This window comes from Geotrypetes seraphini, chromosome 2, assembly GCF_902459505.1.
Source record: "Geotrypetes seraphini chromosome 2, aGeoSer1.1, whole genome shotgun sequence".
Classification (NCBI taxonomy): domain Eukaryota; kingdom Metazoa; phylum Chordata; class Amphibia; order Gymnophiona; family Dermophiidae; genus Geotrypetes; species Geotrypetes seraphini.
In genome coordinates, this window is record NC_047085.1 from 299,006,943 (window position 1) to 299,295,300 (window position 288,358).

The following is a 288,358-nucleotide window of genomic DNA, read 5'->3' on the forward strand; positions in this document are numbered from 1 at the left end:
CTGGTCTATAGTTGGTTACTGATGTTGGTGATTCTTTACGATATTTTAGAATTGGGGTTATTATAATATGACCATTATTAGTGAGGAATTTTCCATTGTTTAGGTTATTGGTTAGGTAATTCAATAGAGATAGTTTAAAGTCTAATGGAGCTGCTTTCATAATTTCTGGGGGACATGAGTCCAGGACACAGTATGATTTAGAGTATTTGTTATATAACTTGATGTAGTTATTCCATTCTAAATTGTGGAAGGAACTCCAAATCATGTCCGCTGGTATTTCATTTCTTTGTATATCAGTTGATTGATGTTCGTATTTGGCAATTATCGAGTAGTGATTTCTTAGGTTTTTAATTTTTGAATCGAATTGTTGTGCAAAATGCATTTCCGGTACCCTCCAGCCACAGACCAGAGTTTATTGTGCCTCCGAGTAAAAAATGTTTGTCTACTATTATGTCCAAATAGATAATTTTCAGAAAAAAAATTCTAGACATATTTTTCAAGAATGGACATTTCACCACTGCTGACTTTGGGCACCATATGTCCGAATTGAACTTAGACGTTTCTTTTGATTATATTCCTCTATAGTACTAGTTGAGCAGAGTCCTAATGGTTTGTGGTATAAAAATGTTTTGGTGGATGATATGAGCAAGTGCAAAGTGATACATGTGGGAAAGAGGAAACTGAACTTTAGCTATGTGATGCTGGATTCTGTGTTAGGAAAAGGGTGCCCGGGAAAAAGATGTAGGTGTCACTGTTGAGGATACGTTAAAACCCTCAGCTCAATATGTGGCGGCGGCAGCTAAGAAAGCAAATAGTATGTTAGGAATTATCAGGGAAGGAATGGAAAACAAAGATGAAAATATTATAAGGCCCTTGTATCACTCTATGGAATGGCTGGACTTCGAATACTGTATGTAATTCTGGTTGCTGTATCTCAAAAAAGATATTAGAAAAGGTAGAGAGAAGGGTGAAGGGCGAAGAAAATGATAAAAGGGATGGGATGACTTCTCTTTGAAGAAAGGCTAAAGCGGCTAGGGCTCTTCAGCTTAGAGAAGAGACAGCTCAGGGGTGATATAATAGAGGTCAATAAAATACTGAGTGAAGTGGAAAGGGTAGATGTGAATTGCTTGTTTACTCTTTCCAAAAATATTAGCTACTAAGTAGTAGATTTAAAACAAACCAAAGAAAACATTTTTTCACACAACATGGAGTTAAACTCGAATTTGTTGCCAGAGAATATGGTGAAATCAGATAGCTTAGTAGGGTTTAAAAAAAGGTTTGGATAATTTCCTAAAAGAAACATAGAAACATGATGGCAGATAAAGGTCAAATGGCCCATCCAGTCTGCCCATCCACAGCAACCATTATCTCTGCCTCTCTATGAGATCCCACGTGCCTATCCCAGGCTTTCATGAATTCAGACACAGTCTCCACCACCTCTTCTGGAAGACTGTTCCATGCATCTATTATCTTTTCTGTAAAAAGTATTTCATTAGATTACTCGAGCCTATCACCGCTTAATTTTATCCTATGCCCTCTCATTCCAGAGCTTCCTTTCAAATGAAAGAGACTCAACTCATGCACATTTACATCATGTAGGTATTTAAACGTCTCAATCATATCTTCCCTCTCTCATCTTTCCTGCAAAGTATACAGATTGAAATCTTTAAGTCTGTTCCCGTACGCGTTATGATAAAGATCACACACCATTTTAGTAGCCTTCCTCTGGACCAATGTTCCCTCTAAGGATTGATGAGGTGTTTGCGAAAAAAAATATGCATGAGCGACAAGTTACATACTCCACAAATTTATGAGCAGGCGCGGAGGACGAGTGCCCGTGAGATTGTGGGAGGGTTAAATACTCAAAACTTAGAAGAAAAACAATTTACTTAAAGTTTTTTTAATTACATAATATCATCAGTTCTTCAATCTTCACAAATATTCTCTTTGATTCTTTTCAGTTTTGCAAAAACCCGTTTCCGCCCCGTCTCCGCGATCTCGGTCCTTGCAAACCATCTGATCCCATCCGCACAAGCCTCAGTTATGATTTTATACTGAACTAGTCTTTAAGCCCATTACATTAACGGGTGCTAGAAAGAAGCCCCCTTTCCCTCTCCCCCTCCAGTTCCTCCCTAACTGTCTCTCCGTAGCCCCCCTTCTGTCTTCCCCCCCTAAGCAAAATGATCTGCCTCCCAGCACACCCCTCCCCCGAAGCAGCCCCCTTTCCCTCTACCCCTCCAATTCCTCCCTGACAGTGTCTCCGTGGTCCCCCTTCTGTCTCCCCTCCCAAGCAAAGCTGTCTGCCTCCCAGCACACCCCCCCCCCCCAAAGCAGACCCCTTTCCCTCTACCCCTCCAATTCCTCCCTGACTGTCTCTCCGTGGCCCCCCATTTTGTCTCCCCCCCAAGCAAAGCTATCTACCTCCCAGCACACCCCTCCCCCAAAGCAGACCCCTTTCCCTCTGGCCCTCCAGTTCCTCCCTGACTGTGTCTCCGTGGCCCCCCCTTCTGTCTCCCCCCCCCAAGCAAAGCTGTCTGCCTCCAAGCACACCCCTCCCCCAAAGCAGGCCCCTTTCCCTCTCCCGCTCCAGTTCCTCCCTGTCTCTCTGTGGTCCCCCTTCTGTCTCCCCCCCCAAGCAAAGCTGTCTGCCTCCAAGCACAGCCCATCCCCAAAGCAGGCCCCTTTCCCTCTTCCTCTTCCTTCTTCCAAGTTCCTCCCTGTCTCTTCGTGGCTCAAGCGATTTTCTCTTCTCGCGGTCTGGCCAGCTCCCCTAGTCCCTTGTCGCCGCCGCCACCCACTTCCCTTCCCGCGGTCAACAAACCTCTTGCCTCCAGCAGCCGCCGCAGCACTGTAAACACGCTGCTTCGCGGCCTCTACTGCCCCGATTTGCTCTTCTGTATCCCTGATGATGTCATCAGAGAAACGGAAGAGCAAATGAAGGCAGTAGAGGCCGCGAAGCAGCGTGTTTACAGTGCTGCGGCGGCTGCTGAAGGCAAGAGTTTTGTCGACCGCGGGAAGGGAAGGGGGTGGCGGCGGTGGCAAAGGACTAAGGTAGCCGGCCAGACCGCGAGAAGGGTGGGCTGAGAAGAACCCGGGACCGTTGCAGAGGCTCGTTGCACAGTGTAAATATAGTTGCTCAGTGTGAGGCTTCCTTCGCTCTTCCAGGTCTGCATTATGACTCCTCAACGCGCCATCTAGCGCATGCGCAGTCGTGCGGCCACATCCTGACAGAAAAGGCATCAGGGAACATGTTTCGCTACTGCGCATGCGCGGGCTAGCATTTTATTATTTAAGATGTATTTTATTAAAGTATAAAAAGAAACAATATTCTATACAATTGTCATTTTATAAATACAAATAATACAGAGCAAGGATCAACAAAACCCTTGTCTCCCCTCCCCTTCACATATATCCCCTCTACTATCAAGAAAACTGAATAAGCCAAATTATTACAGAATGCTACAAAGAAATATCATGCTAACAGTATACCGCAGTCACACATAGCAGGAAAAGGGTTAGAAGAGTGCAACTAGGGCATCTGCCCCCCCTGGTCAGAGAGAGCCCTAAGCCACTGCCTGGACTTTGCAGTCCCCAAGTTATGTCTAACACCAGCTCTAGCAGGACATATATTTCAAATCTGATATATTCAAATCACAAAATAGAAATAAAATTATTTGTTTCTATCTTTTGTTGTCTCTGGTTTCTGCTTTCATCTTCTATTCACTCTCTTCCTTCCAGCGTCTGCCTTCTCTGTCTCTTCAATCCAGCATCTGCCCCTTCCATCTACTGTCTGACCTCTCCCCCTTTCATATGGTATTTGTCTTCTTTCTATGCCCCTCTCCCCTTTCCATCCAGCCTATGCCCTCTCTCGTTTTTACATGATTCATTCCAGATTCACTGCTCTCTTCATTTTTATCTCTCCTACACCAGATCTAACATCTTTGTCCCTCTCAATTTCTCTGCTGACCCCCCTTCCCATCTTATTCCTGTCTCTCCCCTTCCCCTCCTCTAATCTCCCTGCCTGCTGTTTCCTTCCTTTTTTCTTCTCCCTTCATTCTTCCCCCTGTCCAGCAGTAACTCTCTTCCCTTCCCTTTCCCTCCTCCCCTCCCAGCAGCATCTCTCCTTATCCCTCTCCAGGTCCAGTAGCAGCTGTCCCTTTTTCCCCTTGCCCAGCAGCTTCCCAGACTCCTTTCCCTCCTCCCCTCCCAGCAGCATCTCTCCTTATCCCGCTCCAGGTCCAGTAGCAGCTGTCCCTTTTTCCCCTTACCCAGCAGCTTCCCAGACTCCTTTCCCTCCTCCCCTCCCAGCAGCATCTCTCCTTATCCCTCTCCAGGCCCAGTAGTAGCTGTCCCTTTTTTTCTCACCATGCCCAGCAGCTTCCCAGCCTCTAACAGTGGCTTTCTCCCCTCCCAGCAACTCTCCTTACTTGCCAGCCCAGCGATTCAGGAAAGCAGCCTTGGGTCCTTTGTTGGGTCGCACCGCCTCTGAGGAAAGCAGAGGTTGCATCATTAGAGACGGCCGCGACTCAGCAAAAGCCCCAAGGCTTTCTTCCTGAATCGCTGTGCTTGTAAGTAAGGAGAGCCGCTGGGAGAGGAGAGAGCACACTGTCGGACTGCGCGAACTACAGCTCGTCGATCTTGCCGGTCCTGCGCGGACCGGCAGGAAATTGTTGATGTTGATCTCGCCGGTCCTGCGCGAGCAGGGCAGACCGCCGCCGCAGCTTCCTCTCACCTCTGCCCGCGCTCGATTGAGCAACACGAGAAAAAGTATCAGCAACGCCACTGAAAATAGTGAGCGATCGCTCATGCGCTCAGCTTAGAGGGAACATTGCTCTGGACTGACTCCATCCTTTTTATATCTTTTTGAAGGTGTGGCCTCCAGAATTGTACACAATATTCTAAATGAGGTCTGGCTATATCTCTCCCTATGCATCCTAGCATCCTTCTAATTTTCGCCGTCACCTTTTCAACCTATTTAGCCACCTTAAGATCATCACATACAATCATTCCCAAGTCCCACACTTCTGTCGTGCACATAAGTTCTTCACCCCCTAAATCAGGGGTGTCCAACCCACGGCCCATGGGCCGCATGCGGCCCCGTGAAGTATTTTGTGCAGCCCGCTCGAGGGCAATGCGTTGTTTTCCTCTGCCACCCCCGGATGTTTACTGTCTTGCCGGCTCCCTCCTCTGTCTTGCTGCAGTGTTCGCTCAAAGCTGGGCAGTGGTACCTATGTTCCTCCTGCGGCTGACCTGGAAGCATTCCCTCTGATGTCGTGACGTCAGAGGGAACGCTTCCAGATCAGCCATGGGAGGCATGTGGGAGCCACTGCCCGCAGCTTTGAGCAAACACTGCAGCAAGATGGAGGAGAGAGCAGGCAAGAAGATAAACACCCGCGGCACAGAAGGGAGGGAGGGAGAGGGCATGCTGGGACTTCAGAGGTTGGCGCTGCCAATATGGCTGTAGCAGTGAGGAGGAAGCCGGCCTGAAGGTAAACACCTGGGGCACAGAAGAGAGGGAGGGAGAAGGGCACGTTGGGACTTGAGAGGGAGGCGCTGTCCATGGCTTTCAGCAAAAAAAATGACTGTAGCAGTGAGGAGGGAGCTGGCCTGAAGGTAAACACCCGGGGCATAGAAGGTGGGAGGGAGGGAAAGAGAAGGGCGTGTTGGGACTTGATAGGGAGGGAGCACAAACTTAGGAAAAATTATGGAAGGAAGGATGGAGGGTCATGAACTTAGGACACAGAATGAAGGGAAAGAGGGAGGGAAGCATGAGCCATAAGATGGAAGAATGGAGGGAGTGAGGGAAAGGGATGCTGAGGTGAGAGAGATAATAGAAAGGGAGAATTGGGTGTCTGAGAGAGGGAAAGAGATGGTGCAATTGGGAAGATAAAGAAAGAGGAGAACTGTTGGGCAGAGAGAGGAGGGACGGAGACAGAGAGAGAATTATTGGACGTGGTGGTGGGAGAGGAGTGAGGTAGAAATGCATGGGTGCAGAAAGAAGGGGGCCGAGGAAGCCTCCTAGACTTTTTTTTTTTGGTGGGGGGAAGGAGGATATTAAAAGAAGTGCCAGATTGGGCATGGGGGAAGAGCTTATGGGGCCAGAAACAGAGGACAGAAAGAGATATTGGGCAATGGTTTGAAGGGAGAGAAGTTGGACCTGGAGTGGTGTGGAGGAAGAGGGAAAGAGATACTTGAAGGGAAAACTGTTGGGAAGAGAAAGGACGAAATGGTGGACCTGGGAGGCAGGGGAGAGATAGGATGGGGGCAGTTGGGAAGAGGAGAGAGAAGTTGGATCTGGGGATGGGAAGGAGGGAGAAATGTTAGGCCTGTGGGTGGAAGGCAGAGCGATGCAGCATCTCTCTTTTTTTCCTCCATTTCATTGTTCAGCATCAAGGTGGAAGGGAAGAAGAAAAACAGAAAAGAGAGGGAGCAAAATGTTGGACCATGGAGGTAGAAGAGGAGAGATGGAACCATGGGAGGGCAGGAGGGAAGAGAACTGGGATAATATGATGCTAGGGGATTGAAAGAAAGGGACAGGGAGTTATAGCCTGACCAGTTGACAGAGGGACAGGGAGTTATAGCCTGACCAGTGAAGAGAGGGAGGGGGTTTCTAAAAGTGGTGAGCCATGTGGATGAGGTCAAAAGGGAGATGACAAGATGAGTGAGAGAGCAGTGAGTACAGTGGTAGAAATGTGGTAATGGGGAGTAGATAGAAGGGAATAGAAGGCTGGGAAAGGAGTGAGATGGGAAATGGGAGAGCTAGGGACTGAGATAAGATGGAGAATTGAGAGGTAGCTGAACATTTAAAAAGAAGAAGGGTGAGAAAGGAAGGCAAGATTTGAGTGGGAAAGGAGTGAGATGGGAAACGGGAGAGCTAGGGACTGAGATAAGATGGAGAATTGAGAGGTAGCTGAACATTTAAAAAGAAGCGTGAGAAAGAAGGCAAGATTTGAGTGGACAGAGGCAAAAAAGAAAATAAAAAGTTAAGAAAGCTGAAAGGGAAAAATCAATATGTTGGAGATAGGCATAAGAAGGAAATGGAACAACAAAAGAGGAGAAAAAAATGGACCATAGACACTGGAAAGAAAATTAGTTGAAGATTGACAAAAAGCAGAAAGAGAAACTAGGCCAAGATGATGGAAAACCAAAACATCCAGACAACAAGGTAGAAAAAATTGTTTTATTTTGAATTTATTAACTGGAATATGTTAGCTTTGGGATATGTGCATCACAATTATTTTTGTATTCAATGGCGTGGTCCGGGGCGGGACCACGGCGGAGAAAACAGCACCAAAGCAGCGCAAAGATCGCTGGCATCACGATCTTACTGCAGGCTGCTTCTATACGGTAAATGGTGCGGGGAGGCCAGGGGAAGCGAGATGCTGAGGGGGGAAGCCAGACGCCGGGGGGGAACCGGATGCCAGGGGGGGAACCAGATGCCAATGACTCCAAGGCCGGGAGCACCCCCCTCATGGCTTGCACCTGGGGCGGACCTCCCCCTCCCCCCCTTGGTACGCCACTGCAGGAATCTCTTCTGGTGTCTGATGGTAAATTATTCCAAGTTTTGATGGCAATATAAGTGAACAATGAGTTGAATATACATTTATACTTGGTTCCTTTTGGTGAGAGGAGGATCATCTTAGAGGTGTTGGACAATCTGGTTGATGTGAAGTGGAGTTCTGAAAGAAGGAGAATTAGTTCCTACGATAAGTTGGTGTTGCATATGTGGAAAATAATACAGGATATTTTAACATAAGAACATAACGCTAAACAGCATCACCTTAGTGCCTGCAGCCTGGTGACGAGGAGATCTGGTGGGACTGTGGAAGACAAGTTGGTGCTGTGGGGACTCCAAGTCCCACAGCACAATATCTGAAGAAAACCTGCAGTGGCATCATTTTGGATACATTAGTTGATTCAATCTCCACCAGCTGATGCAGAAAAGGCTTTTCCACAGTGGTGTATAAGGACATAAGAAAGGTCAAGCTGGGTCAGATCAAGTCCAGCATCTTGAGGCATTCTTAAAGCTTAAGTCTGAAGTTATGTCATATAACTAGCTTACGCAGGAACAAGAATCGTTCATTAAAATAGCCACACTTTAATTTTCAACTTGTAAAGTACATAACCATTAGAATTTAGATGGACCCCTCTTGATCACAACAGACCTGAGCCTTTTTAGACTTAAATATAGCAGACTGCCTAAATGAAAATACAGCTGGCCTCATACTTACTTAAGTATAAATGAGTGCTTCGGTCTCAATTCCCTATTATATATTGAAAAGAGTGCAGTAAAGAGGGAATCCCCGAAGGACCCCATATTCTGCCAACCACGAGTCAGAAATCTGTTGATTCATTGTAACAATATATCTCCTCAAAAGAAAATCTTGAAATCAATTTAATACTATCCCTGAGATGCCTATTTCAGAAAGCTCTTGTAAAAGCAAAGTATGATCTAACAGATCAAATATGGCAGATAGGTCGAACTACATTATAATTGATTGCTGACCTTTACCCAACAGTGATATTATATCTGAAATAAGGATTGCCAATAATGATTCTGTACTAAAACCTTTCCTATAATCAGTTTGGGTGTCATGTAGTATTTCATTGTTGATCTAAAATTTACCAAATAATTTGCTACTAATTCTTCCAAAAATGTAACAAAAAGAGGAATAGATATTACTGGTTTAAAATTAGAGACAATAGTATTTGCTATAATTCTGTCTTTTGGTACAAATATTAACAGAATTTCACCTAATACAAAGAAAATACGATCAATTCATCAATATGAGGCAGATATGCTTCAAGCTATTGAACTTTATTAACTTTCCAGAAATTAATACAAAAGTGAAGGCTTCCTTCCATCTGTCTTAAGAACTAGTACAATGGGAGATGAACAGTTGCTGTTGGACTCTTCTGTCATCCTGGCCATGATTCTATAAGTAGCACCTAGTAGTGGCTAGATGATTTCCGTGTGGAAGTTACTATTTTTTTAAATGGCATGATATTGAAATGCCAATAAAAGCCAATTTAAAAACCATTAAAATTCCATGCAAAAATTGGCATGGTGCTTACCAATGCTCAAACTGAGGCACCTACCCACACTTACCCCAAAAGGTAGGTGTGGTTAGGGTGGAGAATAGGCATGGTATCACTTAGGCGTCAATAGGCATCTGTGTAGGCACCAGTAAATTAGCCAGAAAAACCCTGGTCTAATATACTGTTGCCTAACATTATGATGCCTACTGGTATCTAAGCTGAGTTAGGCACCACTAGACGTGATTCTATAAATGACACCTAGTGGTTGATTGACAGCTGCCCCGAACAACGCCACTAGGCATCATTTATAGAACCATGCTCATCTCTCATCCTGAATTTATGCATCTCATTCACTTCTTTGGTCACAGCTTGTTGTTGAGCCTCTGGGATCCAGTATGGTCGCCAATGGATAACTACACCTAGACAAGTGAGATGAGTCCTTTCTGGAATATTGGAGAAATATCTACATTCTGACTTCTGAAAGTTGGCTCCAGAATGGGACATTCTGGCTCATGTGGCTTAGGTTTCAATAGAATTTCTGGCCTATGTGCATCCCCCTGGACTAAACCTAAGGTTGCAGGGTTCTATTCTATTCTTATTTATATTCTGCACGATTCTCACAATAGATTCTAGGCAGTTATACAGAGAGAAAACAAAACAATTGTGAAGGCTTAGAAGTAAAATCAAAAGTGCTTCCTATTTTTACCAATTTTCATATAGCTGTCATAAATAAGGAGAAATTAGGTTCTTACCTGCTAATTTACTTTCTTTTAGCTTCTCCAGACCAGTAGAGGTTAACTTTACGATTGGGTATATATCTAATCATGACCAGCAGGTGGAGACTGAAAACAAAACTTTGGGACAGTATATCCTAGCCCCTCCTCTCTATTTCCCTCAGTCTGCCGAATAGCCAAGCAGAACCAAGAACTGGAAAACAACAGAGAGAAAAAACAATACTCCGAAAGGAGTAACAAATAACATACCCAAAAATGCTGTTGGAAAATGCAGAGGAGAAATTCCCGAAGGAAGAAGGTCCCCACAGCTCGCCAGCTAAGCCAGCCGAGCCACAGCCGCTGTTCTTCAATTCTCCCCGGCCCTAGAAAAATACTAGAACCCGCAGCAAAAACCAAAAACTGCCCGCGCAACAGCCCCAACAACAACAACAACAGACAGGGTGGGGACCTCTACTGGTCTGGAGAAGCTAAAAGAAAGTAAATTAGCAGGTAAGAACCTAATTTCTCCTTCTTTAGCACTCTCCAGACCAGTAGAGGTTAACTTTACGATTGGGACGTACCAAAGCAGTCCCTCTCACGGGCGGGACCCCCGAAGGGCCGATACCAGAACACGCTCACCGAACACCGCGTCCCGACGCGCCTGAACATCTACCCGATAATGCCGAACAAATGAATGCAAGGAGGACCAAACCGCAGCCTTACAAATATCCACCGGAGGCACGAGCGACGACTCAGCCCAAGAAGCCGCCTGACCCCTAGTGGAATGAGCCTTGAGAAACTCCGGAACCGGCTTCTGACTCAGAAGATAAGCGGAAGCAATCATCTCCTTGATCCAACGCGCAATAGTAGCCTTAGAAGCGCCAGCCCCCCGACGAGGACCCGCCAGAAGCACAAAGAGATGATCGGAGCTCCGAAAATCCCGGGTCCGCTGCACATAAGCATGGAGGACCCGACCAACATCCAACTTGCGCAGCTGTCGTTGCTCAGAAGAACCCTCCCGACTACCCAAGACCGGGAGGACCACCGATTGATTGACATGAAAAGGAGAAACTACCTTCGGCAGAAAGGAAGGAACAGGCCGCAAAACAACCCGCTCCTTCGAAAACTCCAGGAAGGGAGCCCTACAAGAGAAAGCCTGTAGCTCAGACACCCGTCTAGCGGAAGTAATGGCCACCAAAAAGACCGACTTCAGCGTAAGGTCCTTCAACGAACAGCCATCCAACGGCTCGAAAGGAGGGCGCACTAGAACAGAGAGAACCAGATTGAGATCCCAAGAGGGAATCGAGGGCCTTATGGGAGGCCTGATCAACTTGGCCGCCCTAAGAAAGCGAATCACATCAGGAATGGCTGACAAACGCTGACCTGTCACCAGCCCCCGAAAAGCCGACAGGGCCGCCAGATGAACCCGAAGAGAAGACCAGGCCAGGCCCCTATCCAGGCCATCCTGCAAAAACTCTAGAATGGTAGGCAGAGAAGCGCGAAAGGAGACCACTCCCCGCGCTCGGCACCATTCCTCAAAAAGACGCCAAACCCGTACATAAGCCCGAGAGGTAGAAAGCCTCCGGGACCCCAAAAGTGTAGAGATCACCTTGTCGGAATATCCCTTCTTACTCAGGCGGCCCCTTTCAAGAGCCAAGCCGTAAGACAAAAGGGAGACGGGTCGAACATGGGAATGGGACCCTGCGTCAGAAGATCGCACTCGAGAGGCAGAGGAAGAGGATCCGCCACCAGATGCCTCACCAGATCCGCATACCACGGACGACGAGGCCAATCCGGAGCCACCAAGACCACCAGCCCCGGATGGCGAACAATGCGAAGCAGTACTCTGCCTACTAATGGCCAAGGAGGGAACACATACAACAGCCCCTCCGTTGGCCACGGTTGGACCAGAGCATCCAGACCCTCGGCCAGACCGTCCCTGCGACGACTGAAGAAGCGGGGTACTTTGGCGTTGGCACTTGTAGCCATCAGATCCATCAGGGGCTGCCCCCAAGCACGCACTAGCAACTGAAACGCCTCGGCGCCGAGACACCACTCTCCCGGATCCAAGAAGTGACGACTGAGGAAGTCCGCCTGAACGTTTTCTACCCCGGCAATGTGAGAGGCCGAGAGGTCCAGAAGATGCGACTCCGCCCAAACCATGAGCCGAGCCGCCTCCTGCGCCACCAGAGTGCTCTTGGTGCCCCCCTGACGATTGACATAAGCCACCGCCGTGGCATTGTCCGACAGGACTCTGACCGACTTGCCCAACAAAAGGGAGTGGAAAGCCAACAGCGCTAGCCGGACCGCCCTGGTCTCCAACACGTTGATCGACCAGGAGGCCTCCTCCGTGGACCAGGTTCCCTGAGCTGAGTGACCCAGACACTGGGCCCCCCAACCCAGGAGACTCGCATCCGTAAGGAGCACCGTCCACTGCGGAAGATCCAGACCCACCCCCTGAACTAGGTGAGGGGTCCGGAGCCACCAACGCAGACTGCAGCGCGCCAAGCCTCGCAGGGGAACCGGAACATCCATCCCGTGCCTCTGGGGAGACCACCTCCGGAGCAGAGCATACTGGAGAGGACGCATGTGGGCCCGCGCCCACCTCACCACGTCCAGGGACGCCGCCATCGACCCCAGGACCTGGAGGAAATCTCGCGCCCGAGGACACCGGGACGCCAAAAGCAGGCGAATCTGAGACTGCAATTTGCTCACCCGGGCCTCTGGGAGGAAGACCTTCCCCAAGGAGGTGTCGAACAGCACCCCGAGGTACTCCAGACGCTGAGCCGGGACCAACCGACTCTTGGAAAGGTTGACCACCCAGCCCAGCGACCGGAGAAACTCCACCACCCGAGCCGTAACCCGGGAGCTTTCCTGCAACGACTTGGCCCGAATTAACCAGTCGTCCAGGTAGGGGTGTACCAGGATGCCCTCCGACCGCAAGGCTGCCGCGACGACCACCATCACCTTGGTGAACGTCCGGGGAGCCGTGGCCAGCCCAAAGGGAAGCGCACAGAACTGATAGTGCCGACCCAAGATCGCAAAGCGCAGGAAACGCTGATGAGAGGTTCGAATAGGAACATGCAAGTAGGCCTCCGTCAGATCGAGAGAAGTGAGAAACTCCCCCGGCTGAACCGCCAGAATGACCGACCGCAGCGTTTCCATACGGAAAGAGGGAACCTTGAGAGCCCTGTTGACCCCTTTCAAATCGAGGATGGGCCGAAAAGTCCCCTCCTTCTTGGGCACCACAAAGTAAATGGAGTACCTGCCCGTGCCCCACTCCGGGGGGGGCACTGGAACTACTGCCCTGAGATCTAGCAAGCGCTGAAGGGTCTGGCGAAACGCCAGCGTCTTCCCAGGAGTCTGACACGGAGAAGCGAGGAAAAAATCCGGCAGAGAGCGGGCGAACTCCAGGGCATAACCGTCCCGCACCACCTCCAGGACCCACTGATCGGACGTGATCTCGGCCCATTTGGGAAAAAAGTCGCGCAGCCGGGCCCCCACCGGAACCAAGGGGGGCGCCGGCAAGGCGTCATTGTGCAGGACGGGAAGCGGGGGAACCGGCGGAGGGATTCCCTGCCCCCCCGACGGGCCCCCCGAAAGGGCTGCATGCGCTGGAAGAACCGACCCCGGGAAAACCCCGGAGACTGGAAAGAAGCAGCCCCACGCCCAGGGCGATACTTGCGAAATTCCCGCAAACGCCCCCGGGCCGCACCACCCCGAGACGCCGGGCGGGCACGGTCCTCCGGCAAACGGGGAACTTTCGAGTCCGACAGAGTCTGAATCAACTTATCCAAGTCCTCTCCAAATAAAAACGACCCCCGAAAGGGAAATTTAGTAAGCTTAGCTTTGGACGCAGCATCCGCCGCCCAAGCGCGCAGCCACAACACACGCCTTGCGGCCACGCCAAAAGCCATGGACTTAGCCGAGATCCGCACCAAGTCATACAGAGCATCCGAGAGGAATGAGGCAGCCATCTCAATCTTCGCTACCTCCTGATCCACCAGAGACCAGTCGTCAGACTCTCGATCCAAGACCCGCTCCGCCCACCGAAACACGGCGCGAGCGACCAGTCCCCCACAAATAGCCGCCTGGACCCCAAAGGCAGAGACTTGAAAATTTTGCTTAAGGATGGTCTCCAATTTGCGCTCCTCAGAGTCCCGCAAGGCAGAACCGCCCTCAACAGGCACGGTATGCCGCTTGGAAATAGCCGAGACCACCGCATCCACGACTGGCGAAGCTAACGTAGCCCGATCCCCTTCAGGAATGGGATACAGGCGAGCCATGCTGCGCGCCAGCCGAAACGGCGTCTCCGGCGTTTTCCACTGCTCAAGAATAATATCCCGAATATCCTGATGCATAGGAAAAGAGCGGGAAACGGAACGGATCCCTCGTAACAGAGGGTCCCCCACACGCGGAGTCTCCGGCGGCGCGTCCTCAAAACGCAAAGCCGAAGAAACCTGTTGAATAAGGTCAGGCAGCTCATCTCTCTGAAAAAGGCGCACCACGGACGCCTCGTCACTGGAGAACGGGAAACCCGACAACCCGCCGCCAGCTTCCGTCCCCTCCAGAGGGTCCTGGAATTCCTCAGAAGGGTCCAGGTCCTCCTCCAGACCGACACGTTCCTCCGACCACAAATCCTCGTCCCACGACACCCGCGGACGCTTGGACAAGAGAGGCGGCGGAGGGGACGTCACGTCAGACGAGAGAGGCAAAGCCGCAGGGAGCGCGGAGGAAACCCCACCCCCCGAGACCCCCTGGGCGCAACCGGGACCCCCAGCCGCCTGAAAATAGGCTTTGCATAATGAAAAGAAAAAATCAGGGGAAAAACCCCCCGAGGGTCCCAAGGGACTCCCTGCCACAGCAGGGGACCCAGCAGAAACCTGCCCCTGCTTAGCCAAAACAGGGGGAAGGTCACCTGAGGTGGAAGACAAAATGGAGGGGCCAGACAGAGAAGATGGCGTCTTTCCCGCCAAAACAGCTCCCTCCATAGCCTGCAGCGGCTGAGAGACCTGAATAGTCTCAGCCGCTAAAACAGGCAAGCCGGCATCAGCTGTCAAAATATCAGCTGAGAGGGAATCCTCTAAAACCCGACCGTCGGCGGCTCGGGGAATCCCTCCGTGGGCGGACGGAGAAGACCGGGCTTCTCCACCGTTCCCTGCCGACTCGCGAGGCACCATCGGCGGGGAGCTCTGGGCGCCTGCAGCCGCTGCCGACGGAGCTCCTCCACCGCACCGGCCTGAACACCGCTTGCACAGGCCGGCCGCGAGTGCCTCGCGTCTGGAGCAAAATGAGCACTTTTTCCCTTTAGAAGTGCTCATTGCTCCATACGCGACCTAGCTGTAAAAAAGTGCCGGTTAGTTGAAAAAAATACAGTAAAATACAGTTTTCTTAAAGGGATACAACCCTCCAGACCAGCACTACCTCAGGATTTTTTTTTTTTTTTTTTTTTACAGAACAGACTCCACAGGCTCTCGAAGCAATATGCCTTGCTTGATTTAGGGGGCAAGGCTTACTGCTGAGGCTCCTCTAAAAAAATGTGGGGAGGTGGAGGAAGTGGGGGGAGGGACCCCGCTCGTGACCCGCCGGGTTTGACACCCCCGAGGTCGGACGAACCCCCAAACAGAGTCCGTCCAAGCTCCGTCCGGCTAAAAACAGGGACAATAAACCTCCAAACAAATTCCAACAGCCCTACCAAGGGAGATGGGTACAGATCACTCAACACCTGCTGGAGACTGAAAGAAGACTGAGGGAAATAGAGAGGAGGGGCTAGGATATAATGTCCCAAAGTTTTGTTTTCAGTCTCCACCTGCTGGTCATGATTAGATATATACCCAATCGTAAAGTTAACCTCTACTGGTCTGGAGAGTGCTAAAGAAAAGTATATTTGTGCTATATGCAGCTACTTTTCAACATGTATTATAGACTATCAAGTTCTTAACCAGTGTATCGGGACATACTGGTGTGTCATTGAGAGCTGAGAGATGTGCCATTAATTTATATAGATTGCAAGCCCATGCTTTCCTTTGCAACCACCTGTGTCTGCAGACTGAGAAGAGGATAAGCCAAAACATAAATTTAGGGCTCCTTTTACAAAGCTGCGCTAGGGTCTTAACGTGCAGAATAGCGCACACTAGATTGCCGCACGCGCTAGCTGCTACCGCCTCCTTTTGAGCAGATTTCCGGCTAGTGCGTGCTAAAGTGTGCGCTAATCCGGTGCGTGTAATAAAACCGCTAGCACGGCTTTGTAAAAGGACCACTTAGTCTTTGAATAACATATCTTCTTCAAAATTTCAGAATCTGAAGGTTATATAGAATGTTCTTTGGGCCCTGATGGGCTTTTTGTGTGTGTTGAGATTATTCTAGTTTTACTCCTGTTGTACTATGTATCACTGATCTATTTCAAAATGAAAAAAAGAAGAGGGCAACAGCCTCCCCCCTTCTTCAAGTTCAAGTTCAATTTATTTAATATACCACAAATATAAAGCCAGGGTTAAAATCTAAACAGTTTACAAAGTCATATAAAAAAGTTTGGTCCTTTGGGTTGTCAGTGGGAAACGCTGCCTCAAATGATATTTCAATGCTCTCACCTCATGGTATACTGGGATAAGGTTTGGAACACTATCTCATCCATATTGAAGATTCATGAACCGTTACATCTTAAAATTATTGTCCTTGGCCAGCAGGGCCTCACGCAACCTCTCATAACCAAATGCTCGCCTCCTCAATATATTATTATTTTTGGCTATCAAAAATATACTGCATTCCTGGACGAACTTATCCAATGTAGAATTCTTGGTCTGGTGGAACACTGTATGCATCACTACCAAATTCGAAGGTGTAATTGCAGGAAAACATCATTCCACTGGTGCATTTCTTAAAGTCTGGAGCCCTGTCCAAAACTACTGTGTTTTAGACCATTGACAAACAGTAATTCCGAACATATTGCTCAATACATATATTGATTACTTTTTGTTGATTTAATGTTAGTAAGTGATGCTCATTGAGTGTTCTCCTCTATGTTCACATGTATTTCTTCCGCTGATAATGTGTGTATTGACTCTGCTATGTACTACTTCATATGTTATTATATAATCATCTAATATAATAAAACCCTAGCAGCGCATGCGCACTCTTACCGGCGTGTTCCCTTATCTGTATGTCCGTGGCCGGCAAGAGTGCTTATGCGACCTTACAACGGCCCCGCATTCACGGTCTCGCTGGCTCCCTTAATAAAGTTTTTTGCCAACAAAAAAGACTCCAGCTGCTTTTCCGGCTCCCCACTCACTCCGTAAGTAATTTCTTTGCGGTCTGACCCTACCATCCCTTCCCGACGTCTGACTGGCTCACTTAGTTCTTTGCCGCCCCCCCTTCCCTTCCCGCGATCCAACTCCAAACCTGCCGACTCCAGCAGCATCTGCAGCACTCTACACATGCTGCTTCAGGGCCTTCTACTGCCCTAATTTGCTCTTCCGCATCTCTGATGATGTCATCAGGGATGTGCCAGAGTAAATCAGGGCAATAGAAGGCCCCGAAGCAGCATGTGTAGAGTGTTGCAGATGCTACTGGAATCGGCAGGTTTGTCGGGACCGCGGGAAGGGAAGGAGGGGGCGGTAAGGGACTAAGGGAGCCGACCAGACCGTGTGAAGGGAAAGGGGGGTAGGGGAAGTGCTGCTGTTGAACAGGGAAGTGGTGTAGGGGGATGGAAATGGAGAGAGAGGGAATGCTGCTGCTATGGCTGCTGCACAGGGGAAGTGGGGGGGGGGGGGAGAGAGAGAAATGAAGACAGCGGGAGGAAGGGAGACAGAAAGAAAAGAAGACACAGGGGCAGGGAGAGACACAGAAAGACAGACAGACAAAGGGGGCCAGGGAGAGAGACAGACAGAAAGACAGCAGGAGGGAGAGAGGGACAGAAATAAAGACAGACAGACATATATTCTAGCACCCATTAATGTAACGGGCTAAAATACTAGTATGTATATAGTACCATGATTTGTAGTTAATTTGTTAGTTTATCTTATAAAATCAATAAAAACTATTTCTACAAAAAAATAAATAAATGGGTATACAGTACTGCCCCGATATCCGCAGGGGTTCTGTTCCAGGAACCCCTGCGAATCTTGAAAAACCGCGAATATGGTTTTTCATGGGGGAGACTGGAGAGAGCAGCGGGAGAGGCAGCGAGTGCAGGAAATCACTCGCTGAATGCTCCGACCGCCTCTTCCTGCACTAAGTCGGGCCTTACCAATCAGGAGCTGCGTGTCAAAGCAGCTCCTGATTGGTCCAGAGAAGAGCAAATAAAATGGATAAGGGGGCTGGAGGAGTTGCTGTACAGTGAGAGATTAGAGAAACTGGGCCTCTTCTACCTTGAAAAGAAGAGACTGAGAGGGGACATCATCGAAACATTCAAGATAATGAAGGGAATAGACTTAGTAGATAAAGACAAGTTGTTCACCCTCTCCAAGATAGAGAGAACGAGAGGGCACTCTCTCAAGTTAAAAGGGGATAGATTCCATACAAACGTAAGGAAGTTCTTCTTCACCCAGAAAATAGTAGAAACCTGGAATGCTCTTCTGGAGGCTGTTATAGGGGAAAACACCCTCCAGGGATTCAAGAAAAAATTAGACAAGTTCCTGCTGAACCAGAACGTACGCAGGTAAGGCTAGACTCAGGGCACTGGTCTTTGACCTAAGGGCCGTCTCGGGAGTGGACTGCTGGGCACGATCGACCACTGGTCTGACCAGCAGCAGCAATTCTTATGTTCTTATGTGTGTGTGTGTATGTGGGGGGGGGGGGGGGGAGGAGGGAAGAGGTCATGCCTTAATCCCTCTAATGGTCATCTGATCAGTTTTGTTACCTTTTTGGCTCTTAGATGCTTTTTAAAACAGGTTTAGCTCCAGACATCTGAGTGGCATCCTGGATGCCTTGGTAAATGATCAATTATCGCCTCAAGACATTAAAGCACTAAGCCTGCCCATAACACATCTCCAACACGCCCCCTTGAACTTTTGGTGCACTGCAGACAAAAAAACCTAGCAAGACGTCTTGGAAGTGTCAAAAATCAGCCCTTGATGTTTTGGTGATTAAAACTTCAAAGTGCCAGTTTATACTGTCTTTTGGACATCTGCCAGGAGTCTGTGCTTGTTGAGTCTTCGTGACTCATTTGCTGCTGGTTGTGGTGTGTCATCTTTGCCCATTACAGGTCAGTGCCTCGGATGTATGAGCACACTATTTGTGATACTTAAAGTTATTTGATATTGGTGTGTTCCCTTAGTATATTTACAGTTGTGGTTATTTTAACATACATCTTCCTTGTGTGAATTAATAAGGAAATAACTTGGAACTTGGCATAATCGCACTTACCCAAAAGTGTGTTTAGAACAGTGATGTCATTCTGCCTATCTTTTAATGTTTCCTGTTGAATTCATTCTGCTCAAAATATTCCTTAAAGCCATGTATCTCTAATCCCCATTTGGGTTTAATCATTTTTTCTGATTCTGTTTGTGCCAGGTGCTTGCTTTTTTGATTGATTAATTCTCCATGCATTCTCCTTTTGATCTACCATATATACCCAAATATAAACTGAGGTGACCTTCCCCCCCACCACCCCCACAATAAAAAAGGAGAAAAAAAGGTTGACTTGAATATAAACAGAGATTAGAAATTTGGGTGATCTGGTGAGCCAGTCTACAAAAACTAGAGAGCCTGCTATAAGTTTTAACAAAATTTTTTAAAAAAACTTTAAATAGTTTTATTAGCACAAAAGCACACAACATTTATAATTTAGAACATTTAGAACCGATGAGGGAAAAAGCAATACTGGACCTGATGCTCACAAATGGGGAAAGTGTCTCTAATGTCCGAGTGGGGGCCCACCTGGGAAGTAGCGATCATCATACGGTTTAGTTTGATATAATATCCAAAGTGGAAGATGGCCACACAAACCTCAAAGTCCTGGATTTCAAACATGCAGACTTTAGTTGCATGGGGGAGTACCTGAAGAAAGAGCTGATTGGATGTGAAAACATAAGGGAATAGAAAAACAGTGGTCCAAGTTGAAAAGTGCAATAAAAAGAGCTACTGACCTTTATGTGAGGAAAATAAATAAAAATAAGAAAAAAAGGTAACCGATATGGTTCTCCAAACTAGTGGTGGAAAAAATAAAGGCAAAAGAGTTGGCATTTGTGAAATATAAAAAAAATTCAAGAAAAGGAGTAAAGAAAGGAATATTGGATGAAACTGAAAGAAGCCAAGAGAGAGATATGTCTGGCGAAAGCACAAGTGGAAGAGCAAATAGCTAGAAATATAAAAAAGGGAGACAAATTTTTTTCCAGATATATTAGTGAAAGGAGAAAGACAAAAAAAATGGAATTACGAGACTGAAAGAAGGTATGAACCACTATAAGGAGAGTGATGAGGAAAAGCTAAACAAATACTTCTGTTCGGTGTTCACAGAAGAAAAACCTAGAAAAGGACCACGATTAGTTAGCAAAGTTAGACCTAAGAATGGAGTGGATAACCGCACCATTCATGGAAGAAAGTGTTTATGAACCGGATGGGATCCATTCCAGGATATTGAGGGAGCTCAGAAAGGTTTTGGCGGGACTTGTTCAATAAACTTTAGATGGGAGAGGTTCTGCAGGTCTACAAAAGTGGTTGCAGAGATGAAGCGGGAAACTACAGGCCAGTAAGCCTCACTTTGGTTATTGGAAAAATAATGGAAATGTTGCTGAAGGAAAGGGTAGTGAAATTCTTAGAAACTAAGGCAACATGGGTTTACTAAATGTAAATTTTGTCAAACGAATCTGACTGAATTCTTTGACTGGGTGACCAGAGAATTAGATCAAGGATGTACGTTAGATATAATTTATTTAGATTTCAGCAAAGCATGGTTCCTCATAGAAGGCTCTTGAATAAACTCCATGGGCTGAAGTTAGGGTCCAAAGTGGTGAACTGGATTAGAAACTGGTTGATGGACAGACGCCAGAGGGTGGTGGTTAATGGAATTCGTTTGGAGGGAAAGGTGAGTAGTGGAGAGCCTTAAGAATCGGTGATGGGACTGATTCTGTTCAATATGTTTGTGAGTGACATTGCTGACGGGTTAGAAGGTAAAGTTAGCCTTTTTGCAGATGATACCAAGTTTTGTAACAGAGTAGACACCCGGGAGGGAGTGGAAAACATGAAGAAGGATCTGCAAAAGTTAGAAGAATGGTCTAAGGTCTGGTAACTAAAATTCAATGTGAAGAAATGCAGAATGATACATTTGAGGGGGAAGAAATCCGAGGGAACCGTTTGTGCTGGAAGATGAGTCTGATAAGCAGATGGAGTGACCTTGGGGTGATTGTGTCTGTGGATCTAAAGTAGTGTATCTCAAACTGTGTGCCAAAGCACATTACAGCAGCCTGCAGAGGATTGCTGGTAGGTAAAATGATTTTTTCAATATAGTGATTGAAATGTGTCAGTTTTGAGAATTTATATCTGCTGTGAATATTGTGTGTATATGAAAAATGAATGGAAAAAATTGCATTACAATTAGTAAAGGGGATGGGATCTGGGGCAGAGCTTGGGTGGGCCTAGGGAGGTCTGTGGTTGGGGTACTCAGTTGATATTTGTTAGACTTAGGGGGTACTTAGCTTGAAGTAGTTGAGAAACACTGCTTTAGGCAATCAGCTGGCGCCAGTGCCTCTCCTTCTCTCCGGCCCTCTTTCCTGCTGGCATCTCAGGGCCCATTTGGAGGGTCTCTGCACATTTGCGGACGTCAATGTGATGGTGTCACGCATATGCGTGATGTCATCACGGCGACATCCACGCATTTCTGGGTGCCTCAAGCTGTGGCCACTAGCTTTAGTGTGCCCCGGCTCAAGAAAGTTTGAGACACTGATCTAAAGGCATCTACTGTAAACAAAGAAAACACCGTGGAATCGATGTTCTTGATATAAAAGTTTATTGGTACAAAAAAAGCCCAACATGGAGCTAAAGTACAATGAATATAATTGTCCCAAAACAGGATGCAGTCAATATAGTTGCTACACAAGCAATGCAAATCATGTAGTCAGTAAACCAAAATCAATGTGTGATGCAGACTAGAGTTGCGCAGGGATAGAAATCCCACCTGTCCCCGCCAGGATCCCCTTTGTCCCCATGAGGAATCCCCTCCGTCCCCATGAGGAATCTCCTCCGTCCCCATAAAAAGCAGCAATTACTTCTGACAGGATCATCAATTCCAGTTTCTTTTGTGTTTGAGCTGCTGTTTTCCTAGTGGACTCTCTGGTGGAACCCTTTTTTTTGTTTTCTGTTCAGATAATTAACTTATAAACCCCCTCTTTTACTAAGGCGTGCTAGCCAATGTAGCGTGCGCTAAATGCTAACGCGTTCATAGAATATAATGGGCAGGCCAGCATTTAGAGCACACTAAATCGGCTAGCACGCCTTAGTAAAAGAGGGGGCTTATAATTTAATTATCTGAACAGAAAACAATAAAAGGGTTCCACCAGAGAGTCCACTAGGAAAACAGCAGCGCAAACACAAAAGAAAGTGTGGAATTGATGATCCTGATGAAATCTTTATTTGAAAAAGGTGCAGATTAATTAAAAAATAAAACACAATATGAAAATATAAAACACAGTAAAAGATTTCATCAGGATCATCAATTCCACACTTTCTTTTATGTTTAAGTTAATTACCTGACTGCCAGCTGCCGAATCCTCCTGCCTCTCTGAAGACATATTGGATAATGGGTGTGAAGGGGAGGACAGCAGGGAGGATGGAAGGAAGGAAGGAAGGATGGGGGCAGGAGGAAAGAGATGGGACAAAAAAGATGTTGGCGGGTGAAGGGGAAGAAATAAGGAAATGTAAAGCTATTAGAGAAGGAGTGAGGAGAGAAGTGGAAATAGTAGAACTATGTGGTTATTGGGGGAATAGAAAGGACATGAGTGAGAGGAAGATAGCAAACACAGGTGGTAGAAATGTGGGTCACTCTCTTCGTGTTGGAGTGAGTCTCGCCAGTATCAGGGCCTTCAGGGTGCTGGGCGGGTCACTAAATATATCCTGTGTCTAGCCTTGCTGATCAATCAGCACGCAAGGCTCTCAGCTGTGTACATGCTGAGCAGTGAGCTCAGCACGTAAACAGCTGAGAGCCTTGCTTGCTGTTCCCATCCCGCCGCAAGACCAATCAGCAAGGCTTTCAGCTGTGTGCGTGCTGAGCTCACTGTTCAGCATGGCTGTTTCTGCCATGGCGCTGGACTGGTCTCTCAGCTGTATCGTCGGAATTTAGTTAGGCCTCAGTAAGTTGAACCCTGCTTCTATCCCCGTGGGAGTCCCATGGGCCAGGGGAGATCAGCGGGATTTCCGCGATCCCCATTCCCATGCAGACATCTAATGCAGACCCAACACGGTCCATGTTTTGGCTAAACAAGCCTTACTCAGGAATCCTATGAAAATGTATCTAATATAATAAAACGCTAGGTCGCGCATGCGCACTTCCTATGTGTGCGCCGGTTTTCCGTGAGCTGTAGCGACACATAGGAAGTGCGCATGCGCAGCTTACGCTCTGTCCTGCTCCCTGAAAGACGCAGCGGTCGCCGCCTCTCTCTTCCTCCCCCCCCCAAGGCGGACTTCGACCGCCCTTCCGGGTTTTAAGTTGGACACTGCTTCTCCTGCGGTGCGGCGGCCCAAGTCGGATATACTGTATATGAAAAATTATATGTATATGTGAACAATTTATATATAACTGTGAAGTGATAAACATAAATCAGATTATAAGTGCATGAATTAAGGAAAAGTGAAAGTGCATTAATGAAGAAAATGTGATTGGGTGAAGAAGTAAAAAAATTAATTTTTGTGAAATGCTGGAAGTGCATAACTGAAAAAGTGAATAAATGGAGAATAAACAGATACTCTTAAAAACAGATGATGCATGAGTAGAAAACCAGTTGTGCTGCCAAAAGTATGATATATGACCAAAATGAAAAGCAAATATAAATATAAAAATGATCATAACTATACCCAAGGAAGTAATGGAAAACCAATACATACCAATTTGTAATAAATATCTGAGTTTGGATATAAAATGGACTCCAAATATAAAACTTTAAGATCAATAAAATCTGAAATAAGAGACAATTTGGATTACAATAAAATCAGAGTACTGTATAATAAAATAAATTGACCAATGAACTGAACGCCCAAATGAATAATAAATGGATGCATCAATATCAAAACCACTGGTGACTAAATGGCTAATAACTACAAATACGTGTGAAAGAGACTATGTAGAACAAGACACAATTAGATCCAGTAATGAACCAAATAGGGAGTGTGCAGCGCAGTGGCTAGAGCAACAGCTTCAGCACCGAGGTTGTGGGTTCAAATCCTATGCTGCTCCTTGTGACCCTGGACAAGTCACTTAATCTCCCATTGCACATTAGATAGAGTGTGAGCCTACCAGAACAGATAGGGAAAAATGCCTGAGTACCTGAATGTAAACCATTTGGGCTATAAGTGGTATATAAATATTATAAATAAATAACCAAGAATACTGATATGCACAAAATAAGATGTAATCTATGAACTGTGTTAACAAAGAGAGCTGTTAAACCACCATAAGGAGCCAAGCAATGGAATGCAATAAAAGCTAAGACCACCACGTTAGCAGGTCAAACAGCAGTTCTAATAAACTAAGAAGTGCTAATCATAACAGTAAAACTAACATAGAGCCATACTGTTGGAAATTGCATAGGAGAAGTACCTTCAGCAAACGTTCCCACAGCTCGCCAGCTGAGCCAAAGGCCGCTGTTCTTTTAATCTCCCCTACCCTACTAAATACACGAGATCCTGTAGAAAAAACACACACTCTTCATGCGAATCCCGAAAGAACAGACAGACAGACAGGGTAGGGGCTGTGCCAGTCTGGAGAGACTAAAAAAAAAGAAAATTAGCAAGTAAGAACCTAATTTCTTCTTCTTCAGCGTCTCTCCAAATTAGCACAACTCACCAATGGGATGTATCAAAGCAGTACCCATCATGGGTGGGACCCTCCAAAGGGCCACTATCAGACCACGCTCACCGAACACCACACCCTGACATGCCTGAATGTCCACACGGTAGTGACGCACAAAGGAATGAAGAGAAGACCAAACCGCAGCTTTACAGATATCCACTGAAGGCACAAGAGCAGACTCAGCCCAAGAAGCTGCCTGTCCCCGAGTGGAATGAGCTTTGAGAAAGTCTGGAACAGGCTTCTTCTGAAGAAGGTATGCTGAAGCAATAGTCTCCTTGATCCAACGCGCAATGGTAGCCTTGGAAGCACCATCCCCTTACGAGAACCCGCTGAGGACAAAAAGACGATACGATTTCTGGAACTCATGAGCCACTGAACTTAAGAACGAAGGACCTGACAGATATCCAACTTGCACAACTGCCTCTGCTCCACAGAACCCTCACGACTACCCAAAACCGGGAGGACTATGGACTGGTTTATATGAAAAGGCAAAACTACCTTTGGCAGAAAAGAAGGAACAGTCCTCAGCACAACGCGCTCACTAGAACACTCCAGGAATGGAGACCTACAAGAGAAAGCCTGCAACTCGGAAATGCGTCTTGCAGAAGTAATAGCCACCAGGAAGACCGCCTTAAGAGTAAGGTCCTTCAACAAGCAAGAACCTATGGGCTTAAAGGGGAGGGCGCACGAGCATAGACAGGACTAGATTGAGAGCCCAGGCCGGAACCGAAGGCCACACTGGAAGCCAAAGCAATTTGGCTGCCCTCAAAAAGCAAATCACATCCGGAGATGTTAAATGCCTACCCTGCAGCAAACTGTGAAACGCACACAAAGCCACAAGCTGAACCCAAAGAGAAAACCATGCCAGGCCCCTGTCCAGGCCATCCTGCAAGAACTCTAAGATATGAGGCAAAGAGGCGCAAACGGAAACCACTCCACACGCCTCCACCACTCCTCAAAGATACGCCAGACATGCACATAAGCCCAAGTGGAAAGTCTCCGGGAACCCAAGAGAGTGATCACTTTATCTGAATAACCTTTCTTATCTAGGCGTTCCCTTTCAAGAGCCAAGACGTAAGACAAAACGGGACCCGGATCGAACACTGGAATGGGGCCCTGAGTCAGAAGGTTGGGGAGAGAGGCAGCGGAAGAGGATCTTCCATGAGATGACGGGAGCCTGGGCCAGTCTGGAGCCACCAGGATCACGCAGCCTGGGTGCTGAGCAATGTGAAGGACTCTGCTCACCATTGGCCATGGAGGAAACATGTACAGGAGGCCCTCCACTAGCCAAGGCTGCACCAGCGCATCCAGCTCCTCAGGATGAATCTCCCTGTGCCAACTGAAGAACCGTGGTGCTTTGGTGTTGACACTCGTGGCCATCAGGTCCATGACCGGCTGACCCCAAGCCTGCACAATCGACTCGAATGCTGTGGGACCAAGACACTACTCTACGGGATCTAGCATGTGACAACTGAGGAAGTCCGTCTGGATATTCTCCACTCCTGCTATGTGAGAAGCCAAGATATCCAGAAGATGAGTCTCTACCTAGACCATGAGCATAGCCGCCTCCTGCAGCACCAGATGACTCCTGGTTCCCCTCCGACAATTGACATAAGCCACCGCTGTGGCATTGTCCGAGAGAATCCTGACTGACTTGCCTCGTCAGCAACGTCTGGATTGCTAGTAACGCCAGCCAGATGGCTCTGGTCTCCAGAATACTGATCGACTAAGATGCCTCCTCCTTGGTGGTATAGAAGGGATGGTGGGGTGGAAAGGAAACTGGAAAATATTCAGAATAATGCTAGGCACCTCAATTTAAAGGTACTGAATTTTCCAGAATCCTTGGATTGTCTCCTAAGGATTTATCTTATAAATATTTAAAGAAGTTGCTATTGATTCTGGACACTAGGAAGAATAAAGAACCTGCAGAGGAAAGTAAAGCGGGGGACTTTTTCAAGGATAGCTTGAATTTAGCTCTTCTATTAGAATCATCTGAGGAGCTGACAGTTAAAAAGGCAATGTGAAATATTTCGTTTTTTCCCCAAGATAAAGATTCTGTCATGTATGTTTATTTTCATCAAACAACAAAGCAAAAAGCAAAGGAACAAAGCCCCATGATAAATAAGCAAGCAATAAAGGAGTGGGGATGGAACTTGTACACATCAACCAGAGATAAAATCAATCAGTATTTATTGAAAAGTTTGTAAAAAGAGTCTCTATTAAGTACAGATTATTGATTTCAAACAGTGTTGCAGACCCAACATGGTCCATGTTTCAGCATTAAAGCCTGCCTCAGGGGTTCAAATGACATCCTGTAGATGGCAATATTATTTTATGAATGATTTGCTTCTTTCAGTAATTTGCACACAATACTAAAAGCATAAAAACCTACAGAAATGAAAAGTCACAACAAAACTTTGTGAGAGAATGTCTTTTGAACCTCTGAGGCAGACTTTAATGCTGAAACACAGACCATGTTGGGTCTGCCGCACTGTTTGAAACGATGAGTGAGGTGATTAAATTTGCAGATGACACTAAATTGTTCAAAGTTGTTAAAACGCATGCAGATTGTGGAAAATTGCAGGTGGACCTTAGGAAATTGGAAGACTGGGCGTCCAAATGGCACATGAAATTTAATGTGGACAAATGCAAAGTGATGCACATTGGGAAGAATAACCTGAATCACAGTTACTGGAAAAACCTTCAGAAAAGAAATAAAAACCCTGCTATTCAAAAACTCCATAAAGACAAACTAACACAGCAAGATCCATCTCAAGCCCTATTTGCAATCCACTTCACTCTTTAGCACTTCCGAAAATGTCCTGACAACTCATATGTAATCTGCCTTGAACCGCAAGGTAATGGTGGAATAGAAATCACTAATGTAATGTAATGTAATGTAATGCTAGGGTCCACCTTGGGGATTAGCACCCAAGAAAAGGATCTGGGTGTCATCATAAACAATACAATAAAATTTTCTGCCCAATGTGTGGCGGCGGCCAAAAAAGCAAATAGGATGCTACGAATTATTAAAAAAGGGATGGTTAACAAGACTAAGGGCTAGATTCACCAAGCAAACCGATCATGTTCCGATCAGTTTGCGAGCCCTTAACGACCAGATTTCCATTCAGCCTGATTCACTAAAACCTGTAGCGATCCTCCCATGCAAATTAGTAAAACCCCATGCAAAATAGCCAAGCGATTGATTCACTAACAATTGCTTGGCTATTTTGGGTCAGGTTTTACTATTGCCAAACCCAACTGTTGCAGACCTGTCGGTAACTGAGTTACCGTCAGGTCTGCAGGCTTTTTGACAGGCCTGCCTGTCTTTTTTATTCATTTTTTTCCATGGCACAGATATTTTGCGTGTGTTACACACACAAAATATCGGCCCCATTAAAAAAAAATGAATAAAAAAACAGACAGGCAGGCCTGTCAAAAAAGTTTACAAAAATTTGCTTTAAAACCACAGGCTTGCACTGCAGGGAACGGCGGCAGAGAGCAGGAGAGTCCGGGAGCAGGCAAGAGAGATCTGGGCTGAGCCATGACAGCAGTGACAGGAGGCTGCTTCTCCTGTCACTACTATCAGGGTGTGCGCATGGAGGTGGTTGTCCTTCTTAACAATGGGCATATTATGTTTTTACCAGGTTTTGTTAACTATGTTTTGCCATCTTTGTCAATGTTTGCCATGCTATCTTTTACCATACTACGAGGGTCATTTCATAAATAATGCACACTATTTTTTTAATTTAAATGTTTTATTTTTTTTCAAGTATTTCTTTACAATCCTTCAATATAGTCTCCCTGCTTTGCAATGACCGAGTCCCATCGTCCGGGAAGCTTCATTATTCCATCCAAGACACTGTTTTGTTCAGTTGCTGAATGGCTCGGGTACCGGCAGAAGAAAGCTCTTCCAGAGATGCAAAATGATGTCCATTCATAGGTTGTTTCAACTTTGGAAAAAGGTTAAAGTCTGGTGGACTCATGTCTGGACTGTAGGGAGCATGAGGAAACACCTCCCAGCCGTATTTGCGTAGTTTTACATTGATGAGTGGAGAGCTCCATCTTCCCCACCACAAAAAAAATTTTGATGAGCTCAATCAAAAGTCAAAAATTATGATTTTTACTTATGATCATGAAGGCATCATCATCACAGACAAAGTTCCATGTGGAAGAAGTGTCACAGCAGTGTATTATGGTGATTTTTTTTTTTGCAAAAAATGCACAGAAAAATGCACAAAACTCGACCTCAGTTGCTCTTGGCTGGGCCACTCATTCTTCACAATGCTCGCCCGTACATAAGGAATGTCGCCATTGAAAAACTACGCAAATATGGCTGGGAGGTGTTACCTCATGCTCCCTAGAGTCCAGACATGAGTCCACCAGACTTCGACCTTTTTCCAAAGTTGAAACAACTCTGTACCCGAGCCATTCGGCAACTAAACAAAAACAGTGTCTTAGATGAAATAAAGCACAGTTACTTACCGTAACAGGTGTTATCCAGGGACAGCAGGCAGATATTCTTGACTGATGGGTGACGGCACCGACGGAGCCCCGGTACGGACAATTTTAGAGTGATTGCACTCTAAGAACTTTTAGAAAGTTCTAGCTCGGCCGCACCGCGCACGCGCGAGTGCCTTCCCGCCCGACAGAGGCGCGCGGTCCCTCAGTTAGTATAAGCCAGCTAAGAAGCCAACCCGGGGAGGAGGGTGGGACGCAAGAATATCTGCCTGCTGTCCCTGGATAACACCTGTTACGGTAAGTAACTGTGCTTTATCCCAGGACAAGCAGGCAGCATATTCTTGACTGATGGGTGACCTCTAAGCTAACAAAAAGAGGGATGGAGGGAAGGTTGGCCATTAAGAAAACAAATTTTGTAAAACAGACTGGCCGAAGTGACCATCCCTTCTGGAGAATGCATCCAGACAATAATGAGATGTAAAAGTGTGAACTGAGGACCAAGTAGCAGCTTTGCAGATTTCCTCAATAGGAGTGGAACGGAGGAAAGCTACAGATGCTGCCATTGCTCTGACTCTATGGGCCGTGACAGAACCTTCCAGTGTCAGTCCGGTCTGAGCATAACAGAATGAAATGCACGCTGCCAGCCAATTAGACAACGTACGTTTAGAAACAGGACGTCCCAATTTATTCGGATCAAAGGACAGAAAAAGCTGGGGAACTGATCTGTGGGGTTTCGTACGCTCCAGATAGTAAGCAAGAGCCCTTTTACAATCCAAAGTATGCAGAGCTTGTTCCCCAGAATGAGAATGAGGTTTTGGAAAGAAAACCGGTAGAACAATGGATTGGTTGAGATGAAATTCAGAAACAACCTTGGGGAGAAACTTTGGATGTGTACGCAGAACCACCTTGTCATGGTGAAAAAACCGTAAAAGGTGGATCTGCAACCAGTGCATGAAGCTCACTGACTCTCCTGGCAGAGGTAAGAGCAATAAGGAAAAGTACTTTCCAAGTGAGAAATTTGAAAGGAGAAGTAGCTAAAGGTTCAAATGGAGGTTTCATTAAAGCTGAAAGAACCACATTGAGATCCCAGATAACCGGAGGGGCTTTAAGAGGTGGTTTAACATTGAAAAGCCCACGCATGAACCTGGACACCAGGGGATGAGCTGAAAGAAGTTTTCCATGGACTGGCTCATGAAAAGCTGCAATGGCACTGAGGTGGACTCTGATGGAAGAGGACTTTAGGCCAGAGTCAGACAAAGAAAGAAGATAATCTAACAACGTCTCCACTGCCAGGGAAGTGGGATCAAGATGATGAAGAAGACACCAGGAAGAAAATCTCGTCCACTTTTGATGGTAACATTGTAGAGTGGCTGGTTTCCTGGAGGCATCCAGAATGGAACGAACGGGCTGAGACAAAAGAGTATCAGTCGAGTTCAGCCCGAGAGATACCAAGCCGTCAGGTGTAGAGACTGGAGGTTGGGATGCAGAAGGGTTCCCTGCTGTTGCGTAAGCAGAGAAGGAAACAGAGGAAGAAGAAAAGGTTCCCTGGAACTGAGTTGAAGTAGAAGGGAGAACCAATGTTGCCTGGGCCACCTCGGAGCAATCAGAATCATGGTGGCTCGTTCCCTCTTGAGCTTGAACAAGGTTCTCAACATGAGAGGTAGAGGAGGGAAGGCGTACAGGAACAGATTCGACCAGTCGAGGAGAAAAGCATCTGCTGTTAGACGGTGCGGAGAGTAAAGTCTGGAGCAGAATAGGGGCAGCTGATGATTGTGAGGAGCTGCAAAGAGGTCTATCTGAGGAGTGCCCCATTGATCGAAGATAGACTGCAGAGTTACGGGATCGAGTGTCCACTCGTGAGGTTGGAGAATTCTGCTGAGTTTGTCCGCTAAAGAATTCTGAGCCCCCTGAATGTATATAGCTTTCAGGAAGAGATGATGATCTATGGCCCAAGTCCAGATCTTCTGGGCTTCCTGGCATAAAAGGCGAGAGCCTGTCCCACCCTGTTTGTTGATGTAGTACATCGCAACCTGATTGTCTGTGCACAACAGAAGGACCTGAGGAAAGAGAAGATGTTGGAAGGCCTTGAGGGCGTAAAACATCGCTCTGAGTTCCAGGAAATTGATTTGATGTTTTCTTTCCTGGGCTGACCAAAGACCTTGAGTCTGGAACTCGTTCAAGTGAGCTCCCCATGCATACAGAGAGGCGTCGGTGGTGATGACTAGTTGATGAGGAGGCTGATGGAACAGAAGACCTCTGGATAGATTTGAGGATACCAACCACCATTGAAGAGACTGACGAAGAGATGATGTCACAGATATGTGTCGTGAGCAAGGATCCGACACTTGGGACCACTGGGTAGCAAGGGTCCATTGAGGAGTGCGCAGGTGAAGACGGGCGTGAGGTGTGACATGAACTGTGGATGCCATGTGCCCCAAGAGTACCATCATTTGTTTTGCTGAGATGGACGGCAGTGGAAGCACCTGCTGACATAGAGACTGAAGAGTCTGGAGACGATTGGATGGTAGGAAAGCTCTCATTAGGAGTGTATCCAGGATCGCTCCAATGAATTGAAGTCTCTGAGTGGGAATGATATGAGATTTGGGTAGATTGATCTCGAATCCCAGAAGTTGTAGAAACTGGATGGTTTGGTTGGTGGCCAGAAGAACTGCTTGAGCGGATGTGGCTTTGATCAACCAATCGTCCAGGTAAGGAAATACATGAAGGTGGTGAGAGCGTAGAAATGCCGCTACCACAATGAGACATTTGGTGAATACCCTTGGAGATGAGGCAAGACCGAAGGGCAGCACCTTGTACTGGTAATGACAATGATTGATCATGAATCGGAGATATGGTCTTGAGGTTACATTGATCGGTATGTGAGTGTAAGCCTCTTTGAGATCGAGGGAGCATAGCCAGTCGTTTTGATTTAGAAGGGGATAAAGGATGGCTAAAGAAAGCATCTTGAATTTTTCTTTTACTAGATGAATGTTGAGATCGCGAAGATCCAGGATGGGTCTGAGATCTCCTGTTTTTTTGGGGACTAGAAAGTAACGGGAGTAGAATCCCTGCCCCTTTTGATGTAGAGGAACTTCCTCTATAGCGTTCAGAAGGAGGAGGGATTGTACCTCCTGAATAAGGAGGGCCGATTGAGGACTGTTCAAAGCAGACTCTTTTGGCAGGCTTTGAGGTGGAAGAGTCTGAAAGTTGAGAGAGTAGCCGTGGCGGATGATGTTGAGGACCCATTGGTCCGATGTGATTACTTCCCACCGGCTGAGGAACAGAGAAAGTCGACCTCCTATAGGCTGAGGCAGGAGAGCAGGAATAGGGATACTGGCTATACTGTGGAGAATGAAGTCAAAAGGGCTGTGACTTCTGCTGAGGAGGTTGTTTTACAGCTTGTTGCTGCTGCTGTTGTCTGGGAGGCTGACGTTGTTGTTGCCTCTGACGCCTAGGTTGCTGAGCAGTGGTAGTTAATGGACGAGCTGTGAAGCGGCGTTGATAGGCCGATTGCTGCCTATATGGTCTTGGCGGAGGAGGCTTCTTTTTATTCTTAAGCAGGGTATCCCAGCGCGTCTCATGAGCAGAGAGCTTTTGTGTGGTTGAGTCCATGGAATCCCCAAAGAGCTCATCCCCTAGGCATGGGGCGTTGGCTAACCGATCTTGATGGTTAACATCAAGCTCGGATACCCGAAGCCAGGCCAAACGACGCATAGCTACTGACATTGCTGTCGCTCTGGATGTTAGTTCAAAGGTGTCATATATGGATCTAACCATAAACTTACGTAATTGGAGAAGAGACGACAAGCATGTGTGAAAAGCGGGATGCTTTCGTGAAGGAAGATATTTTTCGAAAGAAGCCATGGTGGTAAGGAGATGCTTTAAATAAAAAGAAAAATGAAAAGCATAATTACCAGCCCTATTTGCCAACATAGCATTTTGGTAGAGCCTCTTACCAAATTTATCCATGGCCCTTCCTTCTCTGCCAGGAGGGACAGATGCATATACACTGGCTCCTGAAGTCTTTTTAAGGGTGGATTCGACAAATAAGGATTCATGTGGAAGTTGAGGTTTGTCGAACCCAGGAATGGGAATTACCTTGTATAGAGAATCCAGTTTACGTGGGGCCCCTGGGACAGTTAAAGGAGTCTCTAAATTCTTATAGAAAGTTTCCCTCAAGATGTCATGAAGGGGAAGTTTCAAAAATTCCTTTGGAGGCTGATCAAAATCAAGGGCATCCAAAAAAGCTTTAGACTTTTTGGATTCAGCCTCCAAAGGAATGGACAAGGACTCGCACATCTCTTTCAAAAAACTGGAGAAAGAGGAAGTGGCCTGTTTGGAGGATGGGTCAGGGACAGCCGAATCCTCCTCCTCTGAGGAACATTCGCCTTCAGAAAGAAAGGGTTCCTCTGAGTCTCCCCACAGATCAGGGTCTCTGACATGGGAAGAATGGTCCCGAGACTCAGGTGTCGACGTTTGCATGTGTCGGGTTTTGCGCACCGACTTACCCGACCTCATCGATACCGAGTCAGGAGAAGTTATCGGTCGCACCGGTGCCGAAGTCTGCACCGATTGATGGTGAGCTCTCGGCTCCGGTGCAAGGACTGGCATCGATACCGATGAGGTTAGGTGAAGCGGTACCGAGACAGTGGAAGCGGGTAACACGGGTTCCACAATCGGTATCGATACGGGTTGTTCCACAACCGGTACCGATGGCTCGGTGCGGACTGGCACCGGAAGGTTCGGTGTCATGATAGCAGGAAGGAGTCGTTCTAATTGCTCCTTAAGCTGCACCTGAAGGATGGCCGTAATGCGGTCATCGAGGGATGGCACCGGTACCGCTTTTTTCTTCTGCGGTACCTGCGGTGCCGCTCGACGCCCCGGAGATGAGGAGCCCGATGTCGAGGGACTCACCTCTATAGGGGCGGAGCGCTTCCGCTGGCGTCTTACAGGCGGCAGGATTGGACTCACTGCACTCGAGGCCGGAAGACGTTCCAGCGGGGAAGGCTTCTTAGCCGGCTTACCTGACTGTTGAGATGCCGGTGTGGAATCACGCGGCGTCGAAGACGAGGGTGCCGACTGAATCGGTGCCGAAGCCGGAGTTGAAGGAACGGGGTCGGACATCTCGGCACCGAACAACAATCGCTGTTGAATTTGGCGATTTTTTAAAGTCCGTTTTTTTAAAGTAGCACAGCGGGTGCAAGTAGAGGCCTGATGCTCAGGACCCAAACACTGTAAACACCAGTTGTGTGGGTCCGTGAGAGATATAGGCCTAGCACACCGCTGGCACTTTTTAAAACCCGGTTGAGGGGGCATGAAAGTAAAAACGGCTTCCGCCAAATCGAAGGCCGAGGCTGCGATGGTGGCAGAAGGCCCCGCCGGGGAAAACCGAAAACTGAAGAAAAAAATGAAAGTTTTTTTTTTTTTTTTTTTTTAAACAAAATTGAAAGAAAGAAAAAAGGCAATGAAGCCAAAACGTTTACGCGAGCGGGAAGGCAAGTTAGGAAAAAATTTCAACAGCCGTTGAAAACGCGTCTTCTTAGCTCCGCGGAAACTAAGAAACTGAGGGACCGCGCGCCTCTGTCGGGCGGGAAGGCACTCGCGCGTGCGCGGTGCGGCCGAGCTAGAACTTTCTAAAAGTTCTTAGAGTGCAATCACTCTAAAATTGTCCGTACCGGGGCTCCGTCGGTGCCGTCACCCATCAGTCAAGAATATGCTGCCTGCTTGTCCTGGGATAATGAAGCTTCCCGGACGTTGGGACTCGGTCATTGCAAAGCAGGAAGACTATATTGAAGGAGTGTAAAGAAATACTTGAAAACAAAGATGTAAATTTAAAAAAATTAGTGTGAATTATTTACGAAATGACCCTCGTATGTCTGAGAATGTGGTGCAGTGGTTAGAACTGCAGCCTCAGCATCCTTAGGTTGTGGGTTCAAACCCATGCTGCTCCTTGTGACCCTGGGCAAGTCACCTAATCCCTCCTTTGCCCCAGGTACAATAGATAGATTGTGAGCCCGCCGGGGCAGATAGGGAAAATTGCTTGAATAATTGAATAAATTCATATAAACCATTCTGAGCTCCCCTGGGATAACCGTATAGAAAATTGAATAAGTAAATATAGTATATAGATGGCTTAATGGCTGTCTTTCCTTCTTTTTCCTGCCCTGAAGTTTCTCTTTCTTTAGATCCTCTCCCTTTGTGGGCTATAAACCCCTATATTTTCTTCTCATAAAATTTTTTATTAACATTTTAAACATTACAACAAGATATTTTCTTGAGTTTTGGGCAATTTTCTTTCATTATTTTCCTTATGTATTGTATAGGTAGGGAATTTCTTTTATATCAAGTTTATCTTGATAGTATATTAGAACATTTTAAAAATAGCCCTCCAAAACCCAATGAAAAGATAGGTAAGAAGGATGTAACAAGAGAGGAGACTCTCTTAAAAGAGCAACTGCCAAATATTCACTGAAGAATGTCAGTGCAATGATATAAGGAAAAAATATTGAGTGCCTCTGTTGACCAAAGTTAACTGAGATAGCCTGTATGGCAGCTGCCTTGAAAGTCTCATACATGCCCAAAGTCTTTTAAGCTTTTCTAGATAGCTGTGAAAACATTGCATTAGCGCCACTGGATAATATTACTTAACTGTTTGGCTAATCAGTGCTTGCCCCTTAGGAAAAATGTTTTCCCACAAGGATAGAAAATGCATGATACAATAATCTCCAGTTTGAAGTAAATATTTAAGAAGTGTTAATTGAAATAAGAGAAAGCTTCAAATTCTTATTTCCAAATAACCCCCCCCTGTATAAAGTAACTTTTTGTAATGGCTGCTGGCAGAATATTAGTACTTGCCGCATGCCCCTCTCAAATAGCGCACTATATTAAGTTAAGTCATTTCCTTATGAAAGAAAAAGAAGGGCACAAAAGATAGGGAAGCTTTCATTTTAATCATGTACTATGTCAACAAGCATACTTCTGCCTACCAGTATTACCTATTTTGAGAGAAAAATAAAAGAAAATAAAGTTTTGTCTGGTTCATTGTAATGTTAATTTTCACTAAAGCCTTTTAGATTTTAAATGTGGACTGATTATCTGAGTAAGGGTGTGTGGGAGTACCTGGAATGTGGAATCTATAACAAAGCCTCTTTTGCTGTCTAGCTAAACTATGGAAGATTTAATTTCTCACCTTTTCTTCTCTTTCATTCTTTGCTGCTATTTTGCATTATATATTTTGTAATTTCACAGTGTTTGTAAACTGCGTAATTAGTTCACTTAATAACTGGTATATAAAACATGGAACTTGAAACATAATCAGCTACATGGATTCCACAAAACAGCCAAAATTTTATATACTAAGGGCTCCTTTTACTAAGGTGCGCAAGCGATTTTAGTGCACACACAAGATTAGCGCATGCTAGCCAAAAAATTACCACCTGCTTAAAAGGAGGCGGTAGCGGCTAATGCGTGAGGCATTTTAGCGTGTGTTAAGCCCTAAAGCACCTTTGTAAAAGGAGCCCTAACTGAATATTTAAAATAAAAATTTTCTTGAGAGGCTATTTTTTTTTACCTTGTTGCTGCACTGTTACAGCATGACATCTGCATTTTTCTATGAGATAGTCACATAAAAAAAGCTAAATTTTCAGAGTAGTCAGAACTTCTTGTGTGGGCTGCAAATCTCTAAACGGATTCTCTCTTGATACTAGTGGTATGAAAGAGGCTCTCAGAAGCTCTTTGCTAAATTTTGCAAAGAAAATCTCACAGAATGGAACAGTTAATGACCGCTATTCAATAAGAAATTGTCAGTACCTCACTGTGTGCTCACAGAATTAGCTGCTCCCAGTGCTACACCATTTCAGTTGCTGAGTATTCAACCAAGGACCAGCAGAGGGTACTGCAAGACCAAGTAATGATGGAATAATAGCAACAGACTGCTGCTTATTCAGAATCTTAAGGTGTCCACTTACTTGACAGCTTACTTTTTAGAGTACATTAAAAAAAATGTTGCATGGGTCCTAGAATCCAATTATTGCATGAATGAAGAGAACCTTGGTAAAAGTAAAAAGGACATACACTTGAGTCAGAAAGAGGTCAGGGAAAACAGGATGTATGAATTAATTTTTATTTCTTGTTCTATTTTCTAAAGATGGTGCTTATAAATATAAACCAATTATTTGTATATATTTTTTTTCTAGCTTGCTAATTTTCTTAATTTCAGAATAGACCACCAACAAGATTGAAGAGTCTTTACTTCTTACACAACTGAGTGTATGGTTTCCACCTTCTCCTGGTACAAATGGTGGAATGATTTGGCCAGACTGCGAAAAGGAACTTCAAAGTTTTCCATTTCCTTCTGCAAAAAGAGGAGAAAACATACTGAGCAGACTTACTTTGTTTGATATGTTTATTATTCCTCTTTCTTTAATATTGAATTTAATACTAAAGGGATTAAAGATCATTGGTCCACCAAAAGTAATCACTCTCCTAGTCCTCATGATCACTGCTAGCAGTCAGGGCTTCTCCTCCCCTAGGAACAGCCTATCCATCTCACTCCAGTAAGCAGTGCCCTAATAACTCAGAAAATGTGGCAGACAAACACATTTATTACAAACCGCTGAGGTCTCAAAGTATTCCAGGTCATTTTGGGCTGCCCACTCCTGTGCCTGCTTCTGTTCCACTGTTCGGCGACCAACCAGGTCCGTCTTATTGCCCACAAGCACCCCTGAAATGGTGAAGCAGCACAGACTGAATAAGACCAAACAGGTTACAAGCAAAGGCTTTAATGCACCAATAGTGAGCTAGTAAAATGAAAAAAATGCTTAGCCATTTATAATCCCTCCCATGTAAAGTTCAGGCTTTATGTATCATTTTTATTACCCCCAGCTTTCTCTTTCTCCTCCTCTTTTTCTTTGCAGTTTCCACACTCAAACATTAATGTGTCTTTATTTGTTTATTTATATACTGCAATATTTGTTCTTTCCCAGTACACAATGGGAGGGAGATAAAGATAATGAAATGGCACAAGAAATAATATGAGAATAATAGAGTATCAGGGTGGAAAATGTGAAGATTAGGTTCTTACCTCGATAATCTTCTTTCTAGTAGAAAGACATACGAGTCTTGAACCAGCGGGTTATTCACCTCTAATCATGAGTTGTGTAGAAGGCATCATCTATCTTTTTCAGTTCTGCCTCCTCGATTCCTGCTCTGTGTTCTGTTCTCCTCAGTTCTGAGGAAATACTTTTTTACAGAAAGGGTGGTAGATGCATGGAACAGTCTTCCAGAAGAGGTGGTGGAGACAGAGACTATGTCTGGATTCAAAAGGCCCTGGGATAGGCATGTGGGTTCTCTTGGAGAGAGAAAGAGATAATGGTTACTGCGGATGGGCAGACTAGATGGGCCATTTGGCCTTTATTTGCCATCATGTTTCTATACCAAAGCAGTTGACAACCATTATGAAAGGAGAAAGAAAGAGAGGCCTTCGCAAACCTGAGGAAAGGTTCTTTGCACAACAGAGCCAGCAGCTCCGAGACCCTTCTTGCCGAGGCGATAGCTACCAGATAAACTGCCTTAATGGTAAGATCGATCAGTGATGCATTTTGCAAGTGATCATATAGAGCCTTGCTGAGAGAATGCAGAACAATGTTAAGATTCCAAGTCAGGAACGGCTGTCACATTGTTCTCTTCAAAATCTGGCTGCATCAAGATGTGAAGAAAAAGAAACTTTCTCCACTTGTGCTTTAAAGCAAGAGAGGCTTGTCACCTGTACTTTGAGGGAACTAACCACTAAGCTGTTCTCAAGCCCATCCTGAAGGAACACTAAAGATCACTGACATTGGAGCCTGAAAAAGGTTCCCCATTCTGCTTAGTACATCATACACTGAAAAGTCTTCCAAGCCTTAGCCTAGGCTGCAACAATCACCTGTTTCTTAGCTATTAGGATGGTAGCCATGACCACCTCCGAGTAGCCTTTGTGCACTAAGACCATGTGTTCAAGAACCATGCCAGAAGTCCACAGCATTCTGTATCCTCCAGGACCAGTGGACCCTGTGAGAGAAAGTTCAAATGAAGCTTTTGTCTCTCTGTAGATGGACCAGATCCATATACCATGGCCAAAGGAGCCAATCTGGGGCAACCAGGATTATCAACTCCAGGTAAGTAGATATTCTTCAAATTCTGACCCTTCTTCTCTGAGAACACTAACAAAACATTATCCACACCCTCTTCACCTCGCGCTTAGACTATTGCAACTTGCTACTCTCAGGCCTTCCACTTAGCCATCTTGCTCCCCTCCAATCCATCCAGAATTCGGCTGCACGACTCATATTTCGGGAGAGCCACTTTACTCACGTTAACCTTCTCCTAAAGTCACTACATTAGCTTCCTATCTGTTCCCAAATACAATTCAGACTCCTCTTACTGACCTACAAAATTCACTCAACTCAGCTGCCCCTTACTATCTCTCTTCACTTCTCTCCCCTCCCCCTATGATCCCCCCTGTGAGCTCCGCTCAGCTGGTAAGTCCCTCCTATCTGTGCCCTTCTCTTCAACTGGTAACTCCAAACTCTATCCCTTTTGCCTTGTTGCGTCGTATGCTTGGAATAAGCTGCCCAAATCCCTACAGTGGGGTTCCATCTCTGGCAGTGTTCAAGGCCCAGCTAAAAGCCCACCTCTTTGAGAGTGCTTTTGACTCTTAACTCCTTACACCTTGATTTCTGCATCCCCAATCCTATATGTCATGTCTGTCTGTCCAAGTTAGACTGAAAGTTCTTCCAAGCAGGGACTGTCTATAAATGTCAAAATGTACAGTGCTGCATATGCCTTCCAGCGCTATATAAGTGATTAGCAGTAGTAGTAGCAGAATGACCTGGCCTATCACATGCCACAGAGGGAACACTGTACAACAGCCCCTTTTCTGGCCCAGGTTACATTAGAGTGTCCATGCTAGCACTACCGGGCCCAAATGTTCAGCTAAAAGACCCAAGAGACTTTCTTGTTGGCTGCCAACACCATCAGATTGAACATTGGAAGTTCCAATCAATTCACAATGTTGTTCAAGGCCTTCCAGGAAAGAGAATGCTCTCCGGGTCCAGGTTCTGCCGGATGAGATAGCCAGCCTGCACATCATCCACTCCTGCTACATATGCTGCTGATAAAGCTAAATAGTAGACTTCTGCCCAGCAAAACAACAAATCGGGCCTCCATTCTCAACAAGGCACTCTTTGTGCCTGCCTATTGATATATGCCACACTGCGATATTGTATGAGAAGACCCCGACTGCCTTGCCTTCCAAGGTGGTCTCCATTATCTTTTGTACCAAATGAACGTCTCTCAGCTCTAAGCTGTTGAAGGACCATTATCTCTGAGAATGCAACCATTGGCCCTGAATCTGATGACCATCACAATGACCTCCCACTAGCCATAAAGACTGTCATTTGTCATAAGGGTCGCCCAAGAAAAGATGTGTGGAGTCAAGCCTCTTGACAGTGACTCTGGCCGGAGCCACCAAAGCAAACTTTGACATGCTCCCACCATTCAGACCAGCGGCACCTGGAGGGAATCCATCTGAAGAAACCAATAGGTACAATAGCCCATTCTGAAGGGGATGTAGGTGAGCTTTTGCCCAAGGAATAAACTCTATGGCTATGATGATTGACCCCAGCACCTGAAAATAATGCCAAGCAGAAGGAGCTGGCATCACCAGGATCTCCAAAATCTGGCTTTGTAGCTTCAGTCTGCATGCTCTGAAAGAAACCCACGGCATTCTGATGTGTTGAAGCAGATCCCTAAGTACTCTAGGGACTAAATCAGCTCCAGGTGGCTTTTCTGAAATGTAATGATCCAACCCAGGTTTTGCAGGAGTTGAAAAACTTGTGGCACCACTTTGTCACTGTCAACCTTGGACCAATTGTCCAAGTATGGATGTACCTGGATCCCTGCCTTACGCAAGTGTGTTAGCTGAAATGACCATCACCTAGGAAAAGGTGTGAGGCGCCATTGCCAGACTGAATGGAAGCACTGAGGCTCCTTTCTCACTTGTCAACTATAAACGTGAGTGACGTCAGACGTCATTAAATAGGAGGCAGTTCAAACTGGGGCCATCTCTGCCACAATGAGCATGAAAGATTAAATGCCACAGAAAGTTGCAGTGTTATTTAGAGAATGTTTTTCTGCCGCATGATACATTTCCTGCCAATTTTCTTTATTTTTTTAGATAATCGGTCTATAGCCCTGATGCAGCTTGAAAGCAAAATGACAGCTAGCTTAACATTGGTGAAGGGACTGGCGGAGATGCAGAAACATTCAATATTCAATGACTAACATTCTACCCTGCCCTGAAGTTAAAGCTAAGTCTTTTGATTTTCTTAACATTGCCAAGTGATTAACATCTGATTCTGGTGGGTAGGAGGGGTAATATGAGCTAGTGAGGTTAATTCCCTTTCTAGTGCAGTTGTTAAAATTTTACAACGCACGGGAAACTGAGGCTCTCCCCTTTCAACAAAGATTTAGACAATTAATGTAGTTTAAAAGTTTTGTTGCTGCAGAACAACATTCCTAGGTGATTCTGTTAAAGCATTATTGAAAATTTTTTTTGAGAAAGGTATTTTTGTGGGATTAAGTGACTTTCCCAGGGGCACAAGGAGCAACATAGGGTGAGTAGCTGAGACTGTATCTCTAGCTACTGTGCCACACCCTCCCATGAAAAGGTAAGGAATAAAAGGTTAGCTTTTATAAACTAAAAAAGATTGCAGAAAGAGAAAATCAAGCAAAAATATCTGGAAAAGTTAAGAGAGGCTGGCCAAGTAGTCAGGTAAACAAAGAAACAAATGGAAGAAAAAATAGCTGACACAGTACAATGCATCCTCCAAACAGACACTAGTTTGTTAATTTAATAGCTCAATTCTTCAAAATCTCTACCACTTTTTATGCTCTGGTCAGAATACACACAAGAAAAGGGACCCATTTTTAAACTTCTTTTCAACAGTGTAACTTGTTAGTTAAAGGAATCAGTCCTCAGGTTAACCAATGAAGTAGAAGGAGAGGAAAATTGTTGCCACCTACCTGGAAGATGGGAACATAAAGTTCGGGCACGCACCCTCTGCAGCCATTTGGCACAACTATTAAAGGACTGTTCATTGCTGACATCATAAACCAAACAGAGAACACTAGGCTGTTCCCACTACAAATAACATAAGAAAATGTTAAGTCATACTGAAATGGGACAAGTGCAAGAGCTAGCTTTTCAATCTTTTAATGAAATGCTTAAACTGAAAAAATGTATGCCATCCCCAGCAAGACCCTTAAACATGGTGTGCTCGTTTCTAACTCAAAGAACCCTACATATCCTTTGGTAATAATTCTACCCAAGGCTGAAATAGGAAATCCAGGTTCCATGCCTGGCTTAAGTGTCAGCTCCTTGTATAAGGTGCAGGTAAAAGTACTATAGAAGTGTCAGTAACAGTCAGTGGAGAGGGGGGAGTAATACACAAAGCAGACTAGGGCATAATCTATCTTAGAAGGTACAAGTTGGAGCATAAACTTTTGAGCGCAGATGACACAGAATGCAACTCTAACCTCAATATAATAAAAAGCATATTTTAGGTTAAATAACAGATCTCTGATACTTGCCAATTTCTCCATTATTTCATAGAAAATTTCTTTACCAGAGGAATCATAGATCAGAAGTTCCTGAAGAAGAAAAGGTATCTTATGTGAAATCTTTTGACTTAAAGATAAAGAACAAAAAAATATGGACAATAAAGATAGGAGATGCTGAGGGGGTATGAAGAGGGAAAGAGAAAAGGGGCAACATCAGCAAAGGTCATATTTTTGTAGATATACTGCAACCCAGCTTAGTGTGACAAGGGTTACAAAATACTCATAACCACAATGCAATAACCTTTAACTCCTATTTGTTTAAATTATCTTTTAGAAGCTGGATCAACAGCAGTGAATCTTATGAATTTCCATATTTAATTTCCAGTTTCAATTGTCATCTATTTCTGCTTCTTTTTTATTTTCATCAAATGTATAATTCAATTTCATTAATGTGTCTTATTTTAGACAATATGGGGCTCATAATCGAAAGAGAAAAACGTCCAAAAACCGGCCTAAGTTGGCACTTGGACGAACATTTCTCAAAAACGTCCAAGTGCCGATAATAAAACCGGGTTTTGGACGTTTTTCTAAACAATCTAGGCCTTCATAGTGCCGCTCAATGTTCAAAGTTTACATGGGGCATTTCGGGAGGCGTGTCGAGGGCGGGGGTTGGGCGGGACGTGGGACGGCTTAGATTTAGTCGTACAGCATGTATAACCGAAAGTTTACATGCTGAGCCTAGACGGAACTTGGACGTTGTGACTTAGAGAGCTGGATCGAGGACATATGCTAGATGTAATTTACTTGGATTTCAGCAAAGCCTTTGATACAGTTCCTCATAGGAGGCTGTTGAACAAACTTGAAGGGCTGATGTTAGGACCCAAAGTGGTGAACTGGGTCAGAAACTGGCTGTCGGACAGACGCCAGAGGGTGGTGGTTAATGGAAGTCGCTCGAAGGAAGGAAAGGTGACTAGTGGAGTCCCTCAGGGTTCGGTGCTGGGGCCAATCCTGTTCAATATGTATGTAAGTGACATTGCTGAAGGGTTAGAAGGAAAAGTGTGCTTTTTTGCAGATGATACCAAGATTTGTAACAGAGTAGACACCGTAGAGGGAGTGGAAAATATGAAAAAGGATCTGCAAAAGTTAGAGGAATGGTCTAATATCTGGCAACTAAAATTCAATGCAAAGAAATGCAGAGTAATGCATTTGGGGATTAATAATAGAAAGGAACCGTATATGCTGGGAGGAGAGAAGCTGATATGCACGGACGGGGAGAGGGACCTTGGGGTGATAGTGTCCGAAGATCTAAAGGCGAAAAAACAGTGTGACAAGGCAGTGGCTGCTGCCAGAAGGATTCTGGGCTGTATAAAGAGAGGCGTAGTCAGTAGAAGGAAGAAGGTGTTGATGCCCCTGTACAGGTCATTGGTGAGGCCCCACTTGGAGTATTGTGTTCAGTTTTGGAGACCGTATCTGGCGAAAGACGTAAGAAGACTTGAGGCGGTCCAGAGGAGGGCGACGAAAATGATAGGAGGCTTGCGCCAGAAGACGTATGAGGAGAGACTGGAAGCCCTGAATATGTATACCCTAGAGGAAAGGAGAGACAGGGGAGATATGATTCAGACGTTCAAATACTTAAAGGGTATTAACGTAGAACAAAATCTTTTCCAGAGAAAGGAAAATGGTAAAACCAGAGGACATAATTTGAGGTTGAGGGGTGGTAGATTCAGGGGCAATGTTAGGAAATTCTACTTTACGGAGAGGGTGGTGGATGCCTGGAATGCGCTCCCGAGAGAGGTGGTGGAGAGTAAAACTGTGACTGAGTTCAAAGAAGCGTGGGATGAACACAGAAGATTTAGAATCAGAAAATAATATTAAAGATTGAACTAGGCCAGTTACAGGGGCAGACTTGTACGGTCTGTGTCTGTGCATGGCCGTTTGGAGGAGGATGGGCAGGGGAGGGCTTCAATGGCTGGGAGGGTGTAGATGGGCTGGAGTAAGTCTTAACAGAGATTTCGGCAGTTGGAACCCAAGCACAGTACCGGGAAAAGCTTTGGATTCTCGCCCAGAAATAGCTAAGAAGAAAAAAAAAAAATTTAAATTGAATCAGGTTGGGCAGACTGGATGGACCATTCGGGTCTTTATCTGCCGTCATCTACTATGTATGTTACCATGTAAAACATGGTCTAAGTCACAAAAAACCATCTAAACTCATAAGATAAGCACTGAAAACACATAACACAGACCCCCACACACTACCCCAATGATCACCAACCCCCCCACCCCCTAAAAATTTTATTCACAACTTTAAATTTCAGCCTCCAGACCATCATCACCTGGCAGCCGGGCATAGGAAAGCCTAGTCGTCCAGCCCAGAGGCAGCTTAAGTCATCATGGGGGTGGGTTAGGGACCCATAGAGAAGAGGACCCATGCCCATAAGCCCCTGTAATCACTGCATTGATACTTAAACATGTGCACTGCCATATACACCTCCAAAACCCTTTTTGACTGGCATATAGGTGGCTCCTGCAGCCATAAGGATTATTGGGGTGGTAGATAAGTGGTTCTAGGGGATTCTGGAGGTGGTTTGGGGGCTCACCGTCACCTATAAGGGAGCTGTAGTGAGGAGAAGCCATGGCATCCTTTTTGTGAAGTTCACAGCAGTGCCCTGTAAGGTACCCAACTATTTAGGTGCCATGTCTGGGTGTTCAGTCCATCACTTTGCAGACCCCTCCCACGTCCAACAGGGCTTGTTCTAGGCGTTTGGACTTGGATGAAAAGTTGGACGGAAATGTGGTGAAAAGGATTAGGTCCCAATTCCTGCCCCATACTTTCTCTGCCATTTGGAAGTCAGATGCATCTGGGGACATATTGTAGAGGCCAGAAATGATAATAATAATAGTCTCCAAACATATCCAAATTTTATTATGAGCTTCACATCTTTTTATATCTTTTACATGAATCAGTGTTGTCAGCATGTGACGTAAACACAAACCATATATGGACACAGGTCACATGAAACTTTAAAGACATCAGCATTTTTCTCTATCTCTGGCTGGAGTCCAAAGGGTCAGAAAAAGCCTTGACCAGCAGAGCTTCTAATCTAAATCTGTCTGTAAATACGGCTTAACAAAACAATTGAATTCACTTCACAACATCTCTGTTCAAACATACATGTCCTTGTAGTATTTTCAAAGAGGGAAAGACAAACAGAGTCTGGCCTTCTTACAGCTGGAAAACATGGCCTAAGGACATGATACGTGTCCCTTCATGTGGTATAAAGATGGACGATTTAGCGGCTTGGACGATCAGATCGGTAGGATGTATAATTAGACGATTTTCGAAAGTAAAAAAAAGTTGAACGTCTTTTTCGAAAATGTGTCTTAGGCTCTTTTTAACTTTGGACAACTTGCGAGATGGACGTAAACGGACTTAGACGTCCCTTTCGATTATGCCCCTCCACATCTTCTATTAACCTTAGTCTTTATGAACTTTACTTATCTGATATTGTCGGATGGAGATACAACGCTGACATGTTTCACCTTCTGAATTTTTCAAGACATCCCCTATAAACATAAAACTTCAATAAATATCTTCTCTATCTCAAATGATCCCTCCATAACTTTAAGATAAGAGCAAACAGTATAAATATTCTGTTGGCACTCACCTTTTATTCCCACAGCTAGTCATCCAGATATTTGCTTCTGCATCAAGATGGCTGTAGCTTTCTTTTTTGAAGTTTTTAAACCCATTGAAAATGGTCACAGGATCTAAAGTAGCCAGATCAGATTACAACAATGTCATCCATTCAGTTTTCTGGTTTAATACCAACGGGGCTACCGATTTCAAAAGTATAAATCCATTTCTGTTTCCTAAAGTTTAATATTTTTTCATAATGATCACACTCCCACCTTCATTCACTTGATTTATAATCCTCCATCAAATATCATTAACCTCATTCTTCAATGCTTCTATTTTGTATCAATCTGATAAATATTCTTCAGTCTTATGGGAAAAGAACAATCTTCACTAGAATATGGACAGTGGTTACTGTATTTTTCGCTCCATAAGACACACTTTTTTCCCCAAAAAAAGTGGGTTGAAAAAAGAGTGCGTCCTATGGAACGAAAACCCAAATCCACATCCCCCATTATCTTGCAGGACCGCCGCCTGCCCCACACCTGCCGCTGTTGGTTACTCAATGCCGAAAGTAGAAGGGAAAGGCCAGGCGGGTGCAGCAATTGCATGCCGCTGGACCAGAAGCCTTACCCCTGATGTCAATTCTGACGTCAGTGAGAAGGTCCTGGCCAGCCATTGGGGTAAAGCTTCTGGGCCGGCAGCGTGCAATCGCTGAACCCACCTGGTCCTTCTGGGTGCCACGCTGATGAGCCAGAGGTCTGCTGTTCCGGGTATCGCGCTGCTGAGCCAGGAGTCCGCCCCTCCCTCCCCCCCGCTGCTGCTGTTTCGACAATGTGTCCTCACAGCAGCGGGAGGTAATTAAATCCAGTGGGCAGGCAGGCTTGGGGGGGGCAGAAGAGGACAGAGTCTGAAAGGCAGTGAGGGGAACAGGAGGAAGGGAGAAAGGGACAATTGTTGGGCTCGAGGAAGGAAAGAAAGAAATCACCAGACGAGGTGGGGGTGGGGAGGGGGAGGAAGAAGAGGACAAAGGCTGGAAGGCAGTGAAGGGAACATAGGAGGGAGGGAGGAAGGGACAATTGTTGGGCCTGAGGAAGGAAAGAAAGAAAAAAAAAATTACCAGACAACAGGGGGAGGAAGAGGACAAATGCCAAAATCAGTGAGAGGAACATAGGAGGGAGGGAGGAAGGGACAATTGATGGGCCTGAGGAAGGAAAGAAAGAAATCACCAGACAACGGGGGGAGGAAGAGGACAAAGGCCGGAAGGCATTGAGGGGGACATAGGAAGGAGGGAGGGGGAAAGGGACAATTGTTGGGCCTGAGGAAGGAAATAAAGAAAGAAATCAACGGACAATAAAGATAGGAAAAATGATTTTATTTTCAATTTAGTGATCAAAATGTGTCAGTTTTGAGAATTTATATCAGCTGTCTATATTTTTCATTATATTTGTCTATTTTTCTATAGTTGTTACTGAGGTGACAATTGCATATTTTAAAAAGGCAACTGCCTTGACATCTGTCTCTGCCCGTCCTGTCCCGGCCTACCACTAGACCACCAGAGGGGGGACAGGGTACATAGCCTGGCAGGGAAGAGGGACAGGGAGCAGAGCCTGGCAGGGAGAATTTGGTTCAGAATGTTTTTTCTTGTTTTCCTCCTCTAAATCTAGGGTGCGTCTTATGGAGGAAAAAAATACGGTAAATACTCTAGATTCTCATTTACAATTTGTCATATCATATGATTTCCATCAAATTGAGTTCCTGGACATTCGGGTTGTTGATAAGACTATGGTAAAAAGTCAACCTTATCAGAACATGCCTCCACAAGTCTGAATATATTCTACCTCATGTAGATGAGATATGGTTAAAATCTGAAGTAGTTTGGGACAAATTTAGAGGTCGCTCATGATCCTACAATATCCTCATAATGCAGATGGCCATTCATTACAATGTGGTAATGTGGTTAGAAACTGATACTTAATATTGGCTGGATACTAAATAGCTATTCTTTGAAGTTGTTATTGACAAGCCACAATCCAGAAGTTCGTTGAAAAGTCTCAACTCACTCAGTTCTTCTTAGATGTTCTTGACACAAATGGACAAGAAGGCTCAACAATTTCTGGTTAAAGATCCTGCAAACTGGAGAGATGATTCAAGCTACAAGTATTTGAAGCAGTCAGCATCATCAATGACAGCAGTCAATGATTCTGCTGAAAGGATAATGCTGTAGTATAATTCATGCCTCACAAAGAATGAAAAGCAGAAGCAGCTCCCCCTTAGCCTTGTTGCTCAGCACTGGAAGACCTATCCAACTTGCTCCAAAGCCATACTGATGAATACTGTCTGAATGTAGGACTACCATTCAGTATTCGTATATAACACACATTTTGTATTTACTGAGCATTGAACAATGCATAATAAATCATTAGGCCATCAAGCCTATTTTCAGCTTTAAGTTACAAAGTATGTATTTTAACTTCTTTCCTTGTGCAATTATTCACAATTCAGGTTTAGATGGAAAATTAATATAAATTCTATACTTGCATTCTGATCTCCTTTACCTCCCTTTTGTTATTTACCTTTCATTTCCTCCTTTCTTTTAAACTGCAGTTCTCCCTACTTCCCTTTTGTTTCTTTGTCTGTCCAGTTCATCCAGTATATATTTAGAATGTTTAAATGTTTTCTCCTATTTTATTGTAAAATGCTTAGAAATTATGATTAGCGTTATATCAAAATTTTAATAAACTTGGAAACTATTAAGTTAAACATTGTTGGGGGACCTCTAAAAGTACACCAAAAGGCTTATAATTTGGCACAATTAATAGTGGACACGTGGAGGGGCATAATCAAAAGAAATGTCTAAGTCTGTTTTGGGCCTAAATCGCTATTCGGCCAAAGTTGGCAGTGTCAAAAGTCCATTCCTGAAAAATACATCCAAAAAATTTTGTTTTTTCAAAAGTTGTCTAATTATACATCTAGCAGTTTGCTAGTCAGACTGCTAAGTCTATCTTTATACCCCATTCTCGTCCAAAAATTGGTCAAAGTCAAAAACGCCTAGAACCAGACCTTTTGGACGTGGGAGGGGTCAGCAAAGTAATGGACTGGACACCCAGACATGGCAACACAGTAGTGGGGCACCTTACAGGGCACTGCTGTGAACTTCACAAAAAGGGTGCCACATAAACCTCTCACAACTCCTATAGGTCATGGTGAGCCCCCAAAACCCACTAGTCTACCACCCTAATAGCCTTTATGGCTGCAGGTGCCACCTATATGGCAGTACAAAAGGATTTTGGGGGTGAACATGTTTCACCATGAATGCAGTGGTTAGAGTGGCTTATGGGTCTGGGTCCTCCTATGGTTCTCTAGCCCACCCCCTAGACCACTTAAGCCACCTCTGTGCAGATCTACTAGGCTTTCCTATGCCAGGTGCTGATTTTCTGGAAGTAGATGTATATGTTTTTATTCCGATTTTTATGGCAGTGGTGGGGTGGGGGGGGATCAGTGATCACCGGGGGAGTGTGTGGGGGTCTGTACTTTGTGTCTGCAGTGGTTATCTGGTCACTTTGGATACCTTTTTGCCACTTAGACCTGTTTTTAGATGGCCTAAGTCACTATGTATAAGCTCTGTCTAGGCAGTCTTGTTAAACCTTTGGTTATACTTGCAGTACGACTAAGTCTAGGTCGGCCCACATCCCGCCCAAATCCCACTCTCACCACTCCTCCTAACACACCCCTTTTAGCTCTGGGTGTACAGCAGCACTGACAAGGCCTAAGCCATTTTTAAATACATCTACAACCATTATCAGCACTTGGATGACTTGTCTTACTGATTGTCCAAGTGCTGATTTAGGCCAGTTTTTAGATGTATTTCCGTTTCTATTATGAGCCCCATAGACTTGGGCAGGTCATTTCCCATAAACCTGATTTTTTTGGGACTACCCTATTGGGCATTATGATTATGAAATAGCAGGGCAGATTGTCTACAATATTAAACAGGAAATCGGTGGAAATACTTTGTTATGGTTTCACAGCTAACATCTGTATGTTCTTAAATATAACTTACAAGTGAAACAATATTTAAGGCTGTGTCAAATATGTTCTATATTGGAAGAATTTCAATTTTGATCTAAAGATTTGGAGGAAAGATTCCTTGACTGAGGATATTTGAAGTCAGCAATTCGTAACACTTACATGAGAGCAAAGTTTGCTCATCGTCTCCTGCTTATTCAAGAAACAGGACGAGCTGAATGAGAAATTTACCTTATACAACAGCATCATAATAGATCAGTGGTCTCAAACTCAAACCCTTTGCAGGGCCACATTTTGGATTTGTAGGTACTTGGAGGGCCTCAGAAAAAAATAGTTAATGTCTTATTAAAGAAACTAGCTTTATAGCCCGTTACATTAACGGGTGCTAGAATATATGTGTGTGTGTCTGTCTTTATTATTTTCTCTCTGTCTCCTTAGCCGCTTTCTGTATTTCTGTCTTTCTTTGTTTTGGCTGTCCACCACCACCCCTTGCGTGCTCCCCCTGTTCATTCTCCCTTCCTTTTACCTCCCCTGTGCCACCAGCACCCCTTCACTGCTCCCCTTATCCAGAAGCAGCCCTTCTCCCTTTGTTTTACCTCCCCCCTGTCCATCAGCACCTCTTCCTGCTCCCCCTGTCCAGCAGTAGGCCTCCCTTCCTTTCCCCCCATCCATCAGCACCTCTTCCTGCTCCCCCTGTCCAGCAGTAGGCCTCCCTTCCTTTTTCCCCCATCCATCAGCACCTCTTCCTGCTCCCCCTGTCCAGCAGGCCTCCCTTCCTTCACCCCACTATCCATCAGCACTTCTTCCTGCTCCCCCTGTGCAGCAGTAGGCCTCCCTTCCTTCCCCCCCCTGTCCATCAGCACCTCTTCCTGCATCCCCTGTCCAGCAGTAGGCCTCCCTTCCTTTTTCCCTCCCTATCCATCAGCACCTCTTCTTGCTTCCCCTGTGCAGTAGTAGGCTTCCCTTCCTTTCCACCCCCCCTGTCCATCAGCACCTCTTCCTGCTCTCCCTGTCCAGCAGTAGGCCTCCCTTCCTTTCCCCACCCCCATCTCCCCTCTGTCTATCTCACATTTCCCCATCTCCCTCTGTCTATCCCCTCAACAGTCCAGCATCTCCCTTCTCTCTATCTTCCATCAATCCATCATCTCACCTCTGTCTCCTCCTGTCAGCCACTACCGTTCGCCATGTGGTCGATCCGCTGCCGACAGGCGGGGTCCAACTCCGGCGCGTCGCTCGCGCACAGCAGCGGGAGCAGTACCACCAGCAGTAGCACCGCCATCGGGAGCCCTTCTTGAGGGAGCGGGACAGGCTGCTGAGGAGCTTCGGGGGCTGCTGAGACGGCAGAGACGGAGCGGCCGATCTGAACTGGCGTCCCCCCCCTCCCCGGTGCCAGCACCGCTCTCCCTCTCAGCGGGCTAGGCCGGAAAAAGAGGAGACTGTTGTGTGGTGACATATAAGCATGCATGCGCACTCTTGTGGCCACATCGTGACGGATCAGGGAACACGGCTTTAGAGTGCGCATGCGCGCTTACCATTTTATTATTATAGATGATGACAATTTTGCATAAGGTAAAACTCTCAATAGTTTATAAATCTTTCCTTTTGGCTAAGTCTTAATAACAATATTGTAATGTATAGCTAAAGAGACATATGATCAAGAAACTGTTTTATTTTACTTTTGTGATGATAAACATACCGAGGGCCTCAAAATAGTACCTGGCGGGCCGCATGTGGACCCTGGGTCGTGAGTTTGAAACCACTGTAATAGATGATACAATGTATGAAGAAATACTGGGATGTTTGCAATTATTTCCAAACTTTTTTGTAGAATTTCAAGTAATATCAAAGAGGAAAAAACATTGGCAAACTTTTGGCAAGATATACAGTCCTTACAAGAAAGACATCAGAAGTAATCAGCACACCTGGTGTGGTAAATGCCAATGGTGTGATAAAACCATCTAAGAATATGAGTGGAGAGATTCAAATAAAAATACTGCTATTAAAGCAAAACCAAGTACAATTTGCTAAAGTCATGGTGTAGTATATATTCAAATATATCCATGCCAGTTGATTTATTTGGGCCGCAGTAGTAAGCTAGTGCAATTTCGATTCTATACAAGCGCCTCTGGTCCACCACCGGAAAGTACGGAAGCATAAGGTTAATGATATTCAATGGTGGATTCTAGATCAAGTGAATGAAGGATTGGTAGGATGGTCATTATTTAAAAAAAATTACACTTTAGGGAACAGAAATAGTTTATATTTGAACTCAGAGGCCCCATTGGGATTAAACCAAGAATGTGAATGGATGACATTGCTGTAATCTGATTGGCTTCTTTAGATCATGTGACTATTTTCAAAGGATTTAAAAACTTAAAATAATAAGCCACGGCCATCTTGATGCAGAAGCAAATATCTGCATGACTAGCTGCGAGAATGAAGGATGAGTGCCAATAGAAGATTTATATTATTTGCTCTTATCTTGAAGTTACGGTGGAATCAATTGAGATAGAGAAAATATTTATTGAAGTTTTTTGTTTATAGGGAATGTCTTAAAAAGACATAAGGAGAAACATGTCGGCAGTGTTGCACCCGACAATATCAAATAAGCTAATAAAGAGTAAGGTTAATAGAAGAAATGTTGGTTAAAAGAAGACAAAAAGATGAGTCAGTCAATCCAGCACCATAGCTGGTCTAGTTTTCAGGATGTCTGATTAATATACAAGAGGCATATCTTCATACACTGAAATTTTCATACACTTGACTAGGAGGTTCTGTTTTCAAGAGAAAAACGTCCCAAAATTGTCACAAGGGAGAGAGAATCTGGACTACCATATTGTTATACCTCAGCATATTACTGACATGTTCAGCATATTACTTACTGACATGTTCAGAATATTACTGATATGTCTCCTCAAGTCTGCTTATCTGACCTCCGTATCATGAGCGTTACCTTGATCTCAAAGGGGCAGTAAAGTTTGCTCATTTGAGAACCTGACTTCCTTTGCAGGCAAGCTGCTCAAATAACATCAGTAAAGACTACATCAAAAGGAAGGGGACAGTGACAAGTATCTGCTAACTTGACCTTTTTGACCTAGGAGTTGCCCAAACAGCATCAAAGGGACAGTGAACATCCTAACCTCCTTGATCTTCAAAGGGACAGTGAAACCAGTCTCATGGGAATACAATCTCTGCAAACACCTCATTCATAACCTCAAAAGGACAGTAACGCCAGATGGGACCTGAATGCTGACAAAACCACATCAAAGGGAGAGTGAAACCAGATGGCCGGTTTTCTGCAAACACCTCCTTCTGACATCCTGACCTGGGTGTTGTCAAAACACAGAACAAAAGAGCAGGACTAATCGTAACAGCAGGACCAGCTGTTTATGCTTTTACTATGAACTCCGCAGTGTGCATCCTATATAAGACCGGGATTCTGACCCTGACATCAGAACACAAGACGTCTCCAGGAATACAGAATCCATGACGTTTGGAGGGAGAATCCACGTCTCAAGGGACAGTCCTTTGGTCCACCCATCTATCTATTGCAGGGATTCCCAATGGTGAAGATGGTCGTTATATGGGGTCAAGGTGATGCTATTTTATATTTAATTCTTATATATGTATAATAAAGTGTTATTGTTTATGCTTTATATTGTCTGTGTGCTTTTCTGAGTGTCACTGATCATCCCACTTGGCAGAAATAAGTGGCGGAACACATATATTTGCAGAATGACCAAAGCATATAATCAAATATTTTTAAAAATGCTTTCTGTGGCAATGGATGCTTGGGTAAAGACGTCCAAAAAGATGAACATCCTCACGCCATAATGGATAGTAAAAGGATTTGTCTGGGCGCTACGAAATATGCCCAGAGTTAGACCTGTTTTAAAAGCAAATAAGATGAGCAGCAATTTGTCTTTTGATCCACTAATGATTTGATTGTGTTGGAGAGCAAGAACTGAGCATTTATCTGAACTAAAGGAGAATTGCGAAGTGCTATATTGGCTGTCTGTGCCTGTCACAACCTTTACCTCATCAGTCCTGCTCCTCTGTCTGCTACCACCCTCACCAATACTTACCAGATACCTGCCCCCCTATCTGCTTCTTGCCTTTCACCACCATTCCACTCCCAGTCACACATCATGCTCTGTGTCATAGTGCTGTCTCTCTGTGTCTGTATCCTGTGCTTGCAGCTAAAGAGTGAGTGCTGACTGTGTCACCTGTGTGTGTCCTCAACGTCTGAGAACTTGGATGAGGAGCTGCCCCACCCCTCTCAGAGCTGACCAGCATGCAGTCCAGGAGGAGGGTCTGCGCCAATCAATGACACAAACTACATGTAAAGGTCAGTGAACAGGTTTATTTATGGTGTACAGCTCTCACAACTCCCACCAATATCACCATCACCCCCCCCACACACACACAATAAGACCAACATCCAGGCTCCCCCCTGCCTACTTCCTCTCCCCCTTCCACATTCCATCGGAGCCATCCCTGCCCCCCCAACACACACATGTTGATGCTGAAGCTAGCCAAGAGTAATCCGCCTAAACCATGGGGGAGGGGTAAAGTGCTCATTACGGGTACAGGGACAAGGCTATCCACCGCCCCGTGGAGCGTTGAATGGCCTTGTCCATGCAATTAAGGGAGGGAACATGCACGATCACCGATCGCGCACAGCCCCCTCCCTCCTTCTTACCTACCAAAATCTATCTATCTCTCTCCCTCCCCCTTACCTTTGCGGCACGTTTTAAGATTAAGTTGTTCAAAGCCGTCGGAGCCTGCGTGCAGTCGCGTACGTCTGTGAGCGGAAGCTTCTCCTCTGATGCAACTTCCGACACCTTTTAAACAAGTTACTCAATCTTAAATGCGCCGCGAAAGTAAGGGGGAGGGAGGGAGATGCTCGGACTGCACGAGGGGTGTCGAATGGCGGTGAGGTGGCGAGAGGAAAATGTGGTGGAGGAAAGGAAAGGAACAGACACTGAAGGGGGGTGAAGAGGAACAGATGCTGAAAGGAAATGCAGTGTTCTCCCCAGGGCCTTTTAGCCGGGCGCAGCGCCCGGCTAATTTAGATGACCGCCCGGCTGTCATCTAATGCAAATCTCGCTGCTGCTGCTACCGCCACTCAACATAAAAAAACAAACAAAAAACCCATCTCTCACAAGCTTGGAGACGCGAACTCATGCTTCGGGGCTGTAAGGTATGCATGCCGGCTTCCCTTCTCTTCCCTCCGAAACTGGAAGTTACATCCCGGGAGGGGGGGAGGGGGAGGAGAAGAGAAGGGAAGCTGGCATGCACACCTTAGAGCCCTGAACCATGAGTTCGCTACGGGCTAAGGCAGGAGACTGATCAACAATGGATGGAAGCTTACAACTTGCTTTGGGCCTTCTTCGTTGCCAGGTACTGCCTACTTTCTGTTTCTGTGAAGGCAGGACCCGTCAACGATGAAGGCCCGAAGCAAGGAAGAGCAGCAAGTTGTAAGCTTCCCTCCATCGCTGACCTGTGGAAGATAGGTCAGCGATGGAGGGAAGCTTACAACTTGCCTAACAACTCTACTGGATGTGTGAGCTGGGAGGGATAGAAAGAGAAATGCTGCTGCACCATCGAATGGGGGAGGGGAGGGAGAAAGAGAAATGTTCTGCTGCTGCACCCATTTTTGGAGGGAGGGAGGGGGAAGAGTAATGTTCTGCTGCTGCACCCATTTTTGGGATGGAGGGAGGGGGAAGAGAAATGTTGCTGTTGCTGCACCCATTTTTGGGGGGGAGAGGGAAGAGAAATGTTCTGGCTGCTGCACTCAATTTTTTTGGGGGGAAGGGAAAGAGAAAAGCTGCTGCACCGAATTGGGAAGGGGAAGAGAAGTGCTGCAGCAGCAGCAGCACTCAATTGGGGAGAGAGAGGGGAGAAGGAAGACCAGGGAAGGGAGAGGAGAGGAAAGAGATGCCAAGACCATGGGAGGGAGGGAAAGGAGCTACCAGACCATGGAGGGGGGTGGGTGGGTGGGAAGAGATGTCGGGGCATATGAGTGGAAGGGGGAATTCCGGAGGAAGATGCCAAACCAGGTGAAAGGAAGGAGAGAAAGGAAGGAGAAGAGATGCCAGATAATGGAGTGGGAGATGAGAGGAGAAATGCCAGGGCATTGGGGGAAGGAAGGGAAACTAAAGGAGGCAAAATGCCAGACCAGAGGGAAAGTAAGGAGAGGAGGTTCCAGAGAAGGAGGGAGAGGGAGAGAGAGGAGGGAGATGCCAGGGCATGGGGGAGAGAAAGGAAGGAGATAGAGATGCCAGACCATGGGGTGGAGTGGTAAGGAAGGAAAGGAGAAGAGAGAAATACCAGAGCATAGGGGAGGGGGTGAAGCTGAAATGAATCATGTACAAAGGAGAGAAAGGGCACAGGATATACAGTTTATTGAAGGGACATAGAAAGAGGAAAGATGCCATATGGAAGAGAGGGCGGACATTGGATGGAAAGGACAGAGAGAGGGTGGACAGTAGATGGAAGGGGTAGAGAGAGAGAGAGAGAGCGTAGAAGCTGGGTGGAAGGGGCAAAGAGAAAGGACAGATGTTGCATGGAAAGGAGCGAGGATAAACGCTCAATAGAAAGAGAGCGAAGAGAAGATGATTAAAGCAGAAACGACAAAAGGTAGAAAATTTTTTTTTGTTGCTTTATGTAGAATCAAGTAGTATTGTAACTGTATTGATTAAAGTTTATAAATAGGAAATGGAAATAAGGCAATTTTTTGGGGACTAAACCCCTTTCCTCAGGTCAGGGCAGGATACCATAACAGCAGTATACTGTACTGCAGGGGTACCCAAATGGTCAATCGCAATCGTGAGTCAATTTCCTGCCTCCCCAAGCCAGGCCAGGCGCGTACAAGTGCCGGACTTGCAAGATTTCACCTCCGACATCAATTTTGATGTTGGAGAGGAAGTTCTGGGCCAGCCAATCGCTGCCTGGCTCTTCCTCTCCGACGTCGGAATATTGGATTTACAGTCAGAAGAAGGAAGTGCAACCAGAGACTCATGAAATCACCAGACAAAAAGGTAGGAAAAATGATTTTATTTTCAATTTAGTTATCAAAATGTGTCCGTTTTGAGAATTTATATTTGCCATCTATATTTTCCACTATGGCCCACTTTAACTAAACCGCGATAGTGGTTTTTAGGGCAGGGAGCCTATGAGTGTCGAGAACAGTGCGGGGGCATTCAGAGCAGCTCCCTGCGCTAAAAACCGCTATCACGGTTTAGTAAAAGGGGAGAGGGGTATATTTGTCTATTTTTGTATAGTTGTTACTGAGGTGACATTGCATATTTTAAAGTCATCTGTCTTGACCTCTGAAAATACCCTCCGAATACAAATGATAATTAACATTTCTCTGCGTAGTGTGCTTTGTGTTTTTTTAAATTTTATTGTTGGTAGATCATTTTGACTTGGTCATTTTAAAAAGTAGCTCGCAAGCTTAAAAAGTGTGGGCTGTACTGTCTTGAAGAAAGACAGTACTGCTGTACTGTCTTGAAGAAAGATTTGGCCTCTGAAAGCTAACTGAAAAATTGATTAGTCCAAAAAATGGTATTTTCTTATTTCTCATTATTTGTTTTATTTCTATTTGTTAATTTGTAAAGTGGTGATTGTTATGTAGCAGTTTTTTTTCAAATTTACATCTACTGTCTTTATATTTTGCACAGTATTAAAGGACGTGTCACTGTTTCTGTGGTGTTGCATTGTGCGCAGAGTCTGGTTTCTTTGTTCAGTTTAACTTTTTGTCTACATGGTTCTAGAACATAAGAAGCGCCATCTCCGGATCAAACCTTCGGTCCATCAAGTCCGGTAATCCGCACACACGGAGGCCCTGCCAGGTGTACAGCTGGTGTAATTTTAGTCACCCATATCCCTCTATGCCTCTCCTAAGGAGATGTGCATCTAGTTTGCTTTTGAATCCTAGGACGGTCGATTCCGCAATAACCTCCTCTGGGAGAGCATTCCAGGTGTCAACCACTCTCTGCGTGAAGCAGAATTTCCTGATATTTGTCCTGAACTTGTCCCCCCTTAGCTTCATTCCGTGTCCTCTTGTCCGTGTCAAATTGGACAATGTAAATAATTTTTTCGGCTCTATTTTGTCGATTCCTTTCAGTATTTTGAAGGTCTCGATCATATCCCCTTGTAGTCTCCCCTCGTGATTATTCCATACTAGCTGATGCCCCGGCGTTGCACGGGTATTTAATTATAGCAATAACACTGTAAATGGATTCAAATAAAGATACTTTATAGTGGTGAATGAAATTAATTTTTTACAGCTTTATAAAAAGTACAATATTCAAATTATAATGTGAAATATTTGACAAAATGAATACAATACAACTAACACAAAACTTGATTATAAACAACATTTTTAGTTTCAACTCCAGGAGCAAGAACATATAAATTCTTGGGTGAACCCACCCTTGAGCAAGCAACATAGAGTTGACCATGGGAAAAACAGGGGGATCTTAAATCCACTCCACAGTATGTAATAGTCTGTCCCTGTGATTTGTTGATTGTGATAGAAAATGCAAGTCGCACTGGAATTTGCAAGCTCTTAAACTGAAAAGGAAGATGTGTTGCAAGTTTCGTTCAAATCGGGCAAGCCGTTTTTGCGTTGGCAGCTTTTTACAATTTTTCCATTGACATGAATGGGTGAAATCAGATTTTCTGTTTGTAGCTCCGCCCACGTGTGCAGGTGGGCCGTGAGACCCCCAGAACATATCACCCCAGGTAGTGAGGGATCTGCATATCAAGTTTAGTTCAAATCGGGCAAGCCGTTTTTGCGTTGGCAGATTTTTACATTTTTGCCATTGACATGAATGGGTAAAATCTGATTTTCTGTTTGTAGCTCCACCCATGTGTGCAGGAGGGCCGCGAGACCCCCAGAACATATCACCCCAGGTAGTGAGGGATCTGCATACCAAGTTTCGTTCAAATCGGGCAAGCCGTTTTTTCGTTGGCAGCTTTTTACATTTTTGCCATTGACATGAATGGGTGAAATCTGATTTTCAGGTTGTAGCTCCGCCCACGTGTGCATGTGGTCCGCAAGACCCCCAGAACATATCACCTCAGGTAGTGAGGGATCTGCATACCAAGTTTCGTTCAAATCGGGCAAGCCATTTTTGCGTTGACAGCTTTTTACATTTTTTCCATTGATATGAATGGGTGAAATCTGATATTCTGTTTGTAGCTCCGCCCACGTGTGCAGGTGGGCCGCGAGACTCCCAGAACATATCATCCCAGGTAGTGAGGGATCTGCATACCAAGTTTCGTTCAAATCGGTCAAGCCGTTTTTGCGTGATCGCGGCACATACACACACACATACATACATACACACATACATACCTCCGATTTTATATATATAGATTGGGCGAGGGTGTATCTGTCTGTGTGAATGAAAAGGACATGGCTTTCTGTTAGCATCGACTGTACAGGATCAATTGACTGTGCAGGATCTGGCTTGTTTAGTTTTACATTGCGTGTGTTGGTGTTGTAGTGCTCACTGCAGTGTTTAAGATGCTGCCTTTTCCTAGGTGCACCCTTGTTGTGTGACTCATGGATTATTACTAAAAATATCTTTTTTATATAGAGGAGGGGATTGTTAAAAAATGATCAGCACTAGGTACGCCACAGGATTTAATGACCCTATTCTAACTTTACTGTTGATGTAGGTGTTGTCCCACCCCCACACACTATAAATAATTAAATTAAAGTTGTATTAACATCAAGCAGCTTTCAAATGACATTATAAGCAAACAAAAATAAAATATTTTTAATACATTGCTAATTATTACCTGCTTCTTTACCTAGCCCTGCTCCGCCCCTCCCTCGGATCACCTCGAGTCTTCAGGAGACTTAAAAGAACTCCCCAACGCTGGTGCAGCCTTTTCAGCTGCCCTAGCACACAGGAGAGGAGAGGAGCGTGGGAGCCCTGCTCCGCCCCTCCCTCGGATCACCTCGAGTCTTCGGGAGACTTAAAAGAACTCCCCAATGCTGGTGCAGCCTTTTCAGCTGCCCTAGCACACAGGAGAGGAGAGGAGCGTGGGAGCCCTGCTCCGCCCCTCCCTCGGATCACCTCGAGTCTTCGGGAGACTTAAAAGAACTCCCCAACGGCGTGCAGCCTTTTCAGCTGCCCTAGCACACACGAGAGGAGAGGAGCGTGGGAGCCCTGCTCCGCCCCGCCCCTCCCTCGGATCACCTCGAGTCTTCGGGAGACTTAAAAAGAACTCCACAACGGCGTGCAGCCGTTTGGCGTGCCGACGAAGGCGCACGACAAAGGCGCATGCGCCTTTGTGAGCGCCTTCGTGAAGCGCCGACAAGGGAAGCACCCCAACGCAGCCCAGGGAGACTAGTGAGCTTCACCACAGTAACCAACCACCACTGTAACCAGTCTCAACAGAACTCTCAACAGCCTCAAAAAGCCTCCTAGCGATGTATAGCTAATTAACTATCAACCTCAATAACTTATACTGACTTAGCACGACCATGCATGACACTGCTTGACTAGGTTAACTGCATGATTACACAAACCTGCATGTAAATGCGAACCCTGCATGACTTGGCCTGTATATTGTGAAGTTTACAATTGCACTGCCTGACTAGGTGAACCCGCAAGATTACACGAACACACGATAAGGCGAACCTGCATGACATTGCATGAATACTGTGAAAATTTTATTATTGTGAAGTTTTATAACTAATTCATATTCATATCAGTACTGTACCTCAACCATTACCAAGGTCATATTCTGATTTCACCCACAGCCAAAATGAGGGCACCAATTACCATACAGATAATTCTATGCATCATCTACCTAACCTACTATAGATGCCGATGTAACGACGAAAGACCCCCTGAACCAATCCCAGTCCATATCTCCTGGCACAGGCCACCCAAACAGATTAAACCAACCCCTTCCCCCCAAACCCTACTTAACTGCTCTGAACTTGGCCCTTTTCAAATCCCTGCAATCAACACCATACACACAGCATCCAAACAACACAGAAACAAGACCAAAATCAAAAAAAACCTAAAACAACTGAAACATATTGAAACCCCTACTCCCAAACAATATAGGAACTTCAAGGGATACTATCTGAATGCCCGGTCAGTGAGAAATAAGGCACACATCATACACGATTGGATTGAACATAAGAACCCGGATATCATATTCCTAACTGAAACATGGATGATCTCAGACACAGACATCATAATGAAGGAAATGCTACCGCAGGGCTACAAAATCGTCCCAACAACCAGAAGCTGGAAAAGAGGAGGGGGACTAGCGATAATACTTAAATGCTACTTTGACTTCACCAGAATGGACTCAAAAATCACAGAAGAAATGGAAATCATCACCTGTAAGATCACCAACCCCGAACTGGAAGAATATCTAATAGCTACACTATTCTACATCCCCCCCAAAAAAGAAGAATTCTTTGAATTCCTTTCGTCCAATACCATAAAAGGCCCATATAACATACTACTGGGAGACATAAATGTTCACCTAGAGCAAAGGGAAAAACCGGAAGTGATAGAAATCGACTTGTTCCTAAATACCCTGGGCTTTGGAATTCCTGACAAAGAGGAAACACATGAAAAGGGACACCAACTGGACATCGTCACTTTTTCCCACAAAGACCCCGACGCACAAAATATACAATACCATATAGGAAACTGGGTAAAAAGCATATGGTCAGATCACTATACCTACAATTTTGAATTATGTTGGCAAAAGAAACACTCAACAGAAAAACACATAAACAAAACCAGTTTGAAAAAAACAGTCACCCGCAGAAGCATCATCAATCCAAAAGAATTCTGGACCCATTATGAACTACACCCCAAATTAGAGGAAGAGAAAGATTTCCCCACTAGATGGGATAAATTCACAAAAGACACACTCAATCAAATAGCTCCTCTTCAATCATACAAAAAGAACACAAGGGCATCAAAAGAATGGTATGACGCCGAATTATTAGCACTCAAACAAGATCTCAGAAAACTGGAAAGAATATGGCAAAAAAACGACAAATTGGAAGATAAAATTAAATGGAAACAAAAAATGAAAAATTACAAAAATCTGATCAAAGAAAAGCGTTATAACTGTTATGCACAGAAAATAGGAGCAGCCAACACAAACAGCAGAGAACTATTCAAACTAGTAAACAAATTAACAGACACCACACAGATACTACAGAACCATCATGATCAAATCCCAACGGTCGCCACCCTAGCCAACCACTTTAGGAAAAAAATCATCGACTTAAGAGCCTCAATACCCCCTCCTCCACCCAACCTTGAACTCAATCTCAAATCGCAGAATAGTGAGTCCAGTGGCGACATGAGCTGGAATCACTTCGAGCCCCCAGATTGGAACAACTTCCTTGCACTCTTCAACAAATACTCCAAATCAAATTGTCTACTAGATGAATGTCCGTCTCAGATCATGCAAGATGCAATACCAGAATTTAAAAGGGATCTATTTAACTGGGCAACATACTCTCTCAATAACGGAACTTATCTGGAAAATATGGGACACATCCTAATCACACCCATACCTAAAGACCAGAAGATCTTACTCACAATGGCATCCAACTACAGACCCATAGCGAGCACCCCCTTCTTCACCAAAATGCTGGAAGGGCTGGTCAACTTGGAATTAGTAAATCACTTAGATAAGTTCTCTCTTCTAAATGACCACCAATCAGGTTTCAGAAAAGGATTCAGTACTGAGACAGTCCTAGGCTCTCTCCTTAACCACCTATACGACCTTTTCAACCAAGGTTCCAGCGCCTTGATCCTACAGTTAGACTTCAGTAGCGCCTTCGATCTCGTGGACCACGAAACAATGCTTAGGTGCCTAGACAAAATGGGACTATCAGGAAGAGTATGGACCTGGTTCCAAGGATTCCTAACCAAACGGTCTTATCAAGTGGTCCATGAAGGAACTTACTCTAAACCCTGGAAAAGCCCTTCGGGAGTCCCACAAGGTTCCCCCTTATCTCCCACCCTGTTCAATATATACATCTCCTCCCTAGGTCACTTATTACAAAGGCATAACCTAACTTATTACATATACACAGATGACATCTCCATATTAATACCAATAACAAATGTGACACCAGCCTACTCAAAACAAATCTCATCCATCATGACCGAAATAGAAAAATGGACTTTAAACTTCAAACTGAAACTAAACGCAGAAAAGACAAAGATTTTCCTAGCTAGCCCAAACGAAAAAATCTCCGCAACCACAATACATGTAAATGGCCACGATCACCCAATACTAAAAACCATAAAAATACTGGGAGTCACCCTGGACACCCACTTGTCTATGACCGATCATATAAACTCAGTGACCAAAAAATGCTTCTTCATCCTTTGGAAAATGAAAACCATAAAAAAATACTTCAACCCGCTATCCTTCAGAATATTGGTTCAGTCACTGATTTTATCCACCCTGGATTACTGCAACATTGTCTACTTGGGGATACCTAAAAAAATGTGAGAAAACTGAGAATAGTTCAAAATACGGCCATCCGCTTAATATTCGGACTAAAGAAAAGCGATCACGTTAGCCCATTCTATAAACTCCTTCATTGGTTACCAATTGAAGCAAGAATTCTGTTCAAATTCTCCTGCCTCTGCTACAAACTAATCTGGGGATTGGCCCCCAGCTACCTACTACCACACTTTGAATTCCACTCCTCTACCAGACCTACCAGAAACCGTAACCTCTTTACCTACCCAAATATCACAGGCTGTAGATATCGTACCTTCTTAGACAGAACATTCAAATTCCAAGCAGGTAGACTGCACACTTGGCTAGGCTACTTTACCGATGCCGCCAGAGAATCCTATAGTGTCTTTAGGAAAGAATTAAAAACCACCCTGTTTAAGAAATTCATAACCTAACCAGACCTCCCTCCCTAAGAAGCCCGTTCAACCTCTTTAGCCAATTTTCCACCTTTAATTGTTACCAGTTCATTCACTGGTGCCTGTCCTCCGTTAATGGACCACGATAACAAATTAGTTCCTCACCAACATTCTTAAGTTATCTTTATCATCTTTTCAGTCTTACACCTTGTAACTCATGGACCGTGCAATCTCCTTTCTCCTATCCTACTTATGCTCTCAATTTCCGCCGATTGTATAAAGTTACTCACTGTGAAACCGTGTAATTCACTGACCCTGTAATTTTCCTAGAACTATCACAAGATGTTCAATGATATATTCTGTAATTCGCTGTCTGTACAGTTTTTCTTCATTGTGAACCGCCTAGAAGTCGCAAGATTGTGGCGGTATATAAGAATAAAGTTATTATTATTATTTTGCCCTAGCTCTCATTTTGCACTATACTTCCCCCTCTGTATTCGCGAATTCCATATCTATGGATTCGCTTATTCGCGGTTTTAAACCAAAAAATGCATTTTAATTTTCAGGCTATTTTAAGCCCTGTAAGCGCCCCCCTTAAGCCTTACCTGGTGGTCTAGCAGGTTTTCAGGGCAGGAACGATCTTCCCATGCTCCTGTTCCGTGCAGATCGCTCACAGGAAATGGCTTGAGAGACTACGGGAGCTCAAGACAGCCATTTCCTGTGAGCGATCTGCAAGGGGCAGGAGCGTGGGAAGACCACTAGACCACCAGGTAAGGCTTAAGGGGGGGCTTTCAGGGCTTAAAATAGCTGGGGGAAGCAGGGGTTAGGGGCAGAACCGGTCCAAATATTATTCACGGTTTTTTAATATTCGCAGGCCAGCTCTGCCCCTAACCCCTGCAAATACGGAGGGGGAAGTGTACAGCAAAAAAGTATCAGATAAAGATCAATCACACAGGTCTCCTTCAAGGCTCAGTAACACCTCTCCATACATTATGTGGAAGAGGTCTGGAAGTGGGGATCGCATCTATTTTATATTCTAGTGATCAAAACATTATTAGAGGGGCTGTAGAGCCATTTCTTGTATGACTGGATGAGCTATATTTATCTTTTCTTTTTAGTTGTTTAAATACATGCAGAAATAAATGGCTAGATTGAACCTAATGACTTCATTAACGCATTTCCCTTTTTTAAACCTCTATACTATTTGAAAGAGGGCAAATATCTAATTATTCCCTTCTAGAATTGCATACTTCATAAATTTAGTAAAAATATTCTGGCACAAGTGTCAAACCTTAAAAAAGGAAGTCATATTGAGCACTGGAAAATAATAATAATTAACTAATAACAGTAGTACACATTTAGGGCTCTTTTTACTAAGCTGCGATAGCGTTTTTAGCGTGTGCTTAGCACGCGCAGAATTGACGTGTGCGCTAGATGCCAACGCCAGCATTGAGCTGGCATTAGTTTTCCTGCGTAGTGCGGGGGTTTGTGCGCGCTAAAAACGCTAGCGCACCTTAGTAAAAGAGGGGGTTAATTTTCCCCACCACCAAGTTTCCCCATCCCGCCCCACCCGGCTACTTTTCCATGCCACCCGGCCGGAAAAAATTTCTGGGAAGAACACTGGAAATGGGTAACAGATAGTGGGGAGAAGATGCTGAAGGGAAAAGGGGGGAAGACGCTGAAGGGAAATGGGGAAGACAGAGTGGACAGAAGATGCTGAAGGGAAATGGGGGAGAAGACGCTGAAGGGAAATGGGGAACAGAGAGTGGGGAGAAGACACTGGAAGGGAAGAAGACAAAGATGACAGACTATGGGGGGAGCGGAGGGAAGAAGATGGGTGCAGACCAATTAGGGGGGAGGGGATGAAGGGAGAGGCACAGTAACAGAGCAAATGGAAGATGCAGAGAGAAGACAGACAGTGGACGAAAGGAATTGAATGAGAAGATGAGGAAAGCAGAAACCAGAGAACAAAGATAGGAAAAAAAAATTATATTTATTTTATTTTTTTGCTTTAGGATAAAATAGTATATTAGTTGTGTTTATAAAAATTTATAAACAAAGCCCTGGCAGCTGAACATCTCTTTCTCTAGTTCAGCAGCCATAACTTTGATTTATAAAGAAGGAATAAGCTAAATATTGCAGTACTGAGGCTTGTATGGATGCTGCGGGGATAGTAGTTGTGGGGACGGGGCGGGGACAGGGACGGTTGTCACGGGAACAGGTACAAATTTTTCCCCGTGTCATTCTCTAATCTCTACCTTCACTGATTGTATAGTTTATTCTTGTTGTAAACTGCCTTGAACTAATGGTTTGGCGATATATAAGAATAAATTATTATTACTCTTTCTCCCGCTCCCATTCCCACTCCCAATTTCTCCTCTGTCTGTTCTCTCTCTCTCTCTGTATCTTTGTCACTATTTCCTCACTCCCAAAGAGGACACTGCAGGGACATCATCTCACCACCGCAGAACCATTCTGCTACCACTACTGACATTTTCTATTGTCAATTATAGGATGGATGCATTACATAAGACTTATTTCCAAAGATGTGGAGACATTTTATGACAAACAGTAACTAGGACTTTGGATGCACTTTTGCTGGATGTTTCTATCGGCTATTTTCAATATATGGGATATAGTTTGTAAGGTTTTTTTTTATTATCATTGGTAATTTCTGTGTATCTTCAATAAAAAATCCAAACTCGGACTTAGATGTCCTTACAAAAATGCCCCTCTAGGTCTCCAAACATTCATTACAAGTATCCTAAAACAAAATCAATTATCTAAAGTGTTCTGAATCCCAGTTTGAAAACCAGCACAGTTGTTGAACTCTTGTTATAATTAATACTCTGAAAGTGTGCATATTTCCTTAAAGCCAAGTCTGCCATTGAATTTCAATTGAAAAAAAAGGCTGGTTAGTGAAAAATTGCTAGACAGAATATTTTAATATAAATGACTTTAAATCTTCCTGCCTGGTTTTGTCTATTTATAAATGTAGAAAGAATATGATTCATACATCAAAATAGGATGAGGATGACACAAATGCCTGTATATGATCTTTATTCCTCCACATCATACATTTTTCATGTTACTGACACAATACGGAGGAGGAAAATGTTCTTTTAATAATGAAACTCCTCCAATAATAAAGTCTGTTCATGGAAAACTGGCAGTAACTCCAAGAGTTCTACGATATTTGGCTTACTAGCTGGATTTCAGATGAAATTCTGCCAAATGCCTATTTAGAGGCAAATTTCAGTAGTGCCCTACAAACATTTTGTTTTTCAACCCACAACAGTAGTGACTGCATCACTGTGTGATAGCCATTTGATGATTGAGGTGAAATGAGTTAGTAGTCTCAGTCTGATTCCCAGAGGATAAACATCCACATCACAAAGAAAGGCAAATACAATCCACTGTCAGAGTTCAGCACTAATTGACACTGTTGGAAGCAGACTTAGAGAACAAAAGAATGAATTAGCTCCTTATCTCCAAGAGCAGAGATGAGGCATATTGGCAGCTGTTAGTATCACTAAATGAGTTTATTTTGCACATACTAGAACAGAAATAAAATTCATTCTTATGCCAGAATACAGTATGTTGGATACTGTCCCAGATATCTTAATGATATTGCTATTACTCAATACTTGCTTTGTACCAAACAGTGTTTCTTTCTGGTGTTCATGGGATGTAATATGTAAATGCAGTAAACTGAAGTATACAATCAAACCTTGGTTTGCGAGTAACGCAGTTTGCGAGTGTTTTACAAGACAAACAAAACATTTTCGCAAATTGTGACTCGCAAACCAAGCGTTAACTCGATTTGCGCGTCCATCCCCCCCGCAAACCGGCATCGCTCCTCCTCACAAACGCTCGCCTGCCCAAACTGAAGCCTTACCCCCATCTGGCACCGGCACGGAGCACCAACCCACAGGAGGTGCTGGAAGATCGTGCTGCGTGCCGGACTGGGCCTTGAGCATCTGCGCATGCTCAAGTTTCAAGTTTATTATAATATTTGATATAATCGCAGTATCCAAATCCAATGCGATTTACAAAATTAAAAGCAGGTAAAAAAAAAAATAAATTTACAACAAACAGGGCATTGAAGACAATTATGACGTAAAAACACTACAGCAAATGAGGGGGAAAAAAATGGATTAAATACAATATAAAAATAAATGGAAGGGTGAGTAAGGAAACAGAAGATTAGGGGATGGTACCCACTTAATTTCTACTTAACAGTGTTCCTTCTCCAGATAAGTTCAAAGAAAGAAGTAATGTGATTAAGAAAAATCAGTTAAAGGCATTAGAGAATGACACGGTGGCGGTTACCCGCGGCTAGCCGCGTTTAGCCGCGGGTAAACCGCCAAAACGGGGAAGAAAAAATAGTGGCCTCTGCGGGACGGGGACAAGGCATTTCACCGCCCCGTGGAGTGGTGAATGGACTTGTCCCCGCAGTGAGGCAATCAAGATCGCGCGGTCCCCACCATCTCCCTCCCTCCACCTCACCTTTGAATTGGAAGAGCACCGCCGGTTGAATTTCTGTCGGTCCGCACGAAGAAAAAAAAAAAAAAAGCCTCTCCTTTTCTCCTGCTCCTTCTGCCATGCTGCAGCTACTAAAGCCGACAGGAAGTCTATCCGACGTCAATTCTGACGTCGGAGATGACGTTCTGGGCCAGCCAATCGCTGCCTGGCTGGCCCAGAACGTCCTCTCCGACTTTAGAATTGAGTCGGAAAGAAGACTTCTGGCTTTAGCAGCTGCAGCATGGCGGTAAGAGAAGGGGAAAGGGACGGAGGCTTTTTTTTGAATGGCAGTGAGGCAGCAGGCTGGCTTTGGCTAGGGAGGGAGAAAGGTAGACAGGCACAGGCAGGCAGGTAGGCTTCGGGGGTGGGGGTGGGACAAAGTGTGGAAAGCAGTGAGAGGGACATAGGAAGGAGGCACTAGGGGCACTAAAGACATGGGAAGGAGGCACTGGGGCACTAAAGACATGGGAAGGAGTCACTGGGGGCACTAAAGACAGGAAGGGGCACTAAGGACATGGGAAGGAGGCACTGGGGCACTAAAGACAGGAAGGGGCACTAAGGACATGGGAAGGAGGCACTGGGGGCACTAAAGACAGGAAGGAGCACTAAGGACATGGAAAGGAGGCACTTGGGGCACTAAAGACATGGGAAGGAGGCACCGGGGGCACTAAGGACATAGGAAGAAAAGAGGGAGGGAATAGAAAGGGACAATTCTTGGGCTTGAGTGCAGAAAGAAAGAAATGAAAGAAAGGATACACAGACAGAAGGAAACGCAACCAGAGACTCATGAAATCAATCACCAGACAGCAAAGGTAGGAAAAATGATTTTATTTTCAATTTAGTGATCAAAATGTGTCAGTTTTGAGAATTTATATCTGCTGTCTATATTTTCCACTATATTTGTCTATTTTTCTATAGTTACTGAGGTGACTGAGCTTGCGAAGATGGGGCGGAAACAGGGTTTTATAATTTTAGTCCTAGTAGTTTGCCGGTCCACAAAATAATTATTTTATTTCTGCCAGTCCATGGGTGCAAAAAGGTTGAAAACCATTGATGTAGAGTATGCCGGCTTTCTTTTCGCCAAGCTGCGCTCGCGTTGATCAATCTTCTCCTCTCTTGCAACTTCCTGTTTCCGGTTGTATCAGAGGAGAATATTGAACAAATGAGCACCCGCACATGCAGCTGGGTGAAAAAGAAAGCCGGCATACTCTACATCTAAGGTGAGATGGAGGGAGGGAGATGGCGGAACACTGCAGTTGGTCGGGTGTCTGCTGTTTTTGTATCACTGCCTGCCTGCGCTCAGGTTCCAGATTCTCCTGCATTTTTAGTGTGCACAATTGACCTGATTCGAGCTAAAGGTGAACATGGGGGACACGTCATTGAAAGGGAGGACAAGTTAATTGATTTATTTTATGTTCAGTTTTTACTACAGGGCAGAGGCACTGAAACAGATTCTCAGTGCAGTAGTAGTAGTGGCAGAACTCTCTTCTGTCTTCATGGTGTTTCGCAGTACTGAGGCTTATATGGATGCTGCGGGGATGGTGACGGGGTGGTGAATGGGATGGCAGTGGCGGAAACGGGGCGGTGAAAGGGATGGCGGTGACGGTGACGGGGCGGTGAAGGGAACGGCGGTGACGGGGCGGTGCAGAGGATGGTGGGCCGGGGACGGTGCAGTGACGGGGACAGATTTTTCCCCCGTGTCATTCTCTAAAAGGCATCCCTAAACAGCCAGCTTTTTAGTAAGCCTTTGAATTTAGTAAGTAATTTTTCTTCTCTTATATTGAGAGGAAGAGAGTTCCAAATTTGTGGAGCTGTGACAGAAAAGATCATATCCCTCCTTGGCTCTCGTTCTGGCAGCATGATCTTCGGGCACCGGCACCTCCTGTGGGTTGGTGCTGCGTGCCGGTGCCAGATGGTGATAAGGCTTCAGTTTGGGCTGGCGTGATTCGCGAGGGGGGCAATGCCGGTTCGCAGGGGGGGGGGATGTCGAAGCGCACCAGTGGCCTTGGGGGTGGGGTGGGGAGGAGCAGCACCAGTGGCCACGGGGGGTGGGGGGGAGCGGAGGTGGAACCAATCAAGTGAGTTTCCCTTACTTCCTATGGTGAAACTCGCTTTGATATATGAGTAATTTGGTTTACGAGCATGCTTCTGGAACGAATTATGCTCGTAAACCAAGGTTCCACTGTAATTGGAAGTTCTTTTTATTTATTGGGATTTATTAACTGCCTTTTCATGATGAGATTCACCTAAAGTGGTTTACAATACACTGAATAGCATTCAGGTACTCAAGTATTTTCCCTATTTGTCCCGGCAGGCTCACAATATAAGGGTTCTTTTTACTAAACGGCACTAAAGGATTTTGGTGTGGGCCGGCGAGGTAAATGTCATCAGTAATGCGGCACACAGAAGGCCCCGGCGAGAAAGCCGCGAAGCAGCCTGTTTAGCATGCTGCTGGCCCAACGCTGCTCCGGAGAAGGTATTTATAGCTCATGGTCTGCGGGGTTCGGATGGAAGGGTTAGCAGGGGAGGGGGGGGGTTACGGTTCAGCTGTGCGGCGGGGGCGGCAACTAGGGCTTATTTTTTGGGGTAGGGCTTATAATAAAACCTACCCCGAAAATCATGCTAGGGCTTATTTTTGGGGAAACACGGTAACATCTTACAAACTTCAGAAGCTCTCTTTGGCAGCTTTAACAGTACATTTGAGAGACCGAGATCATATTCCACATACCCTGGTTTAAGAGTGAAGTTCATTATTATCCTGGTAAGCACAAAAATAACCTATTTGGAGACATTGACCTCAAATGAGTAGCTTTCTGCAGTCCAGTAAAACCTGCCTCTGAACTGTCTTTAATGCCTTAAGGTTACAACACATTTCTTCCTGCTATTGGCCCTTCCAAAAGCAGTTACTTACCGTAACAGCTGTTATCCAGGGACAGCAGACAGATATTCTCAACATGTGGGTGACGTCATCTACGGAGCCCCCCCAGTGGACAGCCTCGTAATCAGACTTGCTTGAAGATCTTTTAAGAGCTTGTGAGTGCTGCACCGTGCAAGCGCAAGTGCCTTCCCGCCCGAGTCAGGTCGCACCATCTCCTCAGTTCAGATAGCTAGCTAAGAAGCCAACCAGGGGAGGTGGGTGGGTTGAGAATATCTGCCTGCTGTCCTTGGATAACAACTGTTATGGTAAGTAACTGTGTTTTATCCCAGGACAAGCAGGCAGCATATTCTCAACTTGTGGGTGACCTCCGAGCTAACCAGAATGGGATGGTGGGAGAGAGTTGGCAATTTAGGAGAATGTTGTAAAACTGACTGGCCAAAATGGCCGTCCCTTCTGGAAAAAGTATCCAGATAATAATGAGAGGTGACTGTATGAACCGAGGACCAAGTGGCAGCCTTGTAGATTTCCTCAATAGGAGCTGATCTGAGGAAAGCTACAGACGTTGCCATCGCTCTAACTTTATGGCCTGTGACTTGACCCTGCAAAGGGAGACCAGCCTGAGCATAGCAGAAAGAGATGCAAGCAGCCATCCAGTTGGAGATGGTTCGCTTGGAAACAGGATGCCCCATCTTATTTGGATCGAAGGAGATGAAAAGTTGAGGAGCAGTTCTGTGAGGTTGAGTGCGTTGCAAGTAGAAAGCTAAAGCACGTTTACAGTCCAGAGTATGAAGCGCTATTTCTCCAGGATGAGAATGAGGCTTTGGAAAAAACACTGGAAGGACGATGGATTGATTGAGATGAAATTCCGAAATCACTTTAGTTAAGAATTTTGGATGAGTACGGAGGACCACCTTGTGATGAAGGAATACTGTAAAAGGTGGATCCGCCACTAAAACTTGTAGTTCACTGACACATCTAGCAGAGGTGAGTGCAATGAGAAAAACTACTTTCTAAGTAAGATATTTAAGATGAGCCGAATCTATTGGTTCGAATGGAGGTGTCATCAAATGAGTAAGAACCAGATTGAGGTCCCAAACCAACGGAGGCGGCTTGAAAGGTAGATTGACATTGAAAGGTCCTTTCATAAATCTGGAAACCACAGAATGAGCAGAGAGAGGTTTCCCTTCAATAGATTGATGAAAAGCAGCAATGGCACTGAGGTGGACTCGAATACATGAGGATTTGAGTCCAGATTGAGATAAGTGTAGCAGGTAATCCAAAACTGAAGACAAGAAGGTAGACAGCGGCTCCTTGTGATGAGTAGCACACCAAGTAGAAAATCTAGTCCATTTCTGGTTGTAACACTGCCTAGTGGACGGCTTCCTGGAAGCCTCTAGAATGTCTTGAACAGATTGAGAGAACTGTAGAGTGGCAGTTAGGTTGAGAGGTACCAAGCTGTTAAGTGTAGGATGAAGCAGGGACCCTTGACTCTGTGTAAGCAGAGAGGGAAATTCTGGCAGAAGTAGAGGCTCCCTGATGCTGAGCTGAAGTAGAAGGGAGTACCACGGTTGTCTGGGCCACCGAGGAGCTATCAGAATAATGGTGGCATGTTCCGTCTTGAGTTTGACAAGAGTCTTGAGAATCAGAGGGAATGGAAGGAAAGCATAGAGAAACTGATTCATCCATTCCAGAAGGAAAGCAACTGCCTCGAGGCGATGAGGAAAGTATATCCTGGAGCAAAACTGAGGCAGCCTGTTGTTGTGGGGAGATGCAAAGAGGTCTATCTGAGGAGTCCCCCATTGAGCAAACGCTTGATGTAGAGGCGAAGAATTGAGTGTCCATTCATGAGGTGCCGCATAGTGACTTACAAGAGAAATAAAAGTAAGAAAGAAAGCTACGGTGCGAGAAGGCAACTAGAAAACGGCAGAGCTGTAGAAACAGGGCTTCTTGGCTCTGCAGAAAACTAAGAACTGAGGAGACATGCAACCTAACTCGGGTTGGGTGCAGCACTCGAACTCTTAAAAGATCTTCAAGCAAGTCTGCTTGCGAGACTGTCCGCTGAGGGGCTCCGTAGATGACGTCACCCACATGTTGAGAATATGCTGCCTGCTTGTGCTGGGATAATGCCCATATTTTTATGTATGTGCTGCCCTCATCAAAAAGCACCTGCAAGCCAAGTCTAAGAATTGTGTGTGAGGTCCTGCTAGTTGAATGGCAGGAAAGTCCAGCTTGCCTGCAAGCAGCCACAGAGGGAGAGAGGCAAGAGAGAGACTTGGAAGGCAGGGGTTAGGAGAGGAGGAGAGCCAGGAGGGCACAAGGAGAGTGCAGAGCGAGGGGTAGCGGCGAGAGGTAGCTCCGCCCACCCCTCCGACGTCGGACCTCTGAGCTCCGCCTTAAAAGGGGCGGAGCCAACGCCGAACAGTCCAGCTTGCCTGCAAGCAGCCACAGAGGGAGAGAGGCAAGAGAGAGACTTGGAAGGCAGGGGTTAGGAGAGGAGGAGAGCCAGGAGGGCACAGGGAGAGTGCAGAGCGAGGGGTAGCGGCAAGAGGTAGCTCCGCCCACCCCTCCGACGTCAGACATCGGAGCTCCGCCTTAAAAGGGGCGGAGCCAACGGCGCGCGGCCGTTCGGCGCGCGGCAAAGGCGCTCGCCTTAGCAAGAGCGCCTTTGCGAAGGGCCAGGGCACTACACCAAGGTCAGCACACAACCAGAGGCAGAGAGTGAGTGTGGGTGAGAGGTCACAGCAGCAGCAGGCAGAGGGAGAGAGGACACAGCAGCAGCAGGCGGAGAGTGAGAGGGAGAGGGGGGACACAGCAGCATCAGGCAGAGGGAGAGAGGACACAGCAGCAGCAGGCGGAGAGTGAGAGTGGGAGAGGGGACACAGCAGCACCAGGCAGAGGGAGAGAGGACACAGCAGCAGCAGGCGGAGGGAGAGCGAGGGAGTGAGGACACCAACAGATCAGAGGAGACCAGAGTGGTGAGAGCCAGAGGAGAGCAGAGAGGAGAGAGCAAAACAGGCAGACGAGAGAGCGAAGAGCAAATAGACGGACCAAAGGAGCAGAGCAGAGAGCTGAGGGAGACCGGACAGCGAAGCGGATAAGATGGAAATGGAGGCAGCCGGAATACACCAGAGCTTTCCAGTATACTGCATGGGGTGCCATATGTACGACTACCTCCCCTCGGGAAGGCGGGAGTACATATGCGGTCGGTGCCGGGAGCTGGAAGGCCTGAAGTATGAGGTTGCGAGATTGCAGGCCAGGGTTCAGGACCTGGAGGGGCTGCACGCTTCAGAGGAGCCATGCCAGGCGTCTGAGGATCCAGACAGAAACAGCTCCATTGAAGATCAGGTGAGGGACCTTGAGAGATTCATCGAGGAGAGCTACAGGAGGGTCGAGGAGCAGAACCAGCAGCAACTCAGACAGGTGTCATCAGACGAGAGCCAGGACCCACCGGAGGATGGACCTAGTGGAGAGGCCAGTGGAGAGACCAGGAGGGCAGAGGAGGCCAAGGACCCCGAGGGAGGAGCGCCCAGATTCACCATGGACATGGACCTGAGGGAGAGGAGGCTCTTAAGGAAGGGAAAGACTGCAATTGTTGTGGGAGACTCGATCCTGAGGGAGGTGGACAGTCACGTAGCCGGAGGTCGAGAGGACCGGCTGGTGACATGTCTCCCTAGGGCCAGGACAAAGGACACTGCCGACAGAATCGAGAGGATCTTGGACGAGCCGAAACGGAGGAGACAGCAGTAATTGTCCACGTCGGAACAAATGATGTGAGCCGGAGGAATTTCAGCATGCCTGCGCTAACAGACCAGTTCAGGGTCCTGGGAAGGAAGCTGAACCGGAGGTCACAGAGGATAGCATTCTCGGAGATCCTGCCGGTCCCGAGGGCAGATGCAAGGAGGCAGGCCGAGCTCCAGGAGGTGAATGCGTGGCTGAGGAGGTGGTTCAAGGAGGAGGGCTTCCACTTTGTGAGGAACTGGTCATCCTTCTGGAGAAAGAGCAAGCTCTACAGGCGGGATGGCCTGCACCTGAGCACGGCGGGAACAAGAATACTAGCAGCCAACTTAAAGAAGGAGATCGAGAGGGCTTTAAACTACAGAGAGGGGGAAAGCCGACAGCTGACCTGATGACGCTTCGGACAGCAGTGTCAAGAAAAGATGCTGAATGGGCTGACTGCAGGGAGGAGGACGGGGGTCCGATGGAACTCGCGATCAGACAGCGAGGGAAACACCAGGTAACAGCAACTTGCTGGGAGAAGTCTAAGGGGAAGGGGAAAACAGGGGATTCAGGAGGACAAGATGGCACCAGGGTGCAAACAGAAGGCAATAAGGTGGAGCCACAGGGCAAAGGGGAGACACAAGGCAAGGGGGAACAAACCAAGGCCCAGGGGACGATAGCACGGGAGGGGGCTGGTACTCCCCGGGGAAAAGCGGGGAGGTGGGGTGGAGGGGACATGGGGAGGAAGAGAGTTGCTAGGGTAAAGGTGGAGGGCACAGCAGAGGCACCGGGAGCGGGAAAACAGCCCGAGACCCAAGGGAAGGCGGCCCAGGTAAAGGCAGAGGTGGAGGACAAACACCGGGACCTACAGTGCTTATACGCAAATGCAAGAAGCCTCATGGCTAAGATGGGTGAACTGGAAGTCATGGCCAAGGGGGAGGACCTGGATATAATAGGAATTACAGAAACCTGGTGGACAGAGGAAAATCAATGGGATGTGGCGCTGCCAGGGTACAAGCTCTACAGGAGGGACAGGACCCACAAGAAGGGGGGAGGCATAGCGCTGTATATAAAGGACTATATCTACTCGATTGGGTTCGATACGGCAACAAAGGCAGAGGAGCTAGAATCGCTATGGGTCAAATTGCCGGGAAAGAAGAGTGCAGACATAAAGCTGGGGCTGTATTATCGCCCGCCTGGTGCGTCAGAAACAATAGGACAAGACTTGGAAGCAGAACTGAGACAGGAATGCAGGACTGGAAGTGTAACAGTGATGGGGGACTTCAACTACCCGGGGATAGACTGGAGTATGGGACACTCCAACTCCACGAGGGAAGCAGGATTCGTAGAAGCTGTGAGGGACTGCTTCATGGAGCAACTAGCCAAGGAACCGACGCGAGGGGATGCCACTCTTGACCTCATCCTTAACGGATTAGGGGGGCCTGCAAGAGGGGTAGAAGTGGGAGGAACACTAGGCAACAGTGATCACAACGTGATCAGATTCACATTAGAAAGGGGGTCACCCATAGTGGGGAGGACCGCAACGACTGCGCTCAACTTCAGGAAAGGGAACTATGTTGCTATGAGGAAAATGGTGGGGAGGAAGCTCAGGAACGGCTTTAGGATGGAGACTGTAGGGAGCGCCTGGACCCTTCTCAGGGACACACTGCAGGAAGCGCAAAAACTGTACATCCCCAGTTTCAGGAAAGGCCGCAAGAACAAGCGGTCAAAAGACCCGGTTTGGATGACACCTGAAGTAAAGAGGGTAATCAGTGACAAGAAAGTGTCCTTCCGGAAATGGAAGAGGGATCCAACGGAGGAAAATCACCAGGAGCACAGGAAATGCCAAAAGGAATGCCACCGAGAGATTAGAAAAGCAAAAGGGAAATACGAGGAGGGGCTGGCCAGGGAGGCGAAAAACTTCAAGGCATTCTTCAGTTACGTAAAGGGGAAGCAACCAGTGAGAGAGGAGGTGGGGCCATTGGACGATGGGGATAGGAAGGGAGTGATTAAGGAGAATAAAGAGGTAGCTGAGAGGTTGAACACGTTCTTCTCGTCGGTCTTCACGAGCGAGGACACGTCCAATATACCAGACTCAGAGGAGCTCATGAGTGGGGAGCAGGCCAAAAGATTGGGGCATATAGAGGTAAGTCGGGAGGATGTCCTCAAGCAGATTCACAGACTGAAAAGCGGCAAATCACCGGGACCGGACGGGATTCACCCAAGGGTTCTAAAGGAACTAAGTCAGGAAATAGCGGGCGCAATCCAGCATGTTTGCAACCTATCCTTGAAAACTGGAGAGGTACCAGAGGACTGGAAACTGGCGAATGTCACACCTATCTTTAAGAAGGGATCGAGAGGTGACCCCGGGAACTACAGGCCGGTGAGCCTGACTTCAGTTATAGGGAAGATGGTGGAAGCAATGATCAAGGACAGCATTTGCGAGCACATCGAGAAAAATGGCCTACTGCGGACAAGCCAGCACGGATTCTGTAAGGGAAGGTCATGCCTGACAAACCTTCTGTACTTCTTTGAGGTGGACAAAGGGGAACCCATAGACATCATTTACCTCGATTTTCAAAAGGCCTTTGACAAGATGCCACATGAAAGGCTGCTTAGGAAGCTGTGGAACCACGGGGTGGGCGGGGATGTACACAGATGGATCAAGCACTGGCTGTCAGGTAGACTACAGAGGGTCGGAGTAAAGGGCCAATATTCTGACTGGCGGGGAGTCACGAGGGGTGTGCCGCAGGGATCGGTGCTGGGGCCGCTACTCTTCAACATATTTATCAATGACCTGGAAACGGAGGCAAAGTGTGAGGTTATAAAATTTGCAGACGATACCAAGCTCTGCGCCAGAGTTAGGACCAGGGAGGAGTGTGAGGAACTGCAAAGGGACCTCGATAAGCTGGAGGACTGGGCAAACAAATGGCAAATGCGCTTTAACGTAGATAAATGCAAGGTCATGCACATAGGGAAAAAGAACCCGTTGTTCGAGTATAAAATGGAGGGGAGATTGCTGGAAGACACCGGACTTGAGAGAGACTTGGGTGTGCTAGTGGATCCATCCATGAAACCATCCGCACAGTGTGCAGCAGCCTCGAAGAAAGCCAACAGGATGCTGGGCATCATCAACAGGGGCATATCAACCAGGACGCGGGAAGTCATCATGTCGCTGTATCGAGCGATGGTGCGCCCACATCTGGAATACTGTGTTCAATATTGGTCGCCGCACCTCAAGAAGGACATGGCAGTTCTTGAGAGAGTCCAAATGAGGGCAACGAAACTGGTAAGAGGGCTGGAAAACTGCCCATATGCTGAGAGGCTGGATAAACTGGGGCTCTTCTCTCTGGAAAAGAGGAGGCTCAGGGGGGATATGATAGAGACCTTCAAAATACTTAGGGGCATAGAGAGGGTGGACAGGGACAGGTTCTTCAGACTAAAAGGGACGACAGGTACGAGGGGGCACTCAGAGAAACTGAAGGGAGATAGGTTCAAATCAAATGCAAGGAAGTTTTTCTTCACCCAAAGGGTCGTGGACAAATGGAATGCGCTCCCGGAGGAAGTGATCCGGCAGAGTACAGTACAGGGATTCAAACAGGGATTGGACAGATTCCTGAGGGAAAAGGGGATCGTGGGGTACTGAGGGAGGTGCTGGGGTGTTGCATAAGTATAGACAGCTCACCAGGTCGTGCAGGTGCAAGGCCGGAGGGTTAGGACATTGATGGGAAGATAGGACTTCGATGAGAAACCTAGGGGGCAAGGGGGCCCCTTCTGGTGATTAAGGCAGGAGGGGCCCCCTTGCGGCCTGTTGGGCCGCCGCGGGGGCGGACTGCTGGGCGGGATGGACCTCTGGTCTGACCCGGCAGAGGCACTGCTTATGTTCTTATGAAAGCCACAAGTCAGGACTGATATTGACAGAGCTGTATGTGGGGGCTAAACTGGTTCACCAGAACTACCTACAGTGTAGATCCCAATAGCAAATTAATTTCTTGTTGCTCACTCTCAGGAATATTTGGAGATTTTAGCCAAGTCTATTGTTAGTATTGTTAGCATGGCTAATATTTTCTGGAAGTGTTGAAATTTGAACCTCAGCAGAGCTGTTTGTAGAACCTTAAAACTAGATTAGCAGGGATATTGCAATTCAGGACTCGGAACAGCTGAGTTGAATACCAGTGTTGAAATAATTTGACCTTACCACACTGTCACTTGTTTCTGGAATATGTACCGTCTTCATTATAATATCCACACCAACTGTCTACAAATCAGAAATACAAGCTTGAATTAAGAAAGACATTATTCCAGATACTTCTAGTCACCACGAAGCACCAGCACGTCTTAATTCTCAAAGTTTAAAGCAGTAGTTCTTTTTTTTTTTTTTAAATTTTTATTTATTAAATTTTCAATTATTACAATAATAGAGTTTCAAGTAATATAATTAATTATTATATATCATTGTATCTATCATTAATACAACATTAATTTATACACAGTATATATTATAAATTATATATAATCAAAAGTTATAAATCCCTCCCCATTTTTACAATTAATAATTTCAAAAATTATGCATAACCCTCCCCATTCCTATATAAGTACTGTGAATGTGCTAAGAAGTCTAATCATTAGAATAATTAGTCAATGGTTGCCAAATTTTCATGAAATTATGAAGATTCCCATGTTGTAATGCTATTACTTTTTCCATTTTGTAGATATGACAGACAGAGTTCCACCAGAACGTATAATTTAATTTGGTATAGTCTTTCCAATTTTGAGTGATTTGTTGCATGGCGACTCCTGTCAATATTAATAGCAGCTTGTTATTATTTGCTGAGATCGGACTCTGAGTTCTCATTGCAGTGCCAAATAGTATGGTATCATATGAGAGTCCTACATGATTTTCTAGTAATTTGTTAATTTGGGGCCAAATCAGATTCCAAAAGGCATTTATACAGGGACAAAAAAAAATTAAGTGATCTAACGTCCCTATTTCTATTTTACAATGCCAGCATCTATTGGATCTAGTATTATCTATCTTTTGCAAGCGCGTAGGGGTCCATAACACTCTATGTAATAAAAACATCCATGTTTGACTCATAGATGCTGACTTTGTAGATCTTAATCTCCAGGACCAAAATCGTGGCCATTGAGATGCAGAAATTGTCTGTCCAATCTCAATACTCCAAATATCCCTAAGACCAGTTTTCTTTTTTTTATTTAAAAATCCATATATCAATTTGTACCATTTTGCGGCTTGGTGACCCAAGAAATCCGCCTGGAAACATAAAACCTGCAGACTATATTGAGTATTAAGATTTTTCCATTCAGGGAACCCTACTTGAATGGCCTGCTTCAATTGCATCCATTTAAAAAATTGTGATTTATTTAAGCCAAATTTATTTTGCAATTGTGAAAAACTAAGCAGTGAACCTTCTGAAATGACATCATTTAATGTTCGTATACCTGCACTTATCCATTGTTTCCAGACGATCTTAAATCCGCCAATCTTGATCCTGGAGTTTACCCAAATAGACTGATTTAGTGATTTACAAATTGGATCTGGTGATAGGTTATTTATATATCTTAATGTTTTCCAAGTGTCTAATAAAATTCTGTTATCTTTGTATCTTCTGGGCATTGTTATACTAATTAAATGATCTAAATGTAATGGGAACAGGAGCCGCCATTCTAAATATAGCCAATCTGGTACATTCTCCATGAGATCTGGGAGGATCCAATACATACCCTGTCTTAGAATATAGGCTTGATGGTACCTATAAAAATTTGGAAAATTTACCCCTCCCTCCACAATTGGTCTTTGTAAAGATACTAAAGCAATTCTGGGTCTTTTCCCAAACCAAACAAATTTTGTAATAATATTGTTTAATTTTTTATAAAAGGACCCCTGAAAAAATATTGGTATCATACTCATTTGATAACAAACCACAGGCAATATCATCATTTTAATTGTTTGAACTCTTCCCCACCATGAAAGATGTAAAGGATTCCATTGTTCACACATTTCTGTAATTTTTTTCAATAAAAGTTTTTCATTTTCTTTGACTGTATCATCAATTGTATTTTTGATCATAATTCCTAAATATTTTAATCCTTCTTCTTTCCAAATAAATGAATATGAATCAAATAATCCTTTGGTACAGTGAACATTAATTGGAAGAATTTCTGATTTACTCCAATTAATTTTATATCCTGAAAATTTTCCAAATTCCTCTAGAAGATTAAGTAAACTTGGAATAGTATTCTCCGGTTCTCTTAAATATAATAAGATATCATCTGCATATGCAGAAAGTTTATATTCCCAGTTAGAAAATGGGATTCCCTTTATCTCCTTAGTTTGATTAATTGCAATTAACAAGGGTTCTAAAACAATATCAAAAAGTAAGGGGGACAAAGGACATCCTTGTCTAACTCCCCTTTGCAAGTTAAATCTATCTGATAAATTGTTATTTATATATAATCTTGCACCAGGAGAGCTATACAAAGTTTGAATCATTTTAATAAAACCGGGACCTAATCCAAACCATTCTAGAGCTTGATACATAAATTTCCATTCTACTCTATCAAATGCTTTTTCTGCATCTAAAGATACCATAAAAGCTGGATCGTTCATAGTTTTTGCTAAATTTAAAGAGTGAAATGCTAATCTAGTGTTGTGTGATGAATGTCTTTTAGCAATAAATCCTGTTTGATGTACATCAATAATGAAAGGAAGAGCTTTTGCCAATCTTATTGCTAGTACTTTAGAAATTAATTTACCATCTACATTTAATAAGGAAATAGGCCTGTAATTTGAAACCAAAGTAGGATCTTTGTTTGGTTTTGGTAAGACAATAATTAGTGAATCAGCCATAGTACCTGATATATTTCCATTATTCATTTGATACTGATATAACTTTAACAGATATGGTAAAATAATGTTTTGAAATGATTTATAAAATTCAACCGTATAACCATCACCACCCGGAGCGGATCCAACTCTAAGAGACTTCAATGCTGATTCTATTTCTTTTAAAGATATAGGTTCTTCTAAACTTCTTTTTATATGATCTGGAACATTTGGTCCAATAAATGAATTTAAAAATTTTTGTCCATCTTGTTCTTTATTTTCATAAGATTCAGAAGAATATAAATCTTTATAAAAATCAAGAAACTGTATTAAAATGTCTTTATTGTTAGTGTGTGTATTACCGGAAATTTGCTAATAATTTTCCAGCTTTATTTGAATTTCCGTAAAATTGAACTTGTCTATTAAATAAATCTTTTCTCACAAATTGAGAAGAAATCTCATTATATTTAACTTTTAGTTTTAATAAATCTTGTAATGTATTATTTTCCCACTTTTCAATTAATTTATTTTCTAATAACTTAATTTGTTTTCCTAATTCAAGAAACTGTTTTTTATGTTGTTTATTAATATATGCTGAATATGAAATAATATTCCCTCTCATTGTTGCTTTAAAAGCGTCCCATAAAATCTCAGCATTAATATTATCCGAATCATTAATTTGAAAAAATTCTTGTATTTTTAATTTAAATTCTTCGAGAAAATTTGAATCCGCTAAAAAAGTATTATTAAATCTCCAAATTGAATTGAAATGTTCAATATCATAATTTTGAAGATTAATCCACACACCAGCATGATCCGAAATTATAATAGGATCTATAACTGCTTTTAACACACGCTGCGCTAGGTTATTAGAAACAAATATATAATCAATTCGTGAAAAGGATTTGTGGACCTGAGAACAAAAAGAAAATTCCTGATCATTAAAATGAAGAATACGCCATATATCTACTAAATCACAAGATTGAATCAAATTATCTAAGCCTAATGATTTCATAATTCTACTTGGTTTTTTATCCAAAATTGGATCCATTACAGCATTGAAATCTCCTGCTACTATTAAATTAGATGTAGCCAGTGGTAAAAGTAATTGTTGAATTTGTTTGAAAAACTCCATTTGATTCGTATTAGGAGCATATAAATTGAATAAATCCATGGTTGTATTTCCCAGATCCATTTCGACATGCACCCATCTACCTAAGGGGTCATAATTTATTAATTTGAAATTCGCATTACATTTTTTGTTTATCAGAATAGCCACTCCAGCTTTTTTTTTTAAAGCCGGTGCAAATAAACATTTAGAAATCCAACCCCCAGATAATTTTTTAGATTCAATTTCAGAAAGATGGGTCTCTTGAATGAAGTAGATATCCGCATTTTGATTTTTAAGGAACGATAATATTTTCTTCTTCTTAATAGGATGATTTAAACCATTGACATTCATAGAATAAATTTTTATATCCATCTTATTTATCATTAAATTTTAACCAATATTCTATGATAATATACATGATTAGATCTCAGCACAATTAATATATATTGATCCCCATTCCCACCCTCTATTTTCCCTCCCCACCCTCCCACTATCAATGTTTGACCTGGAACACACATTGGTCATGCAAAACCTAAATCCCCTCCCCCAGGCAACTAATCATTCATAAATTATTTTAAAAATAATCTCTAATTCAATACATTTCATATTTCTTTACCCACCTTATTATTCATTTAAACCTTCATTAAATCCCCTTGTATATTATAATTCATATCAAATATAATTGGATAAATCATATTAATCTTTTTAAGTCTTAGACATAAATAATATATTACCCCTTCAATAAATTAAATATATTTCAAATATAGTTCTAATTTCATATATATAATTAGATATATCTATTCCTATATAGATAATAGTAAATATTTTAGTAAATCATTTTATATATTTGAAAATCATCATTTATAGTATCGTAATATGTATAGGTAATTAAATAAAATAAATATTTATATCAAAAAGATTCTATAATTAATATCTATGTTATAATAATTTCCCACTCATTTAACCAAATCCAAAAAATTTTTCAATTAATATTAACAGTATTAAATATAGATGCAATAATTCATATAAATTATAATTGGATAAATCATATTAATATTTTCAAGTCTTAGATATAACTAATATATTATCCCTACAATAAATTCAATATATTTTAAATATAGCTCTAATTCCATATATCAAATTGTAATAATAACATTTTTAAACATTTTTAAATATCATCATTTATAATAACCTAATATGTATAGGAATTAAATATCTATGTTATAATAATTTCCACACTCATTTAATCAATTCCAAAAATTTTTTATTTTTTTTATTTTTTCCAATTAATATTAGCAGTATTAAATATAGATGCAATAATTCTATAAATAGTATTAAATTCTATAATAATGTAAATTTATCATAACATCCAATATATTAATAATAATTGAATCAAAAATTATAAAATGTTTTTTTTTTTAAATGGATGGAATAAAATCAATAATTAATTTAAATCATAATATTCAATATATTGTAATAAAATTTGAATCAAAAATTGTCAACGTTTTAAAAATAATTTACTCTGTTAGTAATCATTGTCTTTTTTTTTTTTTTTTAACCATCTTCTTTTTTCTTATTTTATCTTGCATTTTCTATATCCTATCTTCAGATGAAACTTTCATTTTATTCTGATTATATGTAGACATTAGTTCCTCTTCTTTTTTCCTTCTTTATTTCCATCTATTTTCATTAGATAGAAATTTGTTTTATTCTGATTTATTATGTAGACATTGGTTCTTCTTGTGTCAAAAATTCTTTCAGTTTTGCAGGATCTTGAAAATACATAGATTTATTCCCTGTAGAAATTCTCATTGTAGACGGATAGTATAGACCATACATGTAGCCCTTTTCTTTTAATTGTTGTCTGAATGTAAGGAATTGTTTCCTTATATTTGCAGTATCTTTAGCAAAGTCAGGAACGAAAATCAATTTAGATCCTTTATAGTTTAGGTTTTTATTTGCTTTTGCCACTTTTAAGATCTCAAATGCTTGTTGGTATCTTAATACTTTGAAGATCAGAGGTCTAGGAGCTGCCTGGTTTGTTGGTTTTCTTGTGGGGATTCTGTGGGCACGTTCTATCTCCAACGGCCATTTAGAATTTAGCTGCAGCAGTTTAGGCAAAAGATTTTCCAAGAACTGTATAGGGTTTTCTCCTTCAATATTTTCAGCTAAGCCAAGGATTCTAATATTCTTTCCTTTTCCTCGATTCTCCATGTCAATTAGTTGTTTTTTTAAGGCTGTAACATCTTTCTTTTCCTCTTCACAGTTTTGTGTGATAGTTTCCAACTGGCAGATTCTTTCCTCTATCACAGACATTCTCTGCCTTTCAGTTTGAATTTCCTGTTTCAGATTGATCAGCTCCTCCTTTACTTCTGATATTTTGTTGGCATTATCAGTCAACATTATTTTGATTTTAAATAATTCCGCCATGATATCAGATTTTTCATTAACTTCATCAGCTTCAAGCGGAATTGGTACACTCGACGGCGATACGGGAGTGACCTTCGACCTTTTCGCCGAAACTCCCGATGTACATGGTTTTTCATTCTTTCCTTGCCTTATCGCCGCCATCTCCGACGTTGATTTTTATTATTTTCAGGTCGGGTGAGCTAAGTAAACAGTTTCTTTTTATTCAGTTTGTTGCCTGGGACCGAGGAGCGCCGCGGTTAAGCTGCCATATCGTGCGCGCTCCAAGCCATGCCCCTTAAAGCAGTAGTTCTTAAAGCTGTCCTGGGGGATCCCCAGCCATTTGGGTTTTTAAGATATCCCTAATGAATATGCATGAGGCAGATTTGCATATCATGCAAATCTGCCTCATGCATATTCATTAGGGATATCACAAAACCTGACTGGCTTGAGGACCTCCAGGACAGGTTTAAGAACCACTGCTTTAAAGAATGAACCAGTATATATATTTTTAACAATTAAGGGTCTTTTACTAAAGTGCACTAAGTTTATACACTTAGCACACTTGAACTTTTTTTTTTTTTGGGGGGGGGGGGGTGCCCAACATGTCAACAATTACTACACTGAAATGTTCACTACTGTGCACATAGCACAGTTACTTACTGTAATAGCTGTTATCTTGGGACATCAGGCAGATATTCTCATAAATGGGTGATGTCATCCACAGAGCCCTGGTACAGACAGTGAGAAGTGTAGCATCACTAAGCTTTCGCAAGCTTTTTAGACTACCCGCACCGTGCATGTGTGAGTGCCTTCCTGCCCGACACCAGCTTGCGAGGTCATCAGTTCAATGCCCAAGCGAAGAAGTCAACTAGAGGAGGTGGGCAGGTTGTGAGAATATCTGCCTGCTGTCCCAGGATAACACCTGTTACGGTAAGTAACTGTGCTTTATCCTTAAACAAGCAGGCAGCATACAGTGGTACCTTGGATTACGAGCATAATCCGTTCCAGGAGCATGCTCGTAATCCAAAATGCTCATTTATCAAAGCGAGTTTCCCCATAGGAAATAATGGAAACTCGCTTTGATGCGTTCCCCCCCCCCGAGAACCGGCATTGCTCCCCTCGAAGGCCCCCCTCTGCGATCAGGCCCCCCCCTGCGATCCGGCACCCCTCCTGCCTCGAACCGGCACCCCCCCGCCACCATCCGACCCCCCCGCCACGATTGGGCACCCCACCACCACGATCCGACCCCCCCCCCGACACGATTGGGCACCCCCCCGATACGATCCGATATCCCCCCCGACACAATTGGGCACCCCCCCCCACCGCTTCTTACCCTCATCTGGGCACTCTTGATGCTCAAGGCCCAGCAGACGAGTAGGCCGATCTTCAAGAGTGCTCAGATGAGGGTAAGAAGCGGTGGGGGGGTGCCCAAATGTGGCGGGGGGGATGTCGGATTGTGTCGGGGGGTGCCCAATGGTCGGGTTGGGCCCATGTGCCTCAGGCCGCGCCCCCAGGTGGGACCTAAGGCTCCAGGGCCTATTCTGATTGGCCCACGCGCCTTAGGCCCCACCAGTAGGCGGAGCTTTGGGACGGATGGGCCAATCCGGCCTCATTCCGTCGTTGGCTGCCTGCCGGACAGGCGGGTTTGGCTCCCGTCTGTCCGGCCCACTACCAAAGGTACAGGGGAAGGGGGGTGGGGGGTCGTGGGGTAGGCCAGGGGGGTCGTGGGTCGGCTGGGGGGGCGGTCGGAGGTTCTTGGGGGGGGCGGTCGTTGGAGGGAGGGGGGGTTGCGTCGAGGGCAGGAGGGCCTGGGATCCCTCCTGCCCGTAATGTAGTGCGGGGTGGGGGTAGGGGGTCGCCGTGGCCAGGAGGGTTTGGGCTCCCTCCTGGCCCGATATTGTCGGGGAGTCGGCCGGGCAAGAGGGCTTGGGCTCCCTCTTGCTCCGATCGCGGGTGCGGGTGGGAGCGCGTGCGAGCGGTCGTTCGGGGTGAGGGTGCGAGCGGTCCTGCTGGGGGGGGTGAATCGGGCGTCGGGCGGGGTGGGAACTATGTAGAATAACTTTTGTATCTCGTGGGCTCTTATTAGACTCTCTGCTGTGTCTTCCAGAAGGGAGGATATTTAGTGGGCAAGCCATAAGCTTCTAATAAAAGCATTTATGAGGGGGCGGTCGGAGGTTCTTGGGGGGGGGGGGCGGTCGTTGGAGGGAGGGGGGTTTGCGTCGAGGGCAGGAGGGCCTGGGATCCCTCCTGCCCGTAATGTAGTGCGGGGTGGGGGTAGGGGGTCGCCGTGGCCAGGAGGGTTTGGGCTCCCTTCTGGCCCGATATTGTCGGGGAGTCGGCGGTCCTTCGGGGTGGGGGTGCGAGTGGTCCTGCCGGGGGGGGGGGCAGGGCAGGGCGGGTAAACGGAGAGTCGGAACAGCGCACGGAGAGTCGGGGAGGGCGAAAGGAGAGTCGGGGTGGCCAGAGGAGAGTCGGGGCGGGCGAAAGGACAGTCGGGCAGCATGCGCGTTATACCCGTGAGCGCGGTATACAAAAGTTTTTATACATAATATCGTGGTTTCTGCGCGCTATACCCGTGTGCGCGTTATACACGGGTGCGCGTTATCTGCGTGAAAATACGGTAATATCCCTGTCAAAACCAAAAGCTGGTTAAATCGTTTTGAGTGCTGGTTTTTTTGTTTGTTTGTTTGCTTTTAAGTTTCCTCAAGAGAAGCTTAGTAAGGACAGAACACCAAGAAAAAAGGGGGCTGAGCTCATGAAAGCCTATGTGTAGAAGCAAAGTAGTTGAACTTTTAAAACTACTGACCTCTGGTAATGGCTCGTTAGAAACTGGGGAATCAAAATGTATAAAATGTTACTCAAGTAAAATAAGGAATGGAGAACAAGCTATGCTAAATGTGGTCTCTCAAGAACACAGTACTAGAACCCTTATCCCAATTTCTCGATCATTTTCTCCAGCCTTTTGTTAGCCAGTCTAGATCTTACATTAAAGACACCTCAGATTTTCTCCGTAGATTGGATAATATAGGTCAACTCCCGTCAGATAGCATCTTGGTCACGCTTGACGTAGTGTCACTTTACACCAGTATACCTCAGGCTGAAGCCCTTAACATTGTTGAATCCACCTTAAATAGTCGCGACCCCTCCAGCAGAATCTCCACCACATTTTTGTTAAATTTGGCATTGTTTGTTTTAACTAAGAATTACTTTAAATTTGATCAAGATTTTTTTCAACAAAACCAGGGGGTTGCCATGGGCACCACGGCGGCCCCCAGCATAGCAAATCTATTTATGTTGAATTTTGAAGAACAATCATTGTATGTTCATGATTATTTCCAATATATAATCTACTGGTTGAGGTTTATCGACGACATTTTCTTTATATGGATGTCTTCTGAGGAACATCTTCAGTCCTTTGTGTCTTGGATTAATTCTCTTACTACCTGTTTAAAGTTTACTTACACCTGCCATAAACAATGCATTGTGTTCTTAGACACTGAAGTCATCAATAAAGGGGGTACTCTGGTTACCAAGATGCATCATAAACATACGGAGCGTAATAATTTACTATCTTATTCCAGCTGCCATCCCAGACAATTCCTGCGAGTCAAGAGAATCTGCACTTCCATCACTGATTTTCAGGCTGAAGCCAAAATTTTATGGGAAAAGTTTCTCAAAAGAGGCTATCCGGTTTCGGTGATACGCAAAGCTTACTTGCGTGCCCGTTATGCCAACCGTGATTTGCTTCTCAATCAACAGAATAAAGAAACCTCTACTAACCACATTTGTGTAATTTCCCACTCTACTCAATCTGAGGCCGTGGCCCGCAGTTTACGTGAACATTGGCATGTTCTTCAGTTACATCCTATTTTCAAGGAACATCCATGCATTGCCTTTACTAGAGGCAAAAATTTGTCTGAACACTTAGTTTTTTCTGATTTTTCTCTTCAACCTTTTTCTCAGTTTATGGATGGCTGTCATAAGCCATGTGGTCGTTGCTCTGTGTGTGCCACTTCTCAGCATGGGAATTCATGGACCCATCCCAAGACCCAACGGGTTTATCCTCTTAGGGCTATCACATCTTGTGATTCGGCCAACGTAGTTTATGTCATTTCCTGTCTCTGCAGGTTGATTTATGTTGGGTGCACAAGCAGAGCCATAAAGCAATGTTACTTACCGTAACAGTTGTTATCCAGGGACAGCAGGCAGCTATTCTCACTAGTGGGTGATGTCATCCGACAGAGCCCCGATACGGACATCTTGCAAGTATGTCTTGCTTGAAGAAACTCAGAAGTTTCGAGATGCCCGCACCGCGCATGCGCCAGTGCCTTCCCGCCCGATGGTCCGGGCGTGTCTCCTCAGTTCAGGTAGCTAGCAGAGAAGCCAACCCAGGGGAGGTGGGTGGGACGTGAGAATAGCTGCCTGCTGTCCCTGGATAACAACTGTTACGGTAAGTAACATTGCTTTATCCCAGGACAAGCAGGCAGGTATTCTCACTAGTGGGTGACCTCCAAGCTAACCTCAATGAGATGGAGGGAGAGTTGGCAACTTAGGAGAACAAATTTTGTAACAGTTTGGCCAAACTGCCCATCCCGTCTGGAGAAAGTATCCAGACAATAATGAGAGGTGAACGTATGAACCGAGGACCAAGTGGCAGCCCTACAAATCTCCTCAATCGGTGTCGATCTGAGGAAGGCTACAGAGGCTGCCATTGCTCTGACCCTATGGGCTGTGACCTTACAGGGAAGGGGTAATCCAGCCTGGACATAGCAGAAAGAGATACAAGCCGCCATCCAGTTGGAGATGGTGCGCTTCGATACAGGTCGTCCCAACTTGTTTGGATCAAAGGAGACGAAAAGTTGAGGAGCAGTTCTGTGTGGTTTGGTGCGATCCAAGTAGAAAGCCAAAGCACGTTTACAGTCCAGAGTGTGAAGAGCTGATTCTCCAGGATGAGAATGAGGCTTTGGAAAGAACACTGGAAGCACAATGGATTGGTTGAGGTGAAATTCAGAGACCACTTTAGGCAGGAATTTCGGGTGAGTGCGGAGGATCACCTTGTCATGATGGAATACTGTGAAAGGTGGGTCCGCCACCAAGGCCTGAAGCTCACTGATCCTGCGAGCAGATGTGAGGGCCACCAGAAAAACCACTTTCCAAGTGAGAAACTTTAGTGGAGCCTTTCTCAGAGGATCAAAAGGAGGTTTCATAAGCTGAGAAAGGACAACATTTAGATCCCAAACCACTGGAGGCGGTTTGAGAGGAGGATTGACATGAAAAAGTCCTTTCATAAATCTGGAAACCACAGGATGAGAAGAGAGAGGTTTCCCTTGTAGAGGCTGATGGAAAGCCACAATAGCACTCAGGTGGACTCGTATGGATGTCGACTTGAGACCAGACTGAGACAGATGTAAAAGATAGTCCAAAACAGAGGATAGGGAGGCTCGCTGAGGCTCCTTAGAATTGGAAATACACCATGAAGAAAATCTAGTCCATTTTTGGGAGTAGCATTGATGAGTAGCAGGCTTCCTGGAAGCCTCCAAGACATCCCTCACCGCCTGGGAAAACTGGTGCGGAGTTACGTTGAGAGGAACCAAGCTGTCAGGTGGAGAGACTGCAGGTTGGGATGAAGCAGAGACCCCTGATGCTGAGTAAGCAGTGAAGGAAACAGTGGAAGTTGGTACGGTTCCCTTCTGCTGAGTTGAAGTAGAAGGGAGAACCAAGGTTGCCTGGGCCACCGAGGAGCTATCAGAATCATGGTGGCATGTTCGGACTTCAGCTTGACCAGAGTCTTTTGAATGAGAGGGAATGGCGGAAACGCATACAGAAAGCGATTCCCCCAATCCAGCAGAAAAGCATCTGCCTCGAGGCGATGAGGAGCGTAGATCCTGGAGCAAAACTGAGGCAGCTTGAAATTGTGGGGAGCCGCAAAGAGGTCTGTCTGAGGCGTTCCCCACTGAGCAAAGATCTGATGAAGGGGCTTGAAATGGAGTGTCCATTCGTGTGGCTGGAGAAGACGACTCAGTTTGTCCGCCAAGACATTGTCCCTCCCCTGAATGTAGACAGCTTTGAGGAAGGCGTTGTGGCGAACAGCCCAATCCCAGACTCTGAGAGATTCCTGGCAGAGGGAGGTCGAGCCCGTGCCCCCCTGCTTGTTGATATAATACATGGCGACCTGATTGTCGGTGCGAATGAGGACCACCATGTCGTGAAGCAGATGTTGAAAGGCTTGAAGAGCATTGAAGATGGCTCTGAGCTCCAGAAGATTGATTTGATGGAGTCGGTCCGCACAGGTCCAGAATCCCTGAGTGCAAAGCCCATCCAGATGCGCTCCCCAGGCATAGGTCGAGGAATCGGTTGTGAGAACCTTCTGGTGGGAAGGAGAATGAAACAGCAAACCTCTGGATAGATTCGAAGAGGTCATCCACCAGAGTAGAGACTGCCGAAGAGCAGGAGTGACTGTGATGTGTCGAGTCAACGGATCCGACACCTGAGTCCACTGAGATGCCAGGGTCCACTGAGGAATTCTGAGGTGGAGTCTGGCAAACGGCGTCACATGAACTGTAGAGGCCATGTGGCCCAGGAGGACCATCATGTGTCTCGCTGAGATGGTCTAGGCGAGAAGACACAGACTGGCAGAGATGAAGGAGAGCATCCATGCGCTGAGGAGGAAGGAATGCTCTGAGACGTACGGTATCCAGGACAGCCCCGATGAAGGGAAGAGACTGGGTCGGCTGTAGATGAGACTTGGGAAAGTTGATCTCAAATCCCAAACTCTGCAGGAACAGAATCGTTGACAGGGTCGCTGAGATGACCCCTGAGGCCGAGGGAGCCTTGATCAGCCAGTCGTCGAGGTAGGGGAATACCTGAAAACCTTGGTTCCGGAGGGCCGCGGCCACCACCACCAGACATTTGGTGAAGACTCTGGGGGACGAAGACAGGCCGAATGGAAGCACTCGATACTGCAGATGGAGATGTCCCACCCGAAATCTGAGGAACTTGCGAGAGGCCGGATGAATGGGAATATGAGTGTAGGCCTCCTTGAGATCCAGAGAGCATAACCAGTCGTTCTGCTCGAGGAGGAGGTAGAGAGAAGCAAGTGTCAGCATGCGAAATCTCTCTTTGACTAGGAATTTGTTGAGGACCCCGAGGTCCAAAATGGGTCGCAGGTCGCCCGTCTTCTTCGGAACAAGGAAGTACCGGGAGTAAAACCCCTGGTTCAGTTGGTCCGTCGGGACCGGCTCTACGGCACGAAGCCGGAGCAAAGCCTGAGCTTCCTGAAGAAGAAGGGCGGTCTGAGTCAAGTTGGAAGGATACTCTCTTGGAGGGTGGTCCAGAGGGACCCGATGGAAATGAAGAGAGTATCCTTCCTTGATGATAGTAAGGACCCAGAGGTCGGTTGTTATGGCCTCCCAGTGATGATAAAAATTATGGAGGCGCCCTCCGATGGGAAAAACAGGAGGAGGCAGAACGAGGTTGGTTATGCCCTCGACGAGACAGTCAAAAAGGCTGAGTGGTCTTAGGGACAGCAGGCGACTGAGACTTAGGCTGACCCTTCTGGGGAGGCTGTCGCTTCGCCGGTTGCCTCGCAGGTGGAGTTTGCCTCGGCTGATAACGCCGCTGATAAATCAACGGCGGGCGAGAAGGTCGAGACTGCTGAGGCTTAGGCTTCGGCCGAAGGATAGATTGGAAGGACTTTTCGTGGTCAGACAACTTCTTCGTGACAGTCTCGATGGATTCGTCAAAAAGATCCACACCAGCACACGGGACGTTCGCCAGGCGGTCCTGAAGATTCGGGTCCATATCAATGGTCCGCAACCAGGCCAACCGGCGCTTCGCCACCGAGCAGGCCGCCGCTCGGGCTGAGAGCTCGAACGCATCATAGGCAGATTGCATTAACTGAAGCCGAAGTTGGGACAGCGAAGCAACCACTTCCTCAAACTCAAACCTAGCCTGGGACTCGATGTAGGGTGTGAACTTCCGAAGCACAGGTAGAAAAAATTCCAAGTAGGCTGCAAAGTGGAAATTGTAATTCAGGACTCGAGACGTCATCATCGAATTCTGATAGATGCTTCGACCAAACTTATCCATGGTTCTGCCCTCGCGGCCCGGAGGCACTGAAGCATAGACCTGGCCAGGATGAGACCGCTTGAGCGAGGATTCGACCAGGAGGGACTGGTGAGAAAGCTGAGGACCCTCGAAGCCTTTATGATGCACCGTGCGGTACCGCGCATCCAATTTGCCAGGGACCGCAGGAATAGAGTAAGGAGACTCGAAGCATCGCATGAAGGTCTGGTCGAGGAGCTTGTGCAGGGGAAGCCGCAAGGACTCTGCCGGAGGACGGGGCAAGTGCATGGTATCGAGGTACTCCTTGGAATATCGAGACCCAGCATCGAGAGTAATGTCCATGTCATCTGCCATCTGCCTGAGGAACGATGAAAAGGACAGTTGGTCCGCTGTCGCCGGTCTGCAAGACGGACTAGAAGAAGAAGAGGCTTCAGGCTCTAGAGAGGCCTGCGAGCAACAGGACGAGTAGAAAACATCGGGGTCCTCGAACTCCAGGCCCGAAGGAGGAGACCCAGTCGAAGCAGCATACCCCAACCGAGGCAATTTCTTCTGAGGCGAGACGGTCGAGTGCCGAGAGGAATGCTTCGAAGAATGTCTGGATCGATGCCCCTCTCGATGCCTGGAAGGGGATCGAGCCCGTCTGTGAGAAACTGGGTCAGACGCCTCCAAGGAGCAGATCGGACTCGATGCCGTCAATCGCAGAGGCGGAAGAGTCGGAGCCTCCCCCGACGACGCCCAGGCTTGATAGGGGGTTCGGAAGAACTCGTCCTGCTTCCTGCTATGCCCAGGACTGGGTGGCCCCGAAGGTGGACGCCACACAGAGTCATGGGGCGGAGTAATAGGTTCCAAGGGAGGCAGGTCACTAAACGAGGCTTTCCTCGAGGGGATGGGCTCCAAGGGAGGCATATCACTAAGGGAGGCCCTCCTCGAGGGAATCGGTTCCAAAGGAGGCACAGCACTAACGGAGGACCTCCTCTAGGACCCGGACATCGCTCGCCGCTCCTCCTCGCCGAGCAACGAGGTCGTGCGGCGAGGAGATGGAGGAGGGGGCGGTCCGCCCCTCGAAGCCGAAGCTGGGAAGTCACCCTGGATGGTGGCAATCAGCCGAGGCCCCATGGTCTGCATGAGCTCCACGAACTGAGCCTCCAGAAGGCACCGCAACGAAGCCGATATGGAGGGATCCGCACCAAAAGGGGGCCCTTCCGCACGGTCTCCGCGCTCCTTCGATGCTGCGTGCTTCTGCTTGCCAGTCTTCTGCACCTTGAGCACCACCGGTGGAACTGTCGGGGTTGATACCTGCTCCGAGGAGACGGAGGAAGGCACCGGCGCCGAAGCCGAAACCGGTGTGAACGATGCCGGTTTCAGGAGGCCCGAAGCAGCCGGGGAGGCAGAGGGCATCGCGGAAGGAGTCGAAGCACCCGTCGATGTCGAAGCTGCAGGATCCGATGAAGCTTCCATCTTGAACATGGACTCCCACAGCAGACAGCGGCACTTAAACGCTCTCGCCGTCAGAGTGGAGCAAGGCCGGCACGATTTCGGGAAGTGATCCGGTCCCAGACACTGTAAGCAGCGTCGATGACAGTCCGTGAGTGAAATCGCGCGCTGGCACTTGCTACACTTTTTAAAACCGGTAATCGGCCGGGACATAGGCCGGAAAAGCTCCGCCGCAAGGTCGAAGGCGCGGGGCCCCAGCCACGCGGCCGACCCGGTATCGGAAGGAAAATTTTTTTTTTTTTTTTTAAATCAAAGAAAGAAATAAATGCACAGGAGAGCCAAAAGAACTCAACCCGCGGCAAAATAGAAGGCAAAAAAGAGTTTCAATGGGCGCAAATTGAAGATAGACTTCTCAGCTCCGCGGAAGAAAAAGAACTGAGGAGACACGCCCGGACCATCGGGCGGGAAGGCATTGGCGCGTGCGCGGTGCGGGCATCTCGAAACTTCTGAGTTTCTTCAAGCAAGACATGCTTGCAAGATGTCCGTTTCGGGGCTCTGTCGGATGACATCACCCACTAGTGAGAATACCTGCCTGCTTGTCCTGGGATAACAGTTAGATTGATTGAACATCGGAGCTGTCTGAATACGGCTAAACATACGGCTCCGATGGTCACTCACAATCTCAAATATCACCATTCGTTTGCTCATCTCAAATGGTGCATTCTGGAGCAAATACCCGAGACTTTTAGGGGGGATACACAGGCTCAGTTATTAGTTAGGGAAAACTTTTGGATTTTCAATCTTCAGGCGTTCTTCCCTCACGGATTGAATGAAAATGTTGACAAGTGCTTTACTTAATTCTTGTACATGATAAGTTCTGTTTGCTGGTTCCCCTAGCATTATGACGTGAGTGCGTTGCGGTGGGCGGGGCCTCTTTGGGGATTTAAAAAAGGGCCCTTCCTCTGAATATGTTTGTGAAAGCAGCGTGATTGTGCCGCTGCCTGTGGGTGTCCTGAACCTTTGATTTGGTTCTGGTTCTTCGGACACCCATTTATTTAATGTTTCTCGGTGATCATTCCTCCCTCCTGATGAGGGCATTGAAACAGGACCTGTCGAGTGGAGCGAGTGGAGTGAGTGAGTAAAGTGAGTGGAATAAAAACGAGCGGATTAATGACTGCAGTTGAAGATACAGCACACATTGGACATCTAGCGCGGACCAATTACTGCATTTAAACTCTTTTCGAATTCACAGTATGGATTTGGTATCCGCCTTTGACTGACTTCCCCAGCTGTTTGAGCTAAGTACTTTATTTACTCTTTGATGTGGATGGGGGATTTTATTTTGCCCTCTTCCCGAGTGCTTTACATTACTAGTCCCCTGATCGAATTTCTGGGACTACTCCAGCTGGTGCGTCAGGGATTTTTTTAGTCCTCAGTTTGTGTTTGGTTTTTTCATTTTTTCACAGACTCTTTACATTTGATCGTGCACATTTTTACACCTTTTGTATCTTTTAGGCCTTATTTATTCCCGTGTGTATTTTTTCATTTTTTTCACTTTTTTGATTTTTACACTGGTTGCTTTGTGTGGACTCTGGACTTCTGGGGGATTTTTTTGGTTAATTTCCTACCCCGTTTTTCAGTTTATTGTTGTTTTGGACTTCTACTCTATGTTTAAGAGTGTTCCCCAGGTAGGGCTCTTTCTATCATCTCCACACATTTGATATTTTTTCCTTCTGGCACCTCTTTGGTAGCGTTCATGCACTTGATTATTTCACCAGTTCATTTATTATATTTAACAAGCAGCACGATGATTTACGAGGCAGGATTTATTTAGATTCTCATCTAAAGTGCTTGTCTCTTAATAAATACCTGCCTGGAGCCATTGGTCATCACAAGGGTTCTCAAAGGCTCGTACTGAATAGTGCCTTCTTTTTGATTGATTGATTTTTTTTTTTTTTGAATCTTCCTATCTTGTAATAGGATCCATACTGGTGGTGCATTTATTCATACCATCAATGGTTCAGAACTGTATGGGGATTATATCATTTTTAGTACCAGTTTTTGTGCTTTGACCCTAATATAAGTGCCACATGAAACATAAGTATCTACGAAGGTGACAGGAAAAATCGAAGTAATAAACTTGTGACATTGAACTCCTGTACCCTCTCACTTTAATATCAAAGAGGAAATATGGGTAACCTGAGTTCAGCCATGCGGTACCCCCCAAAAGTGAATAATTTACTCCTGAGCCAGTAGCATCAACTGAAGGTAAGGAAAAATTATGTTCTTACCTGTTAATTTTCTTCCCTTTAGACGCAGCAGATGAATCCAGAGACTAGTGGGATAGCCCACATCTACCAGCAGGTGGACATAGAGAACAGATTAACAGGTGGTTGTCTTGGATGGAACGTCTCCTGCAGCTTCAGTATTGCTCTTTACCCAAGCATCCGGAACCCGAAAATTCTCAGAATATTAAAAAAAACTTATTTCCCAGAACAAATTTTAAAGATATTAATACAGAACACAACTATCAACCATAACAAAACTTCTGAAACTTGTTAAAGACAAAGAGACAGACAATAAGCAGAAAAGGGCGGGGCAATGGATTCATCTGCTGCGTCTAAGGCAGGGGTAGGGAACTCCGGTCCTCGAGAGACGGATTCCAGTCGGGGTTTCAGGATTTCCCCAATGAATATGCATGAGATCTAGTTGCATGCACATTCATTGGGGAAATCCTGAAACCCCGACTGGAATCAGTCTCTCGAGGACCGGAGTTCCCTAACCCTGGTCTAAGGAAAGAAAATTAATAGGTAAGAACATAATTTTTCCTTCCTTAGCAACAGCAGCAGATGAATCCAGAGACTAGTAGGATGTAGCAAAGCAGTCCTCAATCTGGGTGGGAAGTAAACGCCGCCTCCGCAATGACTGAAGCACCAAAAGTAGTCTTTGCGCGCGCCGCAACATCCAACCCATAATGTTTAGAAAAGGTATTCTTAGAAGACCAAGTAGCTGCCCGACAAATCTCCTCCAAAGAAAATCCTCTAGACTCAGCCCTAGAAAGTAGCTAGCGCGCTAGTTGAATGAGCATGAAAACCGTCCGGTAACTGCTTCCCTGCTATCAAGTAAGCGGAAGCAATGGTCTCCCTGATCCACCTAGCAATGGAAGCTTTGGACGCTGCCATACCTTTGTTGCGTCCCGCGAACAGCACAAAGAGATGATCTGAACATCAAAAGTCGTTAGTAAACTGTAGATAGTGGAAAAGAATTATACATACATCCAGGAAACGGAGAAGAGAAGTGCACCCCCCAATCCTGCTTCCGAAAAGTGGGAAGGAAGAGAGACTGGTTGACATGGAAGGAAGACACAACCTTCGGAAGAAACGATGGTACAGTCCGAATGGAGACCCCTGAATCCGAAATTCGTAAAAAAGGATCTCTGCATAAGAACTGCAACTCAGAAATCCTCCGGGCTGAAGCCATAGCCACCAGAAATACCGCTTTCAAGGTGACATCCTTTAGAGTCACAGTGGACAAAGGCTCAAACGGAGCCTTTTGTAAGCCTCTAAGGACCACCTTAAGGCTCCACTTTGGACAGAGCTTAACAGGAGGACGAAGATGTTGTACTCCTTTCAGAAACCTAACTATATCGGGCTGAGAAGCAAGAGAAGATCGAGACACACAGCTTCTGTAACAAGCAATTGCCGCTACTTGAACTTTAAGAGAATTGTATGCCAAGCCCTTGGCAACTCCCTCCTGGAGAAAGAATAGAATGTTAGCTAAAGAAGCATGGAAGGGCGAAACACCCTGACCACCGTACCAAGACTCAAACACTCTCCAGACTCTAGCATAAGACGCAAAAATAGATCTCTTTTTGCTTGGAGAAGGGTGGAAATAACTTGCTCCGAATAACCCTTTCATCTCAGTCGCAACCTTTCAAGAGCCAGGCCGTAACACCAAAGTGGGATGGATTTTCCATGTTGATCGGACCCTGATGGAGTAAATCCGGAGTCACCGGAAACCGCAACTGTTCACCTGTCGAGAGGCTCATCAGATCTGCATACCATGGTTGGCGTGGCCAGTCTGGAGCTACAAATATCACCGAGCCCTGAAATCGAGCTACACGATGGAGCATTGGCCAAGGGGAAAAACGTAAAGAAGACGACCGCGAGGCCAAAACAGAGCCAACGCATCTACCCTCTCTGACTCCCGCTCCCTGTGTCTGCTGAAGAACCAAGGAAGCTTTGCATTTCGAGATGAGGCCATGAGATCTATTTCTGATAAGCCCCATCGCTGCACCAGCAGCTGGAATGTCTGAGTGGAGAGTTCCCATTCTCTGAGAAAGTCTGCCTGAACATTTGCTTGTCCTGTAATGTGAGCCGCTGAGAGAAGAGGAAGATGAGCTTACGCCCACTGAAGCAGAACCATTAACTCGCTCGCCAATTGAGGACTGCGGGTACCCCCCGTCTGTTGATATATGCCACTGCCATGACACTGTCCGAAAAGACTGTGGTCGGCCGATTCTGAATCAAGGCCTGAAACGCTAGAAGTGCCAGCCACATCGCTCGCAACTCCAGAAGACTGATGGAGCACTGCACCTCTTCCTGAGACCAGACCCCCTACGCTGAGGACTGAATACACTGAGCCCCCCAACCCAACAGACTGGCATCCATAGAAATTATGATCCAGTCCGGCGATGCTAGTGGCATACCTTTGAACAGATTGGTTGCATTGATCCACCAGTTCATGCTGAGAGATGCTTGAGGAGTCCAGCGAAGTCGACAATTGTAATCCTGAGACACCGGGGACCATCGGGAGAGAAGGGACTGCTGCAGGGGTCTCATGTGAAAGCGAGCCCAAGGCAGTACTTCCAGAGCTGCCACCATTGATCCTAGAACTTGCACATAATCCCATACTCTTGGGGTTGGAGACTGTAAAAGGAGACGAACTTGAGACTGTAACTTCTCTCCCCGAGCTCTGGGTAGGAAGACTTTCCCCCACCTTCGTATAGAACAATACCCCCAGATTTTCCAAAGATTGGGAGGGGATCAGAGAGCTCTTCAGAAAGTTGACAACCCATCCCAAAGATTGAAGTGAAAGCACTCGTTGGGTCACTGTCAGACTTCTCCAGGTAAGGATGAACACGAATGCCCTCCTTGCGAAGAAACGCCACCACCACTACCATCACCTTTGAAAATGTCCTTGGAGCCGTGGCAAGGCCAAAGGGCATTGCCCGAAACTGAAAGTGCTGCCTCAGAATAGCAAAGCGAAGATACTGCTGATGCGGTGGCCAAATGGGAATATGTAAGTAGGCTTCTTTGAGATCTAGCGCAGTAAGGAACTCTCCTGGCTGAACCGCTGCAATGGTCAATCTTATTGTTTTCATGCGGAAATGTCTGAAGTTGAGAAACTGATTGACCTGCTTGAAATCTAGGACCGGTCTGACCGATCCTCCCTTTTTGGGAAATATAAAGTAAATGGAATATCTTCCCTGGCCCCTTTGCTCCGGAGGAACTGGAATTACCGCCCCTAGTTCCAGAAGAATCTGAAGAGTGATTTGCACTGATTCCCTCTTGGCTGCCCCCAAACACGAGGACACCAAGAAAGAATCTGCGATGGGAGAAGAAAATTCTAATTTGTAACCTTCTTGAATAATGTCCAACACCCATTGATCTGACTATTATTTTTGCCCACTCCGCAAAAAGGAAGCTAGCTGACCCCCTATGGAAATGGCGGAGAGAGCCGAGTCCCCGTCATTGAGCATTTTGTAAGGCTGGGGTACGAGCTAGTTGAGCGGTTGGGGGTTTTGTAGGACAAAAGGAATTCTTTTGCTGAAACGTAGGCTTGGAACTAAAAGAAGAACCGTAAAATGGTGGAAAGTAGGCTTCCCAGGTCTATATTTTCTAATATCTCGGAAGCGCGGCTTGGGGATCACAGACCTCAAAGGTCCCTTAGACTTATCTTCCGGTAATCTCTGCGTTTTGGAATCACCGAAATCTTTGACTAACTTGTCTAAATCTTCACCAAACAAAAGATGACCTTTAAAAGGGAGCCTCACGATTCTAAGTTTAGAGGCCGCATCCGCAGCCCAATGTCGGAGCCATAACGATCTGCGAGAAACCACAGAAAGAGACATTTGTTTCACAGAAGCACGAATAATATCATATAATGCATCTGCCAAATAAGCTAAACCCGTTTCCATAGCTGGAAAGTCAGATGGAACAATCGAACCTGACTCTAGAATGATGTCCACCATGTGATGCGCCCATTGTAGGCAAGCTCTTGCCACATAGGAACTACACACCGCTGCTTGCAACGTAAGTGCCGCTCTATCAAAGGAAAGTTTCAGCGTAGATTCAAGTTTCCTATCCTGGGAGTCTTTGAACGCTACACCTCCCTCAACCGGCAAAGTAGTCTTTTTGGTAACCGCGGCCACCAAAGCGTCCACTCTTGAGAGCTTAAATTTCTCCAGCTCCTCCTGTGCAACTGAATACAATTGCTGCATAGCCTTTGCCACACGGAGACCTGCCTCTGGTGTGTCCCACTGGGCAGAAATACGTTCTGTCATAGCTTCGTGGACCGGAAAAGACTTAAGCAGTTTCCTTGTGCCCGCCATAAGAGGGTTAGCTGACTCTGAGACCTGCAGATCTGCTTGAGATATATTGAGACCCTGTAATGCCTTAGAAATAAAGTATGATAATTCCTCCTTATGGAAAAGACGGAGCACTGTGGGATCATCCACCTCCCTGCCTAGCACCTCCTCTAACTCCAAATCTGTCACATCCCTATCTGCTAAAGATTCAGGAGGAGGAAGGGATAAAGTGGATTCCAATGGATTGTCTCCGCCATCCACAGGGGCCACTCTGCGCCGTTTAGCTGATTGCAAACCCTGCTGAGATTGGGTAACAGGGTCTTAAGGAACAGCAGGTAAAGCAACCTCCCCCTGAAAGGAAGGCCGAGCGCTTTGTAGCAGAAATGCTTTATGCAAAAGCAGCACAAACTCGGGGAAAAACGGCAAATGCTGTGACTGAGAAAGTACAGTAGCCATAGTTTGCCATGTCAGCTCCTTGCTGTCCCGCCGGTAGAACAGAGTTCAGCCCCACAGATATAACTGCCTTCTGACCTGCCTGTACCGATGACTCATGCGCTACAGCCGACACCCTGTTGAGAAGAGAAACTGCAGTCGGCAGGGAAAGAAGCGTGGTATTACTCAGCCGAAGGTCGTGAACCGCTGACAAGGCTGCATTTGCTGAGAGAGCCGGTAAAACTGAACTCACGTCGTTTGGGCGGAAAAGTGCTAACTCAACCGGCGCCAAAATTACCTCTTCCCCCGAAGCGTCTGAGCACCCTGCAGAGCACAAACCCGACGGTGTTTGCCGTTTCCCACACCGTTTAACAACTTCAGCTGCCATGTTACTGCACCGAAGAAAATAAATAAGTAACTTCTCATCCGCAGCTCCTGAAAACCACCAGCCAACTAGAAATAAACCAAGTAAAGGGAATCTTTCCCGCTCCACACAGGAAGTTTTGAATAGAGTGGTAGTTGTAGACTGCTTACAAAATAAAAAGACAGCTACACAAATTTTAAGCTCCCTGTTTCTTTTTTTTTTTAAAGGGAACGAAGAAATACAGGGAGTGAATACCCCTCACTGGCTCTGAGGGGAGGGTAAGGCAGGGAACTGGGGGGACCCAGATGTAACCTCTAAAGTCGGCATCGTTCAGCCGAACACCCCTTTCTCACTGAAGAGAATTCTCAACAGGAGAGCAGATGATCATAGACAGCCAGAATTCAGGAGCTATGAGAATAGCGACCACGACCTGCTGGGAGATAGAGCATACTGAAGCTGCAGGAGACGTTCCATTCAAGACAACCACCTGTTAATCAGTTCTCTATCTCTATCTATCTATTCTCTGCTGGTCGATGTGGGCTATCTCACTAGTCTCTGGATTCATCTGCTGCTGTTGCTAAGGAAGGAGCTACCGTAGAATTGAGTGTGACATACCGTATTTTTCGCTCCATAAGACGCACCTGATCATAAGACGCACCCTATATTTAGAGGAGGAAAATAAGAAAAAAAACATTCTGAACCAAATCCTCCCTGCCAGGCTCTGCACCCAACCCCGCACTCCTTGCCAAGCTCCTGTCCCCCCTCCCTGCCAGGCTCTGTACCCACTCCCTCCTCTGGTGGTCTAGTGGTAGGCCGGGATAAGGCAGGCAGGCCTCTCCCCTCCCAGGCAGGCAGGCAGGCTTCCCCCCTCCCAGGTAGCCCCCCAGGCAGGCAGGCAGGCTTTCCCTCTCCCAGGCCTACCCCCCAAGCAGGCAGGCAGGCCTACCACCTCCCAGGTAGCCCCCCCCAGGCAGGCAGGCTTCCCCCCGCCCAGGCTTACCCCCCCAAGTAGGCAGGCAGGCCTACCCCATCTCAGGTAATCCCCCCAAGCAGGCAGGCAGGTCTTCCCCCTCCAGGCCTCCTTATTTTTAATTCCGCCTGCTGGCTGGCCAGCAGGCAGGCAGGCCCCTGCCCCTATTTTTAATTAGGCAGGGCAATTCTTGGCCTCCCTCCCATCGTTACCTTTTTAAAATTCTGAAGCCCTCCCTTGCTGGATGCGGCTGCCTGGAGCACTGATAGCTGAGGCAGCTTCCTCACAGTCTTCTTCCCTTGTGGCAGAGTGGCGCACAAGGCTGCCGGTCTGGTCCCGAACCTCTTCCCGTGAGAAGTCTCCTATTAAGAACTCTCGCGGGAAGTGGCATGGGACCAGGTCGGCAGCTTTGAGCCACTCTGCCGCAAGGGAAGAAGACTCCGAGGAAGCCGCGTCAGCTGTCAGTGCTCCAGGCAGCCGCATCTAGCGAGAGAGGGCCTCAGAATTTAAAAAAGGTAATGGTGGGGGGGGGGGAGGCCGGGAGCTGCCCTGCTTAATTAAAAATAGGTATGGAGGGCGGGGGCCTCCCTCATCAGCTGTCAGTGCACCAGGCAGCTGCATCCAGCAAGGAAGGGCCTCGGAATATACAAAAAGGTAACGGATGACTGCAAAGACCTGCAAAGGGACCTAACGATACTGGAGGAGTGGGCAAAAAAGTGGCAAATGAGCTTTAACATAGACAAAAGCAAGGTTATGCATGTAGGGAAAAAGAACCCGATGTTCAGCTACAAAATGGGGGGATCACTGCTAGGGGTAAGTAACCTTGAAAGAGACCTGGGGGTGATGGTAGACACAACATTGAAGGCGTCGGCACAGTGCGCGACGGCCACAAGGAAAGCAAACAAAATGTTGGGTATCATTAAGAAGGGTATCACGGCCAGGACGAAGGAAGTCATCATGCCACTGTATCGTGCAATGGTGCGCCCGCATCTGGAGTACTGTGTCCAGTACTGGTCGCCGCACCTCAAGAAGGACATGGCAGTACTTGAGGGAGTCCAGAGAAGAGCGACTAAACTGATAAAGGGTATGAAAAACTTCTCATATGCTGACAGGTTGAAAAAGCTGGGGATATTCTCCCTGGAAAAGCGGAGACTTAGAGGAGACATGATAGAAACCTTCAAAATCCTGAAGGGCATAGAAAAGGTAGACAGGGACAGATTCTTCACACTGTGGGGAACCACGAGTACAAGGGGGCACTTGGAGAAATTAAAAGGGGGCAGGTTTAGAACAAACGCTAGGAAGTTCTCTTTTACCCAGAGGGTGGTGGACACATGGAACGCGCTTCTGGAGGCTGTGATAGGCCAGAGCACGTTACAGGGCTTCAAAGAAGGTTTGGATAGGTTCCTAGAAGATAAGGGAATTGAGGGGTACAGATAGGAGTAGAGGTAGATTAAAGATATAGAAATAGTCAGGGACCACTGCAACAGGTAATAGGCCTGATGGTCCACCGCGGGAGCGGACCGCTGGGCGGGATGGACCTCTGGTCTGACCCAGCAGAGGTAACTTCTTATGTTCTTATGGGAGGAGTTTGGGTATTCACTCCATAAGATGCACCATTATTTCCACCCCCTTTTTGGGGGTGGAAAAAGTGCATCTTATGGAGCGAAAAATATGGTAACTAACTAAAGAGGAAGTACGCCTGCAGAGTTAAGGTGCTGAATAGAATCTTCTTAGAAAAAAGATCATCAACAGCAGAATGGTAACCTCAATGTATTCTCGTGAAGAATAAATCTCAATGTTTTCTCTCTTTTTTTAAACTGCAATGTTGCACAGAGAAGTACACAATGGAGAAAAACAAATGAGGAGAAATAAAATTGCTAGTCTGACTCAGAATAAAAACCTGTGTGTGGATGTTGAGAAAAAATGTAGGAAGAAGAGCAAACCACAACCTTTCCTACAGAAATATAGAAGCATAATGGCAGAAAAAGTCAACAGACCAACCACTCTGCGTCTCCGCAGTAGTTCTGAACTCTTCTTATCTTAGTAAAAGCAAGAAGTAAAATAACTCTGCAAGACCATTAAAAGAAATGGTTGTAGTAGAAAACTCCATAAGGTCAGCAACCAAGAAGACATCAGCAACCACCTGCTGAAGATAGAAAAGCAATACTGGAATCACCACATCTTATCTAGTGACGTCAATAGAAAAATTCAGTCTTTTCTCTACCTCCACTTGCTGATAGGAAGGGATAACACATTTGCTCAGAACAGTGAGTTGATGCTAAGAAAGATCCAATTTCTCACCCAAAACACTGAATAGATAAAAGCCTTTCTTAAAGTGAGCTTGTCAAATAGGTCACGTCCTTAGAAAGACTCACATCGCACCATACTTAATAAATAAATTTGTTATCTACCATGGCATAGTTCTTCTGGAAATGAGCTCCATCGCTCCGGAACAGCTGGGCCAAGGTGCTTTTTCCCACTGTAGCATCACCTATAAATTTGTCAAAAGAAAAACAATGCCATTTGAGATGTTATTTTTTTCTTCATATAGCAAATCCCTTCTCCCCAGAAGTTGCTGTTAGAAATATTAAGAACTGGAAGCCAAAATAACACAGACACAAACCACTCTACTAATGAAGCAGCTTGTAAGGAGGCAGGAAATGTTGAATTAATGTAGCTCTGGAAAATACTGCTGCAGATGATTCATCCTAGTGTTTAAATTGACCTCCTGTCCTGTGGCAGCACCTCTTCATCTCATAAGAACAGCCATAATGGGTCCATCTAGCCCAGTACCCTGTCTTCATGGTGGCCAATCCAGGTAAACAAGTACCTGGCAAAAACCCAAATACTGTAGTAGCAACATTCCATGCTATCAATCCCAGGGCAAGCAGTGGTTTCCCTTGTGAGTATCTCAAAAGCAGACTATGGCCTTTTCCTCCAGGAACTTGTCCAAACCTTTTTAAAAAAAAAAAACAAACAACAGCTACATTAACCACTGTTACCACATACTTTGGCAATATGTTCCAGAGCTTACCTATTCTCTGAGTGAAAAATATTTCCTCCTATTGGTTTTAAAAGTATTTCCCTGTAACTTCAGTGTTCTCCCTAGGTCCGCCCAGCTAATTTAGACGAGCGCCCGGCTATCATTTGCTGCTGCCTCCGCTGCTGAACATTTAAAAAAACTCGGCTTGGAGATTTCAGCCCGTAGCAAACTTATGCTCCGGGGCTCTAACGTGTGCGTGCCGGCTTCCCTTCTCTTCCCTCCGAAACTGGAAGTTATGTCCGGGGGAGAGAAGGGAAGCCGGTACGCACTTGTTGAGAGCCCTAAAGCAAGCGTTCGCTATGGGCTAAGACGGGAGACAGGTTAGTGAAGCATTTGCTCTTCTTGCTTCCAGGTCCTGCCTACTTTCTGTTTCCGCAAAGGCAGGACCCGGCAGCATTTCCCCCAATAGGTCGATCGCGATCTTGGGCCGATCAGCCTTCCTCTCCCTGACGGCAGAATTGACGTCGGGGAGAGGAATGCTGGTCGGCCGAAGCAGGGAGAGCTTGGGGTGGCGTCGGCTTTCGGGCCTGTTACTGGTGGCAGTTTGGGTCCTGGTTCCCGATGGCAGTGGCTTGGGGGAGGGCAGGAAGAAAGAAAGAAAAAGGGCAGGCAGGGAGACAGAAGGAAAGAAGAGAAACAGAAAAAAAAGAAAGGGAGGCAGAGAGAAAGAAAGGGCAGGGAGAGAGGAAGGAAAAGTTAGAGGAGGGAATGAGGTCTGGAGGAGAGGAAGCATACAGGCTAAAAGAAGGGAAGAAAGATTGGATGCACAGTCAGATGAAGAAAGTGCAACCAGAGACTCATGAAATCACCAGACAAGGTAGGAAAAATTATTTTATTTTAAATTTAGTGATCAAAATGTGTCTGAATTTATATCTGCTGTCTATATTTTACACTAAGGTCACCTTTTACTAAACCGCAAGAGGTTTTTAGCGCAGATAGCCTATGAGCGTCGAGAGCAGCGCTTGGCATTCAGCGCAGCTCCCTGCGCTAAAAACTGCTATCGTGGTTTAGTAAAAAGGGAGGGGGGTATATTTGTCTATTTTTGTATGGTTGTTACTGAGGTGACAGTGCAAAGAGTCATCTGCTTTGACCTCTTTGAAAAACCCTAGAATAGGAATGATAATTAACATTTTCTATGCATACAGTGTGCTTTGTGTTTTTTTTTTATTTTATTGTTGGTAGATCATTTTGACTTGGTCATTTTAAAAGTAGCTCGCAAGCCCAAAAAGTGTGGGCACCCCTGCTCTAGAACATTGCTCCTTAGTTTTATCAAGTGGTGCAGTGAGGGGCCAGCACTTTACATCTTATCTCCTCATGTACAGCACGGTTCTTTATTCTAAGCAGCTCTGGCACTAACAGTACTACGGGTGCCTTATGCTACTTTCACTACCACTTGCAGTCAGGTTCGGCATTTTATCATGGTTTTGGTTTTTTATTTAGTTTTTCACCAGTATTTTCATTTATTTATTAAAGCAGCCTTTTTTAACAGCCCGATGCCCCTCCCCTATCAGTGTGCATTCAATCCACTGCCGACACTTTTTTGGCGCCTCTTTCAACAGATCAAATATCATAGCCCCAATGTCGCGTGTTCACATTTATTCTGCGTATGAATTTATCTCATCAGTGCAGAGACCTTTTTGTTAAGTCCATTTTACTCTCCCTTTTTTACTTTCCCGAGTGCTGTGGTTTTATTCTTTGGTTTTAATAGAAGCTCATTTGAACAATAATTTAGATCTTTCCCAGGTTTCACTTTTCATCTACCTGGTCTTTTCTGGTTTCCTTTCTATAGTCTGCTTTTCGTCTAGAGTCTTTTGAGTTTAGAATTACATTTTATGACATATTTTTGTGGTTATAATTGTATGACATGTCTAAATTGGTCAAGTTATCCATTCTTTTTATTATTTTTTGTCCCCTCATACAGTGGCAGACCGCCCTGGATGCCAGCCTTAGGGGGGATACACAACCGGCTTGATCCAGAACCTTCCGAGCTGCTCTAAATGGCACCTGCACCTCAGCGCGGCTGCCATACTTATTCCAAAGCAGAATCGGCAGCCACACTGAAGTGCAGGAAGGTCCTGCGATGACTGCATTTGCTGCCTCTGCCTCCGGAAGACGGACTAGCAGCTGCAGTCATTGCGGAACCTTGCCACAACTCCCTGCGTCTGCCGGCCCACCCCCTCCAACATCACTTAATCTTCCAGAGGCAGAGGCAACAGAAGCAGTCATCATGGGACCTTGCTGGTTTGGAGGGAGAGAGGAGCATTGAAGAGTGGTAGAGGGAGAAAAAGGGGGTCAGGGTGGTATGGAATGGTGGTGGAGGGAGAGAAAGGGGGCAGATGCTGATGGAAGTGGGGGGAAGGGAGAGGAGAGAGTGAAATGCCAGACCATGGACGTGTGGGAGAGGGAAGGGAAGAACAGGAGAGAGATGCCACACCATTGGAGGAGGGAAGGGAAGAAGATGGATGCCAGAATAATAGGGGTAAAGGGAGAGATGGAAGGGGAATACAAGGAGAGAAGATGCCATATAGAAGGGGCAGAGAGAGGGTAGACAGTGGATGAAAGGAAGAGAGTGACAAGACTATGAGGAAAGCAGAAACCAGAGAAGACAATGTAGAAAAAAATTCTATTTATTTTTTTGCTTTAGGGGAGATGCATCGCTGTTTCTGTGGTGTTGCATTGTATACAGAGTCCAGCTTCTTGGTGGTTCAATTTAACCTTTGTCTACGTTTTTCTATTTTATCCCCCCTTTTACAAAACTGTAGAGCATTTTTTTAGCACAGGCCATGATGGTAATTGCTCAGAATTCTATGAGAGTCTGAGCTGTTACCACCATGGCTAAAAAACACATTATAGTTTTGTAAAAGGGAGAGGGGTTAGTTTGTGATTACATATTCCATACTAGGTGAAGGTGTTTTCTGTGTTCTGTGTGTTCGAAAGACATGGTTTTCAGTTAGGATTGACTGTGTAGGATTGATCTGTACTAGACTGGCTTGTTTAGTTTTACAATGGGTGTATTGTTGTTGTACTGCTCACTGCAGTATGTAAGATGCTGCCTTTTCCTAGGTACACTCTTGTGTGATGTGTGGATTGTTATAAAAATCATGTTTTTCATACAGATTGGGGAGGGGGTTGTAAAAAAATGATGGGCTTCCGGTGTCACATATGCTAGGTACACCACTGCCTTCATAGTTTATATCGAATCCACAAGCCTGCTTTTAGGACCTATAGGGTATGTATCCCTCTGATTCATGACAATTTCACGTCTCATGTTATCTTATCCATTCTTTTTATTATACAACTGCCCAGATAAGCATCAGTCTTTGACGTGATTGGACCTTGAAAACTAACGGCAACAGTGTTCTCTTCAGAATTTTTTTCCAGCCATGAAAACTATTTGCTGCATTTAGTGTGCCACAAAAAACATTTGCTCCGTTTAGTGTGCCGGAGTTAAAAAAGTTTGAGAGACGCTGCTCTATACCATTTGAAAGAGGGCAAATATCTAATTATTCACTTCTAGAATTGGATACTTCTTTAATTTAATAAAAAATTATGGAACAAGTGTCAAACCTTAAGAAAGGCTGCCATATTGAGCATTGGAAAATAACTAATAATAATTAACTAATACAAATAGTACACATTTAGGGCTCCTTTTACTAAGCTGCGCTAGCGGTTTTACCACATGCTTAGCTCGCGCAGAATTGCCGCACGTGCTAGACGCTAATGCCAGCATTGAGCTGGCGTTAGTTCTAGCCATGTAGCGCGGCAAGTCTGCACGCGCTAAAAACGCTATTGCAGCTTAGTAAAAGGAGCCCTTAATTTTCCCCACCACCAAATTACTGCGTCCCGCCCCACCCGGCTACTTTTTCATGCCACCCGGCTGGAAAAAATTTCTGGGGAGAACACTGAACTTCATTGAGAGTTCCCTAGTTTACTAAAGTTTGGAACTGATTTTTAATCTTTGGAGCAAAAGGAATGAAGATTCCAAAATGTCCATCTAGAGCAGTGATGGCTAACCTTTTTGAGCCCGAGTGCCCAAACTGCCGCACAAAACCAAAGAATTTCCTCAAAGTGCCAGCACGTCAATTAAACCTTAATAACAAGATTTTAGTATCTAAAAACTCTTTATAAAGTTGCCTGAACTATGTAACATCATTTTTAAAGGTTGGAATCTTTGTATTGTCAGAGAATCAATTTGATTCACAATCCTTTGGTTTTCATTTCAATTTATTGGCAATTTATAATGTTTTAATGATTTCATTCATGGGCCGAATACACACATACTTTTCTCTGTTGCCGCACTCTTTGGCCAAAAGATTTGTAAGCCTGCAACCACGTCAAGGTAGACTCTTTCAGCAGCTCCCCTCCCTCCCCCTTACCTTTGTGGCCAAGTCAAAATGATCTACCAACAATAAAATTTTAAAAACACAAAGCACGCTGTACGCAGAGAAAATGTTAATTATCATTTATATTCCGCGGGTTTTCAAAGAGGTCAAGGCCGATGACTTTATGCAATGTCACCTCAGTAACAACTATACAAAAATAGACAAATATTCCCCCTCCCTTTTTACTAAACCGCGATAGCGGTTTTTAGCGCAGGGACCTGCGCTGAATGCCCCACGCTGCTCTTGAAGCTCATAGGCTCCCTGCGCTAAAAAACACTATTGCGGTTTAGTAAAAGGGGGCCATAGTGCAAAATATAGACAGCATATATAAATTCTCAAAACGGACACATTTTGATCACTAAATTGAAAATAAAATCATTTTCCTACCTTTGGTAATTTCATCAGTCTCTGGTTGCACTTTATTCTTCTGACTGTGCATCCAATATTTCTTCCCTTTTTTCAGCCTCCTGTATGCTTTCTCTCCTCCAGACCTCATTCCCTCCCTAAACTTTTTCTTTGTTTCACCCTGCCCCCTTTTTTCTTTTTCTCTCTCTCCATACCCCTTTTCATTCTGTATGTCTGTCTTTCTCTCTCTCTCCGTGCCCCATTTTTCTTTGTTTCACCCTGCCCTCTTTCTTTTTTTTTGGCTCCATGTCCCCCCCTTTCTTTCTTTCTCCTTGCCCTCCCCTATGCCACCACATTGGGAAAATGCTGCCACCGCCACTGGGGAATAGGCTGCCACTGCCGCTATCGGGAACAGGCCGGCGCCGAGTTCGCCCTGCTTCGCTTCCCCACGGGGCCGACCAACTCTCGCCACTCGACATCAATTCTAACATCGGAGAGGACGTTCTGGGCCAGCCAGGCAGCGATTGGCTGGCCCAGAACGTCCTCTCCGACATCAGAATTGACGCGGGTGGCAAGAGTTGGTCGGCCCCACAGGGAAAAGCAGGGAGAACTTGGCACCGTCCTGTTTCCAATGGCGGCGGTGTCACTCAAGTGGCTAAAGAGACGCAGTTTGCCAGCCTAGGGAGAACACTGGAGGGTGACCAGCTGTGCACCCCCTTGGGGCGTAAAACCGGGGCAGACCGCCCCCACCCCTCCCTATGACCAAAAATTCTCCTTTCTTCTATTCCCCGTGTACACAACCATCTCTTTCCCTCCCTTCCTCTCTCCCAAGTCCTTGCCTTCTGTGTCCAAAAACACATTCCCTCCCCCACCTCAGCATCTCTTTCCCTCCCTTCCTCTCTCCCAAGTCCATGCCTTCTGTGTCCAAAAACACATTCCCTCCCCCACCTCAGCATCTATTTCCCTCCCTTCCTCTCTCCCAAGTCCATGCCTTGTGTCCAAAAACCCATTCCCTCCCCCACCTCAGCATCTCTTTCCCTCCCTTCCTCTTTCCCAAGTTCATGCCTTGTGTCCAAAAACCTATTCCCTCCCCCACCTCAGCATCTATTTCCCTCCCTTCCTCTCTCCCAAGTTCATGCCTTGTGTCCAAAAACCCATTCCCTCCCCCACCTCAGCATCTATTTCCCTCCCTTCCTCTCTCCCAAGTCCATGCCTTCTGTGTCCAAAAACCCATTCCCTCCCCCACCTCAGCATCTCTTTCCCTCCCTTCCTCTCTCCCAAGTCCATGCCTTCTGTGTGCAAAAACCCATTCCCTCCCCCACCTCAGCATCTCTTTCCCTCCTTTCCTCTCTCCCAAGTTCATGCTTTCTGTGTCCAAAAACCCATTCCATCCCCCACCTCAGCATCTCTTTCCCTCCCTTCCTCTCTCCCAAGTTCATGCCTTCTGTGTCCAAAAACCCATTCCATCCCCCACCTCAGCATCTCTTTCCCTCCCTTCCTCTCTCCCAAGTCCATGCCTTCTGTGTGCAAAAACCCATTCCCTCCCCCACCTCAGCATCTCTTTCCCTCCTTTCCTCTCTCCCAAGTTCATGCTTTCTGTGTCCAAAAACCCATTCCATCCCCCACCTCAGCATCTCTTTCCCTCCCTTCCTCTCTCCCAAGTTCATGCCTTGTGTCCAAAACGCACTCCCTCCCCCTTTTGTGTTCCCCGTTTGTCTCCCAGCCCATCTTAGCAACTTTCTCAGCAAAATGTAGCTCGAGCCGTGTAGGCTTGTCTTCTATTTCCTGCCTGTCCCGCCGCGCACACATAGCCGATCGGAAATCTTCCCCGACATCAGCGCTGACGTCGGGGAAGATTTCCGATCGGCTGTGTGAGCGGCAGGGCAGTCGGAGTAGAAGACGAGCTTCGTGGCTTGAGTTATATTTAACCCCGCGGGTCCTCCATCGTCCCCGTTCAGCTCTCTCTCCTGTGCACCCCCTAGTAGTACTGCCCTGATGGCGGCCCTGCGCGTGCCAGCTGCAAGGCCTTCGCGTGCCACAGTTGGCACGCGTGCCATACGTTCGCCATCGCTGATCTAGGATATTATTCTGGTATTTGTTACATATACATAGAGATAGCTACAATGCTCATGGATGTGACCAACAAGATATAGTGCTCACAGATGCGACCACTAAAGATTTAGGGCTGGTTTCACTAACTTGCCCGATCGGGCCCCGATCCTGGCAGCTCCGACTGATTCAGTAAACTTAAACATGCATATGAGGGCGATCGGAGGAACGCCCCCATCTGCCTGCACGGCTCGCACATGCGCAGACCATAGGAGCAGCGATTTTTTTAAAAACTGTTTTTACTTTTGACTTTGTGGAAACGCCGCCACCTCCACTGACCCCAACCCACGTGGCTCCTAAAAGCTGGTCCCGCTTTTGCCAGCTGCTGCCCTCACAAAAAGATAAATGGAGCCTGTGGTTTTAACCCGCTTTAAACCCACGGATTAAAACCACAGGCTCGCTGGGCAGGGAAGGGCAGGAGAGCTTCGGGGAAGGGCAGGAGAACGGCAATGCAGGGGAAGATTGAGGCAGAGCAGGGCGGCACGAGGGCGAGCAGCAGAGATAGCAGGGCAGCATTCGGGGCGAGCAGGCAGGAGAGATTGCAGGGCAGAGAGCAGGGCTTCCAGTGGGAAAGACGTTTTCGACTGGTCCCCAGCAGTCGCTTCTTCAGGTGATCGGCCAGCCCAGTCGGATTGGAAATTTGGTGTAGTGAATCAGGTTGCTGTCCAATTTGCATGCATTTCACCTCATTTGCCTGTAAGGATTCCAAGCAGATCGCAGAAGAGGTAAGTGAATCAGGCCAGAGGGAAATTTGATAGTTAAGTGGTTACAAACCGATCGGTACACGATCGGTTTGCTTAGTGAATATAGCCCTTACTTAGCTTAGTGACAGCATCTACATGCATACCAACATTGCTCGATGCATACCTAGGTTATTTTGAATTCAGTTAAAGCAAATATTCATCTTCTTACAAATAAGTTGTTTTCAAAGCAGACATGCGAGGTAAAAACCAAATGTAAGCGACTAATATGTTTTGTGAAAAGTTAGCCTAATATCTATGGCTGTGAAGAAAATATAACGTTTAAACATAAAACATTTATGATTGTGCAAGTGAATGCATCTGCCTTTTACCTCCATGGTTTTGCTGCCACTATGGGGTAACCGAGATCTGGATCCTAATGCTTCTAAAGGGTATTTACAGAGATGGAGTGCTCGGGACTTTGTTATGTGCATGATGTGGTGTCGTCGGAGGGTGTAGCTCGTTCTTTTCAGGACCTACATGCAGAAGGTTTCCTGGAGGTTGATGAATGATTTTACTACCGTCAAGTGTCTCATTAACCCATGAAGTATTTTGTGCGGCCCCAGTCGAGGGTGATGTAGTGTTTTCCTCTGCTGCCCCCGGGTGTTTACCATCTTGCCAGCTCCCTCCTGTCTTGCTGCAGCATTTGTTTGTGCGGCCTCAGAAATATTTTTTTCGGCCAATGCAGCTCAGGGAAGCCAAAAGGTTGGACACCCCTGCTTTAGATGCTGCTTCCTTGAATGAAGATATAGCGGATATGGTGCGAGAGACCTTGACTCTATCCCACCTGACCAGGATCAGTTTGTCTTTTCACCAGGTTAGTTTGGGGAGTTTTAGTGCCCCGTGGGACTAAGAGGTCATGGCAGCGGTGTGGAACCAGGATCTATCCCCCTCTGAACAAGTTACAGGGGATGGACTTTGTCTTCTTATGAAACATCTCCCTTAGATGACTCATTCCATAGTATTGCAGGAACAGCAGTACAAGTTTCTTTTACGGCTGCATGTTTCAAGTTTTATTAATGCTTGATAAATCGCCTATTTAATTTCCTAAGCGATGTACAATACAAATTAAAATATAACAACTAATACAATAACAAATAAAAGACAAACTATATAAGACAATACATGTGTCTCCATACTGGGCATATGTCTCTGGATTTGTATCTCATGCTCGGTGTCCCAGTGCCAGTCCACCCCGGCAGGCTTGCTTCACATGTTTTGGTCCTATGACCGACTTCAGACCTTTTGGTCCTTTGTTGCACTGTATCTACAAACTATATTGAGTAAGCAGATTCCTCTGTGGTTGGATATTCTGCTTTTTTCTCAAGTTACTACATTGGGTTTGTCTAGAGGTGATAATTTGCTGCTGCACAAAGTCCCTTATTGGCTAGAAAATGTATCCTTGAGCTGTGGCGCCAAGCTGAGATGCCCACTGTTACTGTGTGGAGAAATGAACTGTTTACTTTATTAAAATTTGAATATTTGGATGTACGTAGGGGTGGCCCTGGTCCCTGGAGGAAATTTAGGAGAATCTGGTCCCTTGTTTGGGAGGGTCTGTCCCATTGAGTTAGAAGTTCTCTTTTGCACTTTTGACACTGTAGTGCTGGGTTAGGGGGGGTGGGGGTGGGGGGCCTTTTAGGTCTCTGTGAAGGATAAACACGGATGTCCTTGCGTTGTCTGCTGTTGTATTCTGTATTGTTGTTGAGTTTGGTATGTAAATCTGTAATATGAAACTCTCAATAAAAAATTTAAATATATAAAAAAAAAAAACCATAAAACATTTAAACAAAAATGTTCTTATAAAATCAACATCTAAAGCCATATAAATCCTTTTCTGAGACTTTATCTCAGTATTATCACAAACTGTGTGCTGCAAGACGCCGGGGAGGAGGAGTGCCACTAGCTAACTGCCTATAGGACATGTCTCTTGCGGTGCAAGGCACATCTGGTAGGCAGTCAGCCGGCACCTCTCCTTCTCTCCATGCCTCTTACCTCCCGGTGGCTCAAAACCTCACCTGGAGGGCCTTTGCGAATGCGCAGAAATCGATGTGATGACATCACATTGCTTCAATGTCTGCGTACTTCCAGTTGCCCTCAAGCCGTGGCCACCATGTTTAGTGTGCTGCGGCTTCAAAGTTTGCAAGACACTGCTTTATCTGAAAAATGGTCCATATAAACAGCATGTATCATTTTGAGATACAGGAGCCAACATTTGAAAACGATTGGGGGTGCTCAATAGAGAATGACACAGTGACAAAATTCATCACCGTTCCCATCCCCGCGGATAACTGCGGTAAACCATCTTTATGTCATTCTTTAAGGAGAGAGGGAAGAATCAGAGTATGAATGGCCACAACCACTGACCCGCAAGCTTTGCTTTGAAGAATGCTGGTATAGAAGGACTGAGGTTGAAATAGACACTAGAAAATGACATGGGATTATTTCCCGCGGTTATCCACGGGGACGGGAATGGTGATGAATTTTGTCACCGTGTCATTCTCTAGTGCTCAACTCATAACTCACAACTAATTTAACTCATAACTCACAACTAATTTCCCCTCACCCAGTAAAGGAAAACCAAAATGCATCTAGTAGCGAATGATAGCGATAACTATCTAAATGTCAAGAGGAATGTGGACAAATCAAAAGCTAGGGTCCAGCCACTCTCTCCTTTGCCTCCCAGCATCATACTCTCTCCCCCCTCCATTCAAGCCATTATAGCACTTTTCTCCAACCAGTCCCTCTTTTCCACTCTATTCTCCCAATTTTTTTTCATTTTTCCCTAATTTCATCTCACTGACCATTCTCCCTCTGTACTTTTTTCTCCACCTGCAAAGGAATAATTTGATGCTTTATATTTGGGGGCAGGGAATTTAATTGCTCTTGGCCTGCTCTTTTCCCTTTTCCCAGCCTTCTATTCCCCTCCCATTTCCAGCAGTTCCAATACACATTTCCCTAGTTAGTCCTCATTCCATGCAGTTTGGCTCACCCATCCCATTACTGATTCTAACTTCTAACTGTCCTCTACAAGTGAGACTTCCTTTGGCTTGTAGATTTAACTCATCTCCAATTTGTGACTTCCCATTGACCACAGGCTTGGATCATTTCCTTGCTCTGCTCTCCCTGGCTCCAGGGAAAATTCCTGTTTTCTGGGACTGGTTCCTCATCCCCTTTTATCCTGACAGTCACAGATTCCAGACTAATAATGGCCAATTTTCTGCCTGCAGAGTCCACATCAGATTCTTTGCCACATGCTTACTCCGAGCTTTGGAAGCCCAGCAAGAATCATAGTTTGAAACCTCAAAGATTGCATGCTGACTGGGAGAGCATGTTCTAGCAGCACAGGACATAGGAGTATGCACTCACACTAAGCCATTGTGTTCTGGGCTGTCTGCAGGATATTGCTCCAGAAGCCAAGGAACATGCATCCAGTTCAAACAGCCGAGTTAAGAGTTGGGAGGTGGTTGCAGAGTTTTACCAAGAACAAAGAGGGGGAGCAAGGATTCAACAGTTAAGCACCAGTGTTCTCCCCCCAAAATTTTTCCAGCCGGGTGGCATGAAAAAGTAGCCGGGTGGGGCGGGGCGGGGAAATTTGGTGGTGGGGAAAATTAAATGTGCATTATTTTTATTAGTTAATTATTATTAATTATTTTCCAATGCTCAATATGACTTCCTTTTTTAAGGTTTGACACTTAGGCAGTGTTCCGGTAGCATTTAAGCCACTCTTGTAAAAAAGTAATGCAGATCCTCTTATTCTAAATAACTACTGGCCACTATCAAACCTTCCATTTCTTTCAAAACTACAGTACTTGAGAAAGTGGTATTAAACATGTTGAATCAGTTGAAACAACTTGAAACAAGTTGCATCCCCAGCAATCTGTTTTTTTTGTTTAAGACATAGCACAGAGACAACAGTTCCTGCCTTAGGGCTCCTTATACAAAGCTGCGATAGCAATTCTGCCACAGCAAATGCAATGAAGCCCATAGGAACTGAATGGACTTTGGAGCATTTGCCATGGGAGAATCACTACTGTGGCTTTGTAAAAGGGGCCCTTACTACATGAACTCCATAGTCACCTAAATCAGTGTTTCTCAACTTTTTCAAGCCAAGTACCCCCTAAGTCTAACAAATACCAACCTAGTACCCCAGCCCAAGCCCATTATAATAGTACTAATTGTAATGCAATTTCTTCCATTCATTTTTTATGTACACAAAATATCTTTTTAATTCATAATGGTAACCATAAAATTAAAAAAAACACAAAGCACACTGTATGCAGAGAAAATGTTAATTAGCATTTATATTTGTTTTGTTTTTCAAAGAGGTCAAGGCAGATTACTTTAAAATACAGTATGCAATGTCACCTTAGTAACAATTATAGAAAATTAGACAAATATAGTGCAAAATATAGACAGCAGATTATAAATTCTCAAAACTGACACATTTTGATCACTAAATTGAAAATAAAATCATTTTTCCTACCTTTGTTGTCTGCCGATTTAATTAGTTTCTGGTTGGACTTCCTTCTGACTGTGCATCCAACATTTTTTTTTCTGTCTGCCTCCTGCATGCTTCCTCTCCTCCAGACCTCATTCCCTTCCCCAACCAACATCTCTTTCTGTCTCTCCATGAGTCCAACTTTTCTTCCTCTCTCCTCCACCCCTATTGGCAACATGTCTCCCTCTTTCTCCCTCCTCTATTCTGATCTTGCATCTCTCTGTTCTTTCTCAGGGTCTCTCCCCCTCTGTCTCTTCTGTCTGCATCTCCCATAGTCCAGCATCTGCCTGTTATTTTTATTCATTTTTTTTTATAAGAACATAAGAAGTTGCCCCCGCTGAGTCAGACCAGAGGTCCATCTTGCTCAGCGGTCCGCTCCCGCAGCGGCCCATCAGGCCTAGTGCCTGAACAGTGGTCCCTGATTAATTTTGTAACTTACCTCTAATCCCATCCCTATAATCTACCTTTACTCTTATCTGTACCCCTCAATCCCTTTGTCTTCCAAGTACCTATCCAAAGCTTCTTTGAACCCCTGTAGCGTGCTCCTGTTTATCACATCCTCTGGTAGCGCGTTCCATGTATCCACCACCCTCTGTGTGAAAAAGAACTTCCTGGCGTTTGTTCTAAACCTCTCCCCTTTCAATTTCTCCCGACCCACCTCCCTCCCTGTTTCAAAATCAAAAGTCATGCCGCCGGGCTGCGGGCCCACCTACCCATTATTTTGGCCAATCAGGGACTTCCCTAGACTCCTCCCTAAGAAAGTCCCTGATTGGCTGAGGTGCCCCAGGCCCCTCCAAAGAGAGGAGCCTGAGGCGCCTCAGGCAATCAGGGCCTTAGGCCTCACCCCGTACATCAGATGATGCGCCAGGGCTGGGCCTAAGGCCGCTATTGGGCGGCGGCAGCTCCGGGGAGCAGGAACAGAAAGACTTTACTCCTGCTCCTGAAGATCGTCATAGGAGCAGGAGGGTCCGGGCACTCCTCCTGCTCCTGAAGATGATTTTCTTTTGCGGCAAAGGAGCAGGAAGATCCGGGTACCTCTCCTGCTCCCGAAGATGAATTTCTTTTGCGGCAAAAGAGCAGGAGGGTCTGGGCACCCCTCCTGCTCCCGAAGATGATGGCATCCTTGGCGGAAGGAGTAGGAGGAACCGGGCACCTCTCCTGCTTCCAGCTATTGCAAAAGTACCGGGTGGGTTGGGTGAGCCTGAGGGTGGGAGGACTAGAAGCAGGAGGGACCAAGCACCCCTCCTGCTCCCAACTTTTTCGTGCTGGGGGTGGGTGGGCCGTGCAGAGAGGGCCATGCAGGGAGGAGGGCGAGGCTAGTGTCGAGCAGGGCTGGTGTGTCGGGCCGATGCCCGATCTCTCTTCTCTGCTCGCCGGACTCTCCTACTCTCTGCCGCCGTTCCCCGCAGTGCAGGCCCGCTTTAAAACCACGGGCAGCAGAAAGCGAGAGGCCGGGAGCAGGCAAGAGAGATCAGGGCAGGCAGGAGTGCTCAGGGCCTGGGGGGGGGGGGTCGGGCAGATCTCTCTTGCCTGCTCCTGGACTCTCCTGCTCTCTGCCGCCGGGAGCAGGCAAGAGAGAGCTGGGCTGAGCCCTGATAGCAGTGACAGGAGGCTGTTTCTCCTGTCACTACCGTCAGGGTGTGCGCATGAGCGGGGATCACTCTAGAGAGTTGCGCGGGGACAGAAATCCCACCCATCCCCGCCAGGATCCTCTCCATCCCCACCCATCCCCGCCAGGATCTTCTCCGTCCCCGCCGTCCCCATAAAAAGCAGCAATTACTTCTGACAGGATCATCAATTCCACCGTTTCTTTTGTGTTTGTGCTGCTGTTTTCCTTGTGGAATCTCTTTGGTGGAACCCTTTTTTTGTTTTCTGTTCAGGTAATTAACTTATAAACCCCTTCTTTTACTAAGACTGACGTGTCCATTATATTATATGGACGAACCCTGCTTCCAAAGCGTTCCATCCCCGTGGGAGTCCCGTGGGTTAGGGGGGATTCCCGCGATCCCCGTTCCCGTGCAGACCTCTAGATCACTCTGGCCATGGGTAGGGGGCGTGCTAACGATCGTCTCCATTTGCATGCAGGCCTTTACTGAATCAATCGGCCGGCATGCAATAGGAAACGGATCGTGCACGGTTTGGAGGTTTAGTGAATCCTGCCCTAGGCTTTGGCATCCAGAGCTGCCCATTTCAAATCCCACTGCCGATCCTTGTGATCTTGGGTAAATCGCTTAACCCTCCATTGCCTCGGGTACAAAATTAGATTGTGAGCCCTCCCACGTCCAGGAAATACTTTGTGCACCTGAATGTAACTCAAGCTTGAGCCACCACTACTGAAAGGTATAAGCGAAATTCAAATCAATGAATAAAACGATCGAAAAGACCTATGGATTAGTTTATCAGCAGCGCTACAAGCATTGAAAGAAAGAGCATCAAAACAAACACGTCATCCTGGCAGGCCTCAAGAGATCCCCTCCGCCAGCTCCCACTCACCTGCCAGTATGAATTTAGCCGTCAGCTTCACCATCCCGATGACGATAAGAGTTATCGGAACGTAAAATAATTTGAGGCCGACCAGTAAAAGCAAAGACTAATCTGCTGCCGAACCCCGTCCGCATCTCTATGGCAACGGCAAACTTTTACCGTGCAAGGGGGTAGAAACAGCACAGCATTGGTAGCCGGTTGGACAAACGATTTGTCCATCAAGAGTAGCTTGAGACCTGATTGGTCAATTAGTTGTAAAAAAAAAAAAACACTTTTCTTTTCTTATTGCAATGCCTCTCATTTGATAACGGTGGTGTCGATCACTCTAAACTTGGAGTCTATTGGGTAAAACTATCCCAGACTTCAGCCAGATGGTGATTTGATGAATGGCGTTGCTCGCAGTGGAGCGTATTTTAAAGTAAATATGCGGAATGAGGAGATTTAAGGTAGGAGAGACATACAAGTGTCCGAGTATAAAAGACGTCTTTAATATTGAGCGCAAATTTCTAATTTGTGTTTATGAAACATGAGGAATCTAATGTTGCACACTGAGCGAACGCTAAAACTGTATCTGTTGGCAGGGCAGCCATCAGAAATTTCTGGGCCCCTTACTGAGCAATCCTATTGGGCCCCCCCACGCACCCCTCCCCCCCCCCCCCCCCCCCCCCCCCCCCGACGCTCCTCCCCCCCCTTCTTCCATGGGCCGAATACACACATACTTTTCTGCTAATGCTCCACCTAAGCCAGTCCCTTAAAATCTTCTCACGTCCATTGGGTGATTTGGCATAGAGGAGATATTCATAAAAAGAACGTCCGTCAAGATCTTTACTCATAGGCTGTGCCATTTGCTTTAAATCATCTTCCATCATTAATCCAAATTGCACAATTCTTTCTCTGTCTTTGTCCTGAATGGCATCTGGCCACATTGCTGGATCCTTCCAGTCAATAAATTTATGAGCAGGCGCGGAGAATGCATTTTTAAACAAATGTAGTTTATCCTTGTACTCAAGTTTCAAGTTTATTAAAGTTTTTGATTAATCGCTTAATCGTACTTCAAAGCGATGAACATACATAAAAAAACAATTAAAATTACAATATTAAAAGTAATACATTATTTAAACATAAACATTAAAATAAACTAGACTATATACAAACTTAACAAACAAGAACAAAAAGGCGAAGGGGATTTGAACAAATTATTATAGAAAAGGAGGTCAGGTAAAAACACAAGGTTAGGAATTTAAGGTGAATGGTCAAATACAACATTATTAATAAATTCAAGATTAAGAATTATTGCTCGAAAGCATCTTTGAAAAGGAATGTTTTTAAATTAGTCTTAAATTTATCAATATTATGTTCTTAAATTGGAAGAGAATTCCAGATTTGTGGGGCAGTAACGGAAAAAATAAATTGTCTTCTAGTATTGATGATCTTGAGAGAAGGAATTGTCAGTAAATGTGGTTCGTTTGACCGCAATGTTCTGTTTGAGGAGTAAGAAATCAGTGATTTAAAAATAAATGCGGGTGCTTTAAAAAGTATTGATTTAAAAGTGAGTAGGCATAGTTTATAAGTTATTCTATGAGATACCGGAAGCCAATGAGCGTTCTTAAGAAGTGGTGTTACGTGATCAAATATTTTTGTCTTTGTTATAAGTTTGATGGAAGTATTTTGTATGATTTGTAGACGTCTAATTTCACTTTGTGCAATTCCTTTAAAAAGGGCGTTGCAGTAATCGATTTTAGAGATTACTAAGGAGTGGATAAGGATATTAAGTGATTTAGAACAAAGATATTGTGAAAGGGAACGGATTTGACGAAGTCTATAGAAAGATGATTTGACGATACTACCAATATGTTCGTGAAAAGTTAATTTACTGTCGAATATAACTCCTAGGATTTTAATGGTATTAACCAATTGCAAGGGAATATTTTTTATAGTAATAGGGGCAATAAGTTTAGGAGTTTCTTTCCATGGGAAAAGCATCGTTGGTTTTTTTTTCAATATTAAGGGCCAACCTATTTATATCTAACCATTGATAAATTTGTTCAAGTTTATTGTTAATTGCTATGATATCCAAAGAATTGTTGGGATCTAAAGGGTGTAAGAGCTGAATATCATCAGCGTATGCAAATACATGAAAACCTATAGATTGGCAGACGATCATTAAGGGGCAAGAAAGATATTGAAAAGTAGGGGAGGGAGAATAGATCCTTGGGGAATACCATGAGAAGTTAGTGAACTTTTAGAATTTGAATTATTAAATGCAACAGTAGATGTACGATCAGAAAAATAAGATACAAACCAAGATAAAACTTGGTCGGTGTTACCAATTGAATGTGGTCTGTCTAATAAAAGTTGGTGATCTATGGTGTCAAAGGCTGCAGAGAGGTCGATAGAAATAAGTAAGACCGATTGATGATGGTCTAAAAAGTAGTGTATTGAAGAAGACATACCAATCAATGAATGTTCAGTATTATGATGCTGTCTGAACCCTGTTTGGTTCGGATGAAGAACATTAGTTTTTTCAATGAATTCAGAGATTTGATTAAAAACAACCTTTTCTGTCAACTTTGCCATGAAAGGAAGATTTGCTATTGTTCTATAGTTAGAAACTTCTTCCGAACTAATCTTACGATCTTTAATAATGGGTCGAATAACAGATGTTTTCCAGAGTTTTGGCATAGTACTTTGAATTAAACTTTCGTTTATTAATTTTAAAATGAAAGGACCAAAGATTTCAAAGTATTTTTTTAGGATAAATGGAGGAATTAGGTCTGCTTTGGAACCCTTAATATTGATGGACTTAAATATGGATTTTAATTCTTTAAGACTAGGTAAGTTAAAATGGGAACATGTAGAATATGATAAATTTGTGATACTCCTTATGTAATTTTAATCATCTATGGATATGTTTGTATGTTTATTGTTCAAATGGTTTTATTTATTTCCCCAAATTTATTTTTGTTATACGCATTGAAAATATTTGATATTGCGTTTAAATCAAAATCTCAATAAACTTGAAACTTGAAACGAGTGCCCGTGAGATTGTGGGAGGGTTAAATACTCAAAACTTAGAAGAATAACAATTTACTTAAAGTTTTAGCTACGCCAGCTTTCTGGTATCTTTACATACAGTGGCGTATGTAGCATATGTAACACCCAGGGGCCATCATTTTTTGGCACCCCCCCCCATCTGTAAGAAAAACATGATTTTTAGTAACAAACCACACGTCACACATGAGTACCTAGGAAAAGGCAGCATCTTACATATTGCAGTGAGCAGTACATCAATAAACCCATTGTAAAACTAAACAAGCCAGACCAGCACAGATCAATCCTACACCGTCAATCCTAACAGAAAACCATGTCTTTCGAACACACAGAACACAGAAAACACCTTCGCCTAGTATGGAATATGTCATCACAAGCTAACCCCTCACTCTTTTACAAAACTGTAGTGTGGATTTTAGCTATAGTGGTAACAGCCCTGACGCTCATAGAATTCTGAGCATCAGAGCTGCTACCACCACGGCTGGCGCTAAAAAACGCTCCACAGTTTTGTAAAAGGGGGGATAAAATAGAAATACACAGTTTCAATGCTCTAGCTCAGAGGCCCAAACTTTTTGAGCTTGTGAGCTACTTTAAAATGATCAAGTCAAAATGATCTACCAACAATAAAATTAAAAAACACAAAGCACACTATACGCTGAGAAAATGTTAATTATCATTCCTATTCTGGGTTTTTTTCAAAGAGGTCAAGGCAGATGACTCTATGCATTGTCACCTCAGTAACAACCATACAAAAATAGACAAATATACCCTCCATCCTTTTTATTAAACCACAATAGCAGGGAGCTGCGCTGAATGCCCACGCTGCTCTTGACGCTCATAGGCTCTCTGCGCTAAAAACCACTATTGCGGTTTAGTAAAAGGGGACCATATTGTAAAATATAGACAGCAGATATAAATTCAGAACTGTGCATAGTAAGTGAAGGGAAGTTTTCATATCTGGGAATTTACCCAGTTAACTATTAAGTTATTTGGGCAAATTCCTTTGAAAACTGTGGTAATACTGCCTCCACTTTGCTAAATTTAAAATAAAATAATTTTTCCTACCTTGTCTGGTGATTTCATGAGTCTCTGGTTGCACTTTCTTCTTCTGACTGTGCATCCAATCTTTCTTCCCTTCTTTCAGCCTGTATGCTTCCTCTCCTCCACACTTCATTCCCTCCCCCAACTTTTTCTTCCTCTCTTCATGCCCCCTTTCTTTTTTTCTGTTTCTCTTCTTTCCTTCAGTTTCCCTGCCTGCCCCCTTTCTTTCTTTCTCCCTGCCGTTCCCCAAGCCACTGCCGCTGCCATCGGGGAATAGGACCCACCAATGGATAACAGGCCCCAAAGCCGACGCCGACGCATGCTCTTCCTGCTTCGGGCCGATCAGTCTTCCTCTCCCCGACGTCAATTCTGCCGTCGGAGAGGAAGTTCCGCCCAGCCAGGCAGCGATTGGCTGGCCCGAACTTCCTCTCCGACTGCAGAATTGACGTCGGGGAGAGGAAGACTGATCGGCCCGATAGATTAGATCGCCAAGACAAAGTGAGTCCTAGGTGATCGACTCACTTTGCCTTGGCGAGCTACTGGCGCCCCTGCCTTAGAACACTGCCTAGGACCCTGGGGGAGCCCGGGCCCCCTGTCAGCTCCGGGCCCCTGAATGCAGGACTGGTAGTACTGCCCTGATGGCGGCCCTGTCTGTTGGTAATGTCCGAAGAGAGTGTTCGGAGTTTGCGATCTAAAATGTGGGTGTTGCCGAGGGCTGCTGGGGGAACGGGCCTATCCACAGAGCCTATGAGCTGCAGAGAGTCTGCAGCAGGAAGCTCTGCACATAATACCAGCCCTATCATTAAGAGCAGAGAACCGGTACTGTGAGCTATAGGAAAGCAGAGAGCTTAAGGCAGCACAGGTTATTGGGGAGGAAATGGCTTGTAGCTGCTGGGTATTTGTTAGTTCTGGAGGTGTGTGGAAGGAGTGCATTTTTTTTTTTTTTTTTAATTATAATTCCCTATAAATGATTGATGTCTTCTTCAAGCAGCTGGTGAGTTGAGGTTCTTAACCCATCCACAAGGAATCATATGCTGTTCTACAGGAAAGAGATTATTGAGGTAAGAACCAAATCCTTCTGTTAAGATCCTGAGGCAGGCTTCGGGCAAAATTTGGCCAAGTTGGGCACAGTTTTTAATTCCTCCACTTCTGCTGCTTAATAAAGTATGTTTGGACTTGATTATTGGACTGTTTGTTCCTTATTCTTCACCAGTCTGGCCTTTTGCCTGTTTGCTTTTTTTGTGATTTTCCATATCCCTCCAATTTACTCTCATAAGTCGACAAAGGACACAGACTGGCCAAATACTCAAAGATTTGAGGTAGAGCGAAATTCTACCATTAATCTAGCACTGAAAAATTGCTATGACATGCTTAAAATAATGAGCATGCAAATCCATATTGAGTTAAAATTGTAGCAAAGCCAAAGCTCAGAGCACAAAATGTCAACTTTTTTGTTTAGTGCCTGAGTGGTGATTGACGCAATGACAGAAAAGTTGACATTAGGAGAGAAAAAGCATGCCACAGCAATAATTCTCCATCCTGATTTAACCTGACCTAACACTTCTTCTAGTGCAATAGGTGTATTATACTGGACAGCAGGGCTATGGCGTCAAAAGCAATTTTTGGGTTACTGGAGTCAGTCTGTAAAATGTTCTGACTCCAATTCAGACTCCTAATAGAATTAAATTGTATGTCATGCAAATATAATGCTTAATGCTGGATGTTACTAAACCACAGAAGAGCTTCTTACTGCAAGCTGGTGAGGTAAATGCTCTGATGCTCAAAAGAATTGAATGAATGTCGGAGCATTTACCTCGTCTTTTCACAGTTTAGTAAAAGGAGTCCTACATTTCTTATTTCACAGATAAGATTAACCTATTTTTCAGGGTGTATTAATTTTAGAATATACAGTCAAACCTCAGTTTGCGAGTGTTTTTGCAAGACGAGCAAAATATTCCTGCAAATCGTGCCTCGTAAAACGAGCGTTGACTCGCTAAACGAGCTCTCAGCTGTGGTGGCCCAGGAGTGGGTACCTGCCTGTGGGTGCCGCAGCCCCTTCAGCAGGGTGGCTTCCTTCCCTTACGGCTGCCCTCCCGCTTCGGCCGGTGTCTCTGCCGTCCGCCAGCGTTTCCCAGCTCCCGATTCAAGCCGGCTGCCATCCTGTAGAAGCATGCGCAGGACCTCTCAACTCCCAAGCCAAGCCGGCTGCCACCCCAACAATGCGTGTGCCAGTACAAGCATGCACCACATGCATGTTTCTGTTCTACTCTCTCCTTTTTCTTATTTTATTTGGTGTTTTTGATTTTTATTCGGTGTTTTTAAGTGGTCGGAGCTTCTCACCTTTAGTATCGGCTCTGAAGAAACAAGCTGAGGTCTGCAGCTGACAGGCCGATCCCTGGTGCTACCTGTTAGCTAGCCTGCACAAGTTTTTGACACTCGGGGCTGTCCCTGCTTACCTTCTCACCTACAGCGCATTATGTTTGGCATCCGTAGGAGGCTCAGCAGTGTCTCATAGGGTGCTGGCTGTATTTTTTGCCTTCCCTCCCCCTCCCTTCTGGTAGTGCATCCATCAGTCCGCAGGGTGGAGGTGCAATCAGATGCCATGTCTGACTGGCAGCCCAAAGATCAGCATTGAAGAGGAGCTTTTCAGCATGAGTCAGTGATTCTTTCCAGCTACTGTAAATAGCTGAGGCAGGTTGCAACATATTGCCAGCACAGGTTACAGAGAGTAAGGCTGTCACAGCTTCTGAGGTGAATCGGGGGGGGGGGGGGAGGGGGATCTGAAAACAGGTTTTTCAGGGTCCTGCATGTTTCCCCTCCTCAAAAATCTTAAATTTGCCAATTTTTGTCTTTAGTTAGTTGGTTATTTTATTATTTTTAGGCGCAAAAATCTTGACGGTGGCCATGTTGGATTTTTAGATAGAGGATAGATAGATGGATTTTTGGATAGAGGATGTGCGCTAGATGTGGTATATTTAGATTTTAGCAAAGCCTTTGACAATGTTCCACACAGACATCTAATAAATAAACTGAGTGTCCTTGGAATGGATCCCAAAGTGACGGGCTGGGTCAGGAACTGGTTGAGTGGAAGGTGACAAAGAGTGGTGAACAATAGAGATCGCTCTGAGGAAAGGAATTTTACCAGTGGTGTGCCTCAAGGTTCTGTTCTTGGGCCTGTTCTTTTTAACATTTTTATAAATGTATTGCTGAAGGGTTGTCAGGTAAGATTTGCCTCTTTGCAGATGATACCAAAATATGCAATAGAGTAGACATGCCGGATGGTGTGAATAACATGAAGAAAGACCTGGCAAAGCTTGAAGAATGGTCTGAAATTTGGCAGCTAAAATTTAATGCTAAGAAATTCAAGGTCATGCATTTGGGCTGAAAAAACCTGAGGGAACGGTACAGTTTAGAAGGTGAAGAGTTTATGTGCACAACGGAAGAGCGGGACTTGGGTGTGATTGTATGTGATGATCTTAAGGTGGCCAAACAGGTTGAAAAGGTGACAGCGAAAGCTAGAAGGATGTTAGGTTGTATAGGAAGAGGTATGGCCAGTAGAAAAAAGGAGGAATTGATGCCTCTGTATAAGACTGGTGAAACTTCATTTAGAGTATTGTGTACAATTTTGGAGACCGCACCTTCAAAAAGATATAAAAAGGATGGAGTCAGTCCTGAGGAAGGCTACTGAAATGGTGTTTGGTCTTTGTGATAAGGCGTATGGGGACAGAATTAAAGATCTCAATCTGTATACTTTGGAGGAAAGGTGGGAGAGGGGAGATATGATAGACATTTAAATTCAAAATATGAAAAAATGTCACTCGCCAGCAGTGGGTCCAATATCTCGGATCCAACATTCACTTAAACAGGTGGAGAAAAAGCCTCAGTTATATATCACGTAGCAATCATTGATGATTTTTAAGCTAGCGTTGTTTTTATCATTGGCAAAAAACTCACACCCCAAAGGGATCCAGAGAGCTTCAAAGCCCACTACTGTGCACAGTAGAAAAAAACTTTTTATATATTTTCATAAATATTTTTATAAATATCAAAAGAAGCCTATACTCATAAAGGCATTTGATATCAAGGTAAGTCAATACTTAAAAGGCATTCAGCTAACAGATGAAAAATTAGAAAGAACAAAAACTTAGCTCTGGCGCCAGAACCTTGCTGTCATAACCCAACTTCGCCGATAGCAAACATCTTCAATTAAATAGTGTTTGAAGGTTGCAGCAGTAACACGACGACAGGTCAACAATTCCTACAAGATCTTGTTTCACCACCCATCCAATGGTTTCTTCAGGGATTCACATTTAATAACAACTTCCATTTGAGCAATGTATACTCATAGCGCTGGGGGGGTCAATGGCTTCAGGTGAAGCACCAGGACCAACTTCGGTTCCTGTAACCTCAGAAGGATATAGGAGGAGAGGAGGAGTCGCTCGGGAGAACTAAGAAACTCTTGAGACCTGTTTGAGAGAGATCTAATAAAGAAGTAATAATAATAATAATAACTTTATTTTTGTATACCGCAATACCACAAAAGAGTTCAGAGCGGTTTACAGGAGAAGAGACTGTACATATGCAGCGAGGATACAGAGAGTTATCAAGTGTATAATATAACCAGTAGCAATTGCAAAATGATCCAATAACAGTTACAAGGGAGTGCAGAAAGGAGAAAGGAAAAACCGGGGGAGATGAGGTAAAAAGGTGAGAAGGGAGAGGAAGGGATGGAAGAGAGGCGGGGTCGAGTTTAGTAGTTTGGTTGGGAGGAAGGGAGTTAGAGAAATTTATCAAAGAGGTATGATTTGAGAGATTTCCTAGGGGATAGGTAGGATGGGGCAAGAGAGATGAGGGTGGTCAAGCAGTCATTCCATTTGCCAGCTTGGAAAGAGAGGGTTTTGTCGAGGAATCTTTTGTAGATACATCCCTTTGGAGAGGGTTAGGCAAACAGGTGGGCAATTGCATGTACGGTTAGAGCCTGGGAACACTCGGGGATGAGCCAGTTAGGGTTTTGAAGCAGAGGCAGGCGAATTTGAAGATGACCCTTGCTTCAAACGGTAGCCAATGAAGTTTTCTGTAGAAAGGGCTAACATGGTCTGACTTTTTGAGACCATAGATGAGGCGGATGGCGATGTTCTGAATGAATCTTAGACGTTTAATGGTTTTCTTGAAGGAACCCAAGTTTATGATGTTACAGTAATCCAGGGAGCTTAAGATTAGGGATTGGGCCAGCAATCTGAAGGTGGGGAAATCAAAGTAGTGTTTGATAGAACAGAGTTTCCAAAGGGTGGAAAAGCATTTTTGACCTGGGTATTGGTATGGTCTTCAAAAGTGAGGCAGCGGTCCAAGATGTCCATTGGGCCTACCATTATGGGTGTAGATAGTTTACTTTTCCCCATTTGTGCTATCACAATCGGGTAGCACACGGCCACAAATTTCCCAAAATTTGTCCAAAATAGCTAAGGGGAAAAGGATACTTAAAGTAATAATTACCAAGCCCACCTAACTCCTCTCTCCACCTTTCTCCACGTGGCTCCAAAGGGGCGCTCTTTGGCATTTTCAGTCTGTTGGAAAGGACCCCGGATGATGTCACACCTGTCCTCAGCAGTGCCTGCTTGATTTGCAGCACTGAAAGCAGGTCTGAGAACGCTGCAGGGAAACAAACTGAACAGAGAGGAGTCTACAGGCAGTTCTTTGCTCCCTTAGCAGATGCCCAGGGGGTCAGCACACCTCTCAAAATCACCACCAGCTCTTCGGCGTTTTCAGTTTGGAGAGGACCCCGGATGATGTCATACCTGTCCTCAGCAGTGCCTGCCCAATTCTCAGCACTGAAAGCCGGTCTGAAAACGCTGCAGGGAAACAAACTGAACAGAGAGGAGTCTACAGGCAATTCTTTCCTCTCTTAGCAGATGCCCAGGGGTTAGCACACCTGATTTTTTTTTTGCAGTTCAGTAAAACATGAGTGAACATTAGAATGGAACACAAATGTACTGTTTTTGTAGATTAACAGCAGTAGTTTTGCAAACATCAACAATAACCAGGTTTAGTCCATCAATGAACATATATAACTCATGGCACTTCTTTTAGAAGTAATGCTTGTACCCTGTTCAGTGTGTCTCTCATTTTGTTGGCACCATCATATGAGGTATGTTTGTGCAATACATCTCTTCATATCAATGCTGCTGCAAGATAAAGATATTCTTTGCATAGCTCAGCAATGAGGCTGCATCCAGAGAAGCATATGGTCAAAAATCAAGAAACCTTTCATTTAGGTTGCCTTTGTAATAATAACAACTGAAATCTGTTACCACTTACGCTTTTTGTTTCATCAGCAATTGGAGCAAAGAAATCAGCTTGATTAACTTATTGAAAAATAGAATCCAGTACTGATGTACTCAAAATATACATCAATTCGTTTTGAATGGAAAGATGGCTGAACTTGGCATTCTAAGGCAATCTGCCTATTTTAGACTGAATTCTATCATTATGTTTTACCATTCCGTGTGCTTTTTATACTTTGAGAGCATTTACCCTGTCAACATGAGCATCTCTCCAAATGTCCATGCTGAGCTGTTTTTCGTCGCTGTTAACAAAAGTGTTTCTGCAAGAAATGTAATGCCTATTTGCATTCTTTGAGTATCGCTGTGAATTAAGACTGGGTCTACAGTACTTTGGATTTTTGTTATTTGAAATTTTCCTATGCCACCATGTGGTGTTTTTAAACAAAGGCTTGGAATATTTTGCCAGTGGAAAACTTTTGAGTAAAGACTATACTGGAATTTCTTTCTTGGTCTGAGAAAAGTCACTTGTGCCTGGTAAATTAAGCATGAGACAGCTCATGGTAGCTTGGGACCTGTCAGTGATTCCAGTATGTAATGCACTTGGACATTCACTTTTTTTTTTTTTCTTTGCTCATTATCTTCACTGTCACAGATTTCTGATTCACTACACGATGATTCATCTTCCCACTGTCATGCAGGACTGCTCTGAAGTTTGATGCCAAATAAATCCCAAACATGGCTTACTGTACCATTGGATGTTTTTCTCATTTTTCCCTTAGTTTTTGACATAAAATCTAATGCTCTTGTAGTTATACATTTCACTTATGAAATGTGTGGTGGTAGAAAAGATAACACAAGCAGTTAAAGGGATAGGATTGCTGTGGTTACAATCAAAGTGGCTTATGTATTCAGGTACTTATTTTGTACCTGGGCCAATGGAGACTTACCCAGAGTCACAAAGAGCTGCACCACCACCTGCTCGCTGTCTACCTTTAAATTTCAGTCTTCTGCCCTGCAGGCCAATAGCAGCCATATAGAAAAGCTGCCTGTGGCCTGCACTGGGCCTTTCCCTGCAGGTCTGCCACTTCCAACATGGCTTTCTGTTTTAGGAGGGGCAGACTAAGTCAGAGGGAAAGGCTTGGTCCAGACCACAGGCAACCTTTCTATTTGACCTGCAGGGCTGAAAACTTAATTTAAAGTTAAGAGGTAGGTAGATGGCAGAAAGCAGCCACATTGAGTCTGGGAGGGGGAGGGGGAGTGGTGATGCCAGACCATGTGGGCCTGCAGGCCAGGAAGAGGGGTGGAAGAACAGTTATGTTGGATTCAGGAGAGGAAAAAGGCGATTCCAGACAATGTGGGTGGGTTGGAGGGCATTAAAAGAACTGGGACAGGGCCAAGATAGAAGGGAGTTAATAGGTATAGATACACCTGAGGGAGGGGGGAGAGAGAGTTGGACCTGCCGGCGATATTCGGGGGGGGGGGGGGTGTTGTATGGGGAACAGGCGGCTGTGGCAACTTATCAAAGCAGGGAAATCCCTTGCCACAATAAGCTCAGCGGCTGCTTACAACGTAGGCCCACATTTTGTTGGCCTACATTTTACGTGTCTACTGGGGGCCTAGAGAGACGCGTACAGCTGCCTAGGCCCACATAAGGCTAATTCCAGGCCAAGGCACACCTAGCCTTAGGTGAGCTAAGGCGGGCTTGCCCACCTCCCTAGGCTCTTGGAGACAGCCTGCCTCAGGAGGTGTTGTTTTTTTTTTTTTTTTAATGTGCGTCCTGATTGGCTAGTTAGGCAGCCGTTGGCCGCCTACATTGGGATGCCGTTTATAGAATTGGGCCCCAAATGTCCAAATTGTGCCCTGGATGTTTTATAAAATGTTCAATTATTGCAGAAAAATATTCATGCCTCCTTGAGGTTTAGACGCACTGCAGACCACCACCATAGAAATCTGGATTTGACGAGAATAATCTCCACCTGCCCCTTTATGCAACTTTGGGACTTTTTTTTTTTTTTAATGAGCCCTGTAGTATAGAAGGACTGTTTTGAATTAAACAAACACTAAGGTTTTTCCTCCAAAATATATATATATTATTATTATTTTTTTAAATGTTTATATGTTTGTGTTTTTTTTTAATGTTTATTAGTGATTGAAGGGGCACATATATTCCTTCACATATATTCTTTGTAAGTAATTTTTCTCTGTAAGTAATTTTTTCTATTCATGCTTGTGCTGAAACAGAAAGTTTTCACTTTGCTAAGAAACTTCACTTTGCTAAGCAAGCACAAGGTCATTTTTCTCTTTGTGTTCTGTTCTAGCTGAGCGAGTCTGCTTCTCATTTAGATGAGCAACTTTTGCTAAGAATGAAACATTTGCTCAAACCTTAGACAGAAGGACAGTATTATGGAACTTCCCACCAAAGCCCCCCTTATGCTTGCTACTTCTTTTTAGTTGCTTTTATGTATCCTGTTACCAAATATGGTCTTTCCTACAGTCATATGCTGAAAAAACTGACCCGTGTATAATGCTATAAAAATGGATGAAAAACTCATAATAAATGGACAATCTCTTTGGAACAAACCTGAGCCTGAGCGTCCTTTCTTCCTAAAGAGACTGTCTCCAGATATCTGAGGCGACAGAGTGTGTGCAGGGCGGTTTTGGGACCAGAACCGGACCAGGTCCGTTTCAGCTGGGGGCTCGTCCGGGAATTGGAGATGGTACCGGTACCAGTGAGTATGACTTTCTCAATCACTGGTCTCTGTCCTCTTCCAAACCCTTATATGTTATTGAGACTTTTGGTGAGTCTCTCGGAGTTTTAGTAACTCCATAGAGTTTAGGGAACTCCTGCAGTACTTTTGAGTGGCCACACATTCTTTTGGGAAGAACAAAATTACTAATAGACACGCCTGCCCTGCTCTGTTGTCTGTGGGGAAAAAAGTTTTGAGCATGCGTTTTTTCTGCTTTCTATCGCTTAGAAGATAAGGTTTATAGAGTATAAGATAAGATTTGTATTGTATTATATATTATTGTGTCTTGCTTATAAGGTAAGGTAAGTGAGACTTGTGCATTGCCATTTTGTGTTTTGTTATGGGTCAGAAAGGCACTAAAGATCCTCCCCCTCCTAAGAAAGATGAGACTTGTAAAGCTTATGTTGTCCGTGTGTGTGACACTCTCCCTCCAGTACACATCTCTCTGTGTCACCAGTCCTCCTCCGTATACTTTGCACTGCCTATACGCTTAACACAGAGGGAGGAAATACTGTAATGTGGCATGCATTGCCAGTAGAGCTCGAAAGCTGTTTTCAGTCTAAAATCTTCCCTTCCTCCTGCCGTAGCTTGTAAACAAAACTGTCTCTTGGCTCCATCTCGAACGTGAAATAGTCTGACCCTGACTCATATTTTGAGTCCCTTCTTCGGCTGCTACCCTCTGCTTTGAAGGAAACTTCTGTCGCTTCTTGTGCTGTGTTTCCGTGTCCTTTGACCGCCCACCCTATGATCTCTGTCAGTCTGGGCTTCTGCTGACACTGATGTAGGCTCTATTTCATGCACCCCCTATTGTGCTTCTCTGAAATCACTCACTCACGTTTTCATCAAGCAGTACCCGCTCTCCCATGTTGGGCCCATGTGCCTAAGGCCCCACCTGTGGGCGGGGTTTAAGCCGCCTGGGCCAGTCCAGCCCCATTCCAGAGCCGGCTGGCTGCCGGACGGGCGGGCTTGGCACCCGTCCGGCCAGCCAACATTGACAAGGTATGGAGGGTGGGATTGGGGGTGGGGGGTCGGCGGGGGAGTCGCGGGTCGGCGGGGGGGCGATCGGGGGTTCGAAGGGGGGTGCGGTCATGGGGGGGATTCGAGGGCAGGAGGGCCTGGGATCCCTCCTGCCCGTATTTTAGTGGGGGTGGGGGGTAGGGAGTTTACCTGGGCAGAAAGGGTTGGGCTCCCTCCTGCCCGATCTTGTAGAGGGTGGGGGTCGCGTGGCCAGAAGGGCTTGGGCTCCCTCCTGGCCACATCGGACTCGGGGGGGGGGGGGATTGGAGATCACGGGACAGGAGGGCTTGGGCTCCTTCCTGCCCCAAACGTAATTGGGGGTTCGGGGATGGGCCGCGGGGCAGGAGAACTTGGGCTCCCTCCTGCCCTGATCTTCATTGGGGGTTCGGGGGTGTCACAGGGCAAGAGGGCTTGGGCTCCCTCTTGCCCCGATCTTCATTGGGGGGTTCAGGGGTACCGCGGGACAAGAGGGCTTGTGCTCCCTCCTGCTCCGATAGTGTGTGTGTGGGGGGTGATGTATCGCGGCAGGAGAGATTGGCCATCTCCCCTGCCGCGATGCGATCACTCCTCTACCAGAACTGCCACAATCCGCGGCAGGAGAGATTGGGCATCTCTCTTGCCACGGGTCCTGGCAGTTTGGGTAGAGGGGTGATCGCATCGCGGTATGGGAGATGAGGTATCTCTTCTGCCGCGATGGTTGCGGTGGGAGGGGGGGATAGGTTGCCGGGCCGCTGAACTGATCGCGCCAGCCACGATCAGCTCAGCGGCCCCTTTTCGGCATTTATACCTGTTTTGACTTGGTCTAAGTCAAAACGTATAAGTGCCAACTAGGCAACCTGCCTAAAGTTTTGGTTATACCTGCTGCACGCCTAGGTCTAGGGCGGCCCACCTCCTTGCCCACCGCCCGCCCTTTCCCCTCCTCTAAAAACGCCTCTTTTCTCTCTGTGCGTTTAGAGGCAGGGGAAAGACCTAAGCTGGTTTTAGATACGTCTAAAACCAGCTTTGATTATGGGTACTTGAACGATCAGGCTTTTTGATCTTCCAAGTAGCCATTTAGGCCACTTTTTAGATGTTTTTTTCTTTTGATTATGAGCCCCATTTTCTATAAATGGTATCTTAACTTAGGTGCCAGTAGGCGCCCTATCGGCATCTAAGTTAAGAGGGAAACACCATTTAAAATGGTACTTTAAAAAATTTCAGTGCATCTATTGATGCTTAAAATAAAGGCACCAGAATTGTGCCTCCAGAGGCACTGGTAGTCACCTTTGTACTCTTGATTCATGTCAAAGGTAGGCACCAGAAATGTACACCTTGAAGACCCTAGCCTACGTTTCCAGCGCCTACATTTGCTGGAGGCGCAATTCTCTAAATGGTGCTGTCACGTGATTGACACACAATCAAGTGGTTACCAACAATGGTACCTTTTAGAGAACCCATGCCTTACTTCTACACAGAACTCAGCAGCGTCTTCCAACCGAGTTAAAAAAAAAAATTAGTTTGTCATAACATCAGATGGGGCTTTTGGAATTTTTGCAGGATGTGATGTATGTTGAAATGTTTGCTTTTATAGCACACTTCTGTCTGGTCAGGTTTACGTCATACGCACTGGAATGGGGTGGGGCCAAAAGGGCCATGGTCTCAACAATATTATAGTCAATATAGCATCAGCAACTAGAAAGCTTGGGGGCAGGGTTGGAAATTGGCTTCTTTGGTCCCTCTAACCACAGCTACCTTTGAATTAGAGCAATACAAGAGCATTGTAACATTTTCATCTTTGTTTTCCATTCCTTTCCTGATAATGCCTAACATTCTATTTGTTTTCTTAGCCGCTGCCACATATTGAGTTGAGTGAGTCTCCCAATCTCACAAGGTCCTCTTGCAATTTTTCAGTCTTCTTGCGATTTAACAACTTTGAACAACATTGTGTCTTCAGCAAATTTAATAATCTCACTAGTTATTCCCATCTCTAGATCATTGATAAATATGTTAAAAAGCAGTGGTCCCAACAACCCCACTATTTACTCTTCTCCATTGAGACTATTGACCATTTAAACCTACTCTCTGTTTTCTGACTTTCAACCAGTTCTTAATCCATAATAGTACATTACCTCCTATCCCATGACTTTCCTGGAGTACTTTGTCAAATGTCTTTTGAAAATCCAAATACACAATATCAACCGTCTCCCGCCTTTATCCACATGTTCATTCACCCCTTCAAAGAAATGCAGTAGATTGGTGAGGCAAGATTTCCCTTAACTAAATCCATGTTGGCTTTCTCTCATTAATCCATGCTTATGTATATGTTCTGTCTTTTTGTTCTTTATAATAGTCTCTACCATTTTGCCCGGCACTGACATCAGATTCGCTGATCTATAATTTCACGGATCACCTCTGGAACCCTTTTAAAAATTGCTCCCCTCCCCCATTCTTCCGGTATTATGTTGGATTTTATAGAAACATTACAAATTACTAACAATAGCTCTGCAAGTTCATTTTTCAATTCTGTCAGCACTCTGGGTTGTATACCACCTGGTCCAGGTGATTTACTGCTGTCCAATTTGTCAAATTGAACCATTACATCTTCCAGTGTTTCAGAGATTTGTTTGAGTTTCACTGATTCATCGGAATTGTACCATTTCTGGTACTGGTACTGTCCCCATATCTTCTTTGGTGAAGATGTGAGACACTGCATCTTAAAGACATTTTTATAATTTAATTGCTTCCATAGGTGTGTTTGTGTGGATTAACATTGGTAAGTACTTGAAATAATTGAGATTAAAATATGTAAAGTGCCACCTGTGAAGCATAATAGCTGTTTCAGATCGTTTACTTAGAAAACCATATTTAGGTATGTGAAGGCATTATTTGTTAATAAGGAGGATATTTTATAAAGTCATTCCCACAAATGCATGTAAATGAGCTCTTATAAAATACTAGCTGATGGAAAATGATGCATTTTGATCTTATGGGGTGTACTTTTCTAGTAGGCAGGGACAGGCTTTGGGTGAAGTTAACAAACGTACATAAATTAAGAAATACCTTAATCGACACGCATATGGCTAGATTCAGTGAATGGTGCCAAAATATGGATGCTGGGAAAATCCAGTGCTCATTGCTATTTTATAAAGGGCAATTTGAGATGAGCACATTTTGTAGAATAACACATAGCTCTAATTCCCTCGGCTACATTAAGGTGCCAGGACTTATGCCTGCTGAAAACAGGTGTAAATTCTGGCGTACACACTGGGCATGCATCCACCCTCCTCCCTTCCCACACAAGTTCTGTAACACTGTGTATAACTTCTGGGAATGCCCATGACCTGTCCATGCCACTCCCATGGCCATACCTCCTATTGGGTTGTACAAGAGAATTGGGTGCCATTCTTTATAGAATCACGCAGAGGCAGTTGTGTGCAATTCCAAATTAGTACCAATTCATATCAGTTATTGATTGTTAGCTGTCAATTACTGAGCGTTAATGACTTTTTAACTAATTTAGTTGTGCATACAGTGGAGTAAGTGTGGGGGGGAGGGCAGACCACCCCAGGTGCTGTCTTGGTGAGGGCACCGTCACTTCTCTGTCCATCTGTCCCCCCCATGTCACATTCATGCCCTCCCTTCCCCATTGCCCGTACTTCTTTGAAATTTTTGCCAATGTGAGCAACTACTTTAACCTGCTGCTCGCACTGGCATGGCTTCCTCTGAAATCACTTCTGGGTCACGGGGCCAGGAAGTGACATCAGAGAGAGAGCCAACACCAGCATGAGCAGCAGGCCGGAGAAGCTTCTCACACTGGTAAAGATTTAAAGATGTACGGGGGTGGCAAGGAAGGAGTGAGAAGACAGAGATGAGGGCATAGAGGGTTCCACCGCCCCAGGTGCCTCCTATCCTTGCTACACCACCATTTGCATGCAACTCAAGATTGCATCTAAATCTGGGCAACCTTTCTAAAATCTGAGTGAGAGTACAGTACATACACCTTCTTGAGAACTGATATGAAGGTATCAGTCACCCACTTAAAATTGCTGCATCCTTGCTTTGGCTAGCAGAGATCTCCAAGGTCGCCCAGCTCATGAGATCCTCCACTGGCAGTGGGAAACCTCCTCTACTCTGTGTAATAAGTGGCAGTATCCATGAGTCACCATTGTACTGCTGCCCCTCCCCCCCGGGGGGGTACATGCTTGGTTTTCACATAGGCATATGCGGAGGGGGAGGGCTAGTGCAGCGGCAGCTCTTGGACTGTGCTACCAATGGCAGAGGGTAGAGGGACTGTTCTGGCACCCCCTCTGTGATGCTTGTTAGATGGCAAGAACCACCATAATATGTAGCAGTGGATGTTTTCCCTTTTTGTCCTGAGTTGTAATGTACCACCTTTTCCTTGCAGTCAGATTTGGTTAACTTCTGTGGACAGGGGATCGTAACTGGACATTTCTTTTGCAGTAGAACAATGCTACTTTGTAGCAAGACTAGTGATTTTGTAAATTTTGTTATTTTGACTAACTGCTTATACTGTATGCTTTGTCAGTTTTTTGCTTCAGTCCCATTCATATAGAACTCCCTTCCATTTGAAATTCGTTCTGAATCATCCTATTCTGAATTTAGAGTTCTTTTTTTTTTTTTTAGAGAGAGATTTCAGATTCTTTTTGCAACCGCTATTCGAGTAGTATATCCTTCCCCCATGATATTAAGACGGCAGGCCCAACCATCAAGCAAGATTAGGCAGCCACCTAGTACTGCAGCTTCTAGAGAGCAATCAAAGCAAAACAGTAGATCCTGGCAACAAAACGAATGTTTTCAAACCACTTTAATTCTGGGCAAGGTAGGGTTGGGGTGACAAATTATTGGAGAGTTCAAAATACTTGAAAGTAATTGGGAGGGTGTTTCATAAGGCCATTGGTTTGCTATTGCTCCCAGTATCTTTGCACTGGCTCTATATGAATACTGACCCCCCCCCCAAAAAAAAATAAATAAAATAAACAGGCAATACTGCATCCTGATAACCTGCAGCGAATGAGGAAGCTCATGTGTCTCTCTCGAGATCTGTTTACAATTTTCATTCCTAGCAGACATTACGATCTTTTTATAGTTGACAGTCTGTGATATGAAAGCAGAGAGAGAGGTTTGCAGTTCCTTCTGTAATGCTATACTAAGTCTTTTGTTAAAACCGCATTGAATTCCTGTTGAAAAATTGTGGAATATAAGGCCTGTATGGTATAGTAGTTTCAAGTATCCTGTGAGAATCTCTTCTATTGAGAAATGAGTCCTTTAGATTGAGGAACAATTTAATCCATTGGGAGATGGCTTCATAATTTGCCAAAATTCCTGCTAGTGAATGACTATTGGAACTGAAGTTAGTTATGATGTTCTCGATGGAGACTAATGTTCCTGATAGACTACAAAGCTCCTATACTGCTAAATTGTCTAATGAACATGGAGAAATGGATTACAGAACAGTCTATTAATGTAGAGACAGACAGCCCTCTCTCTTAAGATATTATTAGAAAATGGAAATCAATGTTTCTGAAGATTGACTTTACAATTTATTCTGAGAAGTTTTTTTTTTTTCATTCCTTATAAATAGAGTGGAGGTGTAGTTCAATGGTTAGTGCAGTCGTCTGAAAACCAGGAATGCCACTTTCAATTCCCACTGCAGTTCCTTGTGATTTTTGGCATCACAAAATAATTGCCTACATATATTATGTAAATCACCTTGATTATAACCACAGAAAGAAGGTGTATCTCATCCCCTTTCCATCTTTTAAGTCCTTTAATTCTCACCTGTGTTTATATCCCCAGTCATAATTCTCATTTTGCAAGAGTTCCTGCCTGGGAAGGAGAAAAAGTGGAAGGAAGGTTAACAAAATGAAACTAAGGAAGTGAGAGATCCCAGTTTGATTTGATCTTTATTGGTTGACTTTAGAGCATCTTCCAGTGTGGCATTCCAGGGCTGTGGAGATCAGAGGTTGCGTATAAAACAGAATAAATAGAACACAAACCAAATAGCAGGAGGTGGTGGAATAAAGTGTAGAGGGAAGACTGGAGGGTCCAAGGTGATAGATTCTTTCAAGATTCAGCGACCATTTTTGCGAATTCTGCCAGAAGTGAGAAAGAGATAAGTTAAGCTGTTGATGATTTTGCTTTCACATGATAATGTCTACAGCAGTCATCAAAATAGATTAGATATGTAATACATTTTTATTTTCACTTTTGACATATAGGATTGTCATGCTTTTTTTTTTTTTTTTTTCATTTGCAGGCCCTAAACTACACCATTCATAAATTTACAATAACTCCACAAGTTTTCAGCTTGTACTCCCCTCTTTGAACTGCAGCTAACCTGCTGGCCGTGTTAGTAATTGCCCCCTTCCTGATGACGCCTTGAGCGAAACTCGAGATGAAGGGAGGCCAGTAGATTAAAAAATGCGGGGTTACACAAGGCACAGCACTTGGTTTAGATATACTTAATTTGTCCAGCATAATCGTTGGTGTCCTGCCTCCAGCAAGTTTATACTGCTCTCAGCAAGTTTACACTGTTCTCAGATAAGTATTTTTTACTTATTTGATATATTTTTTCTAAAGTAAGAATATGTGATCAAACAGGAGGACGGCAAAAGGGACTTTGAAGTGCTATGATGGTTCCTTTCTTACAACCATTGCTGGCATTTTTATGACACTAGTTGGTTGGTGACTAAGCACTATTTACAATTATACACTGGTATATTTTTTGGAACGTAGGAAGCTAAGCATTTATGATGTTATAATATAGATGAAAATAACTTGTGGAGTCATTGTTTTCAGTTTGATTTTTAACACGTCTTTATTATTGCTTCTGAATTTGTTTAGTTATAAATTACAATAGTCATAAATTTGATTACTGTACTTGCCTTTCTTAACTGATCTCAAGGCAAGTTACATTTCTCATACAATTGATATTGCACTGCCCAAGAAAAACTATAATCTGAGGGTCCTTTTCTGAAACTGGAACCTAAAGGTAGGCGCCTAGGTAGGGTTACCAGACATCTGGATTTACATGGACTTTTTCCGAGTTTTGAAAAGCTGTTGAGATGGCGGCCGAGTTTGGAGTTCCTGTGCATGTATAGATGTAATTCAGTGATGTGCAAAGTTGTCACGTTGCATCTGTACTTGCACAAATGCATCCGACATTGATACATGACTGACATGCGACTGGCACTGGCTGATACCAGCGCCGGTTGCAGAATCTGGCCCCTATTGAACAACACACTTAGGTACTCATTACAGAATTGCATTTAGCAGCACCTGACTTAAAACTTAGATGCCTATAGGCCACTGTTTTTCAACCGCCGGTCTGCGGACCGGTGCCAGACCGCAGGAAATTTCTGCCGGTCCGCGCAGGGCTAGCGAGATCGACTAACTTCAATTTCCTGCCAGTCTGCGCAGGGCCGGCAAGATAGAGTTATTTTCATCTGGTCCGCGCTGGGCCAGTGAGATTATGGGGAGCTTCCGACAGTGGCTTTCTCCCCTCTCTGCAGCTCTCCTTTACTTACCAGCGTAGCGATTCACGAAGGCAGCCTTGGGGCTTTTGCTGAGTCGCGGCTGCCTCTGATAATGCAACTTCCTCTTTCCTCAGAGGCAGTGTGACCCGACAAAGGACCCAAGGCTGCCTTATGTTCCTGAATTGCTGTGCTGGGAAGTAAGGAGAGCTGCTGGGAGAGGAGAAAGCCACTATTGGAGTCTGGGAAGCTGCTGGGCAAGGGAAAAAAAGGGACAGCTGCTACTGGAGAGGGAGGAGAAATGCTGCTGGGAGGGGAGGAGGGAAAGGAATCTGGGAAGCTGCTGGGCAATGGGAAAAAAAGGGACAGCTGCTATTGGAGAGGGAGAAGGAGAGATGCCGCTGGGAGGGGAGGAGGGAAAGGAATCTGGGAAGCTACTGGGCAAGGGGAAAAAAAGGGACAGCTGCTACTGGACCTGGAGGGAAGAAGGAGAGATGCTGCTGGGAGGGGAGGAGGGAAAGGAATCTGGGAAGCTGCTGGGCAAGTTAAAAAAGGGACAGCTGCTACTGGACCTGGAGGGAAGGAGAAGGAGAGATACTGCTGGGAGGGGAGGAAGAGAAGAGAGTTACTGCTAGACAGAAGGAGGAGGGAAGGGAGAAGGAAAAAAGGAAGGAAACAGCTGGCAGGGAGATTATAGGAGAGAAAGGGGAGAGACAGGCATGAGAAAGTAGAGAGATTGATGATGGAAAGGGGTCAGCAGAGAAATAAGCAGAGAGGAACAACGATGCTAGATCTGGTATAGGAGAGAGAAAAATGAAGAGAGCAGTGAAGCTGGAATGAATCATGTAAAAAAGAGAGAGGGGTCACAGGCTGGATGGAAGAGGGAGAGGGCAGACGGTGGATGGAAGGAGCAGATGCTGGATTTAAGAGACAGAGGGCAGACGCTGGAAGGAAGAGAGTGAAACGAAGATGAAAGCAGAAACCAGAGACGACAAAAGGTAGAAAAAAATAATTTTATTTCTATTTTGTGATTAGAATATATCAGATTTGAAATATATATCCTGCTAGAGCTGGTGTTAAAAAATAATAAATACCAGTGCACCACTATTCATGTGTTCAAATCACATGTTCCTCAGAATGCCACACGATAGAATTGTGTGGAAGCTGTCCTCATTGGAACTTTTTATAATGTGATATTTTTGAACTCGTGTGCAATTATTTGCATAATATAATTTATAAAGGGTCAGTGCTATCTAAAACCAAACGTTTTAAGATATTCTATATGTGAAGTTAATTTAGCTTTAGAACCGGGTCTGCTTCATTCCCCAAAATATCACATTATAAAAAGTTCCAATGAGGACGGCTACCACACAATTCTATTGTGTGGCATTCTGAGGAACATGTGATTTGAACACATGAATAGTGGTGCACTGGTATTTATTGTTTTGAAACTAGACTTTGGTGCCTTTTTCTGTTTAGAGCTGGTGTTAGACATAACTGGGGACTGCAAAGCCCAGGCAGTGCTTCTTTAGCTTCCAGCTGGCTTAGGGCACTCTCTGACCAGGGGGCAGTTGCCCTAGTTGCACTCCCCTAAAACTATTCCTGTCATGTGTGACTACAGTATTCTGTTATGTATTATGTTTCTACCCTCCCGACTAGCGTCAACCAAAAAGCTAAGTACTTCTAGAATACCTATACTTTAGTCATAACATTAAAACGTATGTTACACTTAACTAAAAAATCAGGTCCAGTGACGAAAGGGTGCATAAAGCCCCGCACTATGAAACACATTTGAGTGCGTGGTGGCCCTCTGAGGATCTATGAAAATCATAAATTTTTGAACAAAGGAGTTTAAAATGGAGTGAGGCACACTTGTAAGATAATTTCTTGCATTAACGGACTGAATTATGCAATAGTCTCCATTTAAGTCAATTAAGTGCTGAGATTTTCATTACAGTATTCTGTTAGCATGATATTTCTGTGTAGCATTCTGTAATAATTTGGCTTGTTCAGTTTTCTTGATAGAGGGGATATATGTGAAGGGGAGGGGAGACAGGGGTTTTGTTGTTCCTTGCTCTGTATTATTTGTATTTATAAAATGACAATTGTACATAATATTGTTTATTTTTATACTTTAATAAAATACATTCAATATAAAATAACAGGCTTGTGTGGATAGGATCAGATGATTTGCGGGGACTGAGCTCGTGGAGATGGGGCGGAAACAGGGTTTTTAAATTTTAGTCCTAGTAGTTTGCTGGTCCACAAAATGATTCTTTTATTTCTGCCAGTCCACGGGTGTAAAAAGGTTGAAAAACCCTGCTATAGGCCAGGATTTTAAAGGCATTAGAGGCGCCTAAGTCTTCCTTCACCCCTAAATAGGCCTACTTTGGTGTTAGTCACTGCTAGGTACCTATCTTTTCTAGAATTCTGCCTATATCATTCTCCCAGTGGAGCTCAGAGTGGTTTACATGAATTTATTCAGGTAGTCGAGCATTTCTCCTTGTCTGCCCTGGTGGGCTCACAATCTATTTAATGTACCTGGGTTAATGGGGGGATTAAGTGACTTGCCCAGGGTCACAAGGAGCAGTGTGGGTTTGAACCCACAACCTCGGGTTGCCGAGGTTGTAGCTTTAACCACTGCACCACACACTCCCCTTCTATTCATTTTTATTGTGAGGGAATTGTAAAGCAAATATAAGATATTATCAACCTACAAATTGGTATTTATTATTTGTAAACCAGTGCTCCTCTGCCTAGTTGTTTGGATGTGCCCAGCGAATCAGATTTTCAAGATAACTGCAATAAATATGCATGAGAGAAGTTTGTATGCAAATTTATGTCATACATATTCATTGTAGCTATCCTGAAAATCTGACTTTGAATGGGTTTGTCTGGATGATTTGAGTACACCTAGATTTCTGAATTCTGTCCCTCATCGGGTTTTTTATTATTATTATAATTTCCCTTCATTGGCAATTCTGATTCCTTTACAAACCTCAGTTTGGGAAAGAAGCTTTTTCTAGCCTTTCTGAACTATTTATATTGATCAGGTGCTGCCATCTACTCCCATTTCATTCCCAAAACCTAAACATGTCATCTCTGTAACATACCTATCATCCTGCAAAGAACTAGTATCCATGGAGCCATCCCATGGTATTTCACTGTGTCCGTTGCTTATAGGATGTAGGCTCTGAAATAATATGACTACTCAAGACTTAATTGCACAAGGGCACCTACCCTCAATGCTAATTTTACCATCACCATCCTTATCTCCAGCAGTCATGAAAATTGTGGTTTCCTTGTCAGAGAGTTCTCTGCAATTAGCTTGAAATCCCTTCAGTACCATCCTGTAATGAAAAGGAAAAAGAGAAGATGTTATTCAATACATGCAACAACATTCTAGCATTACTTACAATATAGGCTGCATATAGTTTGAAACATTACAAAGTAGAGAATGGCATGGGGACTCATTTTCCCATCCCCGCAAGTTCTTTTCCTGTCCCTGCCCCATTTCTGCAAGCTGCATCCTCATCTGCACAAGCCTCAAACACTTTAAAATCGTAAGTCTTCGAGGCTTGTGCGGTTAAGGCAGAGCTTACAGGAATGGGACGGGGACGGGACGGAGAAATTGAGTTCCAACGGGGACAAATTTGGTCCTGTGTCATATGGAACACAAAGTTAACTTAGGCCCCGTTTCATCAAGTCACGTTAGGATTTCTTAATGCTGGCCACTGCCGTAAAAACTTTGATTCTCATAGAATTTCTATGAGCATTGGAGCTTTCGCCGCAGTGGCTGGCAATAAAAACCTTAACGTGGCTTAATAAAAGGGGGCCTTAGTTTTCAATATTTATTTATTTATTGGGATATATTAAATGTCTTTATAAAGAAATTCATCCAAGGTGGTGAACAAGTAGTTTATAGTTCAAAATAATAGTAAAATCACCAAATATAAACATAAATACAATGAATGAGGTAAACTCAAAATCAGCAAATTGAAATTTAATAATAGGAATACCATGAAACAGTTTAAAAATATACTGATTGTGAGACTTGTCTACATTGCTGGTGAATAAAGAGGGACTGTTTCCTTTCTCAGTGAGGATCAGCGCTTGTATTTTCAACTTGGAGCTGGTGAATTGTGCACCGATATCCTAGCAGGCATCTGTGGGAACACACGGACCGTGTCATCAGGGTCCTCTTTTTGAAGTGAAAAAGATGCCATGGCCAAATGGGCTTGCCCTAAGGGTCACAACAGGCCCCTTGGCAGCCACAAGGGGCCATAGGGGGTCAAAAAAGGATTTATCCCAGGAAAAGCAGGCAGCATGTTCTCTACATGTGGGTGACGTCATCCACGGAGCCCTGACGCGGACAGCTTTTCAAGCAAACTTGATTGAAGATTTCAAGTTTGCTGGTGCTGCACCACGCATGTGTGTGCCTTCCTGCTCCACTAGAGGGCGCATCCCCTCCTAATGGTCTTCAGTTCTTAGTTTTCCACGGAGCCAGAAAGCCCTGTCTCTCTTCTCTGCGTTCTTCTAAGTGCCTTTCTAGCACCGCGGCTTCTTTATTTTGTTCAGGAGTCGCTGTGCGTTTGTTGATTGACCATATATTTTCTTTGTTTCAAAAAAATAAAATAAAATAAAAGGATTTTTTGTTGTGTTTCTGCTGGTTTTCCACCGGCAGGCCCTTCTTGGGCCTCAGCCATACTGCTAGGCCTTGTTTGGCTGCAGCTGTGTTTTCTTCTTCCCTGGCCTCTCTCTGGGCTCACCTCGTGTGAGCAGAATGGCCGGGACCCTTTTTCCTTCATTGGAATCGGGCTGACGTAGCATCGATCCCCGGTAAGTCTTTCTTTCTTCCTAGGTTCGTTACCTCGGTAACGCCACCGGCCTCTCACTACTGTTTGGACGTTTTTCCAGGCGCGACAGCCAGTTTGGCCAGTCGGGGTTGCGTAATCTGTTTTCATAATTGCCAACTTTCCCTCCGTCCCTTTTTGGTTAGCTTGGAGGTCACCCACATGTAGAGAATATGCTGCCTGCTTGTCCTGGGATAAAGCACAGCTACTTACCATAACAGGTGTTATCCAGGGACAGCAGGCAGATATTCTCGCAACCCTCCCACCTCCCCAAGGTTGGCTTCTTTGCTAGCTATCTGAACTGAAGACCATGAGGAGGGATGCGCCCTTTAGTGGAGCAGGAAGGCACACACATGCATGGTGCAGCACCAGCAAACTTGAAATCTTCAATCAAGTTTGCTTGAAAAGCTGTCCGCGTCGGGGCTCCGTGGATGACGTCACCCACATGTAGAGAATATCTGCCTGCTGTCCCTGAATAACACCTGTTACGGTAAATATCTGTGCTTTATCTGCCTCCTTGATTGTGGTAAGATTGTTTATATTAACATAAATATGGGGAAGAGAAAAGTTAAAGTTAAGAGTTTGACCACAGTCCCGGTTGGTCCCATGGATCGGCTCTTATCAATGAATCCGACTTCAGTAGTAAATAGAGACACTGGCTCTCAATCAGGGGCGTCAGTCCCTTGAATAGAACTCCCCCCCTCCCCCCCGTTGGCATCTTGTGATTTGGACCATGAACAAGGGTCCAATATTTCTCCATTAGGTACCCCTAAAGCACAGCCATCTCCTCTGATAGCTTTAGATATCTACTATCTCCTTTCAGGAGGATGCTTTAGTTGCACAGGGGACTAAGGAGATACCGTAAGAAATTTCCCTCAGAGATCTTTGGTTAATTAATAGTAAAGTGGAGGGACTATTAAAGTCTTCAGAAATTCAAAATATTACTTTTTCTCAGGATGTTATTCAGAAATTGGAAAACGCTGATTCAAACTTGAAGGTTTTGGATGCACGAGTTTCAGCAACTGAAACATATAACAACTTCGCAAGCATTTTCTACTTCAGCTATAAAGGATTCTTACACGGTATATTCTAAAATTGAAATGATGGAGAACTTGTTAAGGGTAAGGAACCTCCGCTTGGTTAACTTTCCAATGACACACTCATTATCCTCTGAAATTTTACAATGTAAATATTTTAAAGAGATTTTGGGGTTACCAAACACGTATTCCTTACATATTTCCAACATGTACTATATTCTACAGAAGAAGGTCACTTCGGAGTTAGGTGTGGATCAGTTGGCATCCACAGATTTTATTTGACAAATTTCTTGGAGGGACTCCCATTGAATCGGATAAAATGTATTTCCAAAACAAAAATATGAAGTTCTGTGGAGATAGTGTGTTAATGTTCCCTGATGTGACCAAGGCGACTCAGTTTGGGAGAAAGGCATTTCTTTCTCTTTAACCTCGAGTTTTGGCCTTGGAGGTTACATTTTTCTTAAAGTTCCTCTGTAAATGTTTAGTGATATCAGGAGAAGGAATTTGTTTGTGTTTGTTCATGGATCCTTATCTGCTTGAGCAATTTCTCATAGCTCATGAATTGCATAAGAAATAGCTATATGACTTTTGTTTGGAATTATCAAAATAGACACCAGGTGTTATAGGATTAAGTAAATTCTTATAGTTTTCCTTTTGTAACATGATGTAATAATCCTGATTTTTTTTCTTTATATTTTCTTGCTTAATTAAGTTTAGTATAAATCTCCCTAAACATGAGCTATTTGGTAATTGTATTTCATATTAGTTTTCCTATTGGATTTAATATTTTGTAAACTCCATTTTCTTTATTATTCTGTAAAAGAATTGTTTAAAAAAATTTCAGTTAAAAAATATATATTTACTTATTTAACAGTACTGAAATTCAAATGAGATATAATACAATGTCAGCATAATACTTATAAGCATACATTAGAATATTCAAATAACATAACCTCCCTTTTACAAAACTAGAATGGCTTTTAGCGCTAGCCGTGGTAGTTACAGCTCCAATACTCATCGAATTCCTATGAGCATCGGAGATGTTACTGCCATGGGCAGCGCTAAAAACTGCATTGTGGTTTTGTAAAAGGGGAGGATAGTTATGACACTAATGCCTTTCTACAATACAGCTTATCATATAGCCGAAGGGCAAGTGCAAATGGGGACAAGATAGGTGGCACAGAGTCGTTTGGGATAAACAGATGAGTGGCTAAACTCAAGGCAAGTGGTTTGAATAGTTAGATCAGTTCCTTATATCTTGTTTAAGTTAGTCGGCTAGACTCACTAAAGGATAGTGAGTCAATCACTGTTGGTCGATTCGTGCAAATCATTTGCATGCAAACTCTGACAGTAGTGAAAGGAGAAGCAGCCTCCTGTCACTGCTGGCTTTTTAAATTTTTTAATATGGCATATATTTTGTGTATATTATACATGCAAAATAACTGCTCGATTTAAAAAAATAAATAAATAAAAAGCCCCCTGTGACAAAGTGCTTCCTCCCTCCCCGAACCCTCCCCCCCCAAAAAATGTTCTTTCCCCAACGCGGCCCCGCCAAAGACAAAGGCAGGAGGGATGCCAGCTCCCTCCTGCCATCACAATCCCGGCCGGGCCCAGCCCACCTCCCTCCCCGTACCTTTAGCTAGGCTGGGACAGGCCCACCCCCTGTCTGTACTTTTAGAAACGTTGGGAGCAGGAGGGGTGCTCGGTACCTCCTGTTCCAGGCTTTCTCCGACGCACTGCAGCCTTAGGCCACGCCCCGGTATATCATGTGATGCACAAGGAGGGGTCTAAGGCCCTGATTGGCTGAGGCATCTCGGGCTCCTCCCTTGGAAGGGGTCTGGGGCATCTCAGCCAATCAGGGACTTCCTTAGGGAGGAGTCTGAGTAAGTCCCTGATTGGTCAAAAACGATGGCCAATCAGAGACTTCCTTAGACTCCTCCCTAAGGAAGTTCCTGATTGGCTGAGGTGCCCAGGTCCCTCAGCCAATCAGAGCCTTAGGCCCCTCCCCGTGCATTACATGATGTACCAGGGCATGGCCTAAGGCTGCAGTGTGTCAGAGGAGGAGGCCTGGAGCAGATGGGACTTAGCACCCCTCCTGCTCCCAATGTTTTTAAAGGTACGGGTAGGGAGGTGGGCCCGGCCAGGCCGAGTTTGCGATGGCAGGAGGGAGTTGGCATCTCTCCTGCCATATTCATTTGTGGGTAGGGAGGGGGTGGGCAGGCGGGGGCATCAGTGCGGGGAGGCATTTTTTGGGGGGTTTGGGGAGGGGAGCACTGTCTGGTTAAAACCACGCAGCAGAGGAAATCGGCAGTAGAAGGCCGCGAAGCAGCGTGTTTAAAGTGCTGCCTACGCGGCTGGGGCCCCGAGGTTAGTCGGCGGTGGGAGGGTCAGGAGCAGGCCAGATCGAGCAGGACAACGGCAGTAAAAGAAGGGGAAGGGGCCAAACGGAGCAGGGAAGAGAAGGGAAAGGGGGGTGGGGGAAAATGCTGCTACTGCTTCTGCACAGGAAAGGGGGGGAAAGGAGGGAAATGCTGTTGCTGCTGCATAGGGAAATGGGGAAAAATGACAAACAGACAGCGGGAGGGAGGGAGACAGAAAGAAAGAAAGACACAGGGGCAGGGAGAGGGACAGAAAGACAGACAGAGAAAGGGGGCCAGAGAGAGAGTCAGTGGGAGAGGGAAAGGGCTGCTTTGGGGGGAGGGGTGTGCTTGGGGCAAACAGCTTTGCTCTGGGGGGAAGACAGAAGGGGCCATGCAGAGACAGGGAGAGGGAAAGGGCTGCTTTGGGGGGAGGGGTGTGCTGGGGGAGACAGAAGGGGCCATGGAGAGACAGGGAAAGGGGGCTGCTTTGGGGAGAGGTGTGCTGGGGACAGACAGCTTTGCTCTGGGGGGGAAGACAGAAGAGGGCCAAGGAGAGACATTTGGGGGGGAGGTGGATGCTGGGGGAAGACAGCTTTGCTCGGGGGGGGAGGGGGAGACAGAAGGATACAGACAGCGGCCAAGGAGAGAGGTAAAGAAAGACAGACAGACACATCTATTTTATCACCCGTTAATGTAACGGGATTAAACACTAGTGTGTGTGTGTGTGTGTGTGTATATATATATGTATATATATATATAGACAGCCATATATATAGACATACTTACATGCATGCATATATACATACATGCATGTATGTATGTATATACAAAGATTCAAAAATATCACTCCAAAACATTCCTCCCTGTTTTTTGTGGTTATATACATACACACATACCTGACTATTGAGAACCAATCTTCTAAAATTTAAGGATTACAGGGTATTAGCATAAATTAAAATGCACTAATTAAGTATTAGTGCATTTTTATTCTGTTTTAGGACACATTAAGGCTGTAATAATGTCGACACAGTGTTAATGTGAAAAATTACATGAGAGAATAGAAAAATGGCTTTAAATCTTTGTGGGGTAACCAACAGTGTGTGGGGAGGGGAGGGAGTTCCTTCAAGAAGCACACGGAGCATCTATATCTGCTCAAATAAAGAAACTAGAAACACAAGAATGTAAGAATAGCCATACTTGGTCAGATCAATGGTTTATCTAGCCCAGTATCCTGTTTCTAACAGTGGCCAATCAAGGTCACAAGTATCTGGCAAAAACCTTCTTTTGGGCTTGGCAGTTCCTGGTCTGCCAGTTTTGTTCCTAGCCAGGGGGACTCTAGAACTGTTCCTGCAGCAAACATTTCTTCTAAGTGAGACTTTGGGTTTGCGGGAGCTCAACCCCGAGCCCTAGATTGTTACACTTTATTGGGAGTGCAGTTACTTTTTGTGTTTGGTTTCTTATTTTTTTGTATGGGTTTGGGCTTTTGGGAGGGCCTCTTGGGGCAGCTTTCCCTGGGGGAGGGGGGGTTGAGCTTCGGGATGTGTGTGGGGGCATGGGTGTTGGTGTGGTTGGAGGTTGGGGGAGAGGGGAGTGCATGTGTTTTATCATTATCTACCTTGGGGCTGTAGATAGTAACAACACCCATCTACGTTAAACGTTATTACAACATTCTCTGGCATTGAGCTTAACTATTCATTCAGTGACAAAATATTTTGTCCTATTTCCATGTAACTAGTCTTTGTAATTTTTGATAGAGTGAAAAATTGATTCATTTTTACCCATTCTACACCACTCAGGATTCTGTAGACTTCAATTGTAACCCTCCTCAGCTGTCTGTTTTCCAAGCTAAAGAGCCCTAACCTCTTTAGCCTTCTCTCATTCGAGAGGAGTTCCATCCTTTTTATCATTTTGCCTGCTCTTCTTTAATCGTTTTCTAATTCTGCTACTGCTATATCTTTTTTTGAGATACGGCAACTAGAATTGAATACAATATTCAAGGTGAGATAGCACCATGAAACTATATTGAGGCATTACCGTATTTCCCCAATGATAAGCCCTGGCTTATACATTGATTATGCAAACCTGCGTATGGGGTACTGCTTGCTTAAATAGGGCGGCCTATCTATGAACAGCGGCACTAAGTCTCCATACCCCCCCATCAGTTTTTGCGAGTCAAAGGCAGGAGTAGATTGCATCTAACTTATGAGGAGCTACAGCCACTGTTAGTGGATTCTCCCATTTCTTAAAGAGAGTTTGTTTCATTAGGTTATGCATTGGAATCTTTGGGTCATTGCCAATAATCTAGAGCTCCATGAACTCTGCTCTAGGCTCTTGTTCAGATTCCATATGGATTGGGAGAGTTTGACCCATCTGCCTTACAAATTCTGCAAATGAAAGTTTCAGATGGAGATTGCCTCCTAGGAAGAGGAAGTGAAGGATCTGATGGAATACCATATAATTCTTGTGCATACAGATCAACTTCAGATGAGTGGATGGAAAGATCTGAGTCAACTTCGTCTTCTTGATGTCTTCTAGTAGAATAGGACAGAGAAAGTTGAGAGGAGCCTCGAGACTAGATGTTGAAAATGCCTCAAGCAAGATGAGAAGCATTGAGGGGAAGTTCTAGAGTATGCATGGATATAGAGGCCTAAACTACAAAAAGGAAACTTAGATTGTTCAAATAATATCTCGTACTAACTGTGAACAACCTGTATATGCAATACTAATTATCACAAGACCTCAAACACCCAAGGCACTACTTGTTTGATTTTTTGTGCCTTTACTGGGGTTGAATATTCATCATCGGTCTTGTCATTTATTCTGTGCAGGCTCAATTACTTTTTAATTATTTGTATGTGATGAGCTACTGTGTTTAACAAAAGTACTTATCTTTCAGCTCTGAAAGATAAGTGCTCTTCTTAAACACAGTAGCTCACAAGTTTATCAAGTTTCAAGTTTATTATAAAATTTGATTAATCGCCTATTCCGAATTCTAAGCGATGTACAAATTGATAAAAATTACAAAGTTAAGGAAGTTAAGGAAGACAAACATAACTGACAAGTCTAAATCTACTAAAACATATTAATAAGTCAACTTGCACATACAATCAAACACAAGGAAAACTAGGAAAGAAATACAATCTGGTTATAAAGAAAAACAATTAGGATTAAAAACAATAGGAAAGGGAAATGAAAACTATCAAAAAAATCTAACGATGGATTAAGAGCCATAAGCAATTCATTTAATCATTGAATGCATCTTTAAAAAGAAAACCCTTGAGTTTGCTCTTAAATTTTTTGAAATTCTTTTCATCTCTTAGATAAATTGGAAGGACAGTTAGTACTGGATGTAGAGGTCTGACATGAATGATATTGAGTAGAGGATCAACATCAAGGAGTCAAAACTCAACATTGGGATGTAGTTAGACGTCATAGTGTTGAAGCTCAACATCATGAAGAAGATTGATGTCGAGAGTGTGCCTGTAATACAGACTCCTTTTGACTGGGTCAGGCTGGGCTGACATCGAGTCTTGTAGCTGGTCTTACAGCAAAGTGGCTGGTACCAATGCAGATAAAGATACAGTTAGATCTGGTTGAGGTTGATATTCAGATGAGGGAGACCTAAGTGGAGGGGGTCTTCTAGATGGAGAGAGCAGTTGCAGTGATCAGGAACACTCTAAATGTTGATGCTTCTGAGGTGGTGTTGAAGATGAGGAGGTGAAGGTTCACCTAGGAGTTGAGTGTCGACTCTTAGGTTTTTTACGGAGGTCTTCCAATGTACGACTGATAGAAGAAGAGCAAGAGTCTTCTCTGATGTCAACGCAGGAGTCTGATGTTGACCTCGATGTTGAAATGACAGTACACTTTGATACATGTCTGTGCTGGGCTCCATGTACGATGTCGCCCCATATGTGAGAATATGCTGCCTGTTTGTCCTCAGAGAACAGTAAAAATTAAAGTATACTATAGTTATAGTTTATTTGTATTCTGCCTTATATCAAGGCGGATTTCAATAAACATACACAGTTTTAAAACAAACAATACATACATTTAAAAAATACAGTATATCTGTGAATGAGTTCATTCCAGCAATGATTCTCAAAGAGCCAATTTCATCTGACAAAACAGGTGGTGATTCAACATTTTCTTAAGTATATAAGTCTCGCTGCTGTTTAAGAACCAGAGGTAATTTATTCTTTTTTATTTTTATTATTTATTTATATTTTCAATCAAAGAATACAACACTTTGACAAAGGAAAAATAATATATTCAATTCCAAGTTTCCAAGTTTATAATATAATTTGATTAATCGCCTATTACAATTTCTAGGCGATGTACAGTTTTTAAATAATCAAATACAGGTAACAAATAAAACAAAAAAAATCATGTCAAATTAAAATCACTAATATGAGCATTCCTATACATAGTTTAACCTATACATATAATATCAAAACAAAGGGAAAATTATCAATTAATGAATACAAGATTTGAAAAAAGAAAAAATAAGAAAGGGATAAAACTATCCCATTCTACACTAATTATACCATGAATATAGTCCATATTGTGAGAGAAAAACCATACTCGGTCAAGGGAAGTTGAATTAACAAATATAGAATCAAAGAAAATACAGAGATCTTTGGATTAAATCAAGTAGCCTGATTAGCGGGTGTCATGGTTGGTTCCGGAGTCCTTATAGATGCCTTGCCTTCCAGAAAATATTGCAATTGATCTGGTTCATAAAAAATATATCTATTTGTCTGATATATAATACAACATTTACAAGGAAAACGAAGCTGGAAGGAAGCTGACGATTTGTCAAAAATTTCTTCTGCCTTGACTGTGTCCATCTTGAAACATCAGGAAAAATGTCAATCTTATAACCGTAAAATTCAACATTCTCAGTCCTGTAGAAAAGACGAAGTACCGCTTCTTTATCTTGCAAAAACACAAAATTCACCAACAAAGTGGGTCTTGAGGAAATTTCAATTTTAGAAGATTCTAACATCCCAGTAAGGTCTAAGTCCTCAGGATATGAAGTTAATTTATCTTTTTCTTCTTTTAATTGATTCAGGTAATATAATTTCTGTAGCGGAGGGACGTTGGACTCGGAATACTTTAAGACTGATGTCAAAAAAGACTGAAAAAGTTCCTTAGGAGAGAGCATTCTCGAGACTGGAAAATTAAGCAGTCTTAAATTCAAATTTCTATTTGCATTCTCCAGATTTTCAATTTTCCTTATCAATAAGTTTTTGTCTTTTAGTTGTAAGTTAGAAAAAACTTTTAAATCTGTGACCAAGCCCTCCACTTTATCTTGTCTATTAGACTGGTGTTGAATTTTTTCTTCTCATTCCTTAAGCTGAACAACAGTCTTTTGATTAGTGGTAATAAAGTGGGTGCTTACCTGATGGAAGCGTTGTGGGGGGCTATGGAAAGCCTCTATGTCCACAACTGCTGGTTTTAACAAAGGTCTCAAAAGGAGAACTGGAGGATTCAAACCCTCTAGTTGTTGCATTAAGGGTGATTGCACTCCATTCTCCCTACTCATCTCTCTTCGAATGCTTCCTCCTTCAAATGCCTCCTCCGGGGTCAGGGGTGAAATCGGCGGTTCCATTGGAGATAACACCTCTAGTGCTTCCTGATGAGTTGCCGAAAGCCCTGTCTCCATCCCGAGCCGAGGAGGAACAGCAGGCCCAATCAGGCTCAGTGAAACGTCGCTGTCCAAGTCCGAGGTCAGCCCCCCCCCAGACTGCAGATCCACCCGGACCCAAAGGTACAACGAAAGTGGTAATCGCTGTCTGCCGCATTGTCATCGGAGAGGAGGCAGGAAGATCACATCTCTGTCTTCCCCTGCATTTGGGTATTTCCCAATCAAAAATCCGAAATCAAAAGTAGGTATGAAGCCTTATTTAATGAGAAATACCGAAGTTGCAGGAGCCTCTCACAACGTGTTACTACTCTTGTCACCATCTTGCAATAAACATACACAGTTTTAAAAGAAACAATACATACATTAAAAAAAAAATACAGCGCATCTGCGAATCAGTTCATTCCAGCAATGATTCAAAAAGCCAATTTCATCTGACAAAATAGGTGGCGATTCAACAATTTCTTAAAAGTACACAAGTCTCGCTGCTGTTTAAGAGCCAGAGGAAATTTATTCCATTCCAGAGGTTCAGGCCCTGATTCTTTATAGGACGCCCAGGAGAGGTGTCCTATTCAGAATCGGCCTACACTAAACCCCGATTCTGTAACCGGCGTCCATGTTACAGACGCTGGTTAGAGAATTGGGTTAGATTAGACATGGCCCGCTACACTTATCGCGGCAAGGGATCTCTCTGCCGCTATAAGTAAAGCGGGCCGCGGCCCCCTGTCCGATCGCTGGCAGGAGGGTGCCCAAACCCTCCTGCCAGAAGATGCCCCCCCCGACACTACCGACCGCCCCCCCCCCTGACATTACCAATCTCCCTCCCACCCCGACACTACCGATCGCTGGCAGGAGGGTGCCCAATCCCTCCTGCCCGAAGACGCACCCTCCCCCACCCCCGGCGCTAACAACCCCCAAACCTCCACCCCACCAAACTAACCTTTTCTTAAGGCCAGACGGGTCTTGCCCGTCCAGCCGGCAGGCCCGCCTCGTCGAAATGAGGCGGGCCCGCCCCTTCCCGGCCCATCCCGCCGAAGCCTAAGGCCTGATTGGCCCAGGCTCTAGAAGCCTGGACCAATCAGGCCTTAGGCATAGCGGGTCCGCCCATCCCCACTAAGTCTTAGGCGTCTTGTGGGTCTCCCTAGGCTCCCGGAGGCGCCTTAAATATAGGCGGCCTGCCTGGGGAGCATTTTTTTTAAAAAATGATTAGACAGCTGTAGGACGCCTACAGCTGCCTAAAATCGGGACGCACTTTGGAGAATCAGGCCCTCAGTGTACAAGAAGGAACTCTTCCTTGTCACCTCAAGACACATTTGTTTCAAAGCTGGCACTACCAGTCCATGAGTATGAGCAGAATGCTAATTTGTTGGTAGTACGTATTGTAAACCCCCTAGTGCAGGAAGGTATAGCACTTGAGGAAAAATTATGTTGAGATTTGTCATGATTATTTTCCCAATTAACTCACACCAGTCTAAAGAATTTAACATTAAATATTAATGTTTAATAAATTTAATAGAAGCTATTAAATACAGTATAATTAATTGTTACCAGCTTGTACAGTGAAATTGTTAAAATGCTTCACTATAATTACAATTTTCCTTTCTTGCAGAAATAATGCCTATTTGGATTCAGCTTAAAAGACATAAGTATTGACATAGTGCATTTACGCTGGGTTCTACTAAGCAGCCTAGGGAGCATTTTACCATGGGCCGGCGAGGTAATTGCTCTGACACTCATTGGAATTCAGTGAGCATCAGAGCATTGACCTCACTGGTCCCCAGTGAAATGCTCTTATGCTGCTTAGTAAAAGGAGCCTTATGCTTTTAAATTTGTGTTCTGAAACTATTCAAGCAAGCTATATGACACTAAATTTATTTTTGTTCCTATCCACGCTTTATACCAAGGTTATCTCAAAGGATCTCGTATCAGGTTTCTCTTTATTCTCTCTCTCTTCTTTATTTTATTGCTCTGTCTCTTACTTTAATTTTTTTCCCTTTGTTTGCACACTTTCTGAAGAACCTCAGTCACTTAAGTGTTTTTCTCTTCCCAGGTCTTTCTTGTATCATTGGGTGCCAGTGAAGCATTCAGGACTATGTTGCTCTAGTACCACATGTGAGTAGTTCCCTTTCTTTTTTGCTTTCTTGTTTACTTGCTTTCCTTCCACACTTTACCCTACTACTTAGAACACCCTGCCTCTGCATATAAAATAAGAATCCTCTCTCCCTATATTTAAGACCAAACTTAAAATGTTTCTCTTCAATGGCTTCTGCAAGGGAAGATCGTGCCAAACTGCTCTTCTTTGAGGGGGTAAGCAGTCAGTTGGACAAAGGGGAACCCATAGACATCATTTACCTCAACTTCAAAAAGGCCTTTGACAAGGTACCCCATGAGCGGCTACTTAGGAAGCTGTGGAACCACGGGGTGGAAGGGGACGTGCACAGTTGGGTCAAACACTGGTTGGCAGGCAGAAGACAGGGTTGGAGTGAAGGGTCACTACTCATGCTGGAGGAAAGTCACGAGCGGAGTTCCGCAGGGGTCTGTACTCGGACCGCTGCTGTTCAATGTATTTATAAATGACCTGGAAACGGGGACGAAGTATGAAGTTATCAAATTTGCGGATGACACTAAACTCTGTAGAAGGGTTAGAAATGCGGAAGAGTGTGAGGACCTACAAAGGGACCTAAACAAACTGGAGGAGTGGGCGAATAAATGGCAGATGGACTTCAATGTAGGAAAATGCAAGGTCATGCATATAGGGAGAAAGAACCTGATGTTCAGCTACCAAATGGGGGGATTAGTATTAGAGGGAAGTAATCTTGAAAGAGATTTGGATGTACTGGTGGACACAACAATGAAGTCAACAGCACAATGTGCAGCAGCCGCGAAGAAGGCAAAAAGAATGTTGGGTATTATTAAGAAGGGTATTACGACCAGAACGAGAGAAGTCATTCTGCCGTTGTATCGGGCAATGGTGCGCCCGCACCTGGAGTACTGTGTTCAGTATTGGTCACCGTACCTTAAGAAGGATATGGCAATACTTGAGAGGGTCCAGAGGAGAGCGACACGAATGATTAAGGGCATGGAAAACCTTTCATACACTGAAAGATTGGAGAGATTGGGGCTCTTCTCCCTGGAAAAGTGGAGACTCAGAGGAGACATGATAGAGACCTACAAGATCATGAAGGGCATAGAGAGAGTAGAGAGGGACAGATTTTTTAAACTTTCAAAACATAAAAGAACAAGAGGGCATTCAGAAAAGTTGGAAGGAGACAGATTCAAAACGAATGCTAGGAAGTTTTTCTTTACCCAGCGTGTGGTGGACACCTGGAATGCGCTTCCAGAGGACGTAATAGGACAGAGTACGGTACTGGAGTTCAAGAAAGGATTGGACAATTTCCTGCTGGAAAAAGGGATAGAGGGGTATAGATAGAGGGCTAATGCACAGGTCCTGGACCTGTTGGGCCGCCGCGTGAGCGGACTGCTGGGCACAATGGACCTCGGGTCTGACCCAGTGGAGGCATTGCTTATGTTCTTATGTTATGTTCTTATGCCTACGATACCTAAGCTAGGATCCCATTTTGCTTTCACTGGGATAATTCTCTCTGCAGGTTTTTAAATCCAAACGCCTCCTTAGAGGCAAGCCAATCCTTCTTTTTCCACCCTCTCCTTCCTCGCATTTATATATACAGTGGAACCTTGGTTTACGAGTATAATTCGTTCCAGAAGCATGCTCGTAAATCAAATTGTTCATATATCAAAGCGAGTTTCCCCATAGAAAGTAAGGGAAACTCGCTTGATTTGTTCCCCCCTCCGAGAACCAGCATGGCCCCCTGAACCGGCATGCCTCCCCCCCAACACAATCCCTTACCCCGATCTGGCACCAATACTAACGCATAGGATGTGCCGGTGCCCAAAGATCCTGCCTCTTACCTGGGATGGGGCTTGAGCATCTGCGCATGCTGAAGGCCTTCTGGCTCTCGCTCTCTCTGAAAATCTTGAAAGTGGGAGCCAGAAGGCCTTGTGTTCATCCCATGCTTCACTGTTTTCCTCTCCATCACCTTTCTCGGGAGCGCATTCCAGGCATCCCCCACCCTCTCCTATGAGGAATCGTATCAAAGGCTTTGCTTAAATCTAAGTAAATTACATCTAGCATATGTCCTCGATCCAGCTCTCCAGTCATCCAATCAAAAAATTCAATCCGGTTCATTTCACAAGATTTATCTTTAGTAAAGCCAGGGTTTATAGCAGGGGTGTCAAAGTCCCTCCTCAAGGGCCGCAATCCAGTTGGGTTTTCAGGATTTCCCCAATGAATATGCATGAGATTTATTAGCATACAATGAAAGCAGTGCATGCAAATAGATCTCATGCATATTCATTAGGGAAATCCTGAAAACCCAACTGGATTGCGGCCCTTGAGGAAGGACTTTGACACCTCTGCTGTAACCCATTAGATTCTAGGAAGATCACTATCCTGTCTTTCAACACTTTCATTATTTTTCCAACAACCGAAGTGAGGCTTACCAGCCTGTAGTTTCCCGCTTCATCCCTGTGACCACTTTTGTGAATAGGGACCACATCCACTCTCCTCCAATCCCCAGGTACCACTCCAGAGATTTGTTGAACAAGTCTTTAATAGGACCCGCCAGAGCCTCTCTGAGCTCCCTCAGTATGCTGGGATGGATCCCATCCGGTCCCATCGCTTTGTCCACCTTCAGTTTTTCAAGTTGCTCATAAACACTTTCTTCCGTGAACAGCGCATAATCTACTCCATTTTCTCGTGTTACTTTTCCAGACAATCTCGATCCTTCTCCAGGATTTTCTTCCGTGAACACAGAAAAGAAGTGTTTAGCTTAGCACGTTTGCTTTTTCCTCACCACTTTCCACATATCGATTCCCAACATCTTTTAGTTTAGCAATTCCATTTTTCATCTTCCTTCTTTCACTAATATATTTAAAACCACTTTTGTCTCCCTTTTTTTACATTTTTTAGCCATTTGTTCTTCCGCCTGCGCTTTCGTCAGACGTATCTCTCTCTTGGCTTCTTTCAGTTTCACCCGGTAGTCCTTTCTGCACTCCTCTTCTTGGATTTTTTTTTATTTCACGAACGCTGACTCTTTTGCCTTTATTTTCTCCGCCACTAGTTTGGAGAACCATATCGGTTTCCTTGTTCTCTTGTTTTTATTTATTTTCTTCACATAAAGGTCCGTAGCTATTTTTATCGCTCCTTTCAGCTTAGACCACTGGTTTTCCACTTCTCTTATGTCCTCCCATTCTAACAGCTCTTTCTTCAGGTACTCTCCCATTTTATTAAAGTCCGTACGTTTGAAATCTAGGACTTCAAGTTTCGTGTGGCCGCTCTCCACTTTAGCCGTTATATCAAACCAAACCGTTTGATGATCATTACTTCCAGGTGAGCACCCACTCAAACATTATATATACTCTCCATTTGTGAAGACCAAATCGAATATCGCTTTTTCCCTAGTGGGTTCTGTCACCATTTGTCTGAGCAGAGCCTCTTGAAAAGCATCCACAATCTCCCTACTTCTTTCCGATTCCGCAGAAGGAACATTCCAGTGCATATCCAGCAGGTTGAAATCTCCCAACAGCAGCACCTCCTCTTTCCTTCCAAACTTTTGGATATTCACAATCAGATCCTTATCAATTTGCTGCAATTGAGTCGGAGATCTGTAGACTATACCCATGTAGATAGAAGTTCCATCTTCTCGTTCAGAGCAATCCATATTGCTTCTTCCTCTCCCCAGGTCCCTTGCATTTTGGTCGCTTGGATATCGATCTTTACATAGAGAGCTACTCCTCCACCTTTTTGACCATCTCTGACCTTCCTAAAAAGATTATATCCCGGTATGTTTACATCCCATCCATGGGATTCACTGAACCATGTCTCTGTGATAGCAACAATATCCAGATCTGCCTCTAACATCAGATCATGAACTTTCTTGCTTAGACTGCGAGCATTTGTGGTCATTGCTTTCTAGCTATTTTTCAACGGAAATCTCCTTTTTCATATAGATTTTGTTTTGTTTCACTTTCCTTTGCAATGCTAATGAGTGAGTTGCTGATATTGTTTACGTTGCAATCTTTACTACCATCACATCTTGTCTTTTGCCGGGGGTGGTCTCTATAATTGTCCTTTATACATACACCACCCCACCTTCTAGTTTAAATGCCTAGAAACATATTGTCTAAATTTCTCTGCAAGGTTTCTTTTTCCTGCTGTAGTAATATGTAGCCCATCACTGCAATATAGCTTCTTGTCTTTCCATGTATTTCCCCATCCTCCTATGTACCTAAAGCCTTCTTGATGACACCAAGCTTTGAGCTATCTATTAAAGTCCAGGCTTTGAGCCATCTATTAAAGTCCTCTGTGTTTTTTACTCTTTGCTCTTCTTTTCCATGTGCTGGCAGTATTTCAAAAAAAGCTACAGTCTTTACAAAAGGTTTCAAGCCCTCACCAAGCTCCCGAAAAGCTTTCTGCGCTGCATGTGTGGAGTTGTTGGCCAGGTCATTTGTTCCCAGATGGATAAAAACATTTTCCATTTTTTTTACCCATCTTTTCATTTCCAACACCAAACATATCTGTTTTCTTCAACAATCATCCCCATCTAATGAGTTACTCACATGTATACTCAGCCAGCATATAGTTTCCCTCCCAAATGACCACCAGGGCAACCCTAGTCCAGCTGCTCCACATAAATAAAATACCCCTTTTTTTTTTTTTCTTTTCCCTTGCAATTCTCTCATACTTTTGCCAGACTCTCTGTAAGCTTTTCCCCTTTTTATTCAGCTTCTCCTGCTATTTCTTCCTTTAACATTGGGGCTGGAGTCCCAGGTAAGCTTTTTATTTTTATTTATTTATTTATAAAGTTTTAACATCACAGGCGCATGACCAAACGCTCCCTGAAGAACCACACAATAATAGCATCAGAGAGAAAAAGGAAAACAAAATGCTGTCCACAACAGATCACAGTTCTAATTTATTAACCAGTTCAACTTGCACTGGGGGTACATTGGTAGCCTCCTAGGCTTACCTTTGCTTTGGTTTTTGGAACTGAATAAACCCCAGTTCATTTTCAAACGACTTCTTTCTTCCAAGAAGAAAGCAAAAAAAATCCAACCCACTTTCAAACATGCTTTCACATCCCGAAATTTAGCTGCCACTTTTATCTTAGTCTCTGCAGCTTTCTGGCTCTAATGTCCAGGAGCCCCCTTTGGGCCCCCGGCTCTGACTCCTTTCCTTTCTTTTCTAAGGCTTGTCAACACAGCCATTCTTCAGTTTAAGGCTTTTCAGGAAGTTTTACCACCTGACTCCCTGAGCTATCTATTCCCCCACCAGTAGCGTAGTAATGGGGGGCAGAGAGGCAGTCTGCCCCGGGCGCCATCCTGATGGGAGTGCTGTCATCTGTCCTCCTCTCCACCCCACCCACCCCTGGCGTGGGTATTGTTTGTTTGCCAAAATGGAGCAAAAACTCTACATGAAAAGTTGCCAATATACAAAAGAAGTCTGGTAAGAGTCCAAATAAAAATCCATTAAGATGCAGGCATGATGCGAACCTGTGTTTCAGCAATGATCACCTTCATCAGGAGTCAAAGAGTCTGAGAAATTTATCACGCAATGAGAAATCTGAGAAGATGACAAGATTCACAAGACATATCTATCTGCACCACATTTTGAATCATTGGTTTTATGCTGAGTTTGCTTCCTGATAGAAAAAAACAATAGTAAGAGTCCAAATAATCTATTTGGAATATTGTGTCAGTGACCTTAGTTCATCTTCATCTTTTTTATCCTCTGGAGTCCTTGCTTTCTGATTGCACCAGAAGACCATTGGTCCACCCCTACTCTTTTTGTAAACTGTTTGTTCATAACAGAAAGATAAAGCTGGCATTAAATTCTATCAGACCCTACTGAAGAAGAATGAATGAACTAACCATTCTTCACCTCCTCTGACCTGGCATTCAAGTTCTAGCATTGTGCTTGCCTTAAAGTCTTCTGTGTACTTCTCTGTAATGGAGCCAAATAACTAATAATCACATTAATATTCTTTTTATTATCTATATCTGCACAGCATCATCTTCTGTGTGAAACATTTCCATTCATCATGCAGCCTGAAAATTATATGCAGATGTTTCGATAACTGCATACTTCCACTTATATTAGCTTTCTGCATCAACCCCTAAGTCAAGAAATGGAAAACATTCTAGTCACAGTGAAATGGATTACCCACATCCAGGTCTTGTGACATATTGAATCAATACTGTACTTCGATATTAAATTATACAACTGCAGAACACAGGGTGGCAGTATGACACAGAATAAAAATTAAGTGTAAAACAAGGGTTAGCAATGCAATTTGCATAAAAGTTCCAGTGATGCAAGAACTTAAATATACCTCTTTGAGGTATAGTTTGTTTTCCTAGTATCCTCTGAGAGCTAAAAGAAAATCTTACATACCATGAAGATCATCAGACCCCCCCCCATCTCCTGATCCTCTCATCCTTTTTACCCTTCTTGATGAGGGGACTTTGACCATAGAGGCCTTCCTCCTAACTCTGTCACTCTGAAAGGAAAGTCCTAACCAGAATACCCGCTTTTCTCCCCAGAATCTCTACTTGTTCTTAAAAAAAAGAATGTCCCTACCAGCCAGAGAAAATCATCTTCCCATTGCATCTCTCCTTCCTCCCCTGGGTGGGCCCTCTCACCTACACATTCTGAAAGTTATAATATCTATATCACAAGGAAGAATAGTCTCTTTGTTGTTGTTGCTAGTTCTGCCATTCAGAATGGGTCTATTGGTGAAATTTTTATTTTACAATTACTTATGCTTATTTATTTGTGTTTTATATTCTTAGTTGTTTGTATTCTATTCTATTTATGTTTTTGTAACCCACCAGGGGTTGGAGTTTTCCCTTAATTTAACAGGATGTAAATCAATGTCATATAAATAGAGATCATTTAGTATAATTTTGACTGGCAGAGCTAATGAAGAAGGAGGAGGGATTATGCTGCTCTCTTATGATGTGGAGATCATCATCTTTGAAAGAGATATGAAAGACATAGCCAAGGTGAGGCAAAATGACTGGAAGGTAGCTTCCAATGGTTTGCAAGGATTTGGGGGGAGGGCTTTGTAAAGAAAGAAGGGACTCCAGGGGGTGGTCTCATAATTGGACAGAGGAAGGTTCTAGAGGACTTTGGGGAATGAAGAGGGGTCCATGGGGCATGGCTTCCTGCTGGGGGGGAGGGTCTCTGGATGGGCTTGGTAAAGATTCTGGGAGAAGGGCTTCCTCATTGGAGGTTAGGGAGAAAGGGAAGCATATTTCAAGGAAGCGGGGCTTCCTGTTCAAAGGTGGAGGGAGGAATAATGCTGGGATGGGGCTTTCTCCTAGGTGGAGATGGAGTTGCAATTGTATGGTTCAGTGGTTAGAGCTACAGCCTCAGCACCCTGGGGTTGTAGGTTCAAATCCCGCACTGTTTCTTGTGACCCTGGGCAAGTCACTTAACCCCCCAATGCCCAAGGTGCATTAGATAGTGTGAACCCACCGGTACAGATAGGGAAAAATGCTTGAGTGCCTGCGAGAACTGGTGGCGGCCATTCAGAGAGCAGCACGGGGCCAAGCAGGAAGAGCTCGGTCCTGTCGGGTGTGCTGTTGGCCACGAAAAGGGAATGGGGCTGGAGAGGCTCAGCACTGGGCATGGCGCGGAAAGATCGCTCCTGCCCCGTACACTGCTGGACCACCAGGGATTAAAAATGGTGCAAAAGGTAAGCATGCGCTGGGGTGGGGGGGGGTTAAAATAAAAGTTAGTTGCCCGGGATTTATAGAGGTACTGGGGGCGGGGAAGAGAGAGTGTGAGTATGGTGTCGGCTCCTCCACCAAGATGGTGCCTGGGGATATCTGCCCCCCCCCCTTACTATGCCACTGGTACATACTAACTCTGTTAATGCACCTTAGTAAAAGGAACCCATAGTAAATGTAGCCAATGTCCTGCACTGTTCATTCAGTCTGCTCAACAAGTTGAATCTGGCACTCTATATGCTCTGCTTCTTCATGATTAAACACTGGTATATTTAATTTCTGCCTTTCCCTGCCAATTTGGGGGCAGTATATGTTCCCTGTGAGAAAAATAGGCAATTAGACAAGACCACATGTGCACAGGGATATTATTTTGAAATCCTGGTATGTTCTTTACTCTGCATACATTGTGGCCCCATTTTATCAAACTGTATTAGGGTTTTTTTCATCTCTGGTTGCTGCAGCAAAAGCTTCAACGCTCATAGAAATTCTATGAGCGTCTGAGCTTTTACTGCAGTGGCTGGCAATAAAAAATCCCAACGCAGATTAATAAAAAGCTCTAGGCCTGTATGATATTGACTGGTCAGTGGATTTTTAAAGGGGACCCTTTAAAATTTTTCTTAGAGGCCCAGTAACTAGTGCTGCCAGATTCGAATCGGTTCACCGATTCACTTCAGGTGAATCGATTTAAAATAAAAAAAACCCGGCCTCCCTATTCAGTAACTGACCCCTCGCCTTGCCCCCTAAAGCAGGAGTGGCAGTGCTGCCTCCTGCTGGCCAGCCGCTGCCGTACCTGCTTTAGAGGGTGAGAGGGGAGGGTCAGTCGGGAAGTGCTGGTGTCTGGATTCCCCTCCTGGCCTCCCGCTGGTGTCCGGCTTGCCCCCTGGCCGCCCACGCATCCATTTACCTAATATCAGCAGCCTGCAGAGAAGATCGTTGGTGCTAGCGATCTTTGCAAGCTGCCATAGGTCTTCAGAGCTGTTTCCTCTGCTGTGGTCCCGCCCCTCCTCTGATGTCATAGAAACATAGAAGATGACGGCAGAAAAGGGCTACAGCCCATCAAGTCTGCCCACTCTGCTTACCCACCCCCTGTCTATGCCCTAATGACCCAATTTCCTTATCTTGACCCTCGTAGGGATCCCACATGGGTATCCCATTTATTCTTAAAGTCTGGCACGCTGTCTGCCTCGATCACCTGCACTGGAAGCTTGTTCCAATGATCAACCACTCTCTCTGTGAAGAAATACTTTCTGGTGTCGCCATGAAATTTTCCGCCCCTGAGTTTGAGCGGGTGCCCTCTTGTGGCCGAGGGTCCCTTGAGAAAGAAAATATCATCTTCCACTTCGACACGTCCCGTGAGGTACTTAAATGTTTCGATCATGTCTCCCCTCTCCCTACGTTCCTCAAGAGTGTAGAGCTGCAATTTGTTCAGTCTCTCTTCGTACAAGAGACCCTTGAGCCCCGAGATCATCCTGGTGGCCGTCCGTTGAACCGATTCAATTCTGCGCACATCTTTACTGTAATGTGGCCTCCAGAATTGTACACAGTACTCCAGATGAGGTCTCACCATGGCCCTGTACAACGGCATTATGACTTCAGGCTTTCGGCTGACGAAACTTCTATTGATACAACCCAATATCTGCCTTGCCTTAGATGAAGCCTTCTCCACTTGATTGGCAGTTTTCATGTCTGCACTGATGATTACTCCTAAATCTCGTTCTGCTGAAGTCCTAGTTAAAGTTTCTCCGTTCAAGAAGTACGTCCTGCATGGATTTCCGCTTCCGAGGTGCATGACCTTACATTTCTTAGCATTGAAGCCTAGCTGCCAGGTTGAGGACCAACTTTCCAATGTAAGCAGGTCCTGCGCCATATAATTCTGTAAACTGTATTCACTTACTATATTACATAGTTTGGCGTCATCGGCGAATAGTGTTATTTTACCTTGAAGCCCTTGAGTCAGATCCCCTATGAATATGTTGAAAAGGAGTGGACCCAGGACCGAGCCCTGCGGCACTCCACTGGTCACCTCCGATGTTTTAGAGAGGGTACCATTAACCACCACCCTCTGAAGTCTGCCACTCAGCCAATCATTGACCCATGCAGTTAGTGTCTCTCCTAACCCCATCGATTCCATCTTGCTTAGCAGCCTGCGGTGTGGGACACTGTCAAAAGCTTTACTGAAGTCCAGGTACACGACGTCCAAAGACTCTCCCAAGTCCAATTTTCTTGTTACCCAGTCAGAGGCAGGTACTGAAGGGAATAGACTTAGTAGATAAGGACAGGTTGTTCACCCTCTCCAAGGTAGGGAGAACGAGAGGGCACTCTCTAAAATTGAAAGGGGATAGATTCCGTACAAATTTAAGGAAGTTCTTTTTCACCCAGAGAGTGGTAGAAAACTGGAACGTTCTTCCGGAGACAGTCATAGGGGAAAACACCCTCCAGTGATTCAAGACAAAGTTAGACAAGTTCCTGCTGAACCAGAACGTACGCAGGTAGGGTTAGTCTCAGGGTGCTGGTCTTTGACCAGATGGCCGCTGCGTGAGCAGACTGCTGGGCACGATGGACCACTGGTCTGACCCAGCAGCGGCAATTCTTATGTTCTTATGAGCTAGGATTTAACAGAGAGAGGAAAAATCTTTTTTGTTTGTTTATTTTGTTTACACCACAGCGCCAGTGTGGTTAGGAGAAGGCAAAGGGGTTGAAGAGGCTATAAAGGGTGAATTCATAAAATAAACCCACCAGGATGTTTGGGGAAAAAAAAAAACCCACCTAATTGGGAAGGAAAATCAAATCAAAAAATTGATTTCAATAGGCTGAATCAAATTTTTTTTCCTGAATCGGGCTGCACTACCAGTAACCAGGGATCTGCAAGCCACCTATAGTCTAAAACTTGCCATCATAAAGGGTAGGGTTACCAGATGTCCTGGAAAACTTGGACATGTCCAGACTTTCCAAAACCCAGCGAGCTCTGGCTGCATCTGGAGGCCCTCTGAACATGCATGATTGATGTCACACACATCTGCACATACTCCAGGTGCTCCAAGCACGGCTGGAGCTTGTCCAGAAGGAGAGAGGAGGTGGGGGCTGTAGGCAGAACTGGCTGGGGCAGAACAGGGCAGTGTCATGTGTTCGGGGTTTCCTGGAGAAAAATATGGTAACCCTAATAAAGGGCAAAGTACAAAATCTTTTTTTAAAGCCCTTTGGAGGTTCAATCTTATTTTCATTTAATTTAAAATTATCAGTTTACTTCTGATTTTATTTTACAAGCAGCATTTCAAAATAACTTGCTTGGCTGCACTGTTATATAGAGAGTAAATGAGAAGAGGTTATCTTAGAGTATTTTTTTGAAGGATTGTTGAAACACTCTAAGTGAAGATTTAAAGCCATTCGCTGATAATATTGAACTGTTATATAGAGGGGCATTTTTGAAATGATGTCCAAATCCAAGTTTGAATGTTTTGCGAAACACACACAAAAATCCAGTAGTGAACATGACCATTTTAAAACAGAAAACTATATTTTTTTGTTTTGGACATGGTTATGTTTCAGATATGCTTGTCTTCAGTGTGTCTATCTTTCTGAACCATCTTCAAAAAAGACCATGTCCAAAAGAAAAACTCAGAAAACAAGACATGAGCTGTAGCGGGGCCAGCATTTTCAGTAAACTGGCCATTCAGTCTTCACAGCAGTGAAGTTAGGTGGCACTACAGTGAACTTCACATAAAAAGGCCCACTCTAACAGCTTTAAATCATATGATGAGCCCTCTAAAACCCACCCACAGCTTACCGGACCCAACTGTACACTACAGCAGTAGCCTTTATGTCTGCAAGTGTCACCTATATGAAGGTACCGTGGGATTTGGTTGGGCTTTGGGAGGCGCACATATTCTACCATGTGTAATAGAGTGGGATATGGCTTGAGTGAGTTCCCCATCTCTATAGTTGACTATACCACCCACTAGGCTATTCCAAGAACCGGCTTACTGCTCTACTATGACTGGCCATAACATACATACAAGCAGGTATGTACTGTTTCATTCACATTGGGGGGAGGGGAGGTGGAGGTTCTTGCCTTTATCCATCCATTAGTCATCTGGTCAGTCTGGGTACCTTTTTGGCACTTATTCATTATTAAAATAGGTATAGCCCCAAATACCCAAATTGTGCCCTGGATGTTTTCTAAAAATGTTCGATTATTGCAGAAAAACATCCAAATCGGAAGCCCATCCTAGTCAAACCATGTCTCCAATGTGCCCCCTTCAGATTTAGATGCACTGCAGACAACCACCATAGAGATCCTATCTACAAAATAACCCCCTCTTTTATAAAGGTGCGCTAAGCTTTTTAGCAGGCGCTAAACACACGCTAACGTGTGCATGTTATCCTACGGACGTGTTAGCAGTTAGTGCACATGTTGATTTAGCGTGCGCTAAATATGTGCTAAAATGCTTAGCGTGCCTTTGTAAAAGAGGGCCAAAGTTTTTATAGTAGCTATTTGGAAGGGTTTTATAAGAAAAACATCCTCCTCCTACTTTTTGGGTGCTTTTCATTTTTGAAAATTAGCTCCATACTGTCACACAAACGCGAGCCAAGCTAAAATTTTGAGAAGCATCAAAATTTCCTTTTCATCTTCAAGGCAGAGTGATGTGATATGAGTATTTTGAATGAATTTCATGCCTAAACTGTAGAACAAGAAAAGTAGAAATGTGAAAAAGCCTCACAAATTAGCTTGAAAATCAGTGTTCCAGGCATTGTTGACATTTGTGTTTCTGAAAACCTGAAGAATCTGAAACCACAAGAATTCTTTACACAATTTCTGGAATGAGCATTCCTTACTTTAATTCAGGCTTTTCAATGAATCCACTCCGATCCTGATCCAGAATGTGGAACGCTTGCTTTACATCCTCTGGACTCTTCTTCTTCAGGCCTACCATATGAAAGAACTTCTTGTGGCAAAAGGACTCGGGGGCTGGCATAAAGAAAGAGAAAAATTTCAGATCAATTTTTTTTTTTTTATCAAGACCTAATGTTATATACTTCTAAGTGTTTTGGTCTATATGGTAGTGTGTGGTGTTATTTTGTCATAGTGTCTGTGTGCAGGGTAAGTTTATTTATTTTTTAAATATTTATATACCACTTGTAGCCTAAATAGTTTACATTCAGGAACTCAAGCATTTTTCACGATCTGTCCTAATAGTCTCACACTCTACCTAATAATGTACCTGGGGTAATGGGGGATTAAGTGAATTACCAGGGTCACAAAGAGCAGTATTGGAGTTGAACCCACAACCACAGGGTATAGAGGCTATGGGGCTCATAATAATAATTTAAAAAAAACAACAGTCTAAAAAGTGGCCTAAACAGGTACTTGGATGATCAAAAAGCCTGATCGTCCAAGTACCCATAATCAAAGCTGGTTTTAGACGTATCTAAAACCAGCTTAGACCTTTCCCCTGCCTCTAAACGCACAGAGAGAAAAGAGGCGTTTGTAGAGGGGAAAGGGCGGGCGGTGAGCGGGAGGTGGGCCGGCCACACATAGGCGTACAGAAGGTATAAACAAACGTTTTGACAGGTTGCCTAGCCGGCACTTATATGTTTTGACTTAGACCAGTGTTTTTCAACCTTTTTTGGGCAAAGGCACACTTGTTTCATGAAAAATATCACGAGGCACACCACCATTAGAAAATGTTAAAAAATTTAACTCTGTGCCTATATTGACTATATATAAAGTAATTCTCTTGAATAGGAATCAAATAAACACAAAGAAAGTATTTTATAATTACTTTATTATGAAATATTAAGTAAACAGAATAGTGAAAAATTATAAAATACTTTATTCAGTGCGAAACCTGGGCCTGTTTGGCTGAACACAAAGCTGATATTCTGGCTGGAATCGAAGAAAGACACACACGTAACTCTTCGTCAACAGCTCTCAGTCTCTCTCTGTATTTGGTTTTTATAGCATACAAAAATAGACAAATATACCCTCCATCCTTTTTATTAAACCACAATAGCAGTTTTTAGCGCAGGGAGCTGCGCTGAATGCCCAGCGCTGCTCTTGACGCTCATAGGCTCCCTGCGCTAAAAACCACTATTGCAGTTTAGTAAAAGGTGACCATATTGTAAAATATAGACAGCAGATATAAATTCAGAACTGTGCATAGTAAGTGAAGGGAAGTTTTCATCTCTGGGAATTTACCCAGTTAACTATTAAGTTATTTGGGCAAATTCCTTTGAAAACTGTGGTAATACTGCCTCCACTTTGCTAAATTTAAAATAAAATCATTTTTCCTACCTTGTCTGGTGATTTCTAGTTGCACTTTCTTCTTCTGACTGTGCATCCAATCTTTCTTCTCTTCTATCAGCCTGTATGCTTTCTCTCCTCCACACCTCATTCCCTCCCCCAACTTTTTCTTCCACTCTCCCTGACCTTTCTTTCTTTTTTTCTGTTTCTCTTCTTTCCTTCTGTTTCCCTGCCTGCCTCCTTTCTTTCTTTCTCCCTGCCGTTCCCCAAGCCACTGCCGCTGCCATCGGGGAACAGGACCCACCAATGGATAACAGGCCCCAAAGCCGACGCCGACGCATGCTCTCCCTGACGTCAATTCTGCAATCGGAGAGGAAGTTCCGCCCAGCCAGGCAGCGATTGGCTGGCCCAAACTTCCTCTCCGACTGCAGAATTGACGTCGTGGAGAAGAAGACTTATCGGCTCGATAGATTAGATCGCCAAGACAAAGTGAGTCCTGGGTGATCGACTCACTTTGCCTTGGCGAGCTACTGGCGCCCCTGCCTCGGGCCCCCTGTCAGCTCCGGGCCCCTGAATGCAGGACTGGTAGTACTGCCCTGATGGCGGCCCTGCGGCACACCAGGCAACATCTCGCGGCACACTAGTGTGCCGCGGAACAGCGGTTGAAAAACACTGACTTAGACCATGGAGGGGCCTAAGGCTACTGGGCCGATTCCAGTTGGCCCAGGTGCCTCAAGCCCCACCTGTGGGTGAGATTTGAGCCGCCTGGGACAATCAGGCACTAAGTCCAGCCATTCAACGGATGGCTGGCCTGCCAGATGGACGGGCTTGGCACCCGTCCGTCCAGCCAACGATTTAAAGGTAGGAGGGGGGGATTGAGAGGTCGGCGGGGGAGGGGGTGCGTCAAGGGCAGGAAGGCCTAGGATCCCTTCTGCCCGTATTTTAGTGGGGGTGGTGGGTAGGATGTGTCGCCGGGCCAGGAGGGCTTGGGCTCCCTCCTGGCCCCATCGTAATCGGAGGGGAAGGGAAGGGGGTTGGGGAATTCCCAGGGCAAGAAGGCTTGGGCTCCCTCTTGCCCCGATCTTTGGGGGTTTGAGCAGTCGCTGGGGAAAGTGGGCTTGGGCTCCCTCTTGCCCCGATTTTAGTCGGGGGTTCGGGGTGCCACAGGGCAGGAGGGCTTGGGCTCCCTCCTGCCCTGATCGTTGTGGGGGGGTGGATTCTGAAACCGGTGTTCTTTTTGACAGACACCGGTTACAGAATCTAGCTTTTAGGCGAAGGACTGGCTCCTCCGCCTAAAAGCCCTTGTTTTGGACGTTGGGACTTAGGCTTTTTTTAGGTTGATTATATGGTGTAAGATTATTCGTAGTGGTGGTCTGGGCATTTAAACAGCTAAAGGCAGGCCATTATTTTTTTTAAAAAACCTCCTTTTGGATTTTTTTTTGATAATGGACATTTTCCCTGCTTCTATTTTCAACGTTTAAGGCCTTAGGCCAAAAGGGGACTTAGACTTTTTTTTTATGCCCCTCCACAGCTTTAAGCACTGCAACACACACTTAGACTGTGAAGATATATAGGCATATACATTGTGTCTGAAATACTTTGGACCAGATCTTAATGAGAGCCCTGATGAAGAGCAATCTGATAGCTGAAAACATGATTGTGTTGGCGCGTCTGTAAGCTTGATTATGGTGTTCCTGTGAGCTGATCAGGAAGACACTGTGATTATGATCTGCGTTGTTTAAGATACATATTTGCATTCACTTGATTTGGACACTAGTAAATGTGGAATTAAGTTGACAATCAGATATTTTTTTAATATGATATTTACATATTCAGAATACAGTATCTTTCACTCATCATAATTGCAGGGCTTGGTTACAATACCTACTTAAAATGGGGCAAAGTGCTTATTTTATAGCTGCTCTGAATATGCATGTTATTAAAATGCAATTTCTGCTGGATTAAAAGCTGCTGTTTGCAAATTCCTGCTAAGTTCTACAGTATGTACTTTGCATTTTTTCTCCATTTATATGCCAAGTAGTAGGATACCCAAGGGTGTACCACATTGACCTTCACATAAATGGTCCCAGTTACACATTCCACCATAACCCCCTTACATTGTATGGGGAGCCTTCCAAAACTCACCCTAAACCAACTATACACAACTGTCTACCATCCCAATAGCCCTTATGCCTGCAGGTGTCACTGGTATGTCAGTACAGTAGGTTTTGGTGGGCTCACAGTTTCCACCATAAGTGTACAAGTTGGGGTGGCATTTGGGCCTGGATCCCCTTCTCTGGATTCCACAGAACTGACCACCAGGCTACTCCAGATACTTGTTTGTTGCTGTAATAGGACTGGCCATTACATCTGCTGCTTCAGACAGATATGTACTATTTAATTCAGATCTTTGGAGTGGTGGTAGGGGACCAATGACTACTGGGAGAGTTGGGGGGGGTTTATGTCATGTCTATCACTGGAGGGATGAAATCTGGCCAGTATAAAGACCTTTTTGGCCCTTATTCATTCTTAAACCAGGTCTAGCTCTAAACGTCTAAATGGTGCCCTGGACATTTTGTGACCTTTTCAATTATTGCTAGAAAACATAAGAGTCCTGAAAACACGCCATTTTAAAATTTACTGCAGACGAATAGCTTAGGAAAATGTCTAGGAAGTAGATTTGAAAATGGCAGTTTGGACGTTCTGGCGATTAACATATCCAAATTCCACTTTGTCATTTTTTGAACAGTTTTCTGTTTTGAAAATAGTTCCATTATCTCATAACTCTGCCCCAGCTCTATCCAATACTTTTACATGTATTGCATTAATAGTACATGCTTCTTTATGTGGATAGCCCTGGCTGACTTTATAAGTGCATAATATCCTGCTTTATATCCAAAAGAGGCTTATAAAATTGCCTTCTGTTGTACAAGCATCTGTCTATTTTATCTTTTGACATATGATTGAACAATAATGGATCACAATTTTTACTAAATAAATAAAACAAATACAGTACTAATGTATCATACTTCCTATTTTCATGCAATGTTCAAAAAATGCTGTGCTGCACTCAAGTTATATGCAATGCTGCCATTCCAGTGCTGGATGTGCTAAGACATAAAACAATAATTGGCAACTTAAGAATAGCCATAATGGGTTAGATCAATGATTCATTTAGTCCAATGTCCTGTCTCCACAGTGGCTAATCCAGGTCACATGTACCTGGCAGAAACCCAGATAGAAGTTCCATGCTTCTGATCCCAAGGCAAGCAGTGGGAATGGCAGACTATGGCTTTTTCTTCCAGGAATTGATCAAGACTTTTTTTTAAACCCATCTTCTGCTACCACATCAATTGATAATGAGTTCCAGAGTTTATTATTTGAGTGAAAAAATAGTCCCTTCTATTTGTTTTAAAGGTATTTCCATGTAATTTCATTGAATGCCCCTAGTCTTTGTAATTTTTAATGGAGTAAAAAATTGATTCACTTTTACACATTCTACATCACTCTGTGTAATCCTTTCATAAAAAGTTTACTTTTTAAGATTATCCGTTGCATCAGCAAATAATCTTCTATAACAAATAATCTAGCAACTCAACATCAGCTTCAATTCTTTTTGACTTATCTTGGTAATTACTGCCTAACAACTATTGGTTTGAATTGAGTTGATCAGAAGTCAAGCCCTCCTAAGCTGATCAAAAAAAGGATAGATCTAGTAAACATCGCAGCAAACAACATTTTTCAGGCTTTGCTGATTTCCATGCTGGAGAAAGAAGAGCTGTTGGTATTATGTCTCTTTTATAAGGCCCTATATCAGTGGTCTCAAGCTTGCAGCCTGCAAGGTACTATTTTGAGGCCCTCGGTATTTTTAGCATAATCGCAAAAGTAAAATAAAACAATTTCTTGATCATATGTCTCTCTAGCTATAAATAACAATATTATTATTAAGACTTAGCCAAAAGGAAAGATTTATAAACTATAAAGAGTTTTACCTCATGCAAAATTGTCATTTCTTTAATAAGACATTAATATTTTTTCTGAGGCCCTCCAAGTACCTACAAATCCAAAATGTGGCCACTACCCTATATGGTTTATTGCCTGATTACCTCACCAATCATTTCTTATTTTCCAGACCTCTCGACCCGTCATTCTTTTCCTTCCCATCAGTTAAAGATTTCTTGCATAAGAGATTCATCAATAAATTCTTATCCTACCAAGCAGCTTCTAAAGATCCAGAATGGAGTCTTCTGGTCCATTCTTCTACATCATACATGCATTTTAGGAATCTCCTGAAAACTCACCTCTTCCCCAAACCTTACGACCTAGTTTTAAATTAACTCTTGTTGACCCAAGACTAGACAACTTTCACTCAACATCTTAACCCAACACAAACCTCAATTTTTCATTTATTGTTTATGTTTGTAAAACTATTCTAATTTGTTAAAAATTACTGTTCCTGATGTTTATTACTACCCTGTACACCGGCTTGACCCAAAAGGCTAATGCTGTATACAAATAAACATTTATGCTATGTTATCTAAATCTCCCCTCAGCCATCATTTTTCCAAACTCAAGAGCCCTAACCTTTTTAGCCTTGCTTCATGAGAGGAGTTCCATCTTTGTCATTTTGGTCACTCATGAATCTTTTCTAATTCTACCATATCTTTTTTGAGATATAGTGACCAGAATTGAATGCAATACTCAAGGTGAGGTCACACCATGGATCAGTACAGAGATGTTATAATGTTCTTATTTACTATATTTTTCTTAATAATAATTCCTAGCATCCTGTTTGTATTTTTGGCTGTTGCCACACACTAGGTGGAAGATTTCCGCATATTGTCTATGATGACATCAAGATCTTTTTCTTGGGTGCTGACACCTAAGGTGAACCTTAGCATCTATGATTTGAATTATTCTTCCCAATGTGTATCACTTTACATTTGTTCACATTAAATTTCATCTGCAATTTAAATGCCAATTCTTCCAATTTCCTATGGTCTTCCTGCAATTTTTCACCTTTGGCATATGTTATAACAATTTTGAATATTTTTGTGTCATCTACAAATTTAATCACCTCTCATTCCAATTTCCACATCATTTATAAATATGTTAAATATCACTGGTCCCAGTACATATCCCTGTGGCACTGCATTATTCACCCTTCTCCATTGAAAAAAAATGATCATTTAACCCTACCCTTTATTTTCAATCCAATAATGAATTCCTAATGCACAACCGAACTGCCTCTTTTCCCATGACTTTTTAATTTTCTCAGCAGTCTCTCATGAGGAACTTTGTCAAAAGCTTTCTGAAAATCTAGACTACACTACATCAACCATGTTTAATCACACCTTCAAAGAAGGAATGCAAATTGGCGAGGTATGATTTCCCATGGCTGAACCCATGCTGACCCATTAAACCATGTTTGGCTACATATTCTGTAATTTTATTCTTTATAATAGTTTCCACTTTCTTGCCCAGCACTGAAGTTAGGCTTACTGGTCTGTAATTTTCCAGATCACCCCAGAACCCTTTATAAAAAAGAATGTTATATTGGCCATCCTCCAATCTTCAGGTACTATGGATGATTTTAATGACAGGCTACAGATCATTAACAGAGCAACAATTTCATTTTTGAGTTCTTTTAGCACCCTGGGGTGCATACCATCCAATTCAGGTGATTTAACATTAAATAGTCAATTTGGTTTAGTACATCTTCCAGGTTCATTGAGATTTTTCAGTTCCTCCACATCACCACTCTTGAAAACAATTTCTATTTCAGATCTCTTACATACTCTTCTATAAAGACTGAAACAAAGAATTTGTTAAGTCTCTCCACTATGGCTTTGTCCTCCCTCAGTGCCCCTTTTTATCGTTGATGAACCGCTGTTCTGTGGAACATCGGGAGATTCAAACAGTGCTGTTTTGCAAATTTTATGCCATGAGGAAATCAGGAGGAGCTGGTGCAACCGAGGAAGAAGCATAGGTTTTAGACTGCCAGCATGGTAACCAACAAGGATTCAAAGGTGCTGCAGAACTGAGTGCCCCTGCTGAAGTCACATAGCCTGGATCCCTGAACCTGATGAAGGATCGCTACCATCAAACTCCTCACTGAAACCTATCAAGGCTATTTCTCTATTGCATATGTCTTCTACCTCAGTAGATTTGCTATTCTGCTGCTGGTGTGAGTAGGGAATAGGAAAAGACTTGTTTTCCTCATATAAACCTGAGGATTAGCTTGTTGGAGGTGGGAAAGAAAGTAATGCTATCAGCTGGAGGGGAGTAGAGAAATGAGATGGGAGACAACAGGACGAAGAGAGAGGGTTGTTACCCCAGTTAAGAGGATAGGAGGGATTTTTTTTTTCACAAGGGTTAATTAGGAATTTTCATCAACCGTGAATAACCCTACCTATACCAATAAATCAATTGTATTGACTTTATTTCAGTATTTCTCAAGCTTTATTCTTTGGGACATACCTGAAGGCTGGTGTTGTAGACATACTCTAGAGTCGCAGAATCTCCCACCAGAGTGCAAAGCAGAACAACTTAGGGGCCAATGCAGGCAGTTACTGTGGGCTATAGTGTGCAGTCCACTTGCTTGTTAATTTCCATTATATGTAAAAAGGATTTCTGTGCAAGTCTTATCAATTGCTACTATTTGGGTTTCTGCCAGGAACTTGTGATCTGGATTGGCCACTGTGGAAACAGGATACTGACCCAGTATGGCTATTCTTATGTTCAGTCTGACCAGTCCAATCCTTAGCTTTATATACCGATTCATCCCTTACAGAAGGGCTCGACTCAGTTAACAAAATTTCCTAAATTCAGCTAGAGAGTAAGATAATTTGTATTCTGCAATTTATGTTGGAACAGAAGAATCAACCACAGATTTTTGAAATCAATAAGTTAACATGTTTTGAAAAATTGTTAATTGAGAGAGTAACCTAATCTCTGAAGAAAGCTCATTCCAAATTTTTGCAGATAAAAAAGCAAAAGATTTGCAAAAATTGGATATAGTTTTGATTCTCTTAACTGATGGATAACCAAGTTTGTATTTCTGAGTATTTCTTGAATGAAAAGGTAAACAGGAATTGAAAGTGACAGGAATTAAAGGGGAATAAAATCCCATATAAAATTTTAAAAATCACACAAGTAAGTCTCCACCAGTTTAGCTATTCTTATGTAATTACCCCTCAGGAATGCAGAGCTGTGCACTGATATCTACTGTGGGGTTATAATGCCATTAACCTAATGACAGGTCTGCGGCTGTGTTAAGAGTCCTTATGGTTTGCATCTGTCCCCCTCAAAATGAAATACCTCTGGTGTCTTCTGTACCTCCTAATCTGACTTGACTCCCCTGTCCCCTCAATACTTAAAACAAAGTGGAACCTTAGTAGTTGAGCAGAGACTAAATCCAGACTGACCCTGCCTGGTGCATCTCAGAGCTGGTAGCCACCATTTTTCAGGTTGACAGCACTAGAGGTTGGGATGAGTGGACATCGCCTCTTGCCTTTTTAAAGATACACCACAGGGGGGCCTGGGGAGGGATGGGAGGGTATACCAGACATCTGGGATGCTTTGTTTTAAGTAAGTTGGGGAAGAGAGGTGGGTCAGGAGGTGAGGGTACACTAGACACAGGACATTTTGGTTTTTTAGCTAAGTCAGGGTTAAAGGGTGGTCAGGTTGGGTTAAAGGGGTACCTGTATTTTTTTAATTGGGGGAGGATGCCAAAACTATGCCAGCTGTTTGTTCTTTTTTAAAATGTCACTGATCATGCACTAACAAGTGTGATGACATTTTTCAGTGAGTTGTAGATTACTGCCACGATTTTAATATACACAGTAACACAGTAAATGACAACAGAAAAAGACCCTCACAGTCCATCCAGTGTGCTCAATAAGTTGACCAGAGCCTTACCCACCTTTCGATGTAGGCCTAGGTTACCTATGCTTAAATGCTCATTGTGTATTCACCACTTTGCTAACCATGATGAGGATGACACGTGGTGTATTGTTGACTATTCAATTTACCAGTCAAGATGCCTTCCCTTCCCTCCTCTCCTAAGCTGCACAGTTCCCCCACTCGCAGTATGTGACAAAATCAGCACACTGGAATTATCAAACCTTTACCCATCTCTCGCCATGTGCGGGACACTGACTGTACAAGTTATCTAGTATGGGGGTCCATTCTCCCATGATGGATTTAAGAACATAATAGCCTTACTGGGTCAGACCAATGGTCCATCTAGCCCAGTATTCCATCTTCACGGAGGCCAATCCAAGTCACAAGTATCTGGCAAAAAACCAAATAGTAGCAGCATTTGGCCACTCTTCTTTGTCTCTCACCACATGCTCACTGAACACAGCATCTTGGAGGCAATTGTTTTGCAGAAAAGTCACAGTAGACGCCATGCTGTCAGCAGCTTTATTGCATGGCTTTCTTGGCTCCTAGGACATTTTCTCGTGGAACTTGCCATGCAAAAAATTATTTTGACTGTAGCGTTGACTCAGTAACAGCACTACAAACTCCACTATCAGGCATATTATGAACTAGCATGAAACAAACATTCATCACATGTATAGTAAACCTGCCAAACCATAGCAACCTATGGGTCATGCATTCGATACGCTGTCTTTCTTTGGTACAACCAAAGTAATGCTCAAAAAACAAACAGGAGAAACTGCCTTCACAACAGTGAGAAGCACAAAATGACAACGAAGGAGACCAGATGGTGCTCAACCCTTTTTTATTTTGTAACAAACTCGACATGATCATGTTTCGGCCCTAAAAGGCTTGCCTCAGGAGTCTAGAATGAAATGTATTAAAATTACACAATTATACAAACAACCTCCACATTGAACAATACAAGACATACATAAAAATGAATTTATCAAAATCAAATAATCATAAATACACTCATATGTGTCATAATATTGCAAATATAGATGAACATTAGTGGGACAAAATTTACAGCATATACTCATTCTTACTGTTTTTGTGTGTGTTGGGGGGGAGGGGGGTTCCTGTGCAAGGTGAAGAGCAGATAAGGGTAAAAAATGCAGTCAGTACAGGATACTGTCGTAAGGGGCAGGGAGGAATACTGTCGTAAGCAGGAGGGAAAGCAGGTTGCCAGGCAGGAAGGGATGGGGCAAGAATCCTGGGTTTTATTAGGCATGAAGGGATAGGGGAAAAGGTCAGCAATCTTTTGGACTGAGAGCTGGGATAGAGAGGTTAGGGCAGACATGGGCAACTCCGGTCCTCAAGGGCTGGAATCCAATCAGGTTTTCCCCAATGAATATGCACTGAAAGCAGTGCATGCAAATAGATCTCATGCATATTCATTGGTGAAAGCCTGAAAACCAAATTGGATTCCGGCCCTCGAGGACCGGAGTTGCCCATGTCTGGGTTAGGGGTTCTGGGTCCCCCAGAGTAAGAAGAGGGCCAGGATTTGCAAGAAAGGGAGAGGAGTAGTAAAGAGAGGGATCAGGAGTCTTCTGAGATAAAAGAGGTAGGAGAGGATGTCTGAAACTGAGGGGCAACAGGCCCAGGACAAATGTCAGGAAGTTCTGTTTCACACAGCGAGTGGTGGACGCTTGGAATGCTCTCCCGGAAGAAGTTGTGATGGAGATCACCATTCTAGGATTCAAGGGCAAGTTGGATGCACACCTTCTTGCAAATCATATTGAGGGATAAGGGTAAACAAAGTCTTCATTAGGGAACACCTAGCTTAGCCTCCATGTGTGCGGGTCGCCGGACTAGATGGACCTATGGTCTGATCTGGTGAAGGCATTTCTTATGTTCTTATGTCAGGAATCTAATGGGCAGAGAGAGATGTGGAGGAGAAAGAGATCAGCGTCTGATGGGCTAGAAAAGGTAGGGGAGAATGCCAAGGTTCTACTGAGTAAGGAAAGAGACTAAAGAACAGAGAAGAGAATCCAAGAAAAAGCCAGGCGGATGCTAGGCAGAGTTCGGAGAGAGTGAAAGGAAATAGTTTTGAGAATTGAGAAAATGGATGGTGAGAGGCAGTGTAGGGATGATGAGGTCAAAAAAGGGGAAGACGGGGTAAAAATGCCATAATATATTAGTTTTGGAACTTATATTTCTTCTATCTTTGTGCTTTGGTTGGTATCAGAGGAAATGCATTTCATTTCTAGTTCTTCAGTTGTGTAGTGGATACAGTTGTGTAGAGTTTCCATTTTGGTTTTTGTCTTCACATTTACAATTTGTGATCAACTATTCTTAATCCGGTGAACTGTGTTCTGTATATGTGACTGAAAAGAGGTATTTCACTGGCATGCCAGGATTAGTAGCAGTCTTATTTGTTATGTCTTTCCAACAGAACATGTGCTGTTGTTTAATATGGGAGCCTGCTCTATGGGAGCTGCGCACAACCAATATTGAACAAACTGTTTGACTGTGTCCAGGAGGGGTCATTTCTATTGGGTTTAGCACCCCCAATCATTTTGGAAAAGTTGGCTCCTGTATGTTACAGTACTGCTCTTTCAAAGGCAGCACTGGTGCTGTGGCATGGAAGAATAGCCTAATAGTGCAGAGGGTTAGAAACCAGAGGAATTGGGATTGAATCCTAGTATAGCTCTTTGTGACCCTAGATGTGTCACTTAACCCTGCATTTCCCTGTATACAAAAAAAGCTTAGGCTGTAAGTCCACTAAGGCAGAGAAAGTGCCTGTGTATAATGTATACATTATGTTGGTTGTACAAAATGACAACGAAGTCTGAATGAAGATAAATCAAAATATGCTCTGATTGTTCTCAGTTTCCATAACATAAAGTAGATTTTCCTAACTAATGCATTTAATTGGGCATCAAGTGATAAATTTTGATCTAAATACAGTAGATCCCTAAAATGTTTATGACTGGCATAATAGATTATGTAGTGCCATTTAGCTTTATGGTGTTCTCTGTGATCTTATTGGAAGGCGAGGCCTGAGAAGATTGTTTTGCGAGCGTAATTGGAGGCGACAGCTGTCGGTCATGGCAATTAGGAGGGTGGGGGAGGGGAGGCTGATTGTGGTTGTGCCTGTTCTGGGAGTTGTGGTTCAGCTCACTTTTTCTCCAGTATGCAAGTTTGTTACAAGTATACTTACGGATTTGAATCTTACTGTTGGTCTGTCACTAACCTTCTTTGGGACTCCGGATGCAGACACCCTAGCCGAAACAGGGGCCGTGTCGTGTCCATGATTTTCATTTTTGCTTTTATGATTGAGTAAGACTGCTTTGCACCTGGATTTTATTATCGGTTGCTAATAAAGAGTGTTTTGAAGACCAGGCACACTCTGCTCTTTTCCTTTGGATTTTGTTAATACATAACACCGTGCTGTAAATGTTTTTACATTGTTAAATTAGGATGTTTATGTGCTTTTAATTTTTTTAATGTGTCTTTTCATAAATGAAGTTATAACTATGTCATGATAGTTCTAATGAGTTTCATGCATGTGGCACTTCCTGTGTACAGTTATGTAATTCAGCAAGTCAGAAGTTTAAAGTTATGTTTTGAATTGTTTGGAGTACAGCTATTAAGGATACAGGTTCAAAAATTGTTTGAGGAAATGAGAAAATGTAAATTTGTTAGTTGCCATTGTGAAAGTTGTGTTAATAGTAAAATGACAACACTGTGAACAGTCATATTGCAGAAATAGGATGAATGTGAGTCTACTAGGGACAGAGATAGTACCTGCAGCTGCATATAACGTGTACAGGGCAACAGTGCTACAGATATGATTAATAGTAGTAGCAGTAGTAATGTCAGCAGAAGACAAATGATAATATGTTGGCAGCAAGTACAGAAAGATAGGAAATTACAAGCTTACAAGAAGATTTCTGTAATTAAAGCAAATACCAGTACATACGAAGGAATCTAAAGAATCTGTGACTTAAGTTATGCATTTTCAGGACAGACAAGAATTGCTAATGATTTTATTTGGTCAATAAGGGCACTAAATAGATTCAAAAGAGGTCAGAGATTAATAATAAAGCTTGCTAGAAGGTATGCAGAGACTGACTGGCTTGAACAAATGTAAAGCCCACTTTGCAAACAATGATGAGGTAGATGTGTGTCAACTGATTCTGCTGATTTGCATATTGCTGCACTTTTGCAGAACCTTCATTTTAACAACTGCGCCTTAAAAAAAAGAAATAAACAGGATGAAATTGGTCCAGAGGAAGGCTACTAAAATGGTTGGTGGTCTTTGTCATAAGGCGTGTAGGAACAGACAAAGATCTTAATATGTATACTTTGGAGGAAAGGCGGGAGAGGGGCATGGCTTAAATACCTACATGGCTTAAATGAGTATGAGGTTAGTCTCTTTCAACTGAAAGGAAACTTTAGAAAGAGCTGCCATAGGATGATGGTGAAAGGGGATCATGGAAAGGTGGTGAATGCTTGGAATGACCTCCTGGTGGAGGTGGTAGGGATGAAAGGTGTATCTGAATTCAAGACAGCGTGGGATAAATACATTGGATCTCTAAGGGAAAGGAGGGGATAGTAGATGGCATGGTTAGACAGACTAGATAGGCCCTATGGTGCTAGATTCACAAAGCAAACCAATCGGTTTGCGACCAGATTTCCCGTGGGCCCCATTCACTAACCTCTCCTGCGATTCGCTTCGAATCCATGCATGCAAATGAGGAGAAACGCATGCAAAGTAGACAGGGATGTGATTCGCCAACCAAATTTTTCTAACCAACAGGGCTGGCCAATCATCCCAAGAAGTGACTGCTGGGGACCAGTCAAAAACGTCTTTCTAACTCTCCTAAGCCCTGCTCTCTGCTGCCCCAATGCTCTTCTCCTGCCTGTTCTGCCCCGAATCACCGCCCTGTTCGTCCCGGGTTTTATTCTGTCTGCCACCCCGAATTTCTCCTACGCTTCCCCGCATTGCAAGCCTGTGGTTTTAACCCATGGATTTAGGCGGGTTAAAACCATGAGCTCGCTGGGCTAAAAAGTCTTAAAAAAGTAAAGTTAAAAAATAAAGAAATAAAAAGTTGCGGCTTGGATGGGTCTAGATTGCACACCAGCGTTGGAATTGCACACCAGCAATCTGTGCCGGCAGATGGGGGCGTTCCTCTGATCGCCCCATCTGCATATTTGAGTTTCGAGAATCCATCAGACCTGCCCGGATCGGGCAGGGGTTGGTCCCAATCGGGCAGGTTCGTGAATCTAGCCAGTATTTATCTGCATAAAGTACAGCAACAGTACCAAAGGATGCATAGAGGTTCACAATGCAACTCGTCTCAGTATTAGACGCCCAGCCTGGATCAGACACTGGAGGCAGCTGTTTGGGGAGCTCAGGGCGAGACCAGATGTGCAGAGGTTGGCCTATGACTGCAGTGGCAAAGAAGGGAGAGGAACAGCCAGAAGGGGCCGAGAGTGGTGCAACGGAGGTCCTCGGCCAGGGCAGCACATGATCCGGCTGTTGAGAGTGGTAGACCGTTGGGCCCTGCGGCTGTTCTTTACCGGCTTGTCGGTGATGTGGATTAGAGCTGATGTTTTAGTGCCGAGGATTGCTGGACATTTTGGGACTTTGAGTTTTTTGTTTTATTTTAATTTTATTCTTTTTATTTCTTTTTCTTATAATTTTTTCTTATTATTATTATTATTATTAATAATTTAATATTATAATTAATATTAATATTTGCACTATTTAATAACTGTTATTCAGGTACTTTAGCTAGATTGTGAGCCTTCGGGATAGATAGGGGAAGTTCTAGGACGGGCTATAAAAATGAATAAATAAAAAAGTTTTTCTCTGTTTATACAGGAAAAGTGTCTCAGCACTGAAATCAGGCAAAGAAGGCCCATAACCAAATATCAAGGTCTGATATGGAACACAGTTTAAATTATCAGGATCTTCTCCTCAGCTACCACAGAGAACTGAATGACTGTTGTGGTTCATATGACACCAGGATCACTGTCAATTGCACAGACTTCAATCATTGGGCATTTCTGGGACAGCTCTTCAATGGTTCAAGTCATATTTTTCAAAAAGGAAATATCAAATCAGTTTTCCAAGCTCTTCATCAGAGCCATACTCACAGAACTTTGGTGTCCCTCAAGGTTCCATTTTGCTGTTCAACCTTTTCCTGGCCCCACTTTTGACTATTGCACAATCCATCGGCTTTACCATTTTTGCTTGTGCTAATGATATCCAATTACTTCACCCAATTCAAACGCAAAATATGACCGATATTCAGAAAATTAACCAAAAACTTCATATAATCAGTAATTGGCTGACTGAGAACTTACAGTCTCTAAATATCAATAAATCAAGGCTCTCTTATTTCCAACAAGGGATAATAAAACCCTAATAGCCCCTATGTGCATTAAGTCAACACCAATTCAATTTGATACAACAATCAAACTCTTAGAGGTCGTCCTTGATGATAAACTATCCTTCAGTAACCAAGTTAGTTCAGTAGTTCAGAAATGTTTCTTCAAACTTAAAATGATTTGTTCCATTTTATCTCTTTTGGACCCTAAATCTTTTAATATTCTAATCCAGGGCTGCCCAAGTCCGGTCCTCAAGATCTACTGGCAGGCCAAGTTTTCAGGTTATCCACAATGAACATGCATGAGAGAGATTTGCATACCAAGAAGGCAGTGCCGGCAAATCTCTCATGCATATTCATTGTGGATATCCTGAAAACCTGGCCTGCCAGTAGATCTCGAGGACCGAACTTGGGCAGCCCTGCTGGTTATTTCCCATTTATTACTATAATTCTCTTAATCAGGGAATTACACAAAAAGAAATCAGAAGGCTCCAGATAATTCAGAACACAGCAGTAAAAATTATCTTCAATGCAAAAAAAATATGATCAGGTCACTCTTTTTCTGAAAAATGCACATTGGTTGCCTATAACCCATCTGATTTACTTTCAGATTACTTCCTCTTACCTTTTAAGGTATAAAGGTATTTATTTGCCCACATCCATTGATAGACTTAGTTCCCCACACAATTTCTAAAGTATTCCGATCATTGCAGCAAAATCTTGCAATTCCCACTATTCGCCAGTTAGTCTATAATACAACCTGCAAAACAATCTTCTTGGTCATAGCTCCCACATTGTGGAACTCACTCCCATCGAATATGAGACAAGAAACCAATACTGCCAAATTTAAAGCAAAACCTTTATATTTAAAGACGCCTTTGGGGTATAGACTTAGAACCTGATTTCTGCTAAACTGCACTCCCTTTTGTTTTTCCCCTCCCCCATCAAATTTTTATTTTTATGAAATGATGTAACCCTCACCATCTTCCTTTTGTATCTTATGCAGTCCCCCCATTGTTTGTATCATAAACCATCTCTTATATTAATTTACTTGTTTACATTTAGCTTCCCTTTTTTAAATTATTTTTAGCTTTGTATTATGTAAGCCGTTTAGGATGGTTTTAAGTGGTATATCAACCCTAATTAAACTTGAAACTTATAGCTTGTTTTTGTTTTTCTTGAAATTAAGGCCTTATTTTCAGTGTTGCTTTAAGGATTTATTCTTTTCTTCGTAAGTAGTAGAAGAGTGGCCTGGTGGTTAGAGCTGCTGCCCTCAGTACCCTGTGGTTGTGGATTCAAGCCCAGTACTGCTCCTTGTGATCCTGGGCATGTCACTTAACTCTCCACAACCCCAGGTACCAAAGCTAGGTTGTGAGCTCACTGGCACAGTTAGAGACAGTCAGTCATTTAAGAGTACCTGACTAGATTGTGAATTGCTCAGATGGGTGGCATATAAAATAACTTGGAAACTAGGGTCCTGCATACTTTACTAGAATTATTACTAAGGCCCTCTTTTACTAAGGTGTGCTACCCGGTTAGCGCGCGCTGATAGGTTTATCGCGTGCTAATCACTAATACGTGCATGTTAGTCTATGGATGTGTTAGCGTTCAGCATGCGCTAATTAGTTAGCGCACCTTAACAAAAGAGAGGGCAAGTTTCTGAAAAATTGCAAGAAAGTGATGAACCAATTGAAAGAAATATATTTTACTGGATGCAATTATATAGCAAATATTTTTTTTATTGAAGATCCAGCAGTTACAGTGCAAACATCTGTTCAAGACATTGGGTATTCACAACAACTGGCCATTATGTTCACTTTTACCTTCCTAAAACCATAGACTTCAACTGCAACCCCTTCCCTATTCCTGCCTAGGACATAGTAATTAGCTCAGATCTGCATAAACAACCAATTAAGTATCACTCCAACATATTAATCAACTATTCAAAAGACGGCGTCTCACTTTGTGTGTTTACATCAGTTGACACGGCTCCCAAGTCTTTTGAAATTGGCATCTAGCCTCAGAGGACCGTTCTTTTCTATCCAGATACTCCATTCTCATCAGTGTAATCATATTGCTGAGTTGGTGGACCAGGAGACACTCAGGTATACAAAATAGATTTTATCACAAGCACTACTGCCTTCTGGAAGAAGCTTTGTAATCCCACTGGTTGAAGAGTAGAAAATGTATACTCTCCAAATAAAACTGGATACAATTTTAGAAAACTGTACACCGGTATATTCATCCTGCCTTGAATCTTATGTCTGTTCCTTATTTTGCTCGCTTCAAGAGACATTCTCCTTTCTGCTTAGTTGAAGTAAGACCTGGCATGAGTATAGCGAAGAAAATGAAAATATATCCTGCTGATAATAGGGGCATTGTTGATACAACAGATGCTATCTCGTAAATGCACTCTAACCACTTTCCTCACCCAGAAGTGGAGGTTTCTGTATTAGGGAGTGGAATGCTGAACATAAGAGCATAAGAGATTCTAGTATAGTCGCCCACACTTCAACACCTGCACAGCCTGAAGATATTCAGAGTAACCTAGCATGCACTGGTGAAAGCCTTTCTTAGGAAAGCACAGGGATAGTGTTTCTTGAAAGTGAAGGATTTTATTAACTTGCTTCCTTAGGTATGGTAAGCTCTTGACAGGATGAAACTTTAACTCTGTTTGAATGAACCCTTAAGAATAAGCAGTAACTTTTCTAGTTACCCCATCTTAAAAAGGATATAGTGGGGCTAGAAAAAGTTCAAATAAGACTAACCAAATTGATAAAATGTGTAGAACAATTTTCTTTTGAAAAAAGAGGCTATACAGGATAGAACTATTCAGGTGAGGAAATAACTGAGAATGGATGTGATAGGAGTTTATACAACCATGAGTGGTGAGGAATGATTAAATAGAGGATATTGTTTAACCTTACAAACAGGGCACTCTAGGATACTATGAAACAGCAAACTGGTATTTTTTGTTCATGTAGTGCATTAAGCAGCTGTAGAATCTGTTGCTGGAAAATATTGTCAAAGCAGCTAATACAGCAAGATTCAAAAGAAGTTTGGGCAAGTCCCTTGGAATAGCCACTACTTATCTCTGGAAGTGAACTATGGGAAATAGATCTACTTTTTAGGTTCTGCTGGGTACTTGTGATCCAGTCTGGCCACTGTCTGAGATAGGATACTGGGTTCAATGGACCATTGGCAACATAATTATAAAATTAAAAAAATGTGTTGAGGACTGGGAGTTGGGTTGGTTTGCTTGATTGCTCTTCTCTAATCAAAAAGGTGTTCTACTGCCCCCGAGTTAAAATCTGTTTGAAATACTTGAGCCCTAACTTTCACATAATGCATGAAAGGGAAGGGGGGGTGAAGGGATTGGGACTTATATACCCTTTTTTTGTAGTTTTATAACCACATTCAAAGTGGTTTACATACAGGCATTTTTCCCTATCTGTCCCAGTGGACTTACGATCTAATATACCTGGGACAATGGAGGAGTAAAGGGCAAATTCTATAACAAGCGCCCAAACGTTAGGCGCCAAAATAGGCACTATTTGGCGCAAGTAAAATTGGGTGCTGTTTAATGAATCATGCGGAGCAGCACCTATTTTGGAAGCGCCCCAGTAAATAGGCCAGCTCTAGGCTCAACTAAAAGGCACCTATGTGAGCGCTTAAGCACGCTTTAGAGCATCGATTCTGCAACAAGGCGCCTAACACGTAGTCACGCCTACGCCTAATGTGCCTATTTTTTTGAAGGCTGCCTAAATTTTTAGAGGCGCCTTGTTGCAGAATCGCTGTTTCTTGGAATTTGATTAAGGGAATTTACGGATAGTTTCTTGAAGGTTTTTATTTTATTTGAATATTAGGCGGGAGGGTAGGGGGTAAATATAATTGTACATTAATGTATGAAAAGTTTATTGTGCTTTTCGTGTAGTATTATATGTATATGAATTACTTGTTGCCCAATTGTAGTTTGAAAATTCAATAAAGATATATTTAAAAAAAAAAGAAGTACAAGGTATGCATTTTGCTTAAATCTAAAAAAATGGACGATGTCAGCAGATAAGAACAATTTTAGCTACTCAGCTTTTTAGGCCTGCCTACTATGCTGTCACAGGCTTCCAAAATCTGTAGTCCTATCTTCCCTCACTCCATCCCCTCTCCTTGTATCCTATTCTGCCACCTATTCCTCCACTGGAAATCTGATCCAGGTATCCAGCAATTCCCCTCAAGTCCCTTAGTAAACTTTTCCACTTAGATTAAATTATTATTTAAATGCATGAGTTAATAAAGTAGTAAGATAACAAATTAATTAGAAGGTTATTATTTTCTGGATGAGGGAAAACTCCCTCTCACCTAAACCAGAATGCCACAGCACTCTAATAAAAATCCAATTCTCCTTCTTACAGCAAATAACCTCACCTTTAATGAAGTCTGCATTTTATTTAGTAATGCTTCCTGGGTTTTGGAGCTGAATATTCACAAGGGGTGAGTGAATGGTTGGTAACAAAAGCTGACATTTTATTAATGGCATTACTGCAGGTTTCAAGATCTATCTCAAACATCTTTTGCTATGCGGTATCAAGTGGAAAATTAATTAGCAAGATTGGGGGGGGATTAAAACCAGTTTCTGCTCAGCAGTAAGGCATTTGTGATCATACGAGGGGGGGGGGGCGCTGAAAAGTTCTCAGCCCAACCAACAAAGTTGCGGCAGTCTCCTTTGAGGGCTATGCACTTAGTCCAGCGATTTTTCACTTTTTTCGCTCAGCGGCCCTTCGTAATGGGGTGGGTGGATTAAGTTAAGTACAAGCTCTGGTCTTAAAGTAATACATGTGTTTAGCAGCACCACTGTATGCATAGTCAGTAGCACTGAAGCGGGCAATTCTCAAAAGGATGCCGAAAGTTAGGCACCAGGGCAAAACACCCTAAGCTTGAATTCTAAATCAGCAATTGGGTGCACAATTGCATTTATAGAATACTAGCGTAAGCCTTCATTTAGGTATCTAAGTTTAGGTGTGAGCACTTACACCAGCTCAGTGGCTCATGTGTGTGGAGAGGAGTGGCCTAGTGGTTAGAGCAGCCGCCTCAGAACCCTGAGGTTGTGAGTTCAATTCCCACTGCAGCTCCTTGCACTTACCAAATAAGGGCTAGATTCGTGTATTGATCGGTTGGTAAGCCCTTTGCCACCCGATTTCCCTCCGACCCGATTCACTAACCTCATTCTCCATCCACTCCAATTTTAGCTACTCCGATTCTCACATGAAAATGAGGTTAAACGGCATGCAAAGTGGGAAGGGCCTTGATTCACTAAACAATTTAAGGCACATCGACTGGCCTGGCTGATCAAAAACCAAGCGACTGCTGAGGACCAGTCGCTCACTGAAATCCCAGCCTGAAAAAAACTGCTTTCTGCCACCCTGCCTGCCTCTCCCGTCCATCTCGTTCTCTACCGAACACCCAGTGCTGCGGCTTCTCCCTTCCTCCTCCTGCATAAGTTAAAAGGGGAAAAAAGAGAGAAAAAGCAGTGGTGTATGAGGCAGTACAAGCTCCCAGCCCAGCTATCATTGGCTGTTTCACCTCTCTTCCCATTAGCAGCTTTCTGAATTAGCTTGAATGGGTTAACAAATGCAGACAGCGGTGGAGACCCAGCAAAATGGGGAAGGGGAGAGCTATAAAAAGCAGGCACAGAGGTGCTGGTCTCTGCAATTCTCTTCTACATCGGTAAAAACTTTTGCCCAGAGTTGAAGAAGCAGGCAGCATCGAGGTCAGCACAGGGAAGGGGGGGGAGAAAAATAACACCATCCCAAGTCATTGGGCTCTCTCCTGCAGCGTGCAGGTTGAGGGGAGAAGGCTAGAAAAGGAAGGCACATGCATCCCGATCACTCAACAGCGATCCGTGGGTGTGTTTGTGGGTGTGGTTTTGACTAGATCATTTGGATGCAGGAACAGTTGTGAATTGGCCACCCAGCAAGACTCGGCCACGGATCGCACTCGGATCGCCCAAAAAAATGAGATTAGTGTCTACAATATGTAAATCACTTTGAATGTGTAAACTGTCCCCCAGGCTATTCTTACCAGTTCAACCACTGAAAAGGGAAAAAAGGAGGTGGTCTTGCAATAATTCATTGGGAATCCTTAATTTTGAAACTGGAATATTCCCCTGGTAACAGTTCCTGGAATCTATTCAGTTTAGATTGAAGACTGATTCTTCCTCAGATTATTATTCTACCTTCTTCCTCCCATTAGCAGCCAAATGTTAAACTAAACTAAACTTTAAGTTTGTATACCGCATTATCTCCATAAAGATAGAGCTTGACACGGTTTACAGGTAATTCAATAAATGAGGGAAGGACATAATAAGAAATTAGAGGTTAAGAAGAGTATAGCTAGCTTTACATTTTAAATAGATAGCTTTATGTTTTGGAGAAAAGCCAGGTTTTCGGATGCTTTCGGAATAATTGGAATGAGTCTAGGTTCTGCAGCGGGGCAGGGAGGTTATTCCAAAGCTCAGTGAATTTGAAGAAAAGGGATTTCCCTAATTTACTTGCATACATGACACCTTTTAACAAGGGGAAAGATAGTTTGAGTATGTGGGCAGATCTGGTAGTGTCAGGTCTCGAAGAATTCCAGGATAGTGGGATTAGGGGAGGAAAAATGCCATATAGGATCTTGAAAATTAGGCAGGTACATTTAAAGTGAATCCTAGAAATCACCGGAAGCCAGTGAAGTTTTGACAGAAGCGGGGAAACATGATCGAATTTGCTTTTTGCGAAGATCAACCTAGCCGCAGTATTCTGGATCCGCTGAAGTCTTTGAAGATTTTTCTTGGTTAGACTTAGATAGATGGAATTACAATAGTCCAGTCTGTAAAGAATGATTGATTGTACAAGGATAGCAATGTTGTTGGCGGAAGCAGGATCTCACTTTTCTCAACATGTGAAGACTAAAAAACATTTTTTTTTACCAGAGAGTTGAGATGATCATTAAAGGAAAATGTAGAGTCAATAATGATGCCCAAAACTTTGCTTGAGAATTTGATCTGCAATGTGGGACCAGAAGGTAGAGCATGGGTAACTGATCTAATTTTGGGCCAAGCCAGAGTAGTTTTGTTTTGGACTCATTCAGCTTCATTTGTACAGAGAGGGTCCAGGATTGGAGTTTCGTTATGCAAGCTGTTATATTTTCAGTGAGGTTAGTGAGGTTCGAATCTATCTCAAGAAGGATAAAGATGTCATATGTAAATAGAGTTTTAAAGGGAGATAGATGGAAGAATTTCAAAGAAGACATATAAATGTTGAAAAGAAGAGGGGACAGGGGTGATCCCTGGGGAACACCACATAGTGTTCTTCAAGGAGAAGACATGTTAACTCTGCTCCAGTCTGCCATCTTTGAAATCTGCATCTCTTCCCTCAACCCCATCATTTTAGGTGACTTTAATATACATTTCGATGATCGTAATAATTCTGCCACCTCAGATCTTCTGACCCTTCTGAAAGATTTGAGTCTTTTTCCTTTGATAACTGGTCCAACTCACACAGCAGGGCACACTCTTGATATGGTCCTTGTGCCAACATTACATAACAACCGTTTCCAGGTTATGGCTAGTAAACAACTTCCCTGGTCTGATCACTTTCTCATTTCTTTCTCCCAGTTTACCAAGACCCACTGATTAAACCTTAGCCCCAAGACAGTTATTTATCATGACTACTCAAAGCTAGACGAAGCATCCATCTCCTCTAACTTTGAATCCAAATTAGCGGAAATGTCTGAATCCTCTATCGAGGAGAAAGTTGCCTCATGGAAAGCTAGTTCATCCAAACACTTACACCATTTCCCCAAGCAAACAAAAAAATCCTTGGTATTCGTCTAGTCTAACTCTTATTAAAAAACAACTGTGCTCTCTTGAGAGAAAATGGAGGCATAACAAAATTTTTCACAACCTAAACAAATGTAAGAATCATACCATTTACTACAAATTTGAAATCAATAAAGCAAAAAAGGAATACTATTCCAAACAAATAAAAAAAGCAAATAACACCTCCGCGTTATATGCAATAGCAAAATCACTAACTACACAAAAGAAAGAATCTAATCTGTCTGTTCAATTACCCTCAGCTCAAACTATTGCCTCTCATCTAATCAATAAAATCCAAAGAATTAGAGGTACTATCTCACAAGTAAGCGTCATAAACACTAATTCCACTCCTTCCGTCCCTGGGGTTGCAGTCAATACGACTGCATCCACAAATCTTCCTCCCTCCAAATACTTGAGATTTAGTCTACACACTCTTCAGGATATCCAGAGATATCTGAACTCACCAAACATAAAAAGTTCCACATCAGAAATTCCACCATTTCTTCTGAAACGCTTTTTTTGATCCTGACATCCTAAATCTGGTCTGTACAAGCCTATCTTCAGGAACATTACCAAAAACATGGAAAGAAGCGATCGTCCACCCAATAATCAAGGATCACGATATCAGCGTGCATGAAGTTTCTAATTACTGACCCATAGCTAATATTCTTTTCTTAGCAAAGCTTACGGAGAAAATCGTCTTTCGCCAAATCTCAGATTTCACCAAGCAAACTAAAGTCTTACACCCAAATTAGACTGGATTCCATCAACACCACTCCACTGAACTTTCACTTATTGGATTAACCACAAAAATACTTTATCATCTTGATCACCACCAGTCAGTTTTGCTCATCTCCTTAGACCTCTCTTCAGCATTTGACACAATAGATCACAAGCTCTTTCTGTCGCGTCTTAGCAAAATTGGAATCACAGACCAGGTCATGGACTAGTTCTCATCCTTCTTTACAGAACGGTCATCCAAGATAATCTTTAATGCAACAACCTCAGACTTTTTCTCTACTGAATACAGCATCCCACAGGGTTCAATTTTATCTCCTCTACTTTTTAATATCTTCTTGGCCCCTCTACTAACATTAGGTCAATCTATTGATTTTACAATGTTCGCTTATGCGGATGATATCCAACTAGTTCATCCAATCTATATATATAAAATCGGAGGTATGTATGTGTGTATGTATGTGTGTGTGTATGTGTGTATGTGCCGCGATCACGCAAAAACGGCTTGACCGATTTGAACGAAACTTGGTATGCAGATCCCTCACTACCTGGGATGATATGTTCTGGGGGTCTCGCGGCCCACCTGCACACGTGGGCGGAGCTACAAACAGAACATCAGATTTCACCCATTCATGTCAATGGAAAAAAAGTAAAAAGCTGCCATTCTCACAGTAATTCAAAAACGGCTTGACCGATTTGAACGAAACTTGGTATGCAGATCCCTCACTACCTGGGGTGATATGTTCTGGGGGTCTCGAGGCCCACCTGCACACATGGGTGGAGCTACAAACAGAAAATCAGATTTCACCCATTTATGTCAATGGAAAAAATGTAAACAGCTGCCATTCTCACAGTAAATCAAAAACGGCTTGACCGATTTGAACGAAACTTGGTATGCAGATCCCTCACTATCTGGGGTGATATGTTCTGGGGGTCTCTTCACCCAAGAATTTATATGTTCAAAAAAATGTAAACAGCTGCCATTCTCACAGTAAATCAAAAACGGCTTGACCGATTTGAACGAAACTTGGTATGCAGATCCCTCACTACCTGGGGTGATATGTTCTGGGGGTCTCGCGGCCCACCTGCACACGTGGGCGGAGCTACAAACAGAAAATCAGATTTCACCCATTCATGTCAATGGAAAAAATGTAAACAGCTGCCATTCTCACAGTAAATCAAAAACGGCTTGACCGATTTGAACGAAACTTGGTATGCAGATCCCTCACTACCTGGGGTGATATGTTCTGGGGGTCTCTTCACCCAAGAATTTATATGTTCTTGCTCCTGGAGGTGAAACTAAAACTGTTGTTTATAATCAAGTTTTGTGTTAGTTGTATTATATTCATTTTGTCAAATATTTCACATTATAATTTGAATATTGTACTTTTTATAAAGCTGTAAACAAATAATTTCATTCACCACTATAAAGTATCTTTATTTGAATCCATTTATAGTGTTATTGCTATAATTTAATACCCGTGCAACGCCGGGGCATCAGCTAGTAGACTTATATAACCAAAACGAAGCAAGAATTATAAACCAAAAATTAGAAAAAATTAACTCTTGGCTCGATTCTAATATGCTTTCCTTGAACATAAAAAAGTCCAAATTAATGATCTTTCCCATCAAAGAAGGACTGTCCTTACAGATGCCACTCAAACTCAAATCTCTCCCCATTAATGTTGTACCTTCATTAAAATTACTTGGAGGCACTTTTGACAGCAAATTCAACTATTATCTTCATATCATATTAGTACAGTGGTCCAGCGTTGCTTTTATAGCCTGCGTATGATTAGATCTCTCTCCAAACTGCTAGAACCCACCTCAATGAACATCCTGATCCACTGCCTTGTGATTTTCTGTATAGATTATTGCAATGCCCTCTACAAAGGCATAAAAAAGGAACTAAGACTCCAGATAATACAGAATACTGCAGTAAAAATTATATTTAATGCAAAAAAAATATGATTACATTACTCCCCTCTTATACAAAGCACACTATAAAATCCTTCTGTTAACATTCAAAACCCGACAAAATAATCAGCCAGAATTCATTAATAATCTTCTTATTCCATACAGCCCTTCTAAGACTTTTCGATCATCTGTTCAGAATCTCCTTTCTATTCTATCATTAAAATACATAAACACAATGAGGTCTTCCATTTTTTCCGTGAATGCTCCCTCTCTATGGAATAGTATCCCGGCTTATTTACGAGACAAATCTATCCTTAATTTAAGACAAAGCTTAAGACTTTTCTATTTCTTGATGCTTTTGAGACCTAACTGCCCTTGTAAGGGCGACCTAGAATGATTATACCTTCAATATCTCTCCCTATTGTTTTTTCCTTAAATGTTATCTTTTACCTTGAACATTGTAGTTCTTGCCTTTTTACATTCTGTCCCCATTTGTCATGGTTTAAATGTCTCTGAAAGTTGTTGTCATCCTTAGAGATGCCTTGTCATTTTAAATCTGTATTTTAGCCAATGTATGTTTTTATGATTTTATGCACCACCTAGAAGTCTGATTAGGCGGTAAAAGAAATTTTAAATAAACATGAAACACTCCCTAACCTGTCCATGTCCCTTCCTGGTCAACACCAGTTGTGCACTATAGAGTTTGCATGTATGATTTATAGAATACTGATTAATGGCAGTTATGTATATAGCTGCTAATTAGTGACAATTAGAGCTAATCAAACCAAATATAGCCAATAATTAACACCAATTAACAGTTAATTAAACCATTAGTTTGCACAACTGACTCTATTCTAAAGGTGGTATGCAACCTTGCACACTTGGGTAAATTCTATATATGGCACCTAAAATATCAGTGCCAAAAAAGCATTATTCTATAAACCACACAAAGTTATGGGGGTTCCATAAACACACGTAAACCGATAGGTATATAGAATAGTGCTTACGTCCAGGAACTGCACCTAACTTTAGGAGTGGCTGTTTGCACCCATGAAAACATGGTGCAAATGCCCACACCTGAATTTAGGCACAGATGCCCTTATTCTATAAATACGTACATAACTCAAAAGAATGTCCTCGATTCACCCCCATGACCCACCCAATTCCAGTCTTCTATGATCTTTGTCCCATATATGGCAAGACAGATTGGGACAAGCTGAAGTTAGCTCTGATGGTAATTCCAGCAATGTGGCTGTTACCAGATGGATTCTATATGGCAAGATGGATCGGGTAAGTATATTTTATAACACATTCATTTCATCTGAGTGCAGGATAATTTTCAAATTTGCCTGTCTATGCTATAAAACAATATTTAGTCTTGCTCCAAGTTATCTTTTGAAACATTTTGTGTTAACTGAAATTAATCGCAGAACCCTTAATATCATATTGTTTAATTTTCCATCTTTAAAAGGTTGTACATGTAAAAGATTTCTCGAGAGGACTTTAGCCTTCCAAGCAGGTAAATGGAATAAGAATTTAAGTGGTCAGATTATGTCTTCTTATTTGTTTGATAAATCTGTACAATGATTTGCTAATTTTTGTATTAGTGACTGTTAATTTTAATTTGCTGTATTATCACTGTATTTGTTACAATTTCCCTCTTGTTGTTAACTGCATTGAACTGCGAGGTAGTGAGGTCTACAAATAAAGTTATTATTATTAATAAAATAATTACTCGATAAGTGGTGAGACTGCTGGGCAGACTGGATGGACCATGCAGATCTTTATCTAAAAGAACCCTTTAACTACACCAAGACAGATTCTAAAACTTCAGAAAACCTAGAAATACTAACTTGTAATGCTCAATTAGAAGATCCTCTGACAACAACTCTATTCTATATCCTGCCCAAAAAGTGGTCAAGCGCCAGAGAAGAATTCTTTGAATTCCTAACCGTTAATACCCTAAAAGGCCCGTACAATCTACTACTAGGGGACATAAACATTCACTTAGAACAAAAGGGAAAGCCAGAAGTAACCGAAATTACCAACTTCCTAATGTCACTCAACTTCCCTATTCCAGACACAGAGATAACCCATGAAAAAGGCCACAAACTTGACATAGTTACCTTCTCTCAAAAATAAATCCTAGACCCCAAAATACAATATCATACAGGGTCTTTGGAAAAATGCATCTGGTCGGACCACTATATTGGCAATTTCTACTTACACTGGCAAAAACAAAACTCCCAGCCGAAACATAAAAGCAAAAACACGAAAACAATAACCAGCCGAAGTACTATAAACCCAACTGAATTCTGGGCCCACTATGAGCTTCGCCCAACAACCAATGAAATACAGGAATTCCCCACAAGATCGAAAAAGTTCAGTAAAGAACTCTTAGACCAAATAGCTCCTTACCAAACATGCAAAAAGAAAGATAGAACACAAAATGAATGGTTTGACTCGGAATTAGTAACCAATAAACAGGAACTAAGAAAGCTGGAAAGAATCTGGAAAAAAACAAAGAAACAGATAAGACAACCTGGAAACAAAAAATGAAAACATACAAAAATATGATCAGAGAAAAACGCACAAAACACTACACACAAAAAATAGATACGGAAAAAATAAATAGCAAAGAACTGTTCAAACTAGTAAAAACACTAACAGACACAACAAGAATCCTGAAAAATGACAATGAGAGCACCCCATCTGCCCAAGCCCTAGCCAACTTTTTTAAAAACAAAATCACAGACCTAAGAGCAACTCTATCCCCACCCACAAACGATATCCTCCACTATCTCAAACCCCAAATCATGGGTCCCCCAAATCATTGGGTCCCCCCCAAATCATGACAACTGCCCCACCTGAATTCAAAATGGAACTATTCACTTGGCTAACAATGGCCCTTACAAACGGAACACTAAACAAAAACATGGGTCACATACTGATTACACCAATCCCCAAAGATCAAAAAACCTCTACAGTACTAACATCCAACTACAGACCCATAGCAAGCATTCCCCTCTTCACAAAACTACAGGAAGGACTGGTCAACCTCCTCCAACTGGTAAACTACCTAGACAAATTTAACATCCTCAGCGAACATCAATCTGGTTTCAGAAAAGGATATAACACAGAAACGGTCATAGCCTCCATACTAAACCACCTCTATGATCTCTTCAGCAAAGGCAAAAGCGCACTATTCCTGCAATTAGACCTCAGCAGTGCATTTGCCCTAGTAGACCACAAAATCATGCTACTGTGCCTTGATGAAATGGGAATCTTGGGAAAGGTAAAGAAATGGTTCCAAAAATTCCTAACAAACAGATCCTACCGAGTAGCCAGCAATGGAAATCACTCCAACCCATGGAATAACCCGTCAGGGGTACCCCAAGGCTCCCCTCTATCATGTACATTATTCAACATTTACATAGCATCCTTAGGTCACTGACTACAAACATTAAACTTAAAACACTACATATACGCAGACGATATATCCATCCAATGGAAGCGCGAATACAGTTCAAATTTGCATGCATCTGCTTCAAACAAATCTAGGGCCTAGCATCTTCCAAACTGCAAACACACTTTACTCTACACAACCCCACACGAACAACCAGAAACAAAAACATCTTCGCCTATCCCAAAATTACTGGCTGCAAATACAAATCCTATCTTGACAGAACCTTCATGTTCCAAGCTAACAGACAACAATCCTGGCTGGGAAACTCCATAAACAAAAACAGACAGACCTACAATGCATTCCGAAAATCTATCAAAACCACTCTGTTTGCAAATTCATCACCTAAACAGACCATGCCGCGCTCACTACGCTTTTTCCCCCTACAAACCCGAAGCAATCTTCAGGCAATTCCTACCCCTCTCACTTTCCCTCCCCTATATCCCTTTTCTTCTGTAACATTCCCCTCATGCATTTGTAATTCGCTGAATGTCCAGCCTTCTTTCGATGTGAACCGCCTAGAAGTCGTCTGACTATGGCGGTATAGAAAAATAAAGCTATTATTATTATTATTATCATCATTTACTGTGTCCCCTTTTTGACTTGCATATAAAATATAGGCACAGATCCTACACCTGAATTTATGCACATAACTTGGTTTTTGTCTTAATGTTCAAATCTTTCTTTTTATTAAATCAATCGTAAAGGAAAAGTGTACAAGCCAAGGAAGTAAAGCAGAAAAACAGAACACATCATATACACAGTAATGTAACAATTATAAAATGGAATAAAAAGTAAATAGCAAAACATTGGTAGCAATATAAATATAGAAACATCAATATGACAAAATTACTTAAAGGATTATTGATTGCAAAATGAATGAAAAGGTTCCCAGACCTTTTTATGTTTACAATTATCCCTGTTCAAAAATGATTAACTAAACAGAGAGAATTCCACTTAAAGTGAAAAGATGATAAATTATTTTCTTTTCCTCAATAATTGCTTTTAATACAAGAGCCTTCATTATGTCTAAAGATTTCCTATGCTCTTCAGCATGTACATTTTCTGATAAAGAAGCAGAACAGAACTGTTTCATATGTACACAAGTAATTTGTAATTAATTCTAATTAGTGCCACTAATTGCTTGTTGAAATGCCAATTATTGGCACTAATTAGCTTGTTAATCAAATTCCGCATGCAAATTGGGTATACACCTACATTTGTGTACACAATTTTCAGTGCTTTTTATACAATCAGGGGGTATGCATAAAATTGTATATACAGGTTCATAGAGTTAAGGGGATTGAGCATTTAGGCCCAAATTCTATAAAGGGTGGTCCCTTTTTACAAAACCAAACAAGGGTTTTTTAGCACTGGCTGGCGCGCTGAGTTCTCTGCGCTGCCCTGCTCCGCCACTCATAGGAGCTCTTGCATGTTTTTGTAAAAGGGGAGGGGGGTTAATTGGCTCAATAATTGGAAAAAAAAATTGTGCGACAGCTGACACAGTAAAAAAGAGAGACAAGACATTTTTAAAGATATATCGGTGATAGGAAGAAGTGCAAAAGTGGCATTGTGAGACTCAAAAGTGAAGGGGAGAAATATGTAGAAGCTGATAAAGAAAAGGCTGAATTGCGTAATAAATATTTCTGTTCTGTGTTCACGGCTGAAGATCCGGGAGCGGGACTGCAGAAGACAAATGCGAATAGGGATGTTGGAGTGGTAGACCCTGATTGATTTTCAAAGGGTTGTGCTCGTGAGGAGCTAGCTAAATTAAAGATAGACAATTTGCATGAACCGCCTCCATTGTACACAAATATATCTCATGTGTATTCATTGAGGAAATCCTGAAACACCAACTGGGCTTCAACCCTCTAGGACTGAGGTTGCTCACACCTGGTATAAGGAGTACTATTTAGTCCGTATTTGTAAGTGGCTTGCAAGCTGCTCACTGCCATGGGTTGAACTAGCCCCAGATATTCAAGTTGGGGCATGGGTAGCTTCCAGCATTGACTGGGTATGTGTTCGAACCTGGAAGTTAACCAGGCACTGGCTGATAGTTAGGCTAGTGCTTTGTTAACGCAGTGCACAAAGTTAGGTCAGTCTTTTTGCTGTCCTAACGTTATGCACTTAGCCGACTGAATATCACGCCTAATTCATTCATTCATTCAGTTTTCTATACTGTTCTCTCAGGGGAGTTCAGGACGGTTTACATGCATTTATTCAGGTACTCAAGCATTTTTCCCTGTCTGTCCCGGTGGGCTCACAATCTATCTAATATACCTGGAGCAATGGGGGGAATAATTGACTTGCCCAGGGTCACAAGGAGCAGCATGGGTTTGAACCCACCACCTCAGGGTGCTGAGGCTGTAGCTTTAACCACTGCGCCACACTCTCCCCTAACTGACTAGGTGTTGGCTATGCACAAGCTCTACCCACCAGACCACCCCTAACCTAGCCATTTAGGAAATGGCTTATTAGCAGCACTAGTTAGCAGCATTACTGATTAATTGCCACTGAATACTGGCAACTGGCCAGCTTAGCGGTATTTAACTGGGCAAGAGACTTTTCTGCCCAGACGTATGTCCTCTTTTACTACTGTGCGCTAACCGATTAGTGTGCGCTAAACGCTAATGAACATAAGAAGTGCCATCTCCGGAACAGACCCTAGGTCCATCAAATCCGGCGATCCGCACACGCGGAGGCCCTGCCAGGTGTACCCTGGCATAGTTTTAGTCCCCATATCACTCTAAGCTTCTCATAAGGAGATGTCCATCTAGCTTACCCTTAAATCCTAGAATGGTGGATTCCGCAATTACCTCTTCTGGGAGAGCATTCCAGGTGTCCACCACTCGCTGCATGAAGTAGAACTTCCTGATATTTGTCCTGAACTTGTCCCCGCTTAGCTTCATGTTAGTCTATGGACGCATTAGCATTTAGCGCACCTTTAGTAACAGAGGGGGTTAGGGCATTATCCCTAGGTATGACCTTTTTCTGGAGAGTCCCCAGACAATGTCTGGTGAAGTTTCAGGAAAAGGAGTATACTTTTCAAGACCCTAAACATTTAGAAAGTTTAATTCAAACTCAGAAATCAGCTAAATCTGCACCCTTTGATGGCAAGAAAGAATGATTAACATTAGTGATTATACTAGGTATTTAGTGCGTATATTCAGGGTTTCTTAGAAAAGACCAATTGATGGTCTTAAATTATTCTAAATTTGATTGATTGCACTCTCCTCCCAATTTCCTTTATTTCTTTAATTCTGTTATAAAGAGAGTTTGAATTCTAATTACTGAATATTTGTTTTCTTATTTTTTTTTTTTTCAGTCCTAAATCTATGGAGATTTTGTTTTGTTTCATAAAGATTATAAAATAAAAAGATTTAATTTTAAAAATGTATGTATGTAAGTAATGCATCTTGACTTGTGACTACTAGGGAATAACACGGAGAAATATTTTTCCCCATCCCTGCGGGAACTCATTTTCCTGTCCCCATGAGTTCTTTTCCTGTCCCTGCCCCATTCCTGCAAGCTCCGTCCTCATCTGCATAAGCCTCAAACACTTTAAAATCATAAGTGTTTGAGGCTTGTGCGGTTAAGGCAGAACTTACAGGAATGGGACAGTGACAGCGAGAAAACTCACAGGGACGGGATGGGGGAAATTGAGTTCTTGTGTGAACGGGGACAAATTTGTCCCCGTGTCATTCTCTAGTGACAACCTTTCCTAGTGCAGAACCTTTCTATCGGGCTATGTGTTCTCTGTGGCACCCTCATTCACTTCCATTTCATTAACCGTTCCTGAATATCTAGCTCTCACTGTCCTTCCCTAGAGACTGATAAGTATTCCAGTCAAATCTCTGAGTTCACCTCAGCACTGTCCTAGAATTCTTTGCCATGTAAAAATCCAACAGAAATAATTTGTGTCCAGCATTTACCCAATACTCTCATCCTAGGCAGCCGAATCAAGATTTTGTCCAACACAGCATAAACAATTAGAAAGATTGCGGGCAGAACTGGAGATTGGTTTGCTTGACTCCCCCAACCAAAGAAGCCTCTTGTTGCCCTGACCACCTCCTCCCACCAGATTTTCATCTCTTCCCCCATTCCAAACCCTGCAATGGAGCTTTCAGTTCGTCTTTTTCGCAATATGGCTCTCAGAATTAACGAGGCACTTTTTCTTCCACTTTCCTTTTTGCAACAGCATGATTCAGTGACAGGCTCTATTTATTTATTAATGCCATTTATGGTTTTTATCACATTCCTAAGTACTCAATGTGATTAATGTACTAAACACAAACACACACACAAACACATGCTGTTTAGTTGTCCCCCTGTGTCTGACATTGTTTCCCCAATAGTTTCAGTGCCCCCCCCCCCAATATCTGAATTTCAGGATTAACTGCTTTATCACTCACCATGACAAGCTTCAATAGCCTTGGCGATATCTCCAGCATTCAGCAGATCAGTCATAGACATCTTGAAACTGGATAAGGAGGGAAGAAAGAGAGGCAGAGAAGAAGAGAAAGCTGAAAATGAAAAGTGCTTTCCTCATCATTCTTGTTCATATGACTTAACTGCAGTGAGGTGCACAGAGGTGGCAGACAGCCAAAATAAGGCTGGAGTTGAGCCAGAGAGCTCCCCTTGGTGCTGTGCCTATGTCTACCATAAAGCACTGCAAGGAGAATTTCATTAAAGCGAGGGAGTCCTCCTTAATCTTAAAATATTTCTGTTTGCTCCCCCACAATTATGCAGACTTTTAGTCTGAGCTGTTACTGGGACAGACTGGGAGTGAGACAAATGGAAAATCAGAATAGAGGAGAGCTGCAGGGTCACTGTTACTTGAGAAAGTCATACAGGATGTTGAAGGTGGAGTTAGGGGCAGAAACCGGCAAATTTTCAGAATAAAAGGATATGCTAATATCTGTTCTGAAAACTACCCCAGAAAATGTATGCACCAATATCTTACACCTGCTGATTGGCAGGTACAAATTTTCTGGTTTAATTCACATGTATACATAGATATTTTATTAAGTATGCCTGTCAACAGTAAACCCTGAACTGGGAGCACCTCTGTTCTGTCTGTTATACAAGCAGCCATCAATTTACCTCCATATCCTGAGGGCAGCCTTATAAAAGTCTATTTCTGCATTGAAAACACTGTATTATCCATGACAATGCATTTTAAAATCATCTTGATACAGCAGAAACCTATATGTTGTAGGAATTTATTTATTAGGATTTGTTAACCACCTTTTCATGAAGAGATTCACCCAAAGTGGTTTACAATATATTAAATAGTAATCTGGTACTCTTAAGTATTTTACCTATTGGTCCCAGCAGGATCACAATCTAACTGTTGTACCCGAGACAATGGATAAATTTAGGCAACAACTCTAACCACTAGGCCACGCCTCCTCTCTGTTGAAGTGGTAGTGGAACTTTAACATGGCTTCTGCTAAATAAGGTAATTTAAATAGTTAGTTCTCAGAGTACAGACTCCACTCTAAAAGTTTTGTGCTTTTAGACCATAGAAAACTTTCCTCTCCTCTGCTACATATATAAATAATATCTGTTAACTATTCTTAAATCCTCAGGTTTTCATGATATCCAAAATGTATGCATGCAAGAAATGAATTTGTATGCACTACCTCCACTGAGTGGAAAGCTCTCTCATGCATTGTCATTGTAGGTATCCTGAAAATATGATTGGCTAAGCGTGTCATGGGTACTGGATTGAAAACAATTACTTTAGTGGAACCTGATATCAATTATTTCTCTCTGTCTCTCTAATGTCTGAACTTTGCTTATCTTTTGTTTAAAAAAACCTGTCACCTATGTCATTTAATACTTCCTTCTAAGATTGTTTCTTATGTTAGTTGCCTTGCCTCTGCCTTACAAATGATTGATACTCATCTGTCATTTCTCTGTGCTGAGGTCACACAGATCCTTTTTTTTTTTGTGGGAGATCTTTGACTTTATCAACTTTGTATGACAGCATGAATCTGAGATAAAGTCTAAAAGCTTGAACATTTCCTGTATTTTTCAGGAAGAGCATAGCAATCCAGATCTTCAAGAATGGGAATTTAATAACAGTCATACAAGACAAAAAAGTGACTCGACATGGGCCGTGTTTCGGCTGAAAAGCTTGCCTCAGGAGTCTTGGAGACTCATAAACTGTGTCAATTCAAACGCAGAAATCATGTGCTGCTAAGAAAATAAACTCACACCTAAAAATGACTGTTTGTTGTGTGAATGCAGAGGTCGAGATTCTCTATCTTCAGTGGACTGATGTATTTTTTCAGGTTTGTCACCAGTGAATCTGAGCAAGTAAGATTACTGCAGTATTCTTTCTTGTAGGTTTATAGGCCATCATGAAAAGTATACAAAAACAATATACATGAACTTTTGATGCTATATAAATCCCTTCACCACTTAAGACCAGCCAGCCTCAAGAAATGAGATAAGCTGCTACAGTTTCCCGTTTTCTCTCTTATGTGACCAGCCATGTTTAAGAAATATGCTTCCCACAATCCTTCACTGCCTTCAGCATCCTGGAAGGTTGAGCATCTCTTTCTTTCAACAGAATGCCGAAGTCTTGAGACATCAACCTTCTATCTTTGCAAACTGTACAACTCTTCAGACAGAATGCTAGCAGAAGCTCAAGCATCTCATCTCAGGTGCTCTTGGTACACAACTGACTATATGGACACTTTTAGAAAGTACAAAGTGACATTCTTGATTATCTAAGAGACAGTTCTGTATTGACTATTGAGATAAAAAGTAAGGCGGTATAGTGGGGTGGTTTATCTGCCTTTCTTATCATATGAAACACGCAACCAAATCCCTAAATAACTTGTTGAACAGATGCCTTTTCATTTTTGAGAGGTGTGCTTCTGTTGTCTGGTCAGTGCAGAATGTAAATCCTTCAAACTCCATGTTGCTGACATTATTCGTTCCATTTTGCAACTGGGCTGGCAGCATGATTATGCCACACAGAAGCATAGAACTTGAAGACTCCCATTCTGTTTGCTGACACTTAAGCCCAAATTCTATAAGCAGCGCGGACGTTGGTGGCACCTAACTAGACAGGCGCCTATCTAAATTGAATAACAAGCTCAATTAAGCTTTTTAATCAGCATTGATTGAAACATAGGCGCCTATCAAGAAAACGCGATTCTGTAACAAGGCGCCTATAAAAATTTAGCCGCCATTCAAAAAAACAGGCGCTATGCAGGTTGGGCGTGGCTACATGTTAGGCGCCTTGTTGCAGAATCGCTGCTCTTAAGCGCTCAGCTAGGCGCCTAACTTTTAAGTGTGCTTAGAGATGGCCTATTTACTGGGCGCCTCTAAAATAGGTGCCGCTCAGCGTGATTCACTAAACAGCACCCAATTGTGCTTGAATCACGCTGAACGGTGCCTAATTAGGTGCCTAACTTTAGACGCTGCTTATAGAATTTGGGCTTTACTCTCTCTCATGGTTTTCTTCCTATCTCCCCCATCACACCTTCAGTGCACGCAACAGTGGTTCGTCCTCCACAGCCATCCCATTATCAATTGGTATACGTCACGGCTCTGTCCTGGGACCACTCATTTTCTCAATCTACACCTGCTCACTTGAAGCGCTGATCCCCTCCCATGGCTTCCAGTATCACCTATATGCAGATGACTCTCAGATCTACCTCCCCGCACTGGACACCTCTACTGCAACCCAGACTTGAGTCTCAGTCTTTCTGTCCGGCATTGCCGCCTGGATGCCTCACCGTCATCTAAAACTAAATATGGCCAAAACGGAGCTGCTCATCTTCCCGCCTAAACCCACTTCCCCCGTTCTCTCTCTCTCTGGACAACACTTTCATCCTCCCTGTCTAGTCTGCTTGCAATCTTGGGGTCATCTTTGACTCCTCTCTCGCTTTCTCCCCCCCCCCCCCTTCCAGATTCAACATATTGCTAAAACTTGCCCCTTCTTTCTCTATAATATTACCAAAATCTGATCCTTCCTCTCTGAGCACACTAACAAAACTTATGCACATCGTCATCACCTCATGGTTACATTACTGCAACTCGCTGCTCTCAGGTCTTCCGCTTTGCATCTTTCTCCCCTTCAAGTATAGGAAGTAAATCAGGTAATGAGTATAAACTAACCTGGTCGTGCATGTGCAAGACCGGAGGGCTAGGACTTCGATAGGAAGGCAGGACTTAAATGGGAAACCAAGGTGGCAAGGGAGCCCCTTCTGATGATTCAGACAGGTCTTGACCTGTTTTGGGCCGCCGCGGGAGCGGACTGCTGGGCGGGATGGACCTGTGGTCTGACCCAGCGGAGGCACTGCTTATGTTCTTATGTTCTTATGTTCTTAATCTTTCCAGAATTCGGTTACATGACTCATATGCCACGAGAGCTGCTGTACTCATTTACCCCTCTCCAAAAGTCACTTCACTGGCTTCCCATCCATTTCTGAATACAATTCAAACTCCTCTTACTGTCCTACAAATGCATTCACTCAGCTACCCCTCATTATCTCTCTTCACTTCTCTCCCCCTATGTCCCCCCCACCCCCACCCACAAGCTCTGTTCAATTAGTAAGTCCCTCCTATCTGTGCCCTTCTCTTCCTCTTCCAACTCCAGACTCCATCCTTTCTGTCTTGCTGCGCCGTATGCCTGAAACAAACTGTCTGAATCCCTATGGTGGGCTCCGTCTCTGGTAGTGTTCAAGTCCAAATTAAAAGCCCACCTCTTCAAGACTGCTTTCAACTTCTAACTCCTTTCACCTTAGGATCTTCATCCCCAACCCTATATGTCATGTCTGCCTGTCTGTTTGAGTTAGATTGTATGCTTTTCTGAGCAGGGATAGGGATTACCTATTAATGTCAAAATGTACAGTGCTGCTTACGCCCTTCAGCACTATACAAGTATTAAATAGTAGTGGTGTAAAATGAACCAGAGGTACCCATTTTAAATTTAATTTTTCTCATTTGCTCTCCCTCTCTACATTTCATTTGTGCTCTCTGACTTTCTCTGTCCTTTCCCTGTTTCTCTTTCTTGCCTTTCTGTAGTCTCTTTCGTGTTGTATTCCTCTTCCTTTGCTCCTAATTTTTTCTGTTTTCCCTTGATTTTTCTTTCTCCGTTTCTCTTTTTTTTCTGTCTGTCTCTTTCATTTTTAGAATTTATAATAATCTCATTAACAGTTCTTTCTATAATCTGGGCAGCAGTTCTATCTACTGCTGCCAGAGCAACAACTCGCTGACAAAGCAAGGCTCAAAGAACCTATCTCCTGGCAGCCCCATGAGTAACCTAAGACCCACAGACGTATCAGATAATTAAGCAAAGTGGGCAGATATAGCTGGCATGAATCATCCCTAAACCGTTACCCATCACATCAGGCTGATAACTACTGTTGTGCAATGGGTGAAAAGCTTTTTTTTATTTTCAGTCTTCTGGTGATCCTAGTGCAAAAGGGAGAGACTGACAGTGCTAGGAAATGAAGGGTACCTATAACACCGTAAGGGGCGCATTTCCAAAGCACTTAGACATACAAAGTAACATAGTAACCTATGCTACTTTGTGTATCTAGCATAAGTGCTTTGAAAATGAGTCCCTATATCAAGCAAGATAATTGAATATAGCAGAAACGTGAAAAGTGAAGTCAGTAGCACCATCAAGGCCCCAGCTTTTGTTAAATCTAACTCACAAACAAAAAGTTGAAGACACTGAAAAAGTTTCTGGTTAATACAGAAACAGTTTAAAGCAGTGAATCCCAACCCTGTCCTGGAGGACCATCAGCAAGTCAGGTTTTGAGGATAACCCTAATGAATATGCATGGAGCAGATTATATGTAAATTTTGCTCATGCATATTCATTAGGGCTATTCCAAAAAAAAACCCAACTGACTAGTCCTCCAGGACAGGGTTGGGAACCACTGTTTTAAAGTAACTGAATACCTAGGAGCTCTTCTATCACTTTTAACCACAGCACTAGTGTGAATTGGATGTGAGGACTAACCAAATGAGAGGCAAATGAATTGACAAGTTTGGAAGTCTCAACATTCTGAATGGGTGCTTGCATGTTCCAGGCTTGGCCTAATTCAACTATCTTTGTGTCTTATTATTGGCCCATTGTACTTCTTGTAATTTTCATTTTTTAATCTTTAACTTTTTATTCATTTTTATCTAAAGCATTTAATAAATAAAAGCATAATTCAAACTGCAGAGCATGGTGGCCAACACTTGTGTATATATACAGTATAGTTATCTATCCACGTTTCCATAGTTACAGAAACTCTAATTAATCACATATGTAACACAAATAAAACAAAACAATTGTGTTTCGCTAATTTATAGAATAGCTATAGAAGGGAAAGAACAGTGTGAGATGCCTCCACCTGCTACTTTATCTTAAAAAAAACAAAACCCAAAACCTTTGCTTCTTTTCAGTGACTGTCAACTTAGGTATTAATTGTGAAGGGATCTGTCCATTGGAAAACATATTAAGACTAAAACTAATGATTTATAGAAATGCCTGCTTAGCTTTTGGTTTAGCATGGGATGATCAACACAAGCTTTGGGTTAATAAGTATAGGGCCCACATCTGGATGAGCAAAAAGGATTTCCAAACACATCTGGATAGGTGCCTGTACATGTTACATGTTACGAACTCCAGAGGGAAACTTTCTTAGGCAAAATACAAATTTAATCACAAGCGTTAGCAGTAAATTTGAAAGGCAGAGATCACACTCTACATGCCTTGACTTAGGAGTCTGATTTTTTTTTCCTGTCATGAAATGCACAAAACCCTGGGAGAAACAGGGTAGTGAAATCTGTGTAGTGAAATCTTTAGGGAAAATAAAAAGTTCTGATAGTCAGCTACTGTGGCCGTGGCAGCAAATAAAACATAGCATAAGAACAAAAGAATTGCCATACTGGGACAGACCGAAGATCCACTAAGCCCAATATCCTGTTTCCAACAGTGGCCAACCCAGATCACAGGTACCTGGCAAAATCCCAATAAGTAAAACAGATTTTATGCTGCTTATCCTAGGAATAAGCAGTGGATTCCAGTAACTGCTAGCTTCACCCATGGACATCCTTGGCACTGTCTGGATAGTGCTAGGGTAGTCAGTAATGGTTTCAAGTTTTTATTAATGCTTGATAAATCGCTTATTTAATTTCCTAAGCGATGTACAATTCAAATTAAAAAGTGGGCAGTGAATACAATAACATAAATTAAAACTTACTAAGTAAGACACACATGAGTCGTGAGGGGTAGGAGGAGAAAGTTACAATTTCTTTGCAGAATATGAAAAACACAGAAGGGAAGTTAACACAAGGAGGGGTAAAATTTGAAATATTGAGCCAAAAAAATTAAAAATTCTAAATCGGTGGGTCATAGATTAAATGCATCTTTAAAAAGGTAGGTTTTTAAAATTTTTTTGAAGGATGCGAGGTCCTTTTCGTCTCGTCTGTATTGAGGTATAGAATTCCACAGAAGAGGGGCTGTAACCGAGAACATGTCCTGTCTTCTGGTTCCTATTATTTTCAAGAATGGAACTGTTAGCAGGTTATTAGAGGTTGACCGGAGAGTCCGGGGAGTGTTATATGGAGTGAGCATTCTGGTTATGAACTGTGGTTCATAATTTTAATTAAGTTTTACCAGATTTTTAGCACTATCTTTCCCCTCCTATCGTTTTTCCCTTACTCATCTCCTCACTGTCAAAATATTGCATTTCTTCCCTTATTTTTCACGCTTGCCATGCGAGAGGTCCCGGGATTTGAACCCGGGCATATTGGTTCATTGACATATGGTTCATTGACACTATTTGAATAGTGCCACTTAAAATCACCAGATAACCCTTGCCAGTGATATGTATCTGGATAGTAGGCGTTACAATCCAGCTAATCACATCCCATTAGCTTATTTTCTAACACACCTGTTAAGAGTTTAAAGCAGTGTTTCCCAATGAGTCCTGGAGTCAGTTTTCAAGATATCCACAATGAATATGCAATGGATTCATTTGCCTCCATGGTAGGCAAATCTCTTTCCTGCATATTCATTGTGGATATACTGAAAACCTGACTGGCAAGGGGGTACTCCAGGACCCTTCTTGGGAAACACTGGTTTAAACCACGACCAGATCCACAATTTCAACTTCCTAACATCTATTGAAGTAAGAGGGAATGATATAATAAAAAGCACTTTCAATGCCTAAGAACTAAGACCCGCAAAGCAAGGCCTTGAAATCAAGCTCTATTTCTATGACAATTGGGAGTGCAGCAGCAAGTGCTGAGAGGTGCAGCCTATCCTCCTTGCTTTGTCCTCGTGTAGTAGAAGAAAAGCAATATTTTTTCCACTGATTAACTGGTTGACTTCTGTCCCTCTATAAGAACACACATAGACCCAGATAAACAGATTCATCTGCCTGATTCCAACATAAAAAAAATTAGTGTTTGTTTTATTGAAGATGATTGATTATTTTTCCATCAATAAATCAGATCTAGAGCAAATATTGCCCTGGAGCACAGTGTTGCTAACTCTATGCCCGATATTCGCTGGAGAAGAGGAGAGGAGTTCATTTGATAGATTTTTTTTTTTTTTTAAACCAAACCATTTTCTTTTTTAGAATAAATCTAAGATTATCAGTTGTATTCTTATCTTCATTATTATTGTTACTTGTGACATTTCCCAAGACTCTATTCAATAGGAAACGTTACTTTAAATACAAAATTAAGGGGAAGCTAAGAAGGGGCTGAAGTTTACTTTGCACTTTTAGTTATTTTGCTAAACCTATTTCTTTTTGTTTCCTACTTTCCATGTCCTATTTTGTTTTCTTTTATTATATTTCTATTTTTATCTTTCGTTTCCTACTCTCATTTTTTTTCTTCCTTAATGCTACGTTATCAGTGTTCTTGGCATATCCCTCTCTCCCCTTTCCCTGTTTCATGATTTTCCTTCAATTTCTTGTGGTTTTCAGCATTTTCCTTCTTTGCTGATATTATGCCTTCCTTTCTTCATTCCTCTGCAGGAGCTGAACTGTTCTCTCTCTCTCTCTTTGTGCTTCTTTCTCTTCTGCCATTAAATCTCTTAATTTGTTTCTCCATGTCTTTCAGGTTGTCCCCCTTCTCTGCATCACTGTCTTCACGTGAGAATATTTATAGATTATTTTATTTATTTTTTTCAAATTCCTTAACATATCCAACTTTTTTGTGCATTTGGCAGCCTTAAGCCATGTGACATGTGGTACTCACCGTTTATGAGGATGGAGCACCCTGGAAAGGCTGTTAGTTCACAAGTTGGTCATAAAACAAGAGGTAAGAATCCTTGGAGGGATCTGCACTTATATATTCCCTTAGACTCCTCTATTTTAGGAAAGTGATAGGCATCTCCTCCCCCTTCTTCAGCAGTATTCTTATACTCACAGATGATGAAGCTGTATCACATATACCATCCTCAAACTAATGAAATGGCACTATTAATACTTCTGGCAAGGGAAGCATACCAACAGTCCTTAGAACTTGCTACACAGGCAGACTGGGGTCGGGAATCCCTAGGCATCTCAGTTTTCACAGTAATTCCTTAGACACAGATGGAGCAGAAAAGTTCAAGTTGGGGAACAATTTAAAAAAAAAAAAAGACATAAAAGCCATAATTCTATATATAGCGCTGAAAAATCAGCGATGAGAAAATGTCTTGCAAAGCGCTATTCGATAAACAGTGCTCATTGGTTGGCATTGGGATCCGATGTCCATTAGATATGAGGATTTACATTAAGTAAAAGCCGGTGCAAATTCTCTCCTAAATTACGTGAAAATTTCCCTTATTCTATAAAATTATGCAATAAATTCCAGGAATATTCCTGACCTGCCCATGGCCTAGCTCCCTCTTTGGGTCAATGTGTAAAATTATTCGCAGATCTCGGCACCTAAAAATGTGCACATGAATTTTCAGTTATATCAGTTAGTGACGATAATTGATTATTACTGCCCAATTATCAGTGTTAATTGGCTTGTTACTCAATACAATTGAATGAGGAAATTGGGCATGCACCCAAATTTCGTCATGTTTAGGATGTTTAGATTGTATAAGAATGGTTTATTCATTATCGTATGTTTCTATGAATACTTTTTGAAGTACCGTATTTATATTTGTTCACAGGCAAAAAAGAAAACAAAAAAGATATGGAAAAAAGAAAAGAGATAATTCCAGCTCAGCTTTCTGAAGTAGCAGAAGCGAAACACGTAACACATAGTTTCCACTTGGCGCCCTGTGAAGCATTGTTCTATGAGCACACGAAGCGCACTCACCAGCCGGGGGAGTCTTGTGGAGTGGAGAGGAGAGTGAAGAACCAACGGGAGGAGGAGGAGGAAGTAAGCGGCGGCGGCGGAGAGAGCAGGAAGCCTAGGGGTAGTGGCGAGAGTTAGCTTCGCCTACCCCTCAGTGTCATCGGCCGGATCCCCCCCTTAAAAGGAGAGGATCCGCGGCCCAAGGCATGAAGCACACTCACCAGCCGGGGGAACTTGTGGAGCGGAGAGGAGAATGAAGAACCAGCGGGAGGAGGAGGAGGAAGTCAGCAGCGGCGGAGAAAGCAGGAAGCATAGGGGTAGCGGCAAGAGTTAGCTCCACCCACCCCTCAGCATCATCGGTCAGACTCCCCCTTAAAGGGGGGGAGCCAACGGCGCGCAGCTGTTCAGCGCACGGCGAAGGCAAGCGGCAAAGGCGCTCGCCTTAGAGAGAGCGCCTTTGCGAAGGAGCCTCAAGAAGGAGCCAGGAAGTTAGGTCGCCCAAAAGAAAGAACCAAAATCGTAAGTTACGAGTCTTTTCTTACCTAGCCACACAACAGGGAGCACTTCTTGCACACCACAACCAGAACAGGAACTCACCTAAACAAAGCAGCACCAGCAGACTCACTACTAACAGGAAGACAGCAGCAGGAAGTCGGGTCACACATGGCAGACTGAGACAGAAGGTTTACAAACAGCCCAGACACCTCAGAAGGGAAGAAGGAAATGATCGCCCATGGTAGCCAGAAGATGGGCTTTCCAGTCTTCTGCACTGGCTGCAATATGTATGACTACCTCCCCTCGGGGACTAGGGCATACGTTTGCAGTCGGTGCAGAGAGCTGGACAGCCTGAAACAGCAAGTCCGTATGCTAGAGGGAACAGTGAGAGAACTAGAAGAACTCCTCACTTTTAAAGAAGAACCCAGCAAACAGGAGAAGTTGCTTATGAAGTCCAGTGCCAGCGGAGAGATCGAGGAACTTGAGAAATTCATCGAGGAAGCCCACCAGTAACATGTGGAGGTCCCTGGGCTGGAGAACTGTACCCGAACAAACCAGGAAGAAGGCCTAGGCGAGATGGGTGGATATACAACTACAATTGACAAAGAGATGGAAGCAGAGGTTGAGGACAACCGCTCACCTAGCGGAAATGCAATACTACATGGGGATGTGTCACAGAAAAAAAGAGGACAGGACCTATACTATGGACATGGACTTACGACCCCCAAGAAACCCTCGAATAGAGAAGATAGGGATCATCGTTGGGGATTCCATTTTATGCAATGTTGACAGCCACACCGCAGGAGGAAGAGAAGATAGACTGGTCACCTGCCTGCCCGGAGCAAGAGTGAAGGATGTGGCCAGCAGGATCATCAGGATCATAGACAGCGCAGGAGGGGATGACACTGCTGTACTTATCCACGTGGGAACCAGCGACATGAGCGGACGGAAGTATGATAGGGAGGACATGAAGAACCAGCTCCGCTTACTCGGAAGAAAACTGAAAGCCAGGGAGGTGAAAGTGGCGTTCTCTGAGATCCTCCCGGTACCGAGAGCAAACACAAAGAGGCAAGATGAACTGCGAGCAATCAACGCCTGGATGAGACAATGGTGCGAGGAAGAAGGCTTTGACTTCGTGCGCAACTGGATGGCGTTCTGAGGAAGAAGCAGGTACTATAGAAAGGATGGTCTACACCTCACCAAAGAAGGGGCGAGAATATTGGCTAGAAACATGAAGAAGGCCATTGAGAAGGTTTTAAACTGAAGATCAGGGGAGAGCGGACAGTCGACAACCAGTCGATGGCCCGGGAGGCAGGAGACCCCAATGAAGGCACTAAGGACATCCACTCAGATAAAGGGGAGGAACTTGAAGCAAATGAGGGAGACAATAAAGGAGCACAAATAGATGCTTTGAAAGAAACAATAAAGACTGTGAAGCCCAGAAAGTCCAAGAAGGCAGCACAAAGGCAGCTTAAATGTATGTACATGAATACCAGAAGCCTGAGAAATAAAATGGGGGAGTTAGAAACACTAGCAAGATGAGAGGAAATAGATATCATTGGCATAACAGAACATGGTGGAGCGAGGAAAATGAATGGGACACAGTACTGCAGGATACAAGCTTTACAGAAAAGACAGAATAGGGCAGAAAAGGGGAGGTATTGCCCTATATGTCCAGGAAGGAGTAGAATCTATCGGAGAAGAGAAGGCAGAGGGGAAAAAGATACTGGAGTCCCTCTGGGTAAAGTTCCCCAGACAGAACGGAGCAGTCACAAAAATAGGTCTCTATACTATCGACCCCCAGGTCAGACGGAGGAAACAGACTCTGAAATGATAGAAGAAATAAGGCATGAAAGTAGGACAGGCAATGTAATGATCATGGGAGACTTCAACTTCCCAGGGATAGACTGGAACCTAGTAACCTCAATCTGAGGCAAAGAAACAAAGTTCCTGGAAATGATGGGAGACTGCTTCCTAGAACAAATGGTAGGAGAACCAACAAGAGGAAACGCCACCTTGGACTTGGTCCTAAATGGCATAACTGGGCAAACAAAAGAAGTAGAAGTCAAGGTCCCACTGGGGACGAGCGATCACAGCAGATCAACTTTAAACTCGACATTGGAAAGGAGAAGCAAATCAAGACCCTAACCACGACCTTTAACTTTAAAAAAGGAAAAAACGATAACATGAGAGCCATGGTGAGAAAACGGATCAAGAGAAAGATAGCCGAAATCGAAACGGTAGAGCAAGCATGGTCCCTACTAAAAAACACTATCACTGAAGCACAGATTCTATACATTCCGCAGATAGCCAAAGGAAGGAAAAATAAAGGTAAAAGAGAACCAGCGGCTAACCAAAAAGAGGTGAAGGATGCAGTAAGGGAAAAGAAGGACTCATTTAGAAAATAGGAACGCGAGAAAACAACCGAGGCTTGGAACAGCCACAAAGACGACCAGAAAAAGTGCCACAAGGCGGTGAGAGAAGCCAAAAGGGACTATGAGGAAAAGATAGCGCTAGAGGCCAAAAACTTCAAACCCTTTTTTAGATACGTTAAAGGAAAGAAACCTGCCAAGGAGACAGTGGGCCCTCTCAACGACCAAGGAAGAAAAGGATACATCAAAGAAGACAAACAGATTGCGGACAGATTAAATTCCTTCTTTGCATCTGTCTTTACCAAAGAAGATGCCACATCAATACCCGAAACAGTGAAAGTATTCAAGGGAGAAATAGAGGAGAGCCTCACCACAGTGGAGGTGGATCTGGACCAGATATACTATCAAACTGACAACCTAAAAAGTGACAAATCCCCTGGCCCAGATGGATTTCATCACAGAGTATTAAAGGAACTAAAGGTAGAAATCGGAGAACTACTGCAATCCCTCGCTAACATGTCAATTAGAACCAGACGGATACCGGAGGACTGGAAGTTAGCAAATGCATTCCCAATCTTCAAAAAAGGATCAAGAGGAGAGCCGGGAAATTATAGACCTGTGAGTCTTACATCGGTCCCTGGGAAAATGGTTGAGGCTTTGATCAAGGATAGCATAGTCCAGCATCTGGATACCTATGACCTGCTGAGAGGTAGTCAGCATGGATTCAGGAAAGGGAAGTCATGCTTGACGAACTTGCTTCAGTTTTTCGAGACGGTGAACAAAGAAGTCGACAGCGGAGAACCGGTGGACATAATATACTTGGACTTCCAGAAAGCATTCGACAAAGTACCACACGAGAGACTTCTCAGAAAACTACAAAGTCATGGAATAGAAGGGGATATACTTAGATGGATAGGAAAGTGGCTGGAAAACAGAAGGCAGAGAGTAGGCATAAATGGGAAATACTCGGACTGGAAGAAAGTAACTAGCAGTGTGCCTCAGGACTCGGTTCTTGGGCCTATCTTGTTCAATATCTTCGTAAATGGCCTGGAAGAAGAAACGACCAGTCTTATCATCAAGTTTGCAGAGCTACTCCGGGCAATCAGGTCGCATAAAGACAGCAAGGAACTCCAGAGAGATTTGAACCAACTTGAGAGATGGGCAGAAAATGGCAGATGAGTTTTTTTTTTTTTTAAATATTTAAATATTTATTGAAAAAACTTTTGTATTTTACATTTTGCAGATGTACTACAGTATCAGCATTACCACATAAAACAAGTAACATCAAATATAAACATCAGTTAGATAATGCAGTAGAAAGATCAAGTAAATCAAGCTCCAGAACGAATTCAGTAATTCAAATTCCCCAACCATCAGCACTCCCCAAACCCCCCCCCAGCCCCATTCATCTAGCAGACAACAAAGCAAGTGACACTAGGAGATCCCCTAAAAAGCTTCCAATAAGTCTTCCAGCTTACTCCAAGTGTGAAAGTAGATGGTATAGGTATGGCGCCTCTTGGCCATTGCTATCTCCATCTTTCCCGTCGATATTAATCGATTTACCCATGCAGTTTGAGAGGGAGCTTCTGCGTTTTTCCAGTGGTTGGCAATGAGGCATTTCGCTGCCGCCAAGCCCCATCTTATAATTTTTGTTTGCCAAGAACGCTCCCTGTTATTATATAATCCCAAAAGACAACTCTGAGGAGATAGAGCAACACATTCACCCAGACACTCAGATAGTGTGGCAGGCACAATTTTCCAGAAGGATTGGATGATCCTGCAATCCCACCAAATATGCTTAAAAGATCTCACATGCAATCCGCATCTCCAACATTGATCAGACACTCCAGGAAACATTCTATGCAGACGGTCCGGGGTATAATATCACCGTGTTAGCACCTTGTAAGCATTTTCCTGAACCAAAGCACAAGAAGAGGCTTTATAAGTCTCCCTACAAACCGTCTCCCATTCTTTAGCAGACAACCTTGATTCTAGGTCCCTCTCCCATTGTTGTTGAAAAGGGTAAGTAGCAGGTGAGTATCCCCTCCTAAATTGATATAACACCGACAATGGTTTAGGAACCTTCTGCAGCAACAACCAAAGATTTTCCAAAGGTTCCTTATCAGGCTGCAGTCCAGAACCCCAACCCTGTGCTACCATAAAATGTCGGAGTTGTAAGTATGCAAAATAGTCACCATCTGGTAAATCATATTTCTGTTGGATTGTAGGAAATGGAATGAGCCCAGCCATCCCAATTAGATCTCGAAACACTCTTATCCTCTTTTGAGACCATCTTTGAAAGACCCAATTATCTCGGCCTGCTGGAAACAGAGGTTCAGTTTGTATACTTGCCAGGGATGAAACCAAAGCCCCATCGCCCATCTGCTTACGCATTTGACTCCATAATCGTGCCAAATGTTGCACAAAAGGATTAGATATGCGCTGGACCCACATGCGCTGCGACCCAGAGGACCACAGCTTGGACTTCAAAGGCTCCATATCACTATATTTCTGTTCTATTTGTACCCCACTTTTATAGTCCCCCAATTCCCATTCTAGCACTAATTTCAGCTGTGCCGCTTGATAATACCACACCAGATTAGGCAACCCCCTCCCCCCCACTTCCCTAGAAGCCCACAGTAAAGATTGGGAGAGTCTCTGAGATTTACGATGCCAAATAAAACTACGTATTTCCCTGCCCAATCTCCTCAAGTCTCCCAAAGGAACCAGTATAGGCAAGGTCTGAAAAAGGAATAGCAACCTGGGCAGTATGTTCATTTTAATGATCGCTATCCTGCCCCACCAGGATACCCACAGTCCATGCCAACGTTGTAAGTCAGCTCGGATACGGCGATAAATAGGCAGGTAGTTCTTTTCGTAAATTCTCTGAAGATCCGAAGGAATATAGATTCCCAGATATTTAATCCCCTGCTCAGCCCATCTAAAGGGGAAAGTGTCCCGTAAATTATCCACCTCTCGCCGTGTCAGTGTCAGATTCAAGATTTCTGTTTTCGCTAAATTTATTTTGAACCCTGAAACCTTCCCATATGTATCAAATATCTGTAAGAGATGAGGTATAGAAAGCTCAGGTTGTCCCACATATAAGAGGATATCATCTGCAAACATCGCTATTCGGTGCTCTACCCCCCCACTAACAACCCCAACCAGTGATGCATGATGTCTAATGGCCAAGGCAAGGGGCTCAAGTGACACCGCAAACAATAAAGGAGAGAGTGGGCATCCCTGCCGAGTTCCCCTGAAGATGGAGAAGAAATCAGTGTACGATTGATTTATCCGCAAACAAGCCCTCGGTTCAGCATATAGAGCCCGAACCCATTCTCCAAACATGCCCCCCAGTCCCATCCTATCCATCACATCCCACAAAAACCCCCAAATAACCCGATCAAATGCCTTCTCGGCATCGACCGATATCAGGACTGCCTTATCTCGACCCTTACCCGTTTCCCAGAGTAAATTAAGGGTTCGTCTGATATTATCGCTCACCTGTCTCCGCTGTATAAACCCCGTTTGATCTTGATGGATCAGAGACGGCAATACCTTTCCCAACCGTTGAGCTAAAACCTTGGCCAAAATTTTTGCATCTAGATTTAGTAATGATATGGGTCGATAAGAGCCACAAAGTAGAGGGTCACGGCCCGGTTTGGGCAGTATAACCACCCCCGCCTCTCCCATTGTGGGCGGCAGCCTACCTCCCATGGAAATTCCATTAGCTACTCTGACCAGGAGAGGCCCCAATTGCATCGAGAACTGTTTATAATATCGGCTAGTATACCCGTCCAACCCTGGGGATTTACCGTTCTTCAACCCGTCAATCACCCCTAGAATCTCAGAAAGTTGTATCGGTTCCCTTAAATACTCCTTATCCGACTCCGATAACTCAGGTATCTGCAGCGAGTCCAGAAATCCTGTCTGCGCTCCCTCCTCCAAGGGCCCCGGATGCCCATATAGCCCAGAATAAAAAGCTTTGAACTCCTTTTGAATAGCAGAGTCCGTGACACGTAAGTCCCCCAATGGCAGATGAGTTTTAATGTAGAAAAATGCAGAGTGATGCACCTGGGCAGGAAAAACAAGGAGCATGAGTATAAACTGTTAGGGGAAGAGCGAACAAGAAAAGGACCTGGGGATGCTGATAGACAGGACCCTGAAGCCATCGGCTCAATGTGCAGCGATGGCAAAGAAAGCAAACAGGATGTTAGGTATGATAAAGAAGGGAATCACGAATAAATCGAAGGAGGTCATAATGCTGCTTTATAGAGCAATGGTCAGACCACACTTGGAATACTGTGTCCAACACTGGTCTCCATACCTGAAGAAAGATATAACACTGCTGGAGAGGGTGCAGAGGCGAGCGACGAAGCTAGTAAAAGGTATGGAGAACTTGAGCTACAATGATCACCTCAGAAAACTGGGATTATTCACCCTCGAGAAGAGAAGACTGAGAGGGGATCTGATAGAGACTTTTAAAATACTAAAAGGAATCGATAAAATGGAGCAAGCTCACTCACCAGCAGGGGGAAAGGATGATGAGCAAGTAACAACATTATTCACATTGTCAAATGTGACTCGGACAAGAGGTCATGGACTGAAGCTGAGAGGGGTCACGGCCAGGACAAATGTAAGAAAGTTCTGCTTCGCACAGCGAGTGGTGAATGCCTGGAACTCTCTCCCGGAAAAGGTAGTAGAGGAAGCCACCATTCTAGGATTTAAGGAAAAATCTTCTTACAGAATACATTGAGGGATACAAGTGATTAAGGTATTTGCCGGGGTACGCCTGGCTGAGTCTCCGCGTGTGCGGATCACCGGACTAGATGGAACCCAGGTCTGATCCGGTGCAGGCATTTCTTATGTTCTTATGAATATAAGTTCTATTGTGACACTACAGTAATTGCTTTGATTATCTGGAGCTTTGCTTGTATAGTGTTTATTTACAGTTGAGCCCTAAGATATTTGTTATTTCTATTTTTTTTTAAATTCCCTTTTTTTGATTTTGGGCTATATAGAAAAAGGCATATGCTAGGAGCCTGTTCCTTAAAGAAAACCTAGGCACCTAGGATCCGTTATAGAGTACTAGAATTGCCCATGTTTTACATGCCTATCAATTAAGCAAACACATTTATACCACCATAGAGCTTGTGTAAGTCCAAGCCCCTAAGTATGGAGCTCTCCATATAACTTACAACGTTCTGTAAATTTTGCTTATAAGTAGGAGTGCCGTCTATGTCCCACCCAGGCTCTGCCAATGTGTATTCCCCATCAGAAAAACATGCTCAAAAGTGACTCAATTATATGCACCCTTTAATAGCTATCAGTCTTTCTCTTCAACTCTACCACTGGCCAATTCTCACTTGTCAGCCCTACTAAATCCGTGGAGGGGCATAATCGAAAGAAACGTCTAAGTCCATTTTCGCCTAAGTCACAAGTCGTCCAAAGTCAGACACAGCTTAAGACACATTTTCAAAAAATACGTCCAAAATATTTTTTGGGTTTTTTTTTGTTTTGTTTTAAATCTTTATTCATTTTTACAACTCACAATAAGTATAACACAAAACACAATCATTTTATACTTTAACATCACTTAATATATCATCAAATTATAGCTCTCATCAAATATCCCCCCTCCCTTATACCCAACAATTAATCATAAGCAAAAGAAATCATAAAATATTCCCACCACCCCCACCCCACCCCACCCTGGACGTGTATGAACAGAAGGAAAAAAAAATAATATTTATTCTATGCATTAATTTCAATCTTTACATTATCTTGTTAATGGCTCCCATATAATCTGAAATTTCTTAAAATTTCCTTGCTACAAGGCAATTATCTTTTCCATTTTGAATATGTGACACAAAGAGTTCCACCTGGTGTATTTTTCACTGTTAATAAACATACGTTTAAAAAAAAAAAAGCTATAATTCAGCCTATTCCAATTTTTCCAATTATTTGTAATCTGTTGTATGGAAACCCCTGTCATAATGAGTAAAAGCTTATTGTTATTAGATGATATTTGGCTTTTTGCCCTCATTGACATGCCAAACAATAAGGTGCCATAGGATAATGCCACCGGATTATCTAACAAACTATTTATTTGACCCCATATTAATTTCCAAAAGGTAAATATCAATGGACAATAGAATAATAAATGATCTAATGTCCCAGCTTCAAGATGACAGTGCCAGCATCTATTAGATTTAGAGCTATCTAACTTCTGTAAACGAACCGGGGTTCAAAATGATCTATGTAACAAAAAAAAACCAGGTTTGCCTCATAGATGCAGACACTGTACATCTCATCCTCCAAGCCCAAATACGTGGCCATTGAGGTGCAGTAATTTGATGTTGATCTCAATGCTCCAAATGTCCCAAAGACTAGTTTTTGGTTTCTTATTTAAAAATCAGATATTAATTTATACCACTGAGTGGCCTGATGTCCCAGGAAGTCCACCTGAAAGCATAAGAGCGGCAAACTATACTGATTGCTGAGATTTTTCCATTTAGGGAACCCAACCTGAATGGCTTGCTTCAACTGCAACCATCTATAATTTTATGATTTATTAAGACCAAATTTGTGTTGCAATTGTGAAAAATCAAGCAGCTTACCATCTAAAATAGCATCATCCAAAGTACGCATACCCGCCATCATCCAATACTTCCAAATGACCTTAAATCCGCCAATTTGAATCTTGGAATTCAGCCATAGGGTCTGATGAGTTGATTTATGAACTGAAATAGGTGTTAAATTATTCACATATTTTAAGGTTTTCCATGTATCTACTAGGATTCTATTATCCTTATATAATCTAGGCATCTTAATACTCAACACATGACTTAACCTCAGTGGTGACATGAGTTGCCATTCCAACCATAACCAGTCTGGGAGATTTTCCATGAGCTCAGGGAGGATCCAGGAACAAGAGTGGATATATCGTATCAAGTCAGAAGAACCGAAAGGACTGAATGCCATTTGTTTCTTTGAATATTGTTGTAATTCATTGGATTTTACTATGGGAACTTGTTGAAATCCTCTGGATCTGTTGGGTGAGCTCTTTGATTGTAATCAGCTGTCTTTATTACGTCATAGACATCTTTACGTCAACACGTTAGTATATAATCAGGCTACTTGAGGCAGTAGCCATCTTCACCAAACTGAGCTAAAGAATTGAGCCTAGTAAGTTTATGGACATAGAGAGCAATGCTTTCCACCTAGCTCACTCTAACATTGCTGTGTTTTTTCTATTCAGGAGTCCACCGCCCTGACGCAGCCTTTGTAGCGAAACATCGGCGGGAGCGGACCAGTGAGGATAGCAAAAGTTCTTTTGAGACAACTCTTGAACATACCCTGCCAAAGCTAAGTTTTGAGAATTTTTGACCATTCTCTGTTGGAAGTTGAAGATTTTGGACTGTTTTTGGACATTAGCAAAATCTAGGCAGGAGGGGGAGGGAGGCCGATGAGGTTGTTTCCCTGTCTAGTGCGGCTGATAAGCTGATTGCTGGCAGCGCACGGGGATCTGAGGCCCCTCCTCTTATATATAATTTAAACTTAACTTCAGTTGATTTAGAGACTGGGCTAGTGTAGTGAACATTGATCACTGGTTCATATATTAATAGTGTTGACAGAGAGTTAATTCATATAGTTTGTAGTTTGTTCTCTCTGGTTCCTACATAACAATTTGATTTGTAGGATCCAGTACATACCCTGATGCATAATATAGGCTTGATGGTACCTATAAAAATTGGGGAAATTTACCCCACCTTCTGCAATTGGTTTTTGTAGAGATACCATGACAATTCTTGCTGCTTTCCCCAGCCAAATAAAGTTTGTCAGAATACTATTTAATTTCTTATAAAAGGGCCCCTGAAAAAACAACGGTAGCATTCCCATTTGGTAACAAACCACAGGCAGAATCATCATCTTAACTGTTTGGACTCTCCCCACCAAGACAGATGTAATTGGTTCCAATGCTCACACATTTCTGTGACCTTCAGCAATAAAGATTTTTCATTTACTTTCATAGTTTCTTCTAGGGTATTTTTTATCCAAATACCTAAATATTTTATACCCTCTTCCTTCCACAGAAAATGGAATGTATCAAATAATCCTTTTGTACAATATGGGGTTCATAATTTAAAAAAAAGTCTATAAAGTGGCCTAAATAGCTACTTGGATGATCAAAAAGCCTGATCGTCCAAGTACCCATAATCAAAGCTGGTTTTAGACATATCTAAAACCAGCTTAGGCCTTTCCTCTGCCACTAAACGCACAGAGAGAAAAGAAGCGTGTTTAGAGGAGGGGAAAGGGAGGGCAGTGGGTGGGAGGTGGGCCGATCTTCACCTAGGCGTGCAGCAGGTATAACCAAAACCTTAGGCAGATTGCCTAGTCGGCACTTATACGTTTTGACTTAGACGAAGTCAAAACAGGTCTAAGTGCCTAAAAAGAGGCGGCTGAGTTGATCGTGGCTGCTGCGATCAGCTCAGCGGCCCCAGCAACCTGCCTACCCCCTATAGCAATGATCGCGGCAGGAGAGAAGCCTCATCTCCCCTACCACGATGCCATCACTCCTCTACCCAAACTGCTGTGACCCGTGGCAGGAGAGATGCCCTATCTCTCTTGCCGCGGGTCACGGCAGTTCGGGTAGAGGAGTGATGGCATCGCGGTAGGGGAGATGAAGCATCTCTCCTGCTGCGATACATCACCCCTCCACACAACATCGGGGCAAGAGGGAGCCCAAGCCCTCTTGCCCCGCAGCACCCCAACATTCCCCGATGACATCGGGGCAAGAGGGAGCCCAAGCCCTCTTGCCCTGGGCACCTGCGGCACCCCCCGATTACGATCAGGCCAGGAGGGAGCCCAAGCCCTCCTGGCCTCTCGCCCCCCACCCCTCTACAAGATCGGGCAAGAGGGAGCCCAACCCCTCCTGCCCAGGCGGACCCCCTACCCCCATTCCCCACTACAATACGGGCAGGAGGGATCCCAGGCCTTCCTTCCCTCGACACAACCCCCCTCAACGACTGCCCCCCGAACCCCCGATCGCCCCCCCTGCTGACCCGTGACCCCCCGCTGACCCCACGACCCCCCCACCCCAAATCCCACCCCCCATACTTGTAAAATGTTGGACGGACGGACGGGTGCCAAACTTGCCCGTCCGGCAGGCCAGCCGGCTGCAGAATGGAGCCGGATTGGCCCAGGCGTCTGAAACCCCGCTCACAGGTGGGGCCTAAGGCGCCTGGGCCAACCAGAATAGGCCTGGGAGTTCAGAAAAATTATTATTTATGTATAATCTTGCATAAGGGGAACTATACAAGGTTTGAATCATTTGTGAAAATCCAGAACCAATACCAAACCAATCCATTGCTTGATTCATGAAGGTCCATTCCACACGATCAAAGGCCTTCTCTACATCCAAGGATACCAAGAAGGCCGGATCTTCCATATTTTTGTTAGATTTAACATATGAAAAGCCAGTCTGGTGTTGTTTGATGAATGTCTCTGAGCAACAAACCCTGTTTGGTGCATGTCAATAATATAAGGGAGAGCCTTGGCCAAGCGCAAAGCCAATAACTTAACCAAAAGTTTTCCATCTACATTAATCAAAGAAATAGGCCTGTAATTTGAAACCAACGTAGGATCTATATTTGGCTTCGGTAAAACTATAGTTAAAAATTCTGCCATAGTACCTGTAATACAACCTTTAATCAGTTGATCCTGATATAAATTTAATAAATGAGGTAATAGGGTAATTTGAAATGATTTGTAAAACTCTACAGTGAACCCATCACCATCTGGAGCGAATCCAACTCTAAGGGACTTCAACGCTATTTGCAGTTCTTTCATTGATATAGGTGCGTTAAGAGTTCCTTTTATATGGTCGGGAATTTTAGGCCCCTTAATTAACTTCAAGGACTCTAAACCCTCAAGTTCTTTATTTGAATAAAGCTCAGGAGAATATAAAGCTTTATAATATTTCAAAAATTGTTTTAAAATAGTTCCAATTTGAGAATGAGTTTCCCCATTCTCATCAATAATAGCCACAATTTTTACTTTCCTTTTTTTAGCTTTAAGGTAATTAGCTAACATTCTTCCTGCTTTATTCGAGTTTCCATAATACAAAGCCTGTTGAGAAAACAACTCTTTCCTAGCCATTTGAGAGGAAATCTCATTATATCTGTATTTAGCTTTTAAGAGGGCCTGTAAAGTGTTTTGTTCCCAATTCCAGGCCAATTGTGACTCTAAGGGGTCATTTTATCAAGCTGCAGTAGGGGTTTAATGCGCATATTACCGTGCGTTAAACTACCTGCTGCGCTAGCTGCTAACGCCTGCATTGAGCAGGCATTAGTTTTTTTAGCCAGCTGCGGGGGTTAGTGCATGATGAAATATCCGATGCGCTAACCCCGCTAACGCGGCTTGATAAAAGGAGCCCTAAATCCTTAATATTTTTTTCCAAATTAGAGAATTCCAATTTAAGTTGTTTCCTAACAAGCGCCGAATATGAGATAATTTGCCCTCTCATGGTAGCTTTGAAAGCATCCCATATTGTTTCTAAAGAGATTTCCTCTGAGACATTAATTTGAAAATATTCATTCATTTTTAATTGAAATTCTTCAATAAAGTTGGAATCTGCAAGTAATGTATTATTGAACCTCCACACAGGTCTATTACAATCTTGTTCCTCAAATTTTAATTCAATTCAAACCCCAGCATGATCTGACAAAACAATAGAATCTATTGCAGCTATGGTTACCTGTTGAACTATTTGATCTGATACAAATACATAATCTATTCTTGAAAATGATTTATGAACCTGGGAGCAAAAGGAAAATTCCCGAGCATTAAAATTGAGAATTCGCCAGATATCTTTTAATCCACAAGATTGAACTAAATTATCCAATCCCATTGATTTCAAGATCCTACTTGATTGTTTATCCAACAATGGATCCATAACAGCATTGAAGTCCCCAGCTACCACTATGTTAGAGGCAGCCAGTGGCAAAAGTACCCTTTGAAGAGTCTTAAAAAATTCTGCCTGATTAGAATTAGGGGCATAGACACAAAACAGCTTACAGAGTAGTAATCTGTGTGATAGGAGAAGATGCTGCCATTTTGAAGGAGTAAGTTCTGATCTGCTGTGTAGAGAGAAGTATTTCCCTGCAGTTGCTACCCCTGATGCAGCCTGTGGATGAAACATGGTCACATCGAGTCATTGGTTCAATAAATCTGACTTATGTTTGTTTGATTGATCTTCTTTTTGGTTTTTTGCTGTACTTGTAGCAGATCGTCACCTCTTTTTTTATGAGTATTTAAGTTTGAGACTGCATGGAACAAGCACAGAGAATCTCTAATGGATGCTGGGCAGCTAGTTTGGTTGAATAGGCTGTTCAGATTGTAGTTAATTATCTGTCATCATTCTTTTAAAAAATAAAGTATCACCTAGAGAGGTTCTAAAGTATCTTGACCCACAGACCTCAGAAATGCCTAGGAGTATGTTCAATTATCTTTAGAGAACATACGGACCAGAAACGGCACCCATAGTCGTCATAGGTCTCAATAGTAATATTTGAGTTTTTATTTATTTGGTAACTTATATAAATATTTTAGATATCAAAAAGTACTCATCTTTAGCTTTCATCTACACGGGTGGGGGTAGGCACTCCGACATAGACTATGTTTCGCCCCTACGGGCTGTATCAAGGAATCCCCCTGCAATAATAACGTTAAAGTAAGGTTATTTAACATTATAATAGTTCTAAAACAGTAGATATAAGAAACATTCTACAATACCTTATATCCAGCGACTCATGCTTCCCGCTATAGAATTTTAAATCAGGAAAACATGGCAGTTTTCCTGATTTAAAATTCTATAGCGGGAAGCATGAGTCGCTGGATATAAGGTATTGTAGAATGTTTCTTATATCTACTGTTTTAGAACTATTATAATGTTAAATAACCTTACTTTAACGTTATTATTGCAGGGGGATTCCTTGATACAGCCCGTAGGGGCGAAACATAGTCTATGTCGGAGTGCCTACCCCCACCCGTGTAGATGAAAGCTAAAGATGAGTACTTTTTGATATCTAAAATATTTATATAAGTTACCAAATAAATAAAAACTCAAATATTACTATTGAGACCTATGACGACTATGGGTGCCGTTTCTGGTCCGTATGTTCTCTAAAGATAATTGAACATACTCCTAGGCATTTCTGAGGTCTGTGGGTCAAGATACTTTAGAACCTCTCTAGGTGATACTTTATTTTCTGAATTTTTTGGAGAGGTTTCAAATATAGGAGCCTGACATAATTGATCATTCTTTTAGGGCAGTTCTATAACCGTGGTGCCCAGTTGTGTTTTATATAATTGGAAAGACTTTGTGAATTTGTACTTTAACTACAAGAATCCTGAGACAGGCCCCTTTGGGCCAAAACATGATCGTGTTGAGTCTATCATAGTAAAAGAGACTGAGCAACAATTGGTCACCTTTGTTGTTGTTTTTTGAGACTTACAAAGATACATACATCGCAAATGCGCAAATCTTGATTCGACACCTCAAAACCCAGCAAACACCTGAGAGAACCCGAAACCAAAATCCTTGATCACTTTAAACCAGCATCTTGTGACGACCTAGCAAATACAATCACCGCGCTATGACTCTCTGGATCCATCCTCAACCCGTGCCTGCCGAATCTCCTGATAGCCACAAAAGACGCCTTCATTGAATCGATCCTACCTCTAATGAATTTCTCCCTGCAGTCAGGAATGGTACTGCAAAGCTGGAAATCAGCAATGAGGCAGATCTCCCTCCAAACTTCCTTGGATCCAAATGAACCCAGCAACTACAGACCGGTCTCCAACCTTCCCTTTATTTCCAAGATCCTTGAGAAGATTGTACGATTGCAACTCCAGGCCTTTGTTGACAGACAGAATGCCCTTTCCTCATAACAATCTGGCTTCAGAAAATTCCATAAAAAGCAAAAACCATGGATATCACCATTGTCTTTTGTTATGTTTGATTTTTTTGTCATTTATTAAAAAGCATTGAGTTCATTTAAACCACAATATAACATAAGTTCCTAACAAACGTCAAGACTCCTGATGCAGGCTGTTTAGGCTGAAACATGGACATGTTGAGTCATTTATTGGAACAATAAAACTTTTTAGAACCTAGAGGTCGCCTTGTGCTTTTTGCTTTCTCGGGTATGAGAAGGAACTTTCTCCTGTGTTTGATACTATTCAGAAAATTCCATTCCACGGAAACGGTCATAGCGGACATTATCGATGACTGCTGGAGCATATTAGACAAAGGAAGTGATGGGCTATTGGTCCTCCTAGACTTCAGTGCCGCCTTCAATACTATCGATCACCTCTGCCTCCTTGCCAGACTCGCAAATATTGGACTTGGTGATTGAGCGCTCCAGTGGTTTTCATCATTCCTGAGCCATAGGACCTAAAGCATCCTATTAAAATCCGCTCTATTAGGACCTAAACCAATAAAGTATGGAGTACATGCATAAATTGGCTATGATTATCAGAATATATCATGTCACAGTGCAGGGGCATCACCTTTTATGCCCTCTCTTACTAGTCTGTGATGGCACTAGAAGTTCAGATGTGAGCCGTAGTCCAAGACGATTTGCTTCACATTGCATTCTCATATATGTCTTTAGGGTAGAATATGACACTTGTATTTCTGTGCTGATCTAGTAACAATGCATTTTTGGGATACACAGAACTGTATGCCAGCAATATTCTTCTAGGACAGTGGTTCTCAACCTTTCTTCTGTTGTAACACACTTAAAAGACAATGTTCATATGCGGAACACACTGAATGCTACAATTCGCAGCTCAAACAAAGAATTAAAAAAACTATATGATGCAAGAGAAATAGAGATGCAATGGGTAGACTGCTGGGGGTAAAGGAGAGGGGTGTTCCATAGGCCTGCAACATTTCCAATTGAGGCTGATGACAGGTGTAGGGACTAGTTTTGGAGATTTAAGTATTTGACTTCCTGGTTCTCAACTCTCCCCAACCCACCACACATAGGATTAAAAAAGCACAAGGGTGCCATCTGTCAAAGTTTTGGTGACATGTCTCCCAGCTTGGTGACACATCAATGTGTCCTGACACACTGGTTGAGAATTACTACTCTAAGAGATATTCAGCACTTCTTGTCATCTCCCTCACTGTTATGTTACACTTGTGGCATAGTTAGACAGCTAGCTCATAGACAGATAAGCCCCCCTCCCCCAGCCTTACATAAAGGATACAGTACTCACATTACGCTGTCACACATTCACCCAGGGAGGTAATCTGTTTTGCTCTCTTTGAGAAATGCACTCTGGAAGACCACAACCAGACAGCAGTATTTACCATTAGCTAAGATAGGTATCGTTGCACTGTGATTGTCTTTGTCATTCAAACTGGGAGAGAGGGCTGGTGTTAGACATGCTGGGGCCCAGGACAGAATTTAATAAGGGGGCCCACCAGTCCCCTCTCCTCCCCACTCATCCCACAATCTCCCCAACCTCCAGACTGGATGGGCCTTAGCGGTGGATGGGCAGACAGGATGGGCCATTTGGCCTTTATTTGCCGGCATGTTTCTCTGACTTCTTCACACACAAAATAGAGACAGACCTTCACCAAATACAGAACAATGGATCACAAATTAGAAAGAGTAATTTGAATATCAAAACTGAACTGAGGACCCCAAAAAGTTAAACTCAGCAAGTACTGCAACACTGGAAAAATAAAAATAGAAATGCATTTCATTTTGTACTGAACACAATTAGTGACATAACCACAAGGGGAGCTGGGGGCTGGGCCATAGGTGTGGCGTTAGGCCCCTGATACAATCAGGCCCTTAGGCGCTTTTCCAGGAGCCTGGTGGGGGAATGGGCTTCCCTCCTGTCATTTCTTTTTCAGGGACTGTCATCAGGGGCTGGGCTGGCATCAGTGGCGTACCTAGGGTATGTGGCACCCGGGGCCCATCATTTTTTGACCCCCCCCCCCCCCCATGTAAAATTTTTTTTTTTTTTTTTTTTTTTTGCAATAACCATGAAATGGAATAAATGGTCAGAATAGAAACAGGCAGTGAAAATTTTCTTTTATTGAACCTCATTTATGTAACCATTATTCCAAACATAACATAACATAAATTATGTCTGAATTGTCATGACATCAGAAGTACATATGGAGTAGTTGCAGGTGATGCTTGGGACAGTTCTGATTGTGTTAGTTCGGTTTTATGTGTTTTTTGAATAGAAGGGTTTTTATTTCTTTTTGAAGGTTTTGCAGTCTGTGGTCGATGTCAATTGGTTGTAGAGTTGGGGGTCGAGTGTTGCAGCTCAAATGGCTAGGAGGTTGTTGAACAGTGTTTTTGGTTGGAGGGTGTGTGAATGGTGCGTGAGTTCTCCTATGTCTGTTTGAAGTGGATTGAATTATTTAGCTGAAGAAATTAGTTACCCCCCCATTCCACACACATTAATTCTCTTCCATTTTTGTTCCCATTATAAAAAAACACTGATAAGTTCCCAGGAAAAAAATACATTAAAATAAGAAGTGAAAACAAAGGCCCCTACAGATGAGAACATAACATAAGAATAGCCTAACTGGGTCACACCAATGGTCCATCATGCCCAGTAGCCCATTCTCATGGTAGCCAATAGTGCTGCCCGATTCAGAGAAAAATATTTCATTCGATTCGATTCACCCTGTTGAATCGATTTTTCGATTAGATTCACTGTTAATGACACCGCTTTTTAAGTTTAAACAAAGTATAACAATAAATTTCACAACAACAATAAATTTCACAAAGTACTTTAAAAAAAAAAATCACATTTTTCCATTAAAGCAGTTCTGGAGACATTTGCTTGAACAGTCTTTTTTCCCAGTCCATAAGCAAGCAATATGAAAAAGATTTCCTTAATTATCTACTCAAACATTTTTGCTATTTACTTTCATTGTACCTAGACTATTATTCAGTAGAAAAAATTTAGTTTGTTCAATCAAGCAGAACATTCACTCATAGAAGTCCAATGTCCACACAGGATTTGATTGAACAAACCAAATTTTTTCTACTGAATAATAGTTTAGGTATACTGAATAGCAAAAATGTTAAAGCCACACAGAAAAGCAGTAAAAGTCAATAGGTTCTCCAAGTGGGAACAACCTGATGTCTCAGCACTTGAGGAAAAGACCACGTAATAATGTTTATAAGATAAATCATATAAATGATTATACTGAAGCAGGGTGTCCTCAGCGTGAGAGGTAAGCGAGAGGAGAGAATTCTCCACTGCTTTACACAATAAGGCTCCTCTGCCTGCAGTGCACACCATCATAGGACACCTCAGGTGTGCTCAAATTAATCAATGTGATAAATTAAACAGTGATAAACAATTGGTCAATCACAAGAGTGCAAGATCAAACAGGTTGTTCCCACTCAGAGAACCTATTGACTTTACTGCTTTTCTGTGTGAGTAGATAATTAAGCAAATTTCTGATAGCCTACAGAACTGATTCTCACCTTCCATCCCCAGCCCCCAAGACTTACCAGACCCCCCCCTGCCGATGCATTTACTTACTGCCTGAACTGGATATTAAATCGTGGGGAAGAGAGGAGAAATGCGGGGAAAGAGCCAGCCAAAACTAGTATTTGTTGCTGCTGAGTGCACCAATCCAGGGCAAGCAGACGCTTCCCCCATGTCTTAATAACAGACAATGGACTTTTCCTCCAGGAATTTGTCCAAACCTTTCTTAAAACCAGCTACGCTATCTACTTTTAACATAACTTCTGGCCACTTCATTTTTAAGCTTAGATCTTTCCTTCCAAACAGAGACCTTGCTAGATGTCAAATACAGCACAAGGTAACTTCACATGGACTTAACTGTGCAGGAAATGAATCTCCTCATACACCCACCATATAGTGCAAAAATGTGCAAAGGTCTGTTTTTTTCTTTCGATCACTACATAGCCTAATGCCACACAAGCAGCGCTGTTACAAACATATTCTGAAGGTCAATGCTAAGGTTGACAAAGTTTCCTTCCTTGGACCAGAAGGAGATACTGACAAACCACTGGAAGAGATTCTAAAACAACTACCCAGAAATAACACCCAAAGACCCACTCAGTGTGTGAACCAGTTGAGTGGAGTGGACTAACTGGGGGTGGAAATGGGCCCAGAGTTTGCTCAGCAGAATTTCCCAGACTACCTCTTCCTCTCAACACACTGACATGCTACCACCACCACCAACACTAGGAACACCTCACCGAGTATGCCAGCAATGCTTATAAACTTTATAAAACACATTATTATATTTTCTTATAAAGCATATATTTTAACTGAACTCAGCCTTGCCATTCACAAAAATAGAAAAGTTCCCATTTCAAGCTGTCTCATGTACACTTTTCAAATCTAACATATTGTAATCACAAAACAGAAAATAAAATTATTTTTTCTACCTTTTGTTCTCTGATCAATATTCAAATCATGTTGGTCCCAGGCTCTTGTTGTCTTGCTTGCCAGGGTCTCCTTTCTCCGTGCTAACCATCCGTCTGCCATCTCTGTTCTCCCCTTCCGTTTCCCTTCCCTCTCCCGGAGATCTGGCATCTTTCCTTTTTTTTTGTCTCCATCCACAGATTCACCTTTTCTCAACTCCCCACCACCCCAGGATCCACCATCTCTCCCTTTCTGTTCCCAACTATCCTCCTATCCAGTATCTCTATCCCCCCTCCACACCATCCCCTGTTTCCAAGTTCTCTCCCTTTCTGTTCCTTCCCTCCCTAAATCCCATTATGCACCATCTCTCTCCCACTCCTCTGTTTTTAGACCCATTATTTCTAATCCCCAAAGTCTGGCATATGCACGTATCTTTGAACCCCCCTTTCCCTCTCTCCCTCTGTGTACTTTTACACCAGGACCCCCCTCCCCCGAAGGTCTGTCCCCCCTCCGAAGGGCTACACCCCACCCCTGAAGACCTGCACCCCCCCGAAGGACTTTACCTCCCACCCGAAGGTCTGTCCCCCTCTGAAGGCCTAAACCCCACCCCTGAAGGCCTGCACCCTCCCCGAAGGATTGTACCCCCCACCCGAAGGTCTGTCCCCCCTGAAGGCCTGCACCCATCCCGAAGGCCTGCACCCACCCCGAATGCCTGCACCCACCCCGAAGGCCTGCACCCACCCCGAAGGCCTGCACCCCCGAAGGCCTGTCCCCCCCCCTTGAAGGCCTGACCCCCCCTTGAAGGCCTGCCTGCTTGTCCCCCCTTGAAGGCCTATCCCCCCTTAAAGGTCTGCCTGTCCCACCCCCTTGTAGGCCTGTCCCCCCTTAAAGGTCTGCCTGTCCCACCCCCTTGTAGGCCTGTCCCCCCCTTGAAGGCCTGCCTGCTTGTCCCCCCTTGAAGGCCTGTCCCCCCCTTGAAGGTTGGCACCCCCCCAAAGGCCTGCACCCCCTTGAAGGCCTGTCCCACCCCCTTGTAGGCCTGTCCCCCCCTTGAAGGCCTGACCCCCCCTTGAAGGCCTGCCTGCTTGTCCCCCCTTGAAGGCCTGTCCCCCCCCCTTGAAGGCCTGCACCCCCCCTTGAAGGTTGGCACCCCCCCAAAGGCCTGCACCCCCTTGAAGGCCTGTCCCACCCCCTTGAAGGCCTGTCCCACCCCCTTGTAGGCCTGTCCCCCCCTTGAAGGCCTGCCTGCCTGTCCCCCCCCTTGAAGGCCTGCACCCCCTTGAAGGTCGGCACCCCCCCTGAAGGCATGCACCCCCCCTGAAGGCCTGTCCCCCCTTGAAGGTCTGCACCCCCCCCGAAGACCTGCACCCCCCCTTGAAGGCCTGCCTGCCTGCCTGTCACCCCCCTCCCCCTTGAAAGTCTGCCTGCCCGCCCGCCCGCCCCACCCTGAAGGCCTGATGCCCCGACCCACCCCGAAGGACCATTCGCCCCCCTGGCCTCCCCGCACTACCTATGAAGCAGCCGCAGCAGGATCGCGACGTCAGCTATCTTTGCGCTGCTTAGGAGCTGCTTCCTGCGCCGGGCTACCTTAAGCTACTGCCCCCCCCACGCCCGAAGGACCGCTCGCCCCACTGACCTTCCAGCACACCTATGAAGCAGCCCGCAGCAGGATCGCGACGTCAGCAATCCCTCAGCTGCTTGGGCGCTGCTTCCTGCGCCGCGGTCCCGCCCCCTCCTCTGACGTCAGAGGAGGGACGGGACCGCGGCGCAGGAAGCAGCGCCCAAGCAGCTGAGGGATTGCTGACGTCGCGATCCTGCTGCGGGCTGCTTCATAGGTGTGCTGGAAGGTCAGTGGGGCGAGCGGTCCTTCGGGCGTGGGGGGGGACTGAGCGGCAAGGCCGGGAACACCCCCTCAGGGCTGGTACCCGGGGCGGCCCGCCCCCCCGCCCCCCCCCTAGGTACGCCACTGGCTGGCATGACTTTTTTTTAAAAATGAGAACAGATGTTGTGCGTGTGTAATATGCGCATATCTGTGCCCATTAGAAAAAGAAAAGGCTGGTTTTTTTAACACTATCGGCACCTCCAGACCTGTCAGAGATTTTGAAACATTAACAACCAGCACTTTATTTTGTGCATCTTATGGGCAATCGATTGGAGTGCTCATTTTAATATTTATGAACTCATTGTATTATATTTACATACAAGGCTGCTAAAAAACATGGAAAGACCACAGTTTGCCATTTTGTGCATCAATAGATGCAATACTTCATCGCTACACCTGTTAAAATTGGTTTAGCGACAATCATTAAATGCACAGTGAGTTTTATGTATCCATCCCAGAGGGCATATAGGAAGATGGAAGGGAGATACTGGGCATGGGAGAGCATAGGTGTAGGACTCGGAATGGGGAAGGCCACAGGGGTCATGGCCTCCCCAAAAATTCTCAGTCACTGTTTTTAGCCCCCACCCACCCTTCTCCCGGTATTATGCTTAAATATTTGGGTACAAATCAACAAAATAAGGAAACTTAAAGAAATGTCCAATTGATATAAATACCAGATAGTGAGGACAAATTTACAATAAGTGGATTTCATGCTAGACCTCAAACACCCAAGCACTACTTCTAATTCTATTTGTGCCCTTACTGGGGTGGTGTTTTCATCATTGGTCTTAGCAAATAGCATGTGCAATAAATCTTTTTGTTAATTTTTAACAGGCTTTGCATAAATTATAAAGTGCATACAGTGCTGTAAAAGTGCTCTATAGTGCTGTGAAAGAAAGGCACTTATCTTTACGCCCGACAGCTGCCCAACCGTTTCACTTCTAGTTTCGTCAGGGGCTATACTCAGTGGCGTACCTAGCATATGTGACAACCGGGGCCCATCATTTTTTGACACCCCCTAATCTATATGAAAAATATGATTTTTAGTAACAATCCACAAGTGTATACCTACGAAAAGGCAGCATCTTAAACACTTAATGAGCACTAGAACACCAACACATACATTTTAAAACTAAACAAGCAAGATCCTGCACAGTCAATGCCAACAGAAAACCATGTCCTTTTCATACACACAGAACAGAGATACACTCTCGCCCAATATGGAATAATCACAAACTAAAAATAGAAATATGTAGACAAAAGTTAAACTGAACCGCCAAGAAACCAGACTCTGCATACAATGCAAAACCACAACATCACAAAAACAGTAACACATATCCCCTAATACTGTGCAAAATATAAAGACAGTAGATGGAAATTTGAAAAAACTATGCATAACAATCACCACTTTACAAATTAACAAATAAAAATAAATAATGAGAAATAAGAAAATATCATTTTATTGGACTAATCCATTTTTAATTAGCTTTCAGAGGCCAAATCTTTCTTCAGAACAGTACAGTATACTGCTGTTATGGTATCCTGTCCTGACCCGAGGAAAGGCCTTATTTCCATTTGCTATTTATAAACTTTTATCAATACAGTTACAATATTACTTGATTCTAAGTAAAGCAAAAAAAAAATCTTTCTACCTTTTGTCATTTCTGCTTTTATCATCTTTTCTTTGCTCTCTTCTTTCTATACAGCATTTGTCCTCTCTCCCTTCCATGCAACATCTGCCCTCTCTTTGCCCCTTCCACCCAGCTTGTGCCCTCTCTCTCTTCCCCTTCCATCTTCTGTCCACCCTCTCTCTTTTCCATATGGCATCTTTCCTCTTTCTATGTCCCTTCAATAAACTGTATATCCTGTGTCCCTTCTCTCCTTTGCACTTCATTTCAGCTTCACCCCCTCTCCATTTTTCTGCCTCCACTCACTCCCCTATGCTTTGGCATCTCTCTCTTTCTCTTCTCCTTTCCTTCCTTCCCACTCCACACCATGGTCTGGTATCTCTATCTCCTTCCCTTCCCTACTCCCATGCCATGGCATCTCTTCCTCCCCCTCCCATTGAATTGGCATCTCTAATTCCTCTCCCTTGTCTTCCTTCTCCCTCCTTACTTCTCTCTCTCCAATTGGGTGCTGCAGCAGCATTTCTCTCCCCCCCCCCTTCGCTGTGCAGCAGCAGCAGCATTTCTCCCCCCCTTGCCTGTGCAACATTTCTCTTCCCTCCCCCCTTCCCTGTGCAGCAGCATTTCTCTTCCCTGCCCAGCATTTCTGGCTAGTTCACCTGCTCAAAGCCATGGGTGTCTACACCTCACGCGATCCGTGGCTGCGTCACAAGCCTTTTCTCTTGACGTCGTGATGCCGTGGCGTACCTAGGGTATGTGGCACCCGGGGCCCATCATTTCTTGACACCCCCCCACCCACCCCCATGTAAAAAATATTTTTTGTAATAACCATGAAACGGTATAAATGGTCAGAATAGAAACAGGGAGTGAAAATAATCTTTTATTGAACCTCATATATGTAACCATTATTCCTTTTTTTTTTTAGTTCAATAAATTTTATTCAGTATTTTAAAAAATACAAGGAGCAATTCAAATACATAAAAGTAGTATAACATTTTGCATTAATATACAGTTAATTATAAAGGCCCATATTATTAAGAAAAGCTCAGAGTTGTTTTTGGATTTGTTTGTGGTGATGTATGACAATAGAAAGTGAAATAGGACAAAGTAAAAATTGAAAGAGAGAGGAAAAAAGAAGAGAGAAAGAAAAAAAAATATATATATATAATTTTTAAAGAGAGGAGAAGACAGGAGTGTCTACATAGTAGAATGTACATATGAATCTAAAAATGACCAGGGTGATTTTTTGTTTTTCCAATTCATGGATTTATGGAGTGAAATTTTATTTTCATATGCATATGATTCAAATCTGTGGTACATACATAGAGAGTTCCACCAAAAAGTATAATCTAATAACGAAGATGATTTCCAATTTTTCAGAATATGCATGAGAGCAGTCACAAACATGGTATCAATGAGTTTAGGAGGACAATTTGATTGCGCGAAACAGGGGTGTTGAGATCGAAGGATTATAATGTCCATAGAAATCTCTTCTGAGCAGTTGGTGATAGATTGTATGGTATTCCAGATTTTGGACCAAAAAGAACGGACCAGAGTACAATGGAAGAACATATGATCAAGAGTTCCTTCCTCTTTCAAACAGTTCCAGCAGATAGAATCTTGTTTTAATTTGGCTTTCCACATACGAAATGGGGTCCATATTGCATTCCACATTACAAAGAGCATTGACTGTGAAACTCTAGAAGATAAAAGTGGGCGATTTGTTGAAGACCAAAAGAGTTCCCAGTCAATGTCAGAAAGTGGAATGGTTATTATATTATCCCAGTGTTTCATAGCATGATATGAGAAAGTGAAGGATTGGTCTCTTAGAATATTATAAAAAAAAGATATAGCTTTCCCTTTTGATAGAGACCGTAAAGACCAATGGTAAATAGTATTTTTAGAAGATATGAAGTCATATTGTATCTTTACAGAAGACAGTATTTCACTGAGTATGATCCATTGTGAATAAGCAGAGGATGTTAGTAGGTATGTGGAGCAAAGTATATCAAAAGGGATTAGTTTGTTAAGAGTATATAATTGATGAACAAACCATATACCTGTCCGTTGCCACCGTTTCCATGAAAGGGATTTGCCTTGGTTTTGGATATTGGGATTGTTCCAAAGGGACATGAATGGGCTAACACTAATTGAGATATCAGCTATTTTATCTAAATGATGGAGAGCATGCTGCGTTGAATTCAAAAGAGAGTATTTTCTCAAATGTCTGGGTATTGATATCGTTAATAGGCAAGAGATGTGTAAAGGTTTGCATAGAAAACATTCCATTTCATACCAATTAGGAGGGTCTTGAGAGAAGGAGTCATTGACCCAGTAAGCTCCATATTTAGTTAATGAAGCAATATAGTAGTGGTAGAAATCTGGAAAGTTAAGACCACCGTTAATTTTAGAGGCCTTCAGCTTGGCTAGAGCAATTCGGGGGTTTTTCTTGTTCCATATAAATTCAGATAGCTTCTTATTTAGCCAATGGAAAAATGATTTCTGGCATAAAAGAGGAAGCATTGAGAGGATGTAATTAATTTGAGGTGCTAGGGTCATTTTGATGGATGCTATTCTACCCCACCAAGACAAATAAAGTGGAGACCACCTAGATGTAGTGTTAAGAACTAAATTTTTGATTTTGGATATATTAAGATCTTGAGCAAAGACTGGATCTTTGTGTATTAAAATCCCTAAATATTTCACAGCTTCATTTGACCATGTGAATGGAAAATTAGCCAAGTCTGATTGAAGAATGTTATTGTTCAGAGGAAAGATTTCTGATTTCTCCCAGTTTACAGAATATCCTGAGAAGCTAGAATATTGTTTGATGATATGTATAAGATGAGGGAGAGAAGATTGAGGGTTCCTTAGAAAAATTAATACATCATCAGCATATGCTGCTAGTTTGAAGTCTCGATCAGGGGAGGGAATACCATTAATTAGCGGGCATTGTCGAATAGCAGAGAGAAGAGGCTCTAACACTAAATTGAACAATAGTGGTGAGAGAGGACAGCCCTGTCTAGTGCCTCTGTGAAGGGGAAATTTATTGGATAAAGAGTTATTAATTAGAATACGAGCATTAGGACTATAATATAATGTTTTTATCCATTTCGTGAAAAATGATCCAAAGTTATACCATTTTAGGACACTGAAAAGAAAAGACCACTCCACTCGATCAAAGGCTTTTTCAGCGTCTATAGCTAGGCCTATTATTGGGTCTGTCAATGTTTTAGCATGTGCATTGACGTGGTGAAAAAGTCGTAGGTTATCTCCTATATATCTTTGTTTAATAAATCCCGTTTGGTCTTTGTGTATAAGATGTGGAATCACTTTGGTGAGTCTTAATGCAAGTAACTTTGCCATTATTTTATAATCTAAGTTAAGGAGAGAGATGGGACGGAAGTTTTTGACCAAGGTAGCGTCTCTGTCAGGTTTAGGGATTACAACGATGGTGGCTTCTGTGAAATTAAATTGTTTATCTGGAGAGGAGTGGAGGAAATCATAGTATGTAAGGAGATGAGGAGCTAAGATGTTTCGAAATAGTTTATAAAATTCGTTAGTAAAACCATCCGGACCTGGGGCTTTTCCAGTCGGTAGGGAAGATATAGCAGTTTCTATTTCTGTTATGGTTATCGGAGAATCTAGTTCCAATTTAACAGGCTCCGATATGGTCGGGTGAGATAAGGAGGAAAGAAAAGAGTCTATATCTGATTCAGGAGCCACAACTTCAGACTTATATAATGAAGTATAAAAATTTTCAAATTGAGAAGAAATTGAAGATCTGGTTTTGACTAATTGTCCTAATGAATTTTGGATAGATGTGATATGTAATCTTTTGGATTTAATTTTAAGGTATCTGGCCAGTGGACGACCCATAAGATTATCTCCCATATAATGACCAGAATTGGAAATGAAGATATCTCGTCTGGCTGTGCATGAAACTAAAGTATTATATTCATATTTAAGTTTTTGGATATGATGGAGAATAGTTGGGTCATGTAAGTGATTAGACATATGTTGTATTTCTAATGTTTTAATAGCGTTTTCTAATTCTTTTTCTTTTTTCATGGACTGTTTTTTTTTCCAAGAGGCAATTTTTATCAATTCACCTCTAAGGGTTGCTTTATAAGCTTCCCAGATTATGGAAGGACAAACTTCAGGATCTTTAGAGTTATTTTCGAAGAATTCTAATGTAAATGAGTTGATTTTTTCAACAGTTTCTTCATCCAAGAGTAAGGCGTTGTTTAGTCGCCAAGAAGGAGATTCATTACGTGGAGCCGAAATAGAAATATATAAAGAAATGGCAGCATGGTCCATAAGGGAGATTGGATGTATACTAGTATTAGTAAGGTCATGAATGAGAGAGGAGGATATAAGAAAGAAATCAATTCTCGAGTATGTATTATGTGGTGGTGAAAAATGTGAATATTCTCTACCTTTCGGGTGAAGTAGTCGCCAAGGATCTACAAGGGAGAAAGCATCTTTTAGGGCCTGTAGAGCTGTGAAAGACTTGGTCTTGGATGGTTTACAGGAAGAAGATCTATCAATATATAAGTCTTGGATTTGGTTAAAATCTCCACCCAATATCAGAGAACAAGAACTGAATTCAATTAGTGCTAGTTGAATGTCTCTAAAAAAATCCGGGTGATCTTTAACCGGGCCATAAATATTGAGAAGAACAAAGTCTATTGAGTGCAACGCAGCATGTACCAGACACCATCTTCCCTCTGTGTCTGTTTTAATTGAATGAATAATGGGAGAGAGTTTATCTTTAAGAAAGATTGAAACACCATTTTTCTTTTGATAAGTCGCAGGGGAGTATATATGAGCAGAGTATCCCTTTAGTTGAAATTTCGTGGCGGCAGCAGATGGGAGGTGGGTTTCTTGTAATAAAATTATGTCTGGATGTTTATTGGACACATAATTGGATATCTTTTTTCTTTTAATGGGATGATTCAGGCCATTCACATTAAAGGAAAAGACATGTAGGTCAGCCATAATATATGATTTGCGTTGGAGAGATATGCAGTATATCACTTTTGTCGAGAGAAGATATCTGATATATTAGTGAGATAAGGTAGACACTCCTGTCTAATAAGAAAAGTAGAAAAGACATTAAAATAAGAAAGAAGAAAATAGTAATGACCTCATAATATGTGGTCAGAAAATAGATAAACCAAACTATCATGTACATATTAAAATATTTTAAGGATGCTTCTATGAGCATATAAGAATGACGCATGTGAAGCATCTAACATCTAACAAGATCCACACCTAATCAGTATATCTGAATACAGGACCCCTCTTCAAAATCCAGCACAGTGAAGGGGAAGAGAGATCGAGGCGTCCCCCTTCACTGCACCGGAGGAGCCCGAGATCGGCGGTTTGCCCCGCCCCCAACAGCCACTTCGGCACAAGTCTGCCTTTGCAGCCCTCTTGAGGGCTCTGAATACAGGACCCCTCTTCAAAATCCAGCACAGTGAAGGGGAAGAGAGATCGAGGCGTCCCCCTTCACTGCACCGGAGGAGCCCGAGATCGGCGGTTTGCCCCGCCCCCAACAGCCACTTCGGCACAAGTCTGCCTTTGCAGCCCTCTTGAGGGCTCTGAATACAGGACCCCTCTTCAAAATCCAGCACAGTGAAGGGGAAGGGAGATCGAGGCATCCCCCTTCACTGCACCGGAGGAGCCTGAGATCGGCGGTTTGCCCCGCCCCCTAACAGCCACTTCGGCACCGCCCACTGTGAACCGCCGAAGAGGAAGGCGATTTCAAGTCCATGGCCTGATCGCCACGAAGAACGCACGGATGGCTTAACGGCTCCTCTTACACACCTGATTTAATATAATCTGTGCTTTTGCAATTTGATTTTCATTACATTTAAATACGTAGCAATTTAAAAGTGTGCATCAAATAGAAATGCCGGTAAGACCGGCAAAAACACCTAAACATAAATTATCCTGCTCAGAACTTAAAATGGCGACGTCACCGACTCCATCTATAACCTTGACACAATGGGGAGATTGGGCCCAAGAAATCTCAAAAATGGTCACCGAGGCCCTGGAAGAAAAATTTCTTAAATTACAACTGGCTGTAGACTGTATTAATGATCGTTTTGAATCACACGCTGGACGTATTGCAGCAGTGGAGCAAAGGGTGTCTGATAATGAAGATGCAACTTTGCAAGATCGTGAAAAAGTAACTGCATTGCAAAATCAAATAGCAACACTGACAACACGTTTGGACGACCAGGAGAATCGTCAACGCCGCAACAATCTACGAGTAGTGGGGCTACCTGATCTCCGTACTGATCAGGATCTATACTATTTTTTTCAACTTTGGCTCCCAAAACAACTTGGCCTAGTGACCCCTGACTCTGGTTTTCCATACGAGCGGGCACACCGCTTGAGCCAACGTACAGAGAATAACAACCGCCCGAGAGCAGTTATTGCTAGATATATCAACTGGAAAGATAAAGATCTTATCATACAAGCCTTTCGAAAATATGGTCGACTTGAATATGAAGGTCAAAGATTACTTTTGTTCAACGATTACTCCCTACATGTATCCACCCTTCGCAAGACGATGGTGCCACTATGTTCTACACTGCATCATCGAGGAGTGAAGTTTGCACTAGTGTATCCAGCGACTTTACGCATATGGAGAGAAGGGAAATCACACTCATTCACAGACAAAGCAACCGCACAACTATTTATAGACTCTATACCTGAGACAAATACTACCCCAACGGGCTAATATTATCAGCCATATATTTTACTTTGAGGTATCTGTTTGATCAAATCAATTCCAAATTTAATATTTTAATCTGAGCCAATAAGCTCTTATCTTAACATGTTATGTTATGTAATGAAATACAAATTTTATATAACCTGCTAAATTAAGCACACTAATCTTCACATTTATATTACTGATTAGGTGTGGATGTAACCATTATTCCAAACATAACATAACATAAATTGTCTGATTTGTCATGACATGAGAAGTACATATGGAGTAGTTGCAGGTGATGCTTGGGACAGTTCTGTTTGTGTTAGTTCGGTTTTATGTGTTTTTTGACTAGAAGGGTTTTTATTTCTTTTTTGAAGGTTTTGTAGTATGTGGTCGAGGTCAATAGGTTGTAGAGTTGGGGGTCAAGTGTTGCAGCTCGAATGGCTAGGAGGTTGTCGAACAGTTTTTTCTTTTGATGTTTTTGGATGGAGGGTATGTGAATGGTGTACAAGTTCTCCTATATCTGGTTGAGATGGATTTAATTATTTAGCTGAAGAAATTATTTACCCCCCCCATTCCACACACATTAATACTCTTCCAATTTTGTTCCCATTATAAAAAAAACACTGATAAGTTCCCAGGAAAAAAATACATTAAAATAAGAAGTGAAAACAAAGGCCCCTACAGATGAGAACATAACATAAGAATTGCCTAACTGGGTCAGACCAATGGTCCTTCATGCCCAGTAGCCCATTCTCATGGTAGCCAATCCAGGTCACTAGTACCTGGTCAAAACCCAAAGAGTAGCAACATTCCATGCTACCGATCCAGGGCAAGCAGACACTTCCCCATGTCTTAATAACAGACTATGGACTTTTTCTCCTGGAATTTGTCCAAATATTTCTTAAAACTAGCTAAGCTATCTGCTTTTACCATAACATCTAGCCACTTCATTTTTAAGCTTAGATCTTTCCTTCCAAACAGAGACCTTGCTAGATGTCAAATACAGCACAAAGGAACTTCACACGGACTTAGCTGTGCAGGAAATGTGAATCTCCTCATACACCCATCTATAGTGCAAAAATGTGCAAAGGTCTGGTTTTTTCTTTCGATCACTACATAGCCTAATGCCACACAAGCAGCACTGTTACAAAAGGTCAATGCTAAGGTTAACAAAGTTTCCTTCCTTGGACCACAAGGAGATACTGACAAACCACTGCAAGAGATCCCAAAACAACTATCTAGGCACAATACCCAAAGACCCATTCAGTGTGTGAACCAGTTGAGTGGAGTGGACTAACTGGGGGGTGGAAATGGGCCCGGAGTTTTCTCAGGAGAATTTCCCAGACCACCTCTTCCTCTCAACACATTGACACACTGCCACTACCACCACCACCACTAGGAACACCTCACCGGGTAGGCCAGCAATGCTTATAAACTTTATAAAACACATTATTATATTTTTTTATAAAGCACATATTTTAATTGAACTCTCTGACATCCTCAGCCTTTCCATTCACAAAAATAGAAGGGAGAAAAGTTCCCATTTCCTGCTGTCTCATGTCCCCGGCCTATACAATATTTTTCTTCTGCAGACCCTTCAAAAGTCTGACCAAATCCTCGTTTCACTTGCATTATAAAGTACTGAGGATGCCATCTCTCCCCAATCCCAGGTCCTAAAGTCTGAGACAGTAGCGCAAACTGCCCGATTCAGGAAGAAAAATTTTGATTCAGCCTATTTAATTGGTTTTTTGATTCGATTTTCCTGCCCAGTTGGGTGATTTTTTTCAAAAATCCTGATGGGTTTTATAGCTTTTTCACCCCCTTTGGCTTCTCCTAACCACACTGGCGCTGTGGTGTAAATAAAATAAAGAAACAAAAAGGACTTTTCCTCTCTCTGTTAAATCCTAGCTCACGTTTGCGGTCTAACACCAGCTCTGACAGGATACACATTTCAAATCTGACATATTGTAATCACAAAACAGAAAATAAAATTAATTTTTCTACCTTTTGTTGTCTGGTTATTTTTCAAATCTTGTTGGTCCCAGGCTCTGGTTGTCTTCTGATAACTTGCTTGCCAGGGTCTCCTTCTTTCTTCATGCTAACCATCCATCTGCCATCTCTGTCCTCCCTTTCCATTTCCCTTCCCTCCCCAGGAAATCTGGTATCTTTCCTTTTTTTCATTTCCCTCCACAGATCCACCTTTTCTTAACTACCCTTTCATCCGACATCTTTCCCTCCTTCCCCACCACCCCAGGGCCCACCATCTCTCCCTTTCTTTTCCCAATTACCCTCCTAGCCAGTATCTCTATCCCTCCTCCACACCATCCCTTGTGTCCAATTTCTCTCCCTTTCTGTTCCTTCCCTCCCTAAATCCCATGGTCAATCATCTCTCTCCCTCTCCTCTATTTTCAGACCCATTATTTCTTCCCCCCCCCCAAAGTCTGGCATATGCACGTCTCTTTGAACACCCCCTTCCCTCTGTATACTTCTACACCTGGGTTCTTCCCAAAGGCCTGTCCCCCCTCTTAAAGGTCTGCATCTCACCCCTGAAGGCCTGTCCCCCCCTTGAAGGCCTGTCCCACCCCCTTGTAGGCCTGACGTCAGTGGAGGGGGCCGGACCGCGGCGGAGGACAGTACGAAGCAGCGCAAGATCGCTGACATTGCGATCTTGCTGCAGGCTGCTTCGCTACTCTAAATGGTGTGGGGAAGCCAGATGGGAAGAACCAGACGTCGGGGCGGGAGGGGAATGGATGCCGGAGCACCCCCTCAGGGCTTGCACCCGGGGCGGACCTCCCCCCCTTAGTACGCCACTGTCGTGATATCAGAGGGAACGCTTCCGACGCAGCTGCAGATCGCACAAGGAGCCACGGCTTTGAGCAGGGGAGCCAGCCAGAAGCTGAAGAACCGCCGGAGGTAGCACAAGATGGGCCCCGGACACCCCTCTTTACAGTTTATTGCTGCTGCTGCTGGTTAAGGAAAGCAGCAGCGGCAGAATAGGGAGGGTGGCCGGCTTTGCACCCCCTTGGGACGTGCACCCGGGGTGGACCGCCCCCTGCTTCTCCCCTTGGTACACCACTGGCTATGCTTCCTTAGTTACAAGCACCAAAATTTTTAGTTACAAAACCTTTTCTTTGAGCTGAAACCACCATTTTTCATAGCACCACACAAGCCTGTTAAAAATTAACAAAAAGATTTATTTCACATGCTATTTGCTAAGACCAATGATGAAAACACCACCCCAGTAAGGGCACAAATAGAATTAGAAGTAGTGCTTGCTCAAGAGGGGGCGGTAGAGGCTAATACGCACTATTCTGCACGTTAAGGGGGGGGGGCTGTGGGTTCCTCATTCTTGTTATTGTTCTTATCCGCGCATACTGGTTTTTTGGTTTGTTTTTTAAAAAAAATATCATTACTACTGTGTTTTCTGCTGGGGATGATGATTGTATTGTTTTGTACTGTTCACAGCCGCTTTTGTTTGCCTTTGTATGCCCGGTGTTACTCTGGTTGACCTAAATAAATATGATTTAAAAAAAAAAAAAAGTAGTCCAGGGCTCGTTCAGATGCTATCAGATGCCCAGCTGAAGTATCTGAACAAACTCTGTTCCTTCCTTCCATGATCATCCACTCTTCTCATGGCTTATACAGAGGGAAGCAAAAAAATTTTAACAGCTACCATGAAATGAAAAGAAGACGTAACTGTAACAGCCAAGCTAAGTACTGTACAGCAATTCTTACATTTAAGTTACAAGTTATAAAGCATTTTTAATGAAATATTTGCTTAGACAATTTAATGTTTTTTTACACACAAACATTTTTGTTGAGCACTTTTACCAGAGTTCATTTTCACATTAGAAGTGACTGTGTGGGAGATTAACCTACCCCCCCCCCTTTTACAAAACTGCAAAAGCGGTTTTTAGCACAGGCCCGCACACTAAGTGCTCTGAGCTGCCCCCCCCTACCTCCTCCCCCGACGCTCATAGAACTCTTTGAGCATCAGGAACAGCGCAGAGCATTCAGCGCGCCGGCCTGCGCTTAAAACCTCTTCCACGGTTTTGTAAAAGGGAGAGCTAGTGAATGATAATGCTCATTTAACCACCTACAACACAGTAACATCAAAGAAACTGTATGCATAGGTGAGTTATTTATCTGAGTGCATTTTCCCTATCATATATATTTACTCGTTTATTTATAGTAATCTATTTTTCTTGGTTTCTTTATTTTTGATTGAACTATTACCAAAATATATTCATTAGGACTTCATGATTAGCACACACTAACTGAAAAATGCAGTGTTAACATGATAGTATTTAGCCCTTAGAAAATAATAAATGCTTCCATGTTGATTTTGTGCAGATGCTGCACACTTATGGGAAGGTTAGTACATGGCCTTCAAATAAATATGAAGTCCTGAAAAAGTGCTGCATTGAATCTGAGCTTAATATGCAAGAAAGTCTGACATTAAAACATGTTAGCCCAGATTTTAGTGTACTTTAGCAGAAATATCCCTATATATTCCATAGGTGTCCCCTTTAGATTGGAAGGTGTCTGGGGTAGGGACATATAGTCCACCAATAAGCTTAGTGGATTCTGTGAAGTTCCTTGGGGTGACTCTGGAGACCCACAACTTTCCTTCAACACTATGGGCTCCTATTACAAAGGTGCATTAGGGCCTTAACGCACGGAATAGCGTGTACTAACTGCTACCGCCTCCTCTTGAGCAGGCGGTAGTTTTTTGGGTAGCGCGCACTAATCCAGTGCGTGCGCTAAAAACGCTAGCGCACCTTTGTGAAAGGAGCCCTATGTTTCTTCAGTTGTGCAGTCCTGCTTCCTTCTCCTCCGCCACATGTGCTTTCTACATCACTATCTAGACAACGCTGCTTGTGCTACACTCCTTTACTCTCTCACAGTGTTGTGTCTTGATTGCTGGCTATTCGGTTCTCAAAAGACCAATCGAACTTACAATGATTATTATCAAAGTGCCAACTCAAAAAATGCGCAAACTTGCTAGTATTCAACCTCGGGGGTCTTCAGAATGCCAGGTGGGTCAACAGGCTCAAGCTGGCTGGGCTCCTCATTAGTCCCGTTGGTTTCTTTATATTCTTATAAATAATTAATGTTTCAATTCATTTTATTTTATCTTCTTAGTTTCTTTTGTATTCTTATAAATAGTTAAGTACTGTTTCAATTCATTTATTATGTCTTCTTATTACTTATTCAGTTATTCAGTAAAACTGCTAAATACACTGTTAAGCAAGCTAAGTACACGTTTACTAAATTTGGGTGTATTTAGCAGTTTTACTAAATAACTGAATAAGTAATAAGAAGACATAATAAATGAATTGAAACATTAATTATTTATAATATAAAGAAACCAAAGGGACTAATGAGGAGCCCAGCCAGATTGAGCCTGTTGACCCAGCTGGCATTCTGAAGGTTGAATACTAGCAAGTTTGCACATTTTTTGATAAAAGAGTTGGCACTTAGATAATAATCATTGTAAGTTTGATTGGTCTTTTGAGAACTTAATCATTATTTAAACTCACTGTTTCACAAAATATTCGGTTCTTCCAGCATCCTCCCTGAAACAAAAATTGTACAGAACATTTCCATAAGGATTCTCTCCTGTGCCCATTGATATGACTGCATCACCCTTCTCTTGGGTCACTATCACTGCCTCCCCGTTTCTTCTCATATCTAACATAAAACCTTAACTCTGGCACACAAGGTGCTACACTCTGGAACTCCTTCCTATCTGTCGTCTTCCACTCTCCTTTATATACCCCCTTTTGCCTTCTATTCAGTTTCAGCAAACCGTCTGTCTATACTACTACTACTACTACTTTTTATCACTTATATAGCATTGAAAGGCATACGCAGTGCTGTACATAAGAACATATTAACACAGAACATAAGAATTGCCGCTGCTGGGTCAGACCAGTGGTCCATCATGCCCAGCAGTCTGCTCACATGGCGGCCCTCTGATACTAAATACTTTTCGTTGGTAGATATGCAGTTTACAGTAAGAGCTAGTAATGCTAATATACTAATATGCTAATATACTAATGCTAATATAGTAATGCTAATATACTAATGCTAATGTACGTCATCAGAAGGACAAAACGCCAATTGCTTATCCCCCCCCCCCCCATTAGGGATGCATTTAATAGACAGTACCTTCTTGGAAGAGCTTACAATCTAACATGGACAGACAGACATGACATATAGGGTTAAAGATGTGGAACCCAAGGTGAGAAGATTCAGGAGTTGAAAGCACTCTCAAAGAGGTGGGCTTTTAATTGGGCCTTGAACACAGCCAGAGACAGCCCCCCCCCCCCCCCCTCATTTACTGCTGTAGACTTGAATCTACCTGCTACTGCACCTCTTCTCTCTGGAAGTCACTTCCTCCTGCTGTTTAAAGTTAGATCCACTTTGAAAGCATATTTTTTTCTTATTGGCTTTCCCTCCAACAGCCTAGCGTCTGCTGGGCCACCTGAATGCAACACGCTGTTCTCTTGATCTTCTGTTTTCCCCATTTTTTTCTTCCTTTCTTTTCCTATTTTATTTTTGATTGTGAACCATTTTGATTGTTAAGTAAAAGGTGGTTTATCAAGTACCATTAAACATGAATAGTTATGAACACTGTACAGTGCCATGCACATCAGTAGCACTATAAAAATGATAAGTATTATTATTAGAATACAAGAGTGGTAAAATATAAAATAAAGACAATTTAATTGGCTTTATCTCTGTACACAATAGTCTCTCAAGAGTTCACTCTGCTAGCTTCTCACTCTATAAGAGGCTTTCTCTGCTCAAGTAGAGGGCTCTCGCAAGGATATATGATTTGAACAAGGGGGTAAGTAAAAGGCTCTTAGTTCAATGATAATGAAGTTATACATGTTCTATATATCTGATTGATGGTGGTAGAGATACATGCTTTATCTAGTTTCAAACTTTAGCAGTCACAGCACACCATGCGATCATGATTTCTTGGCAAATTACTGCAGTAGTTTACATTGCCTTTTGCAGCCCCAAGCACTGCATTGTTAAAAAAAATAAAAAAATCAGTCAACCTGTCACTTCAATTGCAGTGCAAAATACTATAGCATAAATGACACAATTTGGGTTTTCTCTGTGATAGGCCTACAGATTAATGCTGTGTGCTAGCTTTAAATGTAATGTAATGTAATTTATTTCTTATATACCGCTACATCCGTTAGGTTCTAAGCGGTTTACAGAAAATATACATTAAGATTAGAAATAAGAAAGGTACTTGAAAAATTCCCTTACTGTCCCGAAGGCTCACAATCTAACTAAAGTACCTGGAGGGTAATAGAGAAGTGAAAAGTAGAGTTAGAGGAAAAATAAAACTGTTTCAGCGTCAGTGATGAAGTGGAGCAAGTAAGTTTAGGAGGAGCGATTGACGTTTCCAGAAAGGGCTTCTTCAGGGAAGAGACTTGGCAGACAGTCCCAGGATGCCTATGTCTCCTCCCCTGCGATGTTCTCCCATCCATGCATTCCCTCCCAGACACACTGTCCGTGCCCCAGCCGCTCCAAGGAGGCTGCCCCAGATGAGGCCCACGGTGAATGCAGGATTCTCTCCTCTGCGGGAAAGCCGCCCGGAGCCGACAGTTGATCTTCTTAGCGGATTGCATGGGGGGAAGAGTTCACACTCTTGGTAGGATCGGGTCTGTGTGCTCTCGGTGGTTGTGGCTGGTCTCGTTGCTGCTTAGGTGTAAAAGCAGTTGATCTCCACTGCTGCTGATATTTAAAAGCAGGCAGATTGATCTCTCCAATGGACTGCAGGGGGAGGAGTTCACACTCCTGGCAGGATCGGGTCTGTGGGCTCTTGGTGGTTGCGGTAGGTCTCGCTGCTGCTTGTATGTAAAAGCAGTTGTTTTTCTACTGCTGCTGATATTTAAAGCAGGTAGATTGATCTCTTAAACGGGATATAGGGGGAGGAGCTCACATGCCTGGTTGGATCGGGGCAAGGGCTCCTATTATAGGCTGCTTAGGTGTAAAAGCAGTTGATCTCCTACTTCTGATAATATTTAAAAGCAAGCATATTGATTTTTCCAACGGAATGCTGGGGGAAGAGCTTACTTGTTTGGCTGGATCAGGGCAAAGGGCTCTCGGTAGTGGTGGCTGGTCCTGTTGCTGCTTAGGTGTAAAAAACAGTTGATCTTCCTAGTGGACTGCAGGGGGAGGTGGAGCTCACACTCTTGGCTGGATCGGGTCTGTGTGCTCTTGGTAGTTGCGGATAGTTCCGCTGCTGCTGAGGTGTAAAAGCAGTTGATTTCCCACTGTTGCTGATATTTAAAAGCAGGTAGATTGATCTCTCCAATGGACTGCAGAGGGAGGAGCTCACATGCCTGGCTGGATCGGTCCTGCTGCTGCTTAGGTGTAAAAGCAGTTGATTTTCCTAGCGAACTGCAGGGAGGGTGGAGCTCATATTTTTGCAGGACCGGGACTGTGGGTTTTTGGTGGGTTGGTCCCGTTGCTGCTTAGGTGTAAAAGCAATTGATCTCCCACTGCTGCTGATATTTAAAAGCAGGCAGATTGTCCAGGGAGAGGAGCTCTGCACTCAAACTGCCATCCTCCTCGCCTCCAAGTTCCGGAGCGAAATATAAAATTTTATGTAGTGGCTGTTAAGTAGTGGCTGTTAAAGGCTCAGCCTCCGGGCCTAGACGGTGAAAGTGAGGATTCCCTTGAATCTTGAGTTGGTATCCTTGTGTGAAGTATGTGTACCTTCTAAGGATCTAAGGAGTGGCCCCATTGTCTTTCTGTTTTTTGTCTCTTTACCCAGACTCCGCACAGAAAGTGGATGGGGGGGGGGAAGAGCCACATGTTTGAAGGACAAGGCATTTCTCAATAAATAAAAGTAAATGAGGAGGAAGGAATGGCCTAATGGTTAGCACTACAGCCTCAGCACACTGAGGTTGTGAGTTCAAGTCCCACGCTGCTCCTTGTGACCCTGGGCAAGTCATTTAATCCTCCATTGCCCCAGGTACTTTAGATAGATTGTGAGTCCACCAGGACAGATAGGGAAATATACCCAAGTACCTGAATGCAAATCACTTATGCAACCTATATTGATAGGCTATATATAAATAAAATAAATATATAATGCATTTAGAACCACCTTCCCCCAAAGAAATTTGAAGGTAGGCTGATAGGGATGGATGTTATTGGCACATGCTGGTCAGCAGTGTTGTGGCCCCCCATGGGAAGATATTTGGCATCCCTCTTTCAGTTCATTAGTATCTAAAATGGATCCAGCTTAAAAATTAATAAAGATCACTGAACCAGGAGCTTAACTACAGAAGAAATTTTTTAAATCTTATTTTATTTCATTTATAACCTGCTTATCACCTAAGCAGGTTACAAATACTACTCACATAAATAAAACCAAAACCAAACGTAATTAATACGGATTTCAAACTTAGGCCCACTTTTACAAAACCGTGCAACTGAGTGCTATGCAGCAAATGCTCCAATGCGCATTCAATTCCTATGGGTGTCAGAGCATTTACTGCGCCAGCTCACACTGCAGCTTAGATCCGTAATAGTATTACATATAGGCCTGTACAAATAACTGTGTTTTCAACTGCTTTTTAAAATCAAATATTGGATTAGTAAGAAACAATGAAAGTGAGACAGAGAGCCTGTGTAGAGAAGGATCCCAAAATGGAAAGTGTGAAGTTTCAGTCAAGAAGGCTCTAGGTGCCCAGTATGTGGGGGAACCCCAGTTACAGAGATTGAGCATTATGGGAAGAGATTAGGTGCAGTGATGAAATTTGAGCAATTGTAAGAAACTACCTTAGAGAAATCTTTGTTTTGCATCAATTCTTAGGATAGAGTCAGTTGGAGCACCCCAAATCTGTTTCTGAATATTTATCAAGAAGGAATATCTACATCTGGGTTTTGAAAAGATATCCCTTTACCCTCGTTCCCCAGGAGAGAACCTGCTTCTTTGCAAAAGTGTGTGTGTGTTTAGTGAAGGAGACAAATAGATGTTCTGAGGGGCCCTTTGGGGTACAACCCGCCTGATGGGCTACCCTGAGGTAAAGTGCCCCTCCCCTTACACTTAATGAAAGAAAAACATCTGTAATATGATTGAACAGCTACAGTTTATTCATATTGACTTTCACTGCACATAGGATTACGCATAGCTTGAGAGAACAGCAGTTTTTCTCAGCAGCTGCAGGAGATCATTGTTTTTTCTCTCTGCTACATATATACCCAGCCGGAAGCAACTCATGAAACTTGAATGATAACTTGAATTAAACAGCAGCGCACGGTAACTAAAGCCAGAGAAAACAAGCAGTTCAACTATAACCTGAGTGATAACCTGGAATCTTAACACCATATTTCAGTGCTTCAGACCAGAAAAAAAAAAAATCTTCAATAGGATGAGAAAAACTGTGGAACTGGGTCATCTTGGCATTTGTAACTAGGTCCCTCCCCTTTTCTATAGACATATGATACATCCTGCCTGGGATAAGTTTAATTTAGCTGACCCCCTTGGCTGCAGTCATCAACTGATAATTTTAGTTGGAGATTGAGGAGTCTATAAGACTAATAGGTCCTTAAAGGGAGGCTTAAGATAAGATGGTAACATTCAAACAGCATTTTTAGAACTTCTTGAAGGATGATGCAGATTGTAGACAGATTTTTCAAGAGAAAAGGGCTGCTATTATTGTTATTGTTTTGTAAAGTGCCCAGATTCTCTTGGATGGGTTTGGCACATTAAATATGGAGTCCTTCCGAAGAGCCTAGAACAAGGTTGTCCAATAGGTCGATCGCGATCGATCGGTAAATCGCCAAGGCAACGCGAGTTGATCGCATTGCCTTTTCAATCTTTTTCTCCCTGCTGCTTCCCCAAGCCAGGCCTGGCGTATATAAGCACCAGACTTACAAAACTTCACCTCTGATGTCAATTCTGACGTCGGAGAGGAAGTTCTGGGCCAGCCAATTGCTGCCTGGCTGGCCTGGAACTTCTTCCCCAACATTAGAATTGAGATGGAAGGGGGAGGCATACAGTTTCTGGAAGGGGCATAGAAAGAGAGAAGATGCCATATAGGGAGGGGCAGAGAGATGGCAAGACAGTGGATGGAAGGAAGACAGTAACAAGAAGATGAGGAAAGCAGAAACCAGAGAAGACAAAGGTAGAACAAAAATTTTCTATTTATTTATTGCTTTAGGAGACATATGTCACTGTTTCTGTGGTGTTGCATTTTATGCAGAGTCCAGCTTCTTGCTGGTTCAATTTAACCTTTGTCTATGTATTTTTATTTTATCCCCCCTTTTACAAAACTGTGGAGCGTTTTTTAGCGCCAGCCATGGTGGTAACAGCTCTGATGCTCCGAATTCTATGAGCGTCAGAGCTGTTACCACCGTGGCTACAATCCACACTATAGTTTATAGTTTTGTAAAAGCGGGAGGGGTTAGTTTGTGATGACATATTCCATACTAGGCGAAGGTGTTTTCTGTGTTCTGTGTGTTTGAAAGACATGGTTTTCTGTTAGGATTGACGGTGTAGGATTGATCTGTACTGCTCTGGCTTGTTTAGTTTTACAATGGGTGTATTGATGTTGTACTGCTCACTGCAGTATGTAAGATGCTGCCTTTTCCTAGGTACTCATGTGTGACGTGTGGCTTGTTACTAAAAATCATGTTTTTCGTACAGATGGGGGAAGGGTGCAAAAAAATGATGGGCCCCGGGTGTCACATATGCTAGGTACGCCACTGTTTCTATATATATTTTAAACCTGAAGAAATCTTGAAAGACATCTGCAGTTTGACCTATTTGACCTTTAAGCTAGCCTACCATAGAAACTTGTGAAGGGTGGGCTCCTTTAGCCCACATAGGAATTTCCAGTTAGGGGAGGTTATATATGGGTTTTGGGGTTTTTTTCTTTTAGTGTCTGTGAAATCCCAGACTGTCAGTTTTCTTCAAAGCACCTGACAGAGTTGATTTTGGATTGAAACTTTTCCTCTAATATGTTATGTATTCAAAAATTGCTGTGCATAATTTGTAGAACTTTGCTTAAGCCTGGTAACTATGTTAAAATGAATTACTTTGTTCATACCTAAGGACGGCCTCTGTTGGCTGATTGGTTGACAAGTGTGATGTCATACTAGGTACTGCAAAAGTATATAAGTGAACTTTGGGGAGTTCATATTTGTCAGGAGAAATGTACTTTGACATGCCTGACTATGTGCGACGACCCACTTGCACATATGGCCTAATGAATCGAGATTTGCTGCTAATTTTAAATAAAAAGTAATATTGGATGGAAACATTTGTGTAAGTATCATTATTCCCTGGCAACTAAGGGCCGGGTCTGGTAGGTTACCTGTTCAGTCTAGAAATTTAGGGTTAGATTCACTAACCCTCCGATCCGTGTGCGATTGGAGGCAGGCCAACCAATTCGCCAACCATCTGCATGCAAATGGGGGCAATCGGACGCATGTGCCTAACCAACTGCACAGATCGCTAGATCCCTGACATTAGTGACAGGAGAAGCAGCCTCCTGTCACTGCTGTCAGGGCTTCTGTTTTACACACACAAAATATCAGCCTGATTTTAAAAAAAATTAAACACCCCTATCTCTCCTGACAAGTGCTTCTTCCCCTCTCCCTCCCCAAACCCAAAAAAAAAAAAAATCAACCCAATGTGAGGGTCCCCCTCGACCGGCCCACCACACCCCCGACTGGCCAATCAGGGACTTCTTTAGACTTCTCCCTAAGGAAGTCCCTGATTGGCTGAGGTGCCCCCAGGCCCCTCCCATGGGAAGAGTCCGAGATGCCTCAGCCAATCGGGGCCTTAGGCCACTCCCTGTGCATGACATGATATACCGGGGCATGACCTAATGTCGCTATTGCGTTAGACCGGCAGAGCAACAGGAGCAGGAGGACTTTGCACTTCCTCCTGCTCCCAAAGATTACTGGAGACTTAAGGAGCAGGAGGGACTGGGCACCCCTCCTGCTCCCAACATTTTTAAAGGTACGGGGAGGGGGTTTGGTCCGACTGGCCCAACCACAGACGGGCCGGTCAGGGTGCAGTGGGCGGGTCGGGGGTGGGGGGATCAGGCCTACGGAGGAGGGACTGAGCACCCCTCCTGTTTCCAACTTTTATGTACAGGGTGTTGGGCCAGGGGGCACAATTTTTGATTCTTCTGCTCTCTGTCGCCCTTTCCTGCAGTGCAGCTCCGCTTTAAAACCATGGGCTCGCACTGCGGGGAAGGGTGGCAGAGAGCAGAAGAGTTGGGGCAGGCAGAGAGTAGGTCTTCTAGGCAGAAAGGAGTGGAGTATTTTACACAAGCGACTGGTCCTCACCAGTTGCTTGTTCTTGATCGGCCAGCCAGTCGGTGTGTCAGGAGAAAAGTTTAGTGAATCACATCTACTTTGCATGCGTTTCCCCTCATCTACATGCATAGATTTGAAACGGATCATAGGAGAGTTGTGTGAATCGGGACGGAGGGAAATCTGCTCACTAAGGGCTTGCAAACCAATCGGTACACGATCGGTTTGCTTTGTGAATCTAGCCCTTAGTGAAAGTGATGGTTGAGCACATTATAACATCAGAATATATATTTATTTCTTGTTTTTATTTAAATGTGCGGTCTGTTGTAACAAATTGCAGCATATTATGGATTGGATAATCGATAACCATTCGGGATTGGTCTTTTGAATGAAGACTTGGCTCTATATATCCACTATTAAGCAATTTATATCCACCAGGTTATAAGATATTGCACATAGCAGGAAGAAGGGTTGTGGGATAGCATTTAATTTATATAGTTTGGTTTTTATTTTAGGATGTCTCTATGAAATGTTTTGAGTACAAATTAGAAATAAGGTTGCATTTTGAATACAAGGGGTATTGATCCCGATACAGCAGGAAATTAAAAGTTTAGGGGTATTATTGGACTCAGCTTTAATGTTTCGAGGCCACATTTTCTCGTTAGTTAGGATGATATTTTTAAGATTTGTCTGGTTATGAACTTAAGAAAACTGCTTTCACCAGACAATTTCCAGCAGGTGATGCAATGTTTCGTGTTACCACACTTGGCTTGTTGTAATGCTCTGTTTTGTGGGCTTCCCAAAAAAACACCGACATTCAAAGTTGCGCAGAATGCGGTAGTTAGAGTGATTGGCGGGTTTTCCCATAGAGAACATATGACGCCTTTGCTGGCTAATTTGCATTGGTTACCAGTAGCTTGGAGAATTCAGTTCAAGATACTTGTGCTAGTGTTTAAAGCCTTGTGGCAGGAATTGCCAAAAGCTGTGGGTACCTCAATTGCCCCGTATGTACCTTCTCGCACTTCTGGATCTCAGCACTAGTTAGAATTTGTGCACAAGCTTTTAGGGCTCCTTTTACTAAGGTGCACTTGTGTATTTAGCGCACGCAGCATTGCTACGCGCCAAGAACTAACACCAGCTCAATGCTGGCGTTAGCGTCTAGCGTACGTGGCAATGCAGCACGCACTCAGCGCACGCTACAACCGCTAGTGCAGCTTAGTAAAAGGAGCCCTTAGTGTTACATGTCTGTGATTGTTGAATGCACTCCCTGAGCAGATTCGTCAGTTTCCTGTATTGTTATTTTTTCGTAAGTGCCTGAAGGCTTATTATTTTTGGGAGGCCTTTGGTAGTGTATAGGGGAGATACTAAAATTTTGTATTTATTGCTTTTTTAGGGAATCATAAGAGAATGTTTTGGAATGTTTTTGTGAATGTGTATAAGTCTGGTTGTAACCTGCATAGATTTTAGGATAAGTGGGATATAAATGTTTTAAATATAAATAAATAATATGTTGCTTGGGTGCACTAATGTAAAGTCATTCTCGGGTTTGGTCTGGTAAAGGGTTCAAGATATTTTTGCATTTCATTTTGAGCTGTCTTATAAAATTGTTATTTTGTGCTCTTCAGCTTTGTCTCATTTGGTGCAAAAGAGTAAGGCTAGACTGATATTCTAATAGGTTTGGCAATACAAGTTTTGTCAGACTGGAAGGACAGTGCTACCTTGTCCTTTAATGTATGGTGGGCTAGGGCTACTGTTAAAAGATGTTGGGTTCAGCAATTTAGGAAGCTTTGGGCTCCTTTGGATGTTTTTTGTTCATTGGCCAATGTATACATAACTTTTGTTCTAGACTTGGAAGCACCTACATTTTTTAAAAATTAGATATTGGTTTTAAAGGACACAGTGAATAACCACAAGAGCAGTAGCCTGTCCTCACCTTGGCCAATCCAGGCCACTAGAACCTGGCAAAACCCCAAAAAGTAGCAACACTCCATGCCATTGATCCAGGGCAAACAGTGGCTTCTCCTAAGTCTATCCACTCTTACCACAACCTCTGGCAACGCATTCCAGAGCTTAACTATTCTCTGAGTGAAAAAATATTTTCCTGTAGCTTCATCAAGTGTCCCCTAGTCTTTGTAATTCATTTGTACCCATTCTACACCACTTAGAATTTTGTAGACTTCAATCATATCTCCCCTCAGCTGTCTATTTTCCAAGCAGAAGAGCCCCAACCTTTTTAGTCTTTCCTCATACTAGAATTTGGGCCTATGAAATTTAGGCATGCAAGTTATAGAATAGGGTTTAGGGCAGATCCACGCATAATTCCTAATTACTGCCAAATAAGTGTTTGTTTATATGAAGATCTAGGATCTGCACTCAACTATGGACAACCTATATAGAATTCGGAAGAGCACACACTCTTATCTGCCAATGACATTTGTTTTAAACAGGCTATTCCTAGTTAGCAGAATATTATGGGAAAGGAAAGTACCTTTTGAGGATTTTAGAGAGAGACTCAGTGATCATGAAGGAAAGCACGAATGTAGTTGTACTGCTGATATCTAATCAACAACAGTCCTAATTATTTGAACATCTGGGAACCTCAGAGAAACAATCTAAAAAAGATTAATAACAAATTGCATCTTTTGGGGAAAAAAAAATCATTAATGTTGTATTTCCACTTCCTTCTGAAGTCTCATCCCATCCATTATCGTAGAGTGGTCCATTATAGATTAATACCATCTCCCAACAAATTATCTCTAAAATGAAATCTAGAGCCCATCTGCAGAAATTACACTGAATAACTACTTTAAATTGGTCCACTACTTATAGCAGATTGAAGGAAATGTGTAGCTGTCCTTAAAAACTGAACCCTGTAAAAAGTGTAAAATGTGATATGTAGTACCCTGACCCACATTTGAACAAAAATATATATCGTTTGTCTGAATAGTGCCACAGCAAAATGACAAAGGAAGGCATACTAAAACTGATCCAAAAAGTTGACTCAGCATTTCTAAATAAATAATCTATATTGAGTGCACGGCAGATGGCCAAGCTATATGCTTTCATGCTTAATGATACACTGTCAAATCCATTTTAGTGGAAAGAAACAGAAATATGTTTATGGCCATGTCTTGATGTTGATGTGTAGCAAAATCAGTGTTGGTATTCAGTACACACATCATTGTAGCTGTAGAGAGTGCTATTTAATACAATTTTTTTAATATAAAAACTTTATTGATTTTCAAACTTTTATAGTGTAATACAAATGGTAAATCAGAAAAGCTATTAAAAAACCCACACTATTAACTTAATTATTACATGAAACAATCATTTTCTCCCAACCCCATCCTTATTCTTAATATAATAATATATATGATGTGATTACATATTATAATTAAATACATTAATTAATCAATATACATATCCCTCCCCATACCCACCCACCCTCCCTGAATTAGGCCATATTCCACTGAGGTCTAAAACTTACTATCTTATCTGGTTGTACAACAAACAGGTTTAAATTTTGAACATTTGAATTTCTCAAAATCGATCTTTTATAGGTTCAAATTAATTGTTATACCAGGTATTGGGGGGGGGGGGGTTACCATCTAAGTAATTTACAAAATCTGTGGATCATTTTGCAGTTCCAATTGCCTAGAATTTGAGAGGAGAAGTATCTGATTCCTTGCTGTCATATCTTAGGTTAATTAAGTCATGGATCATGGCTTCCTTCTCTGGTGCTGAAAGATGAAGACATTGTCTATAGTCTTTTCACTAGAGAGCTATGCCCTTCAGGGTGGCCTGAGACAGAGAGGCATCTTGCTGGCAGTAACATCTTTCACTGGAAAAGATATATGAAGTGCAATTCTATAATCTAGATCAGTGTTCTTCAATCTTTTTACACCTATGGACTGGCGGAAATAAAAGAATTATTTTGTGGAGTGGCAAATTACTAAGACAAATAAAAAATCCCATCTCTGCCCTGTCCCCACGAGCTTGGTCCCCGCAAACCATTTGATCCCATCCGCACAAGTCTCAAATAGTTATGATTTTATATTGAACGTATTTAATTAAAATATAAAAAGAAACAATATTTTGTACAATTGTCATTTTATAAATACAAATAATACAGGGCAAGGATCAACAAAACCCCCATCTCCCCTCCCCTTCACATATATCCCCTCTACTATACAGAAAACTGAATAAGCCAAATTATTACAGAATAGTACACAGAAATATCATGCTAACAGAATACCGCAGTCAAACATGACAGGAATAGTTTTAGCGGAGTGCAACTAGGGCAACTGCCCCCTTGTCAGAGAGAGCCTTAAGCCAGCTGGAAGCTAAAGAAGCACTGCTTGGGCTTTGCAGTTCCGAGTTATGTTTAACACCAGCTCTAGCAGGATACATATTTCAAATCTGATATATTCTCCATTTAAAATTTTATTAATTTTATTAACAAAATAAAACAGTCAAATTACAGAAGTAAAAAGTATAAAGGTCCATGAAAAAAAAAAAAAAAAAAAGAGTACAGCAACCTAACAAAATAGGTACAACCAATATTCTACTTCTGAAAAAACCCATGATTAATCAACCAAAACTGTAAAGAGGAACAGGGGAAGATCAGCTCTCAGTACTTGCCTGCAGTAGTGTCAGCACAGCGATTCACTTCAGCAGCCTTGGGGCTTTTGATGGGTTGGGCCCGCCTGTGAGGAAAGAGGAAGTTGCAACATCAGAGGCAGCCCGCGACTCATCAAAAGCCCCAAGTGAAGTGAATTCCTCCACTGACATTACAGGAAAGTACTGAGAGTGGAGGAGAGGAAGCCCTGATCTCACCGGCCTTGCTCGGACCGGCAGGAAATTTTTCACATTGATCTTGCCGGCCCTGCACGGACCGGCAGGAAATTTCTACGGACCGGTGGTTGAAGAACACTGATCTAGATGTCCACATGTATGATCTCCTTGGAAGCAAAAATGGAAAGCAAAAATGGGAGAACTCATGCACTGCTTTTCACAAAGAGATTCACCTAAAGTGGTTTACAATACACTGAATAGTAATCAGGTACTCTTAAGTATTTTTCTTATCTGTCCTGGCAGGTTCACAATCTAACTTGGTACCTGGGGCAATGGAGGGATTAAGGCTCAAATTCTGTAACTGGTGCCTAATGTTAGGCACCTATTTCAGAGGCGCACAACTCGATAGGCACCTATCTAAAATTGATTAACAAGCTCAATTAAGCTTTCTAATCTGCAATAATTGAAACTTAGGTATCTATCAAGAAATAGCTATTCTGCAATAGGCGTCTCTAAAAATTTAGGCGTCCTTCACAAAAATAGGCGCTATGCACGTTAGGTATGGGCGTGGCTATACATTAGGTGCCTTGTTGCAGAATCGCTGCTCTTAAGCATGCTTAGGGGCTCATGTAGGCACCTAACTTTTAGTTGAGCCTAGAGCTGGCCAATTTATTGGGCGCCTCCAAAATAGGTGTCATTCAGCATGATTTACAAAACATCACCCAATTTTACTTGAATCGTGCTGAACGGTGCCTACTTTGGCCCCTAACTTTTGAGCGCTTCTTATAGAATTTGCCCTTAAGTGACTTGCCCAGAGCCACAAGGATCAGACTGGGATCAAACTCTCAACCTCAGGGTGCCTAGGCAGCAACTCTAACCACAAGGTTAGATTGTATACCGCTTTTTTGTGGCTGTGGCATTCAAAGCTGACATTACAAAGTCCTCATTCCCAAAATTGTAAGCTCTGTCGGGCAGGGACTATCTCTTGCGTGTTTAATGTACAGTGCAACAAGTGTCTGGTAGTGCTATAGAAATAATTAGTTGTTGATGTTGTAGGTCGCTCCCTGCCTACTTCTTCTTTATCTGGTTTTCTGGCATCCAGCTTTTTATCATTTGGGATGGGGATGTCCCAAGCGATCATAACCTCTTTATTTCTACAATTCTCTGAGGGTCACGATCCCAATGCTTTTCCGAGAACAAAAAACAAACAAACTGTAGAACAAGGTTCTGGACAAACCAGTTTGAAACAATTTAATAAAAATCCCGAGAAAATTAAAGTGCAATAGCAATACAACACAGTTCACAGTTGTGAGAAGTTAAGCCCTTAGCAGTTTGCCACCACTTTGCAGCATTAAGAACATAAGAATAGCCTTACTGGGTCAGACCAATGGTCCATCAAGCCCAGTAGCCCATTCTCACGGTGGCCAATCCTGGTCACTAGTACCTGGCCAAAACCCACAGAGTAGCAATATTCCATGCTACCGATCCAGGGCAAGCAGTGGCTTCCCCCTTGTCTTTCTCAATAACAGACTATGGACTTTTCCTCCAGGAACTTGTCCAAAGCTTTTTAAAAAACAGCTACGCTATCCGCTCATGCCACATCCTACTAATTTGACTCTTCTTTGATATATGCTTCTCTTCAGTTTTGGCTTTGTGAACTAAACAGTCAAGGACCCCTGAAGAAGGCAATCTGGTTTGCCAAAACATGGCCTGTGGTGGGTCTTTGTTGTATTCATTGGGTCTATTGTGAACTGTATTGTATTGCTATTGTATTTTAGCATTCTCTGTAAATTGTTTCAAACTGGTTTATCCAGAACTTTGTTCCACATTTTTGTTTCTTCTTGGCCTCTCGGATTTTGTGGAACATCTTGGGTCGAACTTTGTTTTGTCCCAGTGCTTTTCCAGCACACCGATGTTGTAATGCTTACAGAGTTTCCAATGAATGAAATCTGGCATCTTGTGCCTTTCAGTACAAAGATTTTCCACCATCAGCACTTCGCAGCTTGTGTACACATAACCACAAATGTGCCAGCAAGGTGCCTACATGCCATTCTGCAAACACCTTCTTAACTTACCCCATCTTTTATCAAGCTGTGCTGCAGAGCAGCGTGACCTAAATGCTGAGTCACTCATAGGAATAGAATGGGTGGCCAGGCATTTATCTCATGCTGCTTATTAATGCAGTCTAATAAAGGGGGAAGAGGGGATTTGCATAGGGTCTCTTTTACTAAACTGCAGTAAGTGCTAACGTGCAGGAAACTTAAAACAGCTACTATTGTTGCTACTATTTGGGTTCCTGTCAGGTACTGTGACCTGGATAGGCCACTGTTGAAAACAGGAAACTAGGCTAGATGAAACTAGTACGGCTGTTCTTATGTTTCTTATTGGTACATTCTACCTGCATGCTAATAAAAATATTTTTAAATTATTGTTGGTGGTAGAATATTCTTGTGCTAATCTGTTGGGGGGGGGGGAAATTTTTGTAAACGATGCTCAAAATTTGGCACTGGAAAAAATTGTCATTAAGCGTGATTCTGTACAGGAAGTGCACTCGCCCTTCGTGCCGTTTCCCATGTCTAACTTTAGGGACCTGCTGAAACCTGATATAAATGCTGGCACTCAGGTTAGTGCACTAAGACCATATTCTATAATTCCACATGCAATGTTATGGAACACCCCTGAAACACTCAGACCCCCCCCCCCCCTTTGAGCTACACACTAGCAGAGTTAGACGACACATCTTATAGAACTGAGTAGGCAACTGCAGGTACAGATTTTAATAAGTGCCAACTAATGTTTGTATGTTAGCATACGAACATAAGAATAGCCTTACTGGGTCAGTATCTCATCTTCAAGGTGGCAAATCCAAGTCACAAGTACCTGGCAAAACCCAAATAGTAGCAGCATTCCATGCCACCGATCCAGGGCAATTAGTGGCTTCTCCCATGGCTGTTTCAACAACAACATATGGACTTTCCCTCCAGGAACTTATCCAAACCATTTAAAAAACCAGCTACATTAACCGCTCTCACCACGTCCTCTGGCAATGCATTCCAAACCTTAACTATTCTCTGAGTAAAAAAATATTTCCTCCTTTTGGTTTAAAAAGTATTACTCTGTAACTTCCCCCCTAGAGTTTCCCCTAGACTTTGTAAATCTTGATGCAGTAAAAAAAAAACACACCCACAAAAAAAACAACTATCCACTTGTACCCATTCTATACCACTCAGGATTTTGTAGACTTCAATCCTATCTCCCCTCAGCCGTCTCTTTTCCAAGTTGAAGAGCCCTAACCTTTTTAGTCTTTCCTGGTCTGAGAGGAGTGTCATCTCCTTTATCATCTTGGTCGCTCTTCTTTGAACCTTCTCTAGTGCCACAATATCTTTTTGAGATAAGGAGTCCAGAACTGAATGCAATGCTCCAGGTGAGGTCACACCATCGAGCGATACAGAGGCATTATAACATTCTTAGTTTGATTTACCATCCCTTTTCTAATAATTCCAGGCATATGGTTGGCTTTTTTGGCCACCGCTGCTCATTGGGTGGAAGGTTTCAGCCTATTTTCCATGATGACACCCAGATCTTTTTCTTGAGCGCTGACCCCCAGGATGGATTCTAGCATCCAGTAACTATGATTTGGATTATTCTTCACATTGTGCATCACTTTGAATTTGTCCACATTAAATCTCAACCGCCATTTGGAAGTCCACTCTTCCAATTTCCTAAGGTCTTCCGGCACTTATTCACAGTCCGCATGCATTTAAACAACCTTGAACAATGAAAAGTTCATTTCTCAATTTGAGTGCAACTCTTGGGTATGTGTGCACATTTAGGCACAAGAATCTGGGTGCCATATATGGTGCAAACACATTCCTATGTACTAACTGATTAGTGCAGAATTACTGTGTGAGCCCTTACCACCTACTAAATCACTAAAGCATATGAATTGCCATACTGGCGCAGACCGAAGATCCATCAAGCCCAGGATCCTGTTTCCCAAAGTAGCCAACCCAGGTCCCAAGTACCTAGCTAGATCCCAAGGAGTAAAACAGATTTTATGCTGCTTATCCTAGGAATAAGCAGTGGATATCCCCAAGCCATCTCAATAATGGCCTATGGATTTCTCTTTTAGGAAATGATCCAAACCATTTTTAAAACCCACTAAGCTAACTGATTTCACCACATACCGTGTGAAGAAATATTTTCTCAGGTTTGTTTTAAATCTACTACTTACTAGCTTCATCACATGCCCCCTAGTCTTAGTATTTTTGAAAAGAAAGAACAAGCAATTCATAGCTACCCTTTCCAGTCCACTCAGTATTTTATAGACCTCTATCATACATCCCTGAGCCATCTCTAAGCTGAACAGCCCTAGCCGCTATAGCCTTTCCTTATAGGGAACTCTTCCCATTCCTTTTATGATTTTCATTGCCTTTCTCTGTACCTTTTCTAATTCCACTATATCTTTTTTGGGATATGGCGCCCAGAATTGCACACAGTATTCAAGGTGTGGCCGTACCATAGAGCGATACGAGAGCATTATAACATTTTCATCTTTGTTTTCCATTCCTTTCCTGATAATACCTAACATTCTATTTGTTTTCTTAGCTGCCGCCGTACACTGAGCTGAGAGTTTCAATGTATCCTCAATGATGACACCAAGATCTTTTTCCTGGGTAGTGACTGCTAACATAGAACCCAGCATCTCATAGTTATAGCTTGCGTTCCTCTTTCCCACATGCATCACTTTGCACTTGCTCACATTAAACGTCATCTGCCAGTTTGATGCTCAGTCTCCCAGTCTCACAAGGTCTTCTTGCAAATTTTCATAATCTTCTTGCGATTTAACAACTTTGAACAACTTTGTGTCATCAGCAAATTTTATGATTTCTTTTTTTTTTTTTTTTAATGTCTTTATTAGCAATTGTAAAGGAACATACAACCAATTGTAAGACTCCTTAAGTCCATGCCTCAGGAATTCTAGGGATCTGTGAGAGGTAATTGAAGACTGCCAAAGTAGGCCAATTAATCCTTTGGCTATTTGAATTATGTAGCCATATCTGGGACAGACTATTGGAACTATGATTATGTTTGAGAAAGCTTATTGAATATTGAAGTAGGGAGCCGTATCAGGGACAGTTTGCTGAACTTTGACGGGTTTAAAGCAGGGATCTCAAAGTCCCTCCTTGAGGGCCGTAATCCAGTCGGGTTTTCAGGATTTCCCCAATGAATATGCATTGAAAGCAGTGCACGCACATAGATCTCATGCATATTCATTGGGGAAATCCTGAAAATCCGACTGGATTACAGCCCTCAAGGAGGGACTTTGAGACCCCTGGTTTAAAGTAATTTTGGGCTCCTTTTATCAAGCAGAAATAGATAGTTTTACCATGGGTTGGCGAGGTAAATGATCATCGGAGAATTTACCTCACTGGCCCGCAGTAAAACTGGTATTTATAAGAAGTACAAGCTTATGATGAAACAAGGTTGGCTGTTTCACTTGTATACCTAAATAAAGTATTTTGACCTTTACTTGCAACCTGTTTGTGTCACATTTTATTTATTTGCGAAGCATGATATACTGCTACACACATAATGGCAATGAACCAGTTTACCACCCTCAGCCCCTGATTATTCCCCCAATTTACTCATCCCCTATCTCCTGACATGTACCTTATGTTCTTAAAACCGACTTCAACTTTCCACAACATCACAAATTCACCTAGACATAACCCACAACGTTGCTTTTGCTTATAGTACCCCAAAACTTTGGAATACATTTCCCACTGATATAAAATGTGAGCCCACACACCCAAATTTTTAAAAAATGTTGAAACTTGGTTATTTATGCGGACCTTTAGCACTTAAAGTTTTTTTTTCCTCTCTCTTCTTCCTCTCTTTTTAATTAGCCATCTGATTCCTATGCTCACTATTTGTAAACCGCTTTAATGCAATTCTGTGAGTGGCAATATATCAAGCCCAATAAAATGAATACATAATAGAATAAATAAATAGTTAAGTTATGGGATGGGATTATGTGGGAAAGGTTTGTATAAACAACTGAGTTTTGATTATTTTTTAAAAATATGATAGAAAGGTTCTGACTTAATAGTTATTGTTAAGGTATTCCAAAATGTAGACACTAGAGGAACTCTCGGCAGCCATTTTTATGAAGGAACCAGCAGGTGCAGGATCATTCACACACCCACCAACCAAAAATGTCAAACGAAGAAAACTATGACAACTTAATGGCCACCAGCAAAACTAGACAGACAACTCACCAATCTGCTGTCTTTGACCACAGATTACAAAACCTTCAAAAAAAGAAACAAAAACCCTACTTTTCAAAAAATACATAAAACCTATTTAACACGACCAGATTCATCCCAAGCTCCACCTACTATACTATCTACTCCTTATCAAATCTAAAATGTTCAAATTACCCATCATGTATTACCTCATTTCACGACAATTCTTATGTAATCCACCTATATATTTTGTAACTTTATGACAACCCTTATGTAATCTGCCTTGAACCGCAAGGTAATGGCGGAATAGAAATCACTAATGTAATGTAATCATTGGATGCAGAGCAATGGATGCAGTTTAAATACAAGGTGTCTTATAGATTCTTTAAAGCTTGGGTGGAAGCGTGGAGACTATGAAAGATTACTGAATTACAGAGAACAATGCTCGATCTTGGATGCATTGGCCCCCAAAGGGGTTAAATGAAGAACACGATTGGATGTAATTAATCTAATTTAATTTGCTCTGAGTAGTTTAAATATGTGATGTCAGATGCTGTTGCCATTTTGAACAGCAGCACATTCAGATATGAAGACCTATTGCAGTATGCTAAAATAGTGAGCAAGAGAGCATTGTTGTATTTTTATCATTTTTACTAGAGTACTTGAGATGCACTCTACTTATGAGGAATTTAGGAAACGTCTAAAAACACACCTGTTCCTAAAACATCTTGACAACTGATCCACTTATCTCTTTCCTCTCAATAGCGACCTACTGTCCTTTTGATCACTTTTCTCCTCAACAATGAATTTCTTATCTAATTACTTCTCTTTCTTCTTCCCCTCTTGAAGTCAGTCAATTTGTACCTTTGCTTAATCTTTTGTAAACCGCATAGAACTTCACGGTATTGCGGTATATAAGCTGTTGTTATTATTATTATTTACAGAACTGGCTTTCCTGATGCAGTCTTTTTGCAAGACCTAGCATTATGCTGGAGGTTTCTTCTGTGTGAATGTTGATTAAGTACATTCAAGATAAGTACAATTTTTGTTCACAATTAGAAACATCAATATGTAACAGATTGAAAGAATTTTGGATATGATATCCCATATTTTAACTTTTGATATAATTAGATACTTTTTAATATATTCAATTTTAAATGCATTTATAAAAACTGAATACTACAAAGTTTGGACTGATCCAAAGCATTTTTGTGATTGGATATTGAAAATCGATATACACCATAGGTGCTAGCTCTGTGGGTGCTAGACCACCCCGAATATTCTTTCCAGCCCTGCCAGATATCAGAGCTGAAATCTTCCCAATATAGAGCTGCAGGAAGAAAGACTGTGTCTCTGCAGCTACTGCTCCTGCCTCCACCTGCAGCCCATTGGTTAGGTGTTCCTTAGATAGCCAATAAGCTGCAAAAGAAGCAGGACCAGTAGCTTAGGAGACACCATTGGTCAGACATTCCTTAGCCTACCAAGAGGCTGCAGGTGAAAACAGGACTGAAGTTTAGTGTCTAAGGCTATTAGTCCTTCCTCCTCTGCAGTTTATTGACTGGCTAGTGAATATTTGAGCAATGGGCTAATAGCAGGAAGCAAAGAGTTGTAGTGTAGGTTTGAGATCCTTCCTGGTTTCAGTCTACCATAGAGATGGGGAGAAGTGTTAAAGGAGGCACTGAGAAAGGAATGAAGAAGAAAGAGTAGACACAGGAATTGAGAACTGGAAAACATGGGTTGTGAGGGGAAGAATGGCTGAGGGAAGAAATGTGGTATGTAAAAGAGGAGAATAGAGCTGGAGCGAATGCAAGCTGGGGGGCATGGGCTGTGATACAAAGATAAGTGGGTAAAGAATGTACTGAAGAAAGAGAAACAGATGAGGGCAGGGAGAGGAATTGTGTGGGGTTCAATGGGGTTCAAAGAGGATGGGGCTTACAGGGAAGCTGAGAAAAGGTTTCTGAGAAAAGAGAGGATCAGGTTGGAGAGATGGAAGTGGCAGGAGAGGTGAAACTAGGAAGAGGAAAAAAAAAATCAAGAATAAGCAAAGAAAAGACAATTTTCAGATTTTTTTGGGGGGGGGCATGGTTCAAATCTATCAGTTGCTCCAAGAATCACTGAGTAGGAATGTATTATATTGCTAATTAAGCTGGGTCAGATTGTGTACCTGCTCTTTTCTTCCAACCTTGCAGTCACAGGGATAAATAAGGTATTTTATTAGAAGGAGGGGGGAAAGGAAATGAAGTTATGGAAGCAAGGAATTCCTTGAACTAGAAAACTCCCTTTTTAAAGTTTATGTCTCTTGGCAGTACTGGTATTAAGAGAGACTATGGTCAGGGATTGACCTGAATGGGTAAGCCTATAGAAGCCAGTTCTGTGGGTGCTTGAGTACCTCCAATATTGAACAAACTCCTTGACTGTATCCAGGGAGAAGTAATTTCCGTTGGGTTAGCATACCTAATCATTTTGAAAAGTTGTCTCCTATTGATGAGCCTAACCTGCAAGGGGGGGGGGCTGGACCAAAAAAGAGTGAGAGGGAACGTAATGGGGGAAGGAATTAGGTGGAAAAGCAAGTTGGGTCAGGAGAAAGAAGAGAGCGGGGAATTATAGAATCGGGGAGTGGACTAGGTACAGGGAAGATATTAAGCATCCTACTCCAAAACAAAGGTCAAACTGTATTGGAGAAAAAAAATGAAGGAAAACCAAAAAGAAGAAGAGAAGAGGAAAAAGACATAGTGGGGAGGGACTGAGAGAGAAGTACGGTAGGTATGGTTTGAGAAAAAATAGTGTATGGTGTACACAGATTAAGTAAGGAAGAAGGACTATTCAGGACTGGCTGGGAGGGGGAGAATATGTGTTGTATAGATGGGTTGTGGACTGGAAGGCATAGCATGAATGTCATGGTGGGAATTAGTGTTAACCCTAACATTTCTTTTACCCTAAGGTCCTCCATGTGTGGCACCACCTACTGTGCTCTTCATTTAAAGATTGCCTGGCCAGCTGAGTTCACAACACAGTATAGGAGACGTTCAAAGTACAACATACACAGAAAACAATGAAAAGCATCAAGGACCATCCAGATTCAGGAAATAAAGTGAAATTCTGTTTCCCAGAATAAAATTCACTTTATTTCCTGAGCCTGGATAGTCCTTGGTGCTTTTCTTCATTTTCTGTGTATGTTGTACTTTGACCGTCTCCTACGTTGTGCCACAGCTGGCTAGGCTTTTCTTTGTTTTCAGTTGTGTTCACAACCCACCATATTTTTAATTTCCTTTAACCATTTTGAATAGCTGGCCCCTATGATATATGCTATCTAATTTTTCCAGAAAAATATTTATTTGTATGAACTATCTCTAAGGGATTGAGGGAAGCTGAACTGAGTATGTCTGAGCTTTGATATAGCTACAAACAAGACCAAGAAACCAAAAATGGATGCTCAGACTTTTATCACAAGCTTTTCTCATTTGGTATTCTCTGTCTCTTCCTGTAGGAATGAATGGGAAAAGCCCAGCTCGCAAATGCACATGTACCAAACTACTCATAAGAGTGAAAAATAAGACTGCCAATAACTTAGCAAGCTGCAGTGAAGGAAGAGCTTCTGGCATGCAATGTCCTAATAGTGTCATTACATCATAATACACCTGCTGCCATTTACACATTCTATATTCTCAATCCTTCATTTACAGTTGTTCTCTCCATGCAGAGACAACATTCATAGGATCCTGGCCAAACATACCATGGCCTAACATGCGCAACAAAATCATCAGCTCATTCATTGGACTTCAGTCTCTCTATCCCCAAATCCTCTTCCACATGTCAACATAAGGAAGAAAAATTAAAGACACGGGGTGTGGGATCCTCATCATAGTCCAGTGTTTCTCAACTCGGTCCTGGGAGCACCCCCTCGCCAATCAGGTTTTCAGGATATCCACAATGAATATGCATAAACTTGATTTATATACACTGCATCAACAATATGCAAAATTTCTTTCATGCATATTCATTGTGGATATCCTGAAAACCTGACTGGTGAGGGGGTGCTCCAGGACCGAGTTGAGAAATACTGAGCCACATAGATCCCTGCACTATATACCATGAACTCCCAGAAGCCATACAATAATGGAGGGTTATAGGTTTCATACATAACATTCCTGCCAGCCCCCTCCTACATCATGTTCATCATGCATGTTGTGAAAAAACCCTCTACGATTAGATGCACTGCATACCTTTTGCTCTCACTGCTCTAAAGAAGGATGAATGCCAATAGAAAAACAAAATAGGCATACCTGTGGCTGAAAAACGACTGCTGGTATTCACTCAAAAGATCACTGCATATAGTGATGTCAGAAGGAGAGTCGAGGCCAGCGTGAGCAGCAAGTTGGAGCTGCTTCTTGCGCTAGTGCAGAGCTAGAGGCACAGAAGGGGAGTGAAGGTGCACACGTGGCGGGGGAGGGGTGGGAAGGAGCAGGGGAGGAGAGGAGAGGTGCTGGCGCTTCCAACCAAAGGGCACCTGCCTGCACCACTTATGCATGACTGGAACTGCAATCGCTACAACCAGGCAGGGCAAGTCTGACTTGTAACCGTACAGTCTGGCACTTTGACCTTGAAGACCGCAGGCCAGCGTCACTGAACTGTTTCAGCTTGTGCTGCTAACTCTGGGGAGCTAGACCAGAGTCCAGTGATGTATGTTGCGTGATGTGGTCCTCCTGCAGGAGCAAGCCACAGAAGGACACTCTTGTTTGTTTCCCCCATCTATGAATTGAACAGGATCTTTACCTGACATTTTCAATAAAAGCATTCTATTGTTCACCTTAAACCCGCTGTGTGACTTTGATTCCTCCTGGCTCCAGGACCCACTCTTGCTCATGGTACCACATTTCCCTTGCAGATACAAGCTAATGCAATTACAAACTATTTTATAATATAGATTTAATGCATATAAATGCCAATTATCTCATCACTTACTCACGTATGGAATATGTATAGAAAGTTAACAACAAATTTTTTTATTTACTTGTTGGGGTGAGGCTGTGGTCACCCACAAACCTGGAAGAGCTCCCATGCCAGCAAGGGGAAGTTCTGAAGTTTGTGGGAGCCAGACTGTTGAATACAGAGGCAGCTAGAGTCTATGTTCCATCTAAGCTGAGCACATGAGCAATCGCTCATACATTCTAGGAGTGTCGCTGACAAAAATACTTGGAAATCTGGAAAATTGTTGGTTTTTAGAAATTGTTGCTCGCATGAAAATTTTTTTTTTTTTAGAACTTGTCATTAACATGAGAAAAAAATTTGGACACACCCGGACAATCTTAAAGGGAGCACTGGCCAGAGTGTTCTGGGGCCTGTGATTTCAGAGGAGGAGCCGATGCTGGGGTGCTGCTTGTGCCAGGAACATTACAGAGGTACGGGGGAAAGGGAAGCAGTGCATGCATGGCAGGAGGGACGGGGAAGGGCATGTAGAGGTGGGGGTGTAGAAGATGGCAGGGGAGGGGTGCCACCAACCCAGGCGCTTCTCACCCTCGCTATGCTACTGGGTTATAGCCTGCTTTGTGAAGGGGAATATTAACAATGCCGCCTGAATTTAAGAGAGCAGAAGGCTATGTTCTGAAGCACTGGTGTAATTAAGGGGGGGTGGGGAGACAAGGGGTGTGGACAGCCACGAGCACTGCCATGGTGGGGGCACTGGCACCTCTCCTCTTCCCCTTCGCTCTGCACTCTTCCTCGCCCAACCTGTACATCTTTACATTTTTGTTGGCTGCAAACAACATCTCTTGCCCGCTGCTCGCACTAGTTTCATCTCTCTAACATCACTTCCTGTTCTCGGGGACCTGGAAGTGACATCAGAGAGAAAGATGAGGCCAGTGCGAATAGTGAGTAAAAGATACTATTCGTGGCCTGCAAAGATATGAAGAGGTACGGGGATGGAGTGGAGTGTGAAGGAAAATTACACTGGCTCCCAATACAGGCCAGGATATTATTCAAATTTGGATATGGGACTTCAATACTTTGGGAAGGTTTAGAAAGGCTGGAGTGAGCTTGGACAGCAACTCCAGTAGTTGGAATCTAATGATAGTGCTAGGCAGACTTCTACGACAGAAATATCAAAGAAAAATAAAATAGACTGTTGGGCAAACTGGATGAACCACATGGGTCTTTATCTGCTATCATTTCATTTACTATTCCCCTCTTTTACTAAGGCGTGCTAGCTGTTTTAGCACACCCTAAATATTAGCGCGCGCTAAACACTAACGCGACTTAGGCCCAAAATGCTTCTTTTGATTATGCCCCTCCACGTGTTTGTTATAAGATCACATTTTATTTAGTTCCTTCTTATTTATATATTTATCTACCATTTTCTTTACTAAAACAAATTTTGAAAATATTAGTTTGCTTTTCCATCGGTAAAGAAATGAAAGTATAAAAGATATGTAACCAATCTACTTTCCTACCAAGTGGCCAAATGGGAGTCTATATTTCGAAGAAAAAATTGGACAGTTCTACGGTTCTCTTGGGGAAAAAATGTTTGGAAAATAAGGAAACAGAAAAACTATCTTAAATAGTGGACATCAGTATGAGCCTTAGTAATGCAACACGAGGGATTATTTGGCTCAGGCAAGAACTCATTAGTGACTAGCACCAGACATAAGCCTGAATAAGAGCTGCCTCATACATCATATTGTCTTAGTATATATAGATTCCAACAAACATTTTCTCCAATGGAACTGACCGATAAGTGTCTCCCAAGGAATGGAAAAATAAAGTGCTAGAGTGCTAGGAAATAAAGTGCTGAAAAAATATATTGTGTAAAGGTACTTTGAGAAAAAGTGCAGGTGCAAACACTAAAAACCTAAGTTAAGACAAGTCCATAAATTATATCTTGTTCCCATGAAGGCCTATAAACGTGAAAAATCCATTAAAAATTAATCATGCGATAAAACATCAAAAATAGAAAAAATTAATGTAATAAATATAGTTCATGAACATAATTCATCACAAGAGCAATAGTTCAATTAATTAGAAATTGTGACTTCTTTAGCAATTCCTATGATGATACATTCAATTTTATCCAAGAGCTGTTTGCACATACAAATCCTTAAGCCCAGAATACTTAGCTTTGTTTTGAAGATGTATAGTCTGTAGAAGTCTCCACTCGACAGAGCTCCGTTTCGACACCTTCCTCAGGAGCAGGGATTAATACAGATCGAGAATGAAAAATGAAAACGACAAGCCACTATTAAAGCCGTCGGGCGACGAGCCACTATTGCAGGCCGTCAGTACCATCCACCGAGGCTTGTGAAAATAAAGCTATCGCCTGGGGGGAAGCAAAAAATTGTAATGGCGTCTCGGGAATTTAAGACGCTTAAGAGAACCCAGCGAGGGTGGTACCCGTATGCTAACCACGGACAAAATTGTGCATTTATGGATCTTGGGCATTATGTGCATTTTAGAAGATTAATGAAAATTTGTTTAGTAAATTTGGAAAATTATTGTATGGTTTTAATTGATTGTAAATTCAACAATTTGCTGGTTTTATCTTTTTTTAATTGTATAGGTCCGTGAGGTATCTGCGATTCATAAATAAAGTCTTATGTTATGTTAGCAAAACCCAGACTGGCTCAATGTGTCCTCCTTTTTCTGGAGCCATATGGTAACCCTAGACCAGGGGTGTCAAAGTCCCTCTTTGAGGGCCGCAATCCAGTCGGGTTTTTAGGATTTCCCCAATGAATATGCATGCAATCTATTAGCATACAATGAAAGCAGTGCATGCAAATAGATCTCATGCATATTTATTGTGGAAATCCTGAACACCCGACTGGATTGCAGCCCTCAAGGAGGGACTTTGACACCTGTGCCCTAGACAGAAGTATGAGATCAGTTGGGACAGGGATGCCAAATAGCCAGAGTAGGCTTCAGGCTTTCCAAGATTCCCACTTGATTCCCAATCTAAATACCGTTTATTGCGAGTAAAGGTTAAATATTAGCAGTGTCCTTTGCATTCCAATTAAAATATTAAGCAAGGCTATATAGTCACCTGGGGCAACAACTATGGGAGGATAAGGGAGCAAAGAGCAGCTGCATTCAGAGCACAATAGATCACAACAGGCATGGAATAATCACTGCATATTTTTACCTGAAATAAGGCTGAGGAATCTTCAAATGGCTTATTTTCTTGGTTAAATAACCATGTGTTTGAATGTGTGTGTGTGTGTGTGTGTGTGTGTGTGACATACACAAAGTTTACTATGTAAAACCATGATGCCATAGGGCAGGGGTAGGGAACTCCGGTCATCGAGAGCCATATTCCAGTCGGGTTTTCAGGATTCCCCTAATGAATATGCATTGAAAGCAGTGCATGCAAATAGATCTCATGCAGATTCATTGGGGAAATCCTGAAAACCAGACTGGAATACGGCTCTCAAGGACCGGAGTTCCCTACCCCTGCCATAGGGGCATTAGGAGCTTGAAAGTTAAGTTGGGAGTGGGTGAGTGGGAGCATAAGGCTGAAGGTTTGCCTAGGGTGCTCAGTGCCCTTGCACCGGCTCTGGCTGTGCCCTTTGCCTGGGACATGCTGCAGTTGCTGGGGACCTTGCTGAGATCAGCCCTGAAAGGAAATACTGGGCTCAGTTAACACTGGTGTCCAAAAGTGCTGACTTTATGCATACTGTTGTAAATGTATCTGGCTTTCTCACTAGAATTAGTCTGTTGGCAAAGTAAAATTAAGCGGTATGGCTAGAAGGGTGAAGGAAAACAAAATGCACCTGAACCTGCATTTCAGTCACTAAATATCCAGTTATAAATTCATATGCATTTTAAAGCAACACCAGTTTCAGAGTTTAAATATCAGGGAGGTTGCTTTTTGCTTCCATTTTGTAGGCAGGCTCGAAATGTCCCACTAGCATATGCTCTGATCAATATTCTGCCAAGTAACATGCTGTCTTAGCTCTTTTGTCTCCTTGCTGTATCACCATATCAGCAGCATGTGAAAAATATATGGTAGTCTATCTAAATCAGGGGTCCCCAAAGTCCCTCCTTGAGGGCCGAATCCAGTCGGGTTTTCAGGGTTTCCCCAATGAATATGCATGAGAACTATATGCATGCACTGCTTTCAATGCATATTCATTGGGGAAATCCTGAAAACCCGACTGGATTCGGCCCTCAAGGAGGGACTTTGGGGACCCCTGATCTAAATCAAAAAAGAAACTCATAAGTAGAATTGAGGGGGGAGGGGGTATAAAGTCCCTTCAAGTGCTCTGATGCTAAATTGGCCTGCATTGACTAAAAAAGGGAAGTGACATAATGTGGGCCTATCTAGACCAGTGTCTTCCAAGTCATATTTGTTAGGTAAAAAAGGAGGACACAGGACCCTGGCTCCAGTCCCATCTATGCCCCATCCACAGTGCCCTGCCCCACCCCACTCCACCCCTGCCTCCTACTAGTCTCACCCCTACCCTGCCCCACCACCCAGCAGAACCTCTCTCTCAATTTATCTCCAGTCCCCCTGCCTGGAGTCGAGTATGGCTCTCTGAATCTCCCATCCCCATGCTGCAATTTCAAACTTCAGGCAGCCAGCAGCATTAGTAACATGATCCTGCTGCCAACGGCCTGCCCCAGAAGCCTTTGCTCTGCAGCCACTTCCTGTTCCCGCATAGGTGGGACACTGCAGAGTGATGGCAGTAGGAACATGTTGCTAATGCTGCCGGCTGCCCAAAGTTTGAAATTGCCATGCCGGAAGAGGTGCGTGAAAACAGGCTGGCAGGAGAGCTATACTTAACTCTGAGATGTGGGTTGGACTGGAGAGAGTAAGTCCAAAACCCAGATAAACTCACTCCAGTCCAAGAAACCATTCAGACATCCAGACTGTCCTCTAAAGAGAGGAAATGTCTGGGTAAATCCAGATGTCTGGTAACCCTACACTTTGCCAGTCAGGTTTTCAGGATATTCACAATAAATGTCTGAAATTGATTTGCATATACTGTCTCCATTATATGGGCAGACTGGATGGGCCATTTGGCCTTTATCTCCCATCATGTTTCTATTTATATTCATTGAGAATATCCCAAAAACCTGACTGGCAAGGGGGTTACTCCAGGATAGACTTAGGAAACACTGATCTAGACCACAAAATGGAAGAGGCAGCAAGCAAGATCCCACAAGGGGCAAATCTATAACTTGGCACTTCCAGCTACTCCCTCTTTTACAAATGCATAGCACGGGATTTAGCGCCGGCAACAGCGGTAACTGCTCCGATGCTCACAGGAATTCTATGAGCATCGGAACAGTTACCGCCGCTGCTAAAATCCGCAATATGCATTCGTAAAGGAGGGGGTTAGTGTTGGCCAAAGTACTTAAGCAAAAGTAAAAATAAATGTATCCCTTACCTATCTCTGTCCTATTTAAAATTGTAATTCTATTTCCTTTATTTGCTTTATCTTTAGATGTTGATGATGTATACCGTTCTGATTTGTTTTGAAAGGTAGTATATCAAATACCAATAAACTAAATTATTTTAATAATTATATAACAGCAAAAGAATGAAGAATACATAAAAAATTTTATTTATGTGGAAAATAAAAAAGTTGTTGCCTAATGTAATACTTTTTCAGTAGAAAGTAAAATACGATGAAGATCAAGGTGATCTAAGATGGCGGACGTCTGGCTGTGATGATCCAATCGCTCGCTTTGGTTTTCTTCAAACCTTATGTTATTTGCTGTCTTGGGACATTATTACTTCATGGCCGAATATGCCCCAAAGAGAAAAGGAGCTGTGAGAATGTCACAACCCGCGGCCTTTACCTCATCACCGAGTCAGCAAACATTGCAGCGATTCTTCGAGCCGCGGATTACTACTGACCCCTGGTCTCCTCAATGGCAACAGCTCTCCACGTTGGCTCTGAGTGAGGGAGCAATCGAGCTATTGGAGCTTCAAACATTTTTTTTGCCGCCTACAGTCTCTGACCTACCCTGTCCAGCAGGTGGGAAGAGCAGCCATTCTTTCTCTGGAGGGGAGGAGGGAGTGGCTCCAGAGCAAGCAGCAGGTGATGCTATATTCTCGGCTGGAGAGCAGGGGAGGAAGAACGCTGAGGCTGTTGAAGCCTCAGTAAAAATCCCTGCAGGCACCCTGAATATTCTCCTTGAGGCTATGCGGTGAATAGAGAAGGTGGAAAATACAGTTTAGATGTCCAGGTATTGGTAGTGAAAGTGGATTCCTTTATGTCAAGTATGGAGAAGGTAAAATAGTAATGCCTTGATAAGATAGACTCTTAGACTACTCCTTTGAAAAACTCCATTACTACTATAATTAGAAAGCAGACCTCTATTTCACGCAAGATAGAAATGATTGAAAATTACAACCGTCGGCTGAACTTCAGAGTGTTGAATTGTCCTAAAATTCCAACTATGCAGCCGATTGAGGTCTTTACAAAATTTCTGGTGGAGAACTTGTATTTTCCACCAGAACAAATGCCACCTATAAATAAAGCCTATTACCTACCAACAATAAGAAGTAGTAGTGGGTCAGAAGATTTACTAGGGCTTGATAATTTACCAAATCCAGAAAAAGTGTCATCTGATACAGATTTGCAAAACTTAACAGCAGTTTTGGAGAACTCCCTTACAAATATTAAGGACAGAGCCACATTAATTGTAAATTTCATCTTCGAACAAGATCTTAATTCAATTATGAGACTATTCTTCAAAAAGTGGGCACGCTATTCTGTGGTCAACATATATGGTTATACCATGATGTCACCAATCAAACACAGTAAAGGCATAAACTATTCCTAGTAATACGCGAAGAGACAAAAGTTGGAGACCAATTTTACTCTAGCTTATCTCTGTAAATGTATTATTAAATATATGGGCTTAAAATATGTCTTCTATGCACCTGATCATCTAAGATCCTTTTTGGACCTTAAGGGGTTAATCAAAGGTGGAGAAGTTAGCTCTTAAAATTTAAGGCCAGAGGTTTCAGACATACAAAGCCTTTTCTTATTATTTTTCATTTTGAATGTATCTCTCTATATTTTTGATTGCTTCCCTTGTTTAAAACAAAGGTCTAAGAAAGAGTCATACCCATTAAGATTTTATTTTGTTCTGTTATAGTAGGTTGAATGTTTTGTATACCTTGGACTATGACTCTGTATTACCTTAACAAGTTGTTTTATTTGTGATTAATATGATAGTCAATAAAAATAAAATAAAAAACAAAAGACTACTACAATGAATGAAACTATTGTTATCCCAACAAATTTATTGCTCTACAATGCAATCTATTTTGCTTTTAATAAAACTACATCTTTGGCATAAACAACACTCCCCATTTACCCTACAAAATGATAAGACTTGTAGTAGTAATCATTTAAATTCTCATCTTAGACCAGCTAAAAATAATTTCTACACACACTTAAGGGTCCTTTTTTAAAAAAAATTTATTTATTTATCAATTTTCAATTACAATCAAGTTAACACTTGTACTTTATTTGTGGCTTAACATTATCTTTCTGTACAATTATGTCCTACTAACCCACTATTCCAAGATAGCTTAATATAGCTTAACTTTAACTCAAGTCCTCAATATTAGAACCAAGATGTAGAAATCAGCGAGATAACAAAGAAGTAAAAAGTAAAGATAAAATAAAGGTTGTTGGCTGAGGCAGGAAATCAAATCTATGAGTACTTCATATATCCTCTCCTTTTTTCAGGCGAGCAGCTGACAAGAAGGTTATCAGTTGACTAGGATCAAAGAAAACACATTTTTGCGATTGATACACTATCACACATTTACATGGATGACGAAGAAAATAAGTTGCCCCAAGAGCAATAACTCCCGGCTTTAACAACAAGAATTCACGTCAACATTTTTGTGTATCTCATGACAAATCTGGATACATTTGTATTTTATACCTTAGAAAGTCTCTGTTTATTCTTAAAGAAAAGTCTCAATAGACAATTCTTATCTGGTGTTAGGGCAACTGTTAAGGAGTGTTGCCGGTTTTGCAAGTTCGCTATCTGAAAGTTCCAAAATTGTAGAAATATTAAGTACTCGTTGATCATCTTCTTCCTTTAACTTTTCTTCCCTTTTCATTGGTAAATAATACACTTAGGTAATTGGCGACAGCATATCCTCAGAAATTTCCAATGTCTTTCATATAACGTTTCAACATATCTCTAGGAGTTACTGCCGCAACTCTAGGAAAATTAATTAATCTAAGATTATTATTACGAGAAAAAATTTCCAAATACTCCAATTTTCTCCTTAAATTATATTATCTCTCACAAGTGTTTCGGTAATTTGTTTAGAAGCCTTCGCTTCTTAGGAAGAATTCAAAGTTGAATTTTTCAAATCTTGTAAGTCAACTTTAATATTCTCAATTTCTTTTTCTTGAGTATTAACTTTATGCTCTAACTGAGAGAGCTAAGGATTAATAATTTTAGTCAAATTTACCACTAAGTCCCAAATAGCCTCAAGAGTTATTTTTTGGGGTTTTTCCAATGTATAAAAAACTTTTTTAGAAGTAAGAATTTCCTCACCAACTAAAATTCCTTCGTGGCCGCTGGTCTCCTGCTCACAAGTGGTGCTGGTAAATCCCCAGGTTCCAATGGGGGATTCTGCAAATGCAGAAAATCCTCCTTCAAGATCCCCAATTCGTTGCCATCGGCCTCAGGGAAGAGTCTCACATCAACTCCAGATGGTTCCTCAACCCATGGGGAACTTGCGCTCTGGGGAGGGGGGAGGCACTCCTGCGTCAGGGCCCAAGATGGTTTCCGGGCCCAAGGAGATCGCTTCCGCCTCGCCCAGGTGCGTCTCCAGCGATGTCCTGCATTCGGCGCAAAAGCCGATCAATGCTGCCGAAAGCTGCTGGATCTGAGTGCCACAAGGATCCAGCGGCACTACGCCCTCTCCGCTTCGGCATCGATACAGGTAAATTTAAATATAATAGCAAGAAATTTTTAGAAAGCCTCTGAGCTGAAACGCTCTGCCAAACCTTCAATCTGTCATCTTGATCCTGGATTTCAGTGACTTAAGGGACCTTTTATTCGGTACGCTAACCGATTTAGCGCATGCTAAACCTTAAGGCACCTATAGAATATAATGAATGCCTTAGCATTTAGCGTGCCTTAATAAAAGGACCCCTTACTGACTAACTCAAAAAATTCTTCTAAAGTTTTATTTTCTTTTCTAAAAGTTGAAACAGATCCACATATTCTCAACTCTACTCTTCCTATCCCAGCCCTAATGCATTGGCATCAGCTTTTGTTAACATAATTGACTCCCTGTGCACTCTTCAGTTTGTGTTCACAGTTAACTGATTGTGTTACTGTCAATTCCGTCAAATTTCATTGGGGGTTCATTCTTGATCTACCTTTACTATAGTCTCACTTAGAGTTTTGGAAAAAGTTTTCAATTCTTTGAGGAAAACTACCTCTCCTTCAGACCCGATTCCTTCTCAGTGGTTACATATTTCAGATCATGGGCTTCTTTCTTTGCTTCTTGCAATGATCATAGCTTGTTTAACTTCTTGTACTTTTCCCTCTACATGGAAAGCAGCATTGGTTAGACCTATTTTGAAGCAAACTTCCCTTGTCCTGTCTAACACTATCAGTTATTGACCAGTGTCTACGCTTTCTAATAGAGAAACTTATACTTAACCAGCTTTCCAATTGTCTTGATCATTCAATTATTTTCCATCCAAGACAATCTGAATTCAGGAAGGGATATAGCACTGAAGGAGTGATAACTTCATTGTTAAGCGAATTACACTCTCATTACTCTAGCAGTTTCTTTAGATCATAGTGCAGCCTTCAATCTCAAGTTTTATTTAAAATTTGATGTGCACGCATAGTCAAATATTTCAAAGCGAATTACAATTCTAAAATGGGGAGAACAATACATTGACAAAATTTCAGACAGACATACAGACCCGGACTGGTACAGGAGGGAAGAGGGGGAGAACTACAAAATTATAGCAAAGAAAGAACATATAGGGTTAACACAACCAGGGGGGGAAAAAAAGATAAAAATAGAAATATATAGAAAGGAAGTCAGAGAATATATTTGAAAAATGAAGTATAGCCAATAAGAAAGTCATGGTCTTTGAGTCTAAATTTCAAGGATACGATAAAAAAAATTTGTGATAAAAATTCATGATCCTCGAGACTATGGCCCTCTTTTACTAAGGTACGCTAACTGATTAGCGCGCGCTAATTGATTTAGTGTGCGCTAAATGCTAACACATGCATGCTAGTCTATGGACACGTTAGTGTTTAGCGAGCACTAATTCGATTAGCGTACCTTAGTAAAAGAGAGGGTATGTTTCAAAGGCATCCTTATACAGGAAGCTTTTTAGGAAGCCTTTGAATCTGTCCAATGACATTTCATTTCGCAAGTAACCTGGTAAAGCGTTCCAAAGATCACTCTCTTGCAAGATATTGGCATGGTTGGTCAAGTTTTTGATCGATTTAGGTTTTTCCTTTTCCAAAGATTCTTGAAAGTTGATCATGTGGGCAGGGCAGGATTAATTCATCAAGGGCCCCTAGGCACACAAGTACACTGGGCCCCCCTGCCCCACCCACCCACCATGTGCCCAGGCAGAAACAGGAAGCTGCGGGCAAGCAGCACTGCTTGAAAAATTACAGTTCCCGTTGATTTTCATACCCATGTTGCTTGCCTGTCTTACTTTCCATCGATGGGGGGCTGGGGGGGGCGCATTGCTGATCAGGGGGGCCCACATTGCCGCTTGGGGGAGGGGCCCACATTGCCGATCGATGCTTGAGGGGCCAATCGCTGTTTGGAAAAAACAATATTGATGCCCTTCTTCATCGGGCCCCCCTGACCATTTTGGGCCCTAGGCACGTGCCTACTGGACCTATTGGTTAATCCTGCCATGCATGTGGGTCAATATTCATCTTTATATCATATAGAAAGTGGTTTTTCCCAGGACTCAATTTGGTCCCCCTCCTTTTTAACATCTTCCTCAGTCCTGTAGCAGTTTTGATTCAGCAATGTGGAGTCAGTTTTCATTTTTATGCAGATGACATTTTACTCCTTTTCTCTACCCCACATATTCAATTGACTTACAACCTTTCCAGGCTTCTTTGCCTAAGATAGCTCGCTGGCTTGAGTCTCACAAACTGGTTCTGAATACTTCAAAAACCACTGTGTCTTGGTTTTCAGGTCATTTAACTCCTCCTTTCTCCCCTTATTTTTCTTTGGAATTTTCCTATTCAGCCAGTTAATACTTTTTAAATATTTGGGTGTTCTATTTGATAGTAATTTATCTTTCAAACATCAGGTATCAGTAGTCATTCAAAGGGTTTTTCAGGTACTTAGATATATTCATTCAGTCCGTTATCTCTTTCACTTCAAAACATTACATTCTTTGATTTCTTACTTCTTTTTTCAAGATTGGATTATTGTAATGTCACTTAATCCTCTACTGCCCCAGGTACATTAGATAGATTGCGAGCCCACAGGAACAGATACGAAAAATGTTTGAAGTACCTGTATGTGGTTGTACCTGAAGTACCTGTACAGTGTGGTTGCATAACTACAAAAAGGCAGTATACAAGTCCCAATCCCTTTCCCTTTCTTTAATGAGATGTTATGATTAATCTTTAATCTTTAAGGATACACAGAAAGAGGCAAATCAGTCTATACTATGTACAATCCCAAAACAAAAGCAGTGTACAATAGTAGCTCAGATATTGAGAAAACATTCTTTGTTGATACAAAAACTTAAGAACTAAAAACACAGTTGCAACATACCAATATCCAGTACTGTATTTCCCTTCTTACTCCGGGGATAGGTTTCTGACAGAGCTTGAAAAGAAAAACTCTTTGTGTATAGTTAGTTTAAAATCAGCTTTTATCTGTTTGCATTGAAGCTAAATTGGTGTAGTTGTGACTGCCATCTATTTGTGATAAGGAGAATTATATCCAGTTCACATAGGCTATATGGCAGGGGGGTTATGTAAATCATGTATTGAAGGATGAACACACAGACATTTGGGAGGAATTCTTTAAGGGACTATTATTTCTTGAATGTGAATAAAAGCTTATTGGCCCAAATGAATTTGGGGATATAAACTGAGAAGAGCTGAATCAGAATAGGGGAAGTAGAAATCTACTCCCTGTGAGTTCAAAAGGGGGTGAAATTGATGGGGAGGCATAATAACCCCAAGTACAGGGAGTGGGAGTTATCTAAAGGGGAACTCTGTTGCTGATTACTACAGAGCTCTTATGAGAGCTTGTATTCTGAGAATCTGCAGAGATGCTCTTGAAGAGAAGATCAGCAGCACTTGGGAGCCAGAAGCTCAGGGCCAAAAGAAGACCAGAAGCACTTGGGAGCAGCTCAGGACAGACGAAAAGGGCCTGCAGAAGCACTATTGGTGTCTAAGGGCCAGGAAGAGCAGAATCAGCCCTCTAGAGAGAGCAATGTTACTGGTAGTTACAGAGGTGCAGGCCTGATTTTAGTTGGCTTAAATGGGTGTATCTAAAAGTTACTAAGCATAAGCAGCACTAAGTGGTGGTAAGCATGATTCTGCAAGTGGCGCCACACTAGTTTTATGAATCGGAAAAACTGTTTGGGTCTCTCCAATCCAATTTTTTGGCCGATTCAAAAAGAGCTATTGATGCACTAAAAAGTTTACATGCAAATGATTTGCGCATATGTTCTTCATAATCCCTGACTCAGCACTCAGTCAGAGGCTGTGAGAGCGACTCACACATGCACAGAGCCGGTAAGGCAAACCCGAACAGCTGACAGGCAGGGGAAGCACCAAAATCAGCCTTTTGCCACTCAGCTGTTCGAAGCAGGAAATTTTATTTATTTATTTTTGTTTTAAATGGGCACAGATGCTGTGTGCGTTACACATACACAATATCTGCCCCATTAAAAAAAAGTATCCCCCTCCCCACTGATGGCCCTCCCCATGAGCAGGCATTGCAAACTGACACCGCCTACCACGGCAGTGAAAACAGTAGGAGGAATGCCCACTTCCTTCTGCCATGCTGACCCCACCCACCCCACGAAAGAAAATTGGCATGAGGGAAGCCCACT

The 288,358-nt window shown here is 43.4% G+C and overlaps 2 protein-coding genes and 1 long non-coding RNA gene across 4 annotated transcripts; 1 reads left to right on the forward strand and 2 right to left on the reverse strand.

The window, feature by feature from the left end:
- Window positions 1-37,310: 37,310 nt before the first annotated feature.
- On the reverse strand, window positions 37,311-121,475 carry IFT27 (intraflagellar transport 27). Of its 2 annotated transcripts, XM_033929861.1 has the most exons (7): window positions 121,324-121,475; window positions 106,125-106,204; window positions 79,692-79,751; window positions 42,841-42,900; window positions 42,274-42,391; window positions 37,824-37,933; window positions 37,311-37,564 (listed from the first exon to the last, which is right to left on the reverse strand). In XM_033929861.1, exons 1-7 carry the CDS (start codon window positions 121,355-121,357, stop codon window positions 37,466-37,468), a joined length of 561 nt encoding a protein of 186 aa, XP_033785752.1. In that variant the 5' UTR covers window positions 121,358-121,475; the 3' UTR covers window positions 37,311-37,465. The 2 variants fall into 2 exon arrangements, with proteins under 2 accessions (XP_033785752.1, XP_033785753.1); XM_033929862.1 differs by lacking the exon at window positions 79,692-79,751.
- A 153-nt stretch (window positions 121,476-121,628) lies between these two features.
- On the forward strand, window positions 121,629-158,931 carry LOC117353670. Its single transcript, XR_004537998.1, has 3 exons — window positions 121,629-121,760; window positions 126,398-126,467; window positions 158,868-158,931. It is a non-coding gene; the product is annotated as an uncharacterized LOC117353670 (long non-coding RNA).
- PVALB (parvalbumin) lies at window positions 141,329-214,448 on the reverse strand. Its single transcript, XM_033929863.1, has 5 exons — window positions 214,366-214,448; window positions 205,545-205,612; window positions 171,464-171,596; window positions 146,164-146,273; window positions 141,329-141,543 (listed from the first exon to the last, which is right to left on the reverse strand). The coding sequence occupies exons 2-5, from the start codon at window positions 205,603-205,605 to the stop codon at window positions 141,515-141,517; spliced, it is 333 nt and encodes a 110-aa protein (XP_033785754.1). The 5' UTR covers window positions 205,606-205,612; window positions 214,366-214,448; the 3' UTR covers window positions 141,329-141,514.
- Window positions 214,449-288,358: the final 73,910 nt, after the last annotated feature.

Coding starts and splice junctions, on each gene's coding strand:
- IFT27 (XM_033929861.1), bottom strand. CDS start 121,357: ATGGTGAAGCTGACGGCTAAATTCATACTGGCAG. Junction 79,752..106,124: donor TCCAGAAGAACTATGCCATG/GTAGATAACAAA, acceptor TCTGATTTGTAG/ACAGTTGGTGTGGATATTAT. Junction 37,565..37,823: donor AATACTTTGAGACCTCAGCG/GTTTGTAATAAA, acceptor CTCTTTTTGCAG/AAGGAAATGGAAAACTTTGA.
- PVALB (XM_033929863.1), bottom strand. CDS start 205,605: ATGTCTATGACTGATCTGCTGAATGCTGGAGATATCGCCAAGGCTATT. Junction 171,597..205,544: donor GGCTATTGAAGCTTGTCATG/GTGAGTGATAAA, acceptor TCTTTATGCCAG/CCCCCGAGTCCTTTTGCCAC. Junction 141,544..146,163: donor TGGTAAAATTAGCATTGAGG/GTAGGTGCCCTT, acceptor CACTTCTGGCAG/AATTCGCAAAAATGGTCGCT.